The sequence below is a fragment of the Salmo trutta genome, chromosome 8, assembly GCF_901001165.1.
Source record: "Salmo trutta chromosome 8, fSalTru1.1, whole genome shotgun sequence".
Lineage (NCBI taxonomy): Eukaryota > Metazoa > Chordata > Actinopteri > Salmoniformes > Salmonidae > Salmo > Salmo trutta.
Genome location: NC_042964.1, coordinates 46,901,900 through 47,169,860, shown reverse-complemented (window position 1 = coordinate 47,169,860; position 267,961 = coordinate 46,901,900). Strand labels below are relative to the sequence as shown.

Here is a 267,961-nt window from a genome sequence, read left to right as displayed (position 1 = left end):
ACTCTCTTTTCCCGGGGCGAACCAAATGTGTGAAGGCTGAGGAGATATTGGAGGATCGTCTCACTGCTTTCGTCCTCACACTGATGGACCCCCTACCTTAGTAGAATATAGTCTCGCACGCACACACACACACATACACGCGCACACACACACACGCATGCACGTGCACACGCGCACACACGCACATACACGTCACACTCACACCCGGGAATTAGATTTCACATGTGTTCTCTCTTAATCACACTCTATCAAAGTTCCTGTCACCTCTGCTCTCTCTCTCTCCCTCCCTCCCTTTCTCTCTCTCTCCCTCCCCATCCCTCTCTTGCGTGCTGTTGCCTTGGAGTGACTCTGTGCAGTGCCTCAGCTGGGGAAAGTGACCTTGCTGGCTTGCTGTGCTGTTGTCATGGAAACAGGGCGCACCAGGGAGACGGGCAGACAGCAGTGGTTCCATCCACAGGCTGTCCATAATAGATGGAGACTTTGAGTGGACCAGAGAGAGAGTGTGTATATGTGTGTGTGTGCTTGTTTGTATGTGTGTGTCACTGTAGAAGTTGCTGAGCCAGCAGCAAGTCATGGACACATCTGCATAATTTGCCCTTCATATCTACTCTCTGTCCACGAGTCTGCTCCTCATCCAATCACTACTGGCTTCCATTAAAATTCTGTGTCCCCTCAGCCTATCAGAATGCCCTCTGCTCCTATTTCCCAAAGGCTTCAACCAATCAGCCTTTACCTTGCTCTTCACATTCCCCAGGGTTATACCACATTCCCAATTATTTAAAATCTTTAAAACCCTGTTGATGCAAAATGATGTTTGACTCTCAAACATTACAATGTTTCTCTTGTATAGAATGCATTCGCTTCCCGTAGTGGTGTAAAGTACTTCAGTATAAATACTTTAAAGTACTACTTAAGGAGTTTTTGGGGTTATCTTTACTTCACTATTTATTTTGATGACATCTTTTACTTCACTACATTCCTAAAGAAAATTATGTACTTTTTACTCCATACATTTTCCCTGATACCCAAAAGTACTCGTTACATTTTGAATGCTTCGCAGGACAGGAAAATGGTCCAATTCACACACTTCAAGAGAACATCCCTGGTCATCTCTACTGCCTCTGTAACGGGCGTCGTATAGAGGGGACCAAGGCGTGGCGTGTTGAGTGCTCATGATTATACTTTAATGAAAACTAAACACTTTTACAAAGAAACAAAACGACAGCAAACAGTTCCGTCAGGCAACAGACAACAAAATTGAAAACAACTACCCACAAAATACAATAGAAAATAAAACCAACTTAAATATGATCTCCAATTAGAGACAATACGAACCAGCTGCCTCTAATTGGAGATCATCCCAAAAACCTCCAACATAGAAATAGAATAATAAAACTAAACATAGAAACAAAAAAACATAGAATGCCCACCCATATCACACCCTGACCTAACTAAACAGAGAAAAAGCTGCTCTCTTAGGTCAGAGCGTGACAGTACCCCCCCCCCCCCCCCCCAAAGGTGCGGACTCCCGGCCGCCAACCGGACCGCCAACCGCTGCTGAAGACTCTAGGCTAAAGGCTGCCGCTGAAGACTCTGGGCTGCAGACCGCCGCTGAATACTCAGGGCTGCAGACCGCCGCTGGAGGCTCCGGACTGGGGAGCGCCGCTGGAGGCTCCGGACTGGGGAGCGTCGCTGGAGGCTCCGGACTGGGGAGCGTCGCTGGAGGCTCCGGACTGGGGAGCGTCGCTGGAGGCTCCGGACTGGGGAGCGTCGCTGGAGGCTCCGGACTGGGGAGCGTCGCTGGAGGCTCCGGACTGGGGATCGTTGCTGGAGGCTCCGGACTGAGGAGCGTCGCTGGAGGCTCCGGACTGGGGAGCGTCGCTGGAAGCTCCGGACTGGGGAGCGTCGCTGGAGGCTCCGTACTGGTGAGCGTCGCTGGAGTCTCCATACTGGTGAGCGTCGCTGGAGGCTCTGGACTGAGGAGCGTCGCTGGAGGCTCCGGACTGGGAACCGTTGCTGCAGGCTCCATGCCATGGATCATCTCTACAGGTTCCGTGCCATGGATCATCACTGGAGGCTTCGTACCATGGATCATCTCTACAGGCTCCGGGCCATGGATCATTCCTACAGGCTTCTTGCCATGGATTATCTCTACAGGCTCCGGACCATGGATAATCCCTACAGGCTTCTTGCCATGGATTATCTCTACAGGCTCCGGGCCATGGATTACCTCTGGAGGCTTCGTGCCATGGAACATCCCTACAGGCTCCGGACCATGGATAATCCCTACAGGCTTCTTGCCATGGATTATCTCTACAGGCTCCGGGCCATGAATTACCTCTGGAGGCTTCGTGCCATGGATTACCTCTGGAGGCTTCGTGCCATGGAACATCCCTACAGGCTCCGGGCCATGGATCATCACTACAGGCTTCGTGCCATGGATCATCACTACAGGCTTCGTGCAATGGATCATCTCTACAGGCTTTGGACCATCGATTATCACTGGAGGCTTTTCTCGTGGAGCTGGAACAGGTCTCACCGGACTGGAGAGACGCACTGAGGACCGGGTGCGCAGAGCAGGAACCGGACGTACTGGGCTATGGAGGCGAACTGAAGGGAGAGTGCGAGGAGCAGGCACCGGACGTACTGGGCTATGGAGGCGCACTGGAGGGAGAGTGCGAGAGGCAGGCACATGCTCACCATAATAAGCACGGGGAGTTGGCTCAGATCTCATCCCTGGCCCAGCCAAACTACCCGTGTGCCCCCCCAATTTTTTTTGGGGGGGGGCTGCCTCTCGTTCTTCCGTTGTTGCACTCTTGCTGCCTCCACCCGTTCCCCTGGAAGGTGCTCTTCTCCTGCCCCTAAATCCTCCAAAGCCCTAGATATACTCCTCCTTATCTCCTCAAATGTCCATAGGTCCATATCACGCTGCTTGGTCCCTTGGTGGTGGGTAGTTTTGTAACGGGCGCCGTATAGAGGGGACCAAGGCGCGGCGTGTTGAGTGCTCATGATTATACTTTAAGAAAACTAAACACTTTTACAAAGAAACAAAATGACAGCAAACAGTTCCGTCAGGCAACAGACAACAAAACGGAAAACAACTACCCACAAAACACAATAGAAAAAAACCCAACTTAATATGATCTCCAATTAGAGACAACGCAAACCAGGTGCCTCTAATTGGAGATCATCCCAAAAACCTCCAACATAGAAATAGAACTAAACATAGAAACAAAAAACATAGAATGCCCACCCATATCACACCCTAACCTAACTAAACAGAGAAAAAACAGCTCTCTTAGGGCAGAGCGTGACAGCCTCTGATGTGGCGGACTCACTAAACACACATGCTTCATTTGTAAATGATGTCTGAGTGTTAGAGAGGGCTCCTGGCTGTTCATAAAAAATTGTGCCGTCTGGTTAATATACAGTAAGGAATTTTAAATGATTTATACTTTTACTTTTGAAACGTAAGTATATTTTACCAATAACATTAACTTTTGATACTTGAGTATATTTAAAACCAAATACTGTTAGACTTTTACTTTTACTAGAATCATTTTCTATTAAGGTATATTTACTTTTACTCAAGTATGACCATTTGAAACTTTTTCCAACACTGTCCTGCCCTATGTGCCATTTTCATAAGTTGAGGTGTATTGTAATTGTACATTGATCGTGAGAAGGCCTTACTTATGGCTTAGAAGTCACCACACCACACACATCCTCATTGTGGAAGATTAATGCCCTGTCTTTGCATAGCACTGTAATCAGATTCCAACTGCACTCTTCACGTTGCTCTCCATTTGATTGCTACCCACGACTGCGAGGCCACGCACGACTCCAACACCATCATCAAGTTTGCTGACGACACGGTGGTAGACCTGATCACCGACGATGATTAGACAGCCTACAGGGAGGAGGTCAGTGACCTGGCAGTGTGGTGCCGGGACAACAACCTCTCCCTCAACGTCAGCAAAACCAAGTAGCTGATCGTGGACTACAGTAAAGGGAGGGCAAGGGGTGAGCACGCCCCCATCCACATCGACAGGGCTGCAGTGGAAGGGGTGGAGAGATCACTAAGGCCTCTTTCCCTCAGGAAGTTGAAAAGGTTTGGTATGGGCCCTCAGTTCTACAGCTGCACCATTGACAGCATCTTGACTGGCTGCATCACTGCTTGGTATGGCAATGCACCGCCCTCGGTTGCATGGCCTACAGAAGGTGGTGCGGACAGCCCAGTACATTACTGGAGCCAAGCTCCCTGCCATCCAGGACATCGATATCAGGCGGTGTGAAAGTGGAAAGTCTCCAGCCACCCAAGCCATAGACTGTTCTCACTGCTTCCACACAGCAAGCAGTACCGCTGCATAAAGTCTGACACCAACAGGCTCCTGAACAGCTTCTATCCCCAAGCCATAAAACTGAAAAATATTTTGCCAGCAAGGACTTTCTGAGTTGACCCTTGTATTTCAGTTTTGCACTGTCTCTATGCACACTACAGGGCTGGTTTTCTTTTTGTAATCCGGTGGTGGCAGCATCATGCTGTGGGGATGTTTTTCAGCGGCAGGGACTGGGAGACTAGTCAGGATGGAGGGAAAGATGAACGGAGCAAAGTAGATCCTTGATGAAAACCTGCTTTAAAAAAATCTATACATTTGAACAAAAATTCAAAAAAACTGTTTTTGCTTTGTCATTATGGGGTATTGTGTGTAGATTGATGAGGGCGAAAAATCTATTTAAGAATACGGCTGTAATGTAATTTTTTGTTGCAAAAGGTCAAGGGGTCTGAATACTTTCCGAATGCACTGTTTACAGTATCTACATTTGAATGTAGATGTTGTTTTATTTAGAGAAATGTTTTCTCTAAATAAGCATTGTTGTAGAATTAAAGGTCAAATACACTGCGTTTCAAACAGTCAGCAATAATTTAATGAATTCAGGGCTTGTGAAGTTATAACTAGGCTAAATATACTACCTTGTCAAAAGTATGTGGATACCTGCTCGTCGAACATCTCATTCCAATATCATGGCCATTAATATGGAGTTGGTCCCCCTTTTACTGCTATAACAGCCTCTACTCTTCTGGGAAGGCTTTCCACTGTGTTGGAACATTGCTGCGCGGACTTGCTTCCATTCAGCCACAAGAGCATTAGTGAGGTTGGGCACTGATGTTGGGCTATTAGGCTTGTCTCACAGTCTGTGTTTCAATTTATCCCAAAGGTGTTCGATGGGCTTGAGGTCAGGGCTGTGTGCAGGCCAGTTAAGTTCTTCCGAACCAATCTCGACAAACCATTTCTGTATGGACCTCGCTTTGTGCACGGGGGCATTGTCATGCTGAAACAGGAGAGAGCCTTCCCAAACTGTTACCACAAAGTTGGAAGCACTGAATCATCTAGAATGCCATTGTATGCTGTAGCGTTAAGATTCATGGTTAAGGGGCCTAGCCCCAACCATGAAAAACAGCAACAGCCCCAGACCATTATTCCTCCTCCACCAAACTTTATAGTTGGGACTATGAATTCACAGTTGAGCAGGGCAGCTCTAGCGGGGAAGAAATTTGATGAACTAACTTGTTGGAAAGGTGGCATCCTATGACGGTGCCATGTTGAAAGTCACTGAGCTCTTCAGTATGGGCCATTCTACTGCAAATTTTTGTCTATGAAGATTGCATTATACACCAGTCAGCAACGGGTTTAGCTGAAATAGCCAAATCTACTCATTTGAAGGCATGTCCATATACTTTAGGCCATGTTGTGTATAAGCCTTCCAAAATCATAAGATCCACTAATAACTTAATTAGTTTATCAAAATGATTTAACCTACTTTTTTTGTTGTTGCAATAATCACTGATCTGGCGTTCAAGTCTGTCCATTAAATTGCCCTGTTTTAACTAGAACCATGCATAATGCACATTCACTAATCATGACTAACTTATTGTAGCAGGCATTAGGCTATAGGAAATTAGCGCCCGTCTCATCAACAATCTCTCAAGCCCAAGTGCTACTGAGTAGCCAGCTAATCTTTATATTTCAAGTTTAGCCAACTTGACTCTATTTGCTAGCTAACAAGGTTGACAGTTGAATTGTTATGAACACACCCTTCTGTCTGTCTCCATCTGTCTGAACAGCATGCTATTCTGTCCACTTTGTTCAGATGTTGAAATCAAGTGGCCTACCTTATTTCTCAGTATGAGAACGAGTTGCCAATTCCTTATACAATGGTGTTTTATGCTTATTGCACATTTATAAAACACAGACTAAAATGCTGCTAGCAGTACGTGGGTACCCCAATCCCGCGCATGACAAACTGAGCATTCATTTTCCAGAATCAATGTCCATTGATACTCCAGTTTTAGTAGTGTCTGCTCTGTGTGCGGTTTGAGGAGTTGAGACATAAAACGGGTATCGTTGGGAAGGTTAACTTCTCCTCTGTTACAGTAAAATAATGTCTCTGTGTTTTGGTGTCCATATGGTCGATTCTGTTGGACAAATCCTCTAATGTAAATAGCGAGTTGAAACCGCTTGTCAGAGATGAAGATGTGATCTCTCATATTTGTTGTGAGTGGCAGGCTTGGTGTGTGTGTAAACCATAGAGGAAGAGGCGAAGCGAGAGGTTTCACTCTCGATAAAATCTGTCCATAATAAGGCCGATGCGTTTCTATGGGCTTATTTTGGACCTTAGCTCGTCGCTGTGACATGGTGATGGACCCAGGTGCAGAGAAGAAACCAGATGAGGAATCAGCGGTTAAGGATAAACATAATACTTTACTGACCACCGGTAACAGAAGGATCACAGTAACACTGGGAAAACAACAAACACTAAGTCTCCAAAACTCACTTAGGAGACAAATGCACACAACACATAACTCAAGCTTCAGCAAAGGACAACAGAAAACACACCTCTTTTAACAGTGACATCATAATGACTACATAGGACACACCTCGGTGTCGTTAATGTCTCTAAGACGGTCTCTGGCGCCCTCTGGTGACAGGTGGAACTATGACAGTCGCCTGCCTTCCCGTCTTTGGGACAACGACTCCCATTGTTAGGGCGGAGACGTGGATCTCGTCATTATATGCAGATCTCTGGTGTAAATGGGAAGGTGCACACAGCACAGAGGAGCGAAGGATACGGACCAAAAATACAACATGAGGGCTGCGTTTCAAACACGTAAAAGACACACCCTCCTCCACTGCCTTATGCCCTTGGGGGAATCCCCGCAGCCATCTTTGCCGTCGGTCCAAACAATTAGCCAAGCAAGAGAAGTTGGCAACGTAAGCCCCTCAGCCCTCGTTTGTGATCGAGTGTGCGAGTGTACAATCCGGGGCCTGAAATGCCCCATAATTCAATTTGCGAAGAAAAGTCAGCCAAAACTTAAAACCAACATCAATATGGAGAAGTCAACATACAAGTGTAAGTAAAAAACGAATGTATATAACTTAGAAATTGTGCTACTAATGCACATGACGGCTCAAACACGTCTCGTAAAAGTAATGATGTTTTTGTTTGGTTAGCTTTCGGAAACGTTAGCTAGCGCATACAACTTTCCCTGACATCACACTTATACATTGTCATTTTTGATTTACCTGATATCGTCGGATGGCTAGAATTTGATGTCTGCGGATGCGTTGTCTTCTAGCCAAGATATGAAATGCAATCATAATTGACTGTGTCGCATATAAACCACCCACAACAGCTACCAGTGGTTCCATGATGACTGAAAACACTGCCGTGGGACGAGCAACTGACGCATTTCCGGACAAGGGCGGTCCATTTAAAATGAATTCATTCTTCCCTCGCCCGGCAAGTGTCAAATCATCATATGTCATGATACGTCATCAGAAGTGTCCACTTATTTTGAGGGGAGAGGATGTGTCTTTTTCGTGTTTGGAATGCAACCGAGAACAAGCGGACATAAACGCTCATAAAACTAAAAATATTGAAACCTCGATTCTTCCAATACAGGCATTTGGAATATCATGCAAAAACATAAATTTGAATTAATCAAACTAATTTGATATATCGCCCTACACACATTTATACTGACTTCACACACACACACAAACACATACTCACATATAATTTACACTGCTGCTACGCTGTTTGGCATATATTCTGATGCCTAGTCACGTATCTACGTCTATCACTCCAGTAACCCTACACATTGTAAATATGGTGCTGGAACTGACCCTGTATATAGCTTACTTACATTATCGTGTTCTTCTGATTTTAATTTCTTGTGTTTTTGTTCTACCCTATGTTATTTTTAGTATTACATTGATAATGATTACTGCATTATTGGGTTTGGAGCTTGCAAGAAAGGCATTTCACTGTACTTGTGCATGTGACATTAAAAACGTGAAACTACCCTCGTAGTAGTATCTCACACTGTCACCAGCCACAGTCCTCTCCTGCATTGTGTAACATTATCTCTGTCCACAGTCCTCTCCTGCAATGTGTAACATTATCTCCCTCCACAGTCCTCTCCTGCATTGTGTAACATTATCTCCCTCCACAGTCCTCTCCTGTGCTGTGTAAAATTATCTCCCTCCACAGTCCTCTCCTGCATTGTGTAACATTATCTCCCTCCACAGTCCTCTCCTGCATTGTGTAATATTATCTCCCTCCACAGTCCCCTCCTACATTGTGTAACATTATCTCCCTCCACAGTCCTCTCCTGCGTTGTGTAATATTATCTCCCTCCACAGTCCTCTCCTGCATTGTGTAGCATTATCTCCCTCCACAGTCCTCTCCTGCATTGTGTAACATTATCACCCTCCACAGTCCTCTCCTGCATTGTGTAGCATTATCTCCCTCCACAGTCCTCTCCTGCGTTGTGTAATATTATCTCCTTCCACAGTCCTCTCATGCATTGTGTAGCATTATCTCCCTCTACAGTCCTCTCCTGCATTGTGTAACATTATCACTCTCCACAGTCCTCTCCTGCATTGTGTAACATTATCTCCCTCCACAGTCCTCTCCTGCGTTGTGTAATATTATCTCCTTCCACAGTCCTCTCATGCATTGTGTAGCATTATCTCCCTCTACAGTCCTCTCCTGCATTGTGTAACATTATCACTCTCCACAGTCCTCTCTTGCATTGTGTAACATTATCACCCTCCACAGTCCTCTCCTGCATTGTGTAACATTATCACCCTCCACAGTCCTCTCCTGCATTATGTAAAATTGTCTACCTGTGGTCTCTTTTGAAGAACAGTGGTACAGTCACTGTAGTGGTGAATCCACATTCTCTGGAGTCTAGATTGAGCTCCCCTACTTTACCGTCATCACTCTACTGGCTTACCTATTCAGCAGCAAAGCAGGGAGGTTTTAGAGAAGGAGATTTAATGAAAGCGCTGTCGTTTTGACAAGTTTGCCAACATGCTGATCGGATGCGTTGGGGCTTGACGTGCCAGAGCTGGGACTCTGAATCTGAAGAGTGAGTTATACCCGGGCCTAGGCCACAAGAAGAAGCTATTTTTGTGAAGCTTCAGTTGAGCGGATCCAAACTTTCTTCTGCATAAACCCTTTCATCTCGCCTAAGGATCTGAAAGCGCAGTGAAAGTGAATGACTTCCAATCATTTTTTGGTGGGGGAGCAAAGAGGGCAGGAACTCACAGGCACTTTACTGTACTACTGTGCAGTCAATGTGGTAGGCTCCTAGTCATTATGGATGGTTCATGATGTGGCACAAAGGACTGTGGGAAATTGTACTGTTTCTCCAAGGTGATGTGTGTCAGGTAATGATACATTTGAATTGGTTAATGGGTATGTTTCAGAACTGGGTCTGCATAGCGAAATCATAAAAAACAAATTGAATAACACTTCCATGTCCTGCAGACATAATATCCTATGGCTCTCAGAGATGTGTTCAGTCTAACCCTTTCCTCGGGTTTGGAAGTTTCAAGGGCACTTCCCCCTTACTGCTTCTAGAAAGTGACATTGGAAAGGACTCACTGCCTCACTCCTTCCTCTTGAGGTGTTGCAGCAGCTGGTCAATTTAGAGCGGTAGCTTACTGCTCCATAATAACCATTCCAAATCCGAGCGTCCGAAAGGGAAGAAAAAAAAGAAACATTTGCCTTAATGTTTCCCATTTCTCAGTGTAAATTGGGTCCCCTGGTAGAAGTGGTGACGCACATTGAAAATAACAAAGTGGAAATCATTACCACCGTGAAGCCTGTATTCGGATTAAACCTCACTTCCTGTCTCTTATACACGGTGTGGCCAGGGATCCTTATGATTATCTGGAGGGCACAGAAGACCCTCACATTTACGCACGCTCTCATTTGCATTCGTTCAATTGGTATAACTATTTAATTGGAATGCTTATTAATTTGGAATAATTCTAATTATTGACCCCCCCTCTATCTTTTTTTTCTTTACCCTCTCTCTATTTATGCCTCTCTCTTTCCCTCTCTCTTTCTTTCTCTCTCTTTAATGCTCTTTCATACTATTAGATTCCATCGTCTCTAGGGTCCCAGAACACTAATACGCAGGCCAGTCAATAGCACAACCTATGCCTGCCTGCTGTGTGATAAGTCTCGTTGTCGTGTGAATAGTGTACATGTTTGTACTGGATTCTAACGTCCTCTCCCTGGATGTACATGGAAATAGAATGCTGTTGCTCCAACAGAGGGTGACTATTTGGTCTGCGATCCTGCCATTCCAGGAGACTGACATCTGTTAGAACACAAGCGAGAAATGGACAATTGTCCTGTCCATTGACGTCTGTTCTGTTGGGTCTTTGCGGGTCAGTCCACTAATTACATGTAGTTTTGGCAGCGATACACTCATGAATATGGTTCATAGTGAACTAATGCCCAGTACCCACCCCTCACACTGCTTATGCCAGTCCTGCCATACTGTGCCAGCCTGCTCCATTGAGATAATGAGTGAAATGCCCAATACGGGCATCTGGTGCCCTCTTCTATCCGTCTGCCCACCAGACCAGTAGCTGCAGCAACAAAGGGCAAATATTAATCTCACTAATTCTAAAGCCCCTGTGTGTGTTCAGAATGGGGGTAGAATGATGGTGCACACTGGGAGACAGATGTGAGGACATAGGGACCCGAAAATGAGCCTGACGCGTGTGTGTGCATGTGCGTGTGTGTGTGTGTGTGCACGGACGAGCAAGAGAAAGAGTGTATTTCAGCAGGCACTTCTAGCCACTGATATTACTAATGAGAGCCATAGAAAGAGATGGAGAACCACATCCAACACCATCCTACCCAGTCACACCCTCCTTAGGTACTGCAGGTAAAGAGTGTTCCTCTGCAAAGTGTCCTGGGGTGAAGGTTACAGTGACACGGTCAGCCTTGCTCTGGTCCAGATACATCATACATCATTACACTGTCCCTGTCATGACAGCTCTGCGCAGGCCCTGGCTGTCGATCACCAGGGCTGCAGCTTGGAGCAGAGGGGAGGAGCCGGCCTGAGACAGTGACAGTGGGCCCCACCTTTCCTGTTGCCAAGGGGAGTGAGAGAGGGAGATGGGGACCGAAAGAGGGAGAGAGAAAGAAAGAGAAAGAAGTGTCCGCACGTTGGCGTTTGACAGCAAGCAGGAAGGGAAAGTGCATCTGTCGTGGGAGGTCACCTTGCGACAGGGGGACAGGGGTTAGGGACAGAACTAGATATTGCAGATGACGGCTAACCCCACGGCTTAGCTGCTCTCTATGCTCGTGCTTTGTGCTAGTTTACTGTATTATGAATGATAAGGCAATCTGTAACAGGAAGGGACAGACACAGGGATTTGGGTGGAATTATTTTCCAAACAGTCACGCAAATTCACATCAATTCACCTCTATTCCCTGTTGACCTGGTGAATGGAATCGCTTTGGTAAACGGCAACCATTGCGACCACTTTTCCTTTTTAATCTGTTACAATTGTTTACCAAATGTCACTGCTTCTCTGACATGTAGCTACAGCGTTAGCTTTGAGTCATTCCCGGGTGAAAATGGCGTGTTATGCCGTGTCAGTCTCCTACTACAGCGTGTCATTTCTCTGACAAGTGTGTCATGTCTTACCACGCTTCATCCCGTTATAGTTAGCTGAGAGAGAGACAGAGGGAGAGCGAGAGAGTGGGAGAGCGAGAGAAAGAGGGAGAGAGAGAGAGGGTGAGCGAGCGAGAAAGAGACAGAGAGAGAGGGAGAGAGAGAGGGAGAGAGAGGATGAGAGAGAAAGAGACAGAGAGAGAGGATGAGAGAGAAAGAGACAGAGAGAGTGAGAGTGAGAGAGAGAGAGAGAGAGAGAGAGAGGGAGCGATGGTAGGACTCATGTCATGTCTTACATGTGTCATCCCCAGTTGTGGTTGGCCCGAAACAGAGCAGCACCGTCATGCTCTGCATTGCTATTCACATAGAATAGAGAAAACCAACCGCTTGCCGACAGGCTGACAGATAGTAATGCAATTTCAGTGGCCATATTGGTTTGGGAGAGGCTCTGAAAGTTTATGAAGTTTCTTTTTGGCTAAAGAAGGGTTTTTACTGACCTTTTGATGACGGAGCAGTATGTCATCATGAGTAGATGCAGCGGTGCTATCGCTCTACCATTTTGACTAAATGTGTCGAATGAACAACCTTTGAGTCTCCAATACCTCCTCTCAGACGACAGGGAAACGCACCGTTAGTTTGATCCTGCTGCGGCCTGCTTGGTCACATTCTTCTCTCGATTACATCTATCCACCAGGACCTCGTTCGGTCTCCATGACACCAACAAACAGAGTGCTAGCCTTTAACCGCCCACTTTGGTAAATTGATAAATAAATAAATACAAAGATTTAAGATGGAATGCTGAGTTTATAGCATGAAAAGGATCTTGGCTCTGGAAGAGAGACCTTTCACATCCCAGCGAAACGTAATTGAATTTCGACCCTCTCATCCCCCTCGGCGTGGGATAGCATCTCGCCCGTCTCGCTACTCCCAAGTTCATAGTTAGTTTAAAGCGAAACCTTCCGACGACGACGACCGCAAGCTATGGGCCTAGCTTACTCCTGCCCACCCTGAAAACAAACCTCTGAAACATTTCCAGGAAAAGCAATTTCACCAGTGAAGAGAGATTGAGTTTGGGGGAGATTGGCGTATGTGTGTGTTGGCGAGTGTGTGGAGATAACATAGTTTGCCGCCCCCCCCCCCCCCCCACAAAATGAAACAGTGTACAGTCATCTCACTAAGCATTGCGCTCACTCTCTTTCCCCCGTCATGCTCTGTCTCGACCCGATTAACAATGTTTCCCCAACTTCTTTTCACCGCAACTGCCAGCAAGAAATGGGCCTAACCTCCCTGCCAGCAGAGAAAGAGCGAACGTCCTTGAAACATACAAACGAGACGATACACCCAAATGCTTTCTCGGGTCTCCAGAGAGGGAGAGAAGCGATGAGAGGGAAAGAGAAGCTGCCACAATTCACGTCAAAGGCCCATACTCCCGCTCTCGCTCCTGTCACAGAAAGACCTGGTATTGTAAGGAGCATTTTTTTATTTAAATAGAAGGGAATTTTGAGTGGAACGGTGAATTGGTTTGAAAACAAGAGGATTGTGATACCTCATCATGTGTTGACCTTGATGTGAAAAAGCACATACAGTCCTATAGTATGTGATGTGTACTGTTCCCATGGGACCCTTCTGAAAGAGGATACTGCTGTATGAGTCATGCATTTACAATGTTTGTCCAACTTTCAGAATGCTGTATTAGTGATGCGTTTACAATGTTTGTCCAACTTTCAGAATGCTGTATTAGTGATGCGTTTACAATGTTTGTCCAACTTTCAGAATGCTGTATTAGTGAGTGATTCACTTCCAACATACTTCCAACATTCAAATCTGAAATGCCAAACAGTATACTTTATCAACCTCCACCAACACTTATTTCCTGTCCCTTTCTATCTTGAATTCTATGACTCTTTGTCCCCTCCTCCTACAGGAACATTTTGTTGTTTTGTCCCTTTCTATCTTGAATTCTAAGACTCTTTGTCCCCTCCTCCTACAGGAACATTCTGTTGTTCTGTCCCTTTCTATCTTGAATTCTATGACTCTTTGTCTCCTCCTCCTACAGGAACATTCTGTTGTTCTGTCCCTTTCTATCTTGAATTCTATGACTCTTTGTCCCCTCCTCCTACAGGAACATTTTGTTGTTTTGTCCCTTTCTATCTTGAATTCTATGACTCTTTGTCCCCTCCTCCTACAGGAACATTTTGTTGTTTTGTCCCTTTCTATCTTGAATTCTATGACTCTTTGTCCCCTCCTCCTACAGGAACATTCTGTTGTTCTGTCCCTTTCTATCTTGAATTCTATGACTCTTTGTCTCCTCCTCCTACAGGAACATTCTGTTGTTCTGTCCCTTTCTATCTTGAATTATATGACTCTTTGTCTCCTCCTCCTACAGGAACATTCTGTTGTTCTATCCCTTTCTATCTTGAATTCTATGACTCTTTGTCTCCTCCTCCTACAGGAACATTCTGTTGTTCTGTCCCTTTCTATCTTGAATTCTATGACTCTTTGTCTCCCCCTCCTACAGGAACATTCTGTTGTTCTGTCCCTTTCTGTCTTGAATTCTATGACTCTTTGTCTCCTCCTCCTACAGGAACATTCTGTTGTTCTGTCCCTTTCTATCTTGAATTCTATGACTCTTTGTCTCCTCCTCCTACAGGAACATTCTGTTGTTCTGTCCCTTTCTATCTTGAATTCTATGACTCTTTGTCTCCCCCTCCTACAGGAACATTCTGTTGTTCTGTCCCTTTCTATCTTGAATTCTATGACTCTTTGTCTCCTCCTCCTACAGGAACATTCTGTTGTTCTGTCCCTTTCTATCTTGAATTCTAAGACTCTTTGTCCCCTCCTCCTACAGGAACATTCTGTTGTTCTGTCCCTTTCTATCTTGAATTCTAAGACTCTTTGTCTCCTCCTCCTACAGGAACATTCTGTTGTTCTCACATTCTACTAATTTATTGCCCTAATCTTTTGCTCCTTTTATCTTTCTTTCTGTTTTCTGTCTCTGCCTGTTTATTTGTCTCCTCTCTCTCTCTCTCTCCCCCGCTCTACATCTGTGTGATTCGTGTGTGTGATGGCAGTCTCTCCATCCTCTCTCTCTGAGACTGAGCTGATTGGATTCTGTTTTATGTCCTGCCATTGCTATGGCCTGTGTGTGTGTGTGTGTGTGTGTGTGTGTGTGTGTGTGTGTGTGTGTGTGTGTGTGTGTGTGTGTGTGCGTGGCTCTGCGGCCCCTTGCGTCACAAGCCAGTGCCTCCTGCTGTATTTGGCTCCACCACTCTGCTCTGCTCCTCCTGATCAGAGGGGACAGGATGTTCTCTGTGTGTTGGTGTGTGTGTTAGTGTGTGTGCACACGTGTACTGTATATGTGAGAGAGAGAACCAACTCTTTGTCGTTCCACAGAAGAAATGATGATACATTTAACAGATACAAAGCCTGTATCACAATTCCAGTGGGTCAGAAGTTTACATACACTAAGTTGACTGTGCCTTTAAACATTTTCGAATGTTCCAGAAAATTATGGCATGGCTTTAGAAGCTTCTGATAGGCTAATTGACATAATTTGAGTCAATTGGAGGTGTACCTGTAGATGTATTCCATGGCCTACCTTTAAACTCAGTGCCTCTTTGCTTGACATCGTGGGAAAATCTAAAGAAATCAGCCAAGACATCAGAAAAAAATTGTAGACCTCCACGTCTGGTTCATCCAAATGCCTGAAGGTACCACGTTCATTTGTACAAACAATAGTACGCAATTATAAACACCATGGGACCACGCAGCCGTCATTCCGCTCATGAAGGAGACGCGTTTTGTCTCCTAGAGATGAACTTACTTTGGTGCGAAAAGTGCAAATCAATCCCAGAACAACAGCAAAGGGCCTTGTGAAGATGCTGGAGAAAACATGTACAAAAGTATCTATATCCACAGTAAAACGAGTCCTATATCAAAATAACCTGAAAGGCCGCTCAGCAAGGAAGAAGCCACTGCTCCTAAACCGCCATAAAAAAGCCAGACTACGGTTTGCAACTGCACATGGGGACAAAGATTGTACTTTTTGGAGAAATGTCCTCTGGTCTGATGAAACAAAAATATAACTGTTTGGCCATAATGATCATCGTTATGTTTGGAGGAAAAAGGGGGAGGCTTGCAAGCCAAAGAACACCATCCCAACCATGAAGCACGGGGTGGCAGCATCATGTTGTGGGGGTGCTTTGCTGCAGGAGAGACTGGTGCACTTCACAAAATAGATGGCATCATGAGGGAGGAAAATTATGTGGATATGTTGAAGCAACATCTCAAGACATCAGTCAGGAAGTTAAAGCTTGGTCGCAAATGGGTCTTCCAAATGGACAATGACCCCAAGCATACTTCCAAAGTTGTGGCAAAATGTCTTAAGGACAACAAAGTCAAGGTATTGGAGTGGCCATCACAAAGCCCTGACCTCAATCCAATAGAACATTTGTGGGCAGAACTGAAAAAGCGTGTGCGAGCAAGGAGGCCTACAAACCTGACTCAGTTACACCAGCTCTGTCAGGAGGAATGGGCTAAAACTTATTGTGGGAAGCTTGTGGAAGGCTACCCGAAACATTTGACCCAATTTAAAGGCAATGCTACAAAACACTAATTGAGTGTATGTAAACTTCTGACCCACTGGGAATGTGATGAAAGAAATAAAAGCTGAAATAAATAATTCTCTCAACTATTCTGACATTTCACATTCTTAAAATAAAGTGATGATCCTAACTGACCTAAGACAGAGAATTTTTGATTGGATTAAATTTCAGAAATTGTGAAAAACTGAGTTTAAATGTATTTGGCTAAGGTGTATGTTAACTTCCGACTTCAACTGTACATGATTGACATTTCCAATCAGCTCTCTCTGTGTGATGTCACCCAGCCCTTCCCCCAGAGCTGTCCACGCTGTTCGATGTGATTAAACGTGGCCACATAATGGACGATCAGCCTTTTGAAATCAGGAGGGACTGCACCAATGTTTGTTGCAGGCAGAGTCTTAAACCAGGAACAGTAAAATCCTTTTTCCCAGGCCTCTCTCTTCCTCTTCCTCTACCTCTTTTTGCTCACTTTTTCTTTAGCGGCCTCTCTGTCTCTCTCTCCTCCCATAATACCCATCTTTCTCCCACTCCCTCTCTCTTCCTCTCTTTCTCTACCCTTCTCCCTCTCTCCTCTCCCTCTCTATCTTTCTCTCTTTTCAATCCCTGTCTCTCATTCGCTCATTGTCATGCATCAGTGTTGAGCTTTACATGCTGCGGTGTAAAAATAGCACAGTGACACTTTTGTTTAATGGGATGTGAATGAGCGTCATCCCTGCAGTCTGAAACGGCAGGCGCCATGATAGTTTTAAAATAAATCTATCCAGCGTGGAAGCACGGCACCGCGCAGTATCGCTGTTTTAGCCTCGCCTGTGCCAAAGCCTATATACCGAGTGCATCGCTCGCTCTGTACATTAGATTCCCATCTATTTGTTGTTAATATTTTTCTGTGCCTTAGCAGTTACCATTGTTAAATGCAACAAAACCTCATCCCATAAATACGGACTATGAAGTGACATTCTGAGGGCTGCTCCACGTAGTTCCATGGTGGTGGGTAGTATGGTACGGTCCAGTGATTTATTTTTCTCTCAGTTGGTCTCCCTCGGGCCCATGATGTTTTGTGTTGCGGTCAGGATCTTTGCTGTATGTCACACATACATATTTAATAGCTGCTATCCCCAGCTTTCCTTTCCTCCCTCCCTACCATCTTCCTTCTCTTGTGGTCTGCTTTACCCAAGGCTAAGGCCTGTGGAGAAGATTGAACTTGAAATCTGTTGTGAATATTTCATACCTCCACTCCATTCTCTCTGAAACGATGTTCCATTGGCAGTGTGCGTGTGTGTGTGTGTGTGTGTGTGTGTGTGTGTGTGTGTGTGTGTGTGTGTGTGATCAAGCCCTGAGCGGCAAAATCCACAGCCAATCACACCTTCTTTCCAACACCTCAAATTGAAGCAAATCCATTTTTAAACGGAGGTGTGAGAACACTGGTGCTGCAATCTTTTACTCTGTAGCCTCACCTCAACCAGAATGATAGATTTCTCCCCTGACAGAAAAATAACTTTCACTGCTGGTAAAGGCAGGGTTTTAATACCTTATTCATCAGTGTGACATTGATAAGAACATTCTGGAGTAAATGTCCAGTCAGGGTGATATGCACAGATCTACATACCTGAACATTCTTATTCAGAAACTCTCCCTTTCTCTTCTCTTCTCCTTCACTCCCACTCCTCTTTTCTCTCTCTGTCTGTCTTTCTCTCTCTTTGTCTCTCTTTTTCTCTCTCTTCCTTTCATCACCATGTTAGATGCTTGAAGCTCAGTGGTGCTCTCCCTGAGGCCTCTCACTGTCCTACCAGATAAGAACTAAATTGATTGGTGTCTCCAAAGCCAATCTATCATTTCGATTGATCCGACATGGAGAGTAGGAAAGGAGAAGGCAGGACAAACTCTCATATCACAGTGGAGTCATGTGAAGGTGGAATCCTCGGAGGGTTTCCAACACAATCACCTGATAGTTAATCAACATGCTTTCAACGCGTGGATCACATCATGCATACAGTATAGGCCTAATGACCTTCATTTAACCTTCCCGTTGAAGACTGCCCATTACAATAGATTCTCCACTTCCCTTCCCCCATTTTCTGCATAATAGAATGTCCCATCCTTCATTGTGATTCCACACAGGAGAGTCCATCTGTTCCCAAGAGGGGTTCTGTATTGTTACTTAGGCTCTGTTGATTTGTCGAGTATTGTCGTTGCTTAGTGAGTAGGTCTGACTCTGAGTACGTCCTGTTCTCTTTGGTTGTGTACTTTGTGGTTATGGACCACATGTTACCCTACCTATCACATCTTCAGAGGATGTCATATCCAGATGACCAAATTGCCGCAACGAGGAGATGTGAATACATCCTCTTGTCCTCTTTGGCTGTGTGTCACATGCCTTCATAAGACATCATGTCCAGATGGGAAGAAAATAACAAGGCAAACCGAATAGTGTCTCTGAATGTGACTCTCTCTGTCTCCCTCCTGATTTAAACATGTCTCTGCTGCTATGCCTTTGTCCGTTCCATGTCAGAGCTCTGAGAGATTTGGCGGAGAATGTGCATTTGGGCCCCAGAGGTTATATAACATGCTCAGAGCACATAGTCGGAGGCAAAATGGATTGCGACTCGTGAGTTTGTTTCAGTCAGAGCTCCACCTGGTCTCACATGATAACTGCCTGCGGCGACTAGGGCAGGGACTAGGAAAGATGCTACGTGGCTAAGCTAGATGACCTTCACTTTGTCTGAATGGAGAATGCAAAGAGAGTCAACTTGTCTTCTTGTATAGGGAACATTGTGATGATGAGAAATCTGATCGATGTCTGAAGAGAGATGGATAGACACGTTGTGGAATGACATTTTGCTGAACTCTGATCCTTCCAAAGAGATTTGTGACGGAATTAATTCCGTTCTAGATGTGATGGGCGCACCTACGCACGCAAACACACACACACACACACACACACACACACCACACACACACACACACACACACACACACACACACACACACACACACACACACACACACACACACACACACACACACACACACACACACAGACACACACACACACACACACACACCAACTCTCGCATGCACACACACACGCGCACAGACACACTCGCTTCACCCCCCTAACCCCATCAACATCATTGTCCAGCTGCTTAATTATTTTACCCAAATCCTGTTACAACACAGCCTTTTCTGTGGACAAATCAATCTCCCTGACATCATCAGAGTGGACGGCGGTGTGTCAACACTAAATGGGATACAGGATCCTGGGGTTAATGACTAGATGGCTGTCTAACGTAATCAGGGTGGGTGTCGGTCTCTTGATTTATATGCTGAATGAATTGATCAGTGTCGCAGCCTGACTGAGCGCTTGGTGCAGGCCTCTAGTCACTAGTGTGGGTGTGTGGGTATAGCATTACTGTAATGAGCTGTATCCATCAAATCAAAGAGGGAGCATTGGAGCCACCTCTAGCCCAGCTTTGCTGCACCTGACCTGGGTCGGGGAGACTCATAGGGGGGATTGGAGCAGTGGAGATGGTCTGTGGTTGGTCTATGTTTGGTTTATGGTGGTTTACTGTGTATGGTGAGAATATAATAAAAAATATAAACGCAGCATGCAACATTTTCAAAGGTTTTACTGACTTACAGATCATATAAGGAAATCAGTCAATTGAAATAAATTCATTAGGCCCTAATCTGTGGATTTTACATGACTGGGAATACAGATATGCATCTGTTGGTCACAGATACCTTAACAAAAAAGGCAGGGGCCTGGATCATTAAAACAGTCAGCATCTGGTGTGACCACCATTTGCCTCATGCAGCACAACACATCTCCTTCACATACATTCACATTTATCAGTCTGTTGATTGCGACCACTGGAATGCTGTCCCACTCCTCTTCAAAGGCTGTGCAAAGTTGCTGGATATTGGTGGGAACTGGAACACGCTGTCGTACACGTAGATCCAGAGCACCCCAAACATGCTCAACGGGTGACATGTGTGGTGAGTATGCAGGCCATGGAAGAACTGGGACATTTTCAGCTTCCAGAAATTGTGCACAGGTCCTTGTGACATTGGTCTGTGCATTATCATGCTGGAACATGAGGTGATGGCAGAGGATGAATGGTACAATAATGGGCCTCAGGATCTTGTCACGGTATCTCTGTGCGTTCAAATGCAATTGTGTTCATTGTCCGTAGCATATGGCTGCCCATACCATAACCCCACCGCCACCATGGGGCACTCTGTTCACAACATTGACATCAGCAAACCACTTTCCCACACGACGCCATACACGCTGTCTGCCATCTGCCCAATAGAGTTCAAATCGGGATTCATCCGTGAAGAGCACACTTCTGCAGCGTGACAGTGGCCATTGAAGGTGAGCATTTGCCCACTGAAGTCAGTTATGACGCCGAACTGCAGTCAGGTCAAGACCCTGGTGAGGATGACGAACACGCAGATGAGCTTCCCTGATACGGTTTCTGACAGTTTGTGCAGAAATTCTTAGGTTGTTCAAACCCACAGTTTCATCAGCTGTCTGGGTGGCTGGTCTCAGATGATCAAGCAGGTGAAGAAGCCGGATGTGGAGGTCCTGGGCTGGCATGGTTACATGTGGTCTGCGGTTGTGATTCCGGTTGGATGTATTGCCAAATTCTCTGAAGCGATGTTGGAGGCGGCTCATGATAGAGAAATGGACATCAAAGTCTCTGGCAACAGCTCTGGGGGACATTCCTGCAGTCAGTATGCCAATTGCACACTCTCCTCAGATTGTGAGACATCTGTGGCATTGTGTTGTGTGACAAAACTGCACATTTTAGAGTGGCCTTTATTGTCCCCAGCACAAGGTGTACCTGTGAAATGATCATGCTGTTTATTCAGCTTCTGGATATGCCACATCTGTCAGGTGGATGGATTATCTTGGGAAAGGATAAATGCTCACTAAATTTGAGAGAAAAAAGCTTTTTGTGCGGGATCTTTTATTTTGGCTCTGACCCTCTGCTCTTCCATCTCCACTCCCGCAGTGGATATCCGATAGCCCAGGAAGGAGACAGCCTGCTGGAAGAAAAGACACTTCTCCGCCTTGGCGTACAGGTGATGCCCTATCAGCCTCTCCAAAACGGACCTGACATGAGAGACATGTTGCTCGCGTGTAGTGGAGTACACCAAGATGTCATCTATGTACACCACTACACAGCGTCTCTAAACACCTTGTTAATGAAGGATTGAAACACTGGTGCATTTGTTAGGTCGTAGGGCATTACCCTGTATTCGTAGTGTCCGGAGCTGGTGCTGAAGGCGGTCTTCCATTCATCCCCCTCTCTGATGCACACCAGGTTGTAGGCACTGCGTAAATCCAATTTGGTAAAGTACTGAGCACCGTGCATCTGTTCGATCACAGTGGGTATGAGAGGCAGGGGATAACTGAATTGAACAGTTGCCTTATTCAGTCTGATAATCGATATAGGGGTGGAGCATCGCTCCTATATCAGAGATATTGGGATGTCCTACTGCTTCCTATCCTCTTGGGTCGGTCATTCTATCACAGGTGTAGAGAGGAGTAGGCAGGAGGCAGTCGCAGGTTTAGAACTACTGAATTTATTTAAGCACCATAGATCAAAGCGGGACGAAAGCCAAACGCTGATGTGCTCAAAATATATCTTCATAAACAAAAAGGCAAAGGGCGAACCCAAAGTGCAAAATATAAAGTACTCAGGAAATAGTAGGAGAGATTCCTCTGAGGAAAACAAGTAACATTTACAATGACGACAAAGACAAATGACAGAGGGAGTATATATACAGTGATAGAGTGGGGATTGGAACCAGGTGTGTGTGTGTAATGATGACGAGACAAGTCCGGGGGTTGATGAGTGAAGGGCATTTGCCAGCAGTTGGTTCGGCGGCAGCCAAAAGGCCAGCGATGCCGAACACTTGAGCTGGACAGGAGGGGGAGCCAAAGCGAAGGCTGGTGTGACCAACACTTTACGCGCTGCGTTTATATTTTGTTCAGTGTAGTTAAAGGTGTAGTGTTTTAGAAAGAGAAATCCCATGCAGTCAGATACATCCGGGTGAACTGTCTCATTTTTACATTGTGTGTGTTTCAGTGTTTTTTTTTGTATTGTGTGGTTTTGTATGTGTGTCATGTCTGTCATTGTCTCTGTGAGAGAGTGCGTGTCTCTGTTGTGTGTGTATGTGTGTGTGTGTGTGTGTGTGTGTGTGTGTGTTGTCAAGGGGTTTGTGAATAACTGCGTGCTGATCCAGCTCAGATGGCATGAGTGTGACAGCTGTTTGGATTGGGCTTTTTGTCACTGGCAGCTTGCCGTAGTCATTCATCTCCTGGGTGCTTGCTTACTCTCTCTCTTTCTCTCTCTTTCTCTCTCTCACTCAATATGTATTTCTCTCCATCCCTCTCTCTTTCTCTCTCATTCTTAATGCACCATGTCTTACAGTCACACATTCAACACGTCTCCTCTCCAGGCAACATGTAGCCACCCACGTTCACCCCATCTCCACCCTTTCAGACCTCATGTAACCCACCTAGAACCCAGTGCCTTACCCTTTGACCGAAAATGACAGTCCTCCAGTCAAAGCTATTTACGGAACGGACCATTTCATGTTCAACAGGGTTGATTAGTGGTGGTGGTATTAGCGATTCATGAGGTCTATGTCAAAATGTCAACGGCTGATTTGGCTGTAAATTGGGGGGTCAAATCACAGATTAAAAGCAGAAGAAGGAGAGAGTTCAGAAGTTTGTAATAATTCATCAGAAAATAATATGACTTCCCTTGACCTTGTGATTAGAGAGAGGAATGTCGTTGTTTGATAGTCTGTGGTTTTTGATGATATTACATTTAATGATATTCAACAACTAAAATATAAAGTGACCTTATGGATTTTAATATATTGTACAATCCAAAGGGATGAGATAAGCCTTACATAATCTAAAGCCTATTGATGTATTTCTGATAGCATGACAGTGCAGAATCTAGGTGATCACTGACTGGGATTTTTGTACCACTACAAAATAATCCTCCTTTTTCACCTGTTGAAGCTGTGACTATATGCATTGATTGACCTTTGACCTGAAAGGGGGATAGAAAGGTGAAGGTAGCTTATGTTGTTGTGTGGTTAGTCGTGTTGCAGGTCAAGTTTCTCTTGTGCTGTTGACAGGGAGAAGAATACATGTCAGTTGAGACAGGTGGCTGATGTTCAACTGCAGCTAAATGTATCTTATTACAGATACTGTAGAGCTTGTTATGCCACCTAGCTCTGTGCAACACACACACACAGTATGAGGGATGTCCCGCTGTTGCAATGTTTAACACCACCATTAACAAACCACCATTTTCACATAAATCCCAAGAACAGCCTGTGTGGCACTAAGTCATGCTTCTTTCTCCACCAGTCATACTGAGGAATAGTGGCTGATGTATTGGCCATTCAATGTATTAGGCCTACTCTTCTTTCTGCACCAAATGGAGGAGGAGGAGGAGGAGAGGGTGAAGGGAGCAGAGGAGGAGGGGAATCAGGGGAGGAGGAGGAGGAGGAGAGGGTGAAGGGAGCAGAGGAGGAGGGGAATCAGGGGAGGAGGAGGAGGAGGAGAGGGTGAAGGGAGCAGAGGAGGAGGGGAATCAGGGGAGGAGGAGGAGGAGGAGAGGGTGAAGGGAGCAGAGGAGGAGGAGGGGAATCAGGGGAGAGAAATATGCTTATTTATGCGGAATCAGCCAGTAACTGGTCTTTGTCCTTGTGTTCTGCCTGATGAACTGATTAATGCTCGACTCATGAGCTGGAGGAGGAGGAGGAAGAGGAGGAGGAGGAGGAGGGGAATCAGGGGAGGACTGGGAGGAGAGGGTGAAGGGAGCAGAGGAGGAGGAGGGGAATCAGGGGAGGAGGAGGAGGTGGAGAGGGTGAAGGGAGCAGAGGAGGAGGAGGGGAATCAGGGGAGGAGGAGGAGGAGAGGGTGAAGAGAGCAGAGGAGGAGGAGGGGAATCAGGGGAGGAGGAGGTGGAGAGGGTGAAGGGGAGCAGAGGAGGAGGTGGGGAATCAGGGGAGGAGGAGGAGGAGAGGGTGAAGGGAGCAGAGGAGGAGGAGGGGAATCAGGGGAGGAGGAGGAGGAGAGGGTGAAGAGAGCAGAGGAGGAGGAGGGGAATCAGAGGAGGAGGAGGAGGAGAGGGTGAAGGGAGCAGAGGAGGAGGAGGGGAATCAGGGGAGGAGGAGGAGGAGAGGGTGAAGGGAGCAGAGGAGGAGGTGGAGAGGGTGAAGGGAGCAGAGGAGGAGGAGGGGAATCAGGGGAGGAGGATGAGGAGAGGGTGAAGGGAGCAGAGGAGGAGGAGGGGAATCAGAGGAGGAGGAGGAGGAGAGGGTGAAGGGAGCAGAGGAGGAGGAGGGGAATCAGGGGAGGAGGAGGAGGAGAGGGTGAAGAGAGCAGAGGAGGAGGAGGGGAATCAGAGGAGGAGGAGGAGGAGAGGGTGAAGGGAGCAGAGGAGGAGGAGGGGAATCAGGGGAGGAGGAGGAGGAGAGGGTGAAGGGAGCAGAGGAGGAGGATGGGAATCAGGGGAGGAGGATGAGGAGAGGGTGAAGGGAGCAGAGGAGGAGGAGGGGAATCAGGGGAGGAGGATGAGGAGAGGGTGAAGGGAGCAGAGGAGGAGGAGGGGAATCAGGGCAGGAGGATGAGGAGAGGGTGAAGGGAGCAGAGGAGGAGGAGGGGAATCAGGGGAGGAGGATGAGGAGAGGGTGAAGGGAGCAGAGGAGGAGGTGGAGGAAAAGGAAGAAGAAGAGGGTGCTAGTAATCTGAAAGAAAGCAATAAGAGAGTGGAAAGAGAGGAGGGTTGTTAAAGAGTCAAGCAGTTAGGGTTGAATATATTACATTTCCTCAAATCAGCCAAATCACAGTTGTGATGCATAGGTGGTGTACACTAGTTACAGTAAGGTATAGGTGGTGTACACTAGCTACAGTACAGTAAGGTATAGGTGGTATACACTAGCTACAGTAAGGTATAGGTGGTGTACACTAGCTACAGCAAGGTATATGTGGTGTACACTAGCTACAGTACAGTAAGGTATAGGTGGTATACACTAGCTACAGTAAGGTATTGGTGGTGTACACTAGCTACAGTACAGTAAGGTATAGGTGGTGTACACTAGCTACAGTAAGGTATATGTGGTGTACACTAGCTACAGTAAGGTATAGGTGGTGTACACTAGCTACAGTAAGGTATAGGTGGTGTACACTAGGTATAGTAAGGTATAGGTGGTATACACTAGCTACAGTAAGGTATTGGTGGTGTACACTAGCTACAGTACAGTAAGGTATAGGTGGTGTACACTAGCTACAGTAAGGTATATGTGGTGTACACTAGCTACAGTAAGGTATAGGTGGTGTACACTAGCTACAGTAAGGTATTGGTGGTGTACACTAGCTACAGTACAGTAAGGTATAGGTGGTGTACACTAGCTACAGTAAGGTATAGGTGGTGTACACTAGCTACAGTAAGGTATATGTGGTGCACACTAGCTACAGTAAGGTATTGGTGGTGTACACTAGCTACAGTAAGGTATAGGTGGTGTACACTAGCTACAGTAAGGTATTGGTGGTGTACACTAGCTACAGTAAGGTATTGGTGGTGTACACTAGCTACAGTAAGGTATAGGTGGTGTACACTAGCTACAGTAAGGTATATGTGGTGTACACTAGCTACAGTAAGGTATAGGTGGTGTACACTAGCTACAGTAAGGTATAGGTGGTGTACACTAGCTACAGTAAGGTATTGGTGGTGTACACTAGTTACAGTAAGGTATAGGTGGTGTACACTAGCTACAGTAAGGTGTAGGTGGTGTACACTAGCTACAGTAAGGTATATGTGGTGTACACTAGCTACAGTACAGTAAGGTATAGGTGGTATACACTAGCTACAGTAAGGTATTGGTGGTGTACACTAGCTACAGTACAGTAAGGTATAGGTGGTGTACACTAGCTACAGTAAGGTATAGGTGGTGTACACTAGCTACAGTAAGGTATATGTGGTGCACACTAGCTACAGTAAGGTATTGGTGGTGTACACTAGCTACAGTAAGGTATAGGTGGTGTACACTAGCTACAGTAAGGTATAGGTGGTGTACACTAGCTACAGTAAGGTATAGGTGGTGTACACTAGCTACAGTAAGGTATTGGTTGTGCACACTAGCTACAGCAAGGTATATGTGGTGTACACTAGCTACAGTAAGGTAGAGGTGGTGTACACTAGCTACAGTAAGGTATAGGTGGTGTACACTAGCTACAGCAAGGTATATGTGGTGTACACTAGCTACAGTACAGTAAGGTATAGGTGGTATACACTAGCTACAGTAAGGTATTGGTGGTGTACACTAGCTACAGTACAGTAAGGTATAGGTGGTGTACACTAGTTACAGTAAGGTATATGTGGTGTACACTAGCTACAGTACAGTAAGGTATAGGTGGTATACACTAGCTACAGTAAGGTATAGGTGGTGTACACTAGCTACAGCAAGGTATATGTGGTGTACACTAGCTACAGTACAGTAAGGTATAGGTGGTATACACTAGCTACAGTAAGGTATTGGTGGTGTACACTAGCTACAGTACAGTAAGGTATAGGTGGTGTACACTAGCTACAGTAAGGTATATGTGGTGTACACTAGCTACAGTAAGGTATAGGTGGTGTACACTAGCTACAGTAAGGTATAGGTGGTGTACACTAGGTATAGTAAGGTATAGGTGGTATACACTAGCTACAGTAAGGTATTGGTGGTGTACACTAGCTACAGTACAGTAAGGTATAGGTGGTGTACACTAGCTACAGTAAGGTATATGTGGTGTACACTAGCTACAGTAAGGTATAGGTGGTGTACACTAGCTACAGTAAGGTATTGGTGGTGTACACTAGCTACAGTACAGTAAGGTATAGGTGGTGTACACTAGCTACAGTAAGGTATAGGTGGTGTACACTAGCTACAGTAAGGTATATGTGGTGTACACTAGCTACAGTAAGGTATATGTGGTGTACACTAGCTACAGTAAGGTTTTGGTGGTGTACACTAGCTACAGTAAGGTATAGGTGGTGTACACTAGCTACAGTAAGGTATTGGTGGTGTACACTAGCTACAGTAAGGTATTGGTGGTGTACACTAGCTACAGTAAGGTATAGGTGGTGTACACTAGCTACAGTAAGGTATATGTGGTGTACACTAGCTACAGTAAGGTATAGGTGGTGTACACTAGCTACAGTAAGGTATAGGTGGTGTACACTAGCTACAGTAAGGTATTGGTGGTGTACACTAGTTACAGTAAGGTATAGGTGGTGTACACTAGCTACAGTAAGGTGTAGGTGGTGTACACTAGCTACAGTAAGGTATATGTGGTGTACACTAGCTACAGTACAGTAAGGTATAGGTGGTATACACTAGCTACAGTAAGGTATTGGTGGTGTACACTAGCTACAGTACAGTAAGGTATAGGTGGTGTACACTAGCTACAGTAAGGTATATGTGGTGCACACTAGCTACAGTAAGGTATTGGTGGTGTACACTAGCTACAGTAAGGTATAGGTGGTGTACACTAGCTACAGTAAGGTATAGGTGGTGTACACTAGCTACAGTAAGGTATAGGTGGTGTACACTAGCTACAGTAAGGTATTGGTGGTGCCTACTAGCTACAGCAAGGTATATGTGGTGTACACTAGCTACAGTAAGGTAGAGGTGGTGTACACTAGCTACAGTAAGGTATAGGTGGTGTACACTAGCTACAGTAAGGTAAGGTGGTGTACACTAGCTACAGTAAGGTATAGGTGGTGTACACTAGGTATAGTAAGGTATTGGTGGTGTGCACTAGCTACAGTAAGGTATAGGTGGTGTACACTAGGTATAGTAAGGTATTGGTGGTGTACACTAACTACAGTAAGGTGTAGGTGGTGTACACTAGCTACGGTAAGGTATATGTGGTGTACACTAGCTACAGTACAGTAAGGTATAGGTGGTATACACTAGCTACAGTAAGGTATTGGTGGTGTACACTAGCTACAGTACAGTAAGGTATAGGTGGTGTACACTAGCTACAGTAAGGTATAGGTGGTGTACACTAGCTACAGTAAGGTATATGTGGTGCACACTAGCTACAGTAAGGTATGGTGGTGTACACTAGCTACAGTAAGGTATAGGTGGTGTACACTAGCTACAGTAAGGTATAGGTGGTGTACACTAGCTACAGTAAGGTATAGGTGGTGTACACTAGCTACAGTAAGGTATTGGTGGTGCACACTAGCTACAGCAAGGTATATGTGGTGTACACTAGCTACAGTAAGGTAGAGGTGGTGTACACTAGCTACAGTAAGGTATAGGTGGTGTACACTAGCTACAGTAAGGTAAGGTGGTGTACACTAGCTACAGTAAGGTATAGGTGGTGTACACTAGGTATAGTAAGGTATTGGTGGTGTACACTAGTTACAGTAAGGTATAGGTGGTATACACTAGCTACAGTAAGGTATTGGTGGTGTACACTAGCTACAGTAAGGTATAGGTGGTGTACACTAGCTACAGTAAGGTATAGGTGGTGTACACTAGCTACAGTAAGGTATAGGTGGTGTACACTAGTTACAGTAAGGTATAGGTGGTGTACACTAGCTACAGTAAGGTATAGCTGGTGTTCACTAGCTACAGTAAGGTATAGGTGGTGTACACTAGCTACAGTAAGGTATAGGTGGTGTACACTAGTTACAGTAAGGTATAGGTGGTGTACACTAGCTACGGCAAGGTATATGTGGTGTACACTAGCTACAGTAAGGTATATGTGGTGTACACTAGCTACAGTAAGGTATATGTGGTGTACACTAGCTACAGTGACCTAACTGTCGCTAGTGACCCTACTGTAGCTAGTGTACACCACATATACCTTACTGTAGCTAGTGTACACCACCTATACCTTACTGTAGCTAGTGTACACCACCTATACCTTACTGTAGCTAGTGTACACCACCTATACCTTACTGTAGCTAGTGTACACCACATATACCTTACTGTAGCTAGTGTACACCACCTATACCTTACTGTAGCTAGTGAACACCACCTATACCTTACTGTAGCTAGTGTACACCACCTCTACCTTACTGTAGCTAGTGTACACCACCTATACCTTACTGTAACTAGTGTACACCACCTATACCTTACTGTAGCTAGTGTACACCACCTATACCTTACTGTAGCTAGTGTACACCACCAATACCTTACTGTAGCTAGTGTACACCACCTATACCTTACTGTAGCTAGTGTACACCACCTATACCTTACTGTAGCTAGTGTACACCACATATACCTTACTGTAGCTAGTTTACACCACCTATACCTTGCTGTCGTCAGGGAAACGTTCAGGTTCAGAATACTCTCTCAGGGGAGTGTCATGACAAAAATCCTACTCATATGAAGCTGACAAACCAGGACGGGAGCGAAACAGCGTGCTACCACAACACACTAGGACACAGGGGGCTCTTTAGCGTCAAATCGAGATGACCGCGGGACCTAGGGAGCTCTGGGACTGCCTTCTCTGTACCATGAAGTGTTTAGAGTTGAAGGTTTCTCTAAAAAAGATTCTAGACTCATAGGGTCTCATCTCTTCTCAAACACTCTAGGAAGGAAAAAAAGATGAATTTTGATATTAATTAATAATCATTATGTTTAGTTTTTGAGCCCGCGATGCCTGAAGCGTGAGAGTAGTTAATGTTTCACACTGTGGGAGTGGAAGGGGGTCATTATAGAGATTGTTCTCTCTCCTTCGGCAGGGAACTGGTGTGTCACAATACGGGGGCAACGGGGAAACAGCAGGGAGACCTGCGCATGCTAACACAGACACACAGAGAGAGAAACACACACACACAGAAATGTACACTCACATGCGCACACACACACAGAAATATATATACAGAATTACACTCACACAAATACATACACACACTTACAGTAATATATGACTCAAACACATGACACCCACACGCAGACACACGCACACAGGCACACACACATAGGCACACACACACACACACACACACACACACACACACACACACACACACACACACACACACACACACACACACACACACACACACACACACACACACACACACACACACAGACAGAGAAAGCCACACACACACAGAAAGCCACACACATCACATCCCTGCAGTACTGCACAGTCCTTTAAAAACACAATGTTGTGTGTGTCGCACATACTAAAACGCTCTGCATGCAGGGTGCCATGCACACAAGGAGCATGTAAGCTGAATCTTCCCTTTAATGCAGCAACAGCAGTATACAGTAAAGTCAGCGAAGAGGATGGACAATGCAGTAGATAAACCCCAACCCTGGGTAGCCAACACTTTGATGTCACCGTGAAAGGAAACTGCTGCAACACTATTGCAGCTAACCAAACACAATGCAGACAACCAACCGTCAACCAACCTCCCATTAACACGCCCGGTCGGCTCACGTAGACTTGCGCAGGCGTTAGCGGTCACTGTTGAGCCGTCGGCACTGTAATTACATCCTAATGGCAAAGCAACGGAGGCTGGCTGCACTTGTCAGTCTCCTGGCAGAGAGAGAAAATGGAAGAGAGAGAGAAATGGAAGAGGGAAGAGAGAGAAGGAAAGAGGAGAGAGCATGAGAGAGAAGAAGAGAAAGAGACAGGGGGTAGAGAGAGGGGTTATAGAGAGAGAGCTTAGAGAGAGAGGTTAGAGAGAGAGAGGATAGAGAGAGAGGGAGAGGATAGAGAGGGAGAGGATAGAGAGAGAGAGAGGATAGAGAGAGAGGTGGATAGAGAGAGAGAGAGAGGATAGAGAGAGAGGGAGAGGATAGAGAGGGAGAGGATAGAGAGGGAGAGGATAGAGAGAGAGAGAGGATAGAGAGAGAGAGAGGATAGAGAGAGAGAGAGGATAGAGAGAGAGAGGATAGAGAGAGAGGGAGAGGATAGAGAGGGAGAGGATAGAGAGAGAGAGAGGATAGAGAGAGAGGATAGAGAGAGAGAGAGGATAGAGAGAGAGGTGGATAGAGAGAGAGAGAGAGGATAGAGAGAGAGGGAGAGGATAGAGAGGGAGAGAGAGAGAGGATAGAGAGAGAGAGAAGATAGAGAGAGAGGATAGAGAGAGAGAGAGAGAGGATAGAGAGAGAGGATAGAGAGAGAGAGAGGATAGAGAGAGAGGATAGAGAGAGAGAGGATAGAGAGAGAGAGAGAGGATAGAGAGAGAGAGAGAGGATAGAGAGAGGGAGAGAGAGAGAGAGGATAGAGAGAGAGGGAGAGGATAGAGAGAGAGAGAATAGAGAGAGAGAGAGAGATAGAGAGAGAGAGGATAGAGAGAGAGAGGATAGAGAGAGAGGGAGATGGAGAGTAGATAGAGGATAGAGAGAGAGAGATAGAGAGAGGATAGAGAGAGAGAGAGGATAGAGAGAGAGAGAGAGAGGATAGAGAGAGAGAGAGGATTGAGAGAGAGAGAGGATAGAGAGAGAGAGAGAGAGAGAGAGAGGATAGAGAGAGAGAGAGGATAGAGAGAGAGAGGGAAGAGTGAGTGTCAGGCAGCAGCCAAGGCCTGGCTCTGCCCTGTCAGTCACCCTGACACCTGGAACCACTCAATCTCCTTAGCCCACAGTGGAGGGAGAGAGATGGAGGGAGGGAAAGGGAGGGAAGGAGGGGGCAGGGAGCATGATGGATATGGCAGTGGAGGCTGGTGACTTGAACAATTGAGGAGGATGGGAGACCCACGGTATAGGCATGGAATCCACGGAGACCACAAAGTGTCTTTCAAAAATCGTCAAAGATCAATGATTTTAACCTAAAGCATTTAATAAAGGCATGTATAGTAAGTACACTATTATGGGGAATGGAGATGAGGGCTACTTACAGTGTTGGGAAGGGATCACAGCAGTGATTGAATCAGGGTATGAGGCATGAGTTGAGGTGTTCAGAAGCTTGACTTCAGTGCAGGACAGGATTTGTCTGGGAAGACAAAAAGCAATAACACAACACACTAAACAGTTAGACTAAAGAGCTAAGAATGAGTTAGTCCAAGCAAGGGGTAAAATCATTGATATGTAATAATGTGATTGTGTATGTGATGGACTCTACATACAGTAATGATAGAAACTTGATAGGGGTACTCACAGTGCTTGGAGAGAAAACATTCAATGTGCCAGTGGAGCACATTGAATGTTGGCTTCAGTTGATGTCAGGAGAGAGTTGACGATGCTAGTGGAGTGGTCATCACCTCTTAATCAGGGAGCAGGAGGGGACTTGGCTGTAAATACAAATAGAAGATACATTCCATTACAGCTGTGCCATTGCAGGTGTGAACAACAAGTTTCTCCATGAAGTTAAACTCAGACATCTCAAAATTCACAGTCAAACACAGACTGCGCATCTCGCCCACTTCACACATCAAAGTAGCCCAAGAAACGTTCCTGAATAAATTCCTGATCATCCACATACCTGACGATAACTGACAACTGCAAGCAAACTGGTGGCACCATAGGTCCTTGAGTGGGGAGGCAATTTTTACCTCCTGGGGCCCGGAGTTTTTCCTTATCTGTTAACTTATTTAGCAAAACTCTGGACCCTATAAGGTATGACAGTGATTCATCAGTTGTAAAAGGTTTTATAAGGGACCAGTTTTTCTTAATCAGGCCACGTGGATGAAAACCCTGCCAAACTGCAGCAACCTTATACTTATATCATATGAATTACATTTAGACGAGATTAGGAGGGAGATTCCCTCTACCCAGACACAGAGACAACAACTAATAGACAACAGAACTCACAGGGCTGAGCTTGCTTTGTGCGTGTTTGCATCATGCAGGCCTATGCAGCTGTAGGCCTTATAAAACATTTACTCACATCTGTCATCACCATAATGTTGACTGATTCATTACAGTTAATCATTATGGGTTGAAAACGTATTGGCAGCCTAGCCAGACCAATTTTGAATATAAAACAAATTTGACCACATTCACATTTTCTCCTGACACACAAATGGACTATAAATACATAACATTACCAATTAGTTACCCTGACCAGATGGACGGGGCGCATAGGCTGTATGCAGCTGCTATTATTAGTAGCCTACAGTTGATCAGACTGAAACATCATGAATTCTTTAATCCTAATCCTATGATCGGATGGACAACATGTCAGTTCATATTGCAAAAGCTTTGATTTGTTGGAGGTCACCCTCCAGAAGTAGTCATGATTACCATGTAGGTCTATGGAAGGAGGTGAGGCCTACGAGCCTCCTAGGTTTTGTATTGAAGTCAATGTACCCAGAGGAGGACAGAAGCTAGCTGGCTACACCATGGTGCTACCCCAGAGAGTGCTGTTGAAGTTACTATTGACCATTGCAAAACAGTGTGTTTTAATCAATTATTTGGTGACATATGAATATATTTAGTATAGTTTTATCTAAAAAGGATAACTTTTTTAGTTTCACAATTTTTATTTTTATGAAATTTCACTGAGGAGGATGGACCTCCCCTTCCTCCTCTGAGGAGCCTCCACTGGCATATGGAGGGAGGGAGGGAGGAAGGGGGGGCAGAAGGGAAGGAAGGAAGGAAGGTGGGACAGAGGCAAGTGGAGAGAGAGAGAGAGAGACGAGGTGGGCAGGGAGCATTATATATTTGGAGGGAAGAAGGGAGGGAGGGAGGGAGCTAAGAGGAGAGATGGATTATTAGAGAGAGAAAAAGGAAGTAAAAAGGTAGAGATGTAGTAGTGGAGGTGAAGAGGGAGTAGATTAGTTTCATATGCAAGCAAACACCTCTGTCTCACTGTCTCACTGTGTGCTCTGTTCGTCCGTAGCTGCATGGCATCGACATACCTCTCTACATTGTCTGTTTGCTCAACACCTGTCTGTCCTGTTCCCCCTGTAAACTGTATCGCCAATGTTGCATACACTATAGTCCCTCCATGTCCTTCCTCTGTTACCCTGTCTCTTTAGATATCAATACGCCATATCAATGATCATCAGAAGTACTTTTCTTACTCTTTGAGGGACGAACAACAGGGAACAGAGATTGGATTCGTCATGACAACAAGAGACAACAGAAAAACTGGGAAACTCTTCCTGCAAGAAAATAACCCCATCTCGGGCAGGATGTATTTTTACCCCGAAAGCCCAAGCACACCTGCTGAGTGCCGAGGCGCCCAGGCTTTATTTCTCCATCCATTATTCATACGCCAGCTCCATTATGAGAACACGTCCTGTCCTTATGAAGATACTCTCTGTCTGCCTCACAAGCTGTTCAGTGAAAATGCAGAGCTGTTGTAGAGACCTACAGTATGTGAGGAACAAAGGAAAACAGAATGGGATTTCGTTGGCAATGCACTGCGCATAGATCTGTGTGGGTAAAATGTGTTAGGGTGAATGCATTGGCGAGGAAGAGGTCCGCAAACATTGGAACACTGAAGAAGTAAGCAAGTGCACTGTGCTGCACGCACACACACACACACACACACACACACACACACACACACACACACACACACACGACACAACACTTCAGTCCCCCCTCTCTGTGTTAATTTTCTTCATCACTGAGGTTTGGGGAATTAGTTAGATTTTTCCATCTTGCTTTGATGATGATGCGGCACCACAGTATGCTGTTTTGACTGCAGCTCTGTATTCGCTGCAAAGCCCTGTTTTAGCACCCTCAGGGGGAATCTCCTCTTCCAGTACTCGTTTGCAGCGCTGCATATGTTTTGCTGAAATGTTCAGATTTGTTGCTCACTACGGTCACAGCCACTGTCAAAGAAGAGGAAATGTGATCGCTCCAAAACATGGCCTGAATTCTAAAGATTTCAGAGACATTCAGGGGTAATTTTGCGGCACTGTTTTAATAGCGCACTAAAGAAGAGCTTTAAGCAGAGAGTGTGTTGTGATACCCCAGGATGGATTCCACCATTTTAAAGGACATTATACTGGACAGTAATAAAGACAAACACACACACACACACACACACACACACACACACACACACACACACACACACACACACACACACACACACACACACACACACACACACACACACACACACACACACACACACACACACATACAACACATCCCTGCAGTACTGCGGAGCACCAAGGACACATGCCTTTAACACATGCCTGTGTGTGCCTACCTAGCATACCAAAGTCTTTCTTCCTCACTCTCTTTCTATTTTTCTCTCTTTCTCTCTTTCTCTTGCTCTCTTTCATGTGTCCATGAAAACACACTCATGGGACTTATCTCAAAGAGTAGAAAACTCCTCAAGTTCTTAAAACTGTCGACCGTAGAGCTACGAAGACGAAGAACCAAACGTAGCACAGAATTCTCTCCGAAAGTACAGAATCATGTGGTTCAGTTCCATTAAACTTCTCTCCGAAAGTACAGAATCATGTGGTTCAGTTCCATAAAACTTCTCTCTGAAAGAACTGAATCATGTGGTTCAATTGCATAAAACGTCCCTCTGAAAGAACTGAATCATGTGGTTCAGTTCCATAAAACTTCTCTCTGAAAGAACTGAATCATGTGGTTCAATTCCATAAAACGTCCCTCTGAAAGAACTGAATCATGTGGTTCAATTCCATAAAACTTCCCTCTGAAAGAACTGAATCATGTGGTTCAATTCCATAAAACTTCTCTCTGAAAGAACTGAATCATGTGGTTCAATTCCATAAAACTTCCCTCTGAAAGAACTGAATCATGTGGTTCAATTCCATAAAACTTCTCTCTGAAAGAACTGAAACATGTGGTTCAGTTCCATAAAACTCCTCTCAGAAGTTGAAACCGGGGGGAAATGAAGGCTTGGCCGTGTCATACATCAATCATCATCTGGCCTGACGTAGATCTAGAACACTAAAGTGGCTCAGCAACTCAGATAAAGACATGAAAAGCTGCCACGATGGAGTTCACGCTTAGTCACTTTCCCTCAGAAATGTAGGCCTATAAAAGTTTTATCAAGAGAACAGTAACACTTCTTTGTCTTGCATTCACACTCCCATAGAAACTTTATGTTACATGTAAGTTATTTTTTTTCTCATACTTGGATTTGTGTTTTTCTATCGGAGGACAAGACATGTTTTATTGGCAGTTCAAGACAAACTGGCTCGTTACTTGTTGTGGCTCACAAATTGGACATTGGAGAACCAGTAATATTTTGTAGTGGCTAGAGTGCTGTGATCAGTCTGTCAGTTCCAGAGATGTGATAGGAGATTGTCTGTCAGCAACACTGGGGTTCTGGGCTCCACTATAGGGCAGTGAGAGGCTTTATCAGGCCTTGGCAATTCAGAGAGAGAGAGAGAGAGAGAGAGAGAGAGAGAGAGAGAGAGAGAGAGAGAGAGAGAGAGAGAGAGAGAGAGAGAGAGAGAGAGAGAGAGAGAGAGATTGAGGTTTAGAAAGTAAGGAGGGAGGGGAGTGTGGAGAGAGAGAGAGAGAGAGAGGGTATAAAGAGAGGACAGAGACTAGTGGGAGAAGGACGGGGAGAGCACAAGAAGGAGGTGAGGGAGAGAGAGAGAGGCGTCACTACAGACCCGGGTTCGATCCCAGGCTGTGTCGCAGCCGGGCCTCGACTGGAAGACTCATGTGGCGGCGCACAATTGGCCCAGCTTCATCCGGGTTAGGGGAGGGTTTGGCCAGCTGTCCTTGTCCCATCGCGCTCTAGTGACTCGTTGTGGCAGACTGAGCACATGTATGCTGACTCCGGTCGCCAATTGTACGGTGTTTCCTCCTACACATTGGTGCGATTAGCTTCCGAGTTAAGCGGGCAGTGTGTCAACAAGCAGTGCGGCTTGGCAGGGACGTGTTTCGGAGGACGCATGGCTCTCGACCTTCACCTCTCCTATGTCCGTATGGGAGTTGCAGCCATGGGACAAGACTGTAACTACCAATTGGATATCACGAAATTGGGGAGAAAAAGGGTTAAAAAGTACCAACAAATATATATATTTTAAAGAAAGAATAAACAGCATTTGAGAGAAGATGAGAGAGGAAGGGGAAGAACAGAGTGATGGTCATACAGAGACGGCCAGCAAAGGAGAGAGGAAGAGGGGAGGAGCAACAGAGTAAGAGAGAGAGCCTCATGGTCCCAGAGTATTATCAGACACTAGCCACCCTGCTGACAGCTGAGTCCCCACTCTGTCAGTCACTCCATCAACACTGTGACAGTCCCCGAGTCCCCAACAACACAACAGTAGCTACAGTATGCTGTGGTCCTGTGTACAGTGCAATGCCCACAGCAGGTCACACTTCACGGACATCCTCATTCCCTTTCTAAAAGCCAACACACACACACACACATGCTTGTACGCACACACACAATCACGGGTGCTCACATGCACACATGTGCTATCCCACACTTGCTAATGCAAACGCACACACACACAGGCACTCACACATACACACACACACACACAGACACACGAACACCTCAGGCTGCCCCTGTGAAGACAGTCTAGGCCTGTACTTACCCTGTAGCTGCATGACTGTATCCCATGTCTGTGTGTCGCTGTCGGATTCCTCCAAAGTTGTTCTTCGTGTGTCCTCATAATAGCTCCTCTGTGTGGTGTTGATGCAGTGTGTCTGTCCTCTTTTGAATACTGAAACTGAAATGCACTGTGGTCGTATAGTGTCCTCTGTTCTGTGCTTGTGCTGTCTATACCGGACAGCCTCCGCTGACACACAGACAAACTGACAGACTCCTGTTCTTCTGACCCTGCACACACCTCGTATCACCAGAGACACAGAGAGAGGTTCACACAGAGGTCAAACCCTGTACTACGACCCAGCCAGCCAGCCTGGAGAAGAGGTCAAAGGTCAGCCAGCAGGAAGCAGAACCCTCACTCTGCCGTTTTCTCCTCCTTTCTGCAGCGACGACCTTCCTCCAGACTCACCCTCGGGGGAGGAGGGAAAGAGAGAGGGAGAAGGGGAGCCCCAGCCCCAGGTCCAACCCCAGCAGCCTGAGCTCCAAGCCCAGCCCCAACCTGAACCTCAGCCTCAGCCTAAACCCGAGGGCACGAGCGTGGGTGAAACACAGCAGGAGGTCGCCCCCGCAGCCTCCCGCTCACCTAGCGGAGGGGAACTCGAGCAGGAGGAGGGAGAGCGAGGAGATAAGGAGGAGGAGGAGAAAAAGCAGAAAGAGGTGGTGGATTCGCAGCAGGAGCAGCAGCATGAGGGAGAGGCAGCAGTAGAGGCTGATGTGGAGGAGGAGGAGGAGGAGGATGGGGCAGAGGCCCGGGGGGGAGCGGCGGGGAGGAGGGCCAGCCTGCACCACACAGCTTCCCCCATGAGGGTGCAGCGCAACGGGGCCTGCTCGCACTCCGCCACCTCCGACTACGAGCTCTCGCTCGACCTCAAAAACAAGCAGGTAGGGTGTGTGGGGGTGGGGAGGGAACGGTGTGATATGGGCGGGGGTAGGAGAGAGGGGGGCTCGGCTTGGGTTGTACTGTATGTCTTGTGGTCTTTGTGGTCGTTTGTTGAGGTTCTGTCTGAGGTCAAGGCTGTTTGTTTTGTCTGTTAAGGCTTTTGTTGTTTTGGTTCACCTGGGATTGTTTGTTTGTTATGGCTGTTTTTTGTGGATTGGCCTCGGCTGGCAGTTGATTGGCATTATTTGACTTTGAAGTTGGCTCTGCAGGTGTTCTTAGGGTGTTTTGAGTTGTTGAGTCTTGCTGTCTTCTTCATTAACATGAGTCATCATCATCACCACTGTCATTTTCACCTTCATTGACATAACATGGCTTTTGTCTTTTGAACAGATGTGGAACAGTGACCTTCCACTGAGGCGGTGTGTGTTTTGTTCTCACAGCACCTTCTTCTGCTGTGTGGCAGCTTGCTGTTTAGTGAGAGGCTCACACTGTGTGTTTAAGTGTCTGGGAGGTTTTTAAATGGAAAACATTTAGTTGCTTCCCACCGACTCTTTCTCTCACTCACACAATCACACATTCTCTTGTATAAATGATGCATCGTCATGGTAACAGAATGAAGTAATATTCCCGATGGTGGTTGTGCTGCTTGCATGGACTAAACTCATGTCTTCTCTCCTGGTCTGTTTGTCTTATGTTGTTTTCACCTTAACATCATATGTTCAGAGTTGCCATATGTCTACACTAGAAACTCTACTGTACATGAAGTAAGTGTTCAGGAAATCATCCATGTGTGATGGCCCTGCTAACATACAGAGACACATCTCCCTGTTCTGTGTCTCACATCTCATTTACATGGTGTGAGTGTGTACGTGCGCGTGGGCGTCTGTATGTCAACTCCGTGTGTGTGTGCGTGCCTGTGCTTGCATGTGTATGTGTTGTGTGTGTTGTGTGTGTGTGTTCTCATCATCCCATTCATCAGAGACGTTGGATTCATCAGACACTCATCTGCAAATGAGGGGCCTTGACACTGCATATGAGGGGCCTTGACCACCCCATTCCCCATCCCGTCCACTGACCTTCAACCAGGTAACCTTTCCATTCCCCATCTCATCCACTGACCTTCAACCAGGTAACCTTTCCATTCCCCATCTCATCCACTGACCTTCAACCAGGTAACCTTTCCATTCCCCATCTCGTCCACTGACCTTCAACAAGTTAACCTTTCCATTCCCCATCCCATCCACTGACCTTCAACCAGGTAACCTTTCCATTCCCCATCTCATCCACTGACCTTCAACCAGGTAACCTTTCCATTCCCCATCTCATCCACTGACCTTCAACCAGGTAACCTTTCCATTCCCCATCTCATCCACTGACCTTCAACCAGGTAACCTTTCCATTCCCCATCTCATCCACTGACCTTCAACCAGGTAACCTTTCCATTCCCCATCTCATCCACTGACCTTCAACCAGGTAACCTTTCCATTCCCCATCTCATCCACTGACCTTCAACCAGGTAACCTTTCCATTCCCCATCTCGTCCACTGACCTTCAACAAGTTAACCTTTCCATTCCCCATCTCATCCACTGACCTTCAACCAGGTAACCTTTCCATTCCCCATCTCATCCACTGACCTTCAACCAGGTAACCTTTCCATTCCCCATCTCGTCCACTGACCTTCAACAAGTTAACCTTTCCATTCCCCATCCCATCCACTGACCTTCAACCAGGTAACCTTTCCATTCCCCATCTCGTCCACTGACCTTCAACCAGGTAACCTTTCCATTCCCATTCCGTCCACTTGACCTTCAACCAGGTAAGGTAACCTTTCCATTCCCATTCCGTCCACTGACCTTCAACCAGGTAAGACAACCTTTCCATTTCCAGCTCTCACACAGATCATCAGTCACACCTCAAGACCAGAGAAAGAGAAAAAAGAGAGAAACTTGTGAGCGAACAGTGTAGTTCTCAAGGTGTAAAAACAACAACTTGCTGAACCATATACAGTGCCTTCATTTACATGTTAGTCATTTATCAGACACTCTTACCCTCTTAGCAGGATCAAATTTGACAACATCCGGTGAAATCGGAGCGTGCCAAATTCAAAATACAAAATTGTAATATTAAACATTCATGAAAATACAAGTGTCATGCATGATTCTTTAGCTTAGAATCTTGGTAATCTAATTGCGTTGTCAGATTTCAAAAAGGCTTTATGGCGAAAGCATAGCATTCGATTGTCTGAGGACAGCGCCCCATGTCAACATATCTTTCAAACCAGCACTGGCGACACAAAATCATAAATAGCGATAAAATAAATCACTTACTTTTGAAGATCTTCCTCTAGTTGCAATCCCAAGGTTATCAGCTATACGATGAATGGTCATTTTGTTCTATAAAGCCCTTCTTTATATCCCCAAAACGCCGTTTTGTTGGTGCCATTGAATTCAATAATCCAGTCTTTCAACATGCATACAAAGGATTCCAAAATGTTACCAGCAAAGTTCGTCCAAACAATGTTTTTTATCATTCCTCAGGTTGTCTAATATCTAAATAAACAATAATATTTCAGACGGAGAATAGTATGTTCAATAGCAAAGGAAAAGAACGAAGAGCGCACCCACGTTCACACGCGCAAAAAGACTACTTTTGCCCTGGCGCTCAACTTGGAACGACAACAAATACTTCTTCCTTTTTCAACAAGCCATAGGAACTGCAATCTGGGAGGCGGAAATAAGATCTTTCAATAGCATTGCATTGGAAGTCATTCCAAGCTCAAAAAAAATAATAATTCAGGATCGATTTTCCTCGGGTTTTCGCCTGCTATATCAGTTCTGTTATACTCACAGACATTATTTTAGTTTTAGAAACCCAGAGTGTTTTCTATCCAATCCTACCAATTATATGCATATCCTAGCTTCTGGGCCTGAGTAACAGGCAGTTTACTTTGGGCATGTCAGACAGGCGGAAATTCAGGAAACTAGCCTTACTCGCAGAGAGGTTAATCAGAGTGACTTACAGTTAGTTGCCCTAATTCACGCCTTATCATCCTCATCCTCTCCCCTATTTCACCCCTACTCTCCCTCATCCTCACCCCTATTTCACCCCTTGTCACCCTCATCCTCACCCCTGTTTCACCCCATATCATCCTCAACCTCACCCCTATTTGACCCCTATCTCTCTTACACTAACCTCTAGTCCTTATTAAGATTTAAACCCCCCCACCTCGTCACTCTTTTAATCTCTCTTGTGAAGATGATCTCCTTCACTGCCTTCCTCTCTGTGTGTCAGCATTGCTTCACATGTCTGATGTGTTAGATTGATCTTCTGTCCGGAGAGAGGAACTCCAGATGAGGTTTCATTTCACAGCCTACGGGTGGGGAGTAGGTCCTGCCACAGATTAGCGTGAGAGTGATCCCATCACATGAACGATACTTTGATTACTGCAGCAACAGCCCCTAAGGCTGTTTATACAGGTGAAGTCGGAAGTTTACATACACTTAGGTTGTAGTCATTAAAACTCGTTTTTCAACCACTCCACAAATTTCTTGTTAACAAACTATAGTTTTGGCAAGTCGGTTAGGACATCTACTTTGTGCATGACAAGTAATTTTTCCAACAATTGTTTACAGACAGATTATTTCACTTATAATTCACTGTATCACAATTCCTGTGGGTCAGAAGTTTGCATACACTAAGTTGACTGTGCCTTTAAACAGCTTGGAAAATTCCAGAAAAATATGTCATGGCTTTAGAAGCTTCTGATAGGCTAATTGACATAATTTGAGTCAATCGGAGGTGTACCTGTTGATGTATTTCAAGGCCTACCTTCAAACTCAGTGCCTCTTTGCTTGACATCATGGGAAAATCCAAAAGAAATCAGCCAAGAAAAAAAATATTGTAGACCTCCACAAGTCTGGTTCATCCTTGGGAGCAATTTACGAATGCCTGAAGGTACCACTTTCATCTGTACAAGCAATAGTACGCAAGTATAAACATCATGGGACCACGCAGCCATCATACCGCTCAGGAAGGAGATGCACTCTGCTCCTAGAGATGAACGTACTTTGGTGCGAAAAGTGCAAATCAATCCCAGAACAACAGCAAAGGACCTTGTGAAGATGCTGGAGAAAACAGGTACAAAAGTATCTATATCCACAGTAAAACGAGTGCTATATCGACATAGCCTGAAAGGCCGCTCAGCAAGGAAGAAGCTACTGCTCCAAAACCGCCATAAAAAGCCAGACTATGGTTTGCAACTGCACATGGGGACAAAAATCGTACTTTTTGGAGAAATGTCCTCTGGTCTGATGAAACAAAAACAGAACTGTTTGGCCATAATGACCATTGTTATGTTTGGAGGAAAAAGGGGGAGGCTTGCAAGCCGAAGAACACCATCCCAACTGTGAAGCACGGGGGTGGCAGCATCATGTTGTGGGGGTGCTTTGCTGCAGGAGGTACTGGTGCACTTCACAATATAGATGGCGTCATGAGGAAGGAAAATTATGTGGATATATTGAAACAACATCTCAAGACATCAGTCAGGAAGTTAAAGCTTGGTCACAAATGGGTCTTCCAAATGGACAATGACCCCAAGCATACTTCCAAAGTTGTAGCAAAATGGCTTAATTAAGGTATTGGAGTGGCCATCACAAAGCCCTGACCTCAATCCCATAGAAAGTTTGTGGGCAGAACTGAAAAATCGTGTGCGAGCAAGGAGGCCACTAAACCATCCCTGTCAGGAGGAATGGGCCAAAATTCACCCAACTTATTGTGGGAAGCTTGTGGAAGGCTACCCGAAACGTTTGACCCAAGTTAAACAATTTAAAGGCAATACTACCAAATACTAATTGAGTGAATGTAAACTTCTGACCCACTGGGAATGTGATGAAAGAAATAAAAGCTGAAATAAGTCATTCTCTCTACTATTATTCTGACATTTCACATTCTTAAAATAAAATGGTGATCCTAACTAACCTAAGACAGGGAATTCTTACTAGGATTACATTTCAGGAATTGTGAAAAACTGAGTTTAAATATATTTGACTAAGGTTTATGTAAACTTCTGACTTCAACTGTATGTGCTCACGTAGAGAGTTTTCATAGGCAAAATGCTATAGTATATTGCTCACTCTATATTTAACATAAAGGTTTTTCAAAGCCAACATTTTGGTATTTGGCTATGTAAGTATTATATATTAGTACAATCATAGTTAATCATGACCAGGACAAAGGTAGTGTTCACAAAAGGCTTTTGGTGTACTCTGACATCAGTATTCCTGTCATTAGAATCTCCTTGCTCAAGGATAAGCTGAGCCTCAATGTGATTTTATACAGAATACATTTACACAGCATAGCCTGCTCTGTAGGTGGTATCGGCACCTACAGAGCAAGTAAATACCGTGGGTCCAATCAGTCCTGTGAAATAACCTTTGGTCTAATAGCATTAGTTGTACAAGTGTCCCAGTTGATAGGCTTGTTGATGAAGGCTCCCTCTAACAGTCCCATTTGTCGAATTCCCACAATTTTGTCTTTGGCCCATAATTGCCTTTTTGTTCTGCAGATTCCTTCTTGAGAAAGCATTGGATTCGAGCCTCATTAATCAAACTACATTTATCTCTGTAATGTTTCTCAGCGGCGGGGTGAGGGATGTTATCAGACAGCCTGTGTTCCCTCATAATCACACTCCAAACCTCCACCAGAGAGAGGGGATATTTCACAACGCCATTATGGAATTGCGAGCTAAGTAATCCACATCAACCCAACTTTTTAAGGCAGATTTTTTTGTTGAGTGGGAGAGGCACTCCGCGTCTCAAAGTTCTATATGTTTACCCGAGCGTCTTTAAACTGCTGATGCTTAAAAATGGGTGGATTAGCACATTTTATCACACCGTTGACTGGTTATGCTGAGAGCAGTGAAAACTGATCGTGTCCCGTCTTCAATACTCTAGAGATTAAATGTTTTGAGAGACGGGTCGATGGAATCCTGTCAAGTTCGTTTTTTATCTTCTGCCAGCTTTTTGCGTCGGTTGAACTGTCACTCTTTATGCTTTTTGAGAAGTGAACGTAGAATCTCCAGCAGCTTCTCACAACAAATATTTAATAGACCTCAAAGGGTTGAAGCCGATGCTCAATAAGTCAACTACTTACTCGACCTCAGTGCTCCAGCCACTACCACGAGCCCGTCCTCCCCAATTAAGATGCCACCAATCTCCTGTGCTTGATCTACTGTAGGTTATCGCCTGACTCTCTTACGTTGTGGGCACCAAATGCATCTCCATTCCTAATAAACAGTAAGAGCTGTTCAGATTGATGCTCTATTTCTCAGAATTAGCTGAAGCCTTTTTTATGTTACAAAGCACAATATAACGCCATAATCATGTAAAGTTGACAATTTTCCTGGTGCAAATTAACTGACCTGACATGAATGAGTTTATAATTAGGAGGTAGCATTAGTCGTGCCCTCTCAACTATGTGTTTGCTGCATGCAAATGTAATCATATGCTATTTAATCTCTGTGCCAGAACTGAATTTGAGGGTGACACTCATAAATATACCTGGGTCACTAAGCTAAATGTCAATGAATACGATGAACGAACAAATTCATCTGAGGATACCTTTTTCTGAACACAAAATTCTTCAAAATCCCTGAAGTGTGTTTGGCTCATAATTGACTTCAGGCTGGGTTTGCGTACGTGTTCATTTTGTTGTCCACCTGTATCGTGACATTTGGTGAGATGAAGTGAATGGGTTGTGTGACAGACTGTGAATGCCAGCTCGTCCTTGGAGACTATTCACCCAGATGAATGCAGCCAGGGAGAAGGCCAAGAGATACCATCCATAGCACATTTCTCTGAATAGCCAGATCTGATAAGCCAGAACAAAAAATAGCACTTCAAAAAAACAGATTGTTCCCCATAGAAAGTCTGACCTTTAATATTGGAAACCATTTTCATGCCTGGCATAAACATCCCCCCCAAAAACAAACTCTGAATGTGCTATTTCTGCAAGCCTTGGGGTATTAATATTTCAGTGGTAAAGAGGCAGAGTCTCATCTCTCATACCCAGACTGGTCTTGTTTCAATTCATCAGCAGTAACTCCATACGCTCATAAAGTCAAAGGCCTGGTTGTGTGTGAATTCTGTCTGTCTTATAAACTCCACTTGGCTCTCGCACTTTGACCCCCTAGTGTGTAACGTTTGGTTATAAAACCATGTTATAACCACAAAATACCATTTGCCTCATGTTAGATCGGTGTCACCTCAGCATTTTTGAAATAAATATTTCAGGATTTTTCTTTGAAGAGTTTTCAAAACTGTTCCTGGAGAGCTACCCTCCTGTAGGTTTTCACTCCAACCCCAGTTGTAACTAACCTGATTCAGCTCATCAACCAGCTAATTATTAGAATCAGGTGAGCTAGATGAGGGTTGGAGTGAAAACCTACAGGACGGTAGCTCTCCAGGAACAGGGTTGGAGTGAAAACCTACAGGATGGTAGCTTTCCAGGAACAGGGTTGGAGTGAAAACCTACAGGATGGTAGCTCTCCAGGAACACGGTTGGAGAGCCCTGCTCTACCGTATCTCCATTGCCCCTCAGTCTACCTCTTTTAGTTCCACTACCCACCTTCCCCCTCCATCCCACCATCTCTCTCTCCTGCTCACCCAGACTCTCAGTGTCTAATGGAGATGGCAGAGTGTATCAGAGAGATACAGGCTCAGATAAAGCTGTGATGGGACCTAAATTCTTTATGTGCGGTCCCCTACCAGCTCATTCGGAAGGCAAAACAAACAAGCCAAACTGCCGCCTTTAATCAAACGCAGCCCCCTCCCAGCTTCCGGTTCAGATCCAAGGCTACCTCTGCCTCAGACATTATTTCTATAATTCGTTTTGACGAGTGACACCTTTCTGAGGGATGGGTTGCGGCTATTACCTTAACTCTGGTTTTTTAAGCCACCCCATTTTGTCCAGACGAAGTCAGCAGTGACGAAGCTGATTTTGTCATATTGAGTGTGTACTCAAAGTTCCGTCTGTCTGAACATTCCAGATAGATAAAAAGTGATGAATATTCAAGGCAAAGCCCAATACCGGTCTGCGGGAAGAGAAAGCGATGTTCTCATTCTGAGATGCCTCAGAGAGACTAGAGACTATAGCTAAAAGTGCCAGTCTCATGCAGAACGACCTTAATATTCTCCCAACATCTCTTCCCTTTCTCACAGGGGCCTCGCTGCAGTGCAATGTAAAAGGGATCAGATAAGATGGATTTCTCAGTGTCATTTCGGTTTTCTAAAGAGCCTTTCTAAGGGATGGAGTTCTCCAAATGACAATGGGCCGAGATTGCATCATGCTGCAGCCACCCCACTTATTGCAAATTGCAAAGCCTAGTGTGCATTATTGCATGGCTATCTGTTCTTCCCCACAGAAGTCTATAGGATGCAGGTGACTTTGCTTGGGACTGCAGAGTAGCGGTTGAAAGTCTCACGTTGATCCCCTGGTGGCCCCGCAATCCCTTCTAAAACCATTCACCCAATTGTCTTTGAGTCACAGGGGGGATATTTTACGTGAACGGACTTAATCCATATATATTCCGGATCCTGTCCTCAACTGAGCAGACATATGTCGAGAAACCTAGTGGCAAGATGGAGAATAGCACCACATGTTCTAGATGAGACTAAAATTGCGCTTTTTGGCCATCAAGGAAAACGCTACATCTGGAGCAAACCCAACACCTCTCATTAACCCGAGAACACCATCCCCACAGTGAAGCATGGTGGTGGCAGCATCATGCTGTGAGGATGTTTTTTTATCGGCAGGGACTGGGAAACTCGCCAGAATTGAAGGAATGATAAGGGGTGCTAATTCCAGGGAAATTCTTGAGGGAAACCTGTTTTAGTCTTCCAGAGATTTGAGACTGGGACAGAGGTTCACCTTCCAGCAGGACAATGACCCTAAGCATAGTGCTAATGCAACACTCGAGTGGTTTAAGGGGAAACATTTAAATGTCTTGGAATGTCCTAGTCACAGCCCAGACCTCAATCCAATTGAGAATCTGTGGTATGAGTTTAAGATTGCTATACACCACCGGAACCCATCCAACTTGAAGAAGCTGGAGCAGTTTTGCCATGAAGAATGGGCAGAAATACCAGTGGTTAGATGTGCCAAGCTTATAGAGACATACCCCAAGAGACTTGCAGCTGTAATTGCTGAAGAAGGTGGCTCTACAAAGTATTGACTCTGGGGGGGGGGGGTTAAATAGTTCTGCACGCTCAAGTTTTCAGTTTTTGTTGTCTTATTTCTTGTTTGTTTCACAATAAAAAATATTTTGACTCTTCAAAGTGGTAGGCATGTTGTGTAAATCAAATGATACAACTCCCCCAAAAATCTATTTTAATTCCAGGTTGTAAGGGAAAAAAAAAAGATAGAAAAAAAAGGAAAAATGCCAAGGGGGTGAATACTTTCGCAAGCCACTGTATATATATATATATATATTCTCAATATATAATATAATGTGCTGCCAACCTAAAACAGACACAATTATTATTATTAAATTGATTATACCTATCACATAATGCCTCCTTCATACAGGCACCTTTCATTTTGTAATTTAATTTCTCCTTCATATTCTACCCTCTTACTTTTTTGTCTAACTCATTCCCTCATTCTGTTTCCCTCTCTCTCTATTTTTACCTCCCTCTCCCTTTACCTCCATCTCTCTCTTTACCTCTCTCTCTACCTCCCTCTCTCTACCTCCCTCTCTCTCTTTACCTCCCTCTCTCTTTACCTCCCTCTCTCTTTACCTCCCTCTCTCTTTACCTCCCTCTTTCTCTTTACCTCCCTCGCTCTACCTCTCTCTCTCTTTACCTCCCTCTCTCTTTACCTCCCTCTCTCTCTTTACCGCTCTCTCTCTACCTCCCTCTCTCTTTACCTCCCTCTCTCTCTTTACCTCCCTCTTTACTTCCCTCTCTTTACCTCCCACTCTCTCTTTACCTCCCTCTCTCTCTTTACGTCCTTCTGTCTTTTGACCTTCCTCTCTCTCTTTACCTCTCTCTCTACCTCCCTCTCTCTTTACCTCCCTCTCTCTCTTTACCTCCCTCTCTTTCTTTACCGCTCTCTTTACTTCCCTCTCTTTACCGCCCTCTCTCTTTACCTCCCTCTCTCTCGACATCCCTCTCTCTTTCAGCTCTGATATTGATATTCTGTGCACCATGGAGCTGGAAAGTGTGAATATTGAAAGTGTAAAAACTTTGTTAATTGTAAGGCAGCCTCTCTCTCCGTGCGGATTGAGCCCGCTGTACACTAAAAGGATTATGGGTCTCGTAGGTGCCACATGTGCGGCGTCTTGTCACCCACCATTACTTTTCTTTGCTCTGAGTAAATGTTCAGGTGTCCAATATTTTTCCTCTCTAATGACTATATTTTTGTGTTGAGGGAGTGTTAAATTGTCTGTCCCATTTTTGTGACCTTAACGTTTACATGTTCAGGTTCATGTCCATTTGCATTAGATCCTATCAATGTCATTGTGTTTCAAAGGTCGTCATGGTCACCTCTTGTCATTTGGAGTAACTGCAGCCTTATTTGAGTGGAAAATATCACATTCATTAGTCCATTGTATTTTTGGCCATTTAAAGAAGAGGTATTCAGGGCATGTCTTTGTAAATGTGGATGCTGGTGTGTAGAGACGGCGTCTTGTTCATCTTGAGGGAGAACCAAGTGCTAAGTGGTATTATGTATGTGCTTTGTATTTGTGTTGTTGCCGTGCTTTTATCTCCAACTCCTCTGCCTACAGCCAAATCCCCTCTTCATGTCACAGAATGTTTTGTTACCCAACTGCCTTGTACTGTTAACTGCTGCATTTAGCGTTCAAATATCCAAGCAGCTCAGTTTCACTCATACCTCTCCTGTCTCCCTCTCCTCCTTGTTTTCCAGATCGAAATGTTAGAGCACAAATACGGCGGCCACCTCATCTCCCGCCGCGCTGCCACCAAGATCCAGACCGCCTTCCGCCAGTACCAGCTCAGCAAGAACTTCGAGAAGATTCGCAACTCCCTGCTGGAGAGTCGCCTGCCGCGGCGCATCTCCATGCGCAAGGTGCGCGTGCAGAACGCTGAGGGCTTCTCCGCCGAGCGGGCGCTGGCCGAAGGCTGCAGCCTGGCGGGTATCCCCCTGGTGCGCTCGCCATCACTGCCCGCCACAGTGGGCGGCACCCTGACCGACCTGGAGGACTCATTCACAGAGCAGGTGCAGTCGCTGGCAAAGTCCATCGACGACGCACTCAGCAACTGGAGCCTGAAGACCATGTGCTCCCTCCAGGAAGGAGGGGCCTACCAGTTCAGTGCCGAGTCCTTCAGTGCGGCTGGGGGAGGAGGGGAAGTGGGAGGAGGAGGGTTGGACCAGGCTTTTCTCCAGAGCATGTCAGGTGGGGAGAATACAGGCGACCTGCCCCGCAGCGCCAGCAAGCTGCTGATGGCCTTCCGCGACGTGACCGTTCAGATCGACAATCAGAACTTCCGCATGTCCTCCTCCGTCATGGAGTCATCGGCCTCTGTCTCCATGGGCAACTGCGTCCAGCAGCAGCAGGAGGAAGCAGCAACCACCCCCACCATGCCCACCGCTCCCCTGCCCTCACCCCCTAAAAAACACTCTCCTCCTCCCCCTGAAGAGGTCCCCGCCGAACCCACAGACCCTCCTGTCCCTCCCCACGAGCCCCCTCCGCCCCCGGAACCAGTGGTAGAAGGAGAGGGGCAGGACGCCGACTTCCCTGCGCCCCCGCCCAGTGAAGAGGAGCTAGAGGAGGAGGAGGGCCAGCAACCCCCCTTGACCCCCCTGGACAAACTAGCCAACCCCCAGACCCCGGAGGTGGTTGTCCAGCCCGTCCAGCCACCTCAACCCCAGGATGGTGCACCCTCGGTGGGATCCCCATCCACCGAGGCCCTGGAGGCCAAGCGGAGCGGCTCGGAGACGGCTGAAACCAGTTCCGAGCAGATAAGCAGCAGCAACAGCACTTCCACGGAAGCACGCTCGGCATCGGAGGCCTCATCCAAGGAGGCCTTGCAGGCCATGATCCTCAGCCTGCCGCGCTACCACTGCGAGAACCCGGCCAGCTGCAAGTCGCCCACACTCTCCACCGACGTCATGCGCAAGCGCCTCTACCGCATTGGCCTCAACCTTTTCAATGTGTGAGTACCCAACCATTCCCTCCTCACCCAGACTGGGTTAGTGAAATAAATATCGTGGACATTAGGTGATGATGCGATTGCTAACATCTAGCCAGTGATCGGCGAACGGGAGTGAACTGCAAAAAATTCATCCATGGACAAACAATGCTCTTACATGACACACACACACACACATAAGGGTGGGGGTTTACAATCATGGATCTCACCATGAGACAGCACTTCATTACAAGGAGGCTTAAAAAAATATGAGAAAAGAAAGACCTCTTCAGTTCTCCCAATTTAAAAAAGGGAAGTATCTTCTGTAAGTTTCTCAATGATTTTCACTGCTCTCAGCTTGCATCTCTCTCTTTCTCTCTCCCTCTCTCTCTTTCTGACTATACATATCATTCTCTATTTACATTTCTCACACTAAACATATCATTCTCTATTTACACCATATCTCTCTCTCCGCCCTTTTCCTCCCCCTCTCTCTCCCTCCCTGCAGCTGTGGTTAACCGCCTCTGTTCTGCAGAGCGCCTGTCACCTTCTGTTTGTCTTTGCGCCCAAAAATAGCTTCTCTCTTTTATCTGCGGCTGGCTCCTCTCCCCTTATATGGTCCATATCCACATAAGCCGAGATAAGCCTGGAGAGGGAGAAACTCTATGCCATGATCCCCAGATTAGAATACCACAGATGTAGTCATTAAAGGACGTCTCTATATTGTCCTCTAATAGTTGTTTTAAGCACGGAGCATCTGTGAACCTCCCAGAACGAGAGGGCGAGAGAGTGTGAGGGAGAAGGTGGTGGGGAGAGGGGGATAAGGAGATTGGGAGACAGCTGCAGAAACGGCCTCCACGTAAAAGCTCACATGCTGCAGCATCATCACAGCAGACACACACACACACACACACACACACACACACACACACACACACACACACACACACACACACACACACACACACACACACACACAGAAATATAAACACACACACTCACAAACACAAATATACACACACACGTACACAATTATATACACACACACACACACACAAATACACTGCATTCGGAAAGTATTCAGACCCCTTTTTTCCCACATTTTGTTATGTTACAACCTTATTCAAAAATTGATTTAATACATTTTTGTTCCTCATCAATCTACACACAATACTCCATAATGACAAAGCGAAAATAGTTTTTTTGACATTCAGACCCTTTGCTATGAGACTCGAAATTGAGCTCAGTTGCATCCTGTTTCCATAGATCATCCTTGAGATGTTTCTACAACTTGATTGGAGTCTGTGGTAAATTCTATTTATTGGACATGATTTGGAAAGGCACACACATGTCTATATAAGGTCCCACAGTTGACAGTGCATGTCAAAGCAAAAACCAAGCCATGTCGAAGGAATTGTTTGTAGAGCTCCGAGACAGGATTGTGTCATGGCACAGATCTGGGGAAGGGTACCAAAACATTTCTGCAGCCTTGAAGGTCCCCAAGAACACAGTGGCCTCCATCATTCTTAAATGGAAGAAGTTTGGAACCACCTGCCTGTCCAAACTGAGCAATTGGGAGAGAAGGGCCTTGGTCAGGGAGGTGGCCAAGAACCCAGTGGTCACTCTGACAGAGCTCTAGAGATCCTCTGTGGAGATGGGAGAACCTTCCAGAAGGACAGCCATCTTTGCAGCACTCCACCAATCAGGCCTTTATGGTAGAGTGGCCAGACAGAAGCCACTCCTCAGTAAAAGGCACATGACAGCCCGTTTGGAGTTTGCCAATAGTGCATCTAAAAGATTTAGATGCACTATTGTAAAGTGGTTGTTCCACTGGATATCATAAGGTGAAAGCACCAATTTGTAAGTCGCTCTGGATAAGAGCGTCTGCTAAATTACTTAAATGTAAATGAAATGTAATGAGAAACAAGATTCTCTGGTCTGATGAAACCAAGATTAAACTCTTTGGCCTGAATGTCAAGCGTCACGTCTGGAGGAAACCTGGCATGGAGGAAACCTGGCACCATCCCTACGGTGAAGCATGGTGGTGGCAGCATCATGCTGTGGGGATGTATTTCAGCGGCAGGGACTGGGAGACTAGTCGGGATTGAAGCAAAGATGAAAGGAGCAAAGTACAGAGAGATCCTTGATGAAAACCTGCACCAGAGCGCTCAGGACCTCAGACTGGGGCGAAGGTTCACCTTCCAACAGGACAACAACAGGACAACAACCCTAAGCCAAGACAATGCAGGAGTGGCTTCAGGACAAGTCTCTGAATGTCCTTGAGGGACCCAGCCAGATCCTGGACTTGAACCCAATCGAGCATCTCTGGAGAGACCTGAAAATAGCTCTGCAGCGACGCTCCCCATCCAACCTGACAGAGCTTGAGAGGATCTGCAGAGAAGAATGGGAGAAACTCCCCAAATACAGGTGTCAAATCAAATCAAATGTTATTAGTCACATGCGCCGAATACAACAGGTGTAGTAGACCTTACAGTGAATGCTTACTTACGAGCCCCTAACCAACAATGCCGTTTAAAAAAGTATGGATAAGAATAAGAAATAAAAGTATCAAGTAATTAAAGAGCAGCAGTAAAATAACAATAGCGAGACTATATACAGGGGGTACCGGTATAGAGTCAATGTGCGGGGGCACCGGTTAGATGAGGTAATATGTACATGTATGTAGAGTTATTAAGTGACTATGCATAGATGATAACAACAGAAAGTAGCAGCGGTGTAAAAAAAAGGGGGGAGGGGCAATGAAAATAGTCTGGATAGCCATTTGATTAGATGTTCAGGAGGCTTATGGGTTGGGGTTAGAAGCTGTTTAGAAGCATGACAAGTATGTAGTGTCATACCGAAGAAGACTCGAGGCTGTAATCACTGCCAAAGGTGCTTCAACAAAGTACTGAGTAAAGGGTCTGAATACTTATGTAAATGTGATATTTAATTTGTTTTTCATCTTAGCAAAATTGCAAAAAAAAATGTTTTCGCTTTGTCATTATGGGGTATTGTGTGTAGATTGATGAGGGAAAAAAACTATTGAATACATTTTAGAATAAGGTAACGTAACAAAATGTGGAATAAGTCAAGGGTTCTGAATACTTCCCAAATGCACTGTACCCCCACACACACCCACACAAATACACACACCCACACACACACACACACAATTCCACACACAAATACACACACATGTGCAAATATACATACACACACACACACACACACACACACACACACACACACACACACACACACACACACACACACACACACACACACAAAGTGCGGGTATCTTTGTAAAAAACCCACGTGAGATCAGAAGGCTTTAATGGGGCTCTCCGGACAGACTAAAAGAGTTGGACCAGCACGTTCTCTGCTGTTTGAGGAGGAAGGAACAGGATGAAGAGGTGTCTAGGGCTCCTCTCATTTACACTGTATCTCCCAAAGAGAGGGACAAAGAACGAGAGAGTGAATGAGAGAGGGAGAAAGAACGAAAGAGAGAATGAGACGGGGAGAAAGAACGAGAGAGCGAATGAGAGAGGGAGAAAGAACGAGAGAGCGAATGAGACAGGGAGAAAGAACGAGAGAGCGAATGAGAGAGGGAGAAAGAACGAGAGAGCGAATGAGAGGGGGAGAAAAAACGAGAGAGAGAATGAGAGGGGGAGAAAGAACGAGAGAGAGAATGAGAGGGGGAGAAAGAACGAGAGGGAGAATGAGGGGGGAGAAAGAATGAGAGATTACAGAATGTGCGATAGAATGAAAAGAGTGAAATTAAAATGTGAACTAATGATAGAATGAGAATGACAGAGGGAAAGAATGGAACAACTTGTATGGAAGGAGTGGGATAAAAAGAGGGGGGAAAGAGGCACATTTTCAAATCATCTTTCGTAGACTCACTTCCTCTCACCTCTCCTCAAAACGCATAGGAATGACTAAATGAGATCAATCCAGAGAGAGAGAGAGATAGAGAGAGAGATAGAGAGAGAGAGATAGAGAGAGAGAGAGAGAGAACAGTATTTGCAAGGTTGTTCTGAGTTTACTCATCTGAAACTATTCCCAGCACCTTGTTTATAATTCATGTTATTTATATGAAAATTCTGATGGATGTTTAAAGCGATTTCAGTTCCATAGATCGTATGACAATCCTATATTCCCCCAACTGATGTCTTTTGAAAGTATACGGATAACACAAAGATTATCCTAGGCATACATTTAAAGCACATTAATTCATGAAATATATGCATGCACCCAATTATGCTAATCTAACATACATTTTATGATTACTCATAAAATATCTTTTTCTGTATTTTGCACCTCCTACCGTTATTATATAATACTGAATACAAATAGATTACAGAAGATAAGCATGCTTGGCAACTGTGACCAAACATCTCCCTTTTGAATCAGTGTTCAAATGATGAATTCAGTCATATGCTGACGAGATCTCTGGTATCAAAGCTGTGTTAACACAAATCGAGTGTGAATTATCATGCATTTATTATATGATAATATTGAAGTTCTTGCAGAATATTTCCATATAACACCATCTCTGCATTGCCCATCTACATGAGACTCAAGTCATTAGCAAGTTTGAGATTCCCAGTTACTACTGTTGTTATAGGATAGTGTGCAGAAGAATTCAGGATCTGTGGAGAGTAAAAGGACCCCCTCCCGTTATATGCTTTTAATTCAGCAGCACTGAACACTTCCCTCTGCATTCAACTCAGCAACCATGCCCACTCCTCAGCTCAGCCTCACCTCCCATGCAGCAGGAGAGACATTTTCCATTTAAATTCTGCTGCTTTTACCTTTTGACTGCTCTGTTCGTTTTAGAATTCAATTCCCGTTCTGCCATTCACTCTGCCTAGTGAAAAGTGACTAAGTCAAGCCCAGATAAGGACTACGAAGACAAGCGTCAGACAGATGCATGATGGGTACACGGCAGGGGGCGGCTGGAGGGGGGGAGCAGTGGAGGGGAGCAAACAGCACACCTGGAAATATCTCTGAAAGGAGAAGACTCCTTGACACTAAATTAACCTCCTACCATGGGAGTATCCTCAAGGGCCCGGGCTACCCCTCTTTGAAGATAATGGTTCAGGCTATTCTCCATCTGTAGATATTAAGAGTGAAAAAGGCCACTGACTGCCTAGATGGAACCAATCAGTCGGAGTACAAAAGGGGTGGATCCTAAGAATAATGGCAACCGTCCAAGGCCCGAATTCCTCATTAGCAATTCCGTTGCAAGTGGAGGATGTAATTAAAAGTTCCAGGCCACTGAGGGAATTCGGGCCATGGGAAATGTCCTGAAAAGTTTTGAGAACATTGGGTTGAAGCAGCATATTTCCCCCCTCCCTCACTCGCTAGTGCGATTCTTTCATACTGGATGTTCCTAACTCCTAACTCGTAATGAATGTTCGTTGGGCTGGAAGTAATGGTGCAGTGTGGTGGAATGAGTGGCAGACGAGGGGTCCTCGGAGCTGAGTGCTGAGTCACCGGGGACTTCAGGTGCATATGCCTGCTCAAAAATGCCCTATCATCACAGTGTCTGACAGAGCTCAGCTAACACTCTTCCTCAAAAAAGTATTTCTCAAAATTCCAGGAACTTTCAATAAATTCCCTAGTTTTCCCGAAAGCTGTCACGTCCTGACCATAGAGAGCTCTTATTTTCTAGGGCGTGACTGGGGGGGTTTATTCTATTTTTTGGATGATCCCCAATTAGAGGCATCGTTGTCTCTAATTGTGGACCATATATATATATTTTTTTCACCTTTATTTAACCAGGTAGGCAAGTTAAAGAACATGTTCTCATTTACAATTGCGACCTGGCCAAGATAAGGCAAAGCAGTTCAATGCATACAACAACACAGAGTTACACATGGAGTGAAACAAACATACAGTCAATAATACAGTAGAAAAATAAGTCTATATACAATGTGAGCAAATGAGGTGAGATAAGGGAGGTAAAGGCAAAAAAGCCCATGGTGGCAAAGTAAATACAATATAGCAAGTAAAACACTGGAATGGTAGATTTGTAGTGGAAGAAAGTGCAAAGTAGAAATAGAAAGGTGAGGGAGATAAGTGTTTCCAGTTTCAGAGATTTTTGTAGTTCGTTCCAGTCATTCTGGATAGCTTCTGTTGTGGATTTCAGATTTGAGGTGAATAATACTTTCTTTTTTTTTTTATTGGTGAGGCGAGCTGCAAGAGAGTGCTTTGAAGTTGAGTTTTTAGAAGAAAAAATATATAAAAATATATGCGAAGAAAAGAAGTAAATATATATATATACACAGGACACGACAAGACGAGGACAAAAGACGTCTGACTGCTATGCCATCTTGGAGAGCTCATCCATCATTTAAGTACCGTAAATTCCGGATTATAAGCCGCAACTTTTTTCCCACGCTTTGAACATTGCGGCTTAAACAATTACGCGACTAATATATGGATTTTTCCTGCTTTCACATTTTTTTCTCCAAAAAAACACATTCTGTGAGGTGCTCAGTTTTTTGGCGGCATGAAGCTTTCATTAGACCACTGAAATTGCCTAACGGGTTAAGGTCAAACAACTTTTTTGTTTACTGTTTAGATTAAATCGAGCGCTCTCAAACTTCCCATCATTCTGATTACGGTAGTCATTTTGTCACCCTCATCATGGCAAAGACACTGAGAAATGCATATGATGCAGCTTTCAAGTTGAAGGCGATTGATCTGGCTGTTGGAAAAGGAAATAGAGCTGCTGCACGGGAGCTTGGTCTTAATGAGTCGATGATAAGACGTTGGAAACAGCAGCGTGAGGAATTGACTCAGTGCAAAAAGACAACTAAAGCTTACTGCTAATTTTGTATTTTTTGTTACAAGCCGTGTTTCGTTAAAGCCTATTTATTTTTGTTACAAGCCGTGTTTTGTTAAAGCCTATTTATTTCTGTTACAAGCCGTGTTTCGTTAAAGCCTGTGTGAAGTTCATTTGTTTCAATGTACCGGTAGGCACCTGCGGCTTATAGACATGTGCGGCTTATTTATGTTCAAAATAATCCTTTTTTAAATTCAGTGGGTGCGGCTTATATTCAGGTGCGCTTAATAGTCCGGGATTTACGGTAGTTGTTTTTCCCATCTTTGTTTGTGGGAGATTATTTCGAGTTAGTGCATGTAGCACCTCTTTGTCACAGTTTGTTGTTTTGTTTATGGTTTATTGTATGTCTTGCATAGTTTCACATTATAATAAAATATGTGGAACGATATTCACGCTGCGCCATTGATCTGTTCCTACACACACACGTGACAAAAGCATGGTTGGAGGATCCCAGAAGCAGGAAGGAATAAGCAGGAAATTCAGAATCCTCCAACCAGGATTTCTGGAAAACCAAGGAATCTAACCTTAGTTATCAAATCAAGTGAAATCTAATTGTATTAGTCACATGCGCCGAATACAACAGTGAAATACTTACTTACGAGCCCGTAACCAACAGTGCAGTTTCTAAAAAATATGGATAAGTTATGTCATTGACAGAAGGCGCATCCCTTTTTATTTTGTCCTTATCTCACTCTCCCCTCAAATGCAGAGTTATGGTTTGTTGAGCTAATTCAGCTAACCTGGCTAGTAGTATCTCACGTATTATGCTAAGTAAAGCTAATTTGGCTAACTTGGCTAATATCCTGTCTGTATAGACTATCTTAGGAAGAGCTAATATGGTTAATATCCTGTTCATATATACACTATATAAACACTATATTACTACATTTCTTGTAGTAAAATGTTACACAAAATGTAGGCTAATTTTTGACTTCGAGAACAGGGGTTGAGAAAAAGAATTTATTGAGATAAATTCCGATTAATCGGTCGACCTCAAGTATACACTATGGTAGGAAGAGCTAATATGGTTAATATCCTGTTTATATATACACTATGGTAGGAAGAGCTAATATGGTTAATATCCTGTTTATATATACACTATGGTAGGAAGAGCTAACCTGGCTAATATCCTGTTTATATATACACTATGGTAGGAAGAGCTAATATCCTTAATATCCTGTTTATATATACACTATGGTAGGAAGAGCTAACCTGGCTAATATCCTGTTTATATATACACTATGGTAGGAAGAGCTAATATGGTTAATATCCTGTTTATATATACACTATGGTAGGAAGAGCTAACCTGGCTAATATCCTGTTTATATATACACTATGGTAGGAAGAGCTAACCTGGCTAATATCCTGTTTATATATACACTATGGTAGGAAGAGCTAACCTGGCTAATATCCTGTTTATATATACACTATGGTAGGAAGAGCTAACCTGGCTAATATCCTGTTTATATATACACTATGGTAGGAAGAGCTAATATGGTTAATATCCTGTTTATATTTACACTATGGTAGGAAGAGCTAACCTGGCTAATATCCTGTTTATATATACACTATGGTAGGAAGCGCTAATATGGTTAATATCCTGTTTATATATACACTATGGTAGGAAGAGCTAATATGGTTAATATCCTGTTTATGTATATACTATGATAGGAAGAGCTAACCTGGCTAATATCCTGTTTATATATACTATGGTAGGAAGAGCTAATATGGTTAATATCCTGTTTATGTATATACTATGATAGGAAGAGCTAACCTGGCTAATATCCTGTTTATATATACACTATGGTAGGAAGAGCTAACCTGGCTAATATCCTGTTTATATATACACTATGGTAGGAAGAGCTAACCTGGCTAATATCCTGTTTATATATACACTATGGTAGGAAGAGCTAATATGGTTAATATCCTGTTTATATATACACTATGGTAGGAAGAGCTAACCTGGCTAATATCCTGTTTATATATACACTATGGTAGGAAGAGCTAATATCCTTAATATCCTATTTATATATACACTATGGTAGGAAGAGCTAATATGGCTAATATCCTGTTTATATATACACTATGGTAGGAAGAGCTAACCTGGCTAATATCCTGTTTATATATACACTATGGTAGGAAGAGCTAACCTGCCTAATATCCTGTTTATATATACACTATGGTAGGAAGAGCTAACCTGGCTAATATCCTGTTTATATATACACTATGGTAGGAAGAGCTAACCTGGCTAATATCCTGTTTATATATACACTATGGTAGGAAGAGCTAATATCCTTAATATCCTGTTTATATATACACTATGGTAGGAAGAGCTAACCTGGCTAATATCCTGTTTATATATACACTATGGTAGGAAGAGCTAATATCCTTAATATCCTGTTTATATATACACTATGGTAGGAAGAGCTAACCTGGCTAATATCCTGTTTATATATACACTATGGTAGGAAGAGCTAACCTGGCTAATATCCTGTTTATATATACACTATGGTAGGAAGAGCTAACCTGGCTAATATCCTGTTTATATATACACTAGCGAGCTGTGAATAGAAAGCAGTGGTCTCAGGAATAGATTTGGATTTCAGTGATTTCGTAACCTTTTCATTGTGCTATTGCCAACCGGCATTGGTAACAGAGCAAGTATGGGTTTGCATGTCTACATCTGCCAGCCTCCTACTGCATTTGTCATTTGTTTGTCATGAAAGGCAGCGAATAATCCACACATATGCTAAATAGCTCCAAAAAGTGCTCTTTTATACCGATTGTGTTTTTGAAAAGCAGCCATTGTGGCACTTCAAGATTTTTCTCTTTGACTTTGAGGAAAGTTTTCTGGCAGTGACAAATCCAAACCTCATAATATCCACACTCCTCCACCCCCCAACCCTTTCCACTGATGATCACTCAACTTGAAAAATAAAAACCGGATGGCATGCTGACAGGGAGAGAGGGGGATGGAGGGAGAGAGAGAGAGAGGGAAGGAAAGGGTAGAAAAAAATAGAAAAAAATCAGGTTTATTAGTTCCAGCAGTTTCATATCCTCCCTCTAATTCCTGAGCTGTGCACCTCTTGCATCCTAAGCAGGCCTTGGTCTGCTCTGGGCTAAGACAGCCTCCCCCTGCTCCCTGCACCCCTCCCTCTCCCGCCTCTTTCTGCCTCCCCCGTCTAAAAGGGGAGACATTTGAACATTTGGCGTAGTGAGCAGTTTATGGGTGAGGAAGGAGGAGTGGAGAGGAGAGTTTAAAGGGGAGTTGGGGTGGGTGAGTTGAGTCCCATAACAGATAATTAAGAGAGATGGTGAAGGGAGCCTGTCTCTTATCCCCTTAATGCAGCGCGGCGGCTAAGGCCAGGTGGAGGGAGAGGGCTGTGTCTGGGTCTGTGTCACAGCAGGTGGTCTGCACTACCCCGCACAGAGAACTAAAGAGAGAGTGGAGAGAGGCAGGTGAGGTAATAAGTGGTGTGCGTGCGTGCGTGCGTGTGTGTGTGTGTGCGTGTGTCTATGTGTGCGCTTGTCTCTCAGCACATGGTCTGCACTACTAGCCATAAAGGAGGTAGCGTTGGAGAGAGCAGATAGGGATTTGAGGTGGATAAGGACTGATAGAGTTTTCACCTGAAGTGAGGATAGAATATGATAGCTGACCTTCTGTTGATAAGTACAGATGGACAATAGCATGATAAACGGAGATAAACAGAGAGAGAGGGAGAGAGAAAGAGAGGCGGAGAGAGAGAGAGAGAGAGAGGCAGAGAGAGTGAGAGAGGCGGAGAGAGAGGGAAAGAGAAAGAGAGAGAGAGAGGGAGGCGGAGAGAGAGTGAGAGAGGCGGAGAGAGAGGGAAAGAGAAAGAGAGAGAGAGAGAGGGAGGCGGAGAGAGCGAGAAAGGACACATCAAGGACATTAATACTACTGGGGCACTGTGTTACATCATCGTATAGGTTAACTATAGGTGTCCTGCTGAGAGAAAGCAGATTTCTCTAAGGAACCAATCAAAGATTCTCTCTGTCATATGTATATAATGTTGTCTCTGTTGTCCTAATAGATTCTCTCTGTCATGTGTCCATAATGTGGTGGGGCTGTCCTCATGGGTAGACTCTTCTCTCTCACGCTCGGAAATTGACATGCCTCAGTGGCTAATGAATAAAAGATGCGAGAAAAGTGTGTGTGTGTGTGTGTGTGTGTGTGTGTGTGTGTGTGTGTGTGTGTGTGTGTGTGTGTGTGTGTGTGTGTGTGTGTGTGTGTGTGTGTGTGTGAGGAGCTACAGCTGTCAGGTGCTATGTCAGGACTAATTGACACAGTAGATCAGAACCTGTCCAACTCACAAGAGGGGCAACCTGGGGCCGGGAACACAGAGAGAGCTCTCCAATAACTTACCCTATACCTGTGTGTGTGTGTGTGTGTGTGTGTGTGTGTGTGTGTGTGTGTGTGTGTGTGTGTGTGTGTGTGTGTGTGTGTGTGTGTGTGTGTGTGTGTGGTTTGCGTGGTGGTGTATATGTGTCTGTCCGGAACGAATGGAAGGACATCTCAGGTCAGAAACCAGCTAACACTGCACAAACAGTTCAACGTATCCCTCTCCAACTTATATTGTGGTAAAGTGTCAACCAACCATACTCAACAAGAGCTCTCTAGCTAGCTGATAATGCTGTGGATGCCGAGTAGTCCCATGTCAGTAGTGAGAAGCTTCTGTCAGTGACAGTATAAGTGAAGGTGGATGAACTCCAGTGAAGTTCTCCTCAGCAAAATGAGAACACAATGGCTACTGGTGAATAGAAGCTTTCACTACACCGTCTATGCATCAGGGCAATGACTAGGTGTGGAGATCTATTCGGTGTGCCCCACAGATGAGTGTCGGGGCCGTTCACTTGACCAGCGCTATCCGACCATCGACCATAGAGAGAGCTGGCCGTTAATCTGTGTTAGGACCATAAACCTCAATTCACTTTTACAGAGAGGGGAATGAGAAGGAAGGATGGAGGGAGGGGAATGATATTGACGGTTGAATATCGATGCTAACCAGGGTTTTGATGCAGAAAGTGTGTATATTTTTATGTAAAATCAAGTCTGTCTGTCTGTGTCTGTCAGTGTGTGAAAAAGGCACCATTTGGTTAAACTGAGACTAGTCGTCCCAGTAGAGTGCTTTTCTACCTCTCCCTCCTGTCCTCATACAGAGCCTCTCTGTTAGTCTGCAGGGTCCTTTCAGCACCACAGCTGGGGCCTGTCTGGGCTGCAGAGCTCTCTCTCTCTGTCTCTATCTTGCTTTCTCTCTCTCTCTCTCTCTCTCTCTCTCTCTCTCTCTCTCTCGCTTTCTCTCTCTGTTGCTCTCTCTGTCTCTATCTCTCTCTGTTGCTCTCTCTGTCTCTATCTCTCTCTGTTGCTCTCTCTCTCTCTCTCTCTCTCTCTCCCTGACTAAACCCATTAGACATGGCTGTGTTATGTAACTGTTCTCTGTGTGTGTGTGTGTGTTAATACAGAAAGTGTGTATAATATTGTGTGTGTATGTATACTGTATGTGTGAAGAACACTTTAGTATTTTATTAAAGAGGACTGTATGTGTGCGTGCATGTGTGTGTGTGCGTGTATGTGTGTGTGTTTGCATGCACGTGTGTTTGTGTGTGAACTGTGCTATACTAAGGATGGGATAGATTGTAGGGTGCAGCAGCAGTATTATCCTCTCCACACACACACACACACACACACACACACACACACACACACACACACACACACACACACACACACACACACACACACACACACACACACACACACACACCATAACTCTGTCATCTCCTACATATTACCATCTTTTATAACATAGCAAAGTGCTCTTCATGGGAGCCCTCACGCTGTGCGTTCAAGAGCACCATTGTAATTCAGGAGAGCATCTTCTACAGTTTAACAGTGTTCGTCAAGCTGTTTAATCACAGTTAATGAACGGAATGACTCAATAAAGGGAAATTAATATTGATGAGTGTCTGCCTATGTGTTTTATAATTGTAATGGTCGCCACCATATGCTAAGCTTAACACCGCTAGCCTTCACACCAGACTGTCATTACCACACTCCCATTAACACCATGTATCATCACTAGTCTCCACACCAGACTGTCATTACCACACTCCCATTAACACCATGTATCATCCCTAGTCTCCACACCAGACTGTCATTACCACACTCCCATTAACACCATGTATCATCACTAGTCTCCACACCAGACAGTCATTACCACACTCCCATTAACACCATGTATCACCACTAGTCTCCACACCAGACTGTCATTAACACCATGTATCATCACTAACCTCCACACCAGACTGTCATTAACACCATGTATCACCACTAGCCTCCACACCAGACTGTCATTAACACCATGTATCATCGCTAGCCTCCACACCAGACTGTCATTACCACCATGTATCACCACTAGCCTCCACACCAGACTGTCATTAACACCATGTATCACCACTAGCCTCCACACCAGACTGTCATTAACACCATGTATCACCACTAGCCTCCACACCAGACTGTCATTAACACCATGTTTTACCACTAGCCTCCACACCAGACTGTCATTAACACCATGTATCACCACTAGCCTCCACACCAGACTGTCATTAACACCATGTATCACCACTAGCCTCCACACCAGACTGTCATTAACACCATGTATCACCACTAGTCTCCACACCAGACTGTCATTAACACCATGTATCATCACTGGCCTCCACACCAGACTGTCATTAACACCATGTATCATCACTAGCCTCCACACCAGACTGTCATTAACACCATGTATCACCACTAGTCTCCACACCAGACTGTCATTAACACCATGTATCATCACTAACCTCCACACCAGACTGTCATTACCACCATGTATCATCACTAGCCTCCACACCAGACTGTCATTAACACCATGTATCACCACTAGTCTCCACACCAGACTGTCATTAACACCATGTATCACCACTAGCCTCCACACCAGACTGTCATTAACACCATGTATCACCACTAGCCTCCACACCAGACTGTCATTAACACCATGTATCATCACTAGCCTCCACACCAGACTGTCATTACCACCATGTATCATCACTAGCCTCCACACCAGACTGTCATTAACACCATGTATCACCACTAGCCTCCACACCAGACTGTCATTAACACCATGTATCATCGCTAGCCTCCACACCAGACTGTCATTACCACCATGTATCATCACTAGCCTCCACACCAGACTGTCATTAACACCATGTATCACCACTAGCCTCCACACCAGACTGTCATTAACACCATGTATCACCACTAGCCTCCACACCAGACTGTCATTAACACCATGTATCACCACTAGCCTCCACACCAGATTGTCATTAACACCATGTTTTACCACTAGCCTCCACACCAGACTGTCATTAACACCATGTATCACCACTAGCCTCCACACCAGACTGTCATTAACACCATGTATCACCACTAGCCTCCACACCAGACTGTCATTAACACCATGTATCACCACTAGCCTCCACACCAGACTGTCATTACCACCATGTATCACCACTAGCCTCCACACTAGACTGTCATTACCACCATGTATCACCACTAGCCTCCACACCAGACTGTCATTAACACCATGTATCACCACTAGCCTCCACACCAGACTGTCATCACCACACTCCCATTACCACCATGTATCACCACTAGCCTCCACACCAGACTGTCATTACCACCATGTATCACCACTATCCTCCACACCAGACTGTCATCACCAGACTGTTTTGATCTTCATAGTCATGGTGATTTTGGAACTTGTTTAGCAAGCAGGGGTCTCACGTATAACTATCTCCTCCAGCCTCCTCCCTCACCCCTCTTCTCTCTCTTCCCCCCTCCTCTCTCCTCTCTCTACCCCTCTCTGCCGGTCTCCTCCCTCTCTCCTTTATATGTGAGGTCATGAAATGTGAAGGATTTGTGTACCGTATGATATTGACCCAAATAAAGGGGATTTTAATATCTAATTTCTCCTCCTCTTTCTTCTTCTCTGTCAGTAACCCTGATAAGGGTCTCCAGTTCCTGATCTCACGAGGTTTCATCCCGGACACGCCCATAGGTGTGGCTCACTTCCTGCTTCAGAGGAAGGGCCTGAGCAGGCAGATGATTGGAGAGTTCCTGGGAAACAGCAAGAAGCCCTTCAACAGAGACGTCCTAGAGTGAGTAACTGGTAGTCTTCTTCTTAATAATAGTACTGGACTGAAGAGCATTGCCTAGGTACAGTAGGCTCATTACGACCTCCCCCCCAAGATAAACCCTATTGGAGCAGTGGTTAGTGAGTGGAGACCTCCCCCCAAGATAAACCCTATTGGAGCAGTGGTTAGTGAGTGGAGACCTCCCCCCAAGATAAACCCTATTGGAGCAGTGGTTAGTGAGTGGAGACATCTGCCCCAAGATAAACCCTATTGGAGCAGTGGTTAGTGAGTGGAGACCTCCCCCCAAGATAAACCCTATTGGAGCAGTGGTTAGTGAGTGGAGACCTCCCCTCCAAGATAAACCCTATTGGAGCAGTGGTTAGTGAGTGTAGACCTCCCCGCCAAGATAAACCCTATTGGAGCAGTGGTTAGTGAGTGGAGACCTCCCCGCCAAGATAAACCCTATTGGAGCAGTGGGTAGTGAGTTTGCCTTCGGGCTGGAGACATGGATTTGAGACCCACTAGGGCAGTTGTTCCCAAACTAGGGGTCTGATATTCATATATACGTATATATAATAATAATATCATATTTTTATCTCAAAATCATTGTAATGTGTAACGGCTCTCATTGGTGGTAGGAAGAGTAGACCAAAGCACAGCGTGGAAAGTGTTCATGATTCTTTTATTCACAAAACACTTAAACAGGCACAGACACTGAACAGAAAACAAGATCCCACAAACTCAGGTGGAAAACAGGCTGCCTAAGTATGATTCCCAATCAGAGACAACGATAGACAGCTGCCTCTGATTGGGAACCACACTCGGCCCAAAAACAAAGAAACAGAAAACATAGAATTTCCCACCCGTGTCACACCCTGATCTAACCAACCATAGAGAATAATAAGGATCTCTAAGGTCAGGGCGTGACATAATGGGGTTAACCTTCAAATCTTAATGACAATTATTAAAATCTAGAAGATTCAACCAGAGTGCCATTAGATCTTTGGAAAAGGCTGCGCTTGACCATTGCACTTGAATCATTCCCACGGTGAATGGCTAGGTCCGCTATGCTATGAAACCACACACTATTACAGAGACTTTGATATTACCGGCCGCAATTTATACGGTGAAACAATGTGTGGGGAGGCAGGGGCCCAAAAACTCACATCAATACCTTTGTCAGATAGCGCTGTCAAACAAATAATTGATGCTATTGCTAGCAATCAAGCGCAAACTCTGATTGAACTGGCTGTGAGGCCCCGACTTTTGTTCACTCTATATGTTAGGGGATGCTATTCACGAGGACATATTGTTCTGTCTCACGATTCCTGAGCATGAAACGGCACAGGGGATGTTCAGTGTGCTGCGTGGCTATTTTGAGGAAAAACTGATTCCATGGGATCTACTGGTGGGCTTTTGCACAGATGGGGCTCCATCTACGGTGGGACGGCAGGCAGTCCTCTGCACTCTAGTTAGGAATGTGTCTCCCTCTGCCATATGGACGTATTGTATGATACACCGAGAACAACTGGCAGCAAAAGAGCTGAGCACAGAACTCGGAGATATACTGCAGCAGTTCACTTCAATTGTAAGCTATACTGAACCAAAATATAAACGCAACATGCAACAATTTCACAGATTTCACTGAGTTACAGTTTATATAAGGAAATCAGTCAATTGAAATAAATGAATTAGGCCCTAATCTATGGATTTCACATGGCTAGGCAGGGGCGCAGACATGGTGGACTCAATGGGGAGCCAAGCCCAGCCAATAAGAATGATTTTTGTCAACAAAGGGACTTCATTACAGACAGAAATTATTCTCACTAACAGGGACTTAAGTAAATTTGTGCACAAAATTTGAGAGAAATAAGCTTTTTGTGCATATGAAACATATCTGGGATTTTTTTATTTCAGCTCATGAAACATGGGACCATCACTTTACATGTTAAGTTTATATTTTTGTTTAGTGTACATCAAACCACATCACTGGGCGCACACTTGTTCGCAAAACTATGTGGAGATATGGGATCAGAGAATCACTATGTTCTATTTCACACCGAGGTTTGATGGTTATCGAGGGGGAGTGTTGGAAATACACTGCTCAAAAAAATAAAGGGAACACTTAAACAACACAATGTAACTCCAAGTCAATCACACTTCTGTGAAATCAAACTGTCCACTTAGGAAGCAACACTGATTGACAAAATGGAATAGACAACAGGGCGTAATTATAGGCAATTAGCAAGACACCCCCAATAAAGGAGTGGTTCTGCAGGTGGGGACCACAGACCACTTCTCAGTTCCATTGCTTCCTGGCTGATGTTTTGGTCACTTTTGAATGCTGGTGGTGCTTTCACTCTAGTGGTAGCATGAGACGGAGTCTACAACCCACACAAGTGGCTCAGGTAGTGCAGCTCATCCAGGATGGCACATCAATGCGAGCTATGGCAAGAAGGTTTGCTGTGTCTGTCAGCGTAGTGTCCAGAGCATGGAGGCGCTACCAGGAGACAGGCCAGTACATCAGGAGACGTGGAGGAGGCCGTAGGAGGGCAACAACCCACCAGCAGGACCGCAGGAGAAGCACTGCCAGAGGAGCAGGAGAAGCACTGCCAGAGCCCTGCAAAATGACCTCCAGCAGGCCACAAATGTGCATGTGTTTGCTCAAATGGTCAGAAACAGACTCCATGAGGGTGGTATGAGGGCCCGACGTCCACAGGTGGGGGTTGTGCTTACAGCCCAACACCGTGCAGGACATTTGGCATTTGCCAGAGAACACCAAGATTGGCAAATTCACCACTGGCACCCTGTGCTCTTCACAGATGAAAGCAGGTTCACACTGAGCACATGTGACAGACGTGACAGAGTCTGGAGACGCCGTGGAGAACGTTCTGCTGCCTGCAACATCCTCCAGCATGACCGGTTTGGCGGTGGGTCAGTCATGGTGGGGGGTGGCATTTCTTTGGGGGGGCATTTCTTTCCTCCATGTGCTCGCCAGAGGTAGCCTGACTGCCATTAGGTACCGAGATGAGATCCTCAGACGCCTTGTGAGACCATATGCTGGTGTGGTTGGCCCTGGGTTCTTCCTAATGCAAGACAATGCTAGACCTCATGTGACTGGAGTGTGTCAGCAGTTCCTGCAAGAGGAAGGCATTGATGCTATGGACTGGCCCGCCCGTTCCCCAGACCAGAATCCAATTGAGCACATCTGGGACATCATGTCTCGCTCCATCCACCAACGCCACGTTGCACCACAGACTGTCCAGGAGTTGGCGGATGCTTTAGTCCAGGTCTGGGAGGAGATCCCTCAGGAGACCATCCGCCACCTCATCAGGAGCATGCCCAGGCGTTGTAGGGAGGTCATACAGGCACGTGGAGGCCACACACACTACTGAGCCTCATTTTGACTTGTTTTAAGGACATTACATCAAAGTTGGATCAGCCTGTAGTGTGGTTTTCCACTTTAATTTTGAGTGTGACTCCAAATCCAGACCTCCATGGGTTGATAAATTGGATTTCCATTGATTATTTTTGTGGGATTTTGTTGTCAGCACATTCAACTATGTAAAGAAAAATGTATTTAATAAGATTATTTCTTTCATTCAGATCTAGGATGTGTTGTTTAAGTGTTCCCTTTATTTTTTTGAGCAGTATATTTTTTGCATTGAGATTGGACTTGACTTCCTGTGTAATGAAAATAAAAAAATGTGTCTCCTTGCCAATGTAACAGACATACAGTATTTAGAAACTGAACAAATGGAACAGAAGCATGCAGAGGAAATACAAAAACATTCTACAGATGAGTGACTGAATCAGTGGATTCAGAGGAAAGAATTCTTATTGGAGAGAGAGTCTTTCAAAAGCCAACCATTCCCACTTCCCTCGGCTGTGCATGTTTCTAACAGAACACAGCATCAGTAAGTGTCTCACACCAGTGATGACTGCTCATCTCCAATGCTTGGAAGAGCACTTTGGGACCTACTTCCCAATCCGTTTGACTGTGATCCTGGCTCAGTTGACATGCCAGTAAGTGAAATCCAACAGCTGATGGAGCTGTAATGTGACTGAATGCTACAGACAACGCATTCACAGATAACTACGGAGGAGTTTAGGTTCCTGACTCAAAGGGAACACCCTGCCATCTGCCTCTGGATTACAACTCAATGTACCCTTCGCCAGCTCATATCTGTGTGTAGCTGGATGCAGTGCCTTCGTCTGCATTCACACCAAATATGCGCTCTGTCGACTATGCCCCCTGACTTTGAGAAGCTCTGATGCAACCTACATTACGCCACACCCATCTCATTAGTGGTGGTGAGATAAGAGACTAATTTGCAATTGACTGTCATAGCCCCACATTAAAAGTATGTGATGGTGAGTTGAGAAGACAATCAGAAATACTGTTGGAATGTTTTTCAATTGACTGCCAAAGCCCCAAATAACAAAGTAAACATTGGCTGCTAATTACATTTTTTGGTCGTGAGAGTTTTGAGATTTAAAAAATGGAGTGTTACACTGTCCCTGTTTGCAGTTGGCTACACTGGTATTATAACAGTCACAGTGAGAGAGGTTAGCACATAGACAGTTGGCTACACTGGTATTATAACAGTCAACGAGAGAGAGGTTAGCACATAGACAGCTGACTACACTGGTATTGTAACAGTCACAGTGAGAGAGGTTAGCACATAGACAGTTGGCTACACTGGTATTGTAACAGTCACAGTGAGAGAGATTAGCACATAGACAGTTGACTACACTGGTATTGTAACAGTCACAGTGAGAGAGATTAGCACATAGACAGTTGACTAAACTGGTATTGTAACAGTCACAGTGAGAGAGGTTAGCACACTGACAGTTGACTACACTGGTATTGTAACAGTTATAGTGAGAGAAGTTAGCACATAGACAGTTGACTACACTGGTAATATAACAGTCACAGTGAGAGAGGTTAGCACATAGCCAGTTGGCTACACTGGTATTATAACAGTCACAGTGAGAGAGGTTAGCACATAGACAGTTGACTACACTGGTATTGTAACAGTCACAGTGAGAGAGGTGAGAGAGATTAACACATAGACAGTTGACTACTCTAGTATTATAACAGTCATAGTGAGAGAGGTTAACACATAGACAGTTGACTACACTGGTATTGTAACAGTTATAGTGAGAGAGGTTAGCACATAGACAGTTGGCTACACTGGTATTATAACAGTCACAATGAGAGAAGTTTGCACATAGACAGTTGGCTACACTGGTATGGCAACAGTTATAGTGAGAAAGGTTAGCACATAGACAGTTGGCTACACTGGTATTATAACAGTCATAGTGAGAGAGGTTAGCACATAGACAGTTGGCTACACTGGTATTATAACAGTCACAGTGAGAGAAGTTTGCACATAGACAGTTGGCTACACTGGTATGGTAAAAGTCACAGTGAGAGAGGTTAGCACATAGACAGTTGACTACACTGGTATTATAACAGTCACAGTGAGAGAGGTTAGCACGTAGACATTTGGCTACACTGGTATTGTAACAGTCACAGTGATGAAGTTGGCACACTGACAGTTGACTACACTGGTATTGTAACAGTCATAGAGAGAGAGGTTAGCACATAGACATTTGGCTACACTGGTATTGTAACAGTCATAGAGAGAGAGGTTAACACATAGACAGTTGGCTACACTGGTATTATAACAGTCACAGTGAGAGAGGTTAACACATAGACAGTTGACTACACTGGTATTGTAACAGTCACAGTGAGAGAGGTTAGCACATAGACAGTTGACTACACTGGTATTATAATAGTCACAGTGAGAGAAGTTAGCACATAGACAGTTGACTACACTGGTATTATAACAGTCACAGTGAGAGAGGTTAACACATGGACAGTTGGCTACACTGGTATTATAACAGTCACAGTGAGAGAGGTTAGCACATAGACAGTTGACTACACTGGTATTGTAACAGTCACAGTGAGAGAGGTTAACACATAGACAGTTGGTTACAGTTATAGTGAAAGAGGTTAGCCCATAGACAGTTGGCTACAGTTATAGTGAGAGAGGTTAGCACATAGACATTTGGCTACACTGGTATTGTAACAGTCACAGTGAGAGAGGTTATCACATAGACAGTTGGCTACACTGGTATTGTAACAGTCACAGTGAGAGAGGTTAGCACATAGACAGTTGACTACACTGGTATTGTAACAGTCAACGAGAGAGAAGTTAGCACATAGACAGTTGGCTACAGTTATAGAGAGAGAGGTTAGCACATAGACAGTTGACTACACTGGTATTATAACAGTCACAGTGAGAGAGGTTAGCACATAGACAGTTGACTACACTGGTATTGTAACAGTCACAGTGAGAGAGGTTAGCACATAGACAGTTGACTACACTGGTATTGTAACAGTCACAGTGAGAGAGATTAGCACATAGACAGATGACTAAACTGGTATTGTAACAGTCACTGTGAGAGAGGTTAGCACATAGACAGTTGACTACACTGGTATTGTAACAGTCACAGTGAGAGAGGTGAGAGAGGTTAACACATAGACAGTTGACTACACTGGTATTATAACAGTCATAGTGAGAGAGGTTAGCACATAGACAGTTGACTACACTGGTATTATAACAGTCATAGTGAGAGAGGTTAGCACATAGACAGTTGGCTACACTGGTATTATAAAAGTCACAATGAGAGAAGTTTGCACATAGACAGTTGGCTACACTGGTATGGTAACAGTTATAGTGAGAAAGGTTAGCACATAGACAGTTGGCTACACTGGTATTATAACAGTCATAGTGAGAGAGGTTAGCACATAGACAGTTGGCTACACTGGTATTGTAACAGTCACAGTGATGAGGTTAGCACACTGACAGTTGACTACACTGGTATTGTAACAGTCATAGAGAGAGAGGTTAGCACATAGACAGTTGGCTACACTGGTATTGTAACAGACACAGTGAGAGAGGTTAGCACATAGACAGTTGACTACACTGGTATTGTAACAGTCACAGTGAGAGAGGTTAGCACATAGACAGTTGACTACACTGGTATTGTAACAGTCACAGTGAGAGAGGTTAACACATAGACAGTTGGTTACAGTTATAGTGAAAGAGGTTAGCCCATAGACATTTGGCTACAGTTATAGTGAGAGAGGTTAGCACATAGACATTTGGCTACACTGGTATTGTAACAGTCACAGTGAGAGAGGTTATCACATAGACAGTTGGCTACACTGGTATGGTAGCAGTTATAGTGAGAGAGGTTAGCACATAGACATTTGGCTACACTGGTATTATAACAGTCACAGTGAGAGAGGTTAGCACATAGACAGTTGACTACACTGGTATTATAACAGTCACAGTGAGAGAGGTTAGCACATAGACAGTTGACTACACTGGTATTATAACAGTCACAGTGAGAGAGGTTAGCACATAGACAGTTGACTACACTGGTATTGTAACAGTCACAGTGAGAGAGATTAGCACATAGACAGTTGGCTACACTGGTATTGTAACAGTCACAGTGAGAGAGGTTAGCACATAGACATTTGGCTACACTGGTATTGTAACAGTCACAGTGAGAGAGCTTAGCACATAGACATTTGACGGCACTGGTATTAAAACAGTCACAGTGAGAGAAGTTTGCACATAGACAGTTGGCTACACTGGTATTGTAACAGTCACAGTGAGAGCGGTTAGGAAATAGACAGTTGACTACACTGGTATTATAACAGTCACAGTGAGACAGGTTAGCACATAGACATTTGACTACACTGGTATTGTAACAGTCACAGTGAGAGAGAGGTTAGCACATAGACAGTTGACTAAACTGGTATTGTAACAGTCACAGTGAGAGAGGTTAGCACATAGACAGTTGACTACACTGGTATTGTAACAGTTATAGTGAGAGAAGTTAGCACATAGACAGTTGACTACACTGGTAATATAACAGTCACAGTGAGAGAGGTTAGCACATAAATCAAATCAAATCAAATCAAATTTAGCCCCTGTAATAGGGTTAGAGGCAGAGAATCCCAGTGGAAAGAGGGGAACCGGCAAGGCAGAGACAGCAAGGGCGGTTCGTTGCTCCAGCCTTTCCGTTCACCTTCACACCCCTGGGCCAGACTACACTTAATCATAGGACCTACTGAAGAGATAAGTCTTCAGTAAAGACTTAAAGGTTGAGACTGAGTCTGCGTCTCTCACATGGGTGGGCAGACCATTCCATAAAAATGGAGCTCTATAGGAGAAAGCCCTACCTCCAGCCGTTTGCTTAGAAATTCTAGGGACAATTAGGAGGCCTGCGTCTTGTGACCGTAGCGTACGTGTAGGTATGTACGGCAGGACCAAATCGGAAAGATAGGTAGGAGCAAGCCCATGTAATGCTTTGTAGGTTAGCAGTAAAACCTTGAAATCAGCCCTTGCCTTAACAGGAAGCCAGTGTAGGGAGGCTAGCACTGGAGTAATATGATCACATTTTTTGGTTCTAGTCAGGATTCTAGCAGCCGTATTTAGCACTAACTGAAGTTTGTTTAGTGCTTTATCCGGGTAGCCGGAAAGTAGAGCATTGCAGTAGTCCAGCCTAGAAGTAACAAAAGCATGGATTAATTTTTCGGCGTCATTTTTGGACAGAAAGTTTCTGATTTTTGCAATGTTACGTAGATGGAAAAAAGCTGTCCTTGAAACAGTCTTGATATGTTCTTCAAAAGAGAGATCAGGGTCCAGAGTAACACCGAGGTCCTTCACAGTTTTATTTGAGACGACTGTACAACCATCCAGATTAATTGTCAGATTGAACAGAAGATCTCTTTGTTTCTTGGGACCTAGAACAAGCATCTCTGTTTTGTCCGAGTTTAAAAGTAGAAAGTTTGCAGCCATCCACTTCCTTATGTCTGAAACACAGGCTTCTAGCGAGGGCAATTTTGGAGCTTCACCATGTTTCATTGAAATGTACAGCTGTGTGTCGTCCGCATAGCAGTGAAATTTAACATTATGTTTTCGAATGACATCCCCAAGAGGTAAAATATATAGTGAAAACAATAGTGGTCCTAAAACGGAACCTTGAGGAACACCGAAATTTACAATTGATTTGACAGAGGACAAACCATTCACAGAGACAAACTGATATCTTTCCGACAGATAAGATCTAAACCAGGCCAGAACTTGTCCATGTAGACCAATTTGGGTTTCCAATCTCTCCAAAAGAATGTGGTGATCGATGGTATCAAAAGCAGCACTAAGATCTAGGAGCACGAGGACAGATGCAGAGCCTCGGTCTGACGTCATTAAAAGGTAATTTACCACCTTCACAAGTGCAGTCTCAGTGCTATGATGGGGTCTAAAACCAGACTTAAGCGTTTCGTATACATTGTTTGTCTTCAGGAAGGCAGTGAGTTGCTGTGCAACAGCTTTTTCAATTTTTTTTGAGAGGAATGGAAGATTCGATATAGGCCGATAGTTTTTTATAATTCTGGGTCAAGATTCGGCTTTTTCAAGAGAGGCTTTATTACTGCCACTTTTAGTGAGCTTGGTACACATCCGGTGGATAGAGAGCCGTTTATTATGTTCAACATAGGAGGGCCAAGCACAGGAAGCAGCTCTTTCAGTAGTTTAGTTGGAATAGGGTCCAGTATGCAGCTTGAGGGTTTGGAGGCCATGATTATTTTCATCATTGTGTCAAGAGATATAGTACTAAAACACTTTAGTATCTCCCTTGAGCCAAGGTCCTGGCAGAGTTTTGCAGACTCAGGACAATGGAGCTTTGGAGGAATACCCAGATTTAAAGAGGAGTCCGTAATTTGCTTTCTAATGATCATGATCTTTTCCTCAAAGAAGTTCATAAATGTATTACTGCTGAAGTGAAAGCCATCCTCCATTTGCGAATGCTGCTTTTTAGTTAGCTTTGCGACAGTATCAAAAAGAAATTTCCAATTGTTCTTATTTTCCTCAATTAAGTTGGAAAAATAGGATGATCGAGCAGCAGTGAGGACTCTTCGATACTGCACGGTACTGTCTTTCCAAGCTAGTCGGAAGACTTCCAGTTTGGTGTGGCGCCATTTCCGTTCCAATTTTCTGGAAGCTTGCTTCAGAGCTCGTGTATTTTCTGTATACCAGGGAGCTAGTTTCTTATGACAGATGTTTTTAATTTTTAGGGGTGCAACTGCATCTAGGGTATTGCGCAAGGTTAAACATAGACAGTTGGCTACACTGGTATTGTAACAGTCACAGTGAGAGAGGTTAGCACATAGACAGTTGACTACACTGGTATTGTAACAGTCACAGTGAGAGAGGTGAGAGAGGTTAACACATAGGCAGTTGACTACACTGGTATTGTAACAGTTATAGTGAGAGAGGTTAGCACATAGACAGTTGACTACACTGGTATGGTAACAGTTATAGTGAGAGAGGTTAGCACATAGACAGTTGGCTACACTGGTATTATAACAGTCACAGTGAGAGAGGTTAACACATAGACAGTTGACTACACTGGTATTATAACAATCACAGTGAGAGTGTTTAACACATAGACAGTTGACTACACTGGTATTATAACAGTCACAGTGAGAGAGGTTAACACATAGACAGTTGACTACACTGGTATTATAACAGTCACAGTGAGAGAGGTTAGCACATAGACAGTTGACTACACTGGTATTATAACAGTCACAGTGAGAGAGGTTAACACATAGACAGTTGGCTACACTGGTATTATAACAGTCACAGTGAGAGAGGTTAGCACATAGACAGTTGACTACGCTGGTATTATAACAGTCACAGTGAGAGAGGTTAGCACATAGACAGTTGACTACACTGGTGTTGTAACAGTTAGAGTGAGAGCTGTTAGCACATAGACATAGGGAGTATTAACAATTGGACCATATCTTTGAGACAATCTGACAATGCCTCTGAGCTGTCATGTGATGTTCTGCGATAATCCTCCTGGATGCCTTTCACTCATATGAGTGTGTGGGAGAAATGAGGATGCTAGCGCCACTCTCTGTTTGTGTGTGTGTGTGTGTCTGTCTGTCTCTCTGTCTCTCTGTCTCTCTCTCTGTCTGTCTGTCTGTCTGTCTGTCTGTCTGTCTGTCTGTCTGTCTGTCTGTCTGTCTGTCTGTCTGTCTGTCTGTCTGTCTGTCTGACTGACTGTCTGTCTGTCTGACTGCCTGCCTGCCTGCCTGTCTGTCTGTCTGTCTGTCTGTCTGTCTGTCTGTCTGTCTGTCTGTCTGTCTGTCTGTCTGTGTGTTTCTCAGTGTCTGTACGTGTGTGTGTGTTTCTCAGTGTCTGTGACGCTGTCTAGCTCAATCTTTTAATTAAATCTACACCAACAGCCAAGCTCAAATATACCCAGTCTCAACCCTGAAGTGATGCGTTATAATTTAGGGGTGTGTATATGTGTATATATGTGTGAGTCTGTCTGCCTGCCTGCCTGCTTGCCTGCCTGCTTGCCTGACTGCTTGCCTGCCTGTCTGCTTGTCTGTTGGTTCAATGTGTACGTGTCTGTGTGAGTGATACTTTTCACAGTAAAGGCATCATATAAAAACAGCAACAAACAGTGCGATGGTAGCCTACAAAGACCACCCCAAGGCCAGTCAGAGACAGTGGATACTGCCAGATATGGGACAATCTACAAATACAGTGGCTTTTGGGCAGGGCATTTTAGAAAACTCTAATTCATTTCTCCAGACCAATTTTCCTTTAGGAGTGCAGATTACAGTGGCAGATGAAAGTCTTAACAGCTGATCATTGGGAGACTGCTCTTAGTGCTGTGACAGGCTACATTCTATTGTGAAAATCCATCACAGTTCCAACTTAGATAAAGAACCCTATTGCACCAGGAGAAGCTGATGCTGCATGCATTCTATCACATACACACACACACACACACACACACACACACACACACACACACACACACACACACACACACACACACACACACACACACACACACACACACACAGACACACACACACACACACACACACACACACACAGACACACAGACACACACACACACACACACACACAGACACACACAGACACACACACACACACACACACACACACACACACAGTCACACAGAGCCAATGAAATTATGATTAAGACAAGGACCCAAAGCAGTTCAAAGCCTTTTGTTTCTTAGGAGGACACATGCACAGACGTATGCACACACACACACACACGCACGCACACACACACACACACACACACACACACACACACACACACACACACACACACACACACACACACACACACACACACACACACACACACACAAGTCACATCTCATTACATGAGTCCTTGAATCTCTCTGAAATGCAGCTCTATTTCTCTCTTTGTCTCTGTTCCTTTATTCATTGGTCTTTCTCTCTGCAAGCATTCAGCCTGCCTTCATCCTTTAACCTCAATCATTATCCCCCCCTCTCTCTTTTTTTCCCTCTCTCTCTCTTTCTCTCCCTGTCTCTCTTTAAAGTCAACATGTTCTATTTTGTTGAAGTGTTGATCTGATCCTCAAACCACTGAACAATGTGTTATCTAAGGGTACGACCCGACTAGTCCAGGACCCTTAACTCCTCTAAGGGTACGACCCCACTAGTCCAGGAGCCTTAACTCCTCTAAGGGTACGACCCCACTAGTCCAGGAGCCTTAACTCCTCTAAGGGTACGACCCCACTAGTCCAGGAGCCTTAACTCCTCTAAGGGTACGACCCCACTAGTCCAGGACCCTTAACTCCTCTAAGGGTACGACCCCACTAGTCCAGGAGCCTTAACTCCTCTAAGGGTACGACCCCACTAGTCCAGGAGCCTTAACTCCTCTAAGGGTACGACCCCACTAGTCCAGGAGCCTTAACTCCTCTAAGGGTACGACCCCACTAGTCCAGGAGCCTTAACTCCTCTAAGGGTACGACCCCACTAGTCCAGGAGCCTTAACTCCTCTAAGGGTACGACCCCACTAGTCCAGGAGCCTTAACTCCTCTAAGGGTACGACCCCACTAGTCCAGGAGCCTTAACTCCTCTAAGGGTACGACCCCACTAGTCCAGGAGCCTTAGCTCCTCTAAGGGTACGACCCCACTAGTCCAGGAGCCTTAGCTCCTCTAAGGGTACGACCCCACTAGTCCAGGAGCCTTAACTCCTCTAAGGGTACGACCCCACTAGTCCAGGAGCCTTAACTCCTCTAAGGGTACGACCCCACTAGTCCAGGACCCTTAACTCCTCTAAGGGTACGACCCCACTAGTCCAGGAGCCTTAACTCCTCTAAGGGTACGACCCCACTAGTCCAGGAGCCTTAACTCCTCTAAGGGTACGACCCCACTAGTCCAGGAGCCTTAACTCCTCTAAGGGTACGACCCCACTAGTCCAGGAGCCTTAACTCCTCTAAGGGTACGACCCCACTAGTCCAGGACCCTTATCTCCTCTAAGGGTACGACCCCACTAGTCCAGGACCCTTAACTCCTCTAAGGGTACGACCCCACTAGTCCAGGAGCCTTAACTCCTCTAAGGGTACGACCCCACTAGTCCAGGAGCCTTAACTCCTCTAAGGGTACGACCCCACTAGTCCAGGAGCCTTAACTCCTCTAAGGGTACGACCCCACTAGTCCAGGAGCCTTAACTCCTCTAAGGGTACGACCCCACTAGTCCAGGAGCCTTAACTCCTCTAAGGGTACGACCCCACTTGTCCAGGACCCTTAACTCCTCTAAGGGTACGACCCCACTAGTCCAGGAGCCTTAACTCCTCTAAGGGTACGACCCCACTAGTCCAGGAGCCTTAACTCCTCTAAGGGTACGACCCCACTAGTCCAGGAGCCTTATCTCCTCTAAGGGTATGACCCCACTAGTCCAGGAGCCTACACTCTCCATCAGCATTTGAAGTACACCAATAGGATATACAGTACTCATTCCAGTGTTTTTCTTTATTTTTACTATTTTCTACATTGTAGAATAGTAGTGAAGACATCAAAACTATGAAATAACACATATGGAATCATGTACTAACCAATAAAGTGTTAAACAAATCAAAATATATGTTATATTTGAGATTCTACAAAGTAGCCTCCCTTTGCCTTGATGACAGCTTTGCACACTCTTGGCATTCTCTCATGTAGTCAAGGGAGAGTAATGGGGATCAGGTTTTAATGTGAAAATCAGACATGGGGATACCATGGGTGTTGGTGGTGTGAGAGTTATGGGTGGGGGCTGTGTGTAGTGTGGTGTGTCTGTGTGCAGGTGTGTGTGTGTGTGTGTGAGAGAGAAACAGAGAGCGAGAGAATGTGTGCACCTTCATGTGTACATGCGTGGGTGTTAGCAGGAGTGAGTGTGTGTATGTGAGCTTTCACACGTGTCTTCCTCAAAGTGTGTATGTGTGTCCTCCACCCTTTCACCCCCCTCTCAGTGATGGAACACAACCGCTGCATTGATATTAGCCAAAGCATTTAAGGTGAATGCTCTCACACACTATAAATAAGTCTAGTTAAGATGTCTTCAGTCCCATTAAGCTGTATCACCGTTATAGATTTTGTTCCCTAAAGATTGCTTCTCCTCACCAAGCTTATTTGGATCTACTGTAGTTTGACACACACACACACACACACACACACACACACACACACACACACACACACACACACACACACACACACACACACACACACACACACACACACACACACAGGGACACAAACACACTCAAAGACACTGTCATGACGTTGGCCTGTGGGTAAGGTTTATGACCCCCCCCATAAATACCTTTCTCCCTTCCCCTCTCTTACTGACCCTACTGAAGGACTGCTGTCCTGTTAAATATAGAGAGTCTGGGAACATCAAACAAATGGGGAAAGGAACCATCTTTTGATAATAAAACCAGTTGGAAATATGCTTGATAACATAATGAGTATGTATGTCAGTTCATTGTTATCTGAGACATTATGATTGATGACAGGACGACATAAACTGTACCTGAGAAAGTATACACCCTCTAGTTATCAGAGTCACATGGAATTGTTATGCAATTGAAATGTTTGATATTGAAATTGTTTGTTAGGAGATTAAATGTAATTTTAGCTTCCAAATGAGAGAATTGGGTTTTCATAAGGAAAGTGCCCTGCTCGATCAGTGGCCAACCCTGTGAAGAGACAGGGGTTATAAACGATGAAACACCTCCTTCACTCCTCTCCACTATATAAGCCTTTGACGAAAAGACATTCACATGTTCCAGTACGGGAGGTCTGCAGCCTCTACGTTAGAAGGACAGACACATATCAAGGACAGAACTAAGCCAACCTCGGCGTGAGCTATGGTATGAACTGGTATGAACTTTGAGCTTATTCACTACAGAAGTGATACTTCCTAGCCGTTGAGTTAGCCGCTGCTAACGTGGGCTAGGAAAGGACGGACGACGGATCCAGTCTAACAACCAGACGAAGATACCACCACGTATCCAATTTGCCACCATTGACATTCTTCCACTACAGGAAGATCTGTTGGCCAACCCGGCCAGCATCTACGACCAACCTACCGAAGCGCAGCTCAGAGTAAATATGTATTGCATTTTCCTTTTCCAAATGGGCGGTAATTTAGAATTCATAAGATAATGTATTTACGATAGCATAGCTGCTGTTTGTGGTTCCTAAGTCTTCCCGCCCTTTCATTCAAGCCCAACCCCACTTTCCTGTGTGTAACCAGGTTCCGTTCACCAGGGGTGAATTCTGTATGACATCATTGTATTCTGTGTATTTGTAATTCTGTGTGATTAGTTAGGTATTTAGTAAATAAATAATTAAACCCAATTTTGTATTGCTGATTCAACTTGTTAGCCAGGGTTCGTGAAGATAACCAAGAATTGACAACTTTCATTATGAGACTGAAAATAAGATAAGGGTTAATATTGACTGCTATCGATGTAAAATATTACTATGTATTTTAAGAGTTTATTCGGAAGATAACGGCTCTATAAACGTTCTTCTGTGGTGCCCCGACTTTCTAGTTAATTACATTTACATGATTAGCTTAATCAGGTAATATTAATTACAGAGAAATAATTTTATAAGTTAGCATGTCATATCACTTAATCCGGCATAGCCAAAGACACGACAACACACACACACACACAGACACACACAGAGACACACACACAAACACAGACAAACACACACTCACACTCACACCAGTCTACCCCACAACCTGTTTATAGCAGAGAAATGAACTCTACTTTCTGCTTGTCATCTCCTAATCAGGTGGAAGAGAACACGCCTGGTTCTGTCTTGCTGGGAGCCAATCAATATGTGTGTTTGGACAGTGGAGGTGTTCTGCAACCCCTGATGCTTTGTAAACACTTCACTACATGTGGCGTGTAATTTCTCCTGACAAATATGCTAATCAAGGGAGGTCATCAAAATGTCTGTGTATGTGTGTGTGTGTGTGTGTGTGTGTGTGTGTGTGTGTGTGTGTGTGTGTGTGTGTGTGTGTGTGTGTGTGTGTGTGTGCGTGCGTGCGTGTTTGTGTGTGTGTTCCCGCTGAGATATTCAATATTCTGCTACAGACCACTAGACCACACAGGGTTAATTGAGAACAAAATCTACAATATCTCAACAACTTCAGTTGTAACAAATGTAATGCCCTGAAGTCACTGTCATTGTCCCAGCTCAACTGCACTGTAAACTATGATGCAATAGGTTATCAAGATAATGTCACGATGACTTACAATTACATGGTTTTACATTGTCTCTCCCAACTTGATAGAACTCATTCTAAAACGATCGATCAAATTAGACTATTATCAGATGAGATGTCAAAATAATTATCCTTCGATTCCATCACTCTAGGAAACATTTTCATCCTACCTGAGAAAGTGTCACCATCAACACCCAGTCATCCAACTTTTCAACTAATCCAGTCACCTTCTCGCTCACTTTGGCGGCCATTGCTTACACAAATCACTAATTCCCATGCATTTATTCTGACTGGCTTGCAAATCTCTTTTATTTAAGCTGATTTAATTTCCTCTGACTAAGCTAGCCCGTCCATTAATGGCTGGATGTTCTGCTCCGAGGGTTTGTGTCCCTGTGCTGGGGGAGCGATAATAGCAGTGTAGCCGAGGCTAGATGGGCCCTATCCCTGGTGTCCTTGCACCCATGCATGGATAATACCTGGGTGAAACTGACCCTGAAGTAGACATAGTGAAAGTTGTTGCCCATAGTTCTGAGTCATTTTTGGGTTCACCTCCCCACGACCGCAGGGGCAGGAGAAGTGGAAGTGGCGTCTGATGTGAATTCAAACCGGGGTTTACAGATTCCTGTAGAAGTAACATCTCTCTCTCTATCTCTCTCCCTTTCTCTACCCTCCTCCCTCCCTCTCTATCTCTCTCCCTTTCTCTACCCTCCTCTCTCTCTCTCTCTCTCTCTCTCTCTCTCTCTCTCTCTCTCTCTCTCTCTCTCGCAGTTGTGTGGTGGATGAGATGGATTTCTCAGGGATGGAGCTGGACGAGGCTCTGAGGAAGTTCCAGGCTCACATCAGAGTCCAGGGAGAGGCCCAGAAGGTGGAGAGACTGATCGAGGCCTTCAGGTGAGCTCCATTATTCAGTCAGTCTGTCAGTCCATCAGTCAGCCAATCAATCAGTTAGTCAGTCAATCAATGAATCAATCAATCATTTATGTGTGTGTGTGATATATTGCTTTGTGAATAATCCCAGGAAGAGTAGCCTTGATGGAGTAATGGGTATCTTAATAGACTAAACTATAAACTAAACTCATCCTGGAGGGGTGTTGGTTTAAGGATGACACCTAAAAACTATTCAGATCAGTCATCCACATCCAGCATGATGTCAGTCAGTTGTGATTAGATGAGGTCACTACTGGGACAAACAGAGAGACCTTTGTCTCAGGTTTAGAAGGCCTAAAAGACTGCAACGTTCAAGTGAGTTAAGCTCAACATCAGGCGAGGCACAGCCCTGTAGTGTCTTTGCCCTGTTGTTGTCCATGGGTGGGCAGGACATTGCCGATAGCACTAAGGTCCATGTGTGTCTGAGCCTAAAACACAGTGCTAGGAGTTTTTTTCAGTTCACGTCTCACTTCACCAGTCAACCCAAATCCCATCCAAACTTTCCAGTTTCTACCTAGCCTGGTTATCCAGCCTGAATGCTGCACACACCAGTGTTTCACTGCATTCAGACTGGTTAAATCGGGCTATTTCAACCCTCCCTCCATTCAGATGGTTGACCCAGTCTTCCGCTTGGCTAGGTGCTCTGAAACAACAGGCAATCTCAACAGACAGGATAAGTACAACTTCCTGGTTTACGAGTCTAAACGGGTATCCCATTTATGCCACAGCTGCGGTGCTCTGCGCTAACCAGTGTCCTTGAATACCCACTCCATTTACGATATGGCCAGCCGTCACAGTTGTCAAGGTGCGTTGCCAACGAGAGTGTTGTTGTCGTTGTGAGCGGGCATGGAGACTGACGGCTGGTATTTGTTTTGGGTACGATTGGCGCAGAGTGCGTGCTGCACAGAGAGGGGCGAAATAAAGAGCGAGGGAGGGAAGGAAGGAGGGAGGGAGGGAAGGAAGGAGGAGAGGTTTATAAATATCCACTGTTGCATAAGCGCATCTCTCTGGTCTCCGCCTGCCTCCCATGCTCCTCCAAACAGAGATGGAGAGAGTGAGGAATAGAAAACAGAGAGAGGGGGAGAAAAGGATAGAGAATGAGAGACAAGAGTCTGAGACAGAGAAAAAGATGACGGGACGGAGGGAGGGAGACAGACTTCGAAGAGAGTGAGGGGATAGCGAGAGAGAGAGACGGATAGAGAAAGAGGTAAAGGATGACTGTAAACACAGAAGGAAAGGCAGGTGGCAGGGAATGAGAGCGAGAGGGAGGAAAGGGAGAGAGAGAATGTGTGAAGAAACACAAGACAGGAGAAAATAAACACCTGGCAGCTTCTGTAGCTTGGCGTGTGTCAGCTAATAATGAACCCAACACTCTTTGGCAGTTTCTGAGGCCAGAGAGACATTCACACACACACACACACACACACACACACACACACACACACACACACACACACACACACACACACACACACACACACACACACACACACGATTCCCTTCACTGAGATAGAGTAAGGGGAGGGAATATAGGGTTTCTCTTTCTAGGGCTATCTGCTATTTCACTCTTTCTGGTAGAATAGTAAAGAGAAATGTATAGAACTGAGACTTTATTATTCAGAAGGAAAAACTATTGATTGACTGCAAAACCTTCCTTAAAGTCAAACCCCAGTCTTGATGGTACAACTGCAAACCATAGAGTATGTGGCTTAAGGTAAGTTATTTTTCAGGTAAAAAGTCTACTCTCCATTAGATGATGCAGAATCAGTGGGAATGAACCCCAAACTGAGGACACGGGATGCGTCCCAAATGGCAACTCTATTCCCTACATAGCTAGTCCACTACCTGTGTGTATTCCTAGCCCACTGAGACGTAGATTCCAGTCATGCAGCTCAGTGGTCACATGACTCCGGAGGAAGGCTGGGCCAGCCTACCTGGAAACCATAACCAGAATTAGTATGGAATTACACTTTACGCTCCAGTAGAGGTCCTATGGGGTGTCACACACACACACACACACACACACACGTTGAAATAATAGATTGATTAATTAACAAAGGAAGCTCCCCTGTGGAATCTCACGCCATGCTACAGTAAAAAAATGTATTCCATAAAAGATTTGAATTGGTTGCCAATGCAAAGGAGAGCATAGCGTGACAATATGGTGGCGTCCTGAATAGCACCCTATTCCCTATTTAGTGCACTAATTTTGACCAGGGCCCTCAAAGTAGGGCCCCTATGTAGGGAATAGTGTTCCATTTGGTATGCACACTATGGTGAATACAGTACACCATTATCACTGAGAGAGTATGTATGCATTGTGACACACTGTAGCTAGCCGTGCACTTCTAGTTTGATTTACATTTGATTGAGTTGTCAACTAAAGTGAATTAAACATGAAATCAAGAAAACATGTCATCCTGTCATTGGATTCAGGTTAAAAGTTGGGTGAAAAAAAGACAAGGACTTTTTGCAAATACAATCAGTTTTGTTGATTCAACGTCATCTCACATCAAAGAAAATTCTGGTTGAAATTACGTTGAAACAACATTGATTCAACCAGTTTTTGCCCATAATGTCATGTAAATGGTAGTGTCTGGAGAGATGTGGTTTTCACTGTGGAGGATTCTAAATCAACCTCTTTACTCTATGGACATAGGCTGCTATCTGTTAAAACATGGACAGGCCCTTATGTTTCATCCTCTCACTACGGCCCCAAGCAGATAGACTGGCCGTCCTAGCATAGACACACACACACACACACACACACACACACACCCACACACACACACACACACACACACACACACACACACACACACACACACACACACACACACACACACACTTAGTCATCAAATACACACTTAGTCAAACACACACACACACACACACTTAGTCATCAAATACACACTCAGTCACACACAGAATCACACACACACACTCCACACACTCAGGTGTCTCTTCCAGTTAGATTGACGAGGGTTGTTTGGTGCGTGGAGCTGCTAGGCCAGCTGTATTTCCCTCTCCTGCCGTGCCTCCTCTCAGATCTCAGGGTGTTCTCTGGGACCTCCATCAGCCCTGTGTCATCTTTACTGCAGAGGTGCCCAGGCAGGGATATTTCTGCTGTCTAACCCACGGTGCACAGCGTAAATACACTACTGTACTAGTTATGTAGCACTTTGTGACAACTGCTGATGTAAAATGGCCTTTTTAAAATACATTTTATTGATTGATTTGACTACTGTCGTTCTGTCTGTCTTTCTGTCTGTTGGTTGGCCAGGTTCTTTGTGGTGACTAGGGAGTAGGGACTTCATCTTATCTGTATATTCTAGGGAGTAGGGACTTCATCTTATCTGTATATTCTAGGGAGTAGGGACTTCATCTTATCTGTATATTCTAGGGAGTAGGGACTTCCTCTTATCTGTATATTCTAGGGAGTAGGGACTTCATCTTATCTGTATATTCTAGGGAGTAGGGACTTCATCTTATCTGTATATTCTAGGGAGTAGGGACTTCATCTTATCTGTATATTCTAGGGAGTAGGGACTTCCTCTTATCTGTATATTCTAGGGAGTAGGGACTTCATCTTATCTGTATATTCTAGGGAGTAGGGACTTCCTCTTATCTGTATCTTCTAGGGAGTAGGGACTTCATCTTATCTGTATATTCTAGGGAGTAGGGACTTCCTCTTATCTGTATATTCTAGGGAGTAGGGACTTCATCTTATCTGTATATTCTAGGGAGTAGGGACTTCATCTTATCTGTATATTCTAGGGAGTAGGGACTTCATCTTATCTGTATATTCTAGGGAGTAGGGACTTCATCTTATCTGTATATTCTAGGGAGTAGGGACTTCATCTTATCTGTATATTCTAGGGAGTAGGGACTTCATCTTATCTGTATATTCTAGGGAGTAGGGACTTCATCTTATCTGTATATTCTAGGGAGTAGGGACTTCATCTTATCTGTATATTCTAGGGAGTAGGGACTTCATCTTATCTGTATATTCTAAGGAGTAGGGACTTCATCTTATCTGTATCTTCTAGGGAGTAGGGACTTCATCTTATCTGTATATTCTAGGGAGTAGGGACTTCATCTTATCTGTATATTCTAGGGAGTAGGGACTTCATCTTATCTGTATATTCTAGGGAGTAGGGACTTCATCTTATCTGTATATTCTAGGGAGTAGGGATTTCATCTTATCTGTATATTCTAGGGAGTAGGGACTTCATCTTATCTGTATATTCTAGGGAGTAGGGACTTCATCTTAGCTGTATCTTCTGGTTGGAAGTGATGAGCTAATTGTAATATAACAGGGGAATTAGTAGGTTTATGTTGAGGAAGAGGCAGGAAGGTCTATTCTATGACAAGATTGTTGGATCTCTCTGACCATGCGTCATGTTCCTCTTTCCAGATCCTCTGGGGGGTGTGGGGTCTTATGGGTACTGGTCGGGAGGTTTTTGTTGCAAAATAAATAAGACTGGTTCATGGGTTTTACAAATACTAACCCCATCTCTCCCACCTCCCTCCTGTCCCCCTGTCCCATCTCCTGCCCCCCTGTCCCCCTGCCCCCCACCCTCTCCAGTCAGCGGTACTGCATGTGTAACCCGGACGTGGTGCAGCAGTTCCACAACCCCGACACCATCTTCATCCTGGCCTTCGCTATCATCCTCCTCAACACAGACATGTACTCACCCAACATCAAGCCTGACCGCAAGATGATGCTGGAGGACTTCATACGCAACCTCCGAGGTGAGCCATTATTTTACTAGAGAGTGTAGGAGTGGTAGATGAGAAGGAGGGGGAGGATGGGAGTAGAGGAGGGGAGGGGAACAGGGTAAGTAATAGTTATTTACTACTTACTTTATACTAGTTAGTTAGTTAGTTACTAGTTCATTTGTTACTACTTAGTTAGTTACTAGTTAATGTGTTACTAGTTGGTTAGTTGTTAGTTAGTTACTAGTAACACCCTATCCAAGTGCATATAGCGTATACATAGTGTAGCCTTTCACAGAGGCCATTAATCTTGAATCCATAGCGACAGGATGTTCAACCTATCAGGTCGCCGCAGTGATTTGTCTGCGTGTGAAATATCCGTAGTGGATGTGATATCCGTGTAACAAGAGAAGACGGCTAAAGTCCCAATCCATTGTCCCTAACAGTTAGCCAACTCTAAATCAAATCAGCTGCGTCTAAAAGGGCACCCTGTTCTCTACATAATGCACTACCTTTAACCAGGGCCCAAGGCACCCTATTCCCTAACCAGGGCCCAAGGCACCCTATTCCCTAACCAGGGCCCAAGGCACCCTACCTTATTCCCTAACCAGGGCCCAAGGCACCCTATTCCCTAACCAGGGCCCATGGCACCCTATTCCCTAACCAGGGCCCATGGCACCCTATTCCCTAACCAGGGCCCATGGCACCCTATTCCCTATGGGCCTTGGTCAAAAGTAGTGCACTATATAAGGAATAGGATTCCATTTGTGATGCAGACCTTGTGTCGTTGGTAATATAGAGCTGCATCATAGTTTTCCTCTGCCAGGGAAGGATGCATCAGGACTGTGGGATCAATATGGTACAACTTTAATGGATTAATCTGGACGGCTACTCACAATTAAATGAAGTTGGAAAATCAATCGGGGCGTCTCATGCAAATTAGGATATGCTTGGCTTTCTTCCTCTGTTTGTGTCCTCTCTCTCTCTCTCTCTCTCTCTCTCTCTCTCTCTCTCTCTCTCTCTCTCTCTCTCTCTCTCTCTCTCTCCACTCTCATTCTCTTGCTCCCTCTCTTCCTCTCTCTCATTCTCTCTCTCTCTCTCTCTCTCTCCACTCTCATTCTCTTGCTCCCTCTCTTCCTCTCTCTCATTCTCTCTCTCTCTCTCTGACTGTCTCTTTCTCGTTCCCTTTCTCTCTCTTTCTATCTTTCAGCCCTCTCTCTCTTACTGTATCTCTCCCAATCTCCCCCCTGTCTCCCTCCCTCCTCCTTCCCCCTCTCTCACTCTATATTTCCAGCTAATTGAGTAGTGGGAAGAACACAGTTAAGAGATTGAATCAGATGTTAATTAATGAATAACAAAAGGAGTGCTCACTTACTCAATTACACTGGACCAGAGATGTCAAAAACATTCTGCAATGTCTAACCTGATATGTAGACACTGAATAGAATTAGTATAATGACTTGTATTGTATTCTAGAAACCATTCCATATATATATAAATGTCTTACTTTTGATGTATGAAAATATGACAGTGTTCACATAATTAGTATAACTCTTGATGTGTCTAATAGTACCGCTGTTGCACATTTAATTTGTTTCATGACTTACAATGTATTCTAGAAACGTCTCCATATACAGTATATATGTCTTACTGTTAATGTATCTAATTGTACTATAGTGAAGTCTCTTTGGAGTACGGACCAAAGGGCCTAGCACATGGTCCATGCTGGTCCTGGATCAGAGAGCCTAGCTAGGGGTGGTCCATGCTGGTCCTGGATCAGAGAGCCTAGCTAGGAGTGGGCCCTGCTGGTCCTGGATCAGAGAGCCTAGCTAGGGGTGGGCCATGCTGGTCCTGGATCAGAGAGCATAGCTAGCGGTGGGCCATGCTGGTCCTGGATCAGAGAGCCTAGCTAGGGGTGGGCCATGCTGGTCCTGGATCAAAGAGCCTAGCTAGGGGAGGGCCATGCTGGTCCTGGATCAGAGAGCCTAGCTAGGGGTGGTCCATGCTGGTCCTGGATCAGAGAGCCTAGCTAGCGGTGGGCCATGCTGGTCCTGGATCAGAGAGCCTAGCTGGGGGGGGGGCATGCTGGTCCTGGATGGCTGTGGTATGTGGTTGTTGCAGAGTCAGATGTACTACCTGACTACATAAATACATAAAATAAGATAAATCAGGTGAAAGCACAGTGAGCAGAACTCTCCCTCCCTCCCTCTCTCTCTCTCTCTCTCTCCCCTCTCAATCTCTCTCACACACACACATCCCCCCCACACACACACCCTTCTCCTCTTCCTCTCACTGTGCTGACTCCATAATGTGGAGTGATGCCTCAGCATATCCAAGAGTGCATCTGTGTCACTGCCCTGACGAGTGTCTCCATTTGCCGAAATGATTCCCGACCTAGCAGCCTCATTGGCTCCTCAATGAACCACCCTGGCTATAATGGGGTCTATCTAGAGGGAAGCCTCACGGCCAAATGATACAGTATGTTCTCCCCAGTCCCCAGTTGATATGTTCTCCCCAGTCCCCAGTTGATATATTCCCCCCAGTCCCCTGTTGATATGTTCTCCCCAGTCCCCAGTTGATATACCCCCCCAGTCCCCAGTTGATATGTTCCCCCCAGTCCCCAGTTGATATATTCCCCCCAGTCCCCTGTTGATATGTTCTCCCCAGTCCCCAGTTGATATAACCCCCCAGTCCCCAGTTGATATGTTCCCCCCAGTCCCCAGTTGATATGCCCCCCAGTCCCCAGTTGATATGTTCCCCCCAGTCCCCAGTTGATATGCCCCCCAGTCCCCAGTTGATATGTTCCCCACAGTCCCAAGTTGATATGTTCCCCCCCAGTCCCCAGTTGATATGTTCCCCCAGTCCCGAATTGATATGTTCCCCCCAGTCCCCAGTTGGTATGTGTCCCCCCAGTCCCCAGTTGATATGTTCCCCACAGCCCCCAGTTGATATGTTCCCCCCAGTCCCTAGTTGATATGTTGCCCCCAGTCCCCAGTTGATATGTTCCCCCCGTCCCCAGTTGATATGTCCCCCCCAGTCCCCAGTTGATATGTTCCCCCCAGTCCCCAGTTGATATGTCCCCACAGCCCCCAGTTGATATGCCCCCCCAGTCCCCAGTTGATATGTTCCCCCTAGTCCCCAGTTGATATGCCCCCCCGTTCCCTAGTTGATATGTTCCCCACAGTCCCCAGTTGATATGTTCCCCCCCAGTCCCGAATTGATATGTTCCCCCCAGTCCCGTTGATATGCTCCCCCCCAGTCCCGAATTGATATGTTCCCCCCAGTCCCCAGTTGATATGCCCCCCAGTCCCTAGTTGATATGTTCCCCACAGTCCCCAGTTGATATGTTCCCCCCAGTCCCCAGTTGATATGTCCCCCCAGTCCCCAGTTGATATGTTCCCCCCAGTCCCAAGTTGATATGTTGCCCCAGTCCCCAGTTGATATGTTCCCCCCCAATCCCTAGTTGATATGTTCCCCCAGTCCCGAATGTATATGTTCCCCCCAGTCCCCAGTTGATATGTTCAACCCAGTCTCCAGTTGATATGTTTCCCCCAGTCACCAGTTGATATGTTCCCCCCAGTCCCCAGTTGATATGTTCCCCCCAGTCCCCAGTTGATATGTTCCCTCCAGTCCCCAGTTGATATGTTGCCCCCAGTCCCCAGTCGATATGTTCCCCATAGTCCCAAGTTCATATGTTCCCCCAGTCCCTATTTGATATGTTCCCCCCAGTCCCCAGTTGATATGTTCCCCCCAGTCCCTAGTTGATATATTCCCCCAGTCCTGAATTGATATGTTCTCCGCAGTCACCAGTTGATATGTTCCCCCAGTCCCAAATTTATATGTTCCCCCCAGTCCCCAGTTGATATGTTCAACCCAGTCTCCAGTTGATATGTTTCCCCCAGTCACCAGTTGATATGTTCCCCCAGTCCCCAGATGATATGTCCCCCCCAGTCCCCAGTTGATATGTTGCCCCAGTCCCCAGTCGATATGTTCCCCACAGTCCCAAGTTGATATGTTCCCCCAGTCCCTATTTGATATGTTCCCCCCAGTCCCCAGTTGATATGTTCCCCCCAGTCCCTAGCTGATATGTTCCCCCAGTCCCAAATTGATATGTTCTCCCCAGTCACCAGTTGATATGTTCCCCCCAGTCCCCAGTTGATATGCCCCCCCCTCAGTCCCTAGTTGATATGTTCCCCACAGTCCCCAGTTGATATGTTCCCCCCCAGTCCCGAATTGATATGTTCTCCCCCAGTCCCCAGTTGATATGTGTCCCCCCAGTCCCCAGTGTACATGTTCCCCACAGTCCCCCGTTGATATGTTCCCCCCAGTCCCCAGTTGATATGTTCCCCCCAGTCCCCAGTTGATATGTTGCCCCAGTCCCCAGTTGATATGTTCCCCCCAGTCCCCAGTTGATATGTTCCCCCAGTCCCGAATTGATATGTTCTCCCCAGTCACCAGTTGATATGTTCCCCACAGTACCAAGTTGATATGTTCCCGCCAGTCGCTAGTTGATATGTTCCCCCAGTCCCGAATTTATATGTTCCCCCAGTCCCCAGTTGATATGTTCCCCCCCAGTCTCCAGTTGATATGTTCCCCCAGTCCCCAGTTGATATGTTCTCCCAGTCCCCAGTTGATATGTTCCCCCAGTCTCCAGTTGATATGTTCCCCCAGTCCCCAGTTGATATGTTCTCCCCCAGTCCCCAGTTGATATGTTCCCCCCAGTCCCCAGTTGATATTTTCCCCCAGTCCCCAGTTGATATGTTCTCCCCCAGTCCCCAGTTGATATGTTCTCCCCCAGTCCCCAGTTGATATGTTCCCCCAGTCACCAGTTGATATGTTCCCCCAGTCCCGAATTTATATGTTCCCCCCAGTCCCCAGTTGATATGCTCAACCCAGTCTCCAGTTGATATGTTTCCCCCAGTCACCTGTTGATATGTTCCCCCAGTCCCCAGTTGATATGTCCCCCCCAGTCCCCAGTTGATATGTTGCCCCAGTCCCCAGTTGATATGTTCCCCACAGTCCCAAGTTGATATGTTCCCCCAGTCCCTATTTGATATGTTCCCCCCAGTCCCCAGTTGATATGTTCCCCCCAGTCCCTAGTTGATATGTTCCCCCAGTCCCAAATTGATGTGTTCTCCCCAGTCACCAGTTGATATGTTCCCCCCAGTCCCTAGTTGATATGCCCCCCCTCAGTCCCTAGTTGATATGTTCCCCACTTTCCCCAGTTGATATGTTCCCCCCCAGTCCCGAATTGATATGTTCTCCCCCAGTCCCCAGTTGATATGTGTCCCCCCAGTCCCCAGTGTACATGTTCCCCACAGTCCCCCGTTGATATGTTCCCCCCAGTCCCCAGTTGATATGTCCCCCCAGTCCCCAGTTGATATGTTCCCCCCAGTCCCCAGTTGATATGTTCCCCCCAGTCTCCAGTTGATATGTTCCCCCAGTCCCCAGTTGATATGTTCTCCCAGTCCCCAGTTGAAATGTTCTCCCCCAGTCCCCAGTTGATATGTTCCCCCAGTCCCCAGTTGATATGTTCTCCCCCAGTCCCTAGTTGATATGTTCCCCCAGTCCCCAGTTGATATGTTCCCCCAGTCCCCAGTTGATATGTTCTCCCCCAGTCCCCAGTTGATATGTTCCCCCCAGTCCCCAGTTGATATGTTCCCCCAGTCCCCAGTTGATATGTTCTCCCCCAGTCTCCAGTTGATATGTTCTCCCCCAGTCCCCAGTTGATATGTTCTCCCCCAGTCTCCAGTTGATATGTTCTCCCCCAGTCTCCAGTTGATATGTTCCCCCCAGTCCCCAGTTGATATGTTCCCCCAGTCCCCAGTTGATATGTTCTCCCCCAGTCTCCAGTTGATATGTTCCCCCCAGTCCCCAGTTGATATGTTCCCCCCAGTCTCCAGTTGATATGTTCCCCCCAGTCTCCAGTTGATATGTTCCCCCCAGTCTCCAGTTGATATGTTCCCCCAGTCCCCAGTTGATATGTCCCCCCCAGTCCCCAGTTGATATGTTCTCCCCCAGTCCCCAGTTGATATGTTCTCCCCAGGCGCAGGATATTTCATAACATCTGTAACGAGTGCGCTGAGTCGGGAAGCAAGTTCAGGGAGTGAGTGTTTTAATAAATAAACGAAACATTAACCACGAAACACAAACAACGCACCGACATGAAAACAGAGTCAATAACACCTGAGGAAAGAACCAAGGGGAGTGACAGATATAGGGACGATAATCAAGGAGGTGATGGAGTCCAGGTGAGTGTCATGAGGCGCAGGTGCGCGAGACGATGGTGACAGGTGTGAGGGATAATCAGCAGCCTGATGACCTAGAGGCTGGAGACAACATCAAGAGGAGGGTTTTTTTGCAATTAACTAATTTAACATTTGCTTTTGTCATTATTTTAATAGAATGTGTGTGTGTGTGTGTGGGGTTGTGTGTGTGTGTGTGTTGAGAGTTGATGTCGAGGCGCTGTATGTGTGTGTTTGATGGTGTGCTTTGAATGAGTGTGTTTGTGCTCTGTGATCCTGACTGAGATATGAGTGTGTGTGTGTTTGATCGTGCTCTGTGATCGGCACTGAGTGTGTGTGTGTGTGTGTGTGTGTGTGTGTGTGTGTGTGTGTGTGTGTGTGTGTGTGTGTGTGTGTGTGTGTGGGAGGGAGGGGGCTCCCTGTGGCTCTGACACATTCCCTGGCCTTGGAACAGGAAGAGTGGGTCAGTGTACACACAGCATGGCTCTTCCACCACAGAACACAGATCATTCACCATTCAACTCTCTTGTCTCAAAGCTCCACTGAGGTGAATACACACACACACGCACACAATAAACACGCACAGACTCAAAATCACGCATGCACACACACCCACACGCCGAACCCACACATAAACACACCATAGAAAGACTACTCAATGCGTCATGGCCTGGGCTGTTTCTACATGCATGTATATGTATGTGATGTGGTGCTGTAGCTTACAGTAGCTTACAGTAGTTTAGTTGTTTACAGTAGCTTACAGTAGTTTACAATAGTTTACAATAGTTTACGGTAGTTTACAGTAGTTTACAGTAGTTTACAGTAGCTTAAAATAGTTTACAGTAGTTTACAGGCTTCTGTCATTGGGCCTCATTGTGAATGTCTGTGTATTTGGGATTGCATGCGTGTGTTTGGGCCTCTCAAACATTGCCACTGTTTCTAGAACATGGTTTGTGTGTGTGTGTTGTGTGCGTTTGTGTGTGTGTGTGTCTAGGTGTGGATGATGGAGCTGACATCCCCAGAGACATGGTGGTGGGCATCTATGAGAGGACTAACCCATGGTGTGTGTGTGTGTGTGTCTAGGTGTGGATGATGGAGCTGACATCCCCAGAGACATGGTGGTGGGCATCTATGAGAGGACTAACCCATGGTGTGTGTGTGTGTGTGTGTGTGTGTCTAGGTGTGGATGATGGAGCTGACATCCCCAGAGACATGGTGGTGGGCATCTATGAGAGGATCCAACAGAGAGAGCTGCGCTCCAATGAAGACCACGTCACCTACGTCACCAAGGTGGAGCAGTCCATTGTGGGCATGAAGACAGTAAGGACTGTGGTGGCTAATTTCTGCATTACCACATGAGGAGAGTTACAAACTTCACACACCAGTCAGAGTTATACTTAAACTACATATTTAATAATTAAGAGCTTTGCAAAAGCACTTGACTTTCAATGATATGCTATCTCTAATGAACCATTGAAAAGTGATTACACAAAAGTACAAAGATCTTTTATAGACAAGATACACCCCTCTCAACATACATGACGAACCACAGATACATAGAATGGGTCACAAGGTTTTGTATGAAAGATATCTATAAAACATAGCAGACAGCAACTGCTGTGTCAACAGTTTTCATTGTATAGACCAGAGTCTGGTCCTCCTACTCCAAACTGGAACCGTCTCTCCCTGGTACGGTTATAGAACAGAACCATTAGCTCATGTCCTCTGGAATGCTCTATAGGCTTTATTACCCAAAGACATCGTAAATCTCCTCTGTCAGTGCTATCTCATAGAGGCCCATCCTCAGTAGAACACACACACAATAGTTAACAGAATACTCTATTCTGTCGAATATTACAACCATTATAATACAATACAAGCATTATAACATAATCTTTTCCACGACAGAACACCAAGGCTTGACATTAACGCTTGTTCGGGACTAGTGACATTTTTTTTGGGGGGGGGGGGCAATCAGAATATACATTTCTGTTGTCTGAATGGACAACTCAAATAAATCACACAAAAATCTCAATGTCAAATTATTACTCCGATCAGAGTTGGATCAGAGTGTCTTCCATATGCGTTGCAATGTGCACTGTTCTCTCAATCTCTGCAGAGCGCATCGGAGTGGAATTGTATTGCATTGACAGGAACGAGCGGTCTTTCAATCACCTGCACAGATCCCCATGTAGCCATGTGTGCACACACAGATGCACACCCACAAATGCGCACACACACACACACACACACACACACACACACACACACACACACACACACACACACACACACACACACACACACACACACACACACACTGTAAGACCAATCCATCAATGTTTACTTGGTGACAGAAGCCACTCAGTCATCTTATAGCTTGTAATTTATCATTGACAGACACATACAATACATCTGAAAACAATAAGAAGTGTTTGAGCTGTTTTTGTCACTCAAGAGCAAGGTTGATTTAGTTTGAGAACATACCCAGTGCAATAAGTTAACCCAAGGGTGTCAAACTCAATCCACGGAGTGCCTAGTGTCTGCTGCTTTCTGTTTCTTCCTTTCAATGAAGACCTAGACAACCAGGTGAGGGGAGTTCCTTACTAAGTAGTGACCTTAATTCATCAATCAAGTACAATGGAGGAGTTAAAACCCATTGCATAATTTCCAATGGCGGAGTCATGTCGTTTTCCCGTAGGCTCAGATGGTTAGACCGTACCCAAACCGGTCGCGCGCATGCACCGTTGTGCGCCGTCGTGCGCAAATAGATTTTTTTTCCACCCACACCAAACGCGATCACGACACGCAGGTTGAAATATCAAATCAAACTCTGAACCAATTATATTAACAGGTCGAAAAGCATTAAACATTTATGGCAATTTAGCTAGCTAGCTTGCAGTTGCTAGCTAATTTGTCCAGGGATATAAACGTTGAGTTGTTATTTTACCTGAAATGCACAAGGTCCTCTACTCCGACAATTAATTCACACATAAAACAGTCAACCGAATCGTTTCTAGTCATCTCTCCTCCTTCCAGGCTTTTTCTTCTTTGGACTTTATATGGCAATTGGCATCTAACTTTCATAGTTACCACGACAACCAACCGAACTCAGTTAATCTTTCAATCACCCATGTGGCTATAACCAATGAGGAGATGGAACGTGGGTATCTGCTTCTATAAACCAATTAGTAGATGGAAGAGGCAGGACTTGCACCGCGTTCAGTGTCACAAATAGAACTGACTTCTATTTTAGCACTTGGCAATGTAGACACTTGTTGGCGGGCGCGAGCCGTGTGATTGCAATAATTGAATAACGTGTATGTTTACATTTATTTTGCAATGCGAGTGGTGTGGTCAGCATGCTTATGAAACCAAGGTTGTGGGTTCGATTCTCACATAGACCACAGAATGTTTTTGTTACACTGAAGATACAGTATATATTACTCTGTTACACCAAACATTGTTCAACTAAACCGTTACACTGACCTCTGTCTGGTCTCCCTTGTAAAAGAGGTCTCTTGACCTCAATGGGACTTTCTGGATAAATAAATACGATTTTATCAAACTAAACATGTGTATTCACCGCACCAATCTTACCTAAAAAGCTTAAAGACTCCTGTTGCAAGTAGCTGACTAATATAGATAGATTGAGTAATGACCTGAGTTAATGATTTCAGTCCTGATAATGAGCCTTTGCTAATGGTGGAGATGCTAATGAGTAAAATGGCTAATGGGCTCTGCTGACAGTGCTGAGGAAAGGTAGTAACAGTGTTCGCTAACAACGCTAATGAGAAAGACTGAAGGACTTTGAAACGGTGTCTTCTTTTACAGTATCTTAGCTGAAAATGATTAAATGATCAAACTACAGTAATGTTCAGTTCATACTGCAGCAACAGGACTCCACAGTACTATACAATTCATATTACCTCAACAGTACTCCACAGTACTATACAGTACTATACGGTTCATACTACCTCAAGAGTACTCAACAGTACTATATGGTTCATACTACCTCAACAGTACTCTACAGTAGTATACACTACTATACAGTTCATACTACCTCAAGAGTACTCCACCGTACTATATGGTTCATACTACCTCAACAGTACTCCACAGTAGTATACAGTACTATACGTTTCATACTACCTCAACACTACTCCACAGTACTATACAGTTCATACTACCTCCACAGTACTATATAGTTCATACTACTTCAACAGTACTCCACAGTACTATACAATTCATACTACCTCAACAGTACTCCACAGTACTATACAGTTCATACTACCTCAACAGTACTCCACATTACTATACAGTTCATAGTACTTCAACAGTACTGTACAGTACTATATAGTTCATACTACCTCAACAGGACTCCACAGTACTGTGCAGTTCATACTACTTCAACAGTATTGCAGTGCAGGTGATAATGACACAAGCAATCAACAAGCAGTGGGTGGAAACCCACTGTGCAGTTTCATATACTTTTTCTACTACGAGTAGGCTAAAGGGAGAATGAGCATAGCATCATTAGCGTAGCATCCCGGCTAATGACTGCCTTCTATGAACAGTGGGACTGCCTTGCATGTTTCCCCCATCGCCATAATGAGAAGATAGCTATGCTTACGGTTTGAGGAGCTAGGCAGGAGGCTCTGTGTTAGCTTCCAGGGACATGGAGAGAAATGAGAGAGAGCGCAAGAGAGGGGGAGAGAGAGCAAGAAAGCGAAAGAGAGCGAGAGAGGGAGAGGTATCAGAGAGAAAAATAGAAGAGAACGAGGAGAGAGTGAGGGGAGAAAAATAGTGAGGGGGTGAAGCAAGAGAATAAAACACCTAGGAAGAGAAAAAAGAGGGATGGAAGGAAAGATGGGGAGAGAGGTCAGAGGGGGATGGAGAAGGTATTTGGATCATGAGGGAGGGATTTAGGGAAAGATGGGGAGAGAGGTCAGAGGGGGATGGAGAAGGTATTTGGATCATGAGGGAGGGATTTAGGGAAAGATGGGGAGAGAGGTCAGAGGGGGATGGAGAAGGTATTTGGATCATGAGGGAGGGATTTAGGGAAGATGGAGAGAGAGGTGAGAGGGGGAAGGAGAAGGTATTTGGGTCATGTGGGAGGGATTTAGGGAAGATGGAGAGAGAGGTGAGAGGGGGATGGAGAAGGTATTTGGATCATGAGGGAGGGATTTAGGGAAGATGGAGAGAGAGGTGAGAGGGGGAAGGAGAAGGTATTTGGGTCATGAGGGAGGGATTTAGGGAAGATGGAGAGAGAGGTGAGAGGGGGAAGGAGAAGGTATTTGGGTCATGTGGGAGGGATTTAGGGAAGATGGAGAGAGAGGTGAGAGGGGGAAGGAGAAGGTATTTGGGTCATGTGGGAGGGATTTAGGGAAGATGGAGAGAGAGGTGAGAGGGGGAAGGAGAAGGTATTTGGGTCATGTGGGAGGGATTTAGGGAAGATGGAGAGAGAGGTGAGAGGGGGAAGGAGAAGGTATTTGGGTCATGAGGGAGGGATTTAGGGAAGATGGAGAGAGAGGTGAGAGGGGAAGGGAGAAGGTATTTGGATAATTTCCAGAAGGTTCCGTTTTGCTGTGTTATCTGCCTAAATAAGAAATAAATAAGGCCCAAATCATGGAGAGACTCTCTCTGTATTGATACTGGCCGCTGTGTGGACGTGACAGAACCCCATGTAGTTCACCTGTCTCTGTATTGATACTGGCCACTGTGTCTCTGTATTGATACTGGCCACTGTGTGGACGTGACAGAACCCCATGTAGTTCACCTGTCTCTGTATTGATACTGGCCACTGTGTCTCTGTATTGATACTGGCCACTGTGTGGACGTGACAGAACCCCATGTAGTTCACCTGTCTCTGTATTGATACTGGCCGCTGTGTGGACGTGACAGAACCCCATGTAGTTCACATGTCTCTGTATTGATACTGGCCGCTGTGTGGACGTGACAGAACCCCATGTAGTTCACCTGTCTCTGTATTGATACTGGCCACTGTGTCTCTGTATTGATACTGGCCACTGTGTCTCTGTATTGATACTGGCCACTGTGTGGACGTGACTGAACCCCATGTAGTTCACCTGTCTCTGTATTGATGCTGGCCACTGTGTGGACGTGACTGAACCCCATGTAGTTCACCTGTCTCTGTATTGATACTGGCCACTGTGTCTCTGTATTGATACTGGCCGCTGTGTGGACGTGACAGAACCCCATGTAGTTCACCTGTCTCTGTATTGAGACTGGCCACTGTGTGGACGTGACAGAACCCCATGTAGTTCACCTGTCTCTGTATTGATACTGGCCACTGTGTCTCTGTATTGATACTGGCCGCTGTGTGGACGTGACTGAACCCCATGTAGTTCACCTGTCTCTGTATTGATACTGGCCACTGTGTCTCTGTATTGATACTGGCCACTGTGTGGACGTGACTGAACCCCATGTAGTTCACCTGTCTCTGTATTGATACTGGCCACTGTGTGGACGTGACAGAACCCCATGTAGTTCACCTGTCTCTGTATTGATACTGGCCACTGTGTCTCTGTATTGATACTGGCCACTGTGTGGACGTGACAGAACCCCATGTAGTTCACCTGTCTCTGTATTGATACTGGCCACTGTGTGGACGTGACAGAACCCCATGTAGTTCACCTGTCTCTGTATTGATACTGGCCACTGTGTCTCTGTATTGATACTGGCCACTGTGTGGACGTGACTGAACCCCATGTAGTTCACCTGTCTCTGTATTGATACTAGCCACTGTGTGGACGTGACAGAACCCCATGTAGTTCACCTGTCTCTGTATTGATACTGGCCACTGTGTCTCTGTATTGATGCTGGCCACTGTGTGGACGTGACTGAACCCCATGTAGTTCACCTGTCTCTGTATTGATACTGGCCACTGTGTCTCTGTATTGATGCTGGCCACTGTGTCTCTGTATTGATACTGGCCACTGTGTGGACGTGACTGAACCCCATGTAGTTCACCTGTCTCTGTATTGATACTGGCCACTGTGTCTCTGTATTGATGCTGGCCACTGTGTCTCTGTATTGATACTGGCCACTGTGTGGACGTGACTGAACCCCATGTAGTTCACCTGTCTCTGTATTGATACTGGCCACTGTGTGGACGTGACTTAACCCCATGTAGTTCACCTGTCTCTGTATTGATACTGGCCACTGTGTCTCTGTATTGATACTGGCCACTGTGTGGACGTGACAGAACCCCATGTAGTTCACCTGTCTCTGTATTGATACTGGCCGCTGTGTGGACGTGACAGAACCCCATGTAGTTCACCTGTCTCTGTATTGATACTGGCCACTGTGTGGATGTGACAGAACCCCATGTAGTTCACCTGTCTCTGTATTGATACTGGCCACTGTGTCTCTGTATTGATACTGGCCACTGTGTGGACGTGACAGAACCCCATGTAGTTCACCTGTCTCTGTATTGATACTGGCCACTGTGTCTCTGTATTGATACTGGCCACTGTGTGGACGTGACAGAACCCCATGTAGTTCACCTGTCTCTGTATTGATACTGGCCACTGTGTGGATGTGACAGAACCCCATGTAGTTCACCTGTCTCTGTATTGATACTGGCCACTGTGTGGATGTGACAGAACCCCATGTAGTTCACCTGTCTCTGTATTGATACTGGCCACTGTGTGGATGTGACAGAACCCCATGTAGTTCACCTGTCTCTGTATTGATACTGGCCACTGTGTCTCTGTATTGATACTGGCCACTGTGTGGACGTGACAGAACCCCATGTAGTTCACCTGTCTCTGTATTGATACTGGCCACTGTGTGGATGTGACAGAACCCCATGTAGTTCACCTGTCTCTGTATTGATACTGGCCACTGTGTGGACGTGACAGAACCCCATGTAGTTCACCTGTCTCTGTATTGATACTGGCCACTGTGTCTCTGTATTGATACTGGCCACTGTGTGGACGTGACAGAACCCCATGTAGTTCACCTGTCTCTGTATTGATACTGGCCACTGTGTGGACGTGACAGAACCCCATGTAGTTTACCTGTCTCTGTATTGATACTGGCCGCTGTGTGGACGTGACAGAACCCCATGTAGTTCACCTGTCTCTGTATTGATACTGGCCACTGTGTGGATGTGACAGAACCCCATGTAGTTCACCTGTCTCTGTATTGATACTGGCCACTGTGTGGATGTGACAGAACCCCATGTAGTTCACCTGTCTCTGTATTGATACTGGCCACTGTGTGGATGTGACAGAACCCCATGTAGTTCACCTTAACTCACCCACTCTCTTTCACTCTTTTCTTTCACTCCTTCATTACCCACATTTTCCTCTCTCCGTTTCCCTCACCCCTCTCTCTCTCTGTCTCGGCCTCATTATCGCTCCTCTCTCCCTCCATCTCTCTCTCTCGCTCTCTGTCTCTCTCTGTCTTTCTTTCCTGCCCACGTTTTTTTTCTTCAAGCAGTCGCCCTTTCCACGGCCCCCAGTGGACAGTCTTATAGTTTTTGTATTGGACCCTATGTGCAGCTGTACTGTTAATCCTAGGAGCAGTAAGGGAACTGAATTACACCAGCGTCATCTCCAGTTAATTCTCATGTACTCCTGTGTCACACCCTGACCATAGAGAGCCCTTGGTTCTCTATGGTGTTGTAGGTCAGGGCGTGACTAGGGAGTGTTCTAGTCAATTATATTTTTATGTTTGGGTTTGAGTATGGTTCCCAATTAGAGGCAGCTCATTATCGTTGTCTCTAATTGGGGATCATACTTAAGGAGTCCCTGTTCTCACCTGCATTGTGTGATATTGTTTGTGTTAGTGTTTTGTGCACTACGGCTCTCACGTTTGTAGTAGTTTGTTTATTGTTTTGTTTAAGTTTCACAGTAATAAAAGATGTGGAACTCAAATCACGCTGCGCCTTGGTCCGCTCTGTACGACGAATGTGACAGAATGTCCCACCACACAAGGACCAAGCAGCGTGTTCATGAAGTAAAGGAGTTTTGGACATGGGAGGAGATCATGGGAGGACATGAGACCCTTCCTTGGCGGCAGTTGCAGAGGACGCAGGAAGGACAGTGACGACGTGGAAGGTCGCGGCCACAGAAACCCCAAGATTTTTTTTTTTGGGGGGGGGGGCACGTGGGGAGGTCGACTGAGCAGCAGGGAGTGCCAGAGCCCGCCTGGGAGTCGATGGAACAGTGTGAGGAAGGATACCGGAGAGAGGGTTTAGCTAGGAGTATGCGGTAACGCAGGCGTTTGGAGGAGCGTGTCATCAGTCCGGTGAAACCTGTGCCGGCTTCACGCATCTGGCCTCCAGTGCGCCTCCCCAGTCCGGTACGTCCTGTGCCAGATCCCCACACTCGTCTTGAAGAGCCAGAGACCGTCAGGGAGGCAATGGAGAAGTTGGGAGAGAGAGAGAGGAGAGAGATGTTATGTAGGTGTGTTCTGCACCACGCATCAGGCCTCCAGTGTGCCTCCCCAGTCCATGCACGGCGTCCAGTCCCGCTCCAAGGCCGGAGCCTTCCACTGCGCCGGTGCCCAGTCCAGGCACGGCGGCCAACCCAGCTCCATGGCCGGAGCCCTCCTCTGCGCCGGTGCCCAGTCCAGGCACAGCATCTAGTACCGCTCCAAGGCCAGAGCCTTCCTCTGCGCCGATGCCCAGTCCAGGCACTGCGTTCAGCCCGGCGCCATGGCCGGATCCGGGGTCTGGGCGGGGGCGGCGACCCGCACCGGAGCCGCCACCAACACTCGTCACCCCCCCTACCCTCCCCATTTGGTTTTAGCTTTTGCGGCCGGAGTCCGCACCTTTGGGGGGGGGGGTTACTGTCACGCCCTGACCATAGAGAGCCCTTGGTTCTCTATGGTGTTGCGCCTTGGTCAGCTCTGTACAATGAACGTGACATCCTGAGGGGATACACAGTTATTATTATTTTGTGAAGAGACCTAGCATAACCCTTATAACTCCAATGAGTGTCTCTATACTAGGAGCTATTAGAGCCTTAAATCTGCCCCTCTGGGAGTCAGTCTGTACATTTCATGAATAATATACATTTTAATTTAAGGTACAGTGCCTTAAGAAAGTATCACACGCCTTGACTTTTTCCACATTTTGTTGTGTTACAGCCTGAATTTAAGATGGATTAAAGTGAGATGTTTTGTCACTGGCCAACACACAATACCCCATAATGTCAAAGTGGAATTATGTTTTTATTATTAATTAAAAATGAAAGTATTCAACCCCATTTGTTAATGCAAGCCTAAATATGTTCAGGAGTAAACATTTGCTCAACAAGTCACATAATAATTTGCATGGAATCACTCTGTGTGCAATAATAGTGTGTAACATGTTTTTTGAATGACTTCTCATCTCTGTACCTCACACATACAAGTATCTGTAAGGTTCCTCAGTCAAGCAGTGAATTTCAAACACAGATTCAACCACAAAGACCAGGGAAGTTGTCCAATGCCTCGCAAAGAAGGGTACCTATTGGTAGATGGGTACAAATAAAATAAAATTGACATTGAATATCCCTTTGAGCATGGTGAAGTTATTAATTACACTTTGGATGGTGTATCAATACACCCAGTCACTACAAAGATACAGGCGTCCTTCATAACTCAATTGCCGGAGAGGAACAAAACCACAACATTGTAGTTACTCCACAATACTAATGTCACGTCCTGACCAGAAAAAGGGGTTATTTGTTATTGTAGTTTGGTCAGGGCGTGGCAGGGGGTGTTTGTTTTGTGTGGTTCGGGTTTTTTGGTTTGTTCTACATTTTCTATTTCTATGTGTTTATCTAGTTTTTCTATTTCTATGTTGGGGTTTTGGTAGGACCTCCAATTAGAGTCAGCTGGTTGTCGTTGCCTCTAATTGGAGGCCATATTTAGTTGGGGTTTGTTTCACTTGTGTTTTGTGGGTGGTTGTTTCCTGTATAGTCTGTGCACCTTACGGGACTGTTTTCGTCGTTTGTTTTGTTTAAGTGTTTTTTCCTTCAATAAATAAGAAGATGATCAATATACCCGCTGCATTTTGGTCCACTCCTTACGACGCCCGTGACAACTAACCTAATTGACAGAGTGAAAAGAAGGAAGCCTGTACAGAATACAAATATTCCAAAACATGCATCCTGTTTGCAACAAGGCACTAAAGTAATACTGCAAAACGTTTGGTAAAGCAATTAACTTGAATACAAAGTGTTATGTTTGGGGCAAATCCAATACAACACAACACATTACTGAGTAACACTCTCCATGTTTTCAAGCATAGTGGTGGCTGCATCATGTTATGGGTATTCTTTTAATCTTCAAGGACTGGAGAGTTTTTCAGGATTAAAAAAAACAGAATGGAGTTAATCACCGTCAATACCTGGATCAGTCTGCTTTCCACCAGACACTAGGAGAGGAATTCACCTTTCAGCAGGACAATAACCTAAAACACAAGGCCAAATCTACACTGGAGTTGCTTACCAAGAAGACAGGGAATGTTCCTGAGTGGCTGAGTTACAGTTTTGACTTAAATCTACTTGAAAATCTATGGCAAGACCTGACAATGGTTGTCTAGTAATGATCAACAACCAATTTGACAGAGCTTGAAGAATTTTGAAAAGAATAATGGGCCAATGATACACAATCCATGTGTGAAAAGCTCTTAGAGACTTACCCAGAAAGATTCACAGCTGTAATCGCTGCCAAAGGTGCTTCTACAAAATATTGACTCGGGGGTGTGAATACTTATGTATGTGAGATATTTCTATATTTCGTTTTCAATGAATTTGCAAAACAATTGCTAAACATGTTTTCACTTTGTCATTATGGGGTATTGTGTGTAGATGGGTGAGAATTATATATATAAAAAAATCTTATCCATTTTGAATTCAGGCTGTAACACAACAAAATGTGGAATAAGTCAAGGAGTAGGAATACTTTCTGAAGGCACTGGATTTCATCATTTCAAGTTAGATTCTGTTGTGACATGTTATATCATATGAAATTCAAAAACAGAAAACAATTAGGCAAGGAAATACAATAGACAAAGAATGATGAAATAGAACAATAATTCTACGGTGCAGTCTGAAATATTCAGATAACTGCCAAATAAAATAACCCACATAAAGTGTCTTAATAGGGCATTGGGGCACCATGAGCCAGAACAGCTTCAATGCGCCTTGTCATAGATTCTACAAGTGTCTGGATCTCTATTGGAGGGATGCAACACTATTCTTCCACAAGAAATTCCATAATTTGGTGTTTTGTGGATGGTGGTGGAAAACACTGTCTCAGGTGCCGCTCCAGAATCTCCCATAAATGTTCCATTGGGTTGGGCTCTGGTGACTGAGACAGCCATGGCATATGGTTTACATCGTTTTCATGCTCATCAAACCATTCAGTGAACACTCGTGCCCTGTGGATGGGGGCATTGTCATCCTATGTGGTGTAGCCATGGTAACCAAAATAATGGCCTGCCCAGCATTTTTATACATGACCCTAAGCATGATGGGATGCTAATTGCTTAATTAACTAAGGAAGCACCTGCTTTCAATATACTTTGTATCCCTCATTTACTCAAGTGTTTCCATTATTTTGGCAATTAACTGAATATCCAAAGAAGTTCAACACTTTTGACCAAACATTTTAGTTATAGATTGCACCTTTAAATATGCACCATGCAAACATTGCTCCACCATTTCCTGGTTGCTAAAATTCTAATAGTTTGCCTAATTTTCATTTATGTGAAAGAATAAGAATGTATAGTGTAGAGAATCATTGTACCATCTAAACCGCTGTGAAATATATTTTCCATAACCCAAAATATTGTATTTTCAGCTGTTTGAAGCTGGTGCACAAAACCAAAATTAAAAGACGCAAAAACTAAACTGAAGTACGGGAAGCATAGAAATAGTGCACATAAAACAGATCTACCGCTTCTTATACTTGCTTTCAATGAGAAGGACAGATTTAGAACTTACATTTCTATGTGAATTTGGTCAGTTTGCCCAAAAAGTCACTTGAACTGTTACTCCAAACATCACTCACTGTTTCAGTTCATCACTCTCTATTTATTGTGTTGCTCGTTTTTTTCTTCCACTATAAGAGGAAAGAGAACGAGAGAGCATGAGAGGGGGAAGATGTAACTGTAGCCAAGTGTGAGACGAAGAGGGAAAAAGAGGAACAAGCTTGTCTGTGAGGTTCAGTGTACTTTAGAAAACCCCTTGCAGGCTAAAAGATCAGAGCTTTTCTTTAAGGGTGTCAATGGAGCACAGAGAGATCGATGGGCCATGGCCAAGACACCCTTAATCAACAACACTCTCTCTCCACCTTTCATCTTTCTCTCTCTCTCTCTCTCTCTCTCTTTCTTTTACTTTCGCTCTCCCTCTTCCTCTCTCTCTTTTTGTCTCTCTCTTTCTTTCTTTCTTTCTTTCTTTCTCCCTCTTCCTCTCTCTCTTTTTGTCTCTCTCGCTCCCCCTGCTTTGGCTTGCCAACGGCATCAGTTTATCCCTTCTTTCTGTTCTCTGTCTGTCCATTCTCTCCTATCTTTCATCTCTGAAAATGTGAAGTGTTCTAAGAAGCAGTCTTCATGGTCATTTTTAACGGGCATAACTGTCCAATCTGTGCCTGAGCAGAATTCATCAATAAGACCTTGTGTAGCAGAATCCTTTGGATTTATGGAGGCAGTTATTGACAGGAGAGTGATAGCTCAGCGGTGTAATTTTGTTGCAGCCTACAGTAGAACAAGGTAGCGCATCATTGTGCATCTGTGAGATCATGGAGGACGCCAATGAAAGGTGGTGGAGTGATATCACCACTTTCCCTTAAACTTTTTCTGCAAAACAAGTTTTTATCTCTCCCTCTTATTCTTCACTCTTCAGAGTATTGTATTTTTGATTTGGCTTTGAATTGGCTATGTAAATAAGTTGGATTGTGCCAATAAAGTTTGTTCTAAAATCAATCTCTCGCTCTCTCTCTCTCTTTCTCTGTAGGTTCTGTCTGTTCCCCACAGAAGATTGGTGTGCTGTAGCCGTCTGTTTGAGGTGACGGACGTCAACAAGGCCCAGAAACAGGCAGCCCACCAGAGAGAAGTCTTCCTCTTCAATGACCTTATCGTGGTAATACTCCCTGACACCGGACTGACTCTGCAAAGGATTGTGGGATATGTAGTTTTGTCTTCAGAAAGGATGATAAACTTACTACACCCCTCTGAGGATTATAGGAGGACATTGTTATGGGATTATAGTACTGCAAATGTCTACGTGTTTGGATTTAATTGATTTGCGCCACAATTGCTTTTGGAAAGTGTGGTGTCACCTGACCTACAGTAGTAACATTGCCAAACTATACGGAGATTACCTCACTATCAACTTGGTTGTATTCAACTCGTGAAGTGTGGTAGCCCACAGTCATATAAAGCAGCTTGTAACATTGTATTCTCTGCCACACATATTCAAGCCATGTAATACCCAGGAAGTCTCTAACAGGGAACCATTTTCTGAAGACTTCGTCCCTAGTTTCTATTTTGTTTCATGACTCATTTCTTAAATAACAGATGGTACAGTAGGTTAAACGGAGTCCGCAGTGAACTTATAAACTCAAGCCTAGAGAAAGAAAATAACTGCTGGGGTCAGTAATGAAGTCCAAGCTTCAGTCCTTCATTTGGTCAAGGTCACATCGAATGGGCCTCGGAGTTAATCATAGATTAAATGTCTATTATAGTTAATACAACCATTAGGGCAACTCCAAATGTTATCTCTGTGAAGTATTAAACTACTCCCATAATTCCACTAGTTCTCATCTTAATCTGTCTCGAACAAAAACTGGGGGAGAGAAAATAAAAATGAAAGTGTTTCTCTGCTGCCTGCGCTGCCGTCGAAAAGTAATTGTGCCCCGAAGGGAGGAGGGGAGTTTTGAAAATGCTTATTCTTTGCCGGGCCAGAAAAAAATCCTCTTGCGACGTCTTGGCGGAAAACTGTTCATTCGGCACAAAGAGAATGTCATAATTACTTCAATCGCTGAACCTCATTTTGTGAGCGTGAAAAAAAATGAGGACGCACTCTCGAGGTTTACGCAATTACATGTAATTAAGAGGGCGGTTTCCTTGTTTCTCACGACTACGCAGAGAGTAGGGTCTAGGGTCTGTGATAAGTTTGCAATTTTCATATTTATTTTACTGTGTGAAATTAATCGTAAGGGGGTTCTTCTTTACAAGTTAATCATTATTCTTGAGGTTCCAACACTCTCGTCTGCAGCGGTGGATGTGTCACGGTGATGTATTGGTTTAATATGGCGGCTTACCAACACGGCCCTGCAGTATCAGCACTGAGAAGATACTCTCATCTTTCTCTATCTGTGGTGTTTCTATACTGTATGAGAGCTCCTCTCTCCCTCCCTCTCCCTCTCATTATTTCCCTCATTATATCTCTACCCATAAGGCATAGCTGTTTTCCCCCACACACACTCACAGACACATCCTTGAAAAAATACAAAAAGTTGCAGTGCTGTTATGTCACTTTCACTGGAAACTTGATTTTTCTCAGAGAGAAAGCTATATTGTAGTAAATTGTCTCTCTGAAGGTTATTAGTAGGATGATATGAATATGCTGTGTTGATCCTCTCTGACCGATGATGGATTTTTTATCCTTCATTTTATCACGGAGGTCACATTGAGACTTGAATGGCTTTTTCTCCAGTGCCTTGAACAGGTAAACACCAATGTGAAGCAAACTTCAAAGCCTGTTGAAAGCATGGCTTAAAACCTTAACCCCAACCATAACCTAAACCCAACCCTAACCTGACAATAACACCTACAGTGCTGACTGAGATTGCAGAGAAAGGCTTTGACAATAATAGAAGAGAATAATAATTGCTGCCCATCTGTTACAATGGAAACACGGTTTACTCTGCTCCCACAACACATGCCACTGGAACAGTTTTTGGAGGTTAAGTGTCTTCCTCAAGAGCACAAGGGTGATGGATGGGGCTTGCCCACATTCTTTAGGCTACTTCTCTAACCTCTAAGCTACCTGTGTTATGCTCTTCAGGGCTGTTTTCCAGTCACAGTTAGTCCTGGAATAAAAAGCACGCTCAATGGAGAATCTCAATTCAAAATGCCTTTTAAGTCCAGGATTAGGATCGATCTGTGTCCATAAAACCACACTAATATGTTTTTAAAGTGGAACAGAAGACATCCTGAATAGGTTCTTATTTTGATGTTCTGATTGACGTCTCCGTCTTTGCTAAAAACTTCTTTATTGAGGAAAAATGCACTTACTCCGAGTGTGATGTGGTTGTCTCACCTAGCTATTTTAAGATACGTGGCTTTTTACCCGCAGATCCTGAAGCTGTGTCCGAAGAAGAAGAGTTCAGCAGCCTACACCTTCTGTAAAGCCCTGGGCCTCCTGGGCATGCACTTCACACTGTTTGAGAACGAGTGTAAGTCACCTAACACCAGCATCACTACTCACCCTCCAAAGGAGAGAGAGAGAGAGAGACTGGGGGCGAGAGAGAGACTGGGAGCGACTGGGAGAGAGAGAGACTAGGAGAGAGAGAGAGAGAGAGAGAGAGAGAGAGAGAGAGAGAGAGACTGGGAGCGCTTGGGAGAGAGAGAGACTGGGAGAGAGAGAGAGACGGGGAGCGACTGGGAGAGAGAGAGAAAGACTGGGAGCGACTGGGAGAGAGAGAGAGACTGGGAGAGAGAGAGACTGGGAGTGACTGGGAGAGAGAGAGACTAGGAGAGAGAGAGAGACTGGGAGCGACTGGGAGAGAGAGAGACTGGGAGAGAGAGAGAAAGACTGGGAGCGACTGGGAGAGAGAGAGAGACTGGGAGTGACTGGGAGAGAGAGAGACTAGGAGAGAGAGAGAGACTGGGAGCGACTGGGAGAGAGAGAGATTAGGAGAGAGAGAGAGACTGGGAGCGACTTGGAGAGAGAGAGAGAGACTAGGAGAGAGAGAGAGAGAGACTGGGAGCAACTGGGAGAGAGAGAGACTGGGAGCAACTGGGAGAGAGAGAGAAAGACTGGGAGCGAGTGGGAGAGAGAGAGACTGGGAGAGAGAGAGAGACTGGGAGAGAGAGAGACTGGGAGAGAGAGAGAGACTGGGAGAGAGAGAGACTGGGAGCGAGTGGGAGAGAGAGAGACTGGGAGAGAGAGAGAGACTGGGAGCGACTGGGAGAGAGAGAGAGACTGGGAGCGACTTGGAGAGAGAGAGACTGGGAGAGAGAGAGACTGGGAGCGACTGGGAGAGAGAGAGAGACTGGGAGCGACTTGGAGAGAGAGAGACTGGGAGAGAGAGACTGGGAGAATGAGACAGAGTGAGGGACGAACACTTTTTCTTAACCAATGTTGCCATGGCAACTCAAAGTGAAACAAGCAGTAAGCCATGCAGAAATATGTTATCTTGATCTGCAAGTAGATCCTTCAAAGTACATCCCTTTTTGAGACATTTACACAACTATCATAGAGGAGGACAGAAGCAAAGAGAGGAGGGAAATAATCTGTGGGAGGGAGAGAGAGCGGGAGAATGTAGTGAAAACAGCTAGCAACCCCAGTCACATGGAGTACCCAGAATACATTGTGTTAGCCTTGATTTATGTACATTATACATAACTCCGTTCATTTGGATAAAAAGCCTCTACTAAACCAACATATTACATAGCCAACCCCAAGGTTATGGGTTTGATTCTCACATGGGTCACATACATACATGCATACATACGGTACCTTCAGAAAGTATTCGTACCCCTTGACTTATTCCACATTTTGTTGTGTTACAGCCTTAATTCAAAATTGACACACAATCCCCCTTATTGACAAAGTGAAAACATGTTTTTAGACATTTTTGCAAATGTATTGAAAGTTATATACAAAAATATCTCATTAACATAATTATTGAAAACCGTGAGTCAATACATGTAAGATTCCCCTTTGGCAGCAATTACAGCTGTGAGACCTTCTGGGTAAGTATCTAAAAGTTTTGCACACCAGCATTGTACAAAATTTGCCCATTATACTTTTCAAAATGCTTCAAGCTCTGTGAAATTGGTTGTTGATCATTGCTAGACAACCATTTTCAGGTATTGCCATAGATTTTCAAGCCGATTTAAGTGGTACTCAGTGATGTGATGTGTCGGATTTACAGCAAATATAACGGACATAAAGTACATTTCTTTGTCACATTTTTTTGCAGTTTTACTCTAGTGCCTTATTGCAAACAGGATGCATGTTTTTCAATATTTTTATTCTGTTCATACTTCCTTCTTTTCACTCTGTATTTTGGATGTAACTGTTTTAAAGTCACCATTGGCCTCATGGTGAAATCTTTGAACGGTTTCGTTCCACTCTGACATCCGAGTTAGGAAGGACGCCTGTATCTTTGTAGTGACTAGGTGTATTAATACACCACCCGAAGTGTGATTAAAAACTTCACCATGCTCAAAAGGAGATCTACCAATAGGTGCCCTTCTTTGCGAGCCGTTGGAAACCCTTTCTGATCTTTGTGGTTGAATCTGTGTTTGAAATTCACTGTTCAACTGAGTCATTCAAAAATCACGTTAAACACTATTATTGTACACAAAGTGAGTCCATGCAATTTATTATATGACTTGTTAAGCACATTTTTACATGCATACCTACATACATACATGCATACATAATGCATACATGCATGCATAAATGGTACTGCCAAACCAACATATTTGCCTAGAATGTATCAGTATCAAAACAGGTTGTGCGATTGAAAGCCAGCCAGCCCAGAAGGATTGAGTTATAGTCATGGGGATTTGGCAGGGAGAAGAAATGTATGTTTTGATAATGGAATCAGACCCGGTCGCGCGGGGTTATTGGAAAAGGGGGAGTTTGGATACGGCCCCCTATCCAGTTTCTCCTGCTGATCCTCCCACCACTCTGCATTCAGCCAGGCAGGTGATATTTTCATATGAAATCTATCGTACAGGGATATTCTTTTCTTCACGCCTCGGGCATGAAAGATGCAGTGCCTCCATCCTCAAAGTGCCATTTAAAAGAGCGAACGGGAGAGCGAGGCGCGCCGGAGCACGGATAGTGAGAAATGAAAACAGAAAACAGTCGCGACTAATCTTATTTCCCCAATGAATTTATTGGCTCTTTTGCCTCATTCCCTTCTTTGGGGAAGGAGAAAGAAGAATTCTGATATTTTTTTGTTGCTACTCTGTCAGTTCAAGATGTGAGAAAATTGTTCATGCTTTAGTTACCTGGCTGTGATGTATCAAGCCTTTCTTTTGCTTTGGGGGGACTCATCTCTGTTTAGTGATTTAAACCATCATACTTGGTATTCTGAAAAGAAACTCCAGCACAGTTACATCCTTGAATACTCCACAAACTAGTTAATGAATCTATTTGACCAACGTTTTGGTAAACATGCCTTTAGCCAGTCTGGGTCTATTGAAATATGTAACTATTAGTGGTGGACACCAATATCATTGGATATCGAAGACATTTGGCGATATCGTTTCATCCTTCTTATTAGCAAACACTATTATGTAAAAAAAAAAGTGATCTCCTTCTCATCTCTCCTCCTCAGACTACCCCCATGGCATCACCATCATCTCACCCTTTGGCTCAGACAAGAAGCAGGTGCTCAACTTTTGTGCCCAGAGCGCTGAGGAGCTGCTCAAGTTTCTAGAAGATCTGAAGGAGTCCATTGCTGAGGTGTCAGAGATGGAACAGATACGCATAGAATGTGAGTACTGTGTGTTTGTGTGTGAGTGTGAGTGTGAGTGTGTGTGTGCTCCGTTGCTACAAACTCAGGTGAAGATGGAAGGGGGAAAAAAAGAAACAGCTCATGCAAAATAATGTATGAATCATCCATCCCTCCATCTGCACAGAAATTCTCTTTCATTTCTCAAAAAGGAGAAAACTAAAATGGAATCAGGGTGCCGCAGGCTTATTTACACAAGTGCTAACAATGGGGAGAGGAAGATGTCAACAGTCTGTCTGTCTACGTGTGCATGTGTCTGTGTGTACATGCATGTGTCTGTGTGTACATGCATGTGTCTGTGTGTACATGCATGTGTCTGTGTGTACATGCATGTGTCTGTGTGTACATGCATGTGTCTGTGTGTACATGCATGTGTCTGTGTGTACATGCATGTGTCTGTGTGTGCATGTCTTTGTATACGTTGATGTCATTACATAACCAAACTGTTCATGCTCATATTCCTCCTAGTACCCTTACAAATTTCATTATTGTATCTCTAACATCAATGACTACACCAAAGATACAATTATGTATGTTGCTAATACTGAGATCATACACTCTGTTCTGATGCGTTTCTGAAAAACAAGAGTCAGGGAACGGTTGTGTTTATATTCTGCCTGGGGGACTCGGGACGTGTGTATGTGCTTGTGTGTGTGCATGTCTGCCTGAGTGTGTGTGTGCATGTCTGCCTGAGTGTGTGTGCATGTCTGCCTGAGTCTGTGTGTATGTGTACATATTTGTGTTTAATTGTTAATTATTTGGTTATAAGGATCCCCATTATCTTTAGCAGAGGCAGAAGCTACTCTTTCTGGGTTCCACAAAAAAACACTAAACATGACAAGTAACAAAACACTGATTCACTGATAGACAAGGACAGTCACACACATTTAAAATACAACCATATACAACTAAAAGTGTATGTGTGTGTGTGTGTATCCCCTCACAGTCCCCTCTGTTCCATGAGATGTTGTTTAATCCATTTTTCAAAGGTTATTTTGCTGTTTGCTGAGTAAATGGAGATGGAAGATAGTTCCATGTGATCATGGCTCTGTATAATACTCTATGTTGCGGTGAATTTGTTTTGGACTTGGGGACTGTGAAGAGACCGCTGGTGGAATGTCTTGGGGACTGTGAAGAGACCCTTGTTGGCATGTCTCAGGGACTGTGAAGAGACCCCTTGTGGCATGTCTCAGGGACTGTGAAGAGACCCCTGGTGGCATGTCTTGGGGACTGTGAAGAGACCCCTGGTGGCATGTCTTGGGGACTGTGAAGAGACCCCTGGTGGCATGTCTTGGGGACTGTGAAGAGACCCCTGGTGACATGTCTTGTGGGGTATGGGTGTCTGAGCTAAATGTTATTTGATTATGCAGACAATCTGGAATTTCCACCACAGTAATATTTCTCATAGAAACAAGAGAAGCAGTAATCTCTTGTCAATCCTCAACCAGGAAATACTAGCAAGCATATTATTGATGTTAGTTCTGTATGTGCAAGGCGTGCTGCTCTGTTTTAAGCCAGCTGCAGCCTTGCCAATTCTTTCCTGTTGGAGCCAGCAAAGGGTGCTTTACTATTTTTAGGCAGTGGAATTACTTTAGCTTCCTCCCACGCCTGTGGACACACACACTCCTTTGGGCTTTGGTTAAAGATATAGTAAATCAGGGTGGCAATAGTCTGCTACCTGTACATGTGTGTATGCGAGCGCGTGCGCTCATGCACATTATGTGTGTTGTTGTATCGTCAGCATCTCCCTGGGCAGCGTTGATTTCTTATCAGTCTTACCCTGAGATTAACCCTGGAGGTTTCCCTGCCTTGCCTGTCTGACAGTGCCTTGATACTCTGTGAGAGGATAAGCACAGAGAAACAAGTCCCCGCTGCAGCACAGATTTAAAGGTTGAACACATTAACAAGGAGAAGCTAGAGGCCTGGGGTCCAAAAGAGAGGAGCAATCAGGAAGAAACAGTGCTGTTGGGGTTTACTGACCAATACTAAGGAGAGAAAAATGGCCATACAGGGCACACAGCCTTTTTAAACAGGCATACTGATTCACAAATCAAACCCTACCCCTAGGCACTTTTCTAGATCTGAAACGGATCCCCTATCAGAGAGCCCTTCCTCTATCACTCAAACCTCTTATACTTTCAGATCTGACTTGGGGTACGGACTAGGAGACTATTTTGAATTGAGCCTATGTCCAGGTGAAGTGCTGCTTCGAGCCAGGCAGGCACCTTGTTGTTTGCTGACCTGCCAACATGCACGCATTTTGCGTACCAACTACGCAATTTTCTGTCCGTGTACGCTGGTACGAGATCTGAGTTAAAAGTATGCAGAAATGAATAGGGCCTTATTTGTAATTTTTAATTTGTTTTACATTTTAATAAAAAATAAATCCAATGAGTAAATCTAACACCCCGATTCTCGAGCTGCAAAACACAGACATGTACAGAGTTTGTGTCAACGGACATGGAGATGAATACCTCATTATTGGACGTAGCTACCCGGTGTCTACCCTCCTCCTGTTTGTTGTGATGCTGAGTTTGCCGACTGTCAGCTGTACATAAACACATGGACACATCTATTTTCGACTCTGTGTGCTGTGGAAAGGTAAACACTAATTGTTTCAAGCTAACGTTAGCGAACATAAGATGGACATTCAGTGGGGTCTAAAGTGCCAGCAGTTCACTCGCATTTGCTAGTGAAAGAAATTAAATGCAAATACGAAAAATAACTGGTCGCATTTGAGCGAGTGTGATATTTCATTGAGTTCCATTAGTTGTTTTTTCCACCTAACATTACGATAATCACGCAACCTGATAGACTGTAACTATGATCCACGTCACAAAAAGCATTACAAAAAGTATAATCAAAAATAAATATAACCATGTTGGCATGAAATGGAGTCGGGAGTTTAGAAGACTGTAACTATGATCCACGTCACAAAAAGCATTACAAAAAGTATAATCAAAAATAAATATAACCATGTTGGCATGAAATGGAGTCGGGAGTTTAGAATGGATGAGTGCCCGGTATTAGCTATAGAAGCAATGCTTCTAACATGCCTTTGCACTAGATTTGAGATTTTATCAATTTTGAAAATCTAAAATGATGTATGGGCTGCAAAGAAATACTATAGGCACCTTTACATAGGCTGAAACAGCGACTCTTCTAGCGAACAGCGTTCAGATTCCCTTTGCGGTAGCCATGTTAAGCTTTGTGTAGCCAATTTGCGGTCTGTGTCGATGCGATCGTTTGTTTTTGTTTTTATGTTTCAAAATGATTTTGCTTTTAGTGTTGACTAGGAACCGTGTCTAAAAAGCCAATACTTGTGAGCTGGCCCTAGTGATTGAACTGGCCCTGTTTGAGAGGTGACAAGCGTTCCTCTATTATAGAGACTAAACTTTGGGGCGTGTGCTAAGAAAAACATTATAGATAATTATCTCCATTCTACACTGTACATGAAATGGTATAAACATACTGACAGTCTGTGCTAATTCCACAAAACATATATTTATTTTATTTGTTCTGTACTTATCCGTATGAATATTTTAAACATACTGACAGTCTGTGTTAATTCCACAAAACATATATTTATTTTATATGTTCTGTACTTATCAGTATGAATATTTTATTTCTGTTTTGTAAATACCTTTACAGAGAACTGAACTGAATCGGGTGTGAGCCATAATGTTTGTCTAAGCACATGTGCTCATGAAAAACAAGTAAGCATAGGTCCCATGTAATAACAAAATAGCAGCTAATTTAGCAAATCAGTCAGTAAAGCTATGTCAGACGACGAGAGTGAGGAGACTGAAACAGACAGAGCAGCTTGTTTAAATCGGGGATACGACGTTTGTACATTTTGTATCTAAACAAATAACTTCTTATTATTTGTTTAATAAAATAAATAAAAACTCCAAGAACAAAGGCCCTTTGTGTGTTCTTTCTATTTCCATCGTGTTAGTGACGTTTACCATGTGTGTGTGGAATGCTGTCAGGGAAGAAAGTATTCCAACCTTGTATGGACTTGATTTGGTACAATTCTATAATTGCGATCAGACTCACCAACAGCACGAGCATGGGGGGGAGGGGAGAACCCAATTTCGGCGCGTGCTATACGCGCGAGTTGAATCTCCAATTTGCCGGGCGCGTCTGGTACTCTTAACAAGTTGTACAGGGTTGGCATGTCTGTGTTTGTCTCCCAGTCTGATTCCTGACAGAGACCCTGGCCACTGACCTTTTGTTAGTGTTCTCTGGTGCACTGCAGCCAAACACTCTGGACAAAACAAGAACAAAGGAGAGGGCAGCTCAGCTGAAAGCAGCCAGGCAGAAGAGATGGGGAGGAGAGAGTGGTGTTTGTGAGTGTTTGTGTGTGTGTGCTAGTGCTTTTGTGTGTGTTTTGTGAGTTTGTCTGTTTGCTTTAGGGAAGTCACACACACACATGCATACACACACACACATTAGAGTGCACACACCATCTCACACACACATAGGCACCTGATATAATAATTACCAGATAGCATTTTGCACCCCGTCACCACAAGATGAATGTTTTTGTTTAGAAAGTTTTGCTTCTTACCTGCACACCACTGTTTTGGTTCAGTGTGGTTAGAAAGTTTTGCTTCACACCTGCACACCACTGTTTTGGTTCAGTGCGGTTAGAACGTTTTGCTTCACACCTGCACACCACTGTGTTGGTTCAGTGTGGTTAGAAAGTTTTGCTTCACACCTGCACACCACTGTGTTGGTTCAGTGTGGTTAGAAAGTTTTGCTTCACACCTGCACACCACTGTGTTGGTTCAGTGTGGTTAGAAAGTTTTGCTTCACACCTGCACACCACTGTTTTGGTTCAGTGTGGTTAGAACGTTTTGCTTCACACCTGCACACCACTGTTTTGGTTCAGTGTGGTTAGAAAGTTTTGCTTCACACCTGCACACCACTGTTTTGGTTCAGTGTGGTTAGAAAGTTTTGCTTCACACCTGCACACCACTGTTTTGGTTCAGTGTGGTTAGAAAGTTTTGCTTCACACCTGCACACCACTGTGTTGGTTCAGTGTGGTTAGAAAGTTTTGCTTCACACCTGCACACCACTGTTTTGGTTCAGTGTGGTTAGAAAGTTTTGCTTCACACCTGCACACCACTGTGTTGGTTCAGTGTGGTTAGAAAGTTTTGCTTCACACCTGCACACCACTGTGTTGGTTCAGTGTGGTTAGAAAGTTTTGCTTCACACCTGCACACCACTGTTTTGGTTCAGTGTGGTTAGAAAGTTTTGCTTCACACCTGCACACCACTGTGTTGGTTCAGTGTGGTTAGAACGTTTTGCTTCACACCTGCACACCACTGTTTTGGTTCAGTGTGGTTAGAAAGTTTTGCTTCACACCTGCACACCACTGTGTTGGTTCAGTGTGGTTAGAACGTTTTGCTTCACACCTGCACACCACTGTTTTGGTTCAGTGTGGTTAGAACGTTTTGCTTCACACCTGCACACCACTGTTTTGGTTCAGTGTGGTTAGAAAGTTTTGCTTCACACCTGCACACCACTGTGTTGGTTCAGTGTGGTTAGAACGTTTTGCTTCACACCTGCACACCACTGTTTTGGTTCAGTGTGGTTAGAAAGCTTTGCTTCACACCTGCACACCACTGTTTTGGTTCAGTGCGGTTAGAAAGTTTTCCTGCACACCTGCACACCACTGTTTTGGTTCAGTGTGGTTAGAACGTTTTGCTTCACACCTGCACACCACTGTTTTGGTTCAGTGTGGTTAGAAAGCACAAGTTGCACCACTGGTGTATAAAATGAAAAGGCAAGAGGCTATGATCCCTTATTAATGTCACCTGTTAAATCCACTTCAATCAGTGTAGATGATGTGGAGGAGACAGGTTAAAGGAGACAACTGAGACATGGATTGGGTATTTGTGCCATTCAGAGGGTGAATGGGCAAGACTAAATATTTAAGTGCCTTTGAATGGGGTATGGTAGTAGGTGCCAGGCTCACCGGTGTGTCATGAACTGCAACCACAGGAGGTTGGTGGCACCTTAATTGGGGAGGACAGGCTCATGGTAATGACAGGAGCTGAATTAGTGGAATGGTATCAAATACATCAAACACATGGTTTCCATGGTTCCCAGGTGTTTGATGCCATTCCATTCACTCCGTTACAGTCTTTATGAGCCGTCCTCTCCTCAGCAGCCTTCACTGTCTGCAACCCTGCTGGGTTTTTCACGCTCAACAGTTTCCCGTGTGTATCATGGACAGTCCACCACCCAAAGGACATCCAGCCAACTTGCACAACTGTGGGAAGCATTGGAGTCAACATGGGCCAGCATCCCTGTGGAACGCTTTCGACACCTTGTAGAGTCCATGCCCCCATGAATTGAAGCTGTTCTGAGGGCAAAATATTTGGTATACTCAGTGTATGTAGCCTACTCACTATGGTTGTTGTACAAAAGGCCACTATTGGAATGGCAACAGTAGAATCATTTTTGTTCAATATGTGTGGTTTTTAAGAACTAAAATGCAATTCCATGATGAATGCAGTGCAGTGCTTTGTGGCCTACACCATAACAACAAATGCAGGCTGTATATGAGTAGCTCGCACATTGTAATGAAAGAAAAGGTTAAAGGTCTCTGCTCTAGTCTTTTCAAATATGACCCATATTACTGCAGCTACCTGCTATTCTTTCTACTGCACATTCCGTGCCGCAATCTATGGATATATACAGCTGCCCCAAAAACTCTAGTTTGATGATAATAATGATAAATTAATAATATGTTTGTAATATTATTATTTTGTGAACATGATCAATGACCAATTTAAAATGCAAAACTCCAGTTTCAGATTTGTCAATGAATTATTTGAGGTGGGATTTTCAGGGGAGTAGATTAGTAATCTAGTCATTAAAACACTTTTTCAATATCATTTATTTTGGCAAAACCTAAGAAAAATAGTTGTGTTCTGTTCATAAAAATGTGTTCTTCCTGTTAAGAAACAGTTTTGAATTGCAGGAAAACTGTTTTAAAAGCTTTTGCACCCCCTGTTTTCAGACAAAGTCAAGCGCCAATGCATAAACACACACACAGACAATCACTGGCACACACACACACACACACACACACACAGTCGACATCTTCCCCTCCCCTACGAAGGCGCCCCATTGTTAGCACTCGTGTAAATAAGCCTGCCGCGGCCTATTCCATTTTTTTATTGTTTATTTCTCCTCTTTGAGAAATGAAAGGGAATTCCTGTGCGGATGGATGATTCATACATTATTTTGGATGAGCTATTTCTTTTTTTTCCATCCCTTGTTTTCTCCGTTGGACTGGAGGTACGCTGGGGGATGTTGCTGTGACTCAAAGGTCACCTGAGTTTGGAGCAAGGAAACACACACATGCACAGACTCACTCACAAACACACATGAAAAAACAGACACACACAACACTCCCTACTATTTCTCAAGAGGAAAGAAAGTTGAAAAACGACTAAACTATTCTGCACAGTCATACTACTAGATTACAGCTGCAGCAGAATTCTAGAACCAAGCAGTCAGTGGAGACACAACAACATTTAGCCGTCGCCAGTGGGAATGACAGGCAATCATCATCAACCGCAGAGCGGAATTGGAGCGATAGAGAGTAGGTTTACGTCCCAAATGGCAGCCTATTCCCTATGCAGTGCACTACTTTAGACAAGGGCCCATAGGGAATAAGGTGCCCTTTGGGACACAGTGTAGAGTTGAGTGACTCTAGGGAGGAGGCAGAGGACTCGCTCCCACTTGTTTTTCTGTTTTGTCTGTCACTGTCTCCGTCTCTACAGCTGTCTGTCTGTCTGTCTGTCTGACTGACTGACTGACTGACACTGTCTGTCTGTCTGTCTCTACTGCTGTCACTCTGTCTGTCTGTCTGTCTGTCTGTCTGTCTGTCTGTCTGTCTGTCTGTCTGTCTGTCTCTACAGCTGTCACTCTGTCTGTCTGTCTCTACAGCTGTCACTCTGTCTGTCTGTCTGTCTGTCTGTCTGTCTGTTACTGTCTCCGTCTGCTGCTGTCACTGTCTGTCTCTCTTTGTCTGTCTGTCACTGTCTCCGTCTGCTGCTGTCTGTCTGTCTGTCTGTCTGTCTGTCTGTCTGTCTGTCTGTCTGTCTGTCTGTCTGTCTGTCTGTCTGTCTGTCTGTCTGTCTCTACAGCTGTCACTCTGTCACTCTGTCTGTCTGTCTCTACAGCTGTCACTCTGTCTGTCTGTCTGTCTGTCTGTCTGTCTGTCACTGTCTCCGTCTGCTGCTGTCACTGTCTGTCTCTCTTTGTCTGTCTGTCACTGTCTCCGTCTGCTGCTGTCACTGTCTGTCTCTCTTTGTCTGTCTGTCACTGTCTCCGTCTGCTGCTGTCACTCCTGTCTGTCTGTCTGTCTGTCTGTCTGTCTGTCTGTCTGTCTGTCTGTCTGTCTGTCTGTCTGTCTGTCTGTCTGTCTGTCTGTCTGTCTCTACAGCTGTCACTCTGTCACTCTGTCTGTCTGTCTCTACAGCTGTCACTCTGTCTGTCTGTCTGTCTGTCTGTCTGTCTGTCTGTCTGTCTGTCTGTCTGTCTGTCTGTCTGTCTGTCTGTCTGTCTGTCACTGTCTCCGTCTGCTGCTGTCACTGTCTGTCTCTCTTTGTCTGTCTGTCACTGTCTCCGTCTGCTGCTGTCACTGTCTGTCTCTCTTTGTCTGTCTGTCACTGTCTCCGTCTGCTGCTGTCACTCCTGTCTGTCTGTCTGTCTGTCTGTCTGTCTGTCTGTCTGTCTGTCTGTCTGTCTGTCTGTCTGTCTGTCTGTCTGTCTGTCTGTCTGTCTGTCTGTCTGTCTGTCTGTCTGTCTGTCTGTCTCCCTTGCACATGCTGTTCCCTCTGTCTGTGCCCTTGTCACTCATTCTGTTTCTCTCTTTATCTTCCTCTCACTCTCTCTCTATCTCTTCCGCTGTTGTGGTCTATCTACCTCTCTCACTGTCTGTCTCTCAGTTGGTGCTTCTGTCTCTTTGCCCGTCTCATCCCCTTTCGTCCCCCTCCCTCGCTCTCTCCCTCGCTCTCCCCATCACCACCCTTTCTCTCAGCCTCACCCCATTTCTCCCTCCCTCTTATTCTCTCCTCTCTCTCCCTTCTAACCCATCCCTCCCCTACACACTCTGTCTGTCTCACTCTCTCTCCGTCTCTCTCTCTCTCTCTCTCTCTCTCTCTCTCTGATGACTGTCTTCTGTCCTGTGTAGGGGAGTTGGAGAAACAACAGGGCTCGAAGGGAGTGTCAGCTAAGAACAATGGCACTCTGGAGCTACGCAGCAAACAGGGCTCCCCGTCAGGTGTGTGTCTGTGAACACATGTGTTTGTGCACCTAACCTAAACTAACATGCAATACTGTGAAACATACTACTCTCCAGACACACACGCACGCATACACACACACACATTTGTTTAACTATCCTTGTGGGGACCAAACAATTGTTTCCCATTCGAAATCCTATTTACCCTAAACCTAACCCTTTACCTAACACTAACCTCAAACCTAACTTAACCCCTAAACCTAACCCCTGACCCTAACCCCTAAGCCTAAATTAGTATTTTTCCTTGTGGGGATTGGTGAAATGTCCCCAAGTGTCCGAATTTTCCTTGTTTTTAACTCTCTTATAAGGACGTCTGGTCCCCACAAGGACAGTAAAACCAAAAACACACACACGCCACTGATTTTGGCCTCATGTTTCCGCCAGCTCTTATGTTGGTGTCATTTTGATTGACAGGCAAGCAGGAACTGGTTGAGAACAGTGGACACAATGCAGTGGAGGTAAGTGCTCACTGATAGGCCAAGTCTTAATGCAGGTAAGTGTTTATTTGTATCTATTGTCACTGGAGGAGAGGCCTAGGCACCACAGAAGTTAGCCTGACCTAGCATAACGCTAGTGCGTCTGTATGTGAGTGGATGGGTGAGTGTGACCCTATCCAACTAACTATTGACCTTATTGAACTAACTATTGAACTCAGATCAGACAATAAATCTGGCCCCCATATAGCATGACATATCCATATACAGTACCAGTCAAAAGTTTGGACACACCTACTCAATCAAGGGTTTCTCTTTATTTGTACTATATTCTACGTTGTAGAATAATAGTGAAGACCTCAAAACTATGAAATAACACATGGAATCATGTAGTAACCCAAAAAGTTTTAAACAAATCCAAATATATTTTATATTTGAGATTCTTCAAAGTAGCCACCCTTTGTCTTGATGACAGCTTTGCACACTTTTGGCATTCTCTCAACCAGCTTCATGAGGAATGCTTTTCCAACAGTCGTGAAGGAGTTCCCACATATGCTGAGGACTTGTTGGCTGCTTTTCCTTCACTCTGCGGTCCAACTCATCCCAAATCATCTCAATTTGGTTGAGGTCAGGTGATTGTGGAGGCCAGGTCATCTGATACAGCACTCCATCACTCTCCTTCTTGGTCAAATAGCCCTTACACAGCCTGGAGGTGTGTTTTGGGTCATTGTCTTGTTGAAAAACAAATGATAGTCCCACTAAGCGCAAACCAGATGGGATGGCGTATTGCTACAGAATGCTGTGGTAGCAATGCTGGTTAAGTGTGCCTTGAATTCTAAATAAATCACTGACAGTGTCACCAGCAAAGCACCATCACACCACCTCCTCCTCCATGCTTCACGGTGGGAACCACTCATGCAGAGATCATCCGTTCACCTACTCTGCGTCTCACAAAGACATGGCGGTTGGAACCAAAAATCTCAAATTTGGACTCATCAGAACAAAGGACAGATTTCCTCCGGTCTAATGTCCATTGCTCGTGTACCTTGGCCCAAGCAAGTCTCTTCTTCTTATTGGTGTCCTTTAGTAGTGGTTTCTTTTCAGCAATTTGACCATGAAGGACTGATTCACGCAGTCTCCTCTGAACAGTTGATGTTTAGATGTGTCTGTTACTTGAACTCTGTGAGGCATTTATTTGGGCTGCAATTTCTGAGGCTGGTAACTCTAACTTATTCTCTGCAGCAGAGGTAACTCTGGGTCTTCCTTTCCTGTGGCGGTCCTCATGAGAGCCAGTTTCATCATAGCGCTTGATGGTTTTTGTGACTGCACTTGAAGAAACTTAAAAGTTCTTCATGTCTTAAAGTAATGATGAACTGTCGTTTCTCTTTGCTTATTTGATCTGTTCTTGCCGTATTATGGACTTGGTCTTTTATCAAATAGGACTATCTTCTGTATACCACCCCTACCATGTCACAACAGAACTGATTGGCTCAAACGCATTAAGAAGGAAAGAAATTCCACAAATGAACTTTTAACAAGGCACACCTGTTAATTGATATGCATTCCGGGTGACTACCTCATGAAGCTGGTTGTGAGAATGACAAGAATGTGCAAAGCTGTCATCAAGGCAAATGGTGGCTACTTTGAAGAATCTCAAATATAAAATATATTTTGATTTGTTTAACACTTTTTTGGTTACTACATGATTCCATATGTGTTATTTCATCGTTTTGATGTCTTCACTATTATTCTACAATGTAGAAAATAGTAAAAATAATTAAAAACTCTTGAATGAGTAGGTGTGTCCAAACTTTTGACTGGTACTGTAAATGTCTTTTAGTAATTGTTCTAGGTAGGTAGGTAATAGTAGTAGGTAGAAACATAGGAAGTGGTTACTGCATTATATATAGTTGAAGTCTGAAGTTTACATACACCTTAGCCAAATACATTTAAAGTCAGTTTTTCACAATTCCTGACATTTAATCCTAGTACAAATTCCCTGTCTTAGGTCAGTTAAGATCACCACTTTATTTTAAGAATGTGAAATTTCAGAATAATAGTAGAGAGAATGATTTATTTCAGCTTTTATTTCTTTCATCACATTCCCAGGGGGTCAGAAGTTTACATACACTCAATTAGTATTTGGTAGCATTGCCTTTAAATTGTTTAACTTGGGTCAAACATTTCGGGTAGCCTTCCACAAGCTTCCCAAAATAAGTTGGGTGAATTTTGGCCCATTCCTCCTGACAGAGCTGGTGTAAATGTGTCAGGTTTGTAGGCCTGCTTGCTCGCCCACGCTTTTTCAATTCTGCCCACAAATTTTCTATGGGATTGAGGTCAGGGCTTTGTGATGGCCACTCCAATACCTTGACTTTGTTGTCCTTAAGCCATTTTGCCACAACTTTGGAAGTATGCTTGGGGTCATTGTCCATTTGGAAGAGCCATTTGTGACCAAGCTTTACCTTCCTGACTGATGTCTTGAGATGTTGCTTCAATATATCCACATAATTTTCCTCCCTCATGATGACATTTATTTTGTGAAGTGCACCAGTCCCTCCTACAGCAAAGCACCCCCACAACATGATGCTGCCACCCCCGTGTTTCACAGTTGGGATGGTGTTCTTTGGCTTGCAAGCTTCCCCTTTTTCCTCCAAACATAATGATGGTCATTATGGCCAAACAGTTCTGTTTTTGTTTCATCAGACCAGAGGACATTTCTCCAAAAAGTATGATCGTTGCCCCCATGTGCAGTTGCAAACCGTAGTCTGGCTTTTTTTATGGCGGTTTTGGAGCAGTGGCTTCTTCCTTGCTGAGCGGCCCTTCAGGTTATGTCGATATAGGACTTGTTTTACTGTGGATATAGATACTTTTGTACCTGTTTCCTCCAGCATCTTCACAAGGTCCTTTGCTGGTGTTCAGTGATTGATTTGCACTTTTCGCACCAAAGTACGTTCATCTCTAGGAGACAGAACGCGTCTTCTTCCTGAGCGGTATGACGGCTGCGTTGTCCCATGGTGTTTATACTTGCGTACTATTGTTTGTACAGATGAACGTGGTACCTTCAGGTGTTTGGAAATTGCTCCCAAGGAGGTCTTGGCTGATTTCTTTTGATTTTCCCATGAAGTCAAGCAAAGAGGCACTGAGTTTGAAGGTAGGCCTGGAAATACATCCACAGGTACACCTCCAACAGGCTAATTGACCTCATTTGAGTCAATCAGAAGCTTCTAAAGCCATGACATAATTTTCTGGAATTTTCCAAGTTGTTTAAAGGCACAGTCAACTTAATGTATGTAAACTTCTGAACCCCTGGAATTGTGATACTGTGAATTATAAGTGAAATAATCTGTCTGTAAACAATTGTTGGAAAAATGACTTGTGTCATGCACAAGTTGATGTCCTAACCGACTTGCCAAAACTATAGTTTGTTAACAAGAAATTTCTGGAGTGGTTGAAAAACAAGTTTTAATGACCCCAACCTAAGTGTATGTAAACTGATTGGAGGTGGCCCTTGGGGCTTTCAGGTGAGTGAGAGAATGAGAGAATAGAAATTGTAAATTACCATGGTAATTTACCATAATCCTGGAGGGTGTTTCAACTTTTATTCAGTTGACATAACCTACCACAATACAGCTGTGTGTATGTTTCTGTGAGAAAACGTAGCATTCCACATGATCAGCAGAACTGCAGTACCCAGAGGGCTTTGCAATTACCACTCTGGTGGTGCTACATGACCTTTTGTATCCCTCTGCCAGAGGACTGGTGCACAGAGGCAAACACACCCGGTCAATGTGACATTCAGGGCCTGTTTAACAAGAGGCAGTGTGCTCGGTCTCCATTGAAACAAGGCTTTATTTGTTCTAACAGTCAACGGGCCCACTTCGGTATCAGATAAATGATCATCTTTAAGGTACATTATTCATACAGTATCTGCTGGGTTAAAGGACTGGGTTAAATGCAGATTTGGAGTTGTATTATTAGTAATGGAGGTGTGTCGTACCTCCCGAGGCCAAGGTGGCTAGAGTAGGTGTCGGTCTTAGAGATCATGTCCCTTCGCTCTACCCCTACAGTCTCTTACCTCCTCCCCACGCTGAAACGTCAACCCCCTGTGAGCGAGGACGTAAGCTGTCGAAATGCAGCGGTGCTGGGTATAGGGTCAGTTTGATAGCCCCCGTCTCCAGGAGACAACCAGACAGGGTGCCGCCAACGCTGCCGCATCCCCCTGTGAGCTCTCAATACGCTGGGGGCACCATTTGCCCTTGCCCACCTCTGCTCTGCCATGGGTCTATTCTATTCTGTCTGGATAAAGTGTAGCATGTATGGAGAAAGGTTTTTCATTGATTAATTATGTGCCATTAATGATATCTGAACTTACACAGTCATTAATCACATAACAATAGGTCAATTCATGTTGTACCCATGATCTATATACAGCCTGTAAGACACAATCTGCACCTTGTCCAGCTTGCTCAAAGGGAAGCTGAATATGTGTGACAGGGGGAGAGATGGATAGAGAAGGTGAAAGAGAAAGGGGGGGAGGGAGGAGGGAGAGAAACCAAAGGCAGAGCGTGACTCATTGTTCGTTAAAGACGGATGATAAAAGATAAAACATCTAGTTTATTACATTATGAATAAATGTACATCAAAAGCCCCGATGGAAATGGAATCCATGTCATCCATCTAGCTTAAGGGCAATACGGAGCCGAAACCCACATGAACAATCAATATGGACCTGCCAACAGTCATTCTTGTCACAGTCCCATTACCAAGCTTGCATAATAATCTAAAGCAGGGCTCCCCAACTGGTGGCCCATGGGCCGAGGTTGGCACGCGGGTGGTTTTATTTGGCCCCCCAAGTTTACTGAGCAAAACATTTTCATTGTTGGACATCAAAGACTAACATAACAACAGACACCAGAAAATCAGCTCCAAGTTATTTTTATTTGGGAAATCTGTTCCCAAATATTCCCACCAGGGCCTAAAAATGTATTTTTGGTCCACCAGCCACTGTGTCAAGTAGATGAAAACATCTGTCTCACTTTACTGACCTGTAACTGCACCTCCAAAAATGAATCTATCAGCGCTTCACTCACAGTGCGCAAAGCTGTTGCTGCGTAAGGTGGGATGTAGGATTCGTATTTCTTTGTGCCATTAGCAGCTATGAAACAAAGCAGCAGAAATACTTTGAAAACAGCTACATCAGCATTTTTCTGCTACAAATCACACATTATGTTCATACTTGACCTTTGACTCTATTTTTATTCACAAATGCGAACATAATGCTCCACTGTAGAGCCCTGCAAATTGACCACCCGCCAACGTGGCTGGTGAAATAGACAGTCTTACCCGACAACACATAAATCTACCTGCATTTGGCCGGTGGCTGGTGTTCATTTTATGCCCTGATTCCCACGCGTAATAGAGAGACGTGATCGTACCGTATATAAATGTAAGCGAGGTTTGAAATGATTATGTTCTAATCAAATATTATATCTTTTTGGGCTTCTTGCAGTCAATTTGCAATCTACAAATTATTTGTAATTATCTTCCGGCCACCTGACCATACACTCAATAAATAATGGTCCCGCAGTTGAATCTAGTTGATGATCCCTGGTCTAAAGCCTAGCCTACTATCCCAAAGTCCCTTCCTATGTTTGTCGCCCCTATCATACAGTGCCTTTGGAAAGTATTCAGACCCTTTGACCTTTTTCACATTTTGTTAGGTTACAGCCTTATTCTAAAATTGATTAAATTGTTTTTATTCTCCTCAATCTAAACACAATACCCCATAATGAAAAAGCAAAAACTGGTTTTTAGAAATGTTTGCTAATTTATAAAAGAAATGAACTGAAATATCACATTTACATACTGAAATTATTCACACCCTTTACTCAGCACTTTGTTGAAGCACCTTTGGCAGCGATTACAGCCTCGAGTCTTCTTGGGTATGACACTATAAGCTTGGCATACCTGTATTTGGGGAGTTTCTCCAATTCTTCTCTGCAGATCCTCTCAAGCTCTGTCAGGTTGGATGGGGAGCGTAGCTGCACAGCTATTTTCAGGTCTCTCCAGAGATATTCGATCAGGTTTAAGTCCGGGCTCTGGCTGCACTCAAGGGCATTCAGAGACTTGTCCCGAAGCCACTCTTGCGTTGTCTTGGCTGTCTGCTTTGGGTTGTTGTCCTGTTGGAAGGTGAACCTTTGCCACAGTCTGAGATCCTGAAAGCTCTGGAGAAGGTTTTCATCAAGGATCTGTCTGTACTTTGCTCTGTTCATCTTTGCCTCGATCCTGACTAGTCTCCCAGTCCCTGCCGCTGAAAAACATCCCCACAGCATGATTCTGCCACCACCATGCTTCACCGTAGGGATAGTGCCAGGTTTGCTCCAGACGTGACGCTTGGCATTCAGGCCAAAGTGTTTAATCTTGGTTTCCTCAGACCAGAGAATCTTGTTTCTCATGGTCTGAGAGTCTTTAGGTGCCTTTTGGCAAACTCCAAGCGGGCTGTAACATGCCTTTTATTGAGGAGTGGCTTCCATCTGGCCACTCTACCATGAAGACCTGATTGGTGGAGTGTTGCAGAGATGGTTGTCCTTCTGGAGGGTTCTCCCGTTTCCACAAAGGAATTCTAGAGCTCTGTCAGAGTGACCATCGGGTTTTTTTTCACCTCCCTGACCAAGGCCTTTCTCCCCCGATTGATCATTTTGGCAGGTCGGTCAGAGTCTTGGTGGTTCCAAACTTTTTCCATTTAAGAATAATGGAGGCCACTGTGTTCTTGGGGACCTTCAATTCTGCAGAAATGTTTTGGTACCCTTCCGCAGATCTGTGCCTCAACACAATCTTGTCTCGGAGCTCTACGGACAATTCCTTCGACCTCATGGCTTGGTTTTTGCTCAGACATTTACTGTCAACTGTGGACCTTATATAGACATGTGTGCCTTTCCAAATCATGTCCTATCAATTGAATTTACCACAGGTGGACTCCAATCAAGTTGTAGAAACATCTCAAGGATGATCAATTGAAACAGGATGCACCTGAGCTCAATTTAGTCTCACAACAAAGGGTCTGAATACTTATGTAAATAAGGTATTTCTGTTTTTAAGGTTTTATACATTTGCAAAAATTGTCATTATGGGATATTATGTGTAGATTGCTGAGGAGTTTTTTTTATTTAATCCATTTTAGAATAAGATTGTAATGTAACAAAATGTGGAAAAGTCAAGTGGTCTGAATACTTTCCGAAGGTACTGTAAGTGTTTAATCATTTCCATAACGAAAGGGAACATATTCCTCCATGACAAGCACTTCCTGATGGAAATTATACATGCCTGCATACATAATGAGGCTGATTTAGATCTAATTTGCATACGAGCTACACCGCAAATGTGTTCAGCGGCTGATTAGCAGACTCCACCGAGAATCCACCTACAAGTGCTCTGTAATGAAACGCAGCTCATTCTGGGTGTGTAGACAACTAGACATTTCCCAACATATCTCTTCGTTCCAAGACACATATGTTTGGGGAGATGAGGGGAACTGTGGAAGGTACCTAAGCTGCATGAGTGTTGCTGAGGAGGAGTCATACAGCTGATTAGCCAAGTAGTGGCCTTTCACCCTGCAAGCAAAGCAGTGCTCGCTTTGAGACTGAATTGAATTATAGTGTTTATTGTGAATTAAGACGTCCATTTGTTGAGAAATATGCACAAACGTGTTATGTCATCAAAGCCTTGAACATACTTGCTACTGTAGCTTTTAAGGATGTTTTCAAAACATGGGAATACTGTTTGTAGTCATGGGACTAAATAGGAATCGAAGACAGAGTAATTCTCCCTGCAACACCAAACTATGTAGGATGTACACAACCCCCAGTGGGAATGCTTTAGTTTTTAACCGAAAAAGTTTCACAGGTAGAAAAATAAAGAGTTTCTTAGGAAACTTCATGCGAGGTCATGTTTAAGTAGGATGTCAAAACCCTCCTGGATCTTTGAAGGTATGACCAGGCCTGCTGAACAGAGCAGGCTTGGTGAGTGACCAGGCCTGCTGAACAGAGCAGGCTTGGCGAGTGACCAGGCCTGCTGAACAGAGCAGGCTTGGTGAGTGACAAGGCCTGCTGAACAGAGCAGGCTTGGTGAGTGACAAGGCCTGCTGAACAGAGCAGGCTTGGTGAGTGACCAGGCCTGCTGAACAGAGCACCTTGGCGAGTGACCAGGCCTGCTAAAATGTGTTGTAAAATGATGAGAGGCATGCATTCTGATGAGTGTTGCCTGTGATATCTGTGGATGTCTCGTCCCCTCCCCCTGTTGGTTTCACCTTCGTCTCCAGTTCTAATCCCCCCCCTTCTATGTTCAATGGCCGTCTAAAAGCACCCCTCCCTCTCTCCTTCACCCCCAGTGTTCAGTGACCCTTAGTGCTACACAGTGGTTTGAGAGGGAGGCACGGGGGCCCTCTGACTCCTTTAGAACCACCAGGCTCCCCCAAAAGAAACAACTGACCCACACCTCTCCTCTCAACCGAAACACCCTCACACCCCCCCTCTATCCACAGCCTCCCCCCACCTCTCCCACCTCTACACCAATGCTGCCAGCACCCCGTCTGAACTGGTCCCCCCCAGCACCTGGGGGCGCACGTTCGCCCTCCAACCCTCCCCCTCTCTTCCCCCACCCCCCACCCCACGCATGCCAGTTGTGATGTGGTGTCACCCAAAAAAAGAGAAGAGGGCTGAGGGAGCACTAGAAGGAGGCCAGTCTTATAACATTTGATGCTGTCTCTGGCTGTTTTCTAAACTAGGTGTCAATTCACAACAGGCTTCATACGTACCAGCTCAGCAGCAGCGGGAGCTTGCCCCGGAGCCCCGAGAGTGTTGGAGCCCTTCTTAACCACCGGGGGGAGCTCTTGCAGCAGCCGCAGCTTCAGTCAGCCGCCGGCACCCCCCTCCACCACCTGCAGCAGCTCCAGCCAATCAGCATGGGCGACCTTCGGCCCGACACGCTCATCCAGTGCCAGCAGATTGTCAAGGTGATCGTCCTGGACAACAGCGGCCATGGCCGCGTGGAGGCCTTCCTCAGCCACACCCCCACCCACGCCCATCATCATCACCATGCCCACCACCACCAGGTCGTCCGATCGGCCGCCTCCACTCCTGTGAGGTCGCCAGAGAGCAAGGACGGTCACCAGCCCCCCTTACCCCCTCCTCCTCCCCCCTACAACCACCCCCACCAGTACATCCCCCCGGCGGACCCCCGCCTCAGCCTCCAGAGGACCCCAAGTGGCTCTCGAAGCCTGCTGTAAATAAGAGACCAATGAACCAATGACTCCCCCCCTCACCCAGCTGACCTCACCCCAACCTCACACCTCACTCCCAACCTCAGCCCAACCCCACCCACCCCGACCACGTCACTAACAGAACATATGTACATGCTATACATACAGAGACAGAGCTATAAAAAAAGATAACACATCTATATGCATATATTTAAGGAAATAACGACAAAAGAAGAATCGAGGTAAAGATTTAAAAAGAGGTGTGGAGTAACGTCATGAGAAAAATCCAAGTGAAAAAGAAGACGAATTTTACTTGATTCCATGTGTATTTTGAAATATTATGTAGTTTTAACAAATTTCTATAACAGTTTTGTCAGTTTTAACTCTTTAAATATAGATAATATCATTGGTTTCTTTAGTTTTCTGGATGGATCTTTAGTAGTTAACAAGGAAGGACGTAGTACAAAATCCAGCACCAACCAACTAGATTCAGATGGATTCCACAGACTATGTGAATGTCTTGGAGATTCACTCCAAGATTGAACTTAATCTAAGAACGACTTTTGTTCACTTTTACCATTCATATCCTAACCTCATCTCTACTATGTGTGTGTGCATTTGATTGACAATGACTGAACAATGTGTGTGCCAAAATGACTGAAATCTCCACCAAACGGACTACTTTGTACTCGGCTAGAAGAAAACTAGAAGAACTCAGAATCTCCTCCACTCTCACCTCGAGGAGTACCCTACATATAAAAATAATTACAGCTAGCGATATTTAAGTGCAACCTGTCTCCTTGTTTGCAATGTGGTGGATTTATTCATTGAAATGGGAGACTGCTGTCTCTCTTTCTCCCCCTCTCTCTTTCTCCCCCTCTCTCTCCCTCTCTCTCTCCCCTCCCTATCTCCCCCCTCGCTCGCTCTCTCTCTCTCCCTTTCTCTCGCTCTCTGTCTCTCTGTCTCTGTCTCTGTCTCTCTCTCTCTCTCTCTCTCTCTCTCTCTCTCCCGCTCTATCTCCTCTCTCTCGCTCTCTCTCGCTCTCTCTCGCTCTCTCTCGCTCTCTCTCTGTCTCTCTCTGTCTCTCTCTGTCTCTCTGTCTCCCTCTGTCTCTCCCTGTCTCTCTGTCTCTCTCTGTCTCTGTCTCCCTCTCTGTCTCTCCCTGTCTCTCCCTCTCTGTCTCTCCCTGTCTCTCTTCCTGTCTCTCCCTCTCTCTCTGTCTCTCTCTCTGTCTCCCTCTCTCTCGCTCTCTCTGTCTCCCTCTCTGTCTCTCTCTCTCTGTCTCCCTCTCTGTCTCTCTGTCTCTCTCTCTCTCTCTGTCTCTCTCTGTCTCTCTGTGATCTGAGGTGTGTTATTTGTCACTCTCTGTGGTGTTGTTTTTCTTTCTTTTCTATTATCAGGAAACACACTTCCAATGTCATCCTCCACAGATCCCCCGTTCAGTTACTGTAGCTAAGGATGATGGCATATGAAGGCAAGGCAACCAATCAGAAGGCTTACTGCCAAACCAAAAGCCAATAACAGCCCAGGAAATAAGCTCTTTATTTGCTGTTGTCATTGTTGTATTCAGCTCAGGAATTCTTGACGTAAATGTTCTGGAATGTTCTGGAATGGTTTAGATTGCACATTTATTGTATGCATGTGCTGTTATGCTGAGAGCATAACTAGGACCAGGAATAACTCCAGGCCCTAATCACAGCCAATAAGACTGGTAATTCCCACTATTCGCCCTTTGCCAGTCTGCAGATCTGTCTGCCAATACAATCCAACTAAAATGATTTCCCAGTGAATTTTGGAGTGCAACACACTCATTATGTTAAACATATACACTGGATAAACATGACACTTGTAATTTCTCAGTGCTGCTTCTTCTGTGTATCAAGATAGCCTTTTTATTTGACTTTTTAAAAGCTTAGTACTCCAATATTCACATCACTCATAACAGCACTCAAGTGTTTTGTCTGTTATTTGCTCATCTGTATTGAAGGGAACAAGAATAATCTTAATCCCTCGCTTTTCGCTCAGCTTAGTTTGTTAAATATCAAATTGGGTTGTCGTAGAGGACAACCGAGTTATCTCCATCCATGTAAATGCTAAGGTCAACAAAATGTAATTTATCTGAAATAGTTCATCGACTGCTCTGGTCTGAATGTGCCCATGTTAAAAACATGAGCTACATCAGGCAGTGTGGAATATGTATTCGGCTTGCCCTCCTGGCCTCCTCTCATCCCTGCCGCTAGTTCAGATAATTACCAACCTGCTGTGTGGAGGTCTCCATCTCATCTCCAATCTCAGTCTACTTCATCTGTGAGGAGCGAGCTCCTGGAAAAACAATCTATTGCACCACGCTGCTGTGGGGGCTGAGAGGTTGACTGTGGTGTGTGTGTGTGTGTGTGTGTGTGTGGAGATTGTCCCATGCCCACCGCAGCATCGTGACTCCTGCTCACCAAGAGGAGATCTCACATAAATCTCTTCAGCTGAGATCCTTCCCCTTTTTGTCTCTTATTTAATGTGTCAGTTTCAATAGACACAAGGCTCTGTTATATTAACTGCTGAAGGGTGTTTAAAACAGGGTTACATATTTCAAATACTTCACTGTGTCAGCGTCCCAAATAGTGCACTGTTCCCTACATAGTCCCCTACTTTTGACCTATAGGCCCTGGTCAAAATTAGAGCACTAGAAAGGGAATAGGGTGCCATTTGGGACGCTCAATGTCTCTTTAGGGTTTAACAGCCTATGGCAAACCAGAGAGCTGTGTCTGTATCCATTTCACACTCTAAGAACAAGGTAATCTGTTTCCTGTTCCTTTCGTCGTAGTCAGTTCAACATGTGGAGTGAATGTGATTCTTCAACCAGGCATGACATTGGTTTTGTATGTATAGGAGGCCTATTGATACTGTGATACATGCTTTCCCTTCAAAGTCAAGTTTGTTGTGCATGACTGAAGTTGACAGAGTGCAACACAGGGGATAAATATGTCATTCTGTCTGTTCACCCACAATGCATCAGAATGTGAGAAGCCTATCATTGTCTTTGTGGGCAAAAATGTGACTTTCTCCCAAATGAGGTTTAGTGGAATTGATTGAATGCTACTGTAAGTTAGTTCAAATGAGTAACCTTTTTCTTTGGATATAGACGAAAGGGCTCTGTGATGCTAAAAATGCACTGCTGTCGTTTCGGGTGACGTGTGGAACTCTTCCCTTCTGGGGGTTTTCTGTCACCTATGTTGTTCTATTGTCACACAGTGAGGAAGGGGACGTTTTAGGAGGACGGACTTGTTGAATTTGGGCATAGGTTTTAACCATCACCTCCCTCGGTTGGCTTTGAATCCCTCTTTACCTGTCTTCTGTTCTGCAGTATATCAACATGCTATTAAAGATGGTTTCAGTCTATTCACCATACTGGATGTCTCCTGTTCTTTCCCTCTGTTGTGCTGTATGACTGGGTGTAGTACACACAACGTCATGTTACACTGTATCAGAGTCACCTTTATTCTCCCAAGTACATTTACACATACCCACAATGCAATGTGCCTCGGTGAGAAGGTGCAGCCAGCAATAGACAATATCCAAGAGGAATACAGACACAAGTCAACATAGAAATCATACAGAATGTACAATATCAGAACATAAAACCTAAAACTCTGGAGTACAGGCTGATTACAGTGAGAATATACCATTTACAGAGGGGCTATATCTATATAAGCATAGGGAGGGATGCTGCCGTGGTGAATATATTCAGTGCATTGACAGTGAAAGAGGGGGTGTCCGCGGTGGGCAAGGTGGGCAGGGTAGGCGATGATCTTACCTGCACTCTTCCTTGTCCTGAAGGCGTGCAGGTCCTTGATGGATATAGCAGGTGACGCAGTTTGCGTGTGCAGCAGGCAGACACAGACCCAAACCAGACAGTGATAGTACAAGTGAGGATGATGGATGTGCAGAACCAAACCAGTTTCCTCAGCTGGCGCAGTATGTGAGTAGGTAGAGTACACACAACATTCTATGAAACTGTATGTGAGTGACTATAGTACATAACATGTTCTAGTACAGTAAAATATACCTCCAGTTCACTAGTTGAGGCTGAGAGGTTTTCCTGACCAAGTGACCTGATCAGGAAAACCTTTGGACCCAAGTTCTAGCCGATAACTAGAGCCCATACCCACTAGGCACACACTAGTTGAATCAATGTTGTTTCCACGTTATTTTAATGAAATTACATGGAACCAACGTGGAATAAATGTTGGACTGACGTCTGTGCCCAGTGGGTAGTTTATTCTGGTCAGGTTAGGCGAGGAATTACTCCTGGCTAGTGAGTGGCTTCTCCCACTGTGTCTGTTGTTTTTTTGTGTCCCAAACTGTGTCCCATGTTTTAGCAGTACTGGGAAGGAGATATCAGAGCTCTCTGCAGAATTTCAGCTGTTGTGGCTGCCTGACTAATGTGCTAGTTAAGTAGAAACACTAAATGGCTCGCACAGTGCAACAGATAAACTGAGGAGAGATAAAAAAACTCTCTCCTCTGAGTGCATGTCCGTTCCATTTATAGAGATTATTCAAATTCAAGTGTATTGACCTTTTTGTATTGTGAGAGATGGTATGCAGCAGGCCTATCTGTGAAACTGAGGCTAGCATAAAAGAGTTGACACTCGATTAAATGTATTTTGGTGGTTATGTTTGCTTTTATTGAGCTGAAAGAATACCCAGCCAAATCCCTTCTCATGGTACACATTTAGCCATGAGACATTTTAATTTGTTTTACTCCTGGCTTGTACAGTACCTTTATAGAGGGCTACTTTATACAGTACATCATTGACCACATTTTGTTTCATTTCATACGCTATTACAGCATTTGGACTCGCAGAATAATATTTACAGGTCAACACTATTGAAAACAAACACAGTATCTTCACGTAAGAGCCAGTTATAAACATTTAAGAAATGTTAATATATTGTACAAGCCGTTATTTGTAGTACAAACTGTTATTAAAACTGTTACATCAAACGCTAAACTGGTGAACGCTACCTCTAATGAATATGTACTGTATACAGCATCGTAGAAGAAACAGCCATAACACATTCAAATACATTTTTTTTTTCAATTTATTCAGATACGAACAAATACGAAGCATTTTGTAAAGTAAGCCAAAGTGGGCCACAATGACTTTGTGTAGATCTGAAAAAGTTGGTGTCACCTTATGAATTGTATACAGCGATGTACCGTAGAAGAAAAAACATTGTACTGTTCAATAATACAGTCCATTATATTATGTGACCATTCAGTTCCAGAGGATACATATGGAATGGAAGCATTTTGGCCAGGGCATCTCCCATGATGCCTCTCTCTGTCTGAATACTGGGGTGTATTCATTAGAGCAAGACCGTAGCAAATAGCTTCAAAACGTTTCGCAACGGAAATCGTTCACTCCTAAAGGAAACAAGCGTTTCTGTTGGACAAATTCAGGTAGGTTACTCCCCGTTTCATTCTATTTGCTTCTGTTGGCTTTCATTTGGTTCATTTGGTTCCTAGTGAATACACCCCTGTGTTGACTAGGTGTTCAGCATAGTCAGGAATTCTGGGTGGAAGTTGCCTGTAGGAACAGATCTAGGATCGGTTTACTCACCCAAAAATCCTAATCTTAACCATTAGGAGGAAAACGCTAAACTGACCTTAGATCAGTGCCCAGGAGTCAACTGTATCCTATTCCCAGTTAGACGGCGGCTTCGCCCACACTTCCTGTGTGTGAATTCTGGTGTGTGACGGCAGCATGTTCACAAGGTGCGCTGGTGGTCATCTTGTGCCAACGCTGTTCAGGACAGACAGGGAACCAGCAATGAGGGATACTTTCAACTTCAGTTTAAAGGTGATTTCTCATAATACTTTCAACCAGACCTAGGTTCAAATAGCCTTTGAAATACTTTGTTTGAGCCCACCTGGAATTCCAGTTGGGTAGTGTTTGCCCATCTTTTGGGACTATTCTATTGGTTCATGGTGCCAGGCAAGCTCAGTCATGCACAAATGCCATTTGAACCCAGGTCTGCTTTTGACTACATTATAAAGGTAATCTTTTCCATTATAATGGGGCTGTTTGAATAATGACGTTTTATAGCTAGAGCAATTTATTCATTCTTCTCATATGTGAAAGAGGTGGAGTGAGGGGAACACCGGAGAGAAAGGAAGAGGTGTATAAAGAGATGAAGGCCCTGTTGAAAGCATCAATTCTACTCAGTAGCTGATCACCGACTAAGCAGACTGACTGGTCTACAATCATATTAAAACATTATTAAGGATGCAAGGTGATTTGTAGATCAGTCAGTCTACTCAGTTAGTGATCAGAGACTGAGCAGAATTGATGCTCTCAAACATGACCAGAGACTGACGAGAGAGAGAGAGAGAGGAGAGAGAACAGAGAGAGGGGGGGCAGAGAGAGAGAGAGCTATAGAGGGGACAGAGAGAAACAGAGGGGACAGAGAGAGAGAGTGACGCGGACAGAGAGAGAGACAGTGAGGGGGACAGAGTGAGAGGGGGGGGCAGAGAAAGAGAGAGAGTGGGGGGCAGAGAGAGAGTCATAGAGGGAGATATAAAAGCATGAGAGAGGTAGAGATGTCTAGCCGGTCCCCAATCTGTCTCTACCCCTTCCTCTTAGCCTGAGGTAGAGATGTCTAGCCGGTCCCCAATCTGTCTCTACCCCTTCCTCTTAGCCTGAGGTAGAGATGTCTAGCCGGTCCCCAATCTGTCTCTACCCCTTCCTCTTAGCCTGAGGTAGAGATGTCTAGCCGGTCCCCAATCTGTCTCTACCCCTTCCTCTTAGCCTGAGGTAGAGATGTCTAGCCGGTCCCCAATCTGTCTCTACCCCTTCCTCTTAGCCTGAGAGAGGTAGAGATGTCTAGCCGGTCCCCAATCTGTCTCTACCCCTTCCTCTTAGCCTGAGAGAGGTAGAGATGTCTAGCCGGTCCCCAATCTGTCTCTACCCCTTCCTCTTAGCCTGAGAGAGGTAGAGATGTCTAGCCGGTCCCCAATCTGTCTCTACCCCTTCCTCTTAGCCTGAGGTAGAGATGTCTAGCCGGTCCCCAATCTGTCTCTACCCCTTCCTCTTAGCCTGAGAGAGGTAGAGATGTCTAGCCGGTCCCCAATCTGTCTCTACCCCTTCCTCTTAGCCTGAGGTAGAGATGTCTAGCCGGTCCCCAATCTGTCTCTACCCCTTCCTCTTAGCCTGAGAGAGGTAGAGATGTCTAGCCGGTCCCGAATCTGTCTCTACCCCTTCCTCTTAGCCTGAGAGAGGTAGAGATGTCTAGCCGGTCCCCAATCTGTCTCTACCCCTTCCTCTTAGCCTGAGGTAGAGATGTCTAGCCGGTCCCCAATCTGTCTCTACCCCTTCCTCTTAGCCTGAGAGAGGTAGAGATGTCTAGCCGGTCCCCAATCTGTTTCTACCCCTTCCTCTTAGCCTGAGAGAGGTAGAGATGTCTAGCCGGTCCCCAATCTGTCTCTACCCCTTCCTCTTAGCCTGAGAGAGGTAGAGATGTCTAGCCGGTCCCGAATCTCTCTCTACCCCTTTCCCTTAGTCCCAACCCTCGATATTTGCAGATCTGTATAGTGGAAGCGATATGGTGCAAGCATCTACCTATCTAGACCCTACAGAAATGCTATTATCGAGGGGTTAGGGCCAAAGGGGAAGGATATGGAGCATAGTGGGATCTGCTGGTTGACTGTGTACCTGTTTGATGCCGCCCTTGGAGGTGCAGAACATGTAGATGACATAGCCTGGCACAAGAACCATGGATGACAGAGACATGACCCAGCCAATCCCCTGTCCCCATGCCGGGTACACGTACTTCCCCAAGGTCAGGGGGGTCATCTCAATGGCACTGAAGGTAAACACTCCCTGCACACACAGAAACATTTACATTAGGTGAGGTAATAGGTGATGTTCCAGGCCGACTACATCACAGATGTATACCAGATCTCCCAATAATAACCTGCCCAGGGACTGTGGTTGAAAATTAGCCGGCTGGCTAAAACCGGCACTTCTACTGAAACGTTGATTAATGTGCACTGTCCCTGTAAAAATGTATTTTTTTTATAAAAAAAACAAGCAATGGCCGGTGAGATAGGACAAGCTGACAAAATGGGACAAGTTGGCATGCCGGCCAGATAGGACAAGTTTGACGGCTGGCCAGATAAAAGAAGCCGGCCAGATAGGACCAGCTCTTGTCCTATCTGGCCAGTCAGGTAAGACAAATCAGCCTGGAGAAGTTTGGTCAGCCAGTCAGATAGGATAAGTTGGCCAGACAGCACAAGTCAGTCCGGACAGGTAGGACATGGTTGGCCAGCCGGCCAGATAGCATAAGTTCAGCCAAATAGGTTAAGTTGGGCCAGTTAGTAAGTGATTAACTGAGTAGGGGAGAGAGGTACTCCATTACACAGTCAGAATAACGATAGCAGCCCATAGGTATGTCTAGAACATTGATCTTCCCATATTGATACAGCGCTATGGGCCACTGAAAACATACTGCACTACATGCCTTTTCTCAGATTTATTCTGGACAGAGACTGATTGTGAACACTGAGTAGTGTTGTTCTAGTCATGTCCCATTTCTTACTTAAGCAATACTTCACTTCATGTGTCTGGCAGCTGTGTTTTTTGTATTGTTTTGTGTGTGATTTTGTTTTATACTAAATGGTAAAAGAAAATCCATTAAAATAAAATACACGTATACTGAACAAAAATATAAATGCAACATGTAAAGTGTTGCTCCCATGTTTCATGAGCTGAACGCAGGAACTTTCCATACATACAAAAAGCATATTTCTCTCAAATTTTGTACACAAATTACATGCCTGTTAGTGAGCATTTCTCCTTGGCCAAGATAATCCATCCACCTGAAAGGTGTGGCATATCAAGAAGCTGATTAAACAGCATGATCATCACACAGGTGCACCTTGTGCTGGGGACAATAAAAGGCCACTCTAAAATATGCAGTTGTGTCACACAACGACACAGATGTCGCAAGTTTTATGGGAGCGTACAATTGGCATGCTGGCTGCAGGAATGTCCATCAGAGCTGTTGCTAGAGAATTGATTGGTCATTTCTCTACCAAAGTCGTTTTAGAGAATTTGGCAGTATGTCCAACCGGCCTCACAACCGCAGACCATGTATATGGCGTCTAGTGGGTGAGCGGTTTGCTGATGTCAACGTTGTGAACAGAGTGCCCCATGGTGGCGGTGGGGTTATAGTATGGGCAGGCATAAGCTACGGACAATGAACACAATTGCATTTTGTCTATGGCAATTTGAATGCACAGAGATACCGTGACGATATCCTGAGGCCCATTGTCTTGCCATTCATCACCCGCCATCACCTCATCTTTCAGCATGATAATGCACGGCCCCATGTTGCAAGGATCTGTACAAAATTCCTGGATTCTGAATTGTTTTTATACATTATGCACTATATAGGAAATAGGATGCCATTTTGGACGTAACCAGTGTTTCTGAGATATAGGGTTAAGTATGATTTCCCTGAGGATTTAAACACATTGAAAACCAATGAGAAGAAGCCTGAATGGAAATGGCAGTTACCAGGCAGATTGCTGGAGTGAAGAACTTCCAGCAGAGCTTCCACCAGCCGCAGGGCCGATAGCCGATCATCTCTTCAATGTCCCCATAGAACTTATCAGCTCCTAAAACAGAGCGAGAGAGGAGAGAGAGCATTGAACAAACTACACAAGGTGACGATTTATAGGTCATATGTCAAGACAGCCCAAATGTTATCTGTAGGCTATATCCCAAGTGGGACTGTTGACGTGCTTTTGAGTTAGCTAGGCAGACAGCTGTTGTTGACTTACTCAGTGCAGTGAAAACTTGGATAAGCAATAACTTTTTAAAGTAAATTACAACAATACTGAGATCATGCTCATGGGCCTAAACTCCCTCATCAAGAAACTTGGTCAACTTAGCATGATAGAGTTAGTGGAAAATAATAAAGGAAAATACCTTTTTAAAAGAAATGTACTGTGTATATATATATATATATATCGTACCAGTCAAAGGTTTGGACACAAGAAGTCATTGTCTTTATTTTTACAATTTTCTACATTGTAGAATAATAGTGAAGACATCAAAGCTATGAAATAACACATGTAGTAATCAAAAAAGTGTTAAATAAAAATATAATTTTATATTTGAGATTCTTCAAAGTAGAATCTCAAATATAAAGTAGTGTGCAAAGCTGCCTTGATGACAGCTTTGCACACTTCTGGAATGAATTTCAATTACAGGTATGCCTTGTTACAAGTACATTTGTGGAATTTCTTTCCTTCTTAATAAGTTTGAGCCAATCAGTTGTGTTGTGACAAGGTAGGGTTGGTATACAGAAGATAGCCCTATTTGGTAAAAGACCAAGTCCATATTATGGCAAGAGCAGCTCACATAAGCAAAGACAAACGACAGCCCATCATTACTTTAAGACATGGAGGTCAGTCAATCCGGAAAATATCAAGAACATTGAAAGTTTCTTCAAGTGCAGTCACAAAAACCATCAAGCGCTATGATGAAACTGGCTCTCATGAGAACCGCCACAGGAAAGGAAGACCCAGTTACCTCTGCTGCAGAGGACAAGTTCATTAGAGTTAACTGCACCTCAGATTGCAGTCCAAATAAATGCTTCAGAGTTCAAGTAACAGACCCATCTCAACATCAACTGTTCAGAAGAGACTGCGTGAATCAGGCCTTTATGATTGAATTGCTGCAAAGAAACCACTACTAAAGGACAACAATAATAAGAAGAGACTTGCTTGGGGCAAGAAACACGAGCAATGGGCATTAGACCGGTGGAAATCTGTCCTTTGGTCTGATGAGTCCAAATGTTTTATTTTTGGTTCCAACCACCGTGTCTTTGTGAGAAGCAGAGTAGGTGAACGGATGATCTCCGCATGTGTGGTTCCCACCGTGAAGCATGGAGGAGGTGTGGGGGCGCTTTGCTGGTGACACTGTCAGTGATTTATTTAGAATTCAAGACACACTTCTAAAATATATTTTGATTTGTTTAACACTTTTTTGGTTACTACATGATTCCATATGTGTTATTTCACATAAATGTACAGTTGAAGTCGGAAGTTTTCATACACTTAGGTTGGAGTCATTAAAACTCATTTTTCAACCACTCCAGAAATGTCTTGTTAACAAACTATAGGTTTGGCAAGTCGGTTAGGACATCTACTTTGTGCAAGACACAAGTAATTTTTCCAACAATTGTTTACAGACAGATTATTTCACTTATAATTCACTGTATCACAATTCCAGTGGGTCAGAAGTTTACATACACTAAGTTGACTGTGCCTTTAAACAGCTTGGAAAATTCCAGAAAATTATGTCATGGCTTTAGAAGCTTCTGATATCATTTGAGTCAATTGGAGGTGTACCTGTGGATATATTTCAAGGCCTACCTTCAAACTCAGTGCCTCTTTGCTTGGCATCATGGGAAAATCAAAAGAAATCAGCCAAGACCTCAGAAACAAATGGTAGACCAACATAAGTTTGGTTCATCCTTGGGAGCAATTTCCAAACGCCTGAAGGTACCACGTTCATCTGTGCAAGCAATAGTATGCAAGTTTAAACACCACAGGACCATGCACCTGTCATACCACTCAGGAAGGAGACATGTTCTGTCTCCTAGAGATGAACGTACTTAGGTGCGAAAAGTGCAAATCAATCCCAGAACAACAGCAAAGGGCCTTGTGAAGATGCTGGAGGAAACAGGTACAAAAGTATCTATATCCACAGTAAAACGAGTCCTATATCGACATAACCTGAAAGGCCACTCAGCAAGGAAGAAGCCACTGTTTCAAAACCCCAATAAAAAAGCCAGACTACGGTTTCCAACTGCACATGGGGACAAAGATCGTACTTTTTGGAGAAATGTCCTCTGGTCTGATGAAACAAAAATAGAACTCTTTGGCCATAATGATCATCATTCTGTTTGGAGGAAAAAGGGGGAGGCTTGCAAGCCAAAGAACACCATCCCAACCGTGAAGCACGGGGGTGGCAGCATCATGTTTGTTGTGGGGGTGCTTTGCTGCAGGAGGGACTGGTGCAATTCACAAAATAGATGGCATCATGAGGCAGGAAAAGTATGTGGATATATTGAAGCAACATCAAGACATCAGTCAGGAAGTTAAAGCTTGGTCGCAAATGGGTCTTCCAAATGAACAATGACCCCAAGCATACTTCCAAAGTTGTGGCAAAATGGCTTAAGGACAACAAAGTCAAGGAATTGGACTGGCCATCACAAAGCCCTGACCTCAATCCTATAGAAAATTTGTGGGCAGAACTGAAAAGCGTGTGCGAGCAAGGAGGCCTAGAAACCTGACTCAGTTACACCAGCTCTGTCAGGAGGAATGGGCCAAAATTGACCCAACTTATTGTAGGAAGCTTGTTGAAGGCTTTCCGGAACGTTTGACCCAAGTTAAACAATTTAAAGGCAATGCTACCAAATACTAATTGAGTGTATGTAAACTTCTGACCCACTGGGAATGTGATGAAAGAAATAAAAGCTGACATAAATCATTCTCTCTACTATTATTCTGACATTTCACATTCTTAAAATAAAGTGTTGATCCTATCTGACCTAAAACAGGGAATTTTTACTCTGATTAAATGTCAGGATTTGTGAAAACTGAGTTTAAATGTATTTGGCTAAGGTGTATGTAAACTTCCGACTTCAACTGTATATGTCATCATGTTTAGTGTTCACCATGGTCAGTCTGTCATCATGTTTAGTGTTCTCCATGGTCAGTCTGTCATCATGTTTAGTGTTCACCATGGTCAGTCTGTCATCATGTTTAGTGTTCTCCATGATCAGTCTGTCATCATGTTTAGTGTTCTCCATGGTCAGTCTATCATCATGTTTAGTGTTCTCCATGGTCAGTCTATCATCATGTTTAGTGTTCTCCATGGTCAGTGTATCATCATGTTTAGTGTTCTCCATGGTCAGTCTGTCATCATGTTTAGTGTTTTCCATGATCAGTCTGTCATCATGTTTAGTGTTCACCATGGTCAGTCTGTCATCATGTTTAGTGTTCACCATGATCAGTCTATCATCATGTTTAGTGTTCACCATGGTCAGTCTGTCATCATGTTTAGTGTTCTCCATGGTCAGTCTGTCATCATGTTTATTGTTCTCCATGGTCAGTGTGTCATCATGTTTAGTGTTCTCCCTGGTCAGTCTGTCATCATGTTTAGTGTTCTCCATGGTCAGTCTGTCATCATGTTTAGTGTTCTCCATGGTCAGTCTGTCATCATGTTTAGTGTTCTCCATGGTCAGTCTGTCATCATGTTTAGTGTTCTCCATGGTCAGTCTGTCATCATGTTTAGTGTTCACCATGGTCAGTCTGTCATCATGTTTAGTGTTCTCCATGGTCAGTCTGTCATCATGTTTAGTGTTCTCCATAGTCAGTCTGTCATCATGTTTAGTGTTCTCCATGGTCAGTCTGTCATCATGTTTAGTGTTCTCCATGGTCAGTCTGTCATCATGTTTAGTGTTCTCCATGGTCAGTTTGTCATCATGTTTAGTGTTCTCCATGGTCAGTCTGTCATCATGTTTAGTGTTCTCCGTGGTCAGTCTGTCATCATGTTTAGTGTTCTCCGTGGTCAGTCTGTCATCATGTTTAGTGTTCACCATGGTCAGTCTGCCATCATGTTTAGTGTTCTCCAAGGTCAGTGTGTCATCATGTTTAGTGTTCTCCATGGTCAGTCTGTCATCATGTTTAGTGTTCTCCATGGTCAGTCTGTCATCATGTTTAGTGTTCTCCATGGTCAGTCTGTCATCTTGTTTAGTGTTCTCCATGGTCAGTCTATCATCATGTTTAGTGTTCTCCATGGTCAGTCTGTCATCATGTTTAGTGTTCTCCATGGTCAGTCTGTCATCATGTTTAGTGTTCTCCCTGGTCAGTCTGTCATCATGTTTAGTGTTCTCCATGGTCAGTCTGTCATCATGTTTAGTGTTCTCCCTGGTCAGTCTGTCATCATGTTTAGTGTTCTCCATGGTCAGTCTGTCATCATGTTTAGTGTTCTCCATGGTCAGTGTGTCATCATGTTTAGTGTTCTCCATGGTCAGTGTATCATCATGTTTAGTGTTCTCCATGGTCAGTCTGTCATCATGTTTAGTGTTCTCCCTGGTCAGTGTATCATCATGTTTAGTGTTCTCCCTGGTCAGTGTATCATCATGTTTAGTGTTCTCCCTGGTCAGTGTATCATCATGTTTAGTGTACTTATACTTATTTTACTATGTGATTTTTATAACTGTTGATCCTGCTGGTTTTCTTGTGTATGTAAAGAGACTGTATTATTAGTATGAATTGTAGTTGTGCACATGGATCATGTTTAAACAGGATGTATGCTTGTAGAAAACAACAATGATAGATCCTATATTTTTCTAATGGTATAGCAGCTGACAGTGTCCTACCATATAACCAGGAAATCGAGATGGTTTCGAAGAAGACGAGGAAGAGGAGGCACATCCCGCTGGCAGAGTAGTAATCAAACAGCTTGAAGACGTACAGACCACCCTGAGGAAGCATCGCAGCCATAGAGGATTGTTAAAAGGCTAAACACACACACACACACACACACATTCACACACTGTGTTACCTGTGTAATGTTGGAGAAGCCGATGAGGAAGGAGATTAGACAGATGCAGAGGATAAAGACCTTCTTCCTCTTCCTCAGCACCATGGGGAACTCATCCATCAGAGCTGTGACGAAGCCCTCCACGGTACAGAACTACAGGCAGAGCACACAGGTTAACACACACACACACACACAGACGTTGGTTCACTCAGGTCTTGCACCAGAGAACTCTAACAGGCTACCAGCTTCTGCAGGGTCACCTGGACGCTTCTGTTGAAAATAAAAATAACAGTGGTAATTCTATGTAACGTCTACTCAGTAGCAACAAGCCACTTGTAACATATCTACCTGCCGTTCTGTTATTCTCTTTGTTCTGCTGTAATGAATTGTAATGTTGGCTTGTCTGTTGTCTGTCTGGTTCTCACCACTAACACCTCTCTTCCCTTGCTAGTTATCTGGGTGTCAGGTGACTCGAGGTGGGATCCTCACCTGGCTGTCTAGCCCCAGCATCATCAGCATGGAGAAGAACAGGATGGCCCACAGGGAGGACATGGGCAGCTGAGTCACGGCCTGGGGGTAGGCCAAGAACGCCAAGCCTGGGCCTTGAGTTAGACACCACACCAATCACAGAGAGCTAAGTCTAGGCCTTAAGTTAGACACCAAACCAATCACAGTGAGCTAAGTCTAGGCCTTGAGTTAGACACCACACCAATCACAGTGAGCTAAGTCTAGGCCTTGAGTTAGACACCACACCAATCACAGAGAGCTAAGTCTAGGCCTTAAGTTAGACACCAAACCAATCACAGTGAGCTAAGTCTAGGCCTTGAGTTAGACACCACACCAATCACAGTGAGCTAAGTCTAGGCCTTGAGTTAGACACCACACCAATCACAGTGAGCTAAGTCTAGGCCTTGAGTTAGACACCACACCAATCACAGAGAGCTAAGTCTAGGCCTTGAGTTAGACACCACACCAATCACAGTGAGCTAAGTCTAGGCCTTGAGTTAGACACCACACCAATCACAGAGAGCTAAGTCTAGGCCTTGAGTTAGACACCACACCAATCACAGTGAGCTAAGTCTAGGCCTTGAGTTAGACACCACACCAATCACAGAGAGCTAAGTCTAGGCCTTGAGTTAGACACCACACCAATCACAGTGAGCTAAGTCTAGGCCTTAAGTTAGACACCACACCAATCACAGAGAGCTAAGTCTAGGCCTTAAGTTAGACACCAAACCACATCATTGAGCCTCAGCCCACATTGCATAATCACACTTCACACCTCAAATGGACACAGTAATGCACACCATGATAATTATTGTACCATATGAAATCTCTTCTGTTGAATAAAAAGCCTATGTTTTACTTCCGTCCTGTATTGTGTCCTACATGATTAGGATCACTATTACCCCTTTTATCTTGTGTCAGAAGAAGTTCTGCTGATTTAAATTCTTCCCCTCCAGTCAGGGACTAATTAAGGCCCTCGGGCACAAGTTGAGTGGAGTCTGTGGCCAATCAGTGGCATTAATCAATTCATTAGTTTTACTGTATCAAGAAGAAGATAACCAGTTACTCAATGACACTATAGGACAGGTGTCAAACTCATTCCATGGAGGGCTGAGTGTCTGCACGTTTCCACTCCTCCCTTGTACTTGATTGATGAATTAATGTCACTAATTAGTAATGACCTCGCCTCACTTGGTTGTCTAGGTCTTCATTGAAAGGAAAAACCAAAAACCCTCAGACAGTAGGTCCTCCATGGAATGAGTTGGACTCCCCTGCTAAAGAGTCTGAACATACTCTATATTTTATTTAGACATTGTCCTTTCCAGCACTGTTTCAGAAACTATACTGGATGCGTAATTAGACCAGGTCAGTACAGCTCAGTTTGACTCTGTAGTGTTAATCAGGAGCAGCTGACTCCGACGTCAATAACAGTGAATGCTGCAGTAGGGTGAGCTAACTGCACTGTACCGGAGGCAGCTAGTTCCTGGACAGGCTTCTTGGTGATGTACGACATGAAGCCCACAATGGAGAAGATGACGAAGCCCGCAAACATGCTGGTGAAGGAGTTTATACAGCACACGATGAGGGAGTCCCTGACAGGAGAGAAAAACACAACCCATGTTTGGTGTTGGTAAGTAGACATAACACCATAGTGGAACACCACAGAAGAAAGAAACAAGAAAAGGACAGAACAAATTAAAGCAAATAGAGGAAAGATGGAGTGGAACCCAGAAGTATAGAATCAAAGCAAATAGAGGAAAGAGGGAGTGGAACCCAGAAGTATAGAATCAAAGCAAATAGAGGAAAGAGGGAGTGGAACCCAGAAGTATAGAATCAAAGCAAATAGAGGAAAGAGGGAGTGGAACCCAGAAGTATAGAATCAAAGCAAATAGAGGAAAGAGGGAGTGGAACCCAGAAGTATAGAATCAAAGCAAATAGAGGAAAGATGGAGTGGAACCCAAAAGTATAGAATCAAAGCAAATAGAGGAAAGATGGAGTGGAACCCAGAAGTATAGAATCAAAGCAAATAGAGGAAAGATGGAGTGGAACCCAGAAGTATAGAATCAAAGCAAATAGAGGAAAGATGGAGTGGAACCCAGAAGTATAGAATCAAAGCAAATAGAGGAAAGATGGAGTGGAACCCAGAAGTATAGAATCAAAGCAAATAGAGGAAAGATGGAGTGGAACCCAGAAGTATAGAATCAAAGCAAATAGAGGAAAGAGGGAGTGGAACCCAGAAGTATAGAATCAAAGCAAATAGAGGAAAGATGTAGTGGAACCCAGAAGTATAGAATCAAAGCAAATAGAGGAAAGATTGAGTGGAACCCAGAAGTATAGAATCAAAGCAAATAGAGGAAAGATGGAGTGGAACCCAGAAGTATAGAATCAAAGCAAATAGAGGAAAGATGGAGTGGAACCCAGAAGTATAGAATCAAAGCAAATAGAGGAAAGATGGAGTGGAACCCAGAAGTATAGAATCAAAGCAAATAGAGGAAAGAGGGAGTGGAACCCAGAAGTATAGAATCAAAGCAAATAGAGGAAAGATGTAGTGGAACCCAGAAGTATAGAATCAAAGCAAATAGAGGAAAGATGGAGTGGAACCCAGAAGTATAGAATCAAAGCAAATAGAATGGTTCCATCACCTAGGTTTTTAACATGTAACAGAGGTGGTTTGATGAGCCTTACCTGAAGATGTGCGTTAGCTCCCTGAGAAAATGCACAGGCTTTAGCTCATTCTTGATGCACACATGAGACCCAGGTTTGAAACCAGTGGGCCACTAACAGGGACATAAGGCATAAAGGAGTGGCTGTGGGGGTTGCTTACCTGTACACATCGTTGTTGAAGGAGTTGTAGCTTCCCAAGGCGATGAGCGAACCCAGACCCAGTCCATAGGAGAAGAAGATCTGAGTGGCAGCGTCCAGCCACACCTGGGAGAGTAGTCAGACAAAAACACACACACACATTTTTTAAGGACAGTTTTCACATTTCAAGACATTAAACATATCTTATTTTTCCTGTTGACATTTCAGTGTGTGCATAGACATATGGTCTGTGAGTGTGTGACTCTTAGGGGCCACCGTACCTCAGACTTGAGGAGTTTGTTGAAGTCGGGGGTGATGTAGAAAAGGATGCCTTCCTTGGCCCCGGGGAGAGTGACCCCACGAAAAAACAGGATGAACAGCATGAGGTAGGGGTACGTGGCGGAGAAATAGACCACCTGAATAACAGATAGGGGACAGAGAAATAGACCACCTGAAGAACAGATAGGGGACAGAGAAATAGACCACCTGAATAACAGATAGGGGACAGAGTAATAGACCACCTGAAGAACAGATAGGGGACAGAGAAATAGACCACCTGAAGAACAGATAGGGGACAGAGAAATAGACCACCTGAAGAACAGATAGGGGACAGAGAAATAGACCACCTGAATAACAGATAGGGGACAGAGTAATAGACCACCTGAAGAACAGATAGGGGACAGAGAAATAGACCACCTGAAGAACAGATAGGGGACAGAGAAATAGACCACCTGAAGAACAGATAGGGGACAGAGAAATAGACCACCTGAATAACAGATAGGGGACAGAGTAATAGACCACCTGAAGAACAGATAGGGGACAGAGAAATAGACCACCTGAATAACATATAGGGGTCAGAGAAATAGACCACCTGAAGAACAGATAGGGGACAGAGAAATAGACCACCTGAAGAACAGATAGGGGACAGAGAAATAGACCACCTGAAGAACAGATAGGGGACAGAGAAATAGACCACCTGAAGAACAGATAGGGGACAGAGAAATAGACCACCTGAATAACAGATAGGGGACAGAGTAATAGACCACCTGAAGAACAGATAGGGGACAGAGAAATAGACCACCTGAATAACAGATAGGGGACAGAGTAATAGACCACCTGAAGAACAGATAGGGGACAGAGAAATAGACCACCTGAATAACAGACATGGTGTATTGGTGAGGAGTGAACCGGTGGGTAGTTTACTAACTAAAAACCCCAAATGAGGGTGAACTTCCAGCCTCAATGGTACATGAGCAGACTGAAACATTCCCCACTAGGGACTGAAACATTTTACTTCCTGCTCGCCTGCCTCGCCTTCCTCTCCTGACAGAGATCTGTGAACGTGCTTTGCACTTTCTCAAATAATGATTGTGTTTAATTGGTAAATTCCATCAAGGCCAGGGCCTTGGGGGAGTTAATTTTCTGCTTTGTGCCATTCACATTAAATTCCAATTACCCTCGGAGCAGAATGCGAAGATGTGTTCCTTGCTCATACATTTATTTTCTAAAAAGTGAGCGTTAATTTAACACCCCCTAACTCGAGTAAGTTGTTAATGCATTTTTTTTGCCAGGTTACCGTCATGGGAGGCTGTGGCCTGCTGCATATATCAGGGTTGAAGTTTAGTATATGATGTTGCTGAAATGGATTTACCATTCTATCAATTGTATTGTGGTTGATGTGTCTTACAGGTGACGAGAGTTTTCATTAAATACCTTTGCCAGAGAGAGAGAGAGAGAGAGAGAGAGAGAGAGAGAGAGAGAGAGAGAGAGATGTGCCAGATGGAGTGCCAGAGAGAGAGAGAGGAGACACCCAGACATAAGGAGACCGAGACAAAAGCACCAAGACAGAAAAAGAGAGATGGAAAAAGAGAAAGAGACCTGAAAGAAAAGAGAGAAGGCAAAAAGGGACAGAGTAATAATAAGAGCAGGGCTGACCTTCCCTGTCCACTCCACTCCTTTCCAGATAGAGAAGTAGACCAGGATCCAGGACAGAGCCAGAGTTCCAGCCAGGGGCCAGCGCACCTCACCAGGCTCCTCCAGACCACTGGACAGCTGGTGCATGTTCCGCCTGGCGGACACACACACACCGGTCAGTGCAGTCACACACACACACACCGGTCAGTGCAGTCACACACACCTGGATCACACAGACACATGCATACATACTTTCGGACAGGTTATACACACACATGATTACACGCACACATACAGACAGACAGGCCACACTCACAAACAAACAGTTATGCACACTCTCAGGTAACCCACACACACGTTTAATATGCACACACACACATTTTCCACCTTTTACACCATGCTTTTCACATGACTCAGTGAAAAATTATAGAAGTTTAACACTAGAAATGCCTGGCCTCTAGGGACCCCACTTCCAGCCAATGACGTGTCTTTTGGACGTCAACAACATAACAGTCTAATAAATACTTTCCATGTATGCTATCGGAAAAACAATCCTTTGGTTAGATTTATGAAGGTCATTAGTATATGATTCTTTTTTTTTCAAAGAACATAATAGCGTTTTCATTAATTTATGTTAATGTAGGCTAGATGTAAAAATGAAAAACCATTAGAAACCCCACAATTGAAGTGTTAAAATAAATGATTTGACGTACTCCCAGAACTCAGTGACGGCACTGGTGAGGTTGGTGGTGTCTGTCAAACTGTAGTTGGAGAAACATTTCTCTGTGTTCCACGGGTTATCACAACCCTCCCACGGCAAATCCTAGAGTGAGATAGAGACAGAGATGGATGGAGAGAGATGGAGAGACAGAGGGGGAGAAAGAAAGGGGAGAGGAGGTGTCATTGTGTCATCCAAAGAGACAAAGAGGAAGACAGAAAGAGACGAGAACAAAGAGTTGAGGGGGGGAACAGAAAGACAGACAGACAGACAGACAGACAGACAGACAGACAGACAGACAGACAGACAGACAGAAGATTAGCACCAACATGCATTAGCATTGGCCATTGCATAAAGGACAACATTGGAGAGCAGAGAGCTATTTAACTCATACAGTAGGGTAGTAATCAATAATGTATGGTAGTTGCCTCCTCCCCAGGCTCAGAGCTGGCTGGTACAGGAGACTATTATGGTAGGAATCTATGATGTTTTATGATGGAATGAGTAACTTGTGTCACCTTTGTCCTGTCCTCTACTGCCTGCTTGTATTTATTTGCATGTGCTGTTAGTTTGTCATAGGAACCATTCCACACAAGAAGCTCCCTCACAAGAAAATAGAGTCATTTGAATTGAAGTCAATGGGTGCAAGGTTTTCATTGTCATGTAGAAACTAAAGGTCTTTCCACTAGAGGTCGACCGATTAATCGGAATGGCCGATTAATTAGGTCCGATTTCAAGTTTTCATAACAATCGGTAATCGGTATTTTTGGCCACCGATTTGCCTATTTATTTATTTTTTACACCTTTATTTAACTAGGCAAGTCAGATTAAGAACACATTCTTATTTTCAATGACGGTCTAGGAACGGGGGTTAACTGCCTTGTTCAGGGGGGATTCGGGGATTCGTTTTTGCAGCCTTCGGTTACTAGTCCAACGCTCTAACCACCTGCCTTACATTGCACTTTGCATATAATCGATGTGGTGCCTGTTAATTTCTCATTGAATCACAGCCTACTTTGACAAACGAGTGTTGATTTAACAAGCGCATTTGCGAAAAAAGCACTGTCGTTGCACCAATGTACCTAACCATAAACATCAATGCCATTCTTTAAAATCAATACACAAGGATATATTTTTAAACCTGCATATTTAGTTAATATTGCCTGCTAACATGAAATTGTGTCACATCTCTAGCGTTCATTGCACGCAGAATCAGGGTATATGCAACAGTTTGGGCCGCCTGGCTCGTTGCGAACTAATTTGCCAGAATTTTGCAATGTAACAGGAATATTTAGACTTATTGATGCCACCCGTTAGATAAAATACAGAACGGTTCCGTATTTCACTGAAAGAAAAAACGTTTTGTTTTCGAGATGATAGTTTCCGGATTCGACCATATTAATGACCTAAGGCTCGTATTTCTGTGTGTTTATTATATTATAATTAAGTCTATGATTTGATATTTGATAGAGCAGTCTGACTGAGCGGTGGTAGGCACCAGCAGGCTCGTAAGCATTCATTCAAACAGCACTTCCGTGCATTTTGCCAGCAGCTCTTCGCTGTGCTTCAAACTGTTTATGACTTCAAGCCGGGTGGGTATAATTTGTGGAACTTTCCAACAGGAATCTATTCCAAAAACTTCGTAAATAACAAGGTTGCCAAAAAACAACGCATACAAAGTTGTATAGCGGCAGAATAAGATACCGGGTTAGCGTTTTTCACTCGTCACATTTATTCTGAAAAATGTCTGTCCTCACTCTAGTTGCCTATGGACAAACATTAAGAATAAGCTACGTGGTGAGTTGATGCCTATTCGGCAGCTAGTTAGCTAGGTTTGTATGCGTTGCTACTTTGTATGCGTTGTTGGTTGGCAACCTTTTACTTTACGTTTTTTGGAACAGATTCTTGTTGGAACGTTCCACAAATTATACCCACCCGTTCAAGCCTATCAACCCCCGAGATTAGGCTGGTGTAACCGATGTGAAATGGCTAGTTAGTTAGCCGGGTGCGCGCTAATAGTGTTTCAAACGTCACTCGCTCTGAGACTTGGAGTAGTTGTTCTCCTTGCTCTGCACGGGTAACGTTGCTTCGAGGGTGGCTGTTGTCGATGTGTTCCTGGTTCGAGCCCAGGTAGGAGCGAGGAGAGGGACGGAAGCTATACTGTTACACTGGCAATACTAAAGTGCCTATAAGAACATCCAATAGTCAAAGGTATATGAAATACAAATCGTATAGAGAGAAATAGTTATATAATTCCTATAACAACTACAACCTAAAACTTCTTACCTGGGAATATTGAAGACTCATGTTAAAAGGAACCACCAGCTTTCATATGTTCCCATGTTCTGAGCAAGGCACTTAAACGTTAGCTTTCTTACATGGCACATATTGCACTTTTACTTTCTTCTCCAACACTTTGTTTTGCATTATTTAAACCAAATTGAACATGTTTCATTATTTATTTGAGTCTAAATATATTTTATTGATGTATTATATTAAGTTAAAATAATTGTTCATTCAGTATTGTTGTAATTGCCGTTATTACATATAAATTAATAAAAATTAAAAAATTAAAAAAAAATCGGCCGATTAATCGGCAGCGGCTTTTTTGGTCCTCCAATAATCGGTATCGGTGTTGAAAAATCATAGTCGGTCGACCTCTACTTTCCACCTTGTATCTAATTGCTGCAAACAATCCTTTGGTTATATTTATGAAGGTCTTAGGTAAGGTCAAAGAACATAATAGCGTTTTCATTCATTTATGTTACTGTAAGCTATATGTAAAATTTACAAACCACTAAAAACACCAATCTCCCGTGGACGGACTACGTATCTGACCAAATTACAGTTTGTTAACCAAATTACAGTCAGTTAACCGAGATGAAAAAACCCGTAATGGAGTCTCAGGTACACTCTGTGCTTAGAACCATTTTATTTTATTTCCTGTTCTCAGGTCACCATCATCATCATCATCATATATGTATTTTTTCACCACTTCTGAGTGGAAAGCTCTTAGTGTCTCAGATTGTCTGCTTCATTTCAGTGATGTCTTCTCTCCCTCTCCTGTCTCCCTCCCTCTCCCTCCTGTCTCCCTCCCCCTCCCTCCACCTCTCTTTCTACCTCCAGCTCTCTTTCTCTCTCTACCTCCAACTGCCTCTCTCTCTCCCCGCACTCTCCTGACCCATCTCTTTGTGCTCCTGTCTGGTGTGAGAAGAGTGGTGATGGAGACTGTCTGTACAGAGATAATAACTCTGTCTCAGGTCTTTGTGTGGAACAAAATGAACAGCCACAGTGAACAACAGGAGTGAGAACACTATTAAGTGAACTACTCAGTAACTCTATTGACTAAGTCTGACTAAGGCCTGCATATTTCTTAGAGCATTTGTTAGTTATAGTCTATAACGTATTCAACCCACACTGATTTCTGGTCAGGTCACTTGGTTAAGCTATGAAGTCACAGCAAAGAATATACTCCTTGAAGGACAATAAACTATTCCATTTATGTACTGCTTATTCGATAGCCTGGTTCCAGATTTGTTTGTGCTTTCTGCTGAGTCGGCAACAGAGCACAAACAGATCTGGAACCAGGCTATGACCATAGGAGTCAATGACCGTTGAAGTTGGAATATGTGGGCAACTATAAATACCTAGGTGTCTGGTTAGACTGGAAACTCTCCTTCCAGACCCACATTAAGCATCTCCAATCCAAAATTAAATCTAGAATCGGCTTCCTATTTCGCAACAAAGCCTCCTTCACTCATGCCGCCAAACATACCCTCGTAAAACTGACTATCCTACCAATCCTTGTCTTCGGCGATGTCATTTACAAAATAGCCTCCAACACTCTACTCAGCAAACTGGATGTAGTCTATCACAGTGCCATCCGTTTTATCACCAAAGCCCCATATACTACCCACCACTGCGACCTGTATGCTGTCGTTGGCTGGCCCTCACTACATATTCGTCACCAAACCCACTGGCTCCAGGTCATCTATAAGTCTATGCTAGGTAAAGCCCGGCCTTATCTCAGCTCACTGGTCACCATAGCAACACCCACCCATAGCACGCGCTCCAGCACGTATATTTCGCTGGTCATCCTCAAAGCCAACACCTCCTTTGGCCGCCTTTCCTTCCAGTTCTCTGCTGCAAATGACTGGAACGAATTGCAAAAATCACTGAAGCTGGAGTCTTATATCTCCCTCACTAACTTTAAGCATCAGCTGTCAGAGCAGCTTACCAATCACTGTACCTGTACACAGCCAATCTGTAAATAGCACACCTAACTTCCTCACCCCCATATTATTACTTACCCTCTTGCTCTTTTGCCTCTATGGCCTATTTATTGCCTACCTCCCTACTCTTATATTTGCACACCCTGTACATAGATTTTTCTATTTTTCTTTTGTGTTATTGACTGCACATTTGTTTATGTGCAACTCTGTGTTGTTTGTTTTTGTCGCACTGCTTTGCTTTATCTTGGCCAGGTCGCAGTTGTAAATCAGAATTTGTTATCTACTGGCCTACCAGGTTAAATAAAAGGTGAAATAAATAAAGAATGTAACATTTGGCAAGACAGCAGGAACAGATCTGGGACAGATATTTTACTGCATTGTTGAGGAGAGTTAGCAAGCAAGCATTTCACTGTACCGTGTGCATGTGACCAATAAACGTTGATTTGATTTGACTGGGCTACTGCTTTCTAGTGTAGTGATGTCACCTACCTCTCTGAAGGAGATGAAGAGGTAGTAGAGGGCCCAGGCGATGATGATAATGTAGTGTGGTGATGTCACCTACCTCTCTGAAGGAGATGAAGAGGTAGTAGAGGGCCCAGGCGATGATGATAATGTAGTGTGGTGATGTCACCTACCGCTCTGAAGGAGTTGAAGAGGTAGTAGAGGGCCCAGGCGATGATGATAATGTAGTGTGGTGATGTCACCTACCGCTCTGAAGGAGATGAAGAGGTAGTAGAGGGCCCAGGCGATGATGATAATGTAGTGTGGTGATGTCACCTACCTCTCTGAAGGAGTTGAAGAGGTAGTAGAGGGCCCAGGCGATGATGATAATGTAGTGTGGTGATGTCACCTACCGCTCTGAAGGAGATGAAGAGGTAGTAGAGGGCCCAGGCGATGATGATAATGTAGTGTGGTGATGTCACCTACCGCTCTGAAGGAGTTGAAGAGGTAGTAGAGGGCCCAGGCGATGATGATAATGTAGTGTGGTGATGTCACCTACCGCTCTGAAGGAGTTGGAGGTAGTAGAGGGCCCAGGCGATGATGATAATGTAGTGTGGTGATGTCACCTACCGCTCTGAAGGAGTTGAAGAGGTAGTAGAGGGCCCAGGTGATGATGGTAATGTAGTGTGGTGATGTCACCTACCGCTCTGAAGGAGTTGAAGAGGTAGTAGAGGGCCCAGGCGATGATGATAATGTAGTGTGGTGATGTCACCTACCGCTCTGAAGGAGTTGAAGAGGTAGTAGAGGGCCCAGGCGATGATGATAATGTAGTGTGGTGATGTCACCTACCTCTCTGAAGGAGATGAAGAGGTAGTAGAGGGCCCAGGCGATGATGATAATGTAGTGTGGTGATGTCACCTACCTCTCTGAAGGAGATGAAGAGGTAGTAGAGGGCCCAGGCGATGATGATAATGTAGTGTGGTGATGTCACCTACCGCTCTGAAGGAGTTGAAGAGGTAGTAGAGGGCCCAGGCGATGATGATAATGTAGTAGATGTTGAGCCAGAAGGAGAGCACCACTGAGGCCAGACCAACCCCTATAGGGGGGGGGGAGAGGTACAGGTTAGTATTAACAAACAATTAGTTAACTAACTAGGAACTGCTGTTGCTAACTATTATTTGTCTTTGGGATATGTGTATATCTATTCTGTTGGATTTTTATATGAACTACAATGAGCTTGACTCCTCAATGATTTTGCATGTGTTGCATTTGTATGTATATGAATTCTTTAATTGTCTAATTAATGTAATCAAACCATCAATCACCTACCTAGACTATCTGTCAATATGTGGGGGGATTTTCAACATATCTCACCTTTCATCATAGGCATTAGTTTGGTCCACACCCCCAGCCCCCCCACCGAGGTGAACTGGCCCAGTGACGTCTCCAACAGGAACAGAGGTATGCCAGCAAACACCAGGGTGAGAAAGTACGGGATCAGGAAAGCCCCTGTCACCGGACCAGGGCACAGTGTGACAGAACAGGAAGTGTGTTTCACATGTACACCAAAGATATCCTCTTTCATCTGTGTTTATACTTTTACTTACGGTCTGCATCCCCATTCTCAATCCTTCTCTAACTTGTGCACTTGCACACTTACTATCATGGATTTTAAAAGCATGGGATTGGTGTAAGCATTGTCTGGAGCCACAGGAGACTGTTGAGGGGAGGACAGCTCATAATAATGGCAAGGAAGGTGCGAAAGGACACCGTTTGTTTGATGCATTTGATTCCATTCCACCTATTCCACTCCAGCTATTACCACAAGCCCGTCCTCCCCAATTAAGGTGCCACCAACCTCCTGTGCTGGAGACAGCTTTTACCACAGGAGGCTGGTGGCACCTTAATTGGGGAGGACGGGCTTGTGGTAATGGCTGGAGCAGAATAAGTGAAATGGTATCAAATACATCAAACACATGGTTTCCATGGTTTCCATGTGTTTGATGCCGTTCCATTAGCTCTGTTCCGGCCATTATTATGAGACGTTCTCCCCTCAGCAGGCTTCTGTAGTTTTTACCATGAGGGTTGTGCAAGTGCACATTTCGAGAGAAGGTTGAAGGATTGAGACTCGGATGTGGTTAAGACACTCATTGGCCAGTATTCAATCAGTTTTAGATAGTGGATTTATGGATAGTGTCATGTGTGCTCCTTCTCCGGCCTCTAGGTCACAAGGCTGCTCGTTATGGCGCACACATGTCACCATCGTTACGCGCACCTGCGCATCGTCAGACTCACCAGGACTCCATCACTTCCCTGATTACCTTCCCTATATCTGTCACTCCCTTCGGTTCCTTCCCCAGGCGTTATTGTTTCTGTTTTATGTCTGTGTTTCTTGTTTTGTATTATGTTGTGTTTTTTATTAAAACACACACTTGCTTCCTGACTCAGTGCACATCGTTACAGATAGGGGATTTCAGAAGTGTGATTTGGACATTAGCTTCATCACATGTGATGAAACTAGCAGTCTATCCTATCTATTCAGCATCTATTCCACGTTGGTTCAATGTTATTTCATTGAAATTATGTGGAAACAATGCTGAGTCAACCACTGTGTGCCCAGTGGGATGACATGACCCATTCAGGTTTGATGGTAAACTTGGCTGACAAATCATCCAGAGCACACAACCAAACTCACAATTTCTATATCAAGTGTCAACTCCCTACACAGGGACACGCTGCTGAGCCAAACAAGCACACTCCTGCAAGGGTTAAATGGATATCCATATTCAATTCAATTCAAAACACTTGATTGATCTCCAAAGGAGAAGTTGAATGTAGGACACAGACAGTAACATACGCAGATGCTTACATATAGACCTGAGCCCTGATGTATGGTGGAACGAGTGAAATATATGACGTCTACAGAAACCAATAGAATGAACTATGCATGAAAACAAGAGGACTGTGGAATTCTGTATCAATATGTTACTTCAGTGTTTCCCAAACTCGGTCCTCGGGACCCCCTGGGTGCACGTTTAGTTTTTTGCCCCAGCACTACACAGCTGATTCAAATAATTAAAGCTTGATGATTAGTTGGTTATTTGAATCAGCTGTGTAGTGCTACGGCAAAAACCAAAATGTGCACCCAGGAGGGTCCCGAGGACTGAGTTTGGGAAACACTGCATTACATCAGTCCCTCTCAAGTGTAAAATCAGTCTGTAAATGATTAAATACCTGTCAGAAGTATAGTATCTAAAGTGTTTGCTTCTAATCTTTGCTCACTTCTCAAAGTTATTGATGTTCAAAATAGAATATATCAACTCTGATTTATTTGATTTTACAATACTGGAAAGGTGCTCATTTCAAAAACGAATTTAACTTAATAGAAAGGTGGTATTCGTCACACTTTAAGGATGTTTTACCTCGAAAAACTCTGTCACTTTTACAAAAAACGTTTCTGTGAACACTAACACTGTTGATGTTATGTATCTGTGTTATGTATCTAGTCCTCATGAAAAATGTATTTGTAATTATTCGCTCACACAGAAAGTGACCTCAATAGTCCATAAAGACGATGCTGCATACTAGCACAGTGTACAGTACATTGTGATGAAATATAGATGTTTCCTAATGACAATTTCATTATTAACAATAGCCTCATCAATTAAAATCCAGGTCGGTCATTAAATAATCATCATGGTAAATTCCATGCAGTGGTTTTAATGACATGTTTAGATTTTCTCTCACTCAGGTTGCATAAAACAAAATAAGATGGATAGCCAAATGTATTCATTGAAAGCTCCCTATTTTACAATGCCTGTTCATTTTCCATGTCATTTTACACATCCTGCAGTTCCCATAGTTCACATTAAAGCAAATGTGGACATTGGACACCTACAGTATTAAAGCATGTTTCTTCAAATCCTTTTTTTTCTACAATGTGTTAGTTTATCAAACAGTGTACTCCCATGAACTGTAATAGGTTGTGCTTTATACTGATGATATTTTGAAATGTGTAGTTTTCCTCCTGCCTCTTCAGGCACCCCCTTGAAATCTCACTATTTCAAAGCCTGTAACAATGATTTCTACCAGACGCCGTTTTGGCTCTCCAGGCTCAAAATGGCCTCCCTCCCCGGACAGTTTATCTTACCTCCTCCATTCTTGCCGCACAGGTAAGGGAACCTCCAGACGTTCCCCAGGCCGATGGCGTACCCCACGCACGACAACAGGAAGTCAAACTTGCCCTTCCAGGAGCCCCTGTCAGGGAGCACTTCCTCCTTCTCCTCGCCATCTGGGGGCGCCACCGTCTCCATGACCTCGAATGGGACCGCCTGTTTGAACTCTGTCGGGGAGTTGAGTTCCACTGTGCTCTTACCAGTCTTCCCCATAGGGCGGGACCACGGTTCACTGGACCACGGTTCACTCGGGTTGAACCACCAGTCCTCACAATCCTATACGGTCCACTATGTACGGTCCACCATGTGTGATGAAATGATGTACGGTCAAAGTGAGCCTCAGTTAGTGTGTTTGGTCCTTTTTGTCCTTAACCAGTGTACTTCACAGGGAGATGGAGACACTGAACATGAGGTGGAGCTGTGAAGCAACAGAGATTAATGTCATTGACTCGCAAATTTATGGTAGATGTATGACACAGAAACAAAGAAATAGTTATCTAGCCGATAGATAGATAGATAGATAGATAGATAGATAGATAGATAGATAGATAGATAGATAGATAGATAGATAGATAGATAGATAGATAGATAGATAGAGAACAGAGGTAACTGAGTTGTGGTGCATTCATGCTAACTCTGAACCCTCAATGACGACATACACTAATGTGTTTGAGTATGGGGCCATAATCAATTCAAACATATTGAGTCTGGCCATTTTTGCCCCTCGTATGTGTAATGCACTATGTATGTAATGTTTGTGACGTGCTGTGTGTCTGTATGTGTAATGCACTATGTATTTAATGTTTGTGACATACTGTGTGTCTGTATGTGTAATGCACTATGTATTTAATGTTTGTGACGTGCTGTGTGTCTGTATGTGTAATGCACTATGTATTTAATGTTTGTGACATACTGTGTGTCTGTATGTGTAATGCACTATGTATTTAATGTTTGTGACATACTGTGTGTCTGTATGTGTAATGCACTATGTATTTAATGTTTGTGACGTGCTGTGTGTCTGTATGTGTAATGCACTATGTATTTAATGTTTGTGACGTGCTGTGTGTCTGTATGTGTAATGCACTATATATTTAATGTTTGTGACGTGCTGTGTGTCTGTATGTGTAATGCACTATGTATTTAATGTTTGTGACGTGCTGTGTGTCTGTATGTGTAATGCACTATGTATTTAATGTTTGTGACATACTGTGTGTCTGTATGTGTAATGCACTATGTATTTAATGTTTGTGACATACTGTGTGTCTGTATGTGTAATGCACTATGTATTTAATGTTTGTGACATACTGTGTGTCTGTATGTGTAATGCACTATGTATTTAATGTTTGTGACGTGCTGTGTGTCTGTATGTGTAATGCACTATGTATTTAATGTTTGTGACGTGCTGTGTGTCTGTATGTGTAATGCACTATGTATTTAATGTTTGTGACATACTGTGTGTCTGTATGTGTAATGCACTATGTATTTAATGTTTGTGACGTGCTGTGTGTCTGTATGTGTAATGCACTATGTATTTAATGTTTGTGACGTGCTGTGTGTCTGTATGTGTAATGCACTATGTATTTAATGTTTGTGACATACTGTGTGTCTGTATGTGTAATGCACTATGTATTTAATGTTTGTGACATACTGTGTGTCTGTATGTGTAATGCACTATGTATTTAATGTTTGTGACGTGCTGTGTGTCTGTATGTGTAATGCACTATGTATTTAATGTTTGTGACATACTGTGTGTCTGTATGTGTAATGCACTATGTATTTAATGTTTGTGACATACTGTGTGTCTGTATGTGTAATGCACTATGTATTTAATGTTTGTGACATACTGTGTGTCTGTATGTGTAATGCACTATGTATTTAATGTTTGTGACATACTGTGTGTCTGTATGTGTAATGCACTATGTATTTAATGTTTGTGACATACTGTGTGTCTGTATGTGTAATGCACTATGTATTTAATGTTTGTGACATACTGTGTGTCTGTATGTGTAATGCACTATGTATTTAATGTTTGTGACATACTGTGTGTCTGTATGTGTAATGCACTATGTATTTAATGTTTGTGACGTGCTGTGTGTCTGTATGTGTAATGCACTATGTATTTAATGTTTGTGACATACTGTGTGTCTGTATGTGTAATGCACTATGTATTTAATGTTTGTGACGTGCTGTGTGTCTGTATGTGTAATGCACTATGTATTTAATGTTTGTGACGTGCTGTGTGTCTGTATGTGTAATGCACTATGTATTTAATGTTTGTGACATACTGTGTGTCTGTATGTGTAATGCACTATGTATTTAATGTTTGTGACGTGCTGTGTGTCTGTATGTGTAATGCACTATGTATTTAATGTTTGTGACATACTGTGTGTCTGTATGTGTAATGCACTATGTATTTAATGTTTGTGACATACTGTGTGTCTGTATGTGTAATGCACTATGTATTTAATGTTTGTGACATACTGTGTGTCTGTATGTGTAATGCACTATGTATTTAATGTTTGTGACATACTGTAACTCTGTCTACAAAGATGCAAAAATATTTTCTCAGTGGATTTAATTGCTTACTACATCACATATGTGTAGATATGCGCACTACGTGATTGCTGTCTCTCTTGCTCTGCTGTCTTGCTAGCTGTCACTCAAATGGCGATGGGTTGAAGCTCATTGGCTAGAACTCAAATTGCTAGGAGGCTGGCACACGTGGGGGAATATGTAGGGTAAATGAACAACTTCCAGAAAGACAGTCGTTTTCCAACTAGGGATTTTGTAAAACAGTAATTCATAGATTATGTATGTATGAACTTCACGTTGACATATCCAGCAAAGCAGGAGGTTTAAACAATACTTTAAACAACAAACAAGTCGCCAAAGTCCCGGAGCATGTTAAACTTCAGCAGGCTATAAGTTATGTTTGTCTGGCTCAAATGTAAATGTATTAAATTGCAAACTTTTGACCTACGGTATTTCTTGGTTAATGTGCATATTTATTTTCATGGCAATATCCTTGGAAAATGGCCTAAAGTATTTGTTTGTTTTTCCTTGCTTTATTGTCTTTATTCCCCTTTTCATATTTTACTTTCTACTCTCTATTCAAATGTAAAACTCTTTGCTTTTTAGCTCATGCCCAATTTAGGCATACCTGGGAGTTTTTAGCTCATGGGCAATTTGCCTTGTTGACCAAAAACTTTTTTTTCAAATGACCATTTCAAAGATACTTCTTTTGTGTAACCTTGCTACTAATCATTTAGACAGAAGTACGGCTGCTATTGGCACAATGCTTTATTAAAGTATTCACCTGCAATTAAACTAGTGTTTTGGATGAATTGGATACACCAAACGAAATCCCAGAAGAGCTGTGGAAGAGAATGGTTCTCCACATTGTAAAATAAACAGATAAAAGAGAGGAGAAATGATGAAAACACCATTTGTTTGGACAGTATGATCTCATTGGTTTGAAAAGTTAAACAAGATAGTCTCGTCATTTGTCATTTCAGTGTCACATTACCAAAGTGATCTTCGGATACTGTCTGAAAACTCTATATACGCCCATAAATTTTATTTTGTCACAGCCTGAGTGTCACGACTTCCGCCGAAGTCGGTCCCTCTCCTTGTTCGGGCAGTGTTCGGCGGTCGACGTCACCGACCTTCTAGACATCACTGATCCATTTTTCATTTTCCATTGGTTTTGTCTTGTCTTCCTTCACACCTGGTTCCAATCCCATCAATTACATGTTGTGTATTTAACCCTCTGTTTCCCTTCATGTCCTTGTCGGAGATTGTTTTATTGTATGTCATGTGCAAGTCATGTGTCGGTGTGCAACGGGTTTTGTACCCACTTATTATTTTTTGTATATTTTTTTGGTTGTTTTGTTTTATGAGCACTTATTAAACGATTCCGTTTATACCAAGTTCGTTTTCCTGCGCCTGACTTCCCTGCCACCCATTACATTGAGACAACTTTGGGGTATCATAAGTTAAGTTTTGGTATTATTTTTGTACAGTATCCATTGTTTTATATTATACAACACTGTTACAAAAAAAAGCTTATATCTAGAACCTAAAAGGGTTCTTCGGCTGTCGCCATAGGTTAATCATTTGAAGACCCCTTATTGGTAACAGGTAGAACCCTTTTGGTTCCAACTAGAACTGTTGTGGGTTCCATGTAGAACCCTTTCCACAGAGGGTTCTATATGGAACCCAAAATGGTTCTACCTGGAACCAAAAAGGGTTTTACCTGGAACCAAAAAGGGTTTTAACTGGAACCAAAAAGGGTTTTAACTGGAACCAAAAAGGGTTTTACCTGGAACCAAAAAGGGTTTTAACTGGAACCAAAAAGGGTTTTAACTGGAACCAAAAAGGGTTTTAACTGGAACCAAAAAGGGTTTTAACTGGAACCAAAAAGGGTTTTAACTGGAACCAAAAAGGGTTTTACCTGGAACCAAAAAGGGTTATCCTACAGGGAGAGCCAAAGATAACCCTTTTTTCTAAGAGTGTATAGTACTCATCCTGGTATACAGTACATACTTTGCTTTAAATACTTTACTAGGCATCTGTATCTAACAGTATTCAACCATAACTAGTAGTTTTAGTATTTTATTAGGATCCCCATTAGCTGAAGCAGCAGCTACTCTTCCTGGAGTTAACTCAGAGCTCTGTGAGGAGGATGGAGAAGGATCTGCAGCATACCTGTATCTGAAGTCTTAATGTCCCTTGTCAGGTGATCAGGGTCCCTTCCTTATACCTTTACATCTGTAGCATAAGGCAAAATGAGTAAAACCATCCAAAGGAGAAAGGATCCAGCTATCCCCTCTATGAAAAGCTTTCATCCGCTGCCCCACCCAAGGGAACTGTCATAATGTCAACGCTGCTGGAAAGAAAGTTACAAAAAATTGCTTCCCCCTCTTTCTTCTTCACCCTCTCTCTTTTTTCTCTCCAGCTGGTGGTGTCTCTTCCTTTGGCTGGTACTGAGTGGCGGATAATAAAGTTCGACCTGTTGTGTGATCGGATTATTATTTTGCCCGGTGAGGCCCCAGGCCATGAGGGAAAAGTCAATCTCCTGATTCCGGTAGGGTGTCGTGTGTTGTGTGTTGCAGTGTGGGTAGGGTGTCGTGTGTTGCAGTGTGGGTGGGGGTGCGCAGTGTTTGTGTGTGTGTGTCACAGTGCTAATGAGTGTGTGGTGTTGTCACAGTGTGTATCGCTGAGTGTGGGTGTATGTGTGTTTCCTAGAGTGTGCGAATATGCATCTTTGAATATGTGTGTGTTTGTGTTTGAGGGTCAGTCAGCTTTTGCCAGTGCCGTTACCATGGTATTTCCCAATAGAGGAGGGCCTAATCCGAGCTGTGAAAGACATTTGGAAGTTTGGAAAATGAAACAGCCACTGCTCACTGCTTACTGGCACTAGGCCTGGGATATGAAGAGCACAGAACATAATGTGAAGTCATACGACTCTGAGGGTGATCCCTATAATATCTCCTTTCTCTTGAACTGTGCACTTGTTCACTTCTTCCCACAAAGCAGTGGATTGGTGGAGGCATGGGCCCGAGGGCTTTTCAACACAATTTCCATTCAAATCAGTGAAGGGAAGTGAGCAAGTGCACACTTTGGGAGAAAGGAGAGATAATTAGGACTTAACCTGAGTGGCAGAACTGATCTTTTACTGCAACCTTATATAATTCTACGTTGTCAATCATACCACAGTTATTTCTGCAGATATCACACAATTTAAAACTTTCAGATCTAACACAAACCACAAATATCTTCCAATGATACTGTGTGGCCTCGAGAGAACAAGTCATTCCATTCATACCTTTAGAAAGAGCAGTCATCTAATGCTGTTCCTTTGCAGACTATGGCTGGCTGCAGTATAGTGTGTATGACTAGGTGTGGAGTTGGGTGAAAACAACAGTCCCAGCAGCATGTCTGCCATCTCAATGCTGGATCTGGGCCTGCGTCTCCAGGCAAATCCAGCTTCTGCTGAGACTTCAATGCTGCCAAATGGCACCCTCCCACTGGGCACACATTGGTTGAATCAACGTTGCATCCACGTCATTTCAATGAAATTACACTGAACCGACGTGGAATAGACTTTGAATTGATGTCTGTGCCCAGTGGGCTATTTCCTATGTAGTGCACTACTTTTGACTAGGGCTCAAAAGTAGTACACTATAGACGGAATAGGGTGTCATTTGGGACACTGTAGACCCACTCTGCTGCCAAATGGGTCATCGTAGCCAGCGCTGGAGGCTCAGACCCTACTTCCTCTCTCTCTTTCACTCACTGGGGGAATCCAAAGATTTTGATTATTGGGAAAATCAGAGAGGGAAAGTGAGAGAGAGAAGTAGAAGAGATGGGGTAAGACGGACAGACAGATACAAGAGAATAAAGGAATATATATATATATAGAGAGAGACTGTCCTTCATTGTCTACTTCACACTCTTCCAGGAGGAAATGGAGAGACAGGGTGGAGGAGAGAGACTCACTAAGCAGCACTCTCTCTGCAGTGTCAGCTGAGTCTGTCTTCCAGATACATAGTGTGTTGTTCAGCAAGGCTTGTCCAGAACTCTCTCCCTCCATCTGAAAGTGACCACATAGACTAGTAGCAGTTCTGAGTTTTTTACAGTTATATGTAGGGCCAGGATTTCTTCCTGACCATGTAACCTGGTGAACCTCAGGCAAAACTCCTGTCCCTGGTTATTATATCAATGGTGATATAGCAGGATATGGTGCAGCTTTGCAAGACAGGTGACGATACTGATGATTTGGTCATTTCTTCAAACAATCATCTTTATTTAATATTGATTAACTACTGCAATAATGATGTTGGTCGACCCCCCCCCCCCCCCCCCCCCCCCCCCCCCCCCCCCCCCCACCCTTGAGTGTTGGACCGAGTAACCTAACCTTTACGCAAATGCAGAGTAATATATATAGCTGACACTAACAATGCTCAGTCATGGTTGGTTCAACCCCCCTCATCCAGACCAAAGAGCATCATAATCCACTCTGGGTTCATCCTGTTGTTATCTGCACATGGGTTGTTGTCTTAACCACACCCTGGCTTAGTTTCCCAGATGAAATAATGATTTAGAGATAACGAGGAATTGTTCTAAACTCCTCCTGGCTATCTCTATCTCGGTTACACCCACCACATCTTGTCTATGTAATGCAGTCTTTAACTCATTTGTCAGCTCAAGCCATCTCTAGTGACCATACACCCAGATTAGCTGCAGGGAACTAGAGTGGAGACCATAAAAACACAGAAACTAACAGGACAGAAATATCCTCCTATTTGTTAAGTATTAATTGCTAACTATTAATATCAAACAAATCAGGTAAATGTGTAATTTTTCTATTACATTACCAAGTTGCCATTAGATCATAGGAATTAGCAGTAGTAAAACCATGAATCCATCTATCATCTATCCATCTAGCCAAGGAATGAAATTACTTTCACACAAGGACCTCAGAGACTCCACTATCTCTCCTGAACCATCTTCACTCCAATATCTTGTCCCTCATATCCAATTATACAAGCCAATTAGAGCTAATTGAACATTAATACACGCCACAACAAAGCCTTGGCATTGACGACCAGCTCTGCAACCCTTGTTTATCCACAGGCTTTTATTAAAAAAGGAGAGATTAAAATCATAATGGGAGCCTAATAATGCCCACAGTGAGTCTGCGTCCCAAATGGCACCCTATTCCCTATATAGACCACCGCTATTGACCAGGGCACTTCAGAAGTTGTGGACTACAGTATATAGGGAATAGTGTGTCATTTGAGATGCAACTCCTGTCGATAGCAGATCAGGAGATGGGAGTCATCGGTAGGAGGTTTATGAGAGTTTGTCATCTGTGTGGGAGTTGGGACTCTCTGGCTGATGGCTGGCAGAATTAGTGTTGTCAGAGCTGGTTTTCATCAATCTGCTTGTGGTGGCGCCTGTGATCAATGGAGGCTAATTATCCCGCTACTCTAGCAAGGCTAGAGAGTCGCTCTGAGAATAACGAATGAGAAAAAGAGATGGGGACGGAGATACAGGGGGAGAGGAGGGAGACAGAAAGAGAGAGAGGTTAGTTAAACAGCATGGTGTTCGGTGTTCGGTTGCATGGTACGTGTCTTTGAATGGTTTGTGCTCTCTGGGATCCTTAGGACGTCCCTACCCCATTGAAGTTTACATTTCAAATGGTTAAGGTAAGGGTTAAGGTTAGGGTTAGGTAAGCCTTTTGGTTATGGTTAGGGTAAGGGTAGGGTTTAAGGTTATGTTTAGGGTAGGGACGTCCCAAGGATCCCTATTAGCATTGGCCATCTTGAATGAGCGAGAATGACAGAAAAAAGAAAGGGAGAGAGTTAAACAAAATTATTACTTCAACGATCAAGTAAACTTTGCCGAACTCCAGACAACCGCGTGACGCTTGGTGTTTGGTTGTACATGTCTTGTTGTTCTCCTGACTGACATCTGTCATCTGAGTACAAAGCAGTGTTTACTGAGAGTGTATCCTGGTGCCATTCTGCTCTGATGTATTTCAGAGGTTGTCTTCTCATCAATAAGTGACTGAAAGCCTGCATCAGACATACTGTATGGTTGGCTCTTTGATGACAGGACAGTAAACAAATACAAACTGTAAACGATCGTTAGCAAAAAGTAGATTGGGTGTAAGTCAGATGTGAACAATGATGTCTGTGAACAAAACACATTTTGGCCCTGAAGTAAAATCCCCAACAAATAACATGTCTACAGACTTTTTGTGAAAAGCAATTGTAAACATTGCACAGTGAAGCTTTTGGGACAGCTTATTTTCCCTTTGTCTCTAACTTCGGCTTCAGAGCAGAAAACATTTAACGGTTAAGGATTTGTTTCACAACATTATCTACATACAAGACACAGGATATATTGTTTCTCCCAATAGATCTACAGACCTCATATATTGATATCTAGATCTCTCGATTTTGTGTTATAGCTAGATTCTTATTGTATTTCTATTGTTATAGAATATATATGTATTGTTATCATCCGTATTTTACTATCTTCCCATTAGTGTTCAACTGACTTAGTCAAGGTGCTGTGACCTTGCACTGATCGGGGCCAATCAGAAATAGGCCTGGGTTGGGTTAGGCACCAGAATGAAGAAAACAGACTGAAACAGGGAGGGACTACCTTGACTTATCCAAAGAAATGCTGATTTACAGAGCAATTCAGAGCAATACAGAGCAATACAGAGCAATACAGAGCAATACAGTGCAGTACAGTGCAGTACAGAGCGATACAGAGCGATACAGAGCGATACTACCTTGACTTGTCCAAAGAAATGCTCATTTACAGAGCAATACAGTGCAATACAGAGCAATACAGTGAAAAAACTGGGGTCCTTTTTTAATCTTGTAATTTCATCCATAATAGCGTTTATATTTTTATATAATGACCTTGCAACTAGGCAATCACTATGGCAACGGGTTACTTCCAAAAATGCATTAGCAAGACAAGTTCCCAAAAATATATATCTGCAAATACTGTTGCAGCAAGGGTGGGGGTATCATTTGAACCATTGACGATTTCTGTGAACTGTATTACAACAAAATAAAACAAATGGATGTACAGCTTTTAGTCACTCGCTCATTTCTCATTTCTCTCTCCACATTAACATTCCAACAATAAAACTAAACTGTTACAAATACAGCTCTCCAGTTCTGTCTGTGACTTTGGAAAACAGAAAGCGTGAGAAAAGCGATGTCTTTGCAGCATCCTTGTGCCTTTGTGTTAATTCAGGTCACGCTCTGCCCTGGCCAAGAATCAATGCCGTCCCCCCCCCCCCACACACACACGCACGCACACACACACACACACTGGCATGCATAGATAAACGGATTATATATATATATATATATATATATATAGATAATATTGTGGAGGTCTCATCCAGTAAAGCAGGAGACACCGGGAGTATAAATCTCTCCACTGCTAATGGGCCTAGCAGTAGGGACACCTCAAGTAGAGAGAGGGAGAGGAATGGGGAGAGAGGGAGAGGAAGGGGGAGAGAGGGAGAGGAAGGGGGAGAGAGGGAGAGGAAGGGGGAGAGAGGGAGAGGAAGGGGGAGCGAGGGAGAGGAAGGGGGAGAGAGGGAGAGGAAGGGGGAGCGAGGGAGAGGAAGGGGGAGAGAGGGAGAGGAAGGGGGAGAGAGGGAGAGGAAGGGGGAGAGAGGGAGAGGAAGGGGGAGAGAGGGAGAGGAAGGGGGAGAGAGGGAGCTGGGAGGAAGAAAGGTTATTTCTCATTTTAAAACAACCTTTATTGGCGCAATTTAGGGAGAAACGAGAACGAAGAGAGTGTGTAGGGGAGTTGGAATGAGAAAGAGAGAAATAGAGAGAGTGAAAGAGAGAGAGTCTGGAGAGGAGAAAAGGAGAACAAGTAAGAAGTTATGTTAAGATAGTTTATAAGGTGAGTTAGAGGTTGGAGGGAGAGAGAGTTAAAGAGAGGGGGAGATGAGGACAAATAGAGGTCTCCCTTTACAGTTTGTCTGATCTACGGCTCACGGGGACTTGGAGCAGTGTAACATAACATAATGTATCTCTCCTACAGGACCCATCCACAGACTTCTCACTCACTCTCCACCTTTCAAAACCCTGAGCCATGTTCAATCACTCCAGATAACGTCTTTTTATGCCTCGGAATATGCAGCTCAATAAAAAAGGTCCCCCAGTTTCACAGCCCCATCATATGGGAAATTGCACTGATTGAACAGAGAATATGGCTGTGAATATGTTGGTTGATGACTCTGGGTCTGTGAGGAAAGGTTGTACTTCACTTTCTCTTCCGCAGTACTTTCATCAAAGCCTTTTCTCACTCACTCTCTTTGGATCTTTTCTTTGTCTGCTATAAACTGTGGCATTTCTTTTTTCACAGACGCTCTCATTCGAACAACGTCAGGTCACTCAGAAATGTCCGGCACCATATCCAACTTTTTATTCCCTTCGCTTTCTGTGATGTGATTTCTTGCTGAGAGCAGCAAACAGTTGCCGGCTCCATTAAGCTTTGATGAAGATGTATAGGCACCAAGCACTATCAGCTAACTGAAGGACCACGGAGTGAAGTGTGTGTGTGTGTGTGTGTGTGTGTGTGTGTGTGTGTGTGTGTGTGTGTGTGTGTGTGTGCGTGCGTGCGTGCGTGCGTGCGTGCGTGCGTGCGTGTGTGTGTGTGTGTGTGTGTGTGTGTGTGTGTGCGTGTGCGCATGCGTGTACATGGGGTATCGGCTAACTGAAGGACCACGGAGTTAGGTGTGTGTGTACATGGGGTATCGGCTAACTGAAGGACCATAGTGTGTGTGTGTGTGTGTGTACATGGGGTATCGGCCGACTGAAGGATCGCAGAGTGATGTATGTACAAGATGATGGGACACTTTCAGGCGCCACTGAACAGCGAATGAGAGTCTGCACTGTGTGGTGTTGTGAAGAAAAACGCACACCAGCACTAAAGGTGACCCTCACAGAAACCATGTTGTCCTGAGTGTAAAACTATGTGGGGCCTGAAATGTAGACAAGCCTGTTTATTGTTGTGGCCAGCAAGCAAATGGGTTTTCCTATTTTTTACATTGAGGATGAAATCTGGCATGTGTGTTACTGAAGTTATGCAGAGGTTATGCAGAGGTTTGGCAGTTGGTTGTCTGCCACAATGATACTGAGCTAGCTAACACCATAACTACTGTGGTCAGTGGCAGACAATTTCTTCATTCTTTATCACTAGACCCAATGACCCCAGCTGTAAGAGCATGTCATAGCGGCAATGTGTTGTTCACACTTTATATACAGTATGCAACGATTTATAACGGCTAAACATGCTGAAATTGGGTGATCTGCCCGTATACGTTAAATGTGCCGGACCAGGAAAAAAACATTCCACATTTATCCTATCCGTGCAGGTCACCTCATTATAGTTTGAATGAACCATTATAGATTGTTTCATAGCACAGTATATAAGTTGTGAACAACACATTACCACTATGACATGCTTGACTTTAATCTATTAATTATGGGGGTTTTGACTCAGCACTTTTGCACGGCTGCAGAGCATTTAATAGCCTAGCCTAGCCTAGCGATCTGCTAGGCTGGAAAATGGCCCAGAGAGAGAGAAAGAGTGCGTGTTCGTGTGTGTGTTGTACTGTAGTGACTATAAACAGTGATGCTATTTATTCTCAGCAGTGTCCCTTGTGTAGCTTTATTTGAACAGTGTCAGTCCCAGGAGCCTAGCCAGGATGTTATATTCAAAAATGACCTATCCAGCTCCAAATGATTATCCAGCCCTGTAAATAATGAGGTACAGAGCACGTTATAATATGGTCACATCATGTATCTGTTGAGTATACAATAGCCATTATTGTCACACCTTGATCTGGGTCTCTGTTTTTCTAGTCTTCCCGGTTCTGACCTTTGCCTGCACTGACACTGAGCCCGCCTGCCTGACCATTCAGCCTGCCCTGACCTCGAGCCTGCCTGCCACTCCGTACCTCCTGGACTCTGACCTGGTTTATGATATTTAGCCTGTCTACAACCTGTCTCTTGCTTGCCCCTTGTTTTATAATAAATATCAGAGACTCAAACCATCTGCCTCCCGGGTCTGCATCTGGGTCTCACCCTGTATCATTATAGTTATATGCTTTGCTGTTGTTTCAATTGATTCAAATATGATTCTGTGATTGTCTGTCATTCTACTTGGGAAATATCCCTTACATAAAACTATAGGATGATGGAGTGTGAGGCTTGAACTGTTGCACAACATAATTGTCAAATCTATTCCTCGTTTACAAATCAAATCCATTTTTATTTGTCACATGCTTCATTTTTTATTTTTTTTATTTTATTTCACCTTTATTTAACCAGGTAGGCAAGTTGAGAACACGTTCTCATTTACAATTGCAACCTGGCCAAGATAAAGCAAAGCAGTTCGACACATACAACAACACAGAGTTACACATGGAGTAAAACAAACATACAGTCAATAATACAGTAGAAAAATAAGTCTATATACAATGCGAGCAAATGAGGTGAGATAAGGGAGGTAAAGGCAAAAAAGGCCATGGTGGCAAAGTAAATACAATATAGCAAGTAAAACAGTGGAAGAAAGTGCAAAGTAGAAATAGAAATAATGGGGTGCAAAGGAGCAAAATAAATAAATAAATAACTACAGTTGGGGAAGAGGTAGTTGTTTGGGCTAAATTATAGATGGGCTATGTACAGGTGCAGTGATCTGTGAGCTGCTCTGACAGCTGGTGCTTAAAGCTAGTGAGGGAGATAAGTGCTTCCCGTTTCAGAGATTTTTGTAGTTCGTTCCAGTCATTGGCAGCAGAGAACTGGAAGGAGAGACGGCCAAAGGAGCGCGTGCTACAGGTGGGTGCTGCTATGGTGACCAGTGAGCGGAGATAAGGGGGGACTTTACCTAGCAGGGTCTTGTAGATGACCTGGAGCCAGTGGGTTTGGCGACGAGTATGAAGCGAGAGCCAGCCAACGAGAGCGTACAGGTCGCAGTGGTGGGTAGTATATGGGGCTTTGGTGACAAAACGGATGGCACTGTGATAGACTGCATCCAGTTTATTGAGTACGGTATTGGAGGCTATTTTGTAAATGACATCGTCGAAGTCGAGGATCGGTAGGATGGTCAGTTTTACAAAGGTATGTTTGGCAGCATGAGTGAAGGATGCTTTGTTGCGAAATAGGAAGCCAATTCTAGATTTAACTTTGGATTGGAGATGTTTGATGTGAGTCTGGAAGGAGAGCTTACAGTCTAACCAGACACCTAGGTATTTGTAGTTGTCCACATATTCTAAGTCAGAACCGTCCAGAGTAGTGATGCTGGACGGGCGGGTAGGTGCAGGCAGCGATCGGTTGAAGAGCATGCATTTAGTTTTACTTGTATTGAATAGCAGTTGGAGGCCATGGAAGGAGAGTTGTATGGCATTGAAGCTCATCTGTAGGGTTGTTAACACAGTGTCCAAAGAAGGGCCAGAAGTATACAGAATGGTGTAGTCTGCGTAGAGGTGGATCAGAGACTCACCAGCAGCAAGAGCGACATCATTGATGTATACAGAGAAAAGAGTTGGCCCAAGAATTGAACCCTGTGGCACCCCCATAGAGACTACCAGAGGCCCGGACAACAGGCCATCCGATTTGACACATTGAACTCTATCAGAGAAGTAGTTGGTGAACCAGGCTAGGCAATCATTTGAGAAACCAAGGCTATTGAGTCTGCCAATGAGGATGTGGTGATTGACAGAGTCAAAAGCCTTGGCCAGGTCAATGTTGTTCATTAACAACGGATGTAGACTAACAGTGAAATGCTTACTCATGGGTCCTTTTCCAGCAATGCAGAGTTAAAGATAAAGTTAGAGATAAAGATACTAAATTAACTAAAAAATAGGAATAGTGACAAGACAAATAAATACACAGTAAATAACAGGTAAAAATAACATGGCTATATACAGGAGTTGATGTACAGGGGTACAAGGTAATTGAGATAGCTATGTACATATAGGTAGGGTTAAAGTGACTAGGCAACAGCATAGATAATAGACAGTTCCAGCAGCTTGTGTGATGAGTGTAAAAGTGTGTGTGCATATGTAGTGCGTGTGTGTGAGTGGTCTGGGAGTCCAGTGTGTGTGCATAAAGGCAATGCAAAAAAGGGTAAATGCAGGTAGCCTGGGTAGCCATTTGATTATCTATTTAGCGGTCTTGGTGCACTGGTACCACTTGCTGTGCGATAACAGAAAGAACAGGATATGGCTTAGGTGGCTGGAGTCTTTGAAAATATGTTGGGCCTTTCTATGACACTGCCTGGATGGCAGAGAGCTCACCTGGAAGTGTGGACCATGTTAAGTCCTTAGTGATGTGGACACAGAGGAACTTAAAGCTCTCAATCCCGCTCCACTATAACCCCGTCGATATGGATGGGGGCCTGCTCAGCCCTCCATTTCTGGATCAGCTCCTTTATCTTGCTGACGTTGAGGGAGAAGTTATTGTCCTGGCACCACACTTCCAGGTCTCTGACCACCTCCTTATAGGCTGCCTCATCGTTGTCGGTGATCAGTCCTACCACTGTCGTGTCGTCAGCCAACTTGAAGATGGTGTTGGAGTAGTGTGCGGTCACACAGTTGTGGGTAACAGGCAGTACAGGAGGGGACTAAGCACACACCCCTGAGGAGCCCCCATGTTGATGGTCAGTGTTTCGGATGTGTTGTTGCCTACCCTTGCCGCCTGGAGGTGGCCTGTTAGGATGTCCAGGATCCAGTTGCAGAGAGAGCTGTTCAGTCCCAGGGTCCTGGGTTTGGTGATGAACTTGGAGGGGAATATGGTGTTGAATGGTGAGCTCTAGTCAATGAATAGCATTCTTACATATGTATTCCTTTTGTCCAGGTGGTGATGGCAGTGTGCTGTGCAATATAGATGGTGTAATCTGTGCATCTGTTGGAGCGGTATGCAAATTGGAGTGGATCCAGGGTGTTTGGGATGGTGGTGTTGATGTGAACCATGGCCAGCCTTTCAAAGCATTTAATGGCTATAGATGGCAATAGTGCTATGGGATGATAGTAATTTAAACAGGTTCATTGGCGTTCTTGGGGGACTACGGTGGTCTGATATATGTTGAAAATGTAATTGAAGACACTTGCCAGCTGGTCAGCGCATGCTCTTAGTACGTGTCCTGGTATTCTGTCTGGCCCCGCGGCCTTGTTAATGTTAACCTGTTGAAAGGTCTTACTCACATCGGCTACAGAAAGTGAAATCACACAATCATCCGGAACAGCTCTTGCTCTCATGCATGGTTCCGTGTGGCATGCCGCAAAGCATAGAAGGCTTGTTTAGTAGGCTCACGTCGCTGGGAAGCTCGTGGCAGGGTTTCCCTGTAATCTGTGATAGTTTGCAAGCCCTGCCAAATCCGTTGAGCGCCAGAGCCAGCAAAGTTTAGTGACTTATTGGATGTTGTAGCAAGACCGGATTAGTGTCCCACTCCTTGAAAGCGGCAGCTCTAGCCTTTAGCTCAGTGCAGATGTTGCCTGTAATCCATGGCTTCTGGTTGGGGTATGTACGGTAACTGTGGGGACGATGTTGTTGTTGCACTTAGTAATGATGCCGGTGACTGATGTGGTAAACTCCTCAATGTTATTGGATGAATCCCGGAACATATTCCAGTCTGTAGCTGAGCATTAGCTTCATTGGACAACTTCTTGTTTGAGTTTTTGCTTGTAAGCAGGAGGATAGAGTTATGGTCTTTTTCCCCAAAGGGAAGGTGATGGAGGGCCTTCTTTGTGTGGAGTAAAAGTGATTTAGAGTTTTGTCGCCTCTAGTTGCAGAGGTGATACAAATTTGCTAAAAAGAATTTCAGTTTACCTGCATTAAAATCACCGGCCTTGAGAAACGTTGCCTCTGAATGAGCATTTTCTTGTTTCTTGTCTATGTCCCTATACAGATTCTTGTATGTGGTCTTAGTGCCACCATTGGTTTGTGGTGGCAAATAGACAGCTATGAAAAATATAGATGAAAACTCTCTCTGTAAATAGAATGGTCTGCAGCTTATAAATGTGGTATTTTAACTCAGGCGAGTAAAAACATTAGAAATTGTGCATCAGCTGTTCTTAACAAAGAGACACACCCCTCCTCCCTTCATCTTACCCGAGTCTGCCGTCTGGTCTTAACAATGAATAGAAAAACCAGTGAGATGTATATTCATGTCCTTGCTCAGCCATGACTCTTAGAAACATAGGATATTGCAGTTTTTCAGGTCCCGTTGATAGGATAGTCTGGAACGGAGATCATCCAGTACTACACTGTATCACACTGTCCAAAACACAATTTACACTCAATATATTTCTCTTTCAGTGAAGTCACCACTATCAGAGAGCAATGTATTTTGGACTGTAGCCTCCTCAATGTTAGCTTGGGTACATGTGGGAACAAGCATCCTCATTGGTGATTTGCAGACAGCAGTATGGCACAATGTTATGGATTCGGAACTGACTTAAAACTTGGATGCTGTTGGTGCAGGTGTAGCGGAGTTGGTTAGCTTCGTGCAGTTTAGTTAGGGTAATGTTCAGAACGCTAGCCTTTGGAGTGCGAATTGTGTTGTTGACACTAGACCAATTCCCAGGTTGGTTGTACCAGAATGGTCTATATTCCACAGGTTCCAAATTAGACACCAAAGTGATGTGATGGCCTAATGAGAAGATACTATATTTAGTGTATGTTTTACTCCTAGTGTGTATGCATGGAAGGAAGTGGGGATAGAATGACCAGTCATTGTGGATGAGCAGATACTGTAATTAGTTGGATGGACCTCCTGGCCTCTTGTTCTCGGTTTCCCTGAGGCCCCTAGGGGCCCTTAACTGGAGCCAACCCATCCATCCAAAATGGTGGTTTGAATTTTAATAACTCCCCCACCCGTAATCCCCATCCTCTTATTGGCCTGCTGACTGGACCCTTCACACAAGCCTAGCATTCTCATTGGCCCCCAACAACCACTTCCTCATATTTAATTACCTGACGTCAACAACAAAAAAATCTCTCCCAGACTATAATTGGCCGACAGAGAGGCATTGCCCCAAGGTTAGGTACCACAATTCCACAGTGCGGATGGTATTGCGAGGAGCCCAAGGACATATGGATGAATTGCCAGTTAATTGAATGCCGCTTCAGATTACATGGATGGCAGCCCCGGATGAGCAGTGGCCTGATGACAGAGACACAGAACCAGGAAAGAGATGATAGGATCCCATTCCGGCATCGCCCCCCATGCCCCCTGTGACATCACATATGTAGACCTACCCACCAACCAATATACTGTAGGTTGTCCAAGTTCATACAGTGTCAGACCTCGGTTCAAATATTATTTATAATCTTTGAGTGTTGGCTCTTGTCTGCCTGGAGTGCCAGGTGGGCGGGGTTTAACATGTTGGGACTATTCTATGGGTCCATTAAGCCAGGCAAACTCAATCAAGCACATATCAATTATTTGAAATGATTTTGAGTAGTATTTGAACCCAGGTCTGTACATATGGGCGAGAGGGGAGGGCGAGGTATGGTATTGGTGAACAACATGGTGTTCTGTATTGCAGGAGCAAGGGAAAGTCCTGTTTAGAATAGATTGATTTGTAACTGACAGTGGGAACAAGTTGAGGCTGGCCGCTTGTTGTTTCAGACCGAGAGATTGACGGAAAGTAACAACATGGATGCCATGTATAGTGAAAATATGTTGAATAATACAACGGGTATCAGTCATTAGCATCTTTGGGGGCTCCCGAGTGGCGCAGCGGTCTAAGGCATCTCAGTGCTAGAGGTGTCACTACAGACACCCTGGTTTGAATCCAGGCTGTATCACAACCGGCTGTGATTGGGAGTCCCATAGGGCGGTGCACAATTGGCCAAGCGTCGTCTGGGTTTGGCTGGTGTAGGCCGTCATTGTAAATCGGAATTTTGTTAAATAAAAGTTACAAGTAAACATACAGAAAACCTTTTAATTTATTATGAGGAGGTTGTTTATGGGGCAAGTAAAAAAATGTAGCACATAAAAATATACAAGGTTCATAAGTGTAACATATGAGGTATATGAAAGGGTTCTGGACTAGGTTATCAAAATGGTCAAAAAAATAGCAATCCAGGAGGAAAAGTAAACAATAACAGATACAACAGAGAGAAAACACCTCAATATTCAAGAGCAGGTGTAAACATTTGTAGCATGATGCATCTGAAATGTCAACCATTTGTTTTTGTTGGTGTTGACTTTGCCCTGCTGTATCTGCCATTCAGTCTGGTCAGTTGAAGCCTGGGTTGTATTCATTAGAGCACAGCGTAGCATTTTTTTTTATTGAACAAGTTCAGGTTGTCCCTCCTTTTTCAGTCCTTTTTCTTCCGTTTGGTGGCAAATTTTTACATTTCAGTTATTTAGCAGACATTTTTATCCAGAGCAACTTACAGGAACAATTATGGCTAAGTGCCTTGCTCAAGGGCGCATCAGATTTTTTACCTAGTCGGCTAGGGGATACGAACCAGTTGACCTTTCGGTTACTGGCACAACACTCTTAACCGCTAGGCTACCTGACGCCATAATGAATACGACCCAGACTTTCATGGTATCCCTGCATAGACCAATCAGGCAGCCCGGCACCCTGACGGTTGAGGTTCTATGATGTCATCAACACAAGACTCCACTGATCTCCTCCATGGCCAGCTTCTCATCCCGATCCCCTGCAATCCTGGGGGGTTTCTCTTGTCCCTGGATGATGACACGCTCACACACGGTGAGTCTGGGTTCGTGTGGCCGTGCCTGGCGCAGGTCACTGGACGGAGTGGTCATCCCTTTAGGATTCTGGGAGGAAGGACATGGTCAAAACACTGAAGAAAAACCACAATACCCACGTTCATGCACACATCCCCACACGCGTGCGCACACACACACAGATATTAAAATGTATACACATATACCTCCACCACCCACCCCTAAACCAACACATCTATGAGTAGACACCCAGTAGGTGCCTGGTGGGTGATGATGGAGTGACGGTAGGTGAGGTATAGACACTCACCCTCCACAGACACAGCAGAATGTAGACAGGGATGCACATCAGCGGGGTGAGGATGAGGAGAGAGGCCACTCGGGAGGCCCAGGGCCCAGGTGCGTACTCTAGATTTAGATTGGTTGATGAACTGGTCAGTGTGTCATACACCAGGGTGATCTGAGGAGAACCAGGAAGAGGTGGAGATGAAGGTTAGCCTTGGATACTGTCGACTTAAACCTGGTTCCCACTATAGGGCCAGCCCGAACTGTACTGTGCTGGCTGGGATATTTTATTTTCACATTGTGCTTTCCAGCACAGCTCCAGCAACTGGGTGATGCGTACCCAGGCCATTCCAGTACAGCTCGGCTGATTTTGGCTCGGTATTGTGAAAAGGGTATTAGAAAGATAGTGATCAACAAATGTCATTTGCTATTCATTTCCGGATAGAAGGAATATATACATGTGTTTTAATGCAAATTTAGAAGGAAGAAGGAGGGAGAGAGAGACCATGAGGGAGAGACAGACCACCAGGGAGAGAGACAGACCACGAGGGAGAGAGAAACCACCAGGGAGAGACAGACCACGAGGGAGAGAGAGACCACGAGGAAGAGAGAGACCACGAGGGAGAGACAGGAAACATTAAGATAGAGAGAGCAAAAGGTGCAGAGAAAGAAATAGAACAAGATGAAAGCAGGAGAGAGATAATGAAGAAAGAGAACATGAGCATAAAGAAAGACGCAGAGAGAAAGATGAAAAGAGAGAGAGAGAGAGAGAGGTGACACAGGTGTCTGTCTTACTCACCCCACAGATGAGAGGTGTCACAAAGAGCCAGCAGTACTTCAGCACCGAAGGGAAAGGACGGTAGCCTATCATGTCTTCAATGTTGTCAAGGAAACGGTTCGCACCTGGAAAGCCAATCCAGCCACACTTTTTTTTTTAGTGGAGATCCATCTCTTCATTTTGATAGAAACACACACATGGGTCCCCCCTCGATTGACTGAAAACATGTTGAGACACAGTGGTCTACCAGTACAAAAAAAAAAAAAAATGCATGAAATGAAAATGAAATGTATGTATTTACTACTGTAAGTCACTCTGGATAAGAGTGTCTGCTAAATGACTCAAATGTAAAAAAAATGTAAAATGTACCATGTGTCCCACTTCCCTTGTAGACTGGTAATATAACTTCAATGTAGACGTAATGTTACTGTGAATGTATGGAAACACTTCATGTACAGGTATGAACATGTTGTGACTGGCTGGGACTGTCCTTAGACCCATTGTAGTACTGGACTAAATAGCATGCCCAATGGAGAATATTCCTAGAAATAGCATTTTAGTCCAGAACCAGGCTTCATCTGGGTCCAGGAAACTGGCCCTTAGAGTATAGATTCACTTTAACGATTAGAACAGTTACTACAGTAAACATAGTCGGTACAATCATGTTAATAGTGACGTCACTCACCGTAGACCCAGGCGACGGCGATGCACTCAAAACATGCAATGAACAGCAGACTGGTCCCACTGGCGCCGTACGAGTCAATCAACTGAAAGAGGACTATCCCATTCTGATGGGAAGGACAGAAGAACATGTCAGAGGTGAACTGCTGTTCCTAGTGCTATTGAAGAGTTTACTAGCATCCGTCTCTCTCTCTCTCCCTCCATCTCTCTTTTTCTCTGACTCCCACCCTCTATATATCTCTCTTCCACCACTCCCTCTCTCCCTCTCTCCTACCTCAGTGATGAGAGGCAGACCCAGTAGGAAGCAGACTACAGCGATGACTAGTACTAAGATCTCTCTCCGGCCAGACCTCCGCAGTACATCAGGGAACATGTCAGTGATGGATGTGGCCAAGCTCTCTACACACACAAACTGGGAGGGAACACACACAACATGTTCACAACACACACACACACACACACACATACATGCACAAAGATGTATCCTGTCAACTGAAAATTACACATTAACTGATTTAAGCTTAATAAATTAAATACAACTCTATCAAACACACACACACACACACACACACACACACACACACACACACACACACACACACACACACACACACACACACACCAACATGTCCCTGTACAGTACCTGGCTGTCCAGGCCCAGTAAGATAACCATAATAAAAAAGAGGACGGCCCAGAACTGGGCCCCTGGTAGCAGGGACACGGCTTTGGGATAGGCGATGAAAGCCAGACCAGGTCCTGTGGGAAACAGCCCACACACACACATTAGTTTATTAGTGTTTGCAGGTAAATATCACCGGACTGAAAAATGCATATGGAATTGTTCAGCTGTTGATGTGTTGGCTTAATGCTGTGTGGAGGAGACCAGTTGAGATAGTTTTATGGTGTGGTACATTGGGCTGAAGGGCCCTCTTGTGGCCATTATTGGTTATGACAGTGAGCAGTATCGTACCTATAGCACAGGCTTCTCCATCTCTACTTGGAGAGATACCTGGAGTGTAGGCTCTTGTTCCGCCACAGCACTACCATACCTATTTCACATCAACTAATTATAGTCTTCAGTCTGGACCACAATTTGTTTGATCAAATATGTCTGTTCTGGAACAAACACCTATACACCTAGTACATTTTTAGGACCAGAGTTGGAGATCCCAGCTTCACATGATATATAACAGAAATGAAGGAATCTCATTCTATATCAAGGTGTTGACGAACTTCACCTCTGCAGTATGGTGTGTGACTTTGAAAAAAGGATGAAGATGAGGAAGGAGGAGGAAGAGGGGGATGTGGAGGAAAGAGGCCCACCTCCTTTAACGACTTCATTCATGTCCACGTTGAGTGAGTAAGCCATGAATCCCAGTACGGAAAAGACGGCAAATCCAGCAAAGATGCTGGTGGCACTGTTGAGAATGCAGAGTGCCACGCAATCCCTGGAACACAACATGGTAGTTAAAATCACTATCACTCCCTGGAACACAACATGGTAGTCAAAATCAATATCACTCCCTGGAACACAACATGGTAGTCAAAATCAATATCACTCCCTGGAACACAACATGGTAGTTAAAATCACTATCACTCCCTGGAACACAACATGGTAGTTAAAATCACTATCAGTCCCTAGAACACAACATGGTGTGTAAAATCACTATCACTCCCTGGAACACAACATGGTGTGTAAAATCACTATCACTCCCTGGAAAACAACATGGTAGTTAAAATCACTATCACTCCCTAGAACACAACATGGTAGTTAAAATCAATATCACTCCCTGGAGCACAACAAGGTAGTTAAAATCACTATCACTCCCTGGAACACAATATGGTAGTTAAAATCACTATCACTCCCTGGAACACAACATGGTAGTTAAAATCACTATCACTCCCTGGAACACAACATGGTAGTTAAAATCACTATCACTCCCTGGAACACAACATGGTAGTTAAAATCACTATCACTCCCTGGAACACAACATGGTAGTTAAAATCACTATCACTCCCTGGAACACAACATGGTGTGTAAAATCACAATCATGTAGTGTTTGCTTATGCAACCTCACAGGAAGGTACTGTACATAAGAACAATGAACACATCATCAATTACACTTGCCAGTGTTCTTTTAGCTGTTTTAGTTCAAACTAAACACTTGAAGGTATTTGAGGTGCGCTTGATTTAGCGTGGAGTTTGCACATTTGGGACCATTCCATTGGATCTATTGTACACAGCAAACTATATCAAGCATAGCTCAAGTGTTGGAAAACATGTGACATAATGATGTGTTTGACCCAGGTCTGGGTGATCCAATTCAAATAACGTCAAGAGGGACCTAGCATGATACTCTAAATCAATGTGAGAGGATACCGTTTGGAAAGAAAAGCGATGTGCAGTTTTTCACTTTTGGGACTATTCCATTGGTTCCTTTCGTAAAGCGCAAACTAAATCAAGCACAGTTGAAGTACTTGAAAATATTTTAGTTTTTATGTGACGATTCAAATATAGTTTTGAAGGGGAAGCTGTGTGCAGTGGTGTGTCACACTGACTTGTAACAGTTGTTGTTGTACTTGTTGTAGCTGCCCAGAGAGGTGAGGACCCCCTGACATACAGCGTAGGAGAAAAACACCTGGGTCCCTGCATCACGCCACACCTAGAGAGAGAGGGGGAGAGGGAGAGAGGGATAGAGTTAGAGAGAGTGAGAGGGATGGATGGAGGGAGGGGGATGCTGGATGGAGGAAGGGAGGAGAGAGAGAGAGGGTAGGAGAGAGAATGGGAGGTATGGAGGAAGGGAGAGAAGAGAGGGAGGCAAGGAGCGAGAGGGAGAGGGAGACAGGGGGAGGCAAGGAGTGAAAGACGAGGGAGGTGGAGGGATGAGAGAGGAGAGGGAAGGAGGGAGGTAGGAAAGAGAGAGAGGGATGGAGATAGGGAGAAGAGAGAGGGAGGCAAGGAGAGAGAGGGAGAAGAGTGAGGGAGGCAAGGAGAGAGAGGGAGAGGGAGAGAGAGGGGGAGGCAAGGAGTGAAAGACGGGGAAGAGAGGGATGGAGAGAGGAGAGGGAAGGAGGGAGGTAGGAAAGAGAGTAAGAGGGATGGAGATATGGAGAAGAGAAAGAGAATGGGGGGTAGAGTACAGTTAGAAAGAATATCCAGTTTACTGCCACAGGTTCAGCTACTTTCACTCATTAAAGTAAACAAAACACGGTCAAAACCATGTGGCTTTCATCAAATGCATCTTCTGTAGACCCATAAAATATTGGATAAATTACTCTGTCAAAGCTGGCAACAATCAACTACAACTTGTGTAACATCAGGTTTGTCCAGGGCCAATAATCTGGGCTCTCTACTGTCTTTCTCAGGCCAACACCCATCTGTGTGTCTGTTCATGTGCTTGTTTGTGTGTATGAGTGGCTGCCTGTGTCTGCTTGCACTTCCTATGTGTGTGTGTTGACAGCATCAACCCTCTCAGCAGACCCTCAGCAGACGCACTCATAGCAGCATCTGGTTAGTGTTAGCAGGAGGGCGATAGGGCCTGGGAGGCCTGCAGTCTGCCCCAAAACAAAATCCTTTATCTATCCCAGTATAATCCACATACTACCAGAGCCAGCTGGGATGGGCCCCTTCATTTCTCTTCTCTCTGTCTGTACACAGTCCCCTAAAGCTCTTCTCTCTGTCTATACACAGACCCCTAAAGCTCTTCTCTCTGTCTGTACACAGACCCCTAAAGCTCTTCTCTCTGTCTGTACACAGACCCCTGAAGCTCTTCTCTCTGTCTGTACACAGACCCCTGAAGCTCTTCTCTCTGTCTGTACACAGACCCCTAAAGCTCTTCTCTCTGTCTGTACACAGACCCCTAAAGCTCTTCTCTCTGTCTGTACACAGACACCTAAACCTCTCCTCTCTGTTTATACACAGAACCCTAAACAAATACACAACCCTCACTCCAGACTTCTTCCCCAAATCCAAAATAAAACACATGGCATGCAATCAAACACATTTTTTCCCGGGTCTGTTCTTCAGCTGTTCCGGGACACAGAGTTACATAACCGATCATCACCCTGTCATAGCCCGTGTATGTAGGTGGCAGGGAAGTCAGGCGCAGGAGAAAACAGAGTGGTTTTAAAAAATGGAATATTTATTTCCAAAACCAACTTAGAAAAAAGAATCCAGGTAAACCAATAACCCGTCGTACACTGATTCAGAAAAACACGTACATGACAAACAAACAATCACCGACAGAGAAATGAGGGGAAGCAGAGGGTTAAATATACAACATATAATTACTGGGATATGAAACAGGTGTGTAAAGAGACCAGACAAAACCAATGGAAAATGAAAAACTGATCAATGGTGGCTAGAAGGCCGGTGACACCGATCGCCGAACACCACCCGAACAAGGAGGGGCATCAACTTCAGTAGAAGTCGTGACAGTACCCCCCCCCGACGCGCGGCTCCAGCAGTGCGTCGACACCGGCCTCGGGGACGACCCGGAGGACGAGGCGCAGGGCGATCCGGATGGAGACGATGGAACTCGCTCAGCATGGAAGGATCTAACACATCCTCCACCGGAACCCAGCATCTCTCCTCCGGACCGTACCCCTCCCAGTCCACGAGGTACTGAAGACCCCTCGCCCGACGTCTCGAATCCAGGATGGATCGAACGGAGTACGCCGGGGCCCCTCAATGTCCAGAGGGGGTGGAGGAACCTCCCGCACCTCGGCCTCCTGGAGTGGGCCAGCCACCACCGGCCTGAGGAGAGACACATGGAACGAGGGGTTAATGCGGTAATTGGGGGGAAGCTTTAACCTATAACATACCTCGTTCAATCTCCTCAGGACTTTAAACGGCCCCACAAACCGCGGACTCAGCTTCCGGCAGGGCAGGCGGAGGGGCAGGTTTCGGGTCGAGAGCCAGACCCTGTCCCCCGGTGTAAACACCGGGGCCTCACTGCGGCGACGGTCTGCACCAGCTTTTTGTCGTCGTACGGCGCGCTGAAGGCGGACGTGAGCTGCGTCCCAGGTCTCCTCCGCGCGCCGGAACCAGTGGTCCACCGCAGGAGCCTCGGTCTGGCCCTGATGCCAAGGGGCCAGAACCGGCTGATAACCTAACACACACTGAAACGGAGTGAGGTTAGTGGAGGTGTGGCGGAGCGAGTTCTGAGCCATCTCTGCCCAGGGCACAAACTCCGCCCACTCCCCCGGCCGATCCTGGCAATAAGACCTCAGAAACCTACCCACATCCTGATTAACTCTCTCCACCTGCCCGTTACTTTCGGGGTGAAAACCTGAGGTAAGGCTAACCGAGACCCCCAGACGTTCCATGAACGCCTTCCAAACCCTTGACGTGAACTGGGGCCCTCGATCAGACACTATATCCTCAGGCACCCCGTAGTGCCGAAAGACGTGTGTAAACAGAGCCTCCGCCGTCTGTAGGGCCGTAGGGAGACCGGGCAAAGGGAGGAGACGACAGGACTTAGAAAAGCGATCCACAACGACCAGGATCGTGGTGTTACCTTGTGATGGTGGAAGATCGGTTATAAAATCCACCGACAAGTGCGACCACGGCCGCTGTGGAACGGGTAAGGGTTGTAACTTACCCCTGGGTAGGTGTCTAGGAGCCTTGCGCTGGGCGCACACCGAGCAGGAGGAAACATAAACCCTCACGTCCTTAGCTAAGGTGGGCCACCAGTATTTCCCACTAAGACAGCGCATTGTCCGACCAATCCCAGGATGACCAGAGGAGGGTGACGTGTGAGCCCAGTAGATCAATCGGTCGCGGACAGCGGACGGAACGTACAGACGCCCAGCTGGACACTGAGGGGGAACGGGCTCTGCACGTGACGCCCGCTCAATGTCCGCGTCCAGCTCCCAGACTACTGGTGCCACCAAACAAGAGGCTGGGATGATGGGAGTGGGATCCATGGACCGCTCCTCTGTGTCATACAGCCGGGACAGTGCGTCTGCCTTGACGTTCTGGGAACCGGGTCTATAAGAGAGGGTAAACACAAAACGGGTGAAAAACATGGCCCACCTTGCCTGGCGAGGATTCAGTCTCCTCGCCTCCCGGATGTACTCCAGATTGCGGTGGTCAGTCCAGATGAGAAAAGGGTGTTTAGCCCCCTCAAGCCAGTGTCTCCACACCTTCAGAGCCTTGACGATAGCCAACAGCTCCCTGTCCCCCACATCATAGTTTTGCTCCGCCGGGCTGAGCCTCTTAGAGAAGAAGGCACAGGGGCGGAGCTTAGGTGGCGTACCTGAACGCTGAGAGAGCACAGCTCCTATTCCAGCCTCAGATGCGTCCACCTCCACTATGAATTGCAGAGAGGGATCCGGATGAGCCAACACAGGAGCCGAGGTAAACAGAGCCCTCAGTTTCCTAAACGCCCTATCCGCCCCAGCTGACCACTGCAAGCGCACCGGACCCCCCTTCAGCAGTGAGGTAATGGGAGCAGCTATCTGACCAAAACCCCGGATAAATCTCCGGTAGTAATTGGCAAACCCTAAAAATCGCTGCACTTCCTTTACCGTGGTGGGAGTCGGCCAATTACGCACGGCTGTAATACGGTCACTCTCCATCTCCACTCCTGACGTAGATAGGCGATATCCTAAGAAAGAGACGGACTGTTTAAAGAACAAGCATTTCTCAGCCTTGACATACAGGTCATGCTCCAACAGGCGACCAAGCACTCTGCGCACCAGGGACACATGCTCGGCGCGTGTAGCGGAGTAAATCAGAATGTCATCGATATACACCACTACACCCTGCCCGTGCAGGTCCCTGAAAATCTCATCGACAAAAGATTGGAAGACTGATGGAGCATTTTTTAACCCATACGGCATGACAAGGTACTCATAATGCCCTGAGGTGGTACTAAATGCTGTCTTCCACTCGTCTCCATCTCGGATACGCACCAGGTTATACGCACTCCTGAGATCCAGTTTTGTGAAGAAGCGCACGCCGTGCATTAATTCAATCACCGGGGCGATCAGACGTAGCGGGTAACTGTACCCCACTGTAATTTTATTAAGACCTCGATAATCAATGCACGGTCGCAGACCCCCATCCTCCTTCACAAAAAAGAAACTCGAGGAGACGGGTGAGATGGAGGGCCGAATGTACCCCTGACACAGGGATTCGGAGACATATGTCTCCATAGCCACCGTCTCTGCTTGCGACAGGGGATACACGTGACTCTTGGGAAGTGCAGCGTCTGCCATGAGATTTATCGCACAATCCCCCTGTCGATGACGTGGTAATTGAGTCGCCTTCTTTTTACAGAAGGCGAGAGCCAAATCGGCATATTCAGGGGGAATGTGCACGGTGGAGACCTGGTCTGGACTTTCCACCGTAGTAGCACCAAGGGAAACCCATACACACCTACCTGAGCACTCTCGAGACCACCCCGTAAGAGCCCTCTGTGGCCAAGAAAAAGTGGGATTATGACTAGTTAACCAGGGAAGACCCAGCACCACCGGATACGCAGGAGTGTCGACAAGGAAAAGACAAATTTTCTCCTTGTGACCCCCCTGCGTCACCATAGTCAATGGAGCCGTGGCCTCCCTAATCAACCCTGACCCTAATGGTCGACTATCTAAGGTGTGAATGGGAAAAGGTACTTTCACCGGTACAATAGGGATCCCTAAACTATGAGCCAACGTTTGATCAATAAAGTTCCCAGCCGCGCCTGAATCTACTAGTGCCTTATGCTGGGAATGAGGGGAAAAATCAGGAAAAGTGACAAACACAAATATATGAGCAACAGAGGGCTCTGGATGAGAATGGTGCCTACTCACCTGGGGTGATGCCAGAGCACCCTGCCTGTTACCTCGATTCCCAGAAGAACCTACTCGGCACCGACCAGCAGTGTGTCCTCTGCGGTCACTGACGGTACGCGAGCGGGAACTCCCTCCGGTCTCCCTGTGCACCCTCTCTCCTGGCTCCATGGTTATAGGAGAGGGGGTGCAGGAGGATGAAACCACCAGACCCTGATCTGGACGTCCACGAGCAGCCAGCCTGTTGTCCAACTGGATGGACAGATCCACCAGCTGGTCGAAGGTTAGGGTGGTGTCTCTACAGGCCAGCTCCCGACGGACGTCCTCCCGCAGACTGCAGCGATAATGATCTATCAGGGCCCCGTGATTCCATCCTGCACTGGCTGCCAGGGTCCTGAACTCCAATGCGAAATCCTGGGCGCTCCTCGTCTCCTGCCTCAGATGGTAGAGGTGCTCACCCGCCGCTCTGCCCTCGGGTGGGTGGTCGAAGACTGCCCGGAAATGGCGGATGAACTCCTCATATCGGTCCAACGCCGTATCTCCTCCTTCCACCATAGCGCTGGCCCATTCCAGGGCTCTCCCGGTGAGGCACGAGACGAGGGCGAAAATCTTCTCTCGGTCTGATGGGACTGGGTGGACCGTGGCCAGAGAAAGTTCTAATTGGAGCAGGAAACCCCGGCAGTTGGCAGTACTTCCGTCGTAACCCTGAGGCATGGCTAGACGGATACCACCTGGTTCAGGTTGACAAGGGGCGTTTTGGATCGACCCCGGTTGGGCTGGTGGAGGCGCTGGCTGTCTCTCTAAGCGGTCCATCAGCTGAACAGCGCGATCCATAGCAGCGCATAGATGTAATAGTCTTTCTGCATTCTTCTGGATGCGCTCCTCCATATCCCTGGCCGGGATCTCTTCTCCTGCTGACTTCAAAATTTTGGTCGGTGATTCTGTCATAGCCCATGTATGTAGGTGGCAGGGAAGTCAGGCGCAGGAGAAAACAGTGGTTTTAAAAAATGGAATATTTATTTCCAAAACCAACTTAGAAAAAAGAATCCGGGTAAACCAATAACCCGTCGTACACTGATTCAGAAAAACACGTACATGACAAACAAACAATCACCGACAGAGAAATGAGGGGAAGCAGAGGGTTAAATATACAACATATAATTACTGGGATATGAAACAGGTGTGTAAAGAGACCAGACAAAACCAATGGAAAATGAAAAACTGATCAATGGTGGCTAGAAGGCCGGTGACACCGATCGCCGAACACCACCCGAACAAGGAGGGGCATCAACTTCAGTAGAAGTCGTGACACACCCAGACCCTGTATTCATTTGGCCACCGTTCCAGTCGAAGTCACTGGGGATTCCCACGCCAGCAACCCCGTCCTCCTCTCAATCCTCCCCCAGGTCTCTAATTGCTTTAGCAACTTTTCTCACACCCTACACCTATGAACTTAAAGATGTTAGGTTTGATGTCTGTCTTGGCGTATGTTTGCTGGGATACCTAGAAAGATGATGTTGTACAGTAATTTAGTTGTTTGAGAATCAGTTTTTTAGCCATAAGGTTAATTAACGTAATATTATTCACCCTCCCCAATGTTGACGTCTTGCTCTTAAAATAGACTGGTTGAAATATGATAGAAAGAAACAAACTCACAACAGCTCATGACACTGCCAAAATACCCAGCAGGCTTCATTTTCCGTGGTTTACACCCTTTTTGAGCCTACTCCTGATCCAACGAGCCCCACACAACAGGAAGCAAAGTTGGAGGAGAGTTGACCCCTGAAACTAGACTTGACCTCTCCAGGGACCGCGACACCGGACCCCAGAAGCCATCAGGTCACATGCCATGTTGTACTAAGGTCAAAGGTAATCCATACTAAAGAATGTCTCTTTTGTGGGACTCTCTGGCACCTGAAGAAATCGTCTGAATGTGTTTGACCCTTGCCATTGACATTCGGTCATTAGACTACGACCAAAGATTATCTTAAATAAATCAGTGGGGAAAATACAAAACTGACTCCGGGAGGATGGTGTTTTGTTACTGTGTGTTGATGTTATGGTGTGTTGGGGTTACTGCTTTACTCTAAAGAGTCTTGGTTTGCTTTTTTTGCTAAGACCCCAGTTCCGCTTTGGGATTGTGAGCAGAGAAAGAGAGAGAGAAAAAATGTTAGAGAACATAGTAGAGGACGTAGTGTCTTTATTCCCTACTACCATCTTTCCTCCCTACTACCATCTTTATTCCCTACTACCATCTTTATTCCCTACTACCATCTTTCCTCCCTACTACCATCTTTATTCCCTACTACCATCTTTCCTCCCTACTACCATCTTTATTCCCTACTACCATCTGTATTCCCTACTACCATCTTTCCTCCCTACTACCATCTGTATTCCCTACTACCATCTTTATTCCCTACTACCATCTTGCCTCCCTACTACCATCTTTATTCCCTACTACCATCTTTATTCCCTACTACCATCTTGCCTCCCTACTACCATCTGTATTCCCTACAACCATCTTTATTCCCTACTACCATCTTGCCTCCCTACTACCATCTTTATTCCCTACTACCATCTTTCCTCCCTACTACCATCTTATTCCCTACTACCATCTTTCCTCCCTACTACCATCTTTATTCCCTACTACCATCTGTATTCCCTACTACCATCTTTCCTCCCTACTACCATCTGTATTCCCTACTACCATCTTTATTCCCTACTACCATCTTTCCTCCCTACGACCATCTGTATTCCCTACTACCATCTTTATTCCCTACTACCATCTTTCCTCCCTACTACCATCTTTATTCCCTACTACCATCTGTATTCCCTACTACCATCTTTATTCCCTACTACCATCTGCATTCCCTACTACCATCTTTCCTCCCTACTACCATCTTTATTCCCTACTACCCTCTGTATTCCCTACTACCATCTTTCCTCCCTACTACCATCTGTATTCCCTACTACCATCTGTATTCCCTACTACCATCTGTATTCTCTACTACCATCTGTATTCCCTACTACCATCTGTATTCCCTACTAAAATCTTTATTCCCTACTACCATCTGTATTCCCTACTACCATCTGTATTCCCTACTACCATCTGTATTCCCTACTACCATCTGTATTCCCTACTACCATCCTTCCTCCCTACTACCATCCTTCCTCCCTACTACCATCTGTATTCCCTACTACCATCTGTATTCCCTACTACCATCTGTATTCCCTACTACCATCCTTCCTCCCTACTACCATCTTTATTCCCTACTATCATCTTTATTCCCTACTATAATCTTTCCTCCCTACTACCATCCTTCCTCCCTACTACCATCTTTATTCCCTACTACCATCTTTATGCCCTACTACCATCTTTATTCCCTACCACCATCTTTATTCCCTACTACCATCTTTATTCCCTACTACCATCTTTATGCCCTACTACCATCTTTATTCCCTACCACTATCTTTATTCCCTACTACCATCTTTATTCCCTACTACCATCTTTATTCCCTATTATAATCTTTCCTCCCTACTACCATCCTTCCTCCCTACTACCATCTTTATTCCCTACTACCATCTTTATTCCCTACTACCATCTTTATTCCCTACCACCATCTTTATTCCCTACTACCATCTTTACTCCCTACTAACGTCTGTATTCCCTACATACAACCATCTTTCCTCCCTACTACCATCTTTATTCCCTACTACCACCCTTCCTCCCTACTACCATCTTTATTCCCTACTACCATCCTTCCTCCGTACTACCATCCTTCCTCCCTACTACCATCCTTCCTCCCTACTACCATATTCCTCCCTACTACCATCTTTCCTCCCTACTACCATCTTTATTCCCTACTACCATCCTTCCTCCCTACTATCATCTTTATTCCCTACTACCATCTTTATTCCCTACTACCATCTTTCCTCCCTACTACCATCCTTCCTCCCTACTACCATCTTTATTCCCTACTACCATCTTTACTCCCTACTACATCCTTCCTCCCTACTACCATCTTTCCTCCCTACAACCATCTTTATTCCCTACTACCATCTTTATTCCCTACTACCATCTTTATTCCCTACTACCATCCTTCCTCCCTACTATCATCTTTACTTCCTACTACCATCCTTCCTCCCTACTACCATCTTTATTCCCTACTACCACCCTTCCTCCCTACTACCATCTTTATTCCCTACTACCATCCTTCCTCTGTACTACCATCCTTCCTCCCTACTACCATATTTCCTCCCTACTACCATATTCCTCCCTACTACCATCTTTCCTCCCTACTACCATCTTTATTCCCTACTACCATCCTTCCTCCCTACTATCATATTTATTCCCTACTACCATCTTTATTCCCTACTACCATCTCTCCTCCCTACTACCATCCTTCCTCCCTACTACCATCTTTATTCCCTACTACCATCTTTACTCCCTACTACATCCTTCCTCCCTACTACCATCTTTCCTCCCTACAACCATCTTTATTCCCTACTACCATCTTTATTCCCTACTACCATCTTTATTCCCTACTACCATCCTTCCTCCCTACTATCATCTTTACTCCCTACTACCATCCTTCCTCCCTACTACCATCTTTATTCCCTACTACCATCTTTCCTTCCTACTACCATCTTTATTCCCTACTACCATCTTTCCTCCCTACTACCATCTTTACCCCCTACTAACATCTTTCCTCCCTACTACCATCTTTCCTCCCTACTACCATCTTTATTCCCTACAACCACCTTTCCTCCCTACTATAATCTTTATTCCCTACTACCATCCTTCCCCCCTACTATCATCTTTATTCCCTACCACCATCTTTATTCCCTACTACCATCTTTACTCCCTACTAACGTCTGTATTCCCTACAACCATCTTTCCTCCCTACTACCATCTTTATTCCCTACTACCACCCTTCCTCCCTACTACCATCTTTATTCCCTACTACCATCCTTCCTCCGTACTACCATCCTTCCTCCCTACTACCATATTTCCTCCCTACTACCATATTCCTCCCTACTACCATCTTTCCTCCCTACTACCATCTTTATTCCCTACTACCATCCTTCCACCCTACTATCATCTTTATTCCCTACTACCATCTTTATTCCCTACTACCATCTTTCCTCCCTACTACCACCCTTCCTCCCTACTACCATCTTTATTCCCTACTACCATCTTTACTCCCTACTACATCCTTCCTCCCTACTACCATCTTTCCTCCCTACAACCATCCTTCCTCCCTACTATCATCTTTACTCCCTACTACCATCCTTCCTCCCTACTACCATCTTTATTCCCTACTACCACCCTTCCTCCCTACTACCATCTTTATTCCCTACTACCATCCTTCCTCCGTACTACCATCCTTCCTCCCTACTACCATATTTCCTCCCTACTACCATATTCCTCCCTACTACCATCTTTCCTCCCTACTACCATCTTTATTCCCTACTACCATCCTTCCTCCCTACTATCATCTTTATTCCCTACTACCATCTTTATTCCCTACTACCATATTTCCTCCCTACTACCATCCTTCCTCCCTACTACCATCTTTATTCCCTACTACCATCTTTACTCCCTACTACATCCTTCCTCCCTACTACCATCTTTCCTCCCTACAACCATCTTTATTCCCTACTACCATCTTTATTCCCTACTACCATCTTTATTCCCTACTACCATCCTTCCTCCCTACTACCATCTTTATTCCCTACTACCATCTTTCCTTCCTACTACCATCTTTATTCCCTACTACCATCTTTATTCCCTACTACCATCTTTATTCCCTACTACCATCCTTCCTCCCTACTATCATCTTTACTCCCTACTACCATCCTTCCTCCCTACTACCATCTTTCCTCCCTACTACCATCTTTACCCCCTACTAACATCTTTCCTCCCTACTACCATCTTTCCTCCCTACTACCATCTTTATTCCCTACAACCACATTTCCTCCCTACTATAATCTTTATTCCCTACTACCATCCTTCCCCCCTACTATCATCTTTATTCCCTACTACCATCTTTCCTTCCTACTACCATCTTTATTCCCTACTACCATCCTTCCTCCCTGCTACCATCTTTACCCCCTACTAACATCTTTCCTCCCTACTATCATCTTTATTCCCTACTACCATCTTTATTCCCTACTACCATCTTTCCTCCCTACTATCATCTTTACTCCCTACTACCATCTTTATTCCCTACTACCAACTTTAGTCCTTACTACCATCCTTCCTACCTACTACCATCTTTATTCCCTACTACCATCTTTAGTCCCTACTAACATCCTTCCTCCCTACTGCCATCTTTATTCCCTACTACCATCTTTACTCCCTACTACCATCTTTCTTCCCTACTACCATCCTTCCTCCCTACTACCATCTTTCCTCTCTACTACCATCTTTCCTCTCTACTAACATTTTCACTCCCTACTACCATCTTTCCTCTCTACTAACATTTTCACTCCCTACTACCATCTTTCCTCCCTACTACTATCTTTATTCCCTACTACCATCTTTACTCCCTACTACATTCTTCCTCCCTACTACCATCCTTCCTACGTACTAACATCTTTACTCCCTACTACCATCTTTACTCCCTACTACCATCTTTATTCCCTACTACCATCTTTATTCCCTACTACCATCTTTATTCCCTACTACCATCTTTCCTCCCTACTACCATCTTTCCTCCCTACTACCATCTTTATTCCCTACTACCATCTTTATTCCCTACTACCATCCTTCCTCCCTACTACCATCTTTATTCCCTACTACCATCTTTACTCCCTACTACATCCTTCCTCCCTACTACCATCCTTCCTACGTACTACCATCTTTCCTCCCTACTACCATCTTTCCTCCCTACTATCATCTTTATTCCCTACTACCATCCTTCCTCCCTACTACCATCTTTATTCCCTACTACCGTCTTTACTCCCTACTACATCCTTCCTCCCTACTACCATCCTTCCTACGTACTACCATCTTTCCTCCCTACTACCATCCTTCCTCCCTACTACCATCTTTATTCCCTACTACCATCTTTCCTCTCTACTAACATTTTCACTCCCTACTACCATCTTTCCTCTCTACTAACATTTTCACTCCCTACTACCATCTTTCCTCCCTACTACTATCTTTATTCCCTACTACCATCTTTACTCCCTACTACATCCTTCCTCCCTACTACCATCTTTCCTCCCTACTACCATCTTTCCTCCCTACTACCATCCCTGTCCCATCAGTCTTACCCCAGGTTCCAAGATCTTGTCCATTTGAGGCCAGAGATAGTACTTTAGGCCTTCTCCAGCCCCTGGTAGAGTCACACCTCGGATAAACAGGATGAAGAGCATCAGGTAGGGGAACGTTGCTGTGAAGTACACCACCTGTGGTCATACATGAAGATACACTTGAACACACAGACACACACACACAGACACACAGACACACACACATGAAGAGACTGTACAGACTGAAACAGGGAGGTACTACCTGGACTTGGCCAATAAGAAGCACTCATTTTAGTTTTCCCTTGCAAAATATTTTGCTGCGGTGTGCCCTAATGAATTTGATCCTGTTGTTTTGGTCTGTATGGGAGGCTGCCAGCTCACCTTGCCTGTAGATTTGACTCCCTTCCAGATGCAGAAGTAGCAGATGATCCAGGCCAGCAGCAAACAGAGAGCCAAGTCCCAATGCACAGCACCCAGAGACACATTATCTGACGTCCTCAACACCCGACGACTGGGGAACAACACACACACACACACACACACACATATGTAAGCACGCATGCACACACACACACATATGAATACACATACACACACACACACACACATGAATGCACACACACACACACACACAGACACACACACACACACACACACCAGGCTGATCTGTAATACGTTTAGACCATGGCGCCACAGCAGTTCACAAATGTTTAGCAACAAGGGAGAGTACTTGAACATGATAAATGGAAAATACGCTTTTTATTTAATTATTATTTCGTTTTATGTTTTCCCCAAACCGTAACCCTAACCTTAACCATTTGGAATTAATACCTAAATTTAACCCTTTTAGCTGTTTCTGTTTTAACCTAGTAACCATGTGGAATTAACCCAGTAACCACAAGGAATTAATGGGTCAAAATCGACGTTCATCAAATTACGTCAAATCCCAATACCATGACTCTCTATGTACTACATACCATCTTAGACATAGTGTTTTATTTCAGAGATCCTCTCCCCACACAAATCTAACCTATACAAATTCACAGCGACAGCCGGTCCGACAGAAAAACATGTGTTCTTTTTCCAACTTTATAGTCTCCATATGGAGCCTCTGCATGAATACAGAGACAAAATAGCATCGGCGTGATAAATACAGATGTTCCATTTTTCCCAGTTTAGTTTAGAGGGTTTTAGTTTAGGCTTTGAAAGGACACATATTGTTCTCATTTAGAAGAAAACGCTTTAGATGGCTTGTTCTCAGCCCATTTCCCAGTCCTGCACCACCCGGAAACACCATCAGGAATGTATCATGTGGGAAGAACCATGGCCTATTACGAAATCACCAGACTAGTCTACCAAAATAACAACACTGAATTTGAACACAAAATAATCCTTATCGAGCGCTCTAATTGGTTGTTTTATGGTTCCCTCCAGGCAGTAATTGGCTAATTTCCCTTACCCGGTGTTCTACTGGGCTGCTGGGCCGTTGGGTGGGCCCTATATTGTCTGTCAGCATGACTCATCATCATCACTATCAGTATGTGTGTGTGTGCGCGTGTGTATTTCAGAAGTTATGATTGGTTTCAAACGTACGCCCAAAACTCCTCCTCGGGAGACGTGATCATCATGGTTTCATTACTGAAAGAGAAAGAGGGGGGTAAACCAAGGAAAAAGCAGTGAGAAATAGCAAAAGGAACCATATGATGTACAATATAGTAATCTCAATGTATGCATGACTGTACCTCATCTACACCCATCTGATATCATCAAAGTACAATAAGGAGGCCTACCTGAACATATAGTCGTCATTATAGTCCGTCTGGTTGTGAAGGAAGGACCAGTCTGAGTCTAACTGGGACAGGTGTGGGTTCAACAACATGGAACTCAAATTATGACAGTTCTCTGTGAGAATGTTAGAGAGAGAGAACGAGAGAGACAGAGACAGAGACAGAGAGAGTGTGAGAGAGAGAGAGAGAGAGAATTAGTGAGTGAGTTTGAGTAAGTAAGTATGTGCACATGCATACGTGCACGTGTGTCTATGTCTGCGTGTGTGTGTGTTTGTGTTGAGTTCTTGTACCAGTATTCCACTCATTGTCACAGGTGGACCAGGGCAGTGGATTCCTGAAGGAGTTGAATAGGTAGAACAGACCCCAGGCTAGCACCACTATGTAATAGATGTTCAAGTACGCCACAATCACTTGGGATGCAATTCCCACTCCTGTAGATGGAAAAGCAAAGCCAGGTTAACATTTGATAAGGTGACCGTTCTTTAAATAACTTAGTAACTTAGCACAGTGGTCAGACCATGGATCTGGAAAACTACAGAGCGTGCAGGCTTTTGGTCCAGCCCAGCACTACAACACCTAAATAAACAAACATCTCATTGAGACTTTGATAAGTTGAACCGGGAGTGTTAGTACCGGGCTGGAACAAAAGCCTGCTTACTACCTAGCAAATGACGGTTAGATATAGAAAATGTGAAATGTATTTGTTTTCCATCAATGTCTTTGTATACAGCAGCATCTCATGAGTTTAGCCTGAAACAACTCGTTTTAATCCCTGTTTTAACTGGCACAAGGCCCGTTTCCCGGACACAAATAATGGATAGTCCTGCACTAAAAAGCCATTTTAACAGTTATGTAATCAAAAATGTAATCTACGTAATCTCCAAAAGTAATTATTTATCATGAGAGGGCCATAAACTATAACTAGTAATGCTGCATACTCCAAGAAAGGTTCAAATCTCACCTTTATGGCAAGAATAGTTATAAATTGCTAAGGTGTAGTCCCTTTTGAAGATACAAGCTCAAGTACACAGTAGAAATGTCATGAAAATATTAAATATTTTATATTATGTATTTCCTATTCAACAGAACTGTATGAATAAGGCTTGAAATGACATGAATAAAGGCATGAATGATACACGCTTTCGAAATATAACATAATCAAATTATACAACGACTAAGTATAAGATTTCACCTTCCTTAGAACTGTGAAATACATATGTGTATGTTTAGTGTTAGAGAAAATGTACATATTTTCTAAAGGTCTCTCTTGATCAAAACGTCTACCCCCATCGCTGTGAATGTCTCACTGAGCTCGTTTGGAACTTGCCTTTCATCTCATATTAATCTTTTACATCTGTTACAAGCAGAAAGGCATATGCGTTGTTAGTGGCTGTGATGTAGGGTTCAGCCAGGAGTTGATGGACAGTCAGAAGAGCGAATAAAACGGTACGAGGGACACCCCACATATACTCATGTGTCCGTGAGAATCAGGGCTACTGCTCAATGCAAGCCATTTCGATCTATGGTGTCCACAGATCAATTTATCAGTGAAAATGTCAGTCAGAAACGATACCAGAACCGCGCATGTCCCCAAAACAGGGGACTTTACATCTATTAATAAAGAAGACTGCTACAAGCTCTCACAGTCGCACGTCAGAACTAGACGTTCATCCATGTTCCTCAAACGTCAAATTTCGAAGTTGTTCCAAACATCACATTTTTAAGTGTTTAAAGTTAAGTTTAGGCATTAACTCTGCATTTTTAAGGTTAGGCATTAACTCCGAATTCTTAAGGTAAGGGTTAAGGTTTGGGTTAGACTTAAAACAAAAATATCAAAAAAACATTTTCTTTCTGGATTCGAAAATGCAACTTTTGGAACCAAAGGCAGATGCTTACGCCCATCCACAACACCCTAGCAAAACTAGCAAAACCAGCAAAACCGAAACCTAACAGCGCTCATTGTTGCCCCTAGTGGCTGGTTTCTACATCATCTCCCGACGTCCTCAGACATGGATGGATGTCGATTACTGACTTGTATCATGGGTGACCTGACTGGAAGATTCACCATAGGCTAAATCTGTGTCTGGGGAACTGGCCCATAATGTAATAATGTAAGGAGCAGACAGAGTAATCACCTTCGAACATGGGACATATCTTCCTCCAGGCTGTGACCCCGCCCTCGCTGGTGTACTGGCCCAATGCCGTCTCCAGGAAGAACACAGGGATACCACAGAAGAAGAGGAACACAAAGTACGGGATAAAGAAGACACCTGTGGACGGTTAGAAACACCAATGAAGAAGAGTGTTTACTGTATAAAAGGTGTGTTGCTATGGTAAATGGTAAAATAGAACAGCAGGAAGGATACAAAGATAAAGCCATTGAGATTAATGACAAAACATTTTGTGTGAATAGACCAAGGAAATGCTTATTGACATTTCAGTTGTGTGATGATGCGGTATTGCTGTACAGTAGTTAGAACATGTTCTTTAGCTACGAGTCCATGAAAAGAGTTGACAGCTGAATCGATATCTTTCATAAGGAAATTCATTAACTTTCCAGTGAATACAGAGAGCCTTTGAGGCTGCACAAAAGCACTCGCAAGGCCTGGTATCCTTGTTTTTTAGGATGCACACATCTTTTGTTGCTCACAGAATATTAGAGATGAAGCTCCGCCCACAGGGTTAGCGGACACAAGAGTCAATTCCCTCGGGCAACATCTTTCTTATCTCTCTCTCTTCTCTCTCTCTCTCTCTTTCTCTCAATTCAATAAAAAAACGTGAACAGTAAATATTACACTAACACAAGCTCCAAAAGAATAAAGACATTTCAAATGTCCTATTATGTCTATACAGTATCCAGTGTTGCAATGATGTGCAAATAGTTAAAGTAAAAAAGGGAAAATATATAAACATAAATATGGGTTGTATTTACAATGGTGTTTGTTCTTCACTGGTTGACCTTTTCTTGTGGCAACAGGTCACAAATCTTGCTGCTGTGATGGCACACTGTGGTATTTCACCCAATAGATATGGGAGTTTATCAAAATTTTAATTTGTTTTTTGAATTCTTTGTGGGTATGTGTGTCTAATATGGTCATATATTTGGCAGGAGGTTAGGAACTGCAGTTCAGTTTCCACCTCATTTTGTGGGCAGTGTGCACATAGCCTGTCTTCTCTTGAGAGCCAGGTCTGCCTACGGCGACCTTTCTCAAGGTCAGTCACAGTGGGTCAGTCACAGTGGTCAGGTATTCTGTCACTGTGTACTCTCTGTTTAGGGCCAAATTGCATTCTAGTTTGCTCCCTTTCTTCGTTAATTCTTTCCAATGTGTCAGGTAATTATCTTTTTGTTTTCTCATGATTTGTTTGGGTCTAATTGTGTTGCTGTCCTGGGGCTCTGTGGGGTCTGTTTGTGTTTGTGAACAGAGCCCCAGGACCAGAATGCTTAGGGAACTCTTCTCCAGGTTCATCTACTGTAATCCCTCTCTCTCTCACTTTCTTTCTCTCTCTCTGTCTCTCTCTCTCTCTTGCACACTCTCTCTCGTTCTCTGATGTTTAATTACTGTCTCACACCAACACACCAGCTGTCTTTCCTTCTTTCCTTCTTTCCTTCTTTCCTTCTTTCTTTCTTTCTTTCTTTCTTTCTCTCCCTGCTTTGTTCAGGCTATTCTAAAAAGGGCTGCACATGGGCCAACATCCTGTAAATATGGCCAAACTCTTCATTGGTTTCAGTGCATTCAGACCATGATAGTGTAATCCTACTGTTTATTCTGACAGTCAATAGATGGGGAGGAGATGGTTTACTTACCTCCTCCATTCTTGTAGCACAGATAAGGGAAGCGCCATACGTTGCCCAGGCCAATGATCTCACCAGCCATGGAGAGCAGAAATTCAGTCTTGTTGGCCCACTTGCCCCTCTCCTGCTGAACCGCATCCTCGGGGCTTCGTTTCTGGGCCTCTGAGTCCACTGGTCCTCCTGGAGTGGTCCCTCCAACCATCTCCTCTTCCATGTTCACTCACTTTCTCTTAAATTCAAAATGCTTTATTGGCAGGACATTTTGTAAATATTGCCAAAGCTCTCTCTTTCTCATGCTCTTTCTTACTCACTCTCACGCATGAACTAATACATATTTTCTCCTTCTTTCTTTCTTTCTTTCTTTCTTTCTTTCTTTCTTTCTTTCTTTCTTTCTTTCTCTCTCTCTCTCTCTCTCTCTCTCTCTCTCTCTCTCTCTCTCTCTCTTTCTCTCTCTCACACACACACACACACACACACACACACACACACTCCTCCTGTCTCTCTTTGTTCCACTCTCCCTCTCATTGTTAAATCTGGTGTGGACTCTGTGTTTACATCTTCCATTACTCAGAGGCTCTCTTCAACACAATATGTCCCTATCAAGACAGATTAAGTCTTTGTTCTGTTAGAGAGCCTGAGGCTTGATCCTAATGCAGACATTCTACTCCTCCTAGGATACTAACATTTATGACTAGGCTATTTGTTTGCTTAGTTATGCAGTCAGTCATAGCCTATCTACACAAATGTATGAAAAATAAGATCATAATTGATTGTTTTAGACATCCACAAGACATTGAAGTTAAGGTGTTATCCCATTAAGCAAATTTCCTCCATGGATTATGTGCAGTAATGTACAATGCTGTAATGCAATGCAATACAATCATGCAGATGCAGACCTATAGGCTGTTTAGCTTGAACTTTTATTTAGGCATATGCTAAAATCCAAAACGTTTGCAATTTATTTGTTTGAGAAAAAGGATTCATGCATGCAAGAAGAAAAAGTGAGTAAGTACTATCATTTCTGTGAATCCTCCATGTATTAGGCACAATCATTCAATTATGCATGCAAAATATATCTTACAACTCACCCACTATTTTAACGCAATAGATCCTGCTTTTCCACACAGCTGGTAGGAGTCAATGAAGCAGTTCCTTTGGCTGCACAGATAGAAGGTCTTTGGAAAGAATGTTGAAGTGAGAGTAGGGGCGTGTCTACAAACTCCAAAGCCTTCACATGGTATTGAACTGAACCAGGATGATCGCCTATAACAGCTATTTACAATGATACTGTAAAACAGCCTAGCATTGTGGAGGACCATTGATATGTGGAAGAGAGTTGACATGTCCACAAGTTTAACAAAAATGTATTCAACTAAATAATTTAAATGAATTTTTTTTTTAAATGAGAAACGTTTTGATTATTTGTTTTGCATTGGCCTATCCTATCATATTCCATAATGTGTTGAGTAACAAAGAATTAGGTAGAGACAATTTATTTCACTCCCTCAGTCAGACTCACTGGAATGTCTGGAATTCATGTTATAATAAGGGCTGATGATTGTTTGTGATAGGCCTAAAGTAAATACAATTGCTCTTCAAATAGCACCATCACAACATAAGTAATTTAGATATGTTTATTCCATACATTAATTAACCTGTTGTGCACTTTCTTCATAATGTAATTTTTTATTTTTTTGGAATTGTCAGGCAGGGAGCAACTGTACATGGTTCTCTCAAAACAAATGGGAACTCATAAAATAATAGGTCAAATCATAACGTAAGTGATCTTCGGGTCGGAAAGTGGCAGCTCTAGAACGAGGCCAGAGTTGCCGACATGGGGTGAGTTAGTAAATTCACTCTGGAGTGCCAGAGAGCGCACTCTTTTTTTCGCTCAGTCTCACTCGTTTGTAAATTCAGAGCGTTGTCAGATTGTTCATTCGTAAATTCAGAGCGTTTCGCTCAGAGTATTCCGAGCGCACACTGGACGCTCTGGCGGAGGAGGAGGGTTGATCCGAGCGTTCTGACCTCACAACGGCAGTCAAGCACCCAAGCTAACTGGCTAAAGTTAGCTAGCATGCTAGCTACATCCAGACATAAAGGAGAGAACCCCTCACTCTGACCATTTCTCTTGCTCTAGCAGAGCTGGTTAGGCTGTTTTCGTGTTATCCAGACCGTTGGTGACAGTAACTGTGCTGCTGGCAACAACTGAATTAGACTTTTTTGCCAAGGTTTACTGACACGGCATATTCAACAGGGTGTTGAGCGTTCGTAAATTCATCGGTTATTCTGCGCTCTGGTACACAGGCGAGAGTGCTCTGAAATCGAAGTAGATAGCCAGAGTAAATTTACAAACGCACCCCATGAAATTCCGAGTTGTATGACCTTCAAAACGATTTTTTCCACAGTTGGAGCTCGTTTTTGTTCGAGTTCCCAGTTGTCTGGAATGCACTGAAGTCGGAACTCGGGGAGATGTCATTAATTGATTCTAGGAAAATGTCATTATTTTTGTTATTAACTAAAAAGCTAAATATGATTTAATCTTGTTGTAACAAATACATGAGATACATTTTCAATTCAAGGAACCAATTTACTCCTAGACGTAAATTGTTTTTGAACATGTTTGTTCATGACGCTGCATCATACCTCAGTGGGAGCGACTTGGAATTATGACGTGCTTTGTGACGTTTTTTGCTACCAGGAAACGAATGTAAACATAGCAATCGAAAGATTATGCATTCGCATAATTCTACAAAAGATCTCTCGATGCTGGGTGCTAAATACGATTTTGCAGCACGGGGCGAAATGTGGTTAGCTGGAATATATGATTGCCAATTCTAGGAAAGGTTAAACGCAGTAGCTAGGACTGAGGCAGGCTAATCGCTCGATAAACCGGTAAGATAGCCTGCTATATTTCATGCTAGTAGCTAGTTATATTTCCTATAGACTATATACCCGGTGTGATAAACATATTGCTGGTGTTTGATAGCAGCTTAGTGAATTTTGTTCGTCTATTTGACATGTAGACAGACATCCACTTCGGGGTGCAGAGAATTTGCAACAAGCTGATGACATGTCGGCAGACAGTTCTTCTGCCAACCAGGAAGAAGCTAATGCTGTTGTTGGAAACATATTGGTGCAGTTCACATAGGTATTGTTCATAGATGCAAGTAAATTACCGAGAAATATGAGAACAGATATTTAAAAATAAGATGTCATGCTGAAGATAAACCTAGCCTACTCCTCATCCACTATCCACTATAAGCCAATGCAATGACATTGTATATTGCTCTTCCCAGGTCCAGGCATGTTTGCCATAAGGGCCCCTGAGGAGGAGTCCTCAGAGATGGTGGAGGAGATGGACACGTCAGAGGCTGTCTGGTGCTGGTATTACCTAGCTGAATGTGGAGTGTGGCACATGTTTGAGGTACAGGACATATCACTCCACCTATGCATTCCTCATCCATCCATCCTCTCACTTGATCTATCGATCCATTCCTTCATTATTCCATCCATCCATCCTCCCAATTATTGCATCCATCCATCCACCCATCCCCTAACTCACTCTACCCATCCCAGTCTCATTTGCAATTTGTTCTGGTTGTGGCAGATTGATCCAAGCGCTGCATGCTCTGTGACCAGTGAGCAGATAGAACAGAATTACAGCAGGAATCAACACGGTGTCATGGAGTTTTACACTGCCAAGTACACCTACAGACTGGACTTCTCAGGTACCAAGAACACTACACTACTGGCACACATCTATACAGTATCATTGACAATCATTGGATATGTTGGAGTCCGTCACTAATTGGCTGATCTTTGTCTTTGTTTCACAACCAGTCATGAAGCAGATCAATGTCACGACCGGGAAACAACGGCCAATCAAACGGGCGTTCCACTCTGCCACTGGCTTTAGGTGAGTCTGAGCTGTACCAATGGAGTCACCCACGGGCATGTAGCTGTATAACTCAGACATGCAGGTAGCCCAGAGGCCTGTAACTGAATAACTAAGAAATACAGCGTTCTGAGGGCTCTCTCCATTGGCTCTGTGGTCAGTTTCACTTCCTGGAGCTTACTTCCCGGAGCTTACTTTTGTCTATTGTGGGGTTAGAAGCATCACCTGTTTTATGGTTAAACCTTATGCATGTTGTGCTACATTTTGCGTGAAAATAAAAGGATGTGTAACTAAGGGCATTGACATAATAACCACCCAGAAGTTGGACCCAGGCCTGACCTGTACAGTATGTGTCTGAATTGTGTATATGCATCTGTCACCCTCGCCCAGGTTCATTTGTGACAATCTGGCCCTGCCGGTGCCCTGCCACTGGGAGAGAATAAATACAGACGAGCCTTATCAGGTAAGGGTAAAAGGATGTGTGTGGACAATATGCTGTGTATCTACCTCTGTCAGACAGAGAGCTTTACCCGTCTTTTGCCGGTTCAGGTTACTATCTGAATGGGGCAGGAGTAGAAATACAGGTAACTCCTGATCAGCATGTTACCTGCTCAAGACCTAGTCATGTTACCTGTAAAAGTAGAGTAATACATGCTTATGACAAGTCTTATAATGCATTATACCTGTCAGTGTTCCACTGATATTCAGAGACATGACGGTGCCACGAGTAGCACCGCAGATGTTGCAGATGAGCGCGGTGCAAGACGATGCACTGACAGAGTATCACAGTGTATCTGCACATGTGCAGGGCGGCACGTGAATCTTCTACAACGTGATAGCTGCGAGACCACAGTGGAGAGGTTTCGCCTTGCACTTCAATGCTCTTAGTTGTTGTGGAAATCGGCCCGATATTGCTATTTACTTTGTGCATTGCTGACTACCTTTAAAGGCCAAGTCCAGTCGAAAACATGTTTTTCTGTATTTTATATATATTGTATATATATGAGGTTCCAATAATACTGTAAAATTACAATAATGCCCTTTTAGTGTAAGAGCTGTTTGAAAAGATCGTCTGAAAATTCTGCCTGTTTTGGTGGGATGGAGTTTTGGCCTGCCTGGTGACGTCACCAGGTGAAAAATGTGTTAATAGACCAATAAGAATGAGAGTTCCAAATCTCTCTGCCAATAGCAGCTAGTTTTCAGTTTTCCCCGCTGTACTCAGACCACTTCCAGACATTCCTAGCAAAATTCTTGCTTGAGAAATTGCTCGTTGCTAAGAAGCTATTTTTGTTTATTTTTGACCATTTTAATGGAAAGAAAATCCACAGTAAGGTACTTATTTGTTTCCCAGAAAATGTGATTTGATATTGAGATAAAAACAGCTTTATTGGACCTTTAAGTAAAGTGTTATCAATGCATCTACCTACTCCATGACTCTCTTTAGCCAGTTTGTTTCTTTCTAACTAAAACACTGTGTGTCATTGATTTGCAGTATACCCATGTCTGATTGACTATTCTCTTTCAGCTTGTAGAATTAGGAATTAGAATACCGGTAATTTAATAGGATCTCTATTTTTCAGCTCGTCTCATTGGCCAGAGACACTTATGAATTCAAGGAAGTGGTCAGACTCTATGAAAGGACCATGTGTCACCCTATCAAATCTATTCAGAGGATACAAAACCTGGATCTGTGGGAGTTCTTTTGCAGGTAGAGTTGTGTGTGTGTGTGGAGGTATTATAAGGTATTATAATGATGTTAGTATAGTTGAGTATCTAAATGATTTTGATGATAGCACCTAGAATGTCAGTTTGGAATGATGGTTTGAATTAGATAGGTAATACTTTTTCAACAACTTCTTAGAGATCTTTTGGTTGGAAAACATACTTAACCTAAATGCTGAGACTGATCAATGCTTTTGTGTTTTTACTCCAATTTCTAAAGGAAAAAACAACAATTGCGCAAGATAAAGCGAGTTGTGGACATTGAGGAGAAAATGTTATTTCATGGCACAGGCCACAGCAACGTGCAGGCTATATGCACATATAACTTTGACTGGCGGCTAACTGGGAGCCACGGGGACGTCTATGGCAGAGGTAGATTCCACTTGTGTTGTGTCATGAAATTGTAACTTTCTCACAATTTCCCGGTTTTCCAGAAATCCCGGTTAGAGTATTCCTGGATTTCCTGCTTATTCCGAGAATCTTCCAACTTTCTGGAAAACGTGGGAATTTTGGGAAAGTTCCCGGAATTTTGCAACAGTAGTTTTAACTCTTCAAACATAGCATTCTAATACTGTCCTTCCCATAATTTCTCAGGGAGTTATTTCGCCCGAGACGCAAAGTATTCTAGCAAATTCTGCCTTACGACGGGGAAACATAACTTTGCCTTGCAGAAGCACGGACTAGCCCCGCCGATATTTTCAAGCGAGCCTCCATATAAGACCATGTTCCTGGCCAGAGTGCTGGTCGGCGAGGCCACGTTAGGCAATCCGCTGTTCTGCCGACCGCCATCCAAGGACATGAGCTACAGCAACTTCTTCGACAGCTGTGTGGACGACCTCGCCAACCCAAAGATCTACGTCATCTTCGACTGCAACCAGATTTACCCAGAGTATCTCATTGAGTTCTACTGACGCCTATGGGGTGAACAGGGACGTTATCACACAATGTACAGGGGGTGGATTTTTTTTTACCAGGACGGGATTGGGATTCAGAAATATCAGGGGAGAGGTCGAGAGAGGAGGGACTTAATGGACGGCCGTGATGACTTCCCGCTGTTTGATTCAAGGCCTGACTGGGACTTGGATCATAAGAAGTGCCTTAATGGATTACTATGGCAGAACAAGGAAGACCATACAAGAAGACTATGTTTCTATAAAAGCTGTAGAGTTCGTAAAGAGTGGTTTGTCTATTTACTGTGTTTAGAGACTTGTGGGTCGGACAGGGCGAGAGGTGGCGTATTTGAAAAAACAGAAAAGTAACTGCACACTGTTGGAGTGTTCCCGAAATGGATTAGCAATGTTTCAACCTGCCACAGAGGATCTTTGGCAGGATCACCCTGTGTTGTCGAAACGTGGCGAATACGTTTCGGGAGCGTTCTAACAGTGTGCAGGTATTCTTTTTATCTTTTCCTTTGACTGTTTGGGTCCAACATGACCATAGTCAAGCAAAGCTAAAAAGTGCAACACACTTCTACTGAGGATGTAGACTGAATAACTACTTTGGTGACCAGGATGCAATAACTCACTATTACAAGTGAAGTCGCCAACATAAAGTAAACAAATGTTTGACTTGCCCTACTCCTGTATACAAGGACCTGATTTCATAGATAGACATTGAATAAGTAGGTGTATCCAAACTTTTGACTGGTACTGTGTATAAGGGATATATTCATTGTAACTGTACAGTAATCTGCTCTTGTAATATTTTCTACATTGTAGAATAATAGTGAAGACATCAAAACTATGAAATAACACATGGAATCATGTAGTAACCAAAAAAGTGTTCAACAAATCAAAAATATATTTTAGATTCTTCTAAGTAGCCACCCTTTGCCTTGATGACAGCTTTGCACACTCTTGGCATTCTCTCAACCAGCTTCATGAGGAATCCTTTTCCAACAGTCTTGAAGGAGTTCCCACATATGCTAAGCACTTGTTGGCTGATTTTCCTTTACTCTGCGGTCCAACTCATCCCAAACCATCTCAATTGGGTTGAGGTCGGGTGATTGTGGAGGCCAGGTTATCTGCTGCAGCACTCCATCACTCTCCTTCTTGGTCAAATAGCCCTTATACAGTCATTGTCCTGTTAAAAAACAAATGATCGTCCCACTAAGCGCAAACCAGATGGGATGGCGTATCGTTGCAGAATGCTGTGGTAGCCATGCTGGTTAAGTGTGCCTTGAATTCTAAATAAATCACAGACAGTTTCACCAGCAATGCACCCCCACAACATCACACCACCTCCATTCTTCACGGTAGGATCCACACATGCGGAGATCCTCCGTTCATCTACTCTGCGTCTCACAAAGACACAGCGTTGTAACAAAAAATCTCAAATTTGGACTCATCAGACCAAAGGACAGATTTCCACCGGTCTAATGTCCATTGCTCATGTTTCTTGGCCCAAGCAAGTCTCTTCTTATTGGTGTCCTTTAGTAGTGTTTTTTTTTGCAGAAATTCAACCATGAAGGTCTGATTCATGCAGTCTCTGAAAAGTTGATGTTGAGATGTCTGTTACTTGAACTCTGAAGCATTTATTTGGGCTGCAATTCCTGAGGCTGGTAACTCTAATGAACTTATCCTCTGCAGCAGAGGGTCTTCCTTTCCTGTGGCGGTCCTCCTTTCCTGTGGCGGTCCTCATGAGAGCCAGTTTCTTCATAGCGCTTGATGGTTTTTGCAACTGCACTTGAAGAAACTTTAAAAGTTCTTCATGTCTTAAAGTAATGATGGACTGTTGTTTCTCTTGCTTATTTGAGCTGTTTATGCCATAATATGGACTTGTCACAACACAACTGATTGTCTCAAATGCGTTAAGAAGGAATGAAATTCCACAAATGAACTTTTACCAAGGTACACCTGTTAATTGAAATGCATTCCAGGTGACAACCTCATGAAACTGGTTGAGATTGCCAAGAGTGTGCAAAGCTGTCATCAAGGCAAAGGGTGGCTACTTTGAAGAATCTTAATTATAAAATATATTTTGATTTGTTGAAAACTTTTTTGGTTACTGCATCATTCCAAATGTGTTATTTCGTAGTTTTGAGGTCTTCACTATTATTCTACAATGTAGAAAATAGTAAAAATAAAGAAAAATCCTTGAGAGGTGTATCCAAACTTTTGACTGGTACTGTATGTAGAACAAATATAGTTACCAAAGAAATTGGAATTCTAGGAAAACTAGATAGAGTTGCTCCAATTCTATGTGAAATCTAACTAAACAGACAATGCAAACACTGCAGTTGTACTATCACATCATACCATGCATGAGGCTTATAGTCAGCTCCTCTCTGTGTACTGTACTGTAGCAGATGCATTTTCTAAATGAAAGCTAGGATATAGGCCTAGCTAGTGTTGCTAAGCTAAGAAACTGGATGAATCTCTTTGGGGACCGTTTGTGCAAGTCAAGTGATTGATTGCCTGAGTTAGTTGAGGCCAAGACCTTCGGCCGAGATGGCTTTTAAAGGCCAATATGTCTTAAAATCTACTGCTTTCTCCTTCACCGCTATTGGTACCATGATCTGCCAGTGCAGTAGTCTACCTGTATATGTGTACTGTATGTAGTTGATATATGCATGATAAGCACTCTCTTACCCCTTAAACAATCTACCTCCCTCATTCTGCACATAGTACATTGTTCAAGAAGGAAATACCCCCATGAATATTTTCTTGAGCTAAATTAAAATTGTCTTTCCTCTTAATGAGAGGGTGTCAAACTATGTCATAATGACAGTATTTTCGTGTTCATTTAAAGTCATGTAATGTTGGTCAGTACTTCATGTCCTCTGCTTTGATGTATAAACTCGATATGGGCTTGATTTAGGCCTACTGTTGTAATACACTGTAAATAAACTAAAATGTTATATGTGTATGTTTACCAGCGCTAGTCATGTTGAATGCAAGGTGTGCATTATTTTATCTATCTATATATTTCCTGCAAATACTACCAAGGATCATAGAAGGTTAAGCGATAGGGAAACAATGGAGGGAAATGAAATGCTGAGTGCATCTAATTGGCCACATGGCGGCAGTACAACACAAGATTACGCCATACATTTCTGTTCAATCATATCTGATTTTCAAATGTTGTTGAGGCATGGGATTGACTGATATCCCCTCAGAGATGATATAACCATGCCTCATAACTTAGTACATTTCATATGAAGTCATTGTGAGTTAGTCTTTGTTCTTTTTTTTGTCGGGGCGGGGGGTTGAACAATTGTCTTTTCTTAGTGAGGATTATACAGTCGTCAAGAGATTTCAAGAATACAATCCGTTAGGATAAGGAGGAAATACACACATTTATAAAAATAGTAACTAGCAGAATGAGTGAGTTCCTCCAGTCTTGACTGGAACATCATGGACCAGTGACAACAAAATGAAGAAAGGACCTACGTTTTATATGGCATACAGTTGAAGTCGGAAGTTTACATACACTTAGGTTGGAGTCATTAAAACTTGTTTTTCAACCACACCACAAATTTCTTGTTAACAAACTATAGTTTTGGCAAGTTGGTTAGGACATCTACTTTGTGCATGACACAAGTAATTTTTCAACAATTGTTTACAGACAGATTATTTCACTTATAATTCACTGTATCACAATTCCAGTGGGTCAGAAGTTTACATACACTAAGTTGACTGTGCCTTTAAACAGCTTGGAACGTTGTAGAAAATTATGTCATGGCTTTAGAAGCTTCTGATAGGCTAATTGACATCAATTGGGTCAATTGGAGGTGTACCTGTGGATGTATTTCAAGGCCTACCTTCAAACTCACTGCCTCTTTGCTTGACATGGGAAAATCAAAATAAATCAACCAAGACCTCAGAAAATAAATTGTAGACCGCCACAAGTCTGGTTCATCCTTGGGAGTAATTTCCAAATGCCTGAAGGTACCAAGGTCATCTGTACAAACAAAAGTATGCAAGTACAAACACCATGGGACCACGTAGCCGTCATACCACTCAGGAAGGAGACGCGTTCTTTCTCCTAGAGATGAATGTACTTTGGTGTGAAAAGTGCAAATCAATCCCAGAACAACAGCAAAGGGCCTTGTGAAGATGCTGGAGGAAACCGGTACAAAAGTATCTATATCCACAGTAAAACGAGACCTATATCGACATAGCCTGAAAGGCCGCTCATCAAGAAAGAAGTCACTGCTCCAAAACTGCCATAAAAAAGCCAGACTACGGTTTGAAACTGCACATGGGGCCAAAAATCGTACTTTTTGGAGAAATGTCCTCTGGTCTGATGAAACAAAAATAGAACTGTTTGGTCATAATGACCATCGTTATGTTTGGAGGAAAAAGGGGGATGCTTGCAAGCCGAAGAACACCATCCCAACCGTGATGCACGGGGGTGGCAGCATCATGTTGTGGGTGTGCTTTGCTGCAGGAGGGACTGGTGCACTTCACAAAATAGATGGCATCATGACGCAGGACCATTATGTGGATATATTGAAGCAACATCTCAAGACATCAGTCAGGAAGTTAAAGCTTGGTTGCAAATGGGTCTTCCAAATGGACAATGACCCCAAGCACACTTCCAAAGTTGTGGCAAAATGGCTTAAGGACAACAAAGTCAAGGTATTGGAGTAGCCATCAAAAAGCCCTGACCTCAATCATATAGAACATTTGTGGGCATAACTGAAAAAGTGTGTGCGAGCAAGGAGGCCTACAAACCTGACTCCGTTACACCAGCTCTGTCAGGAGGAATGGGCCAAAATTCACCCAGCTTATTGTGGGAAGCTTGTGGAAGGCTACCCAAAACGTTTGACCCAAGTTAAACAATTTAAAGACAATGCTACCAAATACTAATTGAGTGTATGTAAACTTCTGACCCCCTGGGAATGTGATGACATAAATAAAAGCTGAAATAAATCATTCTCTCTACTATTATTCTGACATTTCGCATTCTTAAAATAATGTGTTGATCCTAACTGACCTAAGACAGGGATTTTTTCCTAGGATTAAATGTCAGGAATTGTGAAACTACGTTTAAATGTATTTGGCTAAGGTGTATGTAAGCCTTCAACTGTATATGCAAAACAAGTCTGACGTCAACTTTATTGGTGACTCAGACGTTCCATCTAAAAAGCTGATTTACTTAATCCACAGGTGAGCGTCATACACCAGACTTTCAGACAAGGACGTCCTCCTTTAAGAGGGTGTGGTTTGACTGGTGATGTTACTACAGCATTTTCAAGCAGTGCTGAACAAGATCAGGAGTGGCAGGCTAATCTTGGATAGCTACAGTACCATTCACCTTTACTACAAAACAAAACCTCAGGAGAAGGTAAAGTAACATTTTCCCTAGTATTTTATCAAGCCAAATTTCAGTGGTGTTTCTGTAAATATGATATGTGTGTGTGTCCTGATGTAGATGTGGACTCAATCAGAAAGGAGTTCAGAAGTTGAGGACATGGACACCTCAGACATGCCTGTTATGACAGATTACAAAACAAATCCATGGCATTGGTTCTACCTGGACGAAAGGGGAACGTGGCACATGTTTGAGGTAGGTGTCTCTTTTGTCAGTCTAGAGTTAATCTCCCACTACCCCCCCCCCTCCCCACCCATTCACCCACACCCACACCCACTGGGCATACACTGGTTGAGTCAAAATTGTTTCCACATAATTTCAATGAAATGACGTTGAGCCAACTTGGAATAGACGTTGAATTGACGTCTGTGCCCAGTGGTCCAACTCTTACATCTTTCAGACTTTGCTTTGTCTTATAAATTGTATTTTTCTTTCAGGATGATCAAATAGAAGGAAAATCTCTGACCAGTGAGGACATTGAAAGGTATTACACAAGAAATCCAAAAGGAGTGTTACAGATATCCACATCCAGAGGCATCAACAAGCTGGATTTTGCTGGTATTTACTTGATTCCTAACTATCAACCTGTATCCACAATAATATCATACAGTATTTTTTTTTGAATTTTTTAGAAGTTATTTTCACATCAAAGGTTTTATGTTGTGAACTGATAGCACGGACTATTTGATTTCCAGAGATGGTTCTGACTGACATCAAAACAAGGAAGCAGAGGCGAATCAAACGATCCAACAAGACTCACGAAACCGGGAATAGTGGAAGGTGAAACTTTAGATTTGTCAATTGTGATCACTGGGGTTCAATAAGTTATGGAATGGATCCAGATCAAACATGTCTCTGAAATGTATTGCTCCACCTTTAGGCAACACATACTCTCATCACTTACTGAGAAATGAAAGTGAAACCAACTCACTGGTGGCTTGGTTTCCTTTTAACATGAAATTGTTTATTTTGTTTCTCTTTTAGATGCTCTTGTGTTAGTTCAGTGCCCACACACTGGGAAGCGGTGGACCCCAAATACCCCTATCAGGTGCAGATGAAAATAAAGTTATAAAACGAAAACAAAAGTTATACATATCAGTTTTTGTAATCTCTTTTTTATTGATTTGGGAACACAAAGCAATATATGTCCAGTGGAAAATTAGATTGTTTAAAGGGCAAGTTGTTGCTAACTCAATCACATCAGATGTTAGACGTAGTATCTAGTATATAAACAAACCTTAGAGTCGGTTATTCTTCAATAATATAACGTTTGTTTACTTATCACTTATCCTGAGTTTGTTTGTAATCTGAGTATGATTTCATTTCCATCATTAACCCATAGGTGTTCTGTCTGAAGAGAGACACAGCTGAATATAATTATGTGGCAGGCTGCTTAAAGGAGGGGGAACTAGAAAGACGCATCAAATCCATCTGTAGAATACAGAACCTGGACCTCTGGGAATTTTACTGTAGGTAAGAGGAATTCGAATTTACATCATCATAATATTATTATAATTTCTCCAGAAATAGATGGATGTAGTACAGTATACATTTCCTATCTAATTTGGTGGTATTCTATCACTATTGTATTGACCATTGTAAAAACTATTGGTCGCTAAATCCGGAGAAATGACGGACCATGTAAAAAACTGTTGGTCACTAAATCCGGCTAGAAGGACCACGTGAAAACAATTGGCTGGTATGCCCTCACCCGTCTGAGTGGTCAGCTGTGAATGCCCTCACCCACTATATACTTAACTGATTGGTTTGGTTCTGTCCTCTATAGTGCTGTCCGGTTAGAACATGATGTTGAAGCCACTATGGAAAACGCTGTGGTAGCGTGTGTATGCAAAAGACTGTTTACCAATACAACAATTAAACCACTTCTGCAAAAGTACTTGTGCATCCAATGCCATAACACTTATGGCTGTACGGAATAATACTACATATGATAAACAATAGGCAAAGCAGTATTGGCAACTCGAACATTAAAGAATAGTAACAGCCATACAGTAGAACCTATGTCTGAAAGCTATCAAAGTAACAGGAAGTAATTAGTGGTAATTAACCATTATTTTTGGGGCTCCCGAGTGGCACAGCGGTCTAAGGCACTGCATCTCAGTGCTAGAGGCGTCACTACAGACCTTGGTTCGATTAAAGGCTGTATCACAATTGGCCGTGATTGGGTGTCCCATAAGGCGACGCACAATTGGCCCAGCGTCGTCCAGGTTAGTGTTTGGCCGGGGTAGGCCGTCAATGTAAATAAGAATTTGTTCTTAACTGACTTCTCTAGTTAAAGGTTAAATAAAAACGTTTAAATTACACAGCATGTAATACCCATAATAAATGCCCTGCATTTCGATACACGTACAACATTCAGACATTCGTGTTACTGTCAACAACTAAAAGTAGTCAGAAACATGCGTCTTCTCCTGTCGGACAACGATAACACTCTGACCTGAGTGGGCGGGTGCAGTGTCCAGATGCGCATTTCCAAGCACTCATATTGGTTGCGAATGGCAGTTCTATGATGGGTGAGGAATAATTTGGGTAGGCTGAGCAGCCAAACTAACGGGACTGAAGGGACTGTGAGGGAAGTTATGAGGAGAGGAGCAGGACGGCCTTTTTTACATGGTGCTTCTCTTTTTAAAGGAAAAAGATTCAGTTGGGAAGGATTCAAGGTGTTACAGAGGTCAAGGAGGAGAAGCTGTTTCATGGAACAAAAGTCAGCAACGTACACTCAATTTGTACATACAATTTTGACAACAGGTTAGCTGGTATCAATGGCCATGTTCTTGGAAAAGGTAAGTGATGATGAAACAGGCTATAAATGAATATAGTATGTATGACAGCAGGTATAATCTCTCTGGTACAGTAACCCCATTATTAACCCTCTTCTTCCTTTTATGTAGGAACCTACTTTGCAAGATTTGCATCATATGCAGACAAGTACAGTCCATGGAACACTGATCCAGTACCTCTGTTTGGTGAGGCACCACAAGGCTTCAGTAGCCAAAAGACCAAAACTATGTTTCTGTGCAAGGTGATAGTTGGGAAAACTACACTGGGAAAGAAAGATTTCCTCAAGCCTGATGACAAAAGTGCTATCAACTTCCATGACAGTTGTGTGGACAATGTCATGTATCCCAGAATTTTTGTCATATTTGATCACAATCAGATATATCCAGAGTACTTAATTCAGTACTATTGAAATAAAGATGGAGACCGAGTGACCTACAATGAGTAGCCATGTGCAATATGAACTGTAAGCCTGTCATTGGAATAGGTTGAATGGACATTTTGCATTCAAATAAATGCAATTTCTATTCACTGTTGTTTTAAACAGTGGTCCATTCTCAATGGAAATAATTTCTATCACGATGGATTGTGTAATAGGCTATTGCGGTGGTGTCGGAATAGGGCGGCACTCAGGGGCTGTGAGTGGGTGTTTGAGTGAGAAAGACAAGGAGAACCAACAAGTCAGCACAGCCCCCTTCGTTATCGACGCATTGTGCCGACAACATCGAAGAGCCATTCCAGACGCTGATGCAGGAGGACTTTCGAAGTTAGGTGTTAGCCAGACTAGTTAGCCTACAGTAGGAAATGTTGTGGCCTTGTAAAAAAAGATTTTCAGAGCACTGGCAGTAGAGGTCGCTGTTGACCTTGATGCGCACCTGTAGGCCCCTTTCCATGATTGAAGATGAGATGCTAAAGTGCTCGATTTCTGTCAACTCAGGGCAGTCACTCCGCTGCACTGGAATGGAATTAAAACTTTGAATGAATCAAATGAATTGAACATGTCCATTGAATTTTTTGTTTTTTATTTTGCATATTTCGCTCTGAATTGGTCCTTGAAATCACTTCATTGTTTTGTAAATTATAATTCAAAGTTTTCACTGTGACTAAACCACAACATTTGAGTTGAAACCATTTCCTTTTCAGGCCAAATGTTCACTTAAACAGTATGCACACAGTTTAAACAAAATCAAGCCTTGCATTTCATCACAACAAGCTACATAGAAACAAATATCACACAAAAAATGAATTTAGTGAATGTTAGGATACCTCTGTTTAAACTGTTTAGGTGAGGTGGTAAATTATTTCTGTTCCCATTGGAACAAGCATGGAAGTGTAGAAACATCTGAAATACAACCTCTTCTGAAAGGGTTTGAGTTTGTAGTTCCTAAAACAATCAGGGCAGGTTTCCCAGACCCAGATAAACCTTGTCCTGGACTAAAAATCTATGTACATAGAGAATTTCCATTGAAGATGCTTTTCAGTCCAGGACTAGGTTTAATCTGTGTCCGGGAAACCGTCCCTCAATCTGTAGAGTCTTATCAGTGTCGATGCAACATGGCATTCAGCATGACATTCACCTTGAACAGGATCCTAGTTTCTACATTACCAGACAGTTTTTGCTGCTGTGTTTGAACTGCTGCTGTTGGACTAGAAATGGCTCCTCCGGTCCTCACATAGTGAGGTCACCCACACGGACAGGAGGAAGAGAGTGCATCAAAGCACTTCCTCGTTGGCTGCTGAACTCATGTAACCTGGGAAACACAGATTCACATTGAGATGGAGCCACACAGAGAGAACTAGACCACTCTATTTCCTCTCTCTACAGGGGTCAGGAGACACTTTCATGTTACTCTGAATAGTTTATCACTTTGAAGACACTATTTTGTGTGTGTGTGATATATATATATATATATATATATATATATATAAATATATATAAATATGCTGCTCAAAAAAATAAAGGGAACACTTAAACAACACATCCTAGATCTAAATGAAAGAAATAATCTTATTAAATACTTTTTTCTTTACATAGTTGAATGTGCTGACAACAAAATCACACAAAAATAATCAATGGAAATCCAATTTATCAACCCATGGAGGTCTGGATTTGGAGTCACACTCAAAATTAAAGTGGAAAACCACACTACAGGCTGATCCAACTTTGATGTAATGTCCTTAAAACAAGTCAAAATGAGGCTCAGTAGTGTGTGTGGCCTCCACGTGCCTGTATGACCTCCCTACAATGCCTGGGCATGCTCCTAATGAGGTGGCGGATGGTCTCCTGAGGGATCTCCTCCCAGACCTGGACTAAAGCATCCGTCAACTCCTGGACAGTCTGTGGTGCAACGTGGCGTTGGTGGATGGAGCGAGACATGATGTCCCAGATGTGCTCAATTGGATTCAGGTCTGGGGAACGGGCAGGCCAGTCCATAGCATCAATGCCTTCCTCTTGCAGGAACTGCTGACACACTCCAGCCACATGAGGTCTAGCATTGTCTTGCATTAGGAGGAACCCAGGGCCAACCGCACCAGCATATGGTCTCACAAGGGGTCTGAGGATCTCATCTCGGTACCTAATGGCAGTCAGGCTACCTCTGGCGAGCACATGGAGGGCTGTGCGGCCCCCCAAAGAAATGCCACCCCACACCATGACTGACCCACCGCCAAACCGGTCATGCTGGAGGATGTTGCAGGCAGCAGAACGTTCTCCACGGCGTCTCCAGACTCTGTCACGTCTGTCACATGTGCTCAGTGTGAACCTGCTTTCATCTGTGAAGAGCACAGGGCGCCAGTGGCGAATTTTCCAATCTTGGTGTTCTCTGGCAAATGCCAAACATCCTGCACGGTGTTGGGCTGTAAGCACAACCCCCACCTGTGGACGTTGGGCCCTCATACCACCGTCATGGAGTCTGTTTCTGACCGTTTGAGCAGACACATGCACATTTGTGGCCTGCTGGAGGTCATTTTGCAGGGCTCTGGCAGTGCTTCTCCTGCTCCTCCTTGCACAAAGGCGGAGGTAGCGGTCCTGCTGCTGGGTTGTTGCCCTCTTACGGCCTCCTCCACATCTCCTGATGTACTGGCCTGTCTCCTGGTAGCGCCTCCATGCTCTGGACACTACACTGACAGACACAGCAAACCCCTCCTTGCCACAGCTCGCATTGATGTGCCATCCTGGATGAGCTGCACTACCTGAACCACTTGTGTGGGTTGTAGACTCGGTCTCATGCTACCACTAGAGTGAAAGCACCGCCAGCATTCAAAAGTGACCAAAACATCAGCCAGGAAGCATAGGAACTGAGAAGTGGTCTGTGGTCCCCACCTGCAGAACCACTCCTTTATTGGGGGTGTCTTGCTAATTGCCTATAATTTCCACCTGTTGTCTATTCCATTTGCACAACAGCATGTGACATTTATTGTCAATCAGTGTTGCTTCCTAAGTGGACAGTTTGATTTCACAGAAGTGTGATTGACTTGGAGTTACATTGTGTTGTTTAAGTGTTCCCTTTATTTTTTTGAGCAGTATATATATATATATATATATATGGGCTACTAGCTGTATCTCTGACATTTTGATGACTTTTTTTCAGCTCTTGTTTGTTTTTTTCTTGGCCTCCACTTCCAACCCATATTGCCTTTCAGTCTGGAACTTTAGCTAAACGTTTTTCCCATGGAAAAGAATGACTATAGCTCAGTTACCTTATATTTCCCAGTCAATGTTGATGAAAAGTGTTAAAGGTGGACTAAGCCACAACGCTAACCCTCAATGGAGATCATTCGCTCCTTCAAAGGTATGATGTTACACAATAGAGAATAAATATGTAATGCTACCCTATTCCTTGTACCTACCCTATCACTCCTAATGGCAGTGTCTCTCAGTCCAACTGTATCACTCCTAATGGCAGTCAGTGTCTCTCAGTCTGACTCTATCACTCTTAATGACAGTGTCTCAGTCTGACTATCACTCCTAATAAAAGTCTCTCAGTCTGACTCTACCACTCCTGATGGCAGTGTCTCCTGACTCAGTCATACCCTGTTAAATATTTACACCCTGGTGTGTTCAGAGTCAGGGGCTTTATCATAATCCTCTTTTGATCTTCATCTGATTCGTCAGTAGCTCAAGTCCTGGCAGAAATTGGGATTGCCCCCAAAAAAGTAGTCATCATTAGTTTGCTTTCACATGGATTTGTATACTTTCTGTGTTCAGAGTTGCATTTGTGTGTGTGTGTCAACATATTGTCATATTTTGAAGAGCTGCATGTATACTCTCAAACTAACACACCAGAGGATGTTCTCTAAAATGGATGAGATAGGAATCATCTCTACTCAACCCGAACTCTCTCCTTTCTGTCAAGAGGTCTCCATGGAAACCAAGAGTAGGCAAGAAAAGTGTAGATAGAGAGATGTATTACTAAATTATTCACAAGATTCCCCTCCCTATGAAGTCAAAAGATTTTAACTATTTTAGACAGAATTCCAGTATCTATTGGGACCAACTCAAATGAAGACTTTGAAATGGATGTCCTTTCTATAAAATGTAGATGTGAAATGTTAAATCTCTAGACAAAATCTGATGATGCCACAATGAATTAACCCACTCAAGGTCTGAAGGTGTCTTTTTATTATGGAATACAGGGAACATAATTAACATGAATTATATAATAATGAACTGGACAAAAAGCTGTAAATCCCCCATCATTTAAACACACACAACCATCTTTAAAAAACAACAACTCTTACCATCAATTAGTAAACTCTTTCACTGATAGGAGAGCCTGGTTGACAGTAGCACACCACCTGATATCCCTAAGCGGCGACACATTGCCTTAGAACTCCACTTGTTGTTTGTATAGAATTAGATCAACCTGTGTGTGTGTGTGTGTGTGTGGGCACAGTGTTGGTGTTGACACAGACAGTAAACACAAATCAATAAGTTAATAATCTTCTGATCACATGAAATGAAATAAAACTTCTTAATTATATTACAATAAAATACATAACATGCATCAGGAAGAACTTGTCTGCTGGATATCCTGATACATGAGACAATGTACACCTTTAGCACAGTCTAAAAATACCTACTGTTGGGCGTGAATAAATGTTGTGCCTTGGATATGTTGGCATCCTTGATGGAATCATTTGTAGTTTTGTCTTATTTGACTCAAAATATGGGTTTGACTGGAAATAGTTCTTGAATTTATCACTGTCGTGATAAGCGCAGGGCAACTTTATGTGCAATCAGCATTAAACCCAGACCGTACTATCCTGTATGTAACGCAAATATTCAGACCAACTTGTTTATCGTGCACCAACAGCAAGTACAACGTTTGGCCCCCAAAGACCTCGTGACATCATCAAATGGAGTAGAATTATGACTTCTGTTCCGTAGTCACATCCTAACTCAAATTAAGTGATTCGGAATAGACACAGGTCTCGGAGGGAGAATTTTCAATTAAAGTAAATAAATTAAAATGGGCCCAGAGATACGAGTCATCACGTAACCCCTCAGCTTTCGTCTTAAGAATGTTTTTTGTTGTCTAATGAGGACTATCCCAGTCCTTGCACTGTGACCTCAGTAAGGCTGCCTCTGAGTAGCCAAGGGTTGTCATCCTTGCCGTGTTGACTTGTGTAGCTAACCTCTCCCATCCTGATGTGACTCGACTGTCCTTCGACCCAGCTCAGGTCGTCATATCGACCCTAGAAACCCTCAGGCCTCTGGTCACTAGGTTTATACGCTTCCCTTACTACCGTTCCAATGAGACTACTGATCTCAAACAGATTGGGTTGGCCTCGGTATTCATCCCTGAGGCACACCAATCCCCTGGCCACTATTTGCTCCATTCCTGGGGTTTCCCGCCTCTTTTTAGGTCCTTCACTCCTATTAAGGGGACCTCACTTGGGGCAATTTCCTGGGTCTTTGAGGATTCAAGGCCCCTGCGTGGTCCTCAGACCCTGCCTCTCCATGATGTTCCACAGCTTGCGCAGGTTGGACTGGGTGATGACGTCATCAGGCTTGAGCTGCAGAGCCCGCAGGTAGTTGGTCTCCGCCTCAGGCAGCCGCCCATTCAGGTGGAGGATGGCGCCCAGATTCATCAAGGCCGCCGGATACTGGGAGAGAGGGAGACCGAGGGAATGAGGGAGAGAGAAAAGGGACAGGGGCTTGATTAACATTTGCGTGTTACACTGTGGATTAGGTGACGCTCTGACAAAATTAAGTCTTTAGAAAGATATTGCTGTTGCTCAAAAGAATGTGGATAATGGCTGGTGGGGTCACACTCTTGTTGATGTTTGTGGTTTCCGGAGGTTTCTCAAATGCCAAGTGTTTATGTCATGCCGGGTTAACATTTATAATGATGTTAGCAAAGTCCCTAAGGAGTGGGAGGCTCTCTTCTACGATGGATCGGTCTAGATGCAGTATAGACTGTTTGTCTGGATAGTAAGGTTGTCACGGTACCAGTATCACAAAATTCAACGGTATCGTGACAAGGAAACAAAACATGAAGCCAGGGGTACAACTTTCACTGGGGACGGGGGACACGTCTCCCCCACATTCTGAAATGGCCTTTTTGTCCCCCCCCGTTTTATAATTGGAATGTGATAGAAAATAAGGCAATGATGTACTTTAGGACCATGCGGATGCCTCCAAGCAGTCGGAGTAGGCTTTTGGAGTGTTTATCCGGATAAAAAATGTTGATATAATAATTATGTCCCCCCCACTTCTAAAACTAAAGTTGCGCCCCTGCATGAAGCAGACTTAATTTCTACTGGATAGGTCTAGATGCAGTATAGCGATAAGGTAGTCTCAGACAGTACATGCCCTTGAATTCAACTCATGGCAAACTCTTTCAAATTCACCCTCCCATAAGACCTCTATTTAATGCAGATTCCTTTGAAACTGAATTAATAAAAAGTTTGGAGTACAGATTGTTTTGATGTCTGTGTTGGGCTGGACGCCATGTTGTGAAGAGTACAGAGCAGTATATTTCACATAAAGTAGAACTTGAAGATACAGTATGAAGGAAGGGTTATATGACAGAGAGGATGTTACTGGACGCAGAGATGTCTTGCATGGTACAGTATGAAATCTCATAACACAGATAGATTATATGATATTCGGCTCAATTGTACTCAGTTCCAACTTTGGTCTCTCTCCACAGAGTTAAAGAGGGTTACGCCAATATGCCTTGAAGCTCATCGTTCCATAAAAGTCTGTCTCTCCAGCCGTCAACTAAGCTCAGCTAATAGGAACAGAGCAGGTTACTCATTTTGTCTTGAGCTACAGTTCTCACCAGGAACTTATACGCTAGTCGGCGTGTGTGTGTGTGTGCATGTGTGTGCATGTGTGTGTATGAGTGTGCATGCGTGCATGTGTGTGTATGCACACGTACTTGTGTGTGACTGTTTGTGTATTAGTGAAAGTGAACACATGTACAGCGTGTGTGTTTTTAAGGGTGCTATTTAATTAAATGGCCCTTTGATGTGGCCAAGTGAAACCACCTAGTCGTAACTGAGTATGGAGCGAAGGAATCTCTAGCCTGGGCCCCGGAGCCCTGCAGTATGCCACCGCAAACACACCCAGATCCCAGTCTCACCTCTGGCTCTCCAGCACCCTCCAGACTGGACATTTTCACACGCCTGTGAACCCAACTGTGGGGTCAGGGTTGAAGGAGTTGAGATGCAACTAAAGTTTTTTGTTCCAGATAGGAGTTTACACGCCTCTTTAGGTGGTTACCTTTTACTGTGAGTTTTCTATTTGTACAAAGTTTGACTCTCTCTTGAGCATACTTGAACAACTCCAGAGACCAATAAGGCATCTGTACTGTAGCACTAACTAGTCTTTGCCCTATTCCTTTCCAGACAGGGCTTCATAAAGAACCCAGACACAACATTAAGGTCACTTGGAACCAAAACTGTCCACTGAAACCAAACTCTGCTTTGGCTGTTAACTTCCTACTCCAGGTCAGGAGACACCATGGCTCTCTATAGGCTGAGCAGACAGAGGCTGGTGGAGATAGATTAACGCCCTCTAGCATTGTAAACAGCACCCAGGGTGAAACTCAGGAGACACCCCAGACAGTCTGCATCATTACAGGGTCATCTGTTTACATGTGTACACTCACTGGAGCCAGAAACCCATGCCAGAGATTGCTCTCTCTTAAAGCTGAGACGGTGAATAATGTGGCGGGGCTGGTCAGGTCCAAACACAGCCTTTACCCAAGGATGACAGTAGCTGTTGACCTTGGTTATTTCGGGCAAGTCTGAATGATATAATTTTTTACATTTGCGTAATTTAGCAAACACTCTTATCCAGAGTGACTAACAGTAGTGAGTTCATACATTTTTTGTACTGGTCCCTCGTGGGAATCGAACCCGCAACTCTGGCATGCAAACAACATGCTCTACCAACTGAGCCACACGGGACATAGCATTGCCTCAAAATGGATATCCACAGTATAATTTTCAATCTAAATTCCATTAAATTTGGAATTTGATTTGCACTATGGAGAAAGCTAACTGAATTGAAATGAAAGTGGCCTGAACTCAACAGTGTTGCATCGCATAGTAATTCAGTAAACTCAATATTAACTGCCAAACCAGAAATTGTAACCATGTATATGGTCAACAATGATCTTTCATTGTGGCACCCTCAGAGTCTAACTGACCTCTGTTTAACCCAGCAAAAGCTGCCCACCATTTCCCCAACATACAGTATGGTCTTTCTCAGCAGGTGGTGGTTGAGCTGCCTATTACCACACTGTTATGGACATGAGCTCCACGATTCAACTCCGATATGTTTTCCATAGGCCCACTCGCTACTCGCTCTACACAGAGGAAATGTACTGAACTGATGATTGGAACAGAGACATAAGCTAACAGATTGAAATCTAAAGCTGATAATATATATGGGCATTGTCACATTAATCACACTCTATTTGAAACTACAATGTATGTACTGCGTTTAGGGATAGTAACTTTGCAGTTGTGAATAGTTTAAGGAACAGAGAAAACGTAACACAAATGCAGTCAAACCTAACGGTCCATTAGGAATTAGGACGTGAGGTAATTCTGTCCGTCATCCTCTGTTGCACTCTGAAGTTTTTCGTTTTTTCTGGAAGGCACACTCCTTTGACAAATTGTCTTTCCCAGCACGTCTGGCCACAGATGTTGAATTTTTCATGACCAGAAACCCTTTTGGATTAAGTTAATATTTGAGGACTTGACATTCGCTAAGCAGACACGCACAGCGAAATGTCAAAGACAAGAGGCTCTTTACTTCCGACAAATGATTGAGTGTAAGCCCTTGACTTGTTGGAGAGTGTAGATTAGAGGACCTTGGCCTTTCTGTGAATTACACAGAATAATAAATACAACTGTCTGACTGGGAACTGTTGTGAAGGACACCGAGACACGGACATACCGACTAACTTCTGTTACAGACTAACTGATTGTGAAGGACACCGAGACACGGACATACCGACTAACTTCTGTTACAGACTAACTGATTGTGAAGGACACCGAGACACGGACATACCGACTAACTTCTGTTACAGACTAACTGATTGTGAAGGACACCGAGACACGGACATACCGACTAACTTCTGTTACAGACTAACTGTTGTGAAAGACACCGAGACACGGACATACCGACTAACTTCTGTTACAGACTAACTGTTGTGAAAGACACCGAGACACGGACATACCGACTAACTTCTGTTACAGACTAACTGATTGTGAAGGACACCGAGACACGGACATACAGACTAACTTCTGTTACAGACTAACTGATTGTGAAACACACCGAGACATGGACATACCGACTAACTTCTGTTACAGACTAACTGATTGTGAAGGACACCGAGACACGGACATACAGACTAACTTCTGTTACAGACTAACTGATTGTGAAGGACACCGAGACATGGACATACAGACAAGATGGTTTTATAGGAAACAATTGAAAGAGTGTGTGCCAAGGACAACTGTTGCACTTACCATTTCTACAAATACTTACTGTCTGAGGATATCAACTTAAATCCCCTATGAAAACTTTCTCCAAAATGGCTGGTTAAACAAATTACACAGCCTACCCAGTCCCTCCATTGACTTCCAATTAGTTATTCACCCCCCCCCCCCCCCGTAACTATTCCCCAGGTCGCTGCTGTAAATGCGAATTTGTTCTCAGTCAACTTAACTGATAAAAATAAGCGTTAAATATGACAAAATATGAAAGACTCCAAACAGCCTCCAGCTGACTCTCCAGACTCCAAACAGCCTCCAGCTGACTCTCCAGACTCCAAACAGCCTCCAGCTGACTCTCCAGACTCCAAACAGCCTCCAGCTGACTCTCCAGACTCCAAACAACCTCCAGCTAACTCTCCAGACTCCAAACAACTCCCAGCTAACTCTCCAGACTCCAAACAGCCTCCAGCTGACTCTCCAGACTCCAAACAGCCTCCAGCTGACTCTCCAGACTCCAAACAACCTCCAGCTAACTCTCCAGGCTCCAAACAGCCTCCAGCTGACTCTCGTGACTCAAAATGGCTCATACAGTGGGGGAAAAAAGTATTTGATCCCCTGGTGATTTTGTACGTTTGCCCACTGATAAAGAAAGGATCAGTCTATAATTTTAATGGTAGGTTTATTTGAACAGTGAGAGACAGAATAACAACAAAAATATCCAGAAAAATGCATGTCAAAAATGTTATAAATTGATTTGCATTTTAATGAGGGAAATAAGTATTTGACCCCCTCTCAATCAGAAAGATTTCTGGCTCCCAGGTGTCTTTTATACAGGTAACGAGCTGAGATTAGGAGCACACTCTTAAAGGGAGTGCTCCTAACCGCAGCTTGTTACCTGTAAAAAAGACACCTGTCCACAGAAGCAATCAATCAATCAGATTCCAAACTCTCCACCATGGCCAAGACCAAAGAGCTCTCCAAGGATGTCAGGGACAAGATTGTAGACCTACACAAGGCTGGAATGGGCTACAAGACCCTCGCCAAGCAGCTTGGTGAGAAGGTGACAACATTTGGTGCGATTATTCGCAAATGGAAGAAACACAAAAGAACTGTCAATATCCCTCGGCCTGGGGCTCCATGCAAGATCTCACCTCGTGGGACTGCAATGATCATGAGAACGGCGAGGAATCAGCACAAAACTACACGGGAGGATCTTGTCAATGATCTCAAGGCAGCTGGGACCATTGTCACCAAGAAAACAATTGGTAACACACTACGCCGTGAAGGACTGAAATCTTGCAGCGCCCGCAAGGTCGCCCTGCTCAAGAATACATATACATGCCCGTCTGAAGTTTGCCAATGAACATCTGAATGATTCAGAGGACAACTGGGTGAAAGTGTTGTGGTCAGATGAGACCAAAATGGAGCTCTTTGGCATCAACTCAACTCGCCGTGTTTGGAGGAGGAGGATTGCTGCCTATGACCCCAAGAACACCATCTCCACCGTCAAACATGGAGGTGGAAACATTATGCTTTGGGGGTGTTTTTCTGCTAAGGGGACAGGACAACTTCACCGCATCATTTGACAGGGCCATGTACCATCAAATCTTGGGTGAGAACCTCCTTCCCTCAGCCAGGGCATTGAAAATGGGTTGTGGATGGGTATTCCAGCTTGACAATGACCCAAAACACAAGGCAACAAATGAGTAGCTCAAGAAGAAGCACATTAAGGTCCTGGAGTGGCCTAGCCAGTCTCCAGACCTTAATCCCATAGAAAATCTGTGGAGGGAGCTGAAGGTTCGAGTAGCCAAACGTCAGCCTCGAAACCTTAATGACTTGAAGAAGATCTGCAAAGAGGAGTGGGACAAAATCCCTCCTGAGATGTGTGCAAACCTGGTGGCCAACTACAAGAAATGTCTGACCTCTGTGATTGCCAACAACGGTTTTGCCACCAAGTACTAAGTCATCAAATACTTTTTCCCCCCACTGTAAGTCAGCGAGTGTGGGAAATGACCAGGGGAGACCTCATCTACTCTTGTCTAAAACACACGTCCTATTGACTCTATATTACCCTCTCTCTCATAGCACTCCACCACACGTCCACTCCCTTTGAAGGGACTGATTGATGCGCTGCAGAGAGAGAGAGAGAGAGAGAGAGAGAGATCTACCTTCATGTCTAACCATAGAATCACAGAGACCCAGTTCCTGCTCTCCGGTTCTAACAAACAATAGGAGGCATTGATGGAGCAGCCATGGCGGACTAGGGCTGATTGTGTGTAATGGTGGAGTGTGTGTATGTGTGTGTGTGCATGTCCATCAGTTTGAGTAAGAAAGGCTCATTGGGCCAAGGTACTCACGTCTGGTCTGAGGTATGCCGCGCGCTCATAATGCCTCTCTGCTGCCTTGTTTAGACTGGCCTGTCTGGAGAGGGAGATAGTGAAATACAGAGATGAGGGAGGGAGAGAGGCATGGCAAGAGGAGGAAGGGCAATAGAGGTCGTCATTACACATGGCTTACACAGAGTCTGACAGTATTATTGTGACATGACGGCAGAAGGAGTTCTGTATTGGATAGAGAAGCATTCTTTCATTATAACTGAATATTGCCCATAAAGTATTGAGATCCTGATGGCACTTTGATGCTGAAAAATACTCCCTCAAATGACTCTGAAACACTATGCTGCATATATTTCTGATACTAACTGCATATGTTAACGCTAATTAGATAAAGGCAGACATCTTTCCAAACATATTCATAAGGTGGATGACTCAGGGAAATATGTCTCTATTGACTTTGCATAAAGGAAAGTCTGCCTTGGGAATACTAGCTAGTAGTGCTTCATCATTCCATTCATATCAAGTTCATGCCTGACTCTTCAGATCCATTCTCCATCCATTCAACGTCTTTCATTTACTCCTTGCTCTTGTTTTTGTCAACTTTTCGAAGACGCTGGTGTTTCCCACTGCACCTGAGAGAATCTACACAATCTACAATGTTGGGAGAATCTGGAGCTTGGCTTTGAGAAATTCTTCAAAGAGAAGGAAACGCTGACACTGCGTAACAGGAAAGGACTTTGACTTTGATTTTCACGGGTCCAAACCTGGTGCTACTCTATTGGTCTCTGTCAAAAAGAGCCACAGGGTGCACAAGGATATGGCAAACCACTACTACGGTCTGGATGAAGACAAATGGTCACTGAGTTTCAGAACAACAAAGTACGTTTTCCCAGTCTAATGCTTGATGTTGACAATCATTTGGTGGCATCCAAAGTGTCAAATAGTTATTTATTTGCCGTACAGAACAGAGAGTAAGAGGTGCATTTTGACCAGCATTAATACACCCAAAGACAGGTCTGCATCAGAATGTCTCAGCACAGCCATAAGAGTGTCGTATTACAGGATTAGTTGAGTGAATATGTCATGGTGTTTTTTCCTCGATGCAGTAGGCTTATATCTAAGAGGACCAGAATATGATGATTTGTCTCTCCGTTTTTACTCTCCGCATCCAAGCAGCGCTACCCTTGCTGAGCTGTCGACTTATAACTCTCAAATCCTCCGCAGCACTACACTTTGGATGAAGGATGCTGTAGCTTCAATTACTTCTCCAGATATGTAGAGCAAAAAGGAATTAAGAGACGTCGTTTCCAATACTTCCTCGAGTTGCAGTGAGTCGAGAGGATTTGCAGTCCCCCATTTCAAACGTATAAAACGTATGTGCTGTCTGTGCTCACACTTGCCAAGCCGAATGGGAAATTCTCCCGAGGTATGCCTGGGTTTCTTTACAAGCCCTGGATTGAAACGTCACCAGCATGAATCAAAACTACGACTGCTGTTTCCATGTGTTGTATATTAACTATAAAACCAGTTGAACCATACACAAACGACTTAAAATGGACCGTTTCCATGCAAACTGCCATTATCTTATTAAACGTCAGATCTGAAGTGTCTGAGTGGGTTAGCGGGCACAATGCAATATTGATTAAGTCGTGAATGATGAAATGCCTTGGCAACCAACTCTCCATCACCGAGGAAATAACCTTCGGAGGCACCTTCTGCTATTTTCATGAATAAGACATCTGAATACATCCAACAGAAATTCTACATGCGCTGAAGACCTACCGTACTGTAAGGAAATGCAGTAGAGTATTTTCTATTATTTTACTGTAGTGAGGTTGGGCTTCCTCTCAGAGCCTGATACCTCTCTAGATTTCTTATTTATAGAGAGTTGTTCCTTCCCAATGTGCTTCTAATTCTACTTGCTCTTTGGAGTCTAGGCCGGGTTACTGCCAAGCGCCTTGTGACAACTGCGGATTTAAAAAGGGCTTTATAAACACATTTGATTGATGCTCGTTAAAGTATGATTGGAAAGCATTTGCGAAAATACCAGGCACTCTTTAAACACTGTAATAACGTTTTGATACACTGTCACACCCACCTGAGCATGTGAGCGGCACTGAAGACCACGTCAAACTCTGAGCTGTCCAGATCTGCAGCTCTCTCTGCCATCTCTGCTGCCTCCGCCGGACGAGACTGCTCCAGCAGAAACTGGCCTGTCCATCAGAGAGAGAGAAACACAGACAGAGTAAGAAAGAGAAGGAAATAGATAAAGGGGGAGGGAGAGGGAGAGGGAGAGGGAGAGGGAGAGGGAGAGGGAGAGGGAGAGCGGGACGGAGACAAAAAAAGGGAAAGAGGGACACAGTGAGACAACGAAGGGATGGAAAGTGAAAAAAGAAAGAAAGAAAGAAAGAAAGAAAGAAAGAAAGAAAGAAAGAAAGAAAGAAAGAAAGAAAGAGGAAAAATAGGAAGCAAAAAGATGGGTTCAGGCGACAGGGCAGCAAGAAGGTCAGAAAGAAGGTCAGAAAGGAGAAAGTGAGGAAACGAGGGTTTTTGTCATGCTCAGTGATTTGTGGAAGTCCAGCTGAGTCGAAGGAGTTTCATGTATGTCCCCTGGGAGCAGGACCAACTGGTTCTACCTCCACAGGAGTCTGCTGAGAAGGAATACATTACTACTATGTCTGGGACGCAGATGGTATATTATGCTGGACTGTGTAATGTGCAGATCAGTGTGTGTGTTTGTGTGTGTGCGTGTTCCAACACGTGTGCGTGTGTGTTTTTAGAATTTGTAAAAATAGTCTTCCTATGTCTCAGATGTTATACTTCATTGCGTGTCAGTCGGCAATAACCATCACCTGAATGCAGAGCGTTGCTACGGGTCACATGTAGCGTGACACATGCATGCTCCCTGCATCAGAGCATGTGTTAGTCTGGGACAATAGCAGGAAAGGAGGCTTGACCTCTCATGTCAGCTCTCGCCCTCCCTGTCCCACAGTTCAGAGAGTCTGTAAGCACATTCATACAGTCTCACCAACAACATACTGGAGTCATTCCAGTCACAGTGGAGGAGGAATGGCCGTTGTGGCCCGATTACGATAAGGTGTTGGGGGCCAGTAAAAATAAACCTTTGAAAAGAGGCTAGGAGATCGCAGAGAGAGGGCAAATGACTCTGTCCAAAGAAAGCAACGCGGCCCGCCAGGATCCAAACACAACCCCCGAGACTGAGATACACAAAGAGAGAGAGAGAGAGAGAGACAGGGAGGGAGAGAGGGAGAGACAATATGAATGGCAGCATTTACAGAAGCGCGGGCTTATAGCGTTTCTCCTCAATCAGTGAAAGGCAAGCATCCTTATCGGTGGTGGTGTAGTCCGATCCGGTTTCCTCTAAGTATGTGGAGATTAGGTCTACTGTATGTATGACCTCCTACATCCTGATTCCAAATGCAAACCAAACTTCCGCTAACTAGAGCGGCTTTTAAAGTGGCTACAGGACACATTTCTTACACTTAACAAGCAGTTATACGTGCTATGTGGGAGTACTGTAGAGTACTGTAGATAAGGTGTCTTTACCAAACTGCAAGTTCTTATGGTGGGGTCAAGCTACAATACACTGTTACTGTAGGAAGTCACTACATGGAGCAGTTTAATGGTGTGTGCGTGTATGTGTGTGTGCGTGTAGTGCTTAATTTGTAAATCGGTAGGTGCCGGAACAAGATGTGAGCACCAGAGGGGGTGACCTGGGGAGCTCTGAGGTAACGGAACGCATGAGAAAAAAAAAATCACCTTTACAATAAAGCATTGCATGCATATCATCACATTTGCATAGTGGCATACAGAAGTTGCACAAATGGGGAACATTTTAATAGCCAAGGGTCCGGAAAAAATATGTCCTTTTATAAACGCATTTCATGCAATTCTATGTCATTTTACATGACTGGAGACTTTGGCTGAATATTTTTTAATGCGGCACAAATGATCGAAATGACAGGCTACTTTGACTCTGACAAACTGTGAATCTGAGATAAATAAAAACGACTTTATGTTGAATCCATCAATAGCCTAGGCCTAGGTGTGTGGAGACACATATTATAGGCTATAATATGAGGAGGACACTAGTCCTAAAAATGCTTTCCAGTGTCACTGACTGACCCAATGATGTGCAGCTCTCTCACCAGTGATAGCCGATGTGTTCGTACCAAAAGCCTATATATCTCTCTTGCTTTACTTTGTAAAACAATATTTGGAAGTTAATGAAATATTTTGTTAGCCTACAGCAGACAGATTAGAGTCCTCTCTTTTCAGCAGGAGACATTTTCTTTCCAACTTGTGTTTTCCCGCGATTGTATTTGAAATATAGTGAAAGGCCTGTCTTGTCTGCATGCTGTTCACTGACAGGTTTGCCGTGTTCCGGACTGTAGGCTATGCCTTGTTATTGGGCTACACACAATCCACAGCTTGGCACATTTTTAAAGGCACTATTGATCCTCTGTGACTAAAATATAGTCATTTTCATGGTGTTGTAGGCTATTCTGAATGACTTCAATTCTTTCTGAACAGACAGCAGTAATTCTATAACTTTGGCAAATGTATTTCAATGTATCAGTGGTGCTGCAGCTCCTCCAGAACCCTTCGCCTGGCTATGATTCTAAGGAAATAAAATATGAAGTGCAACGCTGGAGAGATGAGAGTTGCAGACTCATGTCTATCAGAGCAGAGAGGGATCATAGAAAGTGAATCTCATTCTAGTTCTGTGAGAGATACAGGCACACATCTCACACAGCCACGAGTTGGTCTCAACCATAGGATACAATGATGCACAATCCATACTGTAAATTCAGACCGGCGCAACCCGAATCAACTATTAGAATATCAGGCAGTAGAATTAACGAAGAGGCAACTCGAATTAACTCAAATTTGTACATTGCAAAAAGTACATTTTTCATGCCATGAGAGGTACCGGATCCAGCCAAATAGCTTCCAGAACGAATCAGTCCAAAACGGAGAGGTCAAATTAAGCAATGTGCGCAGTACTTCATATGAGTTCTGGTACATACCATAATGCATGTAGCAGTTTCCTTTGGAAGGGTCCAGCTGGATGGCTCTTCGATAGTAACCCTCTGCCTCAGTCTTCTGCCCCTAGGAGACAAAACAGGAACGTTTGATTAGCTACTGTAGATCAGTTACAAGTCGTCCTCAGTCATTAATTGCGATTTAGCTGATGTTCGAGCTCTCGCAGTCGTTCCTGTTTCTGGCACGGGCGTAATTGTGCGGCTGCAATTAGATTTACTCAAAACTCAAAACAGACGTGAGTTGCCATATGGTAGAAGACTGAATATGCAAGAGAAACCAGAAACCACCCACTCTCCTCGTAAATGAGATTTAGCAAATATTTCACAGTCGAAATGTGGACGGGGAAATCAGCAGTAAATTTGAGCAACCGTTCCATATGCCCCTGATGTGCCAGGTTGTTTCAAACAATCACCATATCCTGTAGGGCAACAACAATCCTCTGAGTTTACTCTGCATCTGCTATGGATTATTTTCCTACGCTTTCATGCATGAGTTGACACGTGGTAGCGGGGCCTCAACTGTAAACCAGGAAACTGTACTCCACAGAGAACGCTTCAAACCCCCTTTTCCCCCAGCAGCAGTGTGTGTGTGTCACACTATCACTTTTTCTCAGTCAGAGAGTGTGTATCGCACTATAGCCTCGCGACAAACTGAAAGCGATACCGCTGCCTCTGTGTGTACGCCCCCCCGCATTGTACCCGCTTCAGCACTGATTGCTTCCATATTGGCTATGGATTTGCCATTCTACATAGAATAAGTGGACTATTAACTATTTCTCATGCACACGTTCGCTCTAAATGAAAGAAGAAGACAACTAATTGTCCAGATGACTTTATGTCATATTTTCCCTGGCTCCTTTCCCAGCCGCAGTGTCAGAAGGTGGACTGTTAAACACAATACTGTGGTCCTTCAGTGGACTGGGCTGTGTTGCATTTGGAGGATTGCGAGAGGTGCGTAACGTTAAATGTATATGAACGCTAGGTTTGTCACACCCTGATCTGTTTCACCTGTCTTTGTGCTTGTCGCCACCCATCTCTTCCCATTATCCCCTGTGTATTTATACCTGTGTTCTCTGTTTGTCTGTTGCCAGTTCATCTTGTCTTGTCAGGTCTCACCAGCGTCTTTTCCCATTTCATTGCTCTCTCTAGTTCTGTTTCCTAGTTTCCCCGGTTCTGACCATTCTGCCTGCCCTGACCCCTAGCCTGCCTGACGTTCTGTACCTGCCTGACTGACCCGTTTACGAACCTCTGCCTGTCCTGACCCCGAGCCTGCCTGCTGTTCTGTACCTTATTGACTCTGCCCTGGATTACAGACCTCTGCCTGCCTTTGACCTGTCTTTTGCCTGCCCCCTGTTTGGGTCAATAAACATCTGTGACTCTAGCTGTCTGCATCTGGGTCTTATCCTGAGTTCTTGATAAGGTTGTTTTTTATTCCTCTGACCCTCTTATCTAGCGTATTCGAACCTGTCTTGGGAGGGAGTAGCCGGCCTCAGAGGGCTTTAGCGGGTAGCGTTAGCGCCAACTCTGAGTGTAGCCAGCCACAGAGGGCTTTAGCGGGTAGCGTTAGCGCCAACTCCGAGTGTAGCCAGCCACAGAGGGCTTTAGCGGGTAGCGTTAGCGCCAACTCCGTGTGTAGCCAGCCACAGAGGGCTTTAGCGGTTAGCGTTAGCGCCGGCTCCGAGTGTAGCCATCCACAGAGGGCTTTAGCGGTTAGCGTTAGCGCCGGCTCCGAGTGTAGCTAGCCACAGAGGGTTTTAGCGGTTAGCGTTAGCGCCGGCTCCGAGTGCAGCCAGCCACAGAGCTCGTAAATAACATCAGCGCCGACAACAGGAGAGAGGCCCTCCAACAGAGAGCGGTGCCTAGCTCTTGGTAGGATACATCAGGACTCTGCACTGCACTGTGTAATCATCCGCCTGATGACAACACCTGTGATGTATGTCCAAGGGAGATAATCTGAGACAGGAACTGGGGGTTACCGGGCGGAATAGGACTCTTCTGGTCATGTCTGGTTGTGTCCTTAAGAAAGGCCCTGGTCAAAAGTAGTGCACTATATCAGGATTATGGTGGCATTTCCGACGCAGACTCAGTCTAGACTCTAACCTGGTTACTGTGAACAAAGAGTTCAAAGCCAAACTGAACAAAGAACAAACCACAAATCTATACAACCTCACTAACCCCATTAAAGTACATGACTCTTTACGAATGAAACAGTGAAGTCATGTACTGTAGTACACGTCAGCGTGAGGCGGGACTTGAGTTGACACTTTGACCCTTTCCCCGAGTCGGTTGACTCCTTGTGAGCCAGCTGTATTATCAATACGTAGGTCTGCCGTGGCAAGACGGCCCAAAATCTCTCCCTGATTGAGTGATTAAATAAGGAAGCGGAGTAATTGCATTAAGTCCTGTCCGGCAGCCCATTGTCCTGGCTCTGGTCGTGTCCTAATCTCCTGTTGTTGAAGGGCTCTGTTATGAGGGGCCACTCGTGGCTCAGGGCCCCGGATGTAGGGACCCGGGGGACCCAGCAGATATCCAGCTGTGCTGGGGTGACTCGGGTCTGAACCCGGGGAGACTGGGGGTGGGAGTTTGGGGGAATGGAACTCAAAATCAGATTAGGAAAAGGGGAAATTAGTGAGTTTGGGAGCGAGACCCTTCCTCAGCCCAGACCGGACCCCTAGGGGTGCAGCTGTAATTCCTCCGATATCAGTGAGGAGGATAGAAGGAGAGATGGGATGGATGATGTGGTACGCTGAAGAGCAAAACCTCCTGTAGAGTCCTAGTACCTCAGTTACCTCAGGCTGTGGAAGGAGAAGAACAGAAGGTCAAACTCCTCACAAGGGCTCAGCAGGACTGGTTCAGTGGGTTCTAACAGGGTTCCTCTCCATAAAGTCCTCCTAACTAACCCAAGTCAGCTGTGAACACATGTTGTCACGCACGTTTTTTCTCTCCCCAAAACACTGTGGGAGTGAATGAGAGAGGTGGATGGAAGGAGGCTGGGGGGCAGAGTGCACCTCAGAACAAACAGCCAAACCTGTAGGGGAGAATTCTGGGAAGGAAATACTGGACCCAGCAGGCCTAGCTGGAGCGCTTCATAACACCACACACATTTAATAATGTCACACACACACACACACACACACACACACACACACACACACACACACACACACACACACACACACACACACACACATACCCACCCTATGGCTGTGACCTTGAGACAATCACACACCCAGCGGAGAGCCTGATCGTTTGACAGGTCTGTTTTTTTTACAAGCTTGTACCCTAAGACAATAATTATTCCTCAATCCATTGTCTCCTTGGTTGTCGTATCAACAAAGTTTATAGTGGCAGAAGTTTGTCCCTCTGCTATTTTATCTCAAATATCTAAAAAAAACTGCAATTAGTCCAGTCCTTCTCAAATAGTGGGGCGCGCCCCCCTGGGGGGGCTCGGAGCGATGCCAGGGGTGGCGAGTGTGACCCCGGGGAACATGCTTTTTCTTGCCGCGGGGAGTATTTTATTTTTTTAACCGAACAAGAGCACACAGCACAGAGCAGGAGATATGAAGTGCAGATAACAAACCCTTAAGAGACACCATGGAAAAAGATTTAACAGGGATGAAAAGAAAGGCGGAGAGAGACGGAGATAATGAGACAAACGTAAGTCTCCCGAAAGCTAAGACGAGGAAATATGACGACGCGTATGTAGCGCTTGGCTTCACTGTGACTACGGTGGGAGACGAGGAAAGACCGGTATGTTTACTGTGTGTAAAAATGTTGGCAGCGGACAGCATGAAGCCAAATAAATTAAGGCGTCACTTAAAGACATTACACCCCAATCACACTGATAAGCCGCTTGAGTTTTTTCAGCGAAAACGTGCCGAATATTGTCAACAATCGTCCCGCTTTGTGAATGCTTCTTCAGTAAACCAGCGAGCACTGTTAGCATCATATAAGGTGGCGTACCAAATTGCTCAGTGCAAAAAACCCCACTCCATAGCAGAGGAGCTGATACTGCCTGCAGCATTAGACATGGTCTCTGTCATGCTGGATGACGCAAGTGCTGCAAAAATAAAAACTATCCCTCTGTCCAATGACACTGTCGCCAGACGTATAAATGACATTGCTAACGATCTTAAAGAACAGCTGGTAGATAAACTCAAAGACAAATGTTTTGCCTTACAGTTCGATGAAGCAACTGACAGCAACAAAGACTGTTTATCGCTTATGTACGTTTTGCCATGACAAACTCCCTGTGTGAGGATCTACTTTTTGTAAATATGTCAGAGACAGAGCCACAGCTGAAGAGCTATTCAAAATGCTGGACTGCTTCCTGACTGAGAATGGGCTAAAGTGGGAGAACTGCATTGGTGTTTGCAGTGATGGTGCACAGACCATGGCAGGGATGAGAAAAGGACTTCGGGCACTCATCAAGAAGGCCTCACCTAATGCTGAGTGGACACACTGTGTTATACACAGAGAAGCACTGGCATCAAGGCACCTTTCCTCTGAATTAAGTGAGGTTATGACTGACATTGTAGGTGTAGTCAATTTTATAAAGACCAGACCACTAAAAACAAGAGTCTTCTCTGCTATCTGTGAGGAGATGGGAGCTGAACATCAAGCTGTGCTGTTTCACAGTGAAGCAAGGTGGCTGTCACGAGGAAAAGTCTTGTCCCGAGTTTTTGAGCTCAAAGAGCAGATAAGAATGTTTTTGGAGCAGGAGCACAAGTATGACATCACAGAAAAATGTAGTGATGAGAACTTCCTGGCAAAACTGGCCTACCTGAGTGACATATTTGGAAAGCTAAATGAACTAAATCTACAGCTTCAAGGGAAAGATAAACACCTCCCTCAGGTCACAGACAAGATCTGCTCTTTCACTCGAAAGCTTGCAATGTGGGGCAGGCGACTTGATGAAGGAAATACTGATTCATTCCAGAACCTGCATGAATTTGTTGACACTACTGACTATGATGCCACCTCAGTGATTCCATATATTAAGGAGCATATTTCATCACTGATGGGATTCTTTAAAAAGTACTTCCCTGAAAACAGTTCCCAATATAACTGGGTGAGAGATCCTTTCAATGCACCAGCTCCAACTGGTTTCAGCTCTGCAGAGGAGGACCAGTTCATTGATATGACGTCTGACTCCACATTCAGACTGAGGTTCACATCACAGACACTGAGTGAATTCTGGCTGAGTGTAGAGAAGCAGTATCCACTCTTAGGGCATAGGGCCATGGGCATTCTTCTTCCTTTTGCAACATCTTATCTTTGTGAGACTGGCTTCTCTGCTGTTGCTGCACTGAAGACCAAGTACAGGTCCCAGCTAAACATTGAGCAGGAGCTGAGAGTTGCAGTATCATGCTTCAAACCCCGCTTCGAAAAGCTGTGCTCTGCAAAACGTGCTCAATGTAGCCATTAATCCTGACTTCCTCATTTTGATAAAAAAAAAAATCAGCACAATTGTTTTATTCATTTTTGTTTTATAGGTCAAAATGTTTAATATATTGTGCTCCTGAGTTAATGTTGCTATCAATTTGAATTTATTATTATTTATTGATTATATTTTATTTTATTTTTCAGTATCAAATGGTCAAAAAATGTTTACAGTTTAAATAAGGGTTGAATTTTTTTTTAAATTTCAGGCAAATTGATGCACTTGAAGTCTTTTCTGTTACAAACTAAAAAAAACAATGTTAATAAAGTTATTCTTTGTTGTAAGTTGATCTATATTTCTTTCTTTTTTCTTTTTTCTTTTTCTTTAATGTTAATAAGGATACAATGTTATGCAGAGGAGTACTTATAACAATTTTATAGACAAATGATACTATTTACAGTCGCGGCGGAGAGTTGGGGGGCGCGAAATGTTTACTTCTTCCTAGGGGGGGGCGTAACAGAAAATAATTGAGAAGCACTGAATTAGTCTAACATAAAAAACCCATCTTGCATTTGCATACCATTATTCTACGTGTCTTTTTCCTTTAGGCCACCAAAGACAAAAGCATGAATTTACCCATCAAGGTTCAATAACAACTCCAACATGCAGCTCAGTCTTGATCTATCAACTCCCAGGCTTTCTACAATGATCACCACTCCTCTGGCCCAGACAGGGAAATCAATGGGATGAACTGGCCGGGCCCAAACTCACTCACTATTCATCAGCCCTCGTGCCTAGGTCTAATTATACGTAACCAGTGTGATTATTACCAAGATGAAAGTTTGCTTTGCTTCATCACGCTTTGTGTGAGCCAAAGCCTATTTGAGAATGTGTGGACAGTCAGGAAGGACACTGGAGGACAAAGAGTGAAATGAATGGATTAGAATAGAGGCAGGTTGTAGTTACATTGATGGTAATGGCAATGATGTTAGAGGTCATTTCCAGTACAGCTGTAGAACGTTTTTCTATCTGTTAACTAACTTCATGAATGGTCTTAAAAGTGTTAAAAGTGTTGTAGTCTAGTTGTTAACAATACCTACATTATGAACACCTGCTCTTTCCATGACATAGACTGACCAGGTGAATCCAGGTGAAAGCTATGATCCCTTATTGATGTCACTTGTTAAATCCACTTCAAATCAGTGTAGATCAAGGTGAGGAGACAGGTTAAAGAAGGATTTTTAAGCCTTCATTGTGGAATGCATCCCTGTGGAATGCTTTCGACATCTTCTAGAGTCCATGTCCCAATGAATTTAGGCTGTTCTGAGGGCAATAGGGGGTGCAGATAAATATTAGGAAAATGTTCTTAATGTTTGGTATACTCAGTGCATATAGGCTATATTATATATTATATAGCCCTATTGGTTAACAAGGTCGTGTGAAGATGAGCTTCCTATTGGACAAGTTCAAGTCCATTTCATTCCATTTTGGGTGAGTCTTGTTGTTGCTTTGTATTTTAAGAAACTGAGTGTTTGCCGACCAAAGATTCTGATGCTTCTGCGCATGTGTGAATGATGTTCTGATCATGTGTATATTTTCTACTTTATGCGTAGAGAACAGGCTACTGAGGTGAATGGTGCTTGTTTAATAAAGTTAGATCAACGTCTGCAAGATCACATAATGTAGTATTCTACATAACAGAACCGGATATAACAGCATAGTATAATGTTACTGTAAGACACCACTGCACTTTTCTCTCATGTGGCCAAAAGCGTGCCACCAGGCAAAATACACAGGTAGTCTATGTGACAGTTTATTAACACCATCTGTTCTAACATTCACTCACTGTACATTGTCCAAAACAACGCTGTAGGCTCCTTGGAGACAACACCGTAGGCTACTTGGAGACAACACCGTGGGCGACTTGGAGACAACACCGTGGGCGACTTGGAGACAACACCGTGGGCTACTTGGAGACAACACCGTGGGCTACTTGGAGACAACACCGTGGGCTACTTGGAGACAACACCGTGGGCTACTTGGAGACAACACCGTAGGCTACTTGGAGACAACACCGTAGGCTACTTGGAGACAACACCGTGGGCTACTTGGAGACAACACAGTGGGCTACTTGGAGATAACACCGTGGGCTACTCGGAGATAACACCGTGGGCGACTCGGAGACAACACCGTGGGCGACTCGGAGACAACACCGTGGGCTACTCGGAGACAACACCGTGGGCGACTCGGAGACAACACCGTGGGCGACTCGGAGACAACACCGTGGGCGACTCGGAGACAACACCGTGGGCTACTTGGAGACAACACCGTAGGCTACTTGGAGACAACACCGTAGGCTACTTGGAGACAACACCGTGGGCTACTTGGAGACAACACAGTGGGCTACTTGGAGATAACACCGTGGGCTACTCGGAGACAACACCGTGGGCGACTCGGAGACAACACCGTGGGCTACTCGGAGACAACACCGTGGGCGACTCGGAGACAACACCGTGGGCGACTCGGAGACAACACCGTGGGCGACTCGGAGACAACACCGTGGGCGACTCGGAGACAACACCGTGGGCTCCTTGGAGACAACACCGTGGGCTACTCGGAGACAACACCGTGGGCTACTTGGAGACAACACTGTAGGCTACTTGGAGAAACACTGTATAACTCAACAAGATCTAAATGCATATCAAAATAAAAATGATCATGATCCAATGGTTGGTATGCAGATGCTGCATGTTTCACTGGTAAAACTTGAAGAATGATTCTTCACGATTGAATGTGGTGGTGTTTTTGTCTTACAGTAACGTTATACTGTTATGTCCGGTTCTGTTATGTAGAATACTACATTTTGTGATCTTGCAGACATTGACTCAGCGTTGATCTAACTTTATTAAACAAGCACTATTCACCTGAGTAGCCTGTCCTCTACACATAAAGTAGAAATATACAAATGTGCAGAACATCATCCGTAGAAGCTTTGAGATCATTAGTTGGCGACTAACTTTCCCAAAAAAGTCCAACCCGCAGCCACGGCTGTATACACAGAATCTCACAACGCGGTCACCATGCAAACCATTCTAAGGCGTGGCATCATTCTGAGAACTCACACTGCCTACCTGCTCGACTAGTTTTGGCTTGGTGAGAGCGTGTGTGCCTGTGTGGTTTAAGCGAGCAGCATTTCGTTTAGAACTGAGAGAAGAAGTTAAGGGCTATTCTGAGGCAGTTCACAAGGAACAGGTAAGAGTTGGATTGCCACTTCCATCAAACAGCAGTGGTCTTGTATCCGTTGTGCTGTGGCTACTGTAATCAGCGGTTAACACTGAAGAGGCCTTTCTTAGAGGCAATCTGCGATTACTAAATCTATTTTGGGATTTTAAATTAAAGAATATAACTTACTGTATAAATGCCTCATGAGCTTAGTTCAACTGTCATACCCCATCAGAACCCAAAATATAAGCTTGTTTTGCTCCAATGTTTGTAAACAATGTAATTGTTAACAAACATTGTATAGCCTCAACACATGGTTAAAACTATAATTTTGATATAATGGATGGCCAGTCCTTGCATCAACAGCTCTGTCTATGAATTTTAAAGTGGTTACAGCCACTCCCTTTACCAAAACAGTGGTGGATCGACTGATGTGTTATTGTTTGAACCGCAGATTGCCCCTTTAAAGGGATAGCCCACTCCCCATGTAAACTGGACCTACAGGACTTCCCACTCATCTCTGTAGATTGAGACAGACATTCGACAGTCATTCTCCTTCTAACAGGTTCACCATGGAGAGAAAACGCCTAATTGCTCTTTCCACTTGTTGCTTCCCCTGGCTTTGGTCTCTGCAGATCCGCCAACTCTCAACTCTATAAGTAACTTCAGGAACTTTGAATTTGGCCACAGCTTCCCACGCCTTGGCCTGATGCTACTCCACCATTTTGCTAACAATGTCCTCATTGGCAAAAACAACACCAACAGCAACAGCCTAATCACACCACTCTTTGTGCCATCAAGGGGAGACTGGGGGCTTCCAGTGGTACGATAACGCTAAACAGGTGCTTCCATCCCTGGAGGAACAGGCTTAATACACGGTAGGGAATCTCAACACACAGACAGTCTCCACGAGGGCTTGGCACCTACCTCCTTACGTCACTCAAAGCTATTACCTCATGCCCTGGTCCGTAGAGAACAATAGGGACAGAATCATCCTCAAAATGCAGGGGAATGTGGTGGAGGCAGTCTACATAACACAGCACTACCCACAAGACGACCCCTGCAGCAAGCAGTATGACCCTGATAACACCTTCCTCCAAAGTGTCAACCTCCTGAGAGAAATCCAGAGCCTATCTAACAACTGGGGGGACAGTGTGTCTGTGTTTCTGTATCCTGCCGGCTACAATACACACTCCAGATCCTTCTCAGAGACATACTCCATGAGGGAATTCACTAACCAGATGTGTGGAGGTAAATGTGCAAATACTCAAAATACTCAGGTTGCTAACCACATGGAGTGCCTTGACATCAAGCTGGAGGTGAGATCAACTGAAACCTGGAACAACGGGTACGCCAGAATTAGATGGGCAAACGTCCCAAGGAGTCTGCTGGGTGTGGGGATGATGGTAGCCCTCTACGCGGACAATAAAATGACCTCTTTTAGCCCCCTTGGTACATGCAGTTACGGAAGCTTCGACACCAATGTATACCTAAACCCCAGCCAAAGATGGCCACGCCTGCGCTCGCCTGTTCATCAAGAAGACCTTCACTGATTGGAAGAACAAACTATTACACCTGGGTAGGATTCTACTCCTCTAACAAAATTATGACACTTGGCAGTGGGCTGTTTTGTTCACTAAACAGGTGGACAACGACACAGACCCAGATATCTACACCTACAGGCATGACATGTCCATCTCGCCCGGGTTCGAAGTTCGATTCTTCAATAAAATAACCTTTTCTGAAAAGTATGTCCTCGAGGTACGCACTGCCCCATGGGAATCTTAATGCTGTCCAACCATAATTTTCTCTCCATTATCTCAACATTATATTATACAAGGATCATTCTCATAGAGGCAGATATAGAAGAGGGTCAAGGTGCTATTGAACCAAACATTTCCAATGCTATGGGGGTCACACAGAGCATCTGGTTCCTCTCATTTGGATTGTAATCATATGGTTTCCATGGCAACGTAACAGTTCTGAATTCTACTTTGAAAGTATTCTGACGTAAGTAGGAACTAGCGTCAAACGCCTCAGACCCTGTAACCGGTCACATATATTTCAATGCATATCTGAAACGTGTCAAAACTGCACGATTCTGCACAGAATGACTGGCAGAAATTCATTCAAAGGAATGCAAATCTTCTTTTCTACACATCAGATCATACACAATATTACCTGATGCTCTTCCTTGAGTTGTCCTGAACTTTCCACTTTGTTATGAAAATGCAAATTATTACTCCTTTCCCATATTTAAGCTATTTTACATATTTTCTTATTATGAACATAGATATTTTGTTTGTATCTGTACTAGAATGGTAAAAAAAAAGACATCAAATGAAACAGAAATGTCTGTATTGGTTGATATTGCAAAGAAATATCAGATATCCCAGAATATTCACATCAGTGCATCTCGAGTTTCTGTGTTGTCTTTTGTCGTGTTCTGTTGTAAAAAATGTAATAAAAATGCACTTTTACGCAGCTGTAATCAATGAATGTGAGGAATTGTCTGGCCTTGAAGAAGTTGGTAGAGGAGGGACTTACAATGATGGACAGGAGTTTCCCATAGGTCAGATGTGCGGGGATGTGGTCTGGCTTGGCCCTGAGCGACTCTCTGTACCAGTGGCCCGCCTCCTCCAGCCTATTCAGCCTCATGTAGGCCTCTCCTGTTAGGGGTCAAAGGTCACAGGTCATGGGCGATACGGCCTCTCCTACTGTATGGGGGGGGGGGTCAACATTCAGAGGTCAGAGGAAAGGGGTCGTAGAGAGACCCATGACCTCAATGCTTTCTCTGACACTTTATACTAAGAGGAAGACTCGTATCAAAGATGTTGTAGTATGATGGGTTCTGTGACTTTCCTTTCTATCTATCTAGCGCATTGGTCACCAACCGGTCGATCGTGATCCAAGGTATTCCTAGTCGATCACCAAACATTTCTGTACAAAACCCAACGATAAAGCCTTGTGTTCCTATTTATTTTATTTGTTTTCGCGCTGTTGGTGCACTTGATTCAGCAGTCCTAGCCTCAGGAAGGAAAAGTGTTCCCATTTTGAACCATTTCATGTGTGTGAATGTAGAACTCTGCCTACCCGGCAAGCGTAGAGAGCAAATCAAGTGCACCTATAGGCCTACCGTTGGCCAATCAAATACCTCAGAGGTGATACTGTGAAATTTCAAATCTTTTAAAACCATGACTAGAGAGAGAGCAAAGAGCTGCTGTTTTTATGAGTAAGTTCATGTTTGTTGTTACTCAGCACTGCCAACACTTTGTTCAACACTTTCATAAGCCATAAAATATGTTCTCCCTACTTCCACTCAGGCTAAAACCAGCACTGCAGCTGCAATTAATGATTATAGCAATGTGTTTCTATGACTTTGCGTTGTTATTAGCTGCTTGTGTCTTTTTTAATATCGAGGTATATTTCACATTCTCTGGTCATAGGAGTAACAACATGAATTGGTGCACAGGGCAAAAAATGATGCAGTGCGACTTAAGTTTCCCCATCAGCTGGAAGACTGTCCCCTTTTCTCAGAGGGAGGGAGAGCGGAGGGACAGTGAGTCGGGTGAGAGCAGACTCACCACTACCTTCCATGCAACCAAGAGAGTATTTACACAACACAATGTAAAAACTGCTGGTTGCATGGAAGCTACCTCCCCGCTGCTCTCTCCCTGCCTGTGACTTCTGATATGAATGATGGCATGTTCCAGTGCTTCCCAGTGTCTGATGAATAGAGTTCTATAATAGATCTCCAACAGGTGCACGGCTGATAACAAGGCAGATGGAGCCCGACCCACTTCCAGCCCTCCATTCCTAAAAACACTCGTCATTCCACCAATAAAAAATAAATACGCCTCCGTTAAATTAAACCCCTGACCCCAATTTCAGTTGGAACGTGACCAGTTTCTCTCGGAGAACGTCTCTGTTCTCCAAGCCGTGAGAATCCCAGATCTGATCCCAGCGCAGCGGCGCCGATCCCCGGGGCCCAGATGACAGCCCCCCTCTCACCTGAACAAACACTCTCCCTCTTCTCAGGCCCCCACCACGCGTCATCCCAAGAATGTTGCCGACACGGCACAGCAATCTCAACCATGCAATCAGGAAGGGCTTCTAATAATGTTTTTTGGGGGGGAACTGAAGACCATAAGCAGGTTGTTCTACTACCACCAGAATGAGTCATTCTAAACACATCTTCCTCAATTACATGAATCAAAGATGAGGAGAATTATCATATGTGATGGGAATTAAGGATATTTGGATGATTTAAAGTCGTCTCCCTGTGCCAAGTCTTCCCCGTCACGCGGTGAAGCTGTTGCCACTACCAAGTCAAAAGCCTGACATGGCTCCAGATATAGACTGTCAAACTAAATCTACCTCAGCGCACAAATTAGTTTGCTTCCCCATGAACAGAATACCAGAGATACCTGTCAACTCCATTTCAATTCCTGACTGTCAGCCCTGCAGAACACTGTGCTAGACAGGGATCTAGGGTAGAGTGATCTAGGGTAGAGTGATGGTAGAGTGGAGAGTGATCCAGGGTAGAGTGATGGTAGAGTGGAGAGTGATCTAGGGTAGAGTGATGGTAGAGTGGAGAGTGATCCAGGGTAGAGTGATGGTAGAGTGGAGAGTGATCTAGGGTAGAGTGACGGTATAGTGGAGAGTGATGGTAGAGAGGAGAGTGATCTAGAGTAGAGTGATGGTAGAGTGGAGAGTGATCTAGGGTAGAGTGATGGTAGAGTGGAGAGTGATCTAGGGTAGAGTGATGGTAGAGAGGAGAGTGATCTAGGGTAGAGTGATGGTAGAGAGGAGAGTGATCTAGGGTAGAGTGATGGTAGAGTGGAGAGTTATGGTAGAGAGGAGAGTGAGCTAGGGTAGAGTGATGGTAGAGTGGAGAGTGATCTAGGGTAGAGTGACGGTATAGTGGAGAGTGATGGTAGAGAGGAGAGTGATCTAGGGTAGAGTGATGGTAGAGAGGAGAGTGATCTAGGGTAGAGTGATGGTAGAGAGGAGAGTGATCTAGGGTAGAGTGATGGTAGAGTGGAGAGTTATGGTAGAGAGGAGAGTGAGCTAGGGTAGAGTGATGGTAGAGTGGAGAGTGATCCAGGGTAGAGTGATGGTAGAGAGGAGAGTGATCCAGGGTAGAGTGATGGTAGAGTGGAGAGTGATCCAGGGTAGAGTGATGGTAGAGTGGAGAGCAATCCAGGGTAGAGTGATGGTAGAGTGGAGAGCGATCCAGGGTAGAGTGATGGTAGAGTGGAGAGCGATCTAGGGTAGAGTGAAGGTAGAGTGGAGAGTGATCCAGGGTAGAGTGAAGGTAGAGTGGAGAGTGATCCAGGGTAGAGTGAAGGTAGAGTGGAGAGTGATCCAGGGTAGAGTGAAGGTAGAATGGAGAGTGATCTAGGGTAGAGTGATGGTAGAATGGAGAGTGATCTGGGGTAGAGTGATGGTAGAATGGAGAGTGATTTGGGTAGAGTGATATGGTGAGCTGGGGTCGGAAACAGAAACAGTCTCCCGGACATGGGTTGGTCCTGGCCTTGGGCTGGGAAACACTCACTGGAAACTTTCATTTTCAGCCCATGGTTGAGCTCGGTCTGTGAACATGTCAATATTTAGAAAATGCTCACATTTACTCCTTCGTTCCCTTTCACCAGATTCTAGGATGTTAACAATACATGATGATATATGACCCTCAAACTAAACCCGGGACCACAGGCCCAGTTCCACTGCATTTTTTCATTGTTCCCTTCTAATCAGGGACTGATTTAAACATGGGACACCAGGTGTGTGCAATTCATTTTCAGGAAAGACAGAAAATCACCAGGCTCTGGACCTCGTAGGGTAAGAGTCGAGTAACCCTGATGTATGAGAATGTATGAACTGTTTGTTTTGTAAAGTGCCGTGTTTATTGAACTTGGTGAGTAGAGATGGGGGAAGAATCCCCCCAAAATATTAGTGAAAAAATAAATGATCTCCTGCTATTACTTACCCATCATGTTGTAGAGACTCTGAGGTGCAAACTGCTTCGGCATTTTCTGCACTGCTTCTCTATAGACAGACAGAGCCTCCTGTCATAGAGGGGAAGGGCAGGTAGTCACAGTGTGTTTCATCAGTGTGTCACCATCCACCAAGCCTCTTCCTCACTGTCTAATGGAAAGGGCTTCAGGAAGATGAGTCTTTAGTCGGCTCTGTCATTTTGTCATAGATGAAGAGTTAGTTCATTTGAGCAGTGGCTGAGCTCATATAAAGCCAAGGCCGGAAGCTTAAGAAAGTTTTCAGACAGCTAGTTTTCAGGAAACTCAAGAGCTTAAGTACACTATCACAGTATGCTATCAAACTACATTTGCTGTATACATCTTATCCATTGCATTTCTATGTTTCTGCCATGGCTCCACTGTACTGTAGTGTAGTGCACCTCCATACATTATATTTCTATGTTTCTGCCATGGCTCCACTGTACTGTAGTGTAGTGCACCTCCATACATTATATTTCTATGTTTCTGCCATGGCTCCACTGTACTGTGGTAAGTGCACCGCTGTCCATTGGATTTCTATGTTTTTGCCATGGCTCCACTGTACTGTGATGTAGTGCACCTCCATACATTCTATCCATTGGATTTCTATGTTTTTGCCATGGCTCCACTGTACAGTAGTGTAGTGCACCTCTATACATGCTATTCATTTTATTTCTACATCTCGGCCATTGCTCTGGTTCTAATGTACTGTATTGAAGTGTACTTTTATAGATTCTATCCATTGCATTTCCACGTCTCAGCCACTGCCCTTGTCTCCACTGTAGTGTAGAGTACTGTAGTATCATACCTCCTGCAGGCCCTGCTCGTGGAGCAGCTTGCCCAAGTTGTACAGGCAGCTGGTGACGGAGCTCTTGTGGGCATGGGGGTCCTTCAGGTTCTCGTCTGGGATCTCAGCGCAGGTTACAAAGGTCCTCTTGGCCTCCTCCAGACCACCCTGGTTCATCAGGATGATGCCCGTGTTCAAGTAGGCCGCTGAGGGGTGACGAGACGGCGCAGAGGAGGAGGAACAGAGGGAGAAGACGGGGTGGAGGAGGGGGAACAGAGGGAGAAGACGGGGTGGAGGAGGAGGAACAGAGGGAGAAGACGGGGTGGAGGAGGGGGAACAGAGGGAGAAGACGGGGTGGAGGAGGGGGAACAGAGGGAGAAGACGGGGTGGAGGAGGGGGAACAGAGGGAGAAGACGGGGTGGAGGAGGGGGAACAGAGGGAGAAGACGGGGTGGAGGAGGGGGAACAGAGGGAGAAGACGGGGTGGAGGAGGGGGAACAGAGGGAGAAGACGGGGTGGAGGAGGAGGAACAGAGGGAGAAGACGGGGTGGAGGAGGGGGAACAGAGGGAGAAGACGGGGTGGAGGAGGGGGAAAGGGAGGACAGAGGAAGAGGAATGAGGGAGAGAGAAGGCAGAGGATGAGAAATGGGGGCAGAGGTGGAGGATTAGAGCAATGTGTAAGTGGTTTTTATTTCCCAAATTACAGCGTAAAGGCACAGGGACGAAGATCAAACAAACACATATACAAAACACAGGGTAGAAACCCAAACAAAAGAGTGAGGAGTACCTCGAATAAATACACAATCGCACAATGATACCACACGGGACGAGACTCGTAATCATCTGTGCAATACACGCGGCACGAAAACCAAAACAACACAGCACAGGTACTCACACGACCAACGGACATTGGAACAATAATCGTCAAGACAATGGTGAACAAAGAGCACACGTACACAATTACTAATCAATGGGAATAGGGACCAGGTGTGAGTAATGACAGTTCCGGAGGGATCCGTGACAGTTTGTGTGTGTGTGTGTGTGTGTGTGTGTGTGTGTGTGTGTGTGTGTGTGTGTGTGTGTGTGTGTTGGAGTGTCAGTGTAGTATGTGTGAGTGTGTGGGTAGAGTCCAGAGAGGTTGAAAGAGAGGTTGATGAGAAAAACTGAGGAATTAACAAGTAACTCATGCAACCCAAATCCCGCTTTTCCCGTCCTCTGCTAGAGTCTGATACAGTGAAATATGTCTACACATTACATACGTGAGCAGTCAAGAGTGAGATTGACTTCCATTAGACTGTCGGCTGAAACGGTCCGATAGACCTCTGAAATGGGCCAGACAGACGCATGACAACTAATTCAGCATTAACACTGGGCCGTGATGAAAACCTGAATGTTACATTCAATTCATGTAATTGAATTAAACAAAGCCAGAGACAACCCATTAGGCAGGGCCCGTATCAGCTCCTTTCATCTCCACCGGCCGGCCCCGATCGCAATCACTTCAGCCCCGCAATACGCCATTTTAGGAAATGGTCTCTTAGCAATACTTACACGCCAGAGTTGGCCTGCTCCCAATGGCCAGCTTATAGTAATGCAGTGCCTCTGAGGACCTGTGGTTCTCTTGAAGCAGCAAACCCCTGGTGGAAAGAAGACAGGTCCATAATTATGGTAGAATGAAGCAGAGGAAAGAGAGGTCTACAGGGCAATCAGGGAAACCATGTGGCAACTCCGACTGTTTGGGTTTTAAATCTAATTGCAGCATGACATTAGACAGTGTTTAGTGACACTCGGTTTATTCGGTTTATTTGTTAACCATCCGTAATCTCAGAAAGACACCTTCATTAAAGGTGTGTCATGTAAACACAGAAATGTGTTTGTTGACAAAGGTGACTCTTCCTGTTTCTTGACAGGAGGACAGGGAGTAGAGAGAGGGGAAGAAAAACACTGTCGGGTGAGCGGGAAATGTGGGCCGGTTATGAGGCTTGGCACCTTTGACACTCAGAGGGTTAATGTGGGTATTAGAACTGCCTTCATGTTTTCCCAGAGCCCCGTAAATCATGATTAATGAAATCACTGTCAAGGGGAACAGGATCCCATCTGAGGATAAAACAACCCATTTCCTCTCTCCCTCCCTCCCTCCCTCCCTCCCTCCCTCCCTCCCTCCCTCCCCACCTTTCTCTCTGTTTCGACACTGCCCACTACTTCTCTTCATGACTTTCCTCTCTTTCTCGTTGCCTCTCTCTCACTCTCTCTCTGCCCCTAGCCTCTCCCTCTATCCCCTGTTATTCTCCCTGTCTGTCTAAGCAGTACTGATGGATGGTAGCTTTCATGGCCCTTCATCCTTGTTGAGGTAGTGGAGAGATGCAGAGATGACACGTCTCACACTCACAGATTATACAACATGTCAGCCATGTTTCCCCGGTAATACAGGGCATTCCGGTACGCCCTCTCCGCCTCGGCCATCTTGCCCTGGTTCTTCAGGACGTTTCCCAAGTTGCCCCATGCTAACAAAGAGAGACAGGTGTCTGTCACGTAAATACAGGTATTGTGTAATGGAAAGATCTTGAGTTTTGCATTTATGAGGAAATTACAAATAATTTATTACATATACTTTATTCTTTATGGGCCAGTTTCTCAGGCATAGATTAAGCCTAGTCCTGGACATAGAATAATATAGAACTGAAAAATGTTCTTATCTACATGAGAGTGATGTAATTCTCAGGCCTAACTTTAACACAGTGGGGCTAAAGTACCAAACCAAAGGCCCATATTCCAGAATGTGTTGGTTAGTCAACAGTCTCCTCCACACTACCTTTAGCAGGGTTAACACTGATCCCTGACTTGTAGAGCATCTCCTCGTTGCTCCAGTCCCTGTTCCTCAGCACCGTCTTGATGCCGTACAGCAGCACCAGGCCCGCGCACAGACCCAGCAGCACGACCCTGGGGCCCCTGGTTCTCAGCCTGACGTACAGGGCCCGGGTCCCCACCGCCACCAGCAGACAGAAGCCCATGCTGGGTATGTACAGCAGCCGCTCGGCCACCACGAAGCCCACATAGAAGAACAGGTTTGTGGCCGGGAGGAAGGGCAGTGAGAGTAGGCCCAGGGAGAAGACCACCACGTTCTCCGTGGAGGGGAGGGTGGCAAGGGAGGTCCGAGGGGAACATTGGTAGGTTTTGGTGAACCCATTCCCATTGAGGGTGGTTTTCCCATTGGTCTTTGGAGAGCCCTGCTCTGAGTTTATGTTGTGGTTGTTGTGGTTGCCGTCTGGAGGATGGTAGCTGTGCCCATTGGTGAGGGCCTTCCTGTTCGCCAAGTGAGCTTTCCCATTGGTCTCCTTGGCCTTGGAGTCGGGGCTGCTATGGAGGCCATACCAGGCCAGGAGAGTAAATCCAGCATAGAAGGCCACGGTGTGAAGGTTCCTCCAATCAGCAAAGGTCTTGATTAGCGGTAGAGCGTCCATGGACCAATCGAAGCTTAGCTGGACAGGGCATAGGAGGAGCCAGGCGTTGGCGGCGGGCAGGTAGAGGAAGGTCAGAGTTCGCGTGAGAAGGTGCGGCGAGTCGGCCGCCGGGTTGTCTGAGTTGGAGAAGTTGGGGGGCTTATTACCCATCCAGTAGAGACGAGCAGCCAGGAGAAGCACGCCCCAGGAGACCAACACACTCACACTCAGCAGTACAGTGGTGTTCCTCTTCTGTAGGAGAGAGAAAACATTATAGGAATGTTATGGGAACTACCCTGGGACTTCTGTGAAACATTCAGGGAACTTTTAGAAAACTTTAGCATTCTGAAAACGTTCCTGCTCGCATTCTGGGAATGCATTGGTAACTAGAAATAGTTTATTGGGCTGAAACTAAGTCAAATCTATTAGACAAAGTAGTAGATATTTTCTTTAACACAGAAGCATTTGGTTTTGGTTTATTTGGTGTGTATTCATATACATCAGTGCGAAATTTAGAATTTTTATTTAAATCTAGAACATGTGAAAGGGCGATGACCTCTATGATTTCACATCGCGAGGAATTTCTAGAATAGAACTGTTTAGAAATGAGGAATGAAATGGAAGGAATGTTTTTGCAAAAGCTGCCCAGGGCACAAGCCGTGTTCATGCGCAATTGACACAGCCAAGCGCTCTGTGTATTATTGGCAAGTCCTCTGTAAAAAGTATCTACAACGGCCAGAAATAATATGGCTCTGTTGCTACACAAACACAGAAAGCATTTTTTGAGAAATTAAGCATTGATAGCACTGAGAGACTAAATGGGGGATAACACTTCACATTCATCAGAAAACATACTTGTGGGAATCTTTATCAAATGACCCTCCATGTTGGTGTCACATCTATTCATATGTTTCAGTTTGATTTAAAAGAATAATGCCCTAAAGGACAAGGATTCTTCTCATTTCACTGTGGGATGAGAAATACTGGTAGGCTAGGCCAATTCCAGGTGAACATATGCTATTACTGCCCAATAAAGTAGCTGTGGAACTCAATGTAAATGTACGCTAAGCTCATACCTACATCAATTACAGTTAGGCCTATGTACATTAAAATATACATTTCAATGAATTCCCTTTCATTTAACCAGGCTTTTCCTGGTTAAATAAAAGGTTAAATAAAAATGAACAAGCTAAGAAAACCACTCCCTCACCATTCCCCACGCACTCCTTTAGATCAATTGACCTCTAACATTCTGGAGCACTTGGTGCCGGTGGAGTTTAACAGTTTCCTTTGCCCCAATAAAGACATGTCAAATAAACAGAGCATCTATTATACGTGACCAATAGACCACGACACTGGACCCTACTACCAACTGCATACGATGACATCACGGCGGCACTGTGTTTCTCTCATTCTTATTCCGTTCATCCATCTTCCTGCAAAGCAATGCCTCTAAATTTGATATAGAACAGATCCATCCATGTATTGTAGCATGGGGACTTGTATGCCCAAATAGGCTATGTGTTTAGACTAGCTAAGTCCCTTGAGTGCAATTTGACTGCACAACTCAGGCCTAGGGTGTGTCCCGAAATGGCACCCTAATCCATACATTGTGTAGGGAAAAGGGTGCCATGTCAGATGCTGCCCTAGTGTATGCTGGGAGAAGTAGAGTGGGGAGGGCCTGATTCAGATTGTTGGCCCATTTCAGACTTTTAATCAGCTCAGAGCTCACTGTGTCGGTATGTAGATTCTGTTTACAGCTATAAGAGGATTAATGCCATGATCAGCGTCAGGGTCCTTATTAAACACCTTCCACTGGCCTGTCACCACGTTCAGCTTTTAGCTCCATCAGGGACATTACTGTAGTTAGACCAGGACTAGTAACTTCAAAACTTCATTACAGCTGCCAAATGTTACTAACCCATCCCCTCATGAACTTCTCAGAGGAAAATGGACTTTAAGAGAGATTGTTTGCTATTTTTACAGTTCCTAATGGCTTTATGAATACATATCTGGCATAGGAATTAAGACCTTTTTTGGCATGTTAGGCTCATAAAAATCTGGGAATTGTATTTTTTGATGAATAGATTAGAGCACTACTCGAATCAAAAAAGGCTGAAACAGAAAGCAGCCAGGGGACGACTGTATGATAAGTAGAGAACAGCTCAAATATTATTTCACTTTGTTTTACAGGGTCACACTCCTGGGCCCATATTCAGAGTAGGAGTGCTGATCAGTTTAGTCCTTTACATCATAATGAATACGCTTATATGGACACGGAGGAACCTGATCCTAGATCAGCACTCTGACTCATACCTTGTGAATACGGGCCCTGTCCTCTGGACAGGTCAGCAAAACTTTAAAGTCTAGAGTTACCGTTGCTATGGTTACCGAAGGTTGTCCAGTCACGTCCTTGACCCCCCCCCCCCCCCGATTCTGGCTAATTAAGTCACATCTGTCTAGATTTAGGGGTCACCGCAGTCCGGAAGACAGAGGCTGCAGCTGTGAAAGGAATGTATTCACACATATACCAGTTGAACAGAACATATTGCTCTCTCTCATCTCTCAGGAAAAAGTTGGGGAAACACTTTACTTCAAGCCTGTAGGTATAACGCATTATGACGCAGTTTAAATGCATTATAACACTTGTCATAAGCATGTATGGCCCCCTTATGATGTATTGTGATCTCATAATCCAGTTTATCATAATCCGTTGGTCTGATGGTCTAAAGAAGAAATGTAATTCATTTGGATGAATCTGTATGGACGCTTCTTAAAATATAATATATAAATTAAAATATAGGCTTCCTACTGTCCAGACAGAGACCAGGGAGTTCTCTCTTCTCCCTACTGTACAGTACAGACAGAGAGTGTGGCTTCCATCCACACACCAGCCTCCAGTGAACTCTGGCTGAACCTGTGGGGGTGGCATGAGAGCTGTGTGTGTGTGTGTGTGTGTGTGTGTAAGTGTTTTCATCACAATCTCACCAGGCCTTTGAACATTTCAGGCTGTTTCGCAATTACAGACCTAATTTACTCCCTACTTTAAATTAGGTTACAAAGTCAATATAAAATCATCTCAGAGCACCGCAGAGATCAGTAGACTGAGTAAGTGTTATCCCCAGCATGACACAGGCAGCCAGGCAGCTGCACAGCCGAGGTCTCTAGTTCTCACCCTCTTTTCACACTCCTAAACCGCACCGAGTCATGCCGAGCCGAGCCATGCTGAGCTGTACTGCACTGGCCTGGTCACGCATCTACCATAGTTACGGTTGTCACGCTGCAAAGATCAATGTGAACAGAAAGGATCAGAGCCAGCACAGTATGGCTCTGGTTGGCACAGCAGTATGAAAATGGTTAGTCTCATTGCCAAAGAATGATATTGTACAGTTTAAACCTGATGGATTATTCCTCAAACATTGTCATTGTGCTCCTAACTGTAAACAGAGAAAATCCTCTTTAAAAGTGTCAGTAGCCTACAGTTCAGCTGGAAGTAATGTCACGCCCTGACCGGGTGAACTCAGGTGTTTTGGGTCAGGGTGGTTTATGTTGGGTGGTTTTCCTGTGTTTGTTTTCTGTTTTGCGTTGGAGCCTTGTGTTGGCTCTATTGGGGAGTATTTCTATGTTGGTTTCTGTCTTCCCAATCAGAGACAGCTGTCGCTAGTTGTCTCTGATTGGGATCTCATTTAAGTTCATTTTCCCCCACGCTGTTCGTGGGGAATTGTATTTTGCACTGTGTTTCGTTTCTCCTGTGAAACTGTCACCTTTGCGTGTTTATTTTGTTTTGTCGTTTCCATCAATAATAAATATGATGTGGAACAGTCAACCTGCTGCGTATTGGTCTACCTTTTCTGATGACGATTTCGTTATATCGTCAGAAGACGAAGACGACAAACGTGACAGAATTCCCCACCGAACCAGGACCAAGCAGCGGGAGGAAAAGGAGCGCGAGAGATGGGCTCGCGAGGGAAAGGAGTTCTGGACCTGGGAGGAGATCATGTCGGGGAAAGGACCCTGGCGGACGGACTCCCAGGTCGAGGAGGAAAAGCCAGCCGGTAGACGGAGTCGCAGGCGGCGGTCGAGGAGGCCCGGAAAACAGCCCCAAGAAAATTTTGGGGGGGGGCTAATGGGGTGGTCCGGTAGGGCAGAGGAAGAGCCCAGACCACTGCTCTCGTGGGGGATGACGGCGGAGGAAGAGACGAGGATGAGGCAGTTGATTGAGGACCTGCAGAGGGAAGATCTGGAGGAGGAGCCCTGGTATGCGGAGTTGCGCGCTGTGTCGCCAGTGCGCCCGCACAGCCCAGTGCGTCCGGTGGACAGACCCAGCACATGCCGTGCTAAGATGGGAATCCAGCCGGGACGAGTGGCTAAACCAGCTCCACGCTACAGGTCACCTATACGTGTTCACAGTCCTGTCTGGCCCGTCCCTGCTCCCCGCACCAAGCCCACGGTGCGTGTCCACAGTCCTGTCCGGCCCGTCCCTGCTCCCCGCTCCAGGCCACGGGAAGCGGAGTTGCGCGGTGTGTCGCCAGTGCGCCCGCACAGCCCGGTACGTCCGGTGGACATGCCCAGCACATGCCGTGCTAGGATGGGCATCCAGCCAGGACGAGTGGCTAAACCGGCTCCACGCTTCAGGGCACCAGTACGTGTTCACAGTCCTGTCTGGCCCGTCCCTGCTCCCCGCACCAGGTTAGTGGTGCGTGTCCCCAGTCCTGTCCGGCCCGTTCCTGCTCCCCGCACCAAGTCAGAGGTGCGTGTTCCCAGTCCTGTCCGGCCCGTTCCTGCTCCCCGCACCAGGTTAGTGGTGCGTGTCCCCAGTCCTGTCCGGCCCGTTCCTGCTCCCCGCACCAGGTTAGTGGTGCGTGTCCCCAGTCCTGTCCGGCCCGTCCCTGCTCCCCGCACCAAGTCAGTGGTGCGTGTCCCCAGTCCTGTCCGGCCCGTCCCTGCTCCCCGCACCAGGTTAGTGGTGCGTGTCCCCAGTCCTGTCCGGGCCGCCCTCCCCGCACCAGGTTAGTGGTGCGTGTCCCCAGTCCTGTCCGGCCCGTCCCTGCTCCCCGCACCAGGTTAGTGGTGCGTGTCCCCAGTCCTGTCCGGCCCGTCCCTGCTCCCCGCACCAGGTTAGTGGTGCGTGTCCCCAGTCCTGTCCGGCCCGTCCCTGCTCCCCGCACCAGGTTAGTGGTGCGTGTCCCCAGTCCTGTCCGGCCCGTTCCTGCTCCCCGCACCAAGTCAGAGGTGCGTGTTCCCAGTCCTGTCCGGCCCGTTCCTGCTCCCCGCACCAGGTTAGTGGTGCGTGTCCCCAGTCCTGTCCGGCCCGTCCCTGCTCCCCGCACCAAGTCAGTGGTGCGTGTCCCCAGTCCTGTCCGGCCCGTCCCTGCTGCCCGCACCAAACCAGTGGTGCGTGTTCCCAGTCCGGCACGGCCCGGGTCCGGTCCACCGGTGCCCAATCCTGTTCCGGGCGACGGCTCCGCTCCAGAGCCTGGGCATGCCGCTCCACAGTGGTCCAGTCCGGGCCAGAGGGGTAGGGCTAAGGTGGAGGCGGGGGGGAGAACACGCCCGGGGCCAGAGCCTCCACCGAGGGTGAGGCGCCCACCCGGATTCCCCCCCTAATAGACTTAAGTTTGGTGCGCCGGGAGTACGCACCGTTGAGGGGGGGGTACTGTCACGCCCTGACCGGGTGAACTCAGGTGTTTTGGGTCAGGGTGGTTTATGTTGGGTGGTTTTCCTGTGTTTGTTTTCTGTTTTGCGTTGGAGCCTTGTGTTGGCTCTATTGGGGAGTATTTCTATGTTGGTTTCTGTCTTCCCAATCAGAGACAGCTGTCGCTAGTTGTCTCTGATTGGGATCTCATTTAAGTTCATTTTCCCCCACGCTGTTGGTGGGGAATTGTATTTGCATTGCTATTCGTAGCCTGTGAAGCTGTTCGTTCGTGGTATCGTTTATTGTTTTGCTGGTTCACCGTTCTAATAAAAATGATGATGAACCAAACCTCCGCTGCGCCTTGGTCCCTCTATAACGACGAACGTTACAAGTAACGTACATTCAGTATATCAAATCTAATATATTCATAAGCACATAAACATAGCCCCAGTTAACTCTCAACAGAGAGCTCAGAGAGAAACTATTTTCAAATAGTTCTGCTCAGCGAAGGTTATGACCATACTAGTGCGTACGAGTTTTTGAAACCTGCATCTCCAATTACCCTTAAATTAGGACTAAGGAGTTTATTAGGATTGACTTGTCCTGGACAATAGACATGCTTCATTTGTTGGACCTTCACTTCAGAATTGAGAGTGTGAGACAATTTCATCTCTCTAAGGAGAAGATTTCCTTTGAGATGAGGTACATGTGACTGTGAGATAAACCAATTACAGAAAACCTGTGTTTTCAGTCTTCTCTTTCTGTGGAAAGATATCAAATATGACCAGGGAGATTTGAAGATTTTTGGGCTGAAGGGAGTAAGAAAACCAGAGGGAAGAATTGGATATTGATTTCTTAACCAGAAAGCAGACACACAAAGGAAGAGGCTATGTATTTTTACACAGAGGAGATGAGCTTATTGATGGGATCGTCTTGTTCTTCTTGTCTGGGGAAAATGCGGTATGAAAAAATTCAATCTGGCTCCATTTCGCCTTCCAGTAGGTTTCCTCTCCCAATTCCCAATCTTGCCTTAATTTACTTGAAGATCAATCTCGGACTCAAAAGGCTAAAGCCGCGGTCTGTCGACGTTGATGGCGATTCCTCAATCAGGGTAAATTGAGAAAAAATGGTCGCTCAATTTTCCTTAAATTCTGAGTGAGAGTCTGAAACTCACCCGCTTACTTTTCTGCACTTTTTTCTAATACGAACTTCAACCTTTCTCTGTGTATCATTCTATTTCACAACTCATCTGGCTATTCTGTGAAAAATGACTTTGCAAAAATAACTTTACAAATAACATTTGACTTAATTTTCTGTGGATTGATTTGATGTGATTGGATTCTAGAGGCACAGTCGAAGTCACCCAGGGCAATGCTAGGATCATTGATGATTTATCTGTTTGAGTTAGAGTTACTTTATTTCCAGCGTCAGAGCAGCTCTCTCATTGGAGCTCATAAGATCTGTGGCTGGTTAAAAGAGCCGGAATAATCCCCTGCAGCATGTCAAAGCTGCAGTCCCACTCGGGCCAAGGCTTTCATCTAAACACTGCGCTCTCCACAGATCTCACACACTGTGGATTATTACTGCTCTCTTCACTACATAAGACCTCTCTGATTTCCATCCGCATGGGCACTGTCCCTCCCTCTCCCTCTGTCCCGCTCTCTCTCCCTCCCTCCCCCTCTGTCCCTCTCTCTCTCCCTGTCTCTCTCTCTGTCTCCCTCTCCCTCACTCTCTCCCTCTCTGTCTCCCTCTCCCTCTGTCCCTCTCTCTCTCCCTGTCTCTCTCTCCCTCTCTCTCTTTTAAAATGGCATGATGACCAGCCCATTCTTATCTCTGCATTGTGTTTGTCATTCATCATTAGCCATGTTCAAACATTGTCCTCTGCTGCGTGTGGTCCTCTATTACCCATTGTACTGTTATTAGTGTCTGTTGGTGCTGTTCAAGACGTGTTTGAAGACCCAGCGGGATGAGGTTGACATTAGTGGACTCTCTCATAAAGCTGCCTGTGGACTGACAGAAAGCAGCAGGGGGAAAGAGCCTACGGACTTCCTCTATAAAGTCACGTCCCGTTTACACTCCTCATCCTCCTCATAAATCCTCCTGGTATATGGGCCTTGGTTGGGCCTTCTTGGACCATACTCTTTTAGTTAGAGTTAAAACAGTAACATTGGGTATGATAGCCAGGCTACTGTTGCACTCCTATCCCTAGCCTGATCCTTACAATGCTTGGTATCGCAGCGCTGCCACCATATGTCCATTCTGGGTGTAGGATGAATGCCCCTAGTTTCCCCACTACTCAGAGACTGTTAAGATGGCGCCGAAGAGGATGGCTGACGTTTTACATGCCTGCAACCAATTGTGCTATTTTTTTTTTTAAATTGCGATGTTTGTAACTTATTTTTTTTACTTATTTTGTACATAATGTTGTTGTTTCCGTCTCTTATGACTGAAAATAACTTCTGGACATCAGAACTGGGATTACTCACCACGAACTGGAAGAAGCTTTTTCCTTTAACGAGTCCGACGAGAAAGATATAGTGCTCTCCCGGGAAAAGGCCCAGATCCCCGTCATTTGCGTGAAGAAAAGATGGAGGAAAAGAGGATGCAGATCGGGCTGCATTTTGAGAATCCGTTAGCGAGCGAGTAAACTCCCACTGCCATCAATTCTACTTTCTAACTTGCAATCATTGGAAAATTTAATTCGATGACCTATGATTACGATTATCCTACCAACGGGACATTAAGAACTGTAATACCTTATGTTTCACGAGTCGTGGCTGAACGACGACACGGATAAAATAGAGCTGGAGGGATTTTAAATGCACCAGGAGAACAGAGAAGCTACGTCTGGTAAGACGAGTTGTGGGGGTATGTCTTTTTGTCAATAACAGCTAGTGTGCAATGTCTAATATTAAAGAAGTCTCGAGGTATTACTCACCTGAGGTAGAGTACCTTATGATAAGCTGTAGACCACACTATCTACCAAGAGAGTTGTCATCTATATTATTCGTAGCCGTCTATTTACCACCACAGACCGATGCTGGCACTAAGACCGCACTCAACCAACTCCATAAGGCCATAAGCAAACTAGAAAATGCTCACCCAGAAGCGGCGCTCCTAGTGGCCGGGGACTTTAATGCATGGAAACTTAAATCAGTTTTATCAAATATTTACCAGCATGTCACATGTGCAACCAGAGGAGAAAAAAAAACAATAGACCACCTTTACTCCAAGCTTACAAGCAAAAACTAAAGCAGAAAGTACCAGTGACTCGCTCAATACGGAAGTGGTCAGATGACGTGGACGCTACACTACAGGACTGTTTTGCTAGCACAGACTGGAATATGTTCACAGACTCATCCAATGGCATTCATCCAATGCATTGACGATGTTGTACAGTTGATGTCAGAAGTTTACGTACACCTTAGCCAAGTACATTTAAACTCAGGTTTTCACAATTCCTGACATTTGATCCAAGTAAAAAGACCTTGTCTTAGGTCAGTTAGGATCACCACTTTTTTTAATAATGTGAAATGTCAGAATAATTGAAGAGAGTGATTTATTTCAGTCTTTATTTCTTTCATCACATTCCCAGTGGGTCAGAAGTTACATACACTCAATTAGAATTTGGTAGCATTGCCTTTAAATTGTTTAACTTGGGTCAAACGTTTCAGGTAGCCTTCCACAAGCTTCCCACAATAAGTTGGGTGAATGTTGGCCCATTCCTCCTGACAGAGCTGGTGTAATTGAGTCAGTTTTGTAGGCCTCCTTGCTCGCACACGCTTTTCAGTTTTGCCCACACTTTTTCTATAGGATTGAGGTCAGGGCTTTGTGATGGCCACTCTAATACCTTGACTTTGTTGTCCTTAAGCCATTTTGCCACAACTTTGGAAGTATGCTTGGGGTCATTGTCCATTTGGAAGACCCATTTGCGACCAAGCTTTAACTTCCTGACTGATGTCTTGAGATGTTGCTTCAATATATCCACATAATGGTCCTTCGTCATGATGCCATCTATTTTGTGAAGTGCACCAGTCCCTCCTGCAGCAAAGAACCCCCACAACATGATGCTGCCACCCCCGTGCTTCACGGTTGGGATGGTGTTCTTCGGCTTGCAAGCATCCCCCTTTTTCCTCCAAACATAACGATGGTCATTATGGCCAAACAGTTCTATTTTTGTTTCATCAGACCAGAGGACATTTCTCCAAAAAGTATGATCGTTGTCCCCATGTGCAGTTGCAAACTGTAGTCTGGCTTTTTTATTGGGGTTTTGAAACAGTGGCTTCTTCCTTGCAGAGCGGCCTTTCAGGTTATGTCGATATAGGACTTGTTTTACTGTGGATATAGATACTTTTGTACCGGTTTCCTCCAGCATCTTCACAAGGTCCCTTGCTGTTGTTCTGGGATTGATTTGCACTTTTCGCACCAAAGTACGTTCATCTCTAGGAGACAGAACACATTTCCTTCCTGAGCAGTATGACGGCTGCGTGGTCCCATGGTGTTTATACTTGCGTACTGTTGTTTGTACAGATGAATGTGGTACCTTCCGGCGTTTGGAAATTGCTCCCAAGGATGAACCAGACTTTTGGAGATCTACATTTTTTTCTGAGGCACTGCCTCTTTGCTTGACATCATGGGAAAATCAAAAGAAAATCAGCCAAGACCTCCACAAGTCTGGACGCAATCTCAATCGTACTCCACACTGCCCTTTCCCACCTGGACAAAAGGAACACCTGTGTGAGAATGCTGTTCATTGACTACAGCTCAGTGTTCAACACCACAGTACCCACGAAGCTCATCACTAAGCTATGGACCCTGGGACTAAACACCTCCCTCTGCAACTGGATCCTGGACTTCCTGACGGGCCGCCCCCATGTGGTAAGGGTAGGCAACAACACGTCTGCCACCCTGATCCTCAACACTGGGGCCCCTCTTGTACTCCCTGTTCACCCACAACTGCGTGGCCAAACACGACTCCAACACCATCATTAAGTTTGTTACATTGAGACAGCCTACAGCGAGGAGGTCAGAGAATTGGCAGTGTGGTGCCAGGACAGCAACCTCTCCCTCAATGTGAGCAAGACAAAGGAGCTAATTGTGGACTACAGGACAGGCCCCCAATAACATCAACGGAGCTGTAGTGGATGGGGCTGTAGTGGACAGGGCTGTAGTGTCCACATCACTAACAATCTATCATGGTCCAAACACACCAAGACAGTGGTGAAGAGGGCACAACAAAACCTTTTCCCCCTCAGGAGCCTGAAAAGATTTGGCATGGGTCATCCGATCCTCAATAAGTTCTACAGCTGCACCATCGAGAGCATCTGACCGGTTGTATCACCGCCTGGTATGGCAACTGCTCGGCATCTGACCGTAAGGCGCTACAGAGGGTAGTGCGTACTGCCCAGTGCATCACTGGGGCCAAGCTTCCTGCCATCCAGGACCTATATAATAGGTGATGTACAAATGACCTCTAACCTGTACCCCCGCACACTGACTCGGTACCGGTACCCCCTGTATATAGCCTCGTTATTGTTATGTTATTGTGTTACTTTTTATTATTTTCTACTTTAGTTTATTTGGTAAATATTTTCTTAACTCTTCTTTAACTGCACTGTTGGTTAAGGGCTTGTAAGTAAGCATTTCACGGTAAGGTCTACACTTGTTATATTCGGCGCATGTGACAAATAAAGTTTTATTTGATTTGAACGGGATCTTAAGCACTTAATTCATAACATATTCTACGAATTATAATTCGTAACATTTCATATGGAATGGATGACGTTCTACACAATTGTGCACAATTTTTAGGGGACTTACTTTCAAAGCTACTGGCGGAAATGATACAAAACTTTTGTAGCATCACTTTAAGGTAAGGATTGGGGGAGAAAGCTGATCCTAGATCTGTACCGAGGGGAAACGTCACCCGGAGTATCACCTCTGTGTGGATGCAGTCCATTGGCCAGTGTTTTTGATGGAACTCTGATGTCATCAACCAGGGACATCCAGGCAGTTTACACTTCTCTTAACACGCATTTTTGTCCTGACTAGGTACATTCCCCCAGTTAATCAGACAGGACTAGGGTCCGGCCTTCAGTGGCTGACTTTGATGAAGGGACCTTATTACTGAATACCACTCGCTATAAAGGCTGAAGTGGCGCTAGCACAGGGACCCATAATGGGACAGGTCATAGGTTCACATCCCCCACTGGGATGGATGGACCACTGGACCACCCTGCTTCTCTCTGGGATTGCTGCCTATAGAGCAATAGAGAGACTGAACCAGTGTTGTCAGGCAACTAAAGGGAAGCCAAACATTATCCATCACTTTACTTCAGATATGACATATTGTTAGACCTACTAGCCAACAGATAGATTGTTACATTACATTAACTGATCACACACTGCTCTTTCATGCACATTGTTCTAGTTGTAGAAACAAGTAGCCTTCCCCACTTCCGTAGACATGCCACTAAATACAGAACGTGTGAGACTCCTCAGCTCTGGCACAAACAAACACATACAATCTTACCACAGACAAAAAAAGAGCGAGAAAGAGAGAAAGAGTGAGAGGGAATTACCCCCGCAGGCATCATTTCACAGCTGAACGCCTCTGTGGAGGATAATTGCCACGGCATTCATCAAGCGGTCGTCAACCACCGTCGCACTAATCTGCAGCCCCGGGCCTCATTGAGACAAACGAGGGAATCTACTGTTTCTGTCACACTTTAATTACATGCCAAGAAAGGGAACATCCAATCATATGCAGCGTCCTTCGCCCCGTGCATCCTCTTAAGTAGAGCCCAGAGTTTCTCCTGACCACATGACCTAACGAGGAAATGATAAAAACTCTGGACCCTAAT

General features: G+C 44.6%; 6 protein-coding genes and 1 long non-coding RNA gene across 11 annotated transcripts in view; 3 read left to right on the top strand and 4 right to left on the bottom strand.

Moving 5' to 3' along the window:
- Positions 1-38,462: 38,462 nt before the first annotated feature.
- Positions 38,463-133,783, top strand: LOC115199116 (IQ motif and SEC7 domain-containing protein 3-like). 2 transcript variants are annotated; one of them, XM_029761694.1, is made up of 12 exons: positions 38,463-38,983; positions 49,906-51,155; positions 66,037-66,198; positions 83,620-83,742; positions 88,367-88,533; positions 95,923-96,062; positions 108,719-108,844; positions 111,065-111,164; positions 114,288-114,446; positions 123,685-123,774; positions 124,210-124,253; positions 133,012-133,783. In XM_029761694.1, the coding sequence occupies exons 1-12, from the start codon at positions 38,903-38,905 to the stop codon at positions 133,510-133,512; spliced, it is 2,943 nt and encodes a 980-aa protein (XP_029617554.1). In that variant the 5' UTR covers positions 38,463-38,902; the 3' UTR covers positions 133,513-133,783. The 2 variants fall into 2 exon arrangements, with proteins under 2 accessions (XP_029617554.1, XP_029617555.1); XM_029761695.1 differs by having other exon boundaries at positions 38,465-38,983; positions 133,029-133,222.
- Positions 132,135-132,468, bottom strand: LOC115199120 (uncharacterized). Its single transcript, XR_003879345.1, has 3 exons — positions 132,418-132,468; positions 132,257-132,383; positions 132,135-132,206 (listed from the first exon to the last, which is right to left on the bottom strand). It is a non-coding gene; the product is annotated as an uncharacterized LOC115199120 (long non-coding RNA).
- Positions 133,784-137,836: 4,053 nt separating the features above from the next.
- LOC115199119 (sodium- and chloride-dependent GABA transporter 1) lies at positions 137,837-168,000 on the bottom strand. 2 transcript variants are annotated; one of them, XM_029761698.1, is made up of 16 exons: positions 167,603-168,000; positions 162,871-163,313; positions 160,095-160,229; positions 159,716-159,816; positions 154,043-154,152; positions 153,351-153,483; positions 151,697-151,831; positions 151,438-151,541; positions 150,081-150,205; positions 148,596-148,708; positions 148,128-148,259; positions 147,943-148,045; positions 143,061-143,161; positions 141,195-141,362; positions 139,150-139,286; positions 137,837-139,070 (listed from the first exon to the last, which is right to left on the bottom strand). In XM_029761698.1, the coding sequence occupies exons 2-15, from the start codon at positions 163,106-163,108 to the stop codon at positions 139,191-139,193; spliced, it is 1,794 nt and encodes a 597-aa protein (XP_029617558.1). In that variant the 5' UTR covers positions 163,109-163,313; positions 167,603-168,000; the 3' UTR covers positions 137,837-139,070; positions 139,150-139,190. The 2 variants fall into 2 exon arrangements, with proteins under 2 accessions (XP_029617558.1, XP_029617559.1); XM_029761699.1 differs by lacking the exons at positions 159,716-159,816; positions 160,095-160,229; positions 162,871-163,313; positions 167,603-168,000 and adding an exon at positions 158,915-158,964 and having other exon boundaries at positions 137,837-139,286.
- A 13,386-nt stretch (positions 168,001-181,386) lies between these two features.
- LOC115199118 (sodium- and chloride-dependent GABA transporter 2) lies at positions 181,387-205,793 on the bottom strand. Its single transcript, XM_029761697.1, has 16 exons — positions 205,611-205,793; positions 204,535-204,751; positions 202,865-202,999; positions 201,020-201,160; positions 200,733-200,844; positions 200,536-200,580; positions 199,324-199,453; positions 198,964-199,098; positions 186,462-186,565; positions 185,226-185,350; positions 184,546-184,658; positions 184,177-184,314; positions 183,907-184,009; positions 183,243-183,346; positions 182,469-182,618; positions 181,387-182,251 (listed from the first exon to the last, which is right to left on the bottom strand). Exons 2-16 carry the CDS (start codon positions 204,734-204,736, stop codon positions 182,078-182,080), a joined length of 1,911 nt encoding a protein of 636 aa, XP_029617557.1. The 5' UTR covers positions 204,737-204,751; positions 205,611-205,793; the 3' UTR covers positions 181,387-182,077.
- A 492-nt stretch (positions 205,794-206,285) lies between these two features.
- On the top strand, positions 206,286-211,716 carry LOC115199115 (protein mono-ADP-ribosyltransferase PARP11). Of its 3 annotated transcripts, XM_029761691.1 has the most exons (9): positions 206,581-207,414; positions 207,546-207,670; positions 207,819-207,946; positions 208,130-208,250; positions 208,363-208,438; positions 208,808-208,880; positions 209,998-210,125; positions 210,360-210,511; positions 210,734-211,716. In XM_029761691.1, the coding sequence occupies exons 3-9, from the start codon at positions 207,827-207,829 to the stop codon at positions 211,048-211,050; spliced, it is 987 nt and encodes a 328-aa protein (XP_029617551.1). In that variant the 5' UTR covers positions 206,581-207,414; positions 207,546-207,670; positions 207,819-207,826; the 3' UTR covers positions 211,051-211,716. The 3 variants fall into 3 exon arrangements, with proteins under 3 accessions (XP_029617553.1, XP_029617551.1, XP_029617552.1); XM_029761693.1 differs by lacking the exons at positions 206,581-207,414; positions 207,546-207,670 and adding an exon at positions 206,286-206,361; XM_029761692.1 differs by lacking the exon at positions 207,546-207,670.
- A 4,565-nt stretch (positions 211,717-216,281) lies between these two features.
- Positions 216,282-220,248, top strand: LOC115199114 (protein mono-ADP-ribosyltransferase PARP11-like). Its single transcript, XM_029761690.1, has 8 exons — positions 216,282-216,430; positions 216,518-216,652; positions 216,895-217,015; positions 217,153-217,237; positions 217,442-217,505; positions 217,800-217,930; positions 219,110-219,261; positions 219,370-220,248. The coding sequence occupies exons 1-8, from the start codon at positions 216,320-216,322 to the stop codon at positions 219,666-219,668; spliced, it is 1,098 nt and encodes a 365-aa protein (XP_029617550.1). The 5' UTR covers positions 216,282-216,319; the 3' UTR covers positions 219,669-220,248.
- A 3,606-nt stretch (positions 220,249-223,854) lies between these two features.
- Positions 223,855-267,961, bottom strand: part of LOC115199113 (protein O-mannosyl-transferase TMTC2) — an 89,869-nt gene continuing 45,762 nt past the window's right edge. Inside the window, exons 3-12 of the mRNA XM_029761689.1 lie at positions 254,836-255,715; positions 254,413-254,527; positions 253,575-253,660; positions 252,046-252,230; positions 251,213-251,291; positions 247,771-247,892; positions 236,604-236,685; positions 233,651-233,765; positions 231,574-231,637; positions 223,855-225,364 (exon numbers count right to left, since the gene is read on the bottom strand). Of these exons, the coding sequence (XP_029617549.1) occupies positions 225,182-225,364; positions 231,574-231,637; positions 233,651-233,765; positions 236,604-236,685; positions 247,771-247,892; positions 251,213-251,291; positions 252,046-252,230; positions 253,575-253,660; positions 254,413-254,527; positions 254,836-255,715 (1,911 nt within the window). The 3' untranslated portion in view covers positions 223,855-225,181. The remainder of the gene's footprint in view (positions 225,365-231,573; positions 231,638-233,650; positions 233,766-236,603; positions 236,686-247,770; positions 247,893-251,212; positions 251,292-252,045; positions 252,231-253,574; positions 253,661-254,412; positions 254,528-254,835; positions 255,716-267,961) is intronic.

Coding starts and splice junctions, on each gene's coding strand:
- LOC115199118 (XM_029761697.1), bottom strand. CDS start 204,736: ATGGAAGAGGAGATGGTTGGAGGGACCACTCCAGGAGGACCAGTGGAC. Junction 199,099..199,323: donor GAGTCAAATCTACAGGCAAG/GTGAGCTGGCAG, acceptor GTATGACCACAG/GTGGTGTACTTCACAGCAAC. Junction 182,619..183,242: donor TGACACCTCTCATCTGTGGG/GTGAGTAAGACA, acceptor GGTTCTCCTCAG/ATCACCCTGGTGTATGACAC.
- LOC115199114 (XM_029761690.1), top strand. CDS start 216,320: ATGTTACTACAGCATTTTCAAGCAGTGCTGAACAAGATCAGGAGTGGC. Junction 216,653..216,894: donor GAACGTGGCACATGTTTGAG/GTAGGTGTCTCT, acceptor TTTTTCTTTCAG/GATGATCAAATAGAAGGAAA. Junction 217,016..217,152: donor CAACAAGCTGGATTTTGCTG/GTATTTACTTGA, acceptor TTTGATTTCCAG/AGATGGTTCTGACTGACATC.
- LOC115199115 (XM_029761693.1), top strand. CDS start 207,827: ATGTTTGCCATAAGGGCCCCTGAGGAGGAGTCCTCAGAGATGGTGGAG. Junction 207,947..208,129: donor GAGTGTGGCACATGTTTGAG/GTACAGGACATA, acceptor TGGTTGTGGCAG/ATTGATCCAAGCGCTGCATG. Junction 208,439..208,807: donor CACTCTGCCACTGGCTTTAG/GTGAGTCTGAGC, acceptor ACCCTCGCCCAG/GTTCATTTGTGACAATCTGG.
- LOC115199116 (XM_029761694.1), top strand. CDS start 38,903: ATGAGGGTGCAGCGCAACGGGGCCTGCTCGCACTCCGCCACCTCCGAC. Junction 111,165..114,287: donor CACACTGTTTGAGAACGAGT/GTAAGTCACCTA, acceptor TCTCCTCCTCAG/ACTACCCCCATGGCATCACC. Junction 114,447..123,684: donor GGAACAGATACGCATAGAAT/GTGAGTACTGTG, acceptor TGTCCTGTGTAG/GGGAGTTGGAGAAACAACAG.
- LOC115199119 (XM_029761698.1), bottom strand. CDS start 163,108: ATGGGGAAGACTGGTAAGAGCACAGTGGAACTCAACTCCCCGACAGAG. Junction 154,153..159,715: donor TCTTCAACTCCTTCAGAGCG/GTAGGTGACATC, acceptor ATCTCACTCTAG/GATTTGCCGTGGGAGGGTTG. Junction 143,162..147,942: donor CTCGATTTCCTGGTTATATG/GTAGGACACTGT, acceptor GCTCTGTTTTAG/GAGCTGATAAGTTCTATGGG.